Source organism: Haliotis cracherodii, unplaced genomic scaffold, assembly GCF_022045235.1.
Source record: "Haliotis cracherodii isolate W230 unplaced genomic scaffold, xgHalCrac1.p SCAF_23, whole genome shotgun sequence".
NCBI lineage: Eukaryota > Metazoa > Mollusca > Gastropoda > Lepetellida > Haliotidae > Haliotis > Haliotis cracherodii.
In genome coordinates, this window is record NW_027266279.1 from 8,212,162 (window position 1) to 8,478,573 (window position 266,412).

Below are 266,412 nucleotides of genomic sequence, written 5' to 3' on the forward strand. Positions count from 1 at the left end.
TAAAGTTAAAGGGCTGGGTGCCGTTGTACAAAACAACCTTTACTAAGGTTGAACTTAGTTACTAAGGTTAATCTTAAGGTAACCTTATCAAAACATTACGCCCGTTGCACAAAACTACCTTAGGACAACCTTAACGTGGACAGGATACTTAGCGGCAACCTTAACTAAGGTTGAACTCTTTAGTGTGGGAGACTCAATTATGTCCGTAGTTACGATTGAGAGTTATCTCCCCTGCTCGCATCTGCAGACGACTAATATTGCTACTTCAACATGACACAGCCGTCTACCAGTGCACAGAAACGGTGTCGGCAATCAAACTTTACATCAAGTGAGCTGACACTCTTGGCCGATGAAGTCAAGTGTCGCAGCCATGTTTTATTCGGCTCATTTTCTTTCTTTATCCAAACCATGCAAATCTCCAATTTCAGAAAGAAATCCCCCTTTTCCTAAATATCTCAGCTGTCCACTGTCATTGCGTACGAACGCTGTGTTGGTCTTTCGACCAAAGGACGAACTTTGTCTACGAGACAGAAAATGGCTTCGCGAGTGAGTCGATAACGCGATATCAGGTCCAAGTCTGTCAGTGTCTCAAGCTGCATGGTGCGATCTCGGAAAACACGCTGTTTCCTCAAACTTCTCTCAGTTTCCTCACACATCAACAAGAAAGTAGCCATGTTGAAATTCAATGAAGTATCAACCTTAGCGTGGCTAAGGTTGGGTCTGACCAACCTTAACATTTTCACCTTAACTAAGGCTACCTTAGCGTAAGGTAGTTTCATGCAACAGGGGGTCAACCTTAGTAAAGGCCTAAGGTTAAAACTTAAGGATATAAGGTAACCTTAGCGCTAATGTTGTTTTGTACAACGGCACCCAGGTCAAGTCAACATAGGAACGTTGCACATTGTGATACCTGAGGGCTTACTTTATCCCAGATTCGTGACCAAAATGAGATTTGAAAAAAGGAAATAGCGTAAAACACAATAAAAAACGACAGGCGAAATCGTCCCCCAAACGAAAACATCCGCCACTGAGGGGATTCCCCTTACTGGTGTTAAAACGGGTTCCCGGTGTTTGACGCGCTGCGCAATTTCAACGATCATTCTGTCTGCTCATCCACTTGGTTACCGAGTCCACATCTTATGTCACCTTATGTTACCATAGTAACAATACTGACGATACCTTCAGTTGTTTGCTCATGGGATTAATCTCTGACAGGTATTCATTGTGTGTGGAGTAGGACTGCCTTGTGTGGAGTAGGACTGTGAACAGCTGATGGTTTATTACCAAAATAGGATGTTAGTGATAAAACAGGATGTTAGTAATAAAACGCTAGTTACCGATTGTTAATTGGTAAATAAATTATGCACAATATCAAGATCAAAGGTCGTTTCACACATTCAATAATGTATGCAATGCTGTTATTTTTTTTTAGGATTAACAGTATATGTATAACGGCTAAGAATCCCAAGATAGATAAACGCGGCAAACATATCACCATAAAACAGTTGCCACGTCCATGCCGGTAGCTTGAGGCCACACACCCAAATAGTTTTGTTTTGGAAGCCGATTTCGGAGCGTGTGACTACAGAACTTCGACTTGGACAATGAAATACTTTCTACGAATATTATAATTTTGTCCTCCCGCGGAAATTGACTTAATGTATCCAGGAAAATTGATATTTGCAACAAAATCGCAAACATTTTTCCTTTTTCTTTTTCCTTTTTTTTGCCCTTTAAATCCTCCTGACGTGAAATCCCTTTCACTCACTAAGCGCGATGTCAATACTTCATGGGTATGCACACACTCCGTGCCTCCATTATCCGTGGATACATAAAACATAAAAGCCTTGTATAGTCTCTATTTATAACAAAGGAATCTGGCAAGCCGTTTTCACTTTTACTACGGAATTACAGATATCTTCAATTGTTTTAAAGATATCTTGAATTGAATTGAATATATCTTGAATCGAATTGAAGATATCTTTAAAACAATTGAAGATATCTAAAATGCAGATAATTGTAGATATCTGCAATAAAATGTAAGATATCACGAAATGAATTAAGGATATGGTGAAGCGTATTACTGATATCTTGAACAGAATTGCTGATATCTTAAATTCGATTATTGATATCAAAAAATGGTTTAATGATATCAAAATGTCATGTTTTGTTATGATGTCAATAATTCAATTCCTGATATCTTGAAACTAAATACAGATATCAATAATTGATTATTGATATCTTCAATTGTTGCCATTTATAAAGATGTTACATAAATAATGTTACTTAAATTAGATAAATTATATAAATAATTGATATAAAGATATCATCAAAATTATCAATATCTTTAATTGGATTTTTGATATCAGTAACGGTCAGAATTAAGGATATCTTGAATTGAATTAAAGATATCTCTAATTGAATTAAAGATATCTCAACTGAATTAAAGATATCTGTAATGCATTTATGGATATGTATAACTTATTTCAAGATATCTTGAATTGAATTTAGTGAGTGAGTGAGTGAGTGAGTGAGTATGGTTTTACGCCGCTTTTAGCAATATTCCAGCAATATCACGGCGGTGGACACCAGAAATGGGCTTCACACAGAATTGAATTTAAGATATCTTGAATTTATTTCTAATATATTTATGTACAGTAGGATGGTAATTGTTGAATGATATCTTAAATACATTTAGAGATATCACAAACTAATTTGTTGATATCACCGTAACATTTTACGATATCAGGAATTGTATTATGGATATCAGAAATGAATTTAAGATATCTTCAATTATTTTTTGATATCTTAAAAACATTATTGATATCCCTAAATAAAATACTGATATCTTTAAAACAATTGAAGATATCTGTAATTCCGTAATAAATGTGCAAACGGCTTGCCATACGCTCAGATTTCTTCGCACAAACGGCTACGTTTCTCATTCGACAATGTGTGTCATAGCATTGTGGTATCAGCTCTAAATGGTAGGGTTCGCACAAAGCTGATGCACAGAATAGGTCTAATTCACTTCTGTGAGTTACAAAGATGGCTAACAATAGCCACTACACCGTATATCGGCCGAATGTAGTCATGGGTGATCGATGAACTGTATTCCTTTGAAAATTGACAGGAGAAAAACATAGTACATTCTATTTGAGATGGCAATGTGACTGTTCACTTTCTAGCGCCTGACGGGCAGCATGGTTTAAACATATTTTGATTTCAAAAGAAATCTGGATCGGTAAACAAGCAAAACCTGCTTATGTAAATACCTCTCCAGGTAATAACTTAACAACAGCTGGTTATATAAAAGATTATATGTAAGATAGTGCTAAACATAAACATACTAAATGCACAAATGAAATATATGAAGCCAATAAAAGTGGTGTCTGTGAAATAAGATAATGCAGTTTTCCATTACTATATGCATAAGATTAGTGAGTGAGTATGGTTTTACGCCGCTTTTAGCAATATTCCAGCAATATCACGGCGGGGGACACCAGAAATGGGCTTCACACATTGTACCCATGTCGGGACTCGAACCCGGGTCTTCGGCGTGACGAGCGAAGCATAAGATTAAGCTACTCAAATCTACTCACGGGCAGCATAGGTTGTATACTACCAAGGGAGCTGAGAATGAAAATCGAGAGCACCATGATCAATGGTGAAAGGGGATATTAACAATGTAGCCTCATAAGAATTCACTTGAGTGTCGCGTTGTAAGTGGAATTATCATCATCGTTGTTGTTGTTGTTGTTGTTGTTGTTGTTGTTGTTGTTATTATTATTATTATTATTATTATTATTATAGGTAGTAATGGACCCTCTCGAGACTGAATACGAAGCCCGTCTCCAAAGATACCGTGATGCGTGCACAGTGAGAAAGACGAGAACCTCTGTCTACCACAACATGTATTACTACGCCGATGGAGGGACGAACACCAGCATGGCTTATTGCCCTGTACCTAAAGTTGGCTGCACGTTTTGGAGGAGGATCTTCATGTTTCTCAACAAGACACGAAGTCAGTCTCAGATATCAAGTCCCTTTGATATTTCTCGCTTCGAGGTGTATTTCAAACCCATGATACATCTTACTGCCACGAAGTACGCCACGGACGTCTTGGAACATGCACAACGTTTCCTGTTTGCGAGGGATCCCTACGCAAGACTTTTCTCTGCGTACGTGGACAAGTTTCTTCTTCCGCAGTTTCTAGGATGGGAGAGATACGGCAAAGTAGTCACAGCAGCCAGAGCTGGGACAAGAAATGTTAATGAAACATGTGTCAAAACACTGGTCACATTTCCTGAGTTTGTGAATATTACCATGTCACTGAAATATCGGGACCCTCACTGGTTGCCAATAGCGTCGATATGTGACCCCTGTCGGCTGTTCCCTCATTTCATTGGAAAACAAGAGTCGTTCTCCAAAGACGCCAAATATATTTTAAACAAGGTCGGACTGGGGAATCTGTTGAAAAAGTATTCTCATAAAACGTTCATCTCAGACGAAATTACGCAAATGGTTGACTTTACGTATGCGTACAGAGATTTCAACGTGAACCTACGTAAGTGTTTCGACAGCCTCCTGCTAGCAGAACGTTTGTGGACGGCGTTTAAGATCAATGGTTACCTAAGGCCAGAAGCGGAATTCCCAAAGGAAGAATTAAGTGGGTTAATTCGTAAAACAAATGACACGCGTACGATTAAAGCTATCTTAACTCAGCTGATAGCCAAAGAAAATAAACAATCTCACATGTCACGTGTGATGTATAAGCTGCAGAAAAGGACAATGATGTTGAACGAGTATAAAAATCTATCTCGAGAAACGATGGAAAAAATAGCGAAGTATTACACGTGGGACTTTAAAATATTTGGTTACGAGCAATATCCAGCGGCTCTATTTCCATGGAAACACCAATAGTCCATGATGAAATCCAGGTACCCCTTTTCTGGGATTATTGTATCGTCTTAGACATTTTGGGTGAACATAATTTTATTTGGTGTGTTATTTTTAGAAGTGTATGTATGCCGTTACAGCAGTTACATACCCGGATTATTTTTCAAGTATTACTGATTTAGGGAAGATATTAAATCAGGGGTTTATATACTGAGAGGATCAACATGTTGTCCCGGCTTCTCTGTTAATGTTTACTATTTACCACGAAAATTCTTTGAAAATAAAAATAAAAAGCAAACATTATTGCTTCTTGCCAATCACGTTCCATAACTTCCGGAGCTTAGTGGATTTCACCCTGAAAAGTAGCATATTAAAGATCCTCCTTGGTCAATATTCGAAAAAGTTAGAGAAAGCGCCCAAATAGTTTATTTAAATTTTAAGATGAGTTTTATTGTATCTTAATCGCATCGTGAGTTTTATAACCCTGTACAATACCTCAAGACCAGGCGTGCCAGGGATATCGTTTCCATATTGAAAGTATATAAAATAACAATTATTAATTTGGCGTGAAGAATAGTTTAAATCTGGATGCAATAGGTGGCTTGATATATACTTCAGTAATTAATTGTATTCATTAGTGGATTAGCGTCTGCCGGGGAGCCGATCATGTGCAGTTCGCCATCAGATAGGTGGACTATTGCTGAGTGCAGCGTTAAACAACGAACAAATATAGCAAGCCTGAGTTTGAAAATATTGAGAAAATACAATTAACATGTCCGAGAAGCCCCAAACTCTTTTTACAAAATGACTAACCTCTTCAGACACTTGTATGTCCTTTTAAAATCTGCTTCAACCCAAATCCACAAATTTTGGTTTCAATATTTTAGAAGTACGGCTTGTTAACGTTTCCCAAATATATATATTTGATCATTCTAGTGTGCCAAAAACGTTCATGTACACACAGAGAGGCTATTATCCAACTGCCGATTGGTTAATGTATCTATAATTGTGTATTTTCTGTAACATAACTCCATTATAACCTTGAAACACTTAATAGTAGTGTTAAATATAGACAGGCGTATTAAATATGTACATAATTACTTATTTATTTATTTAACTCACCTGGTTCCAGTGTTGTTTTTGTTGCGATATTATAAATTATAACCTTGACCTGTACTATTCGATCATTCTGTAAACTGAAACTTCTAACGGCCATTCCTTCGCCATTCGTATTCAAAATGTAATATTTGGCATGTGGATAGTTAGTAGTTTTGTTTTGTAATATTTAAATGTTTGCATTTGTTACTATTACTATGTTTCTCGTCTCGTGAACATCCGGTTTCCGGTCTTCAGCAACCAAGGCATGCTTGTCGAAAGAGACGACTAACGGGATCGGGGTGATCAGACTCGCTGACTTGGTTTGATGCAAGTTATCACATCCTAATGGTGTAGATCACTTGATTGTCTGGTCCAGACACGATTATTTACAGACCGCAGTCATAATAGCTGGACAATTGCTGAGTGCGGCGTTAAACAACAAACGAACAAACAAACAAAACCATGACTTTGCATTCTTTTTTCAATGCATTTTTGGCTCTGGAAACGTGCACCTGAAAGTTTGAACTGAACTTTGGTATGCATGTTTCTTTTTATGATGACATCACGATATTAACTCACTCACTCACTCACACTTTATAGTGACGTCATATGTTGCTCAAATCCTTAGATTTAAGTGTTACGTTTAAGTCATCTGTATTTATGTAGAAACTATTTGAATGTCAATACTAACGGCAACATTTTGTTGACTACAAATACAAGTGATCTGCAATGCTGTGGTGTGTTTGATCATAACTGATTCAAAGGCATCTGTATTCCCACACAAGTAACAAATGTCATATACTTTGAGTGAGTGAGTGAGTGAGTTGGGTTTAACGGCGCTTTTTAACACTATTCCAGTTATATCACGGCGTGTCAGCTTAATGTGGGAGGAAAGCCCGAAGTGATGCAGGTCTCAGACGTTTACCCCTTAGGTGAAACCCACGAGCACGGGTATGGTGCTGACAAACCTAGAAACATAATCGGGGCGAACCGGGATTCGAACAGACAATCATAGGTTTCTGACGTGTCCAGGGGTCGCAACTCTGCACAGCGAATCGCAGCGCCTTGGACGACTGGGCCACCCGTGTCCCCTCATATACTTTGAACTTTGAAATCCATATGAATACAATTTCGACCTCCATGATGGTTGTGTTGGTCAAGAAACATTACCTTCTGAGGGTTAGTGTCAAACTGTTTCTAAAAGTAATTTCTATAAAATAAACCTGTCTTCTCTTCCCTGGTGAGTTCAGAATGCAAATGTTATCATTTTGTTGTAGTTCGTTTGTTTGTTTGTTTATGTTATCAGACGCTGACGTTGTATGTTTTACATTTGAGTGAGTGAGTGAGTATGGTTTTACGCCGCTTTTAGCAATATTCCAGCAAAATCGCGGTGGAGGAAAAGATAAATGGGCTTCACACATTGTACCCATGTCGGGAATCGAACCCGGGCCTTCGGCGTGACGAACGAACGCTTTTACCACTAGGCGTCCCTGTTTACATGTGATTATAATAAAATGAAGACAGTTCCAGTCTAGCGTCAGACTGGAGTGTTGGGGTTCTGTGAGTCATCGCATTGCGCCAGGGGTAGTGGGGTAGCTTAGTGGTTAAAGTGTTGGATCAGCACGCCGAAGATCCGGGTTCAATTCCGCACATGGGTGCAATGTGTGAAGCCAGTGGATGATCAACGGCCCACACCGTCCGGGTTGGATAACTGACGTAGGTCATGCCACAATGCCCGGTGCCCGGTTCTCATGCTAAACATGAGGAACCGCATCTTTCCGAGGCAAGAGAGCTAACTGGCTATAAAAGTCCAGTTTCCACCATTGCCGAACTAGGCTGGTATTATGGAGTTACATTTTGGCTGGACTAACGAGTCTATGCATAGTCCAATCAAAATCGCTCACCGAAATCGAAATCCGGTTCGTAAATTGTCGTGCAGATTTCGATCGATTGCAGGATTTGCAAAGCATATGCACCGCCAACTCGTTGTTAGCAGATATTTTCCAAATCTTTTCATGATTTTAATCAAGGTGCTTGTGTGATTTGATGCATTTCGCGATGTAAGACTCGTTTTATCACAATATAGAATTTGATTATCGATCAGATCGTCTTGACTGGGTGCCACCATTTTGTGGGAAGCAAACGGAAGTGATGGAAACTGATTGGTCCATAGGAGTGGGTTAAAAGGGATATAACTGGTAACAGCCACTGGTGGCGCTACGATCGAGCCCAGTAATTCCAGCCCAGTTCGGCAAGGGTGGAAACTGGACTTTTAGAGTCAGTTAACTCTCTTGCCTCGGGAAGATGGAGGTACCGGGACATGCGACACCGTTTGGTCAGGTGACCGTAGGGTGTTTTACAAGGCCTCTGAAGTCGAGAACATTGCGTTCTATTTGTTTTAACTTTTATTGCATACGGCATTTTTCTGATTTCTTGAAATAATTTAAACCTAATATTTGGGGGTCCCATTTCCTGCTTTTCAGGAGTATAGACCTTAGATATTATATTGTTGTTCATCATGACAGATCATGTTGTTATTGGTTTCCAAATAAACAAATTTATTTAAATACCTGTATATGAGGTTTGTTATTACTTGGTTAACGGTAATCCTTTCCAAAATAAAATCGAAATAAAAACCACTGCGAAAGATGCATTTTGGGTCGGTGAGTTTAAAAAAAAAGAAAAAAAGAAATAAATGAGCTGCTTTGGGCTTCTTGGAATCCTAGTTTGGTTTGTTTGTTTGTTGTTTTACGCCGCACTCAGCAATATTCCAGCTATAGGACGGCGGTCTGTAAATAATCGAATTTGGACCAGACACTCTAGTGATTGACATCATGAGCATCGATCTACGCAATTGGGATCGATGACATGCATCAACCAAGTCAGCGAGCCTGACCACCCGATCCAGTTAGTCGCCTCTTACGAAACGCTTTCCTAGCTGAAGACCAATCGCAAGATTGTTTGTTTGTTGTTTAACGCCTTACTCGGCAAAATTCCAGCTACATGACGGTGGTCTTATAAATAATCGAATCTGGACCAGACAATCCAGTGAATGACATCATGAGCATCGATCTACGCAACTGGGATATACGATGATATGCATCAACCAAGTCAACAATCCTGACCACCCGATCCAGTTATTCGCCTTTTACGAAAAGAATTGGTTGCTGAAGACCTCTGTACAAATGTTAGAAAGTGAAAAGAAATTGCTTTTTTTATTTCCATTAACATAATGGTGGTCGGAATCGACCACGGTGATGTCGAACAAACACTGAAAATCGATTTTCTTTCGAATTTGAAGGAATGAGAGGTGTTATTATAATTTGCCACACCTACCTCTGAATGTGAATAATGGAAATTGCAAAAAAATAATAATTTTGGTTTCCCTTAATACGATAGTGGTCGGAATTGATCATGGCGAGGTCAAACAAACACTGGAACACGAATTTCTTTGGAATCTAAAGGAATGAGAAGTATTATTACAATTTGTCGCAGTTGTTATTCCAATTTACGCAGTTGTTGTTACAGTTTGCCGCAGTTTATTCTACCCCGGATTTTCACGGGTCTTCATCGTGGTAAATACTGGAACTCGCATTATTTTTGGAATCTGAAGGAATGAAACATGTTGTAAAAGTTTACCGCAGGATTTATCACAGTTTACCGCAGGTTTTATCGCAGTTTACCGCAGGTTTAATTACAGTTTACCGCAGGTTTTACCACAGTTTACCTCAGGTTTTATTACAGTTTACCGCAGGTTTTATCAGAGTTTACCGCAGGTTTTATCAGAGTTTACCGCAGGATTTATCACAGTTTACCGGAGGTTTTATCAAAGTTTACCGCAGGTTTAATTACAGTTTACCGCAAGTTTTATCGCAGTTTACCTCAGGATTTATCACAGTTTACCGGAGGTTTTATCAAAGTTTACCGCAGGTTTAATTACAGTTTACCGCAGGTTTTATCGCGGTTTACCTCAGGTTTTATCGCAGTTTACCGCAGGTTTAATTACAGTTTACCGCAGGTTTTATCACAGTTTACCTCAGGTTTAATTACAGTTTACCGCAGGTTTTATCAAAGTTTACCTCAGGTTTTGTTACAGTTTATCGCAGCTTTTATTACAGTTTATCGCAGGTTTTATCACAGTGTACCGCGAGTTGTATTACAGTTTACCGCAGGTTTTATTACTGTGTACCGCAGGTTTTATTACAGTTAGCATGATGGTGGGCGGAATTGGCCATGGTGAATACAGTCGAAGAAATACTTGAATTCGAATTTGTTTGGGGTAAATACAAATAACGAAAATGTAATGTACAGTTGTCTTAACAATTCAATGTCAAATGGGGATGCTTGTTCAACTCTAGAAAAAATGCCTATTATATAATGCTAGCCGACTGAGATACCATACCGCAGTTTGACATGAATAGAATATCCCACCCAGTATACACACTTTACTGGTCCCGAGCCTACCAGTCCTTGTTTTAGCCCCTTAATGCCGAGCGTCAGGAAGGGTAACAACAAGTGCCATTTCTTAACGTCTTTTGGAATGACGCGACCGGGGATCGAATCTTCCGCTCTATCCACTGGACACAGGAGGCGGCGGGGTTAGCTGTGAGAAATAGGTATTTAACAATCATATGACGTGTAGGTGTAGAAGACAGGTGTGCTCTAAGATATTATCTCAGGTGTACCCCCAGGAGGTACATTGTACTAGATATTCATCACTGCGTTTATGGTATTAGAACAGATAATTTTACAATTTACGTGCAAAACTGATTGTATTATGATACTGTGTGACTTTAATGCTAGAACGAGTGATTGAGTGAATGGGGTTAAAAGCCGCTTTGAACAGTATTCCAGAGTTATATCACGGCGTGTCAGCTTAATGTGGGAGGAAAGCCTGAAGTGATGCAGGTCTCAGACGTTTACCACTTCGGTGAAACCCACGAGCACGGGTATGGTGCTGACAAACCTAGAAACATAATCGGGGCGAACCGGGATTCGACCAACGATCATAGGTTTCTGGGGCGCGGAAAGGACGCAACTCTGCACAACGAATTGCGCCGCCCTTCACGACGGCTCTGACTTGACTATTTACAGGATCATAGCTGACAACAAACACATAAACACATCAACAAATACAGGCGGGAAGCCCACTGTTCGGATGTGTAGCTTTCGCTGAGATGAAAAACACTTTATCTACATTTTTTATTATCTTGCAAACATGTGAGGCAGGTATGAAATCATCTGTTATGTCCTGATTTATAACCCCATGTATGACATTTTAAAGAAAATTTAAAGCAGGAAGTCATAAAACATTCGTTTTAACAAATCCTTTTACTGTCTACATTAATCTTTGAAGAATTTAAAATTGGAAACAGAAACTCGATTTAGACGTTTAATGTGCTTGGATAATACAACCGAACGCCTTGATGGATTGTTTCACACTGACAGATCTATCGTTGCTTGAACAATGCTTCCAAGCCCACAGGGCTCTGCACCCATGAGACGCCACTCAGACGAATCCCACGTTACAACAAACTGTCTCTAACGTAATGTACTTGTTTCACACTCGAAATAATTTTACAACGGGGGATAGGGTCGGTTTCTAAGTTGGATGCAGCATGACTCTTTGCTAGGGGCGGCGGGGTAGCCTAGTGGTTAAAGCGTTCGCTCGTCACGACGAAGATCCGGGTTCGATTCCCCACATGGGTACAATGTGTGAAGCCCATTTCTCGTGTTCCCCGTCGTGATATTGCTGGAATATTGCTAAAAGGGGCGTAAAACCTCACTCACTAACGAACGAACGAACAAAGACATGGGAAGTATATCTCGCCATTTCCCCATCGGGTTTTCAAACCATAATCGCAATCACGTAGCCTCATTATCGTGATGCTGTGTCGTTTTCTTTCTGGAATACACAGACAGTGTGCTGACGCATGTGAAGTATGTACAGACCGTCATGATATTAGCGGAAAAAGTCTCAGTGATGTTCAGCAACTCTAGAGCGCTCAACGAAACACGACGGCGACTGAAGTGAGCGAAGCGGCAGTAAAATACATCTCACGTCTCGAATTCCAAAATGGCCTTCCTGCATAAGAGCATTGTGTTGCCAAACTACAATCTGCTCGACAACTTGTACACAAGAGCTTGACGAGCTAGCATTTAAGAAATACAAATGTTAAGATCATATTTATTTATTTTTGTACTTATCTACATACTGACGTACTTACGTTTTTTAAAATATAATTTAAAATGTAAAACAGTTACAACAATACATGTATTTTAGTGTATCTCAAGTCACTTATTGCGTGTGTTCTGCTGCTGCTGCTACCACTACTACACTACTACCCCTACTACTACTGCTACTACTACTACTACTACTAATGCTACAACTACTACTACTGCTACTACTACCACTACTACTACAACTACTACTACTACTACTACTACTTCTACTGCCACTACTACTACTACTGCTACTACTGCTACTACTACAACTACTACTACTACTTCTACTGCCACTACTACTACTACCACCACTACTACTACTGCTGCTGCTACTACTACTACTACTACTACCACTACTACTTCTACTACCACTGCTACTACTACTACCACTACTACTACTACAACTACTACTGCTACTACTACTACTGCTACTACTACTACAGCTACTACTACTACTACTAAACTACTACTACCACTACCACTACTACTACTAAACTACTACCACCACCACTTCTACAACTACTACTACTGCTAACACCACCACCACTACTACAACTACTAATACCACTACTACTAATACAACTACTACTACTGCTACTAACACCACCACCACCACTACTACAACTACTGATACCACTACTACTACTACTGCTACCACCACCACTGCTACTACCACTATCAATACCACTAGTATTACGACTACTACTTCTACTGCTATCATTACTACTACCACTCCGTCATCTACTACTACTAAAACTTCTATTTTTACTTACTACCACTACAGCCATTACCATTACTACCACTACCACTGCTACTGCTACTGCCACTAACCCTACCACCACTATTACTACTACTACCACTACCATCACCATCACCACTACCACTACTACTAACACTGACCAACGTGTGCATTATGTTGGACACTCACACTGACTAGTACTGGTCAACTCTGACCGACCATTTTCTAGGGACTTTGTGATTAGGTTGGGACAAAGGGTTTGGTGTTTCACTATTAAAATGTAGTAGCCATGCATATATTTGGAATATCTGTTAAAAGCTGAGAATTCATTTGGCGATGGAATTCGTGTGTTGATGTTAACGTTAAACGATTACTCAGGTACTTATTTACACAGTCCGTCAAATGTATAGTGGAGAATAAGATCTTTTATCTAGCCTCGTTAAAGCTGAAAGTCGCAACCGCTAGTTAACTCTTGTTGGTTTATTTCAAAAGCTTAAATTCTCCTGACCCGTGAAGATCCGGGTTAGAAAAGGACTTCAGCAACCAATGCTTATCGTAAGAGGCGACTATGCTTGTCGTAAATGACCCCTACCATGTTTGAAATTATATAAATTCGAGCCGAAAAGAGCACATGCATTTACATGTGTATTTTAAAAGATAAGGTGTCTAAGATACCCATCAACAATTGTGTATTTTGCGAAATTCTTTTTTTAAATTTTAATACTTTTAATTTAAATTATATTTTACAAATCAAAACCATCAGGAAGTATTCTTTGAGCGCCAGTACAGTTAATTCTTTGGATTTAATGCCGCAAACTTAAGATATTTTCAAATGAAAATCAAACATACGAAAAAATGAAAAGCCGGGTATAGTTTCTATTACCCATCAGTACAGTTCTATTATGATAGCGATATGTAAAATGATAAAATCTTCATATAGATAATCGAAAAAACCTTGTTACTTTCACGTTCAGTCGATCAGTACATGTGTCCTATTTCTCTGTCCTGATACCTGGAACCAGATTTGTTACATATTTCTCATAACTTTCTCTTTTTTTCTTTCCGTGAATCAGCTGAAGAGAAGAGCTTGCTTTTGTAACGCAACACCATTTACTTGCAAATCATCAGCGGTTAGAAAATCAGCAGTCCCGTGATAATAAATCCAATGTTCCAGCTTCCTTAGCCTCCAACATCTCTCAACCAACAACGAATCGCAGTTACTGCACGCTTTAACGAAACCATCCCGTCCCAGCGCTGACAAGAGCTGCGTTATAACGGGGTAGCAGTTACCATTCCATCGTTACGGGAGAGGAGCTCTCCACGCTGAAAAGGTAGCATTTGTTGAAAGGGGATCCGGCGGCGTTTAACACCTCCATATATGGGCAGGGTACTCTGGTTTGGCCTATTTCTTACCAATTTGGAAATGCACGCGATGCGAGGCGAAAATAAAGCTCCCGTTGCCATGGAGATGGCAAGGGTTTGGGGGCACATTACTTTAGATAGAATCGGAAAAGTTTGTGTTGTGGGGTTCAAGCTAACTTCATGCGTGTCGACTCGTATTCGGAAACTAGGAGCAGTTACTTTGGATATTGGGGCATCTGAAGACATTCCTGTATTTCACCAGATAATGCCAGAGGATACTATGAGAACGGAAGGATGTGTTTAAAGTTTGGTCTTGAATAACTCTGAGAGTTTGACCATGTCTCACAGGCGGAAAAGTGCTCGACCTACGAATAAGCATTGGCGAAATGGACCCCACACCTTTGATCATTCTCCGACACAGTCCGTAAGTACACCACCAACGCCATGTCTGACTGAAATAGACATGATATGTACATCACGTGAAATAGACATGACTGGAGATTTTGTTATTGTTTCATGGTTATTGTGTGTATCAACCACGTGATCACGTATTTTCGGAGTGAATAAGGTTGATAATCATATACACCTAGTTGAAATGTTGATATTTATTCCATTCTGTCGTGAATATGAAATGCATTGAAGTGTTGAAATACACACCGCTTGAAATGAACATGTTCCCTTGTTTTGGGAATGATTGAACAATTGACTTATTGACCAAGAACGTGTGCTTCGCTGAAACTAACGGAACGTTTACTTCGGTATACTATAACTTATTTAATTATTTTATTAGTATTTTATTTTATTTTATTTTATTTTTATTATGTGCTTGAAGCTTTTTGCTGTTAGTTGTTTTGTTTCAAACAACGGAAACTGAATCATTCGCCGTGACTCCTCGACTGCATAATTTAAGAAGTATGTATCATTACGTAACACGCAGTAACTAAAACGCACGTGCACTCAATCACGAAAACAGGAAACCCCATGGAGGAATATTTTCGTGAACCAGTTGTGCACTTAAAAATTATTTGTGTATGTCACTTCAGGTTTGGTATGATACTTGTCAATACTTTAATGATATATTTGAAATATACTTCTTAGAAAATGTTCTACATCCTTTAAAAAAATAAATATTGTATTCCGCACTGAAATAGATACTTTTTATCATTTTCCTTGCATGTCAGTTTCAAAAGCATGTTCCCACCATATGGTCTATGTTCTCCCTATCGCCTCAAGTTTATTTGACATTTTTACGAGGAATATACCAGTATGGTAGTACGTATATATACATACATCTCTGAATTTCTTAACGATTCTAAAGGTGTTAGCGCTACAGCACATTTAGTGCAGGTTTTATTTTGAATGTAAAACGTTCATATATGGCTGAGACTAAGCTCGTTGCCATGTTTAGTTTAAAAGCAGGCGAAGCAACACCTAGATCCATTGTTTACAACCCACTCACGCCGGGGAAGGGGGGGGGGGGGGGGGGGGGGGGTGCGTCTGTCAACGGGGGAGGGGGTAATTGCACATGTGGGAGTTATCAACTGGTCAAAGGGGGACGGTAGGGGATCACCCTCTGTCGTAGGAGATCCCCCATTTCAATTAGATTGTTGCATCACAAACCCTGCCACATCCAATTATGTCTTTGTCCATTAATGGTACCTGACGTTCAGACCTATGACATTCTTACGAAAATTGTATCCGTTAAACTTCCGGTTTGTAAATTTAAACCTCCTAGAAAACAATCCAAAACATGAAACAGGTTAGACACAAAATTCCAACGAGCTCCGTTGAGAGGGACGACCTTTGGTGCGGGTCTGTTTCCCTTCCAGATCAGTAATACTATGAGATAACTCTCCCTGTGCACTTCCTTATAAGGGACTGCCGAACTGGCTCTATTTCATCATATAGCATCGGAATGCACGCGAGCTCCTTTAGCTACTGGTTATATTCTATTTTTATTCATCTATTTATGAACTGCTATTTGAAAGATGTTTATGTTCTCGGGAAATGGGCAAATTGGATGTTCGTTTGGGTTTGGCTGGCTAATCCGTGCTCTGCGAAGTATCACTTATTTTAACGGTGCTTCTATGTCGGGATTATTTAGTGTGTTTAAATCGGATGATAAAATGAACTCTCTCTCTCTCTCTCTCTCTAAGTATTCTCGGTTATATAAGCGACATGTGCGCGTCGATAGCACTGTCCCTGGACGAGGTCCAAGACAGTCACACTGTTGTTGAAACGAGACACCCGAACACGTCATAGAACCGGCCGTTTGTACTGCGATGTTCCTGTGTAGTCCGTTACTTTCCTATCCGTGCCTCGTCATTGTTTGACAGTCATTCACAGCCACACGTTACATGTCCGCATTAGTGAAATATTGCAGCAAAACATGAAGATAAAATATAACAAGTTTTTCTTATCACAGCTTGGTGTTGACGTCATTACCGTCGTTATACTGTTCGGAGTAGATGAACCTTGATTTGGTGTATTCCAAAGTATGGCGATAGGTAGGAGGTCGCCTGTCAAGAAGTGGTTTATGTAGTGTAGTGGTTTTTGTGTTTTTTATTTGTTGTTGAACGCCGGACTCGGCAATATTCCAGCTATATGACGACGATCTGTAAATAATCAAGTCTGGACCATACAATCCAGTGGTTGACATCATGAGCATCGATCCACACAATTGCATTAACCAAATAAGCGAGCCTGACCACCCGATCCCGTTAGTCGCCTCTTACAAGCATGGGTTGCTGAAGACCAATTCTAACCCGGATCTTCACGAGTTTAGTCTAGTGGTTAGAGATCTGACTTCGCCATGCCGAAGACCCGGGTTCGATTATCGATATGGTAGAATATGTAAAGCCAGATACCAGCCCCAGCGGAATCCACCGAGATGCAATTATACCAGCACACCCCATAACACACACACACACACACACACACACACACACACACACACACTGGAAGACAGCTTTCTGTGTCGTTCGCGTCGCAGGAATCCGGGTATCTGGGGACATTTCACCATAATCTTCAACACATACAACAAAAGTAGATCTTTTTCTATTTCTCCACTGTTTCGCACATGTTTTTTCCTTGTCTTGTATTTCCTCCCAAGCACCCCCCCCCCCCCCCAAAAAAAAAAAAAAACAACAACAAAAAACAAACAAACAAACAAAAAGAAAAAAAAAAAAAGACCCACACCAACAACACACACAAAAACAAAAAACAAAACAAAAAAACTACAACATACAAACAAAACAACATCAAACATACAAAAACACCCACTAAAAAAAAATCAGTCTGGTGTATCAAAAAAACCTTCATAAAAAGTGGTTCTGATAATGATGAAACATTTTATTCAGAAATCTGGACTCCTCTGGTCACGTAGTGATGTCAATAAGAGAGTAAGGTGTCTTGGTGCATGTTTAACTACAGCGTTCAATCACAGTCTAGGAACAAGGGCGTTTCTAATGACTGCAGGGCACGATCAGTGCATGAGTACTCAGACTGTTGATAGACAAACTGAGATGGGGTACAATCTGTCGCTCCTGATGTGAGTGACTATTGTTTTAAGCCGCTTTTAGCACTAATCAAGCCATGGCGGGGATAGTCCGTCTCCCAGACCCAAAAGAAGGAATTTAAAAACGAGTCGAATTCAAGTCTAGAATGATTGGGCGAGTCTAGATTGCCTCAGCTCTAGGCATGAAATTAAGCATTGTTCTGGGCTCCATTTGGATTTTTATTTTATTTTGTAAATTTCTATTTTTTAAATTTCTTTATTCCTGGGACTAAATGTCAGTCTAGGCGGGGGCGCTTACTCACCACGAGGTTAACACTGCTCTTTACAATAAAACCCCAAAAATAGTACCAGTATCTTAGGCGTCAAAGTGATACCAAATATTTTACAAGCTTGTAAGCTTTTTGACATACTGATAATGACCAACAAAAATTCGGAATAGTTCTAACTGTGTTCATAACAGATATGCTATCATTGTGTCACAGAACTTAACCGGGGAACGATTTAACAGATATTACTACTCACATCTAAAGAGGACGCATGTCACTGGTAGTGATGTATCTCGGAAGACGTGTTTGATAGATAAAGTATGATGGTTCGGTTCATACGTCCCAGAATGCTTTGCGCCAAAGCACAGGCACCCACAGATCTTACAGCAGTAAATGGATTAAAGGTTCATTTTATAGCAGCTGATCACGTCGTGCTTCGGCATGCAATTATGATCTGGAAGCGTTGTCGTTATGTAGTTACGGGTTTTACGTCATCAACTTTAAAATCATAAATATTGTTATCTTGCATTCGGTACAAAAAACTCCTCAGTATAAAAAAACTTCCGGGCAAAAGAAAGGATACGTCCATGTTTGATGGTGGCTTAAACTGAAACAAACAAGAAATGGTTATTCAATGGTGGTGTATTTGATACGGATATCATGGTTGTGTTTTGGACCTTGAGTTTGGAGTGTTTCAGCGATTGTTTTCAGCCTTGGGATAGTTTGAGAACGTTTGTAATTATGTAGTCAAATCTAATGTTAAATGGGCAGTCGTGTAGCCTAGTGGTTAAAGAGTTCGCTCGTCACGCCGAAGACCCGGGTTCGATTCCCGACATGAGTACAATGTGTGAAGCCCGTTTCTGGTGTCCCCCGCCGTGATTTTGCTGGAATATTGCTAAAAGCGGCGTAAAACCATACTCACTCACTCACTATAATGTTAAATACTTCATTTTGCCCGGCAGTTCTCTCTCTCTCTCTCTCTCTCTCTCTCTCTCTCTCTCTCTCTCTCTCTCTCTCTCTCTCTCTCTCTCACACACACACACACACACACACACACAATGGAAGACAGCTTTCTTTTGTCATTTTATGTTATTTTTAGTCATCGACTGAGCCTTTTCTTTTTTGAACAGATTCCCAAACCATGCACAAGATGCCTAAAAGTAGAAACTGAATTAGGGACTGTTAAAAGAATGATGTCTCTCAGTTTAAAACGAACAATTAACAAAGTATCGATTATTTTGCTATGTATTATCATATTAAATTCACGGGAATAACGATTGTTTCTTTCCACGACAGTGAAAAAAATGTTCAAGAAATAACTTGAAAAAAAACCAGTATTACCTCTTGATTCTATACACTGGATGTCCTGACGCGCGAAGATCGGGTAGAATAGGTCTTCAGCAACCGGGCCTGCCGTAATAAGGCGACTATGCTTGTTGTATAGGAGGCGACTTAAGGGATCGGGTGGTCAGGCTCGCTGACTTGGTTGAAGCATGTCATCGATCCTAATTGCGTGGATCGATGCTCATGATATCAATCACTGGATTGTCTGGTCCAGACTCGATAATTAACAGACCGCCGTCATATAGCTGGAATAATGGTGAGTGCGACGTTAAGCAACAAACAAACCAACCAATCAACCACTGGATGTCCTACCAAAGAAATATTTTTGCTCATTCAGAAAAGGTATCTTGGTTGATGTTTCAGGCGTGCGAGGACGAGGGCGAAGACAGGTCCCCGCCAGCTGCCGATCCGGGCCAGGCCATCGAGATTCCCTCCGACATCTTCAAGGACTTTCAGCAGCTGAAACACGCGACTAACCTTGACACGACCACCCTGATGAGGAACCTGCTCAACGACTACCACAGGTCAGTGTCCACAGCAAGGGAAACGGTCGTGGTGTAGTAGTCTAGTCGTCTAAGGCACCGCAATTAGCTGTGCAGAGTTGCGTCCCTTTGGCGCGCCAGGAATCTGTGAATGTGGGTTCGAATCCCGGTTGCCTCGATTATGTTTCTAGGTTGTCAGCAACATCCCGTGCTCGTGGGTTTCACCGAACTGGTAAACGTCTTAGACCTGCATCACTTCGGGCTGACATGCAGTGATGTATCTGGAATACTGTTGAAAGTGGTGTTAAACCCAACTCACCCACTCACTCACTCTAGGGACATGGTTGTCCGGCTTGTTTGTGTTTTTCTTTTTTGTTTAACGCCAGTCACCAATATTCAAGCTGTTTTACTTTATAAGTGAGAAACATGAAAGAAATCCTATTAAATGTAAAATTAGAATTAGACATATCTCGGACACTTATTTATGATTATATCACAAAGTGTTCTCTACTGTTACAACATGAGCAAGTTGTCTTGAACACATGTACTCTGTACTATAGTAGTTTAGTGTAGTATCGTCAACAACGTGCACGTCAGTCGTGTGGGCATTTCCGATAAACGTCATATTATAAAGTATTATTGTGGAGCCAAAATGAAATTCTCTTACCTCGTATTTCTGTAATTTGGTATCAGTGACAAACCCCAGTTTACTTTGGTCTTCTCTTCCTCAGACTTCCAGCTCGGTCGTCCTGGCACCGCCCCCTGGTGGAGGAGGAGGAGCAGAAGAGTCCTCCACCGACAGTTGTGGACGACAAGCAGGTCATGAGGGACTCCTCAGAGAGGGGCATGTTTGACATGGACATGAATCGGAGCTCTCCACTCGTGGACAGTGGCTTCATAGATCATGGCTGTGACAGCCCCTTTGGAACTGGAACAGATCAACCCTTGGATCTGTCAGTCGTTGTGAAGTCTGAGAGATCAACTCCAGAGAGTGCCATTGGTCCACAAGACAAGAAGACCCTGGTCGGACAGCTACAGAGGAAGCTGATTGGAGGAGACAGGAGTCCTGCTTCTCCCACCGTGTCGTCTTCTCCTTGTGTGATGATGACATCTGACGTCATCATGTCCCACGTGTCAAGCCAAGGGGGGTTGGTTATGACCTCTGCCATGCCAAACCAGTGCAGGGTTGTGATGTCATCTGCTGTGCCCGGCTCGGGGACATTTACTCTCAGTGGTGACAAGAACGAGTGCAACATCATGATGCCGGTGCAGATGTCGATGCAGCTGCCGACGGTCACCAACGTCGACGGTGGACAAGGGGTTATGACGAGTAATATCAACGTTGAAACAAGTAGTGGTCAGCAAATAGTAGCCATCCCCTTCTTGCAGACTGTGCCGGCCGTCCAGGTGCAAGCTGCTCCTAAATCCCAACTACAACCACAATCTCAACCTCAGCCACAGCAACAGCTTCAGCAGTTTCAGCTACAACAGCAACAACAGCCCCAGCAACCACAACCACAACCTCATGTGCCAGCAAGAAGGGGCAGAAAGCCAGGATCAGTCAACAAGGGAAATAAGGCATCCAAACCAGTGAGGTCAAATGAAATGAAAGTTGTTGCTGAGAACACGATGTTCCCAGGTGTGTATACGAGTATTCTCAAGCTGCCCTGGAGCCGTCGATCTCGAAGCAAGGCTCATCCTCCAGCCCCCCCAGTGCCTCCTCCAACGCAACCTTCCATGACGCTTCTCCCTGTTACGTCATCCCAGGACATAGCAACTTCAGAATCAACACTAGCAACTTCAGCAACACACTCACCCTCTACAACACAGTCTGTGATGATGGTGTACCCTAATGCTACAATATCTGCTTTGGGTAAGCCAGTGAGAAAAAGGGGCCGACCTCCGAAGCTTCCAGTTCTTTCCCACCTCCTTGCAGAGAAGAAGCCCAAGAAAGACAGCCTATATACCCCAGTAGCGACAACCCTTCCTAGTCAGTCCGCCTCCATATCTGCCGATGGATCAATGCTCTCTATACTCAGTACTCACAGTATTGGAGCAGACACTTCAACTGAAGATGATAAATTAAAAAAACTTCAAACTGTGCCTGAATCCCAGGATTCAAAGTCCTTTCACCCAGACCAATTCCCCGCTCCAACGACACAACCCCTTGAAACCCCAGACCAAGGTACTGCAACAACTAAAGGATCAAACGGTGCCATGTTTCAAGAGATGCTCCTGTCTTCCAAATCACTGATCAACATCAAACCGAGAAAGCGACAATCCAGCAACCTTATAAAATCAGGCGAGAACTTCATATGTACATCTTTTAGAATAAGACCAAGAGGCTCAAGACACAAAGCTCCAACAGATTCCCCAAAGGCTGGCCTTCCACAAGCTCCCCCAGAACCCGTCCCTGCTCCACCAGTCAGCACAGACATTAACAATGCATCCCCAGTTCCTCAAACAGAGCCCTTGGAAAGGGTCACTGTGTCTCCCACCTCCACAGTGGACGATTCCCCTCTGTCTAAGAATATGTTCCACGAGCTCTACCACTGCAAGGTATGCAACGAAATCGTCCCAGCAGATGAGAAACAGACCCACAAACAGCAACACGTTCCGGTCAAGTTCTTCTGTCTGACCTGCGGCTTGGAATACTACAGTTTCCTTCAGGGCAAGGCAGGGGAGGACCCGGATGCACCTCAGAGCTTTCAGTGCGAACGATGCAGTGAGAACTACAACAGTAACCTCCCTTTGAGCAGCGGCCTTCACCTCAAGACGGAGTCATTACAATGTGATGTGTGTGACGAACAACTGAAATCTTTCTCCGATCTCTGCGAACACAGGAGAGAGGTACATGGTGATGAGAAGAAGGGAATTGATAATTATCGCTGTGATGAATGCGGGAAAGTGTTTTTCACGGAGAAGAGTCTTGATGCTCACAGAGAAACCCACGAGGAGAAGGAGGAAGAGTATTGTGAGGAAGAAATGAATCCTGAAGAACTGGAACTGGCGAAAGAGTTCTCCAGTAAGAAGGAGTACACGTGTGTTTATGATGGCTGCAAAAAGAAGTTCATGAAGAAGTTCCACCTTCAAGAACATATTCGTGTGAAACATTTCAACATCCGGGCCTACCGGTGCTCATGGCCCGGATGCTACAAGGAGTTTGCGGCTGAGCGCCATCTTAAGGTACATTTGTTAATTCACAAGGATGAAAAACCGCTTAAGTGTGACTTCTGTGACTATAGATGTCGCCAGCGAAATGCTATGAACTGGCACATGCGCAAACACCCGGAAGCTCCTTACAGATACCGGAAGTTTGGAATGCTTTCCGGGGGCGATGACTGAGAGTTTATGATGTGGTGTGTGTCTGGTGTTCTAAGTGACCATTAAAACGGTCTGGATTCTTCGGGAACAACTTCACGAATCTACTTTGATCAAATTAAATGACCAAAATTATGTTGTGTTCCAAAAAGGTATGAGTTCTCGTTAGATGTTAACTAATGCAGGGTGTCGCTATGAAGTCATTTGTAACATTAGCATTTGAAAAGACATATGTAACTGTGCAATATTCTTGTGCTAATGAGGCCAGTTCCATTTTTGTTTCATTTCAAAGAATTAATCTGAGATTGACTTCATCATAACACGAAAGGAAACTCTCAAAGACTTTGTGTCAAAGTCGGGATTATCGACATTTAAGTAGCACTTCTTGTTTGTGTTTGATAATATTCTCTGGGTTCCGAAGATTCGAATAAAGGACAACTACTGAATTCCTAAGAATTAGCAAACTCGTCAGCTCAATCATATCGCTGGAAACAGTTTTTTCACTTTATCACACTAGTCAAATACATATGACTGTTAGTGCATAGAGATCGCATATGCGCATGTGCGTGTGTGGGTGTGTATGAGAGTGTGTGTGTGTGTGCAATACCCTCCATTATGTAACCACTATACAATATCAAAGTGCGCGGTACAATTAGGGGTTATGCAATATTACTGTCAATATATATAGTATTGTTGGCACTGTTTTCTTCATAAGGAAATGCAGGGTTCCTTAATTATATACACCAGACTTGCATCAAACCGATCCCATTTTCGATCCTTTAATAAACGTAATCATTACCCTTCGTCCATGACGTCGCACGACAAATGTAATTAAATATGCCGTCCATGACGTCCCGCGACAAATGTCATGTTATCTGCCGTCCATGACGTCCCACGACAAATGTCATTATATCTGCCGTCCATGACGTCCCGCGACAAATGTCATGTTATCTGCCGTCAATGACGTCCCGCGACAAATGTCATTGTATCTGCCGTCCATGACGTCCCACGACAAATGTAATTATATATGCCGTCCATGACGTCCCGCGACAAATGTCATGTTATCTGCCGTCCATGACGTCCCACGACAAATGTCATTGTATCTGCCGTGCATGACGTCGCACGACAAATGTAATTATATCTGCCGTCCATGACGTCCCGCGACAAATGTCATGTTATCTGCCGTCCATGACGTCCCGCGACAAATGTCATTATATCTGCCGTCCATGACGTCGCACGACAAATGTCATGTTATCTTCCGTCCATGACGTGCTCGTGAGAAGCACACAATCAAAATTCTAGATAGCATTTCCATTTCAAGATATGAGCAGTATATAGATATGTCACAATGCATACAGATTACTTGAATAAAAGTCGTAAAGTTCAAATAGTCGGTTTATCGAAGCTTTTGTTATTAACGATAATATTCCTGCGAAGAAAATTCAGATACCTCGAACTATATTTCAATTCGTTATATCGGGAAAGTTGACTTCGCTCTTATAATGCAATAAGACAAATGGGATTATTTTTTATGAAAAAAACGGCGAGTAAAAATAGAAGCGTTATTGTAATACGTGTTTTTCAAAAGGTTTCTTTTTCTATATACTGTATCCACATTCGGCTTCTCCAATGTACCCACATCAATAGCTATTTGTATATTTTGTTGTTTGTATATGTCGAATATTGTGTTTTTAGTTTTTAACCTATATTCTTATACGGTCGGCGAAAAGTGCAATATATGTATTATATCTATGGTTGTGCTGTGGTGCTTATTTTTATCTGTTGTCTCGAATATATTGAATGTTTGGTATTTATGAAGAAATCCTTCAGGACCTGTTTTAATATCCTTATACTCACATAAAAAAAGATATTCCATTTTTTCCAGATTATCGAGTATTTTCTCTCGAATATCGCGTATATCGACTACCCGTGTGCATCACACGTCCTTGTTTGTTTGTGCAGAGTTACGTCCCTTATCCGTAGCAGGACCATACTCGCCCGAGTTTCTCCCGATGATCTGTGATACTTCGGGTTTTCAGCACACAACCTGACAACCGTGTTGTACTGAAATATCGCACTAAGAGCTGTTAAACCCAGTCTCTGTTTATTGATTTTACCATATCACGGCGGTCTGTAAAATTTCAGCCTGGAACACACAACATAAGCAACATTATGAGCAACGGTCCACGTTGTCGGGTGCGATCAACACAATCAACCATGTCACAAATTTAGCTACGGCAACTGATTCACTCGAATATCCGGGGCATTGTATCTCAGTTCTGATGTCATAAATACCTTATTACCATAACCCAGTTTCGGTTTCAACATTTGATATGTTGACGTCACGAAGTTGTGGTGGTGGTGGTGGATGTATCCAGGGTATTTATCATGACTGATTTGACATATAATGCCATGGATAGGGGAGGATGATCCGCAGTCACTGGGATCCTGCTCAGTGAATTAGAAATGAGGCTGAATGAAACTGGTGCTCGACTGTTATAATTTAAATTATATACATATTTTGGGCTCGTCGTAAATATGAATAATCCCCGTGAGCATACAGAAAGAGGTTCAGTCGAGGTTCAGTAGTGGTAATTAAACATCTTTGATCATGGTTGGTTTGTTGTGGCCAAATGGACTAAACATTGTGAAATTTAACTGGACAATTCGAAAGTGTTTTTTGAGTATAGAAAGCCTGGTATCTTACTTGCACCGTCAAGATTGTGTGTTTTGTTCATATCTCGTGGATTGTTAATTCGGATAAGTGTACGATTGTCAGTCAGGATCTGGGCCCCGTTGCACAAAGCGTTGCCCTGTCGTAAGCCTCTAAAGTATGGGAGTTACAATCACCTTAGCGCTAAGATAGCTTTGTGCAACTGGGCTCCGGTAATATCAATCTCTTCGGCTGATTCCTGAGCGTAATTTCAATCATGTTCTGGGTAGCCTCTTGTTACACGATTACAGAGTGGGGCGAATATTTCCAACTGCAGCGCACAGATAGATGTTTCATTTGTCCCGTGTAGTGTAAAGGGTACAAAGACCTTATCTCCTCCGTCCAACGCTATTCATATGTAAATAATTACTCACGTAGAAAATTAATTTCGGATAGAATTCCATGTTGTTCAACACTAAACGGCGTTTTCTCGTTTCAAAGGAAAACCACTGATTAAACCAAGCAGGAACACAATTTTATGATTGTTGAAATACAATGTTTATTTGGAACTAGCATTTGTGACTTTCATGCAACAGGAGTATACATCACATCGTTTAAAAAAAAATAACTCATGTTACGGTATTTGATTAAAGGTTTAATATCTTAAAATATAAACACGTATTTAATTACAATTGGTAACGAAAAAGTGATATTTTACTAATATATTTAATTATTATCAAAACAAATTATTTTCGACGATTGGAAATCGTTGGGGTTTTCAAATGTCTCAATTTTAGTAAAGCGTCGGATTTTAAATCAAGAAAGATATCGCTATTCATAAAGAGTATGGTAATATTCCTTCGTCTATTAATTTTGATTTATTATTTGTTTACATCCTCATTTTTAGCATCACCCATGACTTACTGCTTATCGTGGTTTTGACTTGTCAGCGGCCTTCAATCAAACAGTATTTTCTGGTTACCATGACGATGTAATTCGGCTGTTAGTGGTGTATATCAAATGTATTAATATCAGACAAAGAAATAAAGAAATTTATATTTTGTCACAATTCAGTTGTTTGAGTATTCATTCCTGAGTGTGAGAAATCAACGAAGGCGATATTCCGCAAGTATCGACACCTAACTTGTATTACGTTTCAGACTGCTTGAGTGAGTGAGTTGGGTTTAACGCCGCTTTGAACAGTATTTCTGTTCTATTTCGGCGTGCCATCTTGGTGTGAGAGGACGTCCGAGGTGATGCAGGATAAAGCTGACAAACCTAGAAACATGATCAGGGAGAATATCGGATTCGAACCCACGATCATAGATTCCTGGTGTGCCAAAGGGACGCAACTCCGCACAGCAATTGCAACGACATGGCCAGTATGCCAAACACCATATGGAGCGGAAACTAATGTCAGAACGATACCATGAGTGAACAACTAAGTTGGGAATAATACCAATTGTAACAGTTTAAGACAACAATCTGGCATTTTCTCAATGTGATTAATTCACTCCGTCATTGGAATGTAGATTACTCTTATAGATAAAATGAGGGAGGGAGTTAGGGTTTCTTAGATAAAGGTACAGAACAAAAGTGGGGAGATATTTTCCCTTGTCTCGTGGTCGGTGGGGTAGCCTTGTGGTTGAAGCGTTGGCGTGTTACGCCGAAGACCCAGGTTCGATTCCCCACTTGGGTACAATGCGTGAAGCCCATTTCTGGTCTACCCGCCGTGATATTGCTGGAATATTGCTAAAAGCGGCGTAAAATTCAACATATCAATCAGGCTTTGCAACATGTGATCGTACCCTAATGAATCTGGAAATGTTTCTCTTCGTAGCTCAATCCCGAACTTGAATGGTTGGGTGTGTTTATGTTCTGATCCCGACTGCGCATATAAATTCCCCGTAGCGTTACTTGGGGTTCCTCTATACAGTCTTCTGTACACTCACGTTATAACAAAGGTGGGCTTTTGTCTTTTGTGGACTCGCGTTATAACGAGGTGTGTGCAGCTTCACAGGGGAACAAAATTTTAAAAAACCCAGCTTCTTTAGGTCTATCTACTCTATCTATTCACAAGATGTCGGGAAATACGATTTCGTTACATGAGCTTACGCAGGACATTGCAGATGTGATAATTCCAAAGCACATGCCGGTCAGAAGTTACTCGTGTGCCTGGGTTAACATGCAAGTTATAAACAAACTCCCGACAGGAGCTAATTCATACAGAGTTACCTCCCTTATGCTGTATTGCGTGTATTATATCCTGCTTTGACGGGTAAATGTAGACTAACACCTAGTCAGTGAAAACAGTCTTTAAAAAAATGATTTTTGTAAGAACCTTTCCTCTTCAGCTGTGTGGAATCAAGCAAACTAGACTTGGTAAGTTTGATCAAGACTTGCCGAGGCTTTTAGTAAAAAGAAATTACTTAAAAAATATAAATTCCAGTCTTGGTGTAGGACTAGGTATATGTAACTCTCCGAGAACACTGGCAGTTGGCTTTATATAACAAATTAGGAACCCATGAGTGCGTGAGTGAGTTAGTTGTGTTTAACACCGCTTTTAACAGTATTCCATTTATATCAGTGTGTCAGCTTGATGTGGGAGGAAAGCCCCACGTAATGCAGGTCTCAAACCTTTACCACTTTGGTGAAACCCACGCAAGGGTATTGTGCTGACAAACCTAGAAACATAATCGGGGCGAACCGGGATTTGAACCTTCTACCAGAGGTTTCTGGCGTGCCCAAGGGGCGCAACTCTGCATAGCTACTTGCAGCCCCTTACCAAGTAAAGACGACTGGTATTAACCAACGGTGCAGTCAGGAAGTCAAACACTTGGGTCGTCTATGGAAAAGGTCTCTCTTCAAACAAAAGCATAAAGTGGAGTGAGATTACATGGCCTTTAATAAAAAAATGCAACTTGAACAAGAAATTGATGCTATTCTAGGCCCCACTTACCAAAGAAGCATTGAATGCAAAGTCTCACTGGCCATGCTAGATTGGTGCCCACATACCAGTCTAACTAAACATGAAGGAATAGAGGAAATTAATGTTTCTAAGCTTAACAAGTATTGTTTGTTTGTTTGTTGTTTAACGCCGCATTGCTCAATATTCCAGCTCTATGAAGTCTGGACCAGACAATCCAGTTATTTCGTCACCATTTGCCTATGTATTAATTCGGAGTATTAAGATTTCTCGAACATTGTCTGAGATGCTATTAAAATTTGCATCATTTAATCTAACTCTCCAAGTGAAAAATAAGCAGGATTGGGTTGGGTCAAATAAAAATTGTTTCTGCAGAAATTCTCGATGGCACAGAACTAAATTGTGAGATCACTAAATGACCACACAAGATGAATGAACAATCAGTAAATTATATTGAAACAGTTTTAGTTTTACAACAAAAAGGGCAATACAATGGGTGAAATACGTTACAGCAGTTATTAGTAACAGGCCCCATAATTAATTAAATTAATCCGGAATAGTGTTGAGAGCTGGCAGGAATTTGGTGTTTTCAGATAGGTATCCAATCTGCACTTGGCAAGTTAGGTAGACAAAAGTCCGGTAGAAAATGGCCAAAGATCACCATCGTGTCGCTCTTATTTTGGTGCGAGAAACTGCTATCACAAAACTCCACGAAGGATCAAGTCTGCCACACTCATATTACTTGCATTTGCTTCAAACAAAATGGCGGCGCCCAGTCAAGACCATCTGATAATCCGATCCATTTTGTAATAAAACGGTCTTACCCTGCGACGTGCATCAGATCACGTGAGCACCTTGATTAAAAACATGAAAAGATTTGGAAAATATCCGTGGACGCCCAGTTGGCAGTACACGTCCTGCAGTCGACTGAAATCAGCATGTTGAAATTCATGTTGTTTACTGACCGGATGTCTAGTTTGTAACACGAATTTGATTGGACTATGCATAGACTCGTTAATCCTGCCAAAATGAAACTCCAGAATTCCAGCCTAGTTCTGCAAGGGTGGAAACTGGACTTATATAGTTAGTTAACGCACTCAGCAATATTTCAGCTATATGAGGACAGCCTGTAAATAATCGAGTCTGGACCAGACAATCCAGTGATTGATATCATGAGCATCGATCCACGCAATTGGGATCGGTGACCGTACATCAACCAAGTCAGCGAGCCTGACCACCCAATTCCGTTAGTCGCCTTTTACGACAAGCATAGCCGCCTTTTACGGCAAGCATTGGTTGCTGAAGACCTATAACTAGAGAGTGAGTGAGTATGATTTTACGCTGCTTTTAGCAATATTCCAGCAATATCACGGCGGTGGACACCAGAAATGGGCTTCACACATTGTACCTATGTCAGGAATTGAATCCGAATCTTCTGCGTGGCAAGCGTCAGGAATTGAACCCGGATCTTCGGTGTGGTGAACGAACGCTTCAACCACTAGGCTACCTGACCGCCCCATAACCAGAGACCATATACTGGTATATGGTCTCTGGTATAACATATTGTAGCAGGGTTTTTTCAACGAAGATTCTTGCATCTGATGTACCATATACCGGTATCTCTGAAATTTGCAAGGGCAAAATGAATTTCCATATTTTCAGTACATTTTCAGTTTCATTGTTAGTGTCTGCAAGAACAAGAAAAATCAGTACTTAGGAAAATCTTGCTTTTATTCCATACACATTTAATACATATATCAGAGAAGAACACTTTTACAATTTACAAATATGTCAGTGACTTACAGCACATGGTTCACTGAACACTAAGCATACAATACATTCTCGAAAGCAACATATTACAAAATGTTAACAAATGTACAAATCCTACAACACAGGCTTACATTGTCACGTTCATCCACCCACTGAGTAACTCGCACCTTAACCTCGGAGTAATTCACATCTTAACTTATATAACACATAATAGCCTTCAGCAAAGCAAATCATAACTCACTCATTTTCTTCAAGTCAACAACCATACCAACACATGCTAACCTTAGGTAGCTTGTGTCTTAATCGAAACTTTTTTTCATTTTCTTTGATTATTTTGCTTTTTCAGTTTATTTTATCTAGCTAAATTTCTTTGAAGTCATAATGTAAAAAGGAATTAGCAGATCAAAAATATAATCCACATTATTAAATAATTCAAATGTTGATAGATTTTAGAATATTGTATTGCACATCACAACATAAAGAAAATACATTATCTTCAGTACAACAAAAACCTATTTGATACATCTTGTGTTTCAATTTTATCTTGTGCATTTTAATACATCGTTGTTACAGATGTACCTTATTAATCTAGAACCAAAAACAGTGAGAACTAAAGGAATATTCTACTTGAACTTTCTTCTTGTATAAAATAAATATAAACAGAAATGATTCTCTCTATTTTCCACACGGAGCAGGTTCTTAATCCACCTATTTCAGAAACTCATTCTGTGAATGCTAGATAATCAATCTGTACTTGAATTTAATTAAATTAATTTCAACATCATTTAAGCATCCAACCTTCTTCTCCTAATGATTCAACAGTAATTATATTTCCTTGGTTACCAACGTTCCATAATACAATTGTACAAAATATCTTGACATTAGCATCAGCAAGAACAGTTCGCAGAATGATGGAGCTGGCACCCATCACTTTGTATAAAGGAGTTGAGCCATAATTCAGTACATATCGGATGGGCTGAACGTGTGCCAATGTGTTATTATTTTCTGCAAAAATCTCTTGGCAATTTAACATTATATACGAAATGTGTGAATAATTAATAATTGTGTATGAAACATAACCATGATATTAAACATATTTAATCACAAAGAGCTGACAAAATATCCCAGATTTTAGTAATTGGTTGAAATAACTTTACTGTCATCTGTGTTCATTATTATGTAACCACTTCGTATATTTCAAATAAATAACTTCCCGTTTCTGCAAGCTTAGAACCAGAAAGATGTTCTCCATTCTGTATCCTCCATAGCTCAGGTTCATTAAAACCACGTCTTTACTCCGATATGATACCACTCGGCATGGAAGTCCTGGAGACCATGTCAGGTGAACTTTCTGATCAGTCAATCAGTGATATAGCTTCAAACTTCTTGATATGTGTGAGCAAAGGATTCAGAAAAGCATATACTATTTCTGTATCTCTTGTGTGGCCCAAACACAAACACAATGGGGCAAAAATGTGCTCTATTATATAGTTTATATTTTAAACATACAGTCTTTTCTGAGCACCATGGCATGTACATGCATAAAGGTGTTTAAACGAGGTACAGTTGTATTCTGTGGAGGTTTTTCTTAGCTAAGATCAAACTTCAAAATTGAGGCTGCGAGGACACAAAAAGTGATTGAAAGAGACAACATCTGATTGGCGCAAGAACCAACACAAGACGCAACATTCTATGATTCAGGTCGGCTGTCAGCACTCTTAAATCTCCAACATCATCCATATCACTTCCTCCCAAGATTATTACACGTGAAAACAATCATCTCATGATGAGGAGGACTTCAAACAAGCAATTCACTTCTCTTAAAAAAAACATCACTGGACACAAAAAGCACTTTTACCATTCACACAGTCTCCAACACCAGAACACAGCCATCAGACACTTCACACAAAATGGCCAAATCTCCAAAATCTGACCTAATTGTAACCACTTAATTCCACTACCATACTGTACTTGTTTCCCTTGTCTTTACATCCTGTTGGAGTCCTACCCTAACCACATGGCTACAATCTTCAGATAACGCGAACACAAAAATCTTGCCATGATGTGTTGAATGAAACTGGGTATTACTCGACCACCCCACCACCGTACACAATAATTGACCGACCTTTTCATCATCTTTGGGGGGGGGGGAAGAATGTAATTTCGAGGCAACAAAAACATCTGTTGACTGTATATCTTGAACAAACATGTTTTGTGTTGTTGTGTGTCCAAAAATTGCCTGGCTCCAGAGAAAGTACTGGTCTGTCAGTGCCCACCCTTGACCCCTGAGATCAACCCTGAGATCAACCCTGAGAGTTGACGTTGTAATTGATCGATCTAGCGTTATTCATAATCAGGTACATGGTGCCAATTCAATTCACATTAATGGAAAACCAGGGACTCTTTCGCCATGGTATCAAGAGATGTAAATGCTATCATACAAGTAATAAAATTTGACGATATTTTGATGTTGTATCCCGCAATGACCACTACATCCTGCAAGCATGGACGATACACAATACAATATCTCCTACAAAGCGCCATGTCACAAACATGGAATCTCCTCGACAGGTTCTTAAAAACTTGGCCAAAACTCTTCAGATCCATGTGAATAACACTTTTCGGGTAACAGGAAGTCTGTATCGGAAATGTTTGCATCACTCAATTTAATCTTGACACCTTCTTCCTTGTCTTTCGCTTGAATGCTGTTGTCACTGCTGCAGTTGATGTCGTCCCGGATGCTGCAGCTTCCCTGTCCTGCATGGCTCTCGTCACTCGGCGTTGGGGGGCGGGGCTCACAAAGTTTATGGGGCTGTCGCTCGGGGAACTGTGGGGAGGCTCTGCAACCTTCTTCTTCTTGCTTCTGAAATAATTGATACACTTTTACTACACAAGATACCTCGGACTTGCTTGAAAGCATGTCATTCGACCCTGATGGCGTTCACGATATCGATCACTGAATTGTCTGGTCCAGGCTTGATTATTTACAAGCCGTCATCATATAGCAGGAATATTGCTGAGTGCGGCGTTAAACAAACATGATAGTTTGATGTTTCTAGGAGGCTGCAACAGCTATTTGTAAGAGAGGGGCATTAAGCTAAAAATAACCAACAAAATCACTCCAGTTGCATTTGAATGGTTAAATTTAATTAAACCTGAAAGTTAAATAGCAATGTAATTAACATTGAAAATCACATATTAACACTGATTTCATAATGGCAGGTGGCAACCTCATCAGCTGTGTGTGTCTGTGCGTGTTCGTCAGCTTGTACTCGTTCTGACGAATGCCAGTGTAATCCGATGTCAGTTTGACATTGATACCCTACTCACTAAAGTGACCCGACCAGTCTGATCAATCCTTGTTTCATTCAGAGCAGCAGGCAGGAAAACAACAAGTACATAAACTTGTACAAAAGATCGATCTTACTTGAAGAAAAAAAACAGAAAAATACCATCATACACATATATTTTTCTCACAAACACACATCAATTTTTCTATCGTTTCCAAGTACATTTATGTCTTTAAGTGTCATACACATATTCATGTCCTTGTTAGTTGAACTATCACCCGACCTACATTCCATAACTGAAATAACGTGGGTGTCTGATAACGCAGGGTCGCCCATGAACCCCAAGACTCGCGTTATCGCAGGAGATGACTGTACCATCTTTTAAAGGCTTTTGTTATGACACGATCACAGACCAACCCAGCGACCTTCAAGTATCCAGGCAGACGCTCTATCAACTCATCCATGGGAAACAATGTGATATGTTCTATAAGGTCACAACTGCCGCCAGGTTGTGGTGCATCGTGTAAGTCACAAGTTCAACACCCAAGTGACGATCCGGGTCAGAACTAATCTTCAGCAACGCATGTTTGTAAGAGGCGACTAACGGGATCGGGTGGTCAGGCTTGTTTGATGAATGTCATCGTATCCGAATTCCATAGATCGATGCTCATGATGTCAAACACTGGATTGTCTGGTCCAGGCTCGATTATTTATGTTGCTGCCGCCTTCTGTATTTACAGACCACTCATAAGCTGGAATATTGCTGAGTGGGGCGTTAAACAACCAACAAACAAACACAAGTTTCAATATGGATTCCTGTCAGTGCTGACTGAGGTCCTACAGGACTGAGATAAACCAAGTGATGTCAGCACTATGGTCAGAGGAGAAAAGAAAAAAAAATGATGTTGAGCAGGTAACACAAAACCACCCAGCATGTCTCCTGCAATGTTCAAAGTACTTACGTCTCCTTCTTCACTGCTTTCCTAGTCTTTGGTTTCTGTGAAGGTCCTGCTCCGTCGTCCATCCCTGTGGGAGGGGGAAGAAGGGAGGTAACTGGTGTCGGAGGATCCTCCTTGACGACAGGCGCTGACCTCTTCCTCTGTATCGGTGGGGAGAAGACGAACGCCTTGATGGGCGTTCCCGGTTCTCTGAGTCTCGCTGAAGTAAAACAAAGAGGCTACAGTTAATGGACTCAACACTGCACACAGCATAAGATCAAACAGTCTGTCAAAAGTGGCTGAAAAGATGGCTGATTCTGCATCTCTTCAGATTTTCTGACAACTAGATCTTGTTGACTAACAGATGGCAGTAAGTCCGTCAGTGTAAAGACATGTTCCAACCTTAGCAAGGCTGTCGGAGAAAGGCAAGGTACCCACCTTGTAGTTCTGGCTCCAGCGACATTGGCTCAGAGAACAGAAAGCTGGAAGACGAGGTGTTGGCAGCAGCAGCAGCAACTTCTGTGGAAGATGAGTTAGTGAGTATGCGTGACACACCGCTTGGAGCAACAATCTACATTGTTTTAGTACAATAATACACAACCAACATTTCAACCACCTGATACGACATCTAATACAATTCAGGGAAATGTTTAAGGTACAATAATTAGACTTGCATGTCATTGGGCTAATTCATCACTGACAGACTTTAGTCAACATTTCTATACAAACATATTTCCAACAAATTTTATCAACTTTACCTGATTTTGAGGCAACTGACTCTTGTGTTTCCATGGTAACCTCTTTTGATCTTATCCTGGTAGAGTGTCGAGCTGAAGCCACAGACTTCCTGGCTGGAGATTTGCGTCTTGACTTTGTCTTTAAATACAAAGAAATAAGTCAGAAAAGGGAAACTGTAACAAAATCATTTTCCTGAATTTGGAGGAAGCTTGGATATATGAACTTCATCAGTCTTACTTGATATCATTACTGACAACAACAGGACACATCACAACTTGATGAAACAGGTATTTCTTCAGCAACTGAGACTCGCTAGTCCGCCACTTCTAGGGGTGAAGGGGGCGGTCGGGTAGCCTAGTGGTTAAAATGTTCGCTCGTCATGCCGAAGACCCTCGTTCGATTCGCGACATGGGTACAATGTGTGAAGCCCATTTCTGGTGTCCCCCGCCGTGATATTGCTGGAATATTGCTAAAAGCGGCGTAAAACCATACTCACTCACTCACTCTAGGGGCGACAAAGTAAACCAACCCAACCCGCCGATACATATCGCAATACTGAAGTCACAACACAACAAGTATCACTCCATGTCACTGGCGCTGTGTGAGTTTGTCCTTGTTGCATGAGGTGCAGCTAACAGGACGTTGTTGTCTTCCGTTCACAATCAATGGAGACTTCTTCTTATGATATACTATCAGATTTCACAATTTGCTTTATGGTCACGTAACACCAGCCAAAGAGGTCATCAGGACAGGTTATTGCAAACCGTAAAACTACGGTCATAACGACCTCAAAGGGACCCCTAATTATAGTTTGTTATATCTGTCGTTCTTTATAAACATTTCGACAGTCAGACATGTTTTATCATGTCATCTGACATCATGTTACACAATAAACAACAAAAGTGTGCACTGTACATGTACAGAATACATCCACTTCGATCACTGTGTTACTGTTGTTAAGTGAGGGTGTAATATGAGGACAAGGTGTCAGTATTTAAGAGTAAATCAATTTCCTTCAATTGTTAATTGATGCTTTGAACAGCCGCACTTTGACAGGCAGATTGGAGACACGCAAGGAGCTCAGCTCAGGGATTAACAGTTCGTTTTACTCTTACGTATCGTTGACAGAGCACACGTAGGACCACAAGGTGGGTTTGTAATATACATAATGAGTGTGTTCGTTATATCCATCAACTTTATATGATAAAATATATGTCAAATGGCTGGGACCAAAAGAACAGCTCGGTATATCTGTCAGTTTGTTATAAGCATGTTCATAATAAACATAGTTTACTGTATTACCGTAAATATCGATACAGAATTGAAACATGAACTGAAACAGGGGCAAGAGTTTCGTGGATAGTTTAACTTGTGATGCTTCCATACATCTGTGAACTGTGACATTTCTCTAGATACACACCTCCTCCAACTCGGTCTTGTCTGGGGAGTCTTTGCCGGACTCCGGGGGTGTGAGGGGGGCACTGGCCCGGGATGGTCGGGGTGGAGTCTTGAACACAGCGCTTTCTTCCTGCAATCACAACACGTCATAACACTGACACATATGGTCTCACGTTCACAACCAGTTGCTCACATTTTTATTGTCGTTATGCTTGTGGTACATTTCATAAATTTGCGACAACCTGTCAATCATAATCGCCTCATGTATTTGTTTGTTTGTGGTTTAACGCCACACTCGGCAATATTTCAGCTATGTCACTATCATGAGCATCATTACATGCATCAACCAAGTCAGCAAGTTTGACCACCTGATCCCCTTAGTTGCCTCTTCTGACAAGCATGGCATGCTGCCGACCAATTCTACCCGTACCTTCATGGAGGATATGTTGATTGCTCACATCCACTATTAGGATACAGATGAGAATAGCTTCATCACACTTAAAATGAATAGAAATGACCATGTGTCATACCACATACTTGCTGCACATCAACGTTCATCATGATACATGCAGAAATGGTCAAAAATGACATTTTCAACAAATTTTAAGTCAAAACTGAATTCTATGAGCTCCAAAGGCGTAGTTCTGCGGAGATATCAAAAATGGAACAAAACGACAAAACACCACATCAGCTCATTATCAGTCAGGTGAGCTAAAAAGTTGATTGCATCATTGGCTTCTTGCCATGTTCTCAAATCGTGGACAGAGGAGTGCCGAGGTAAACTTCAGGGACAAAACTCCAAACTGCACTTGGATCTACTCTGCTCCAGATTTCTGACAGGGACAATACCCCAAACTGCACTTGGATCTACTCTGCCCTAGATTTCTGACAGGGACAGTACCCCAAACAGCACTTGGATCTACTCTGCTCCAGATTTCTGACAGGGACAATACCACAAACTGCACTTGGATCTACTCTGCCCTAGATTTCTGACAGGGGCAATACCCCAAACTGCACTTGGATCTACTCTGCCCTAGATTTCTGACAGGGACAGTACCCCAAACAGCACTTGGATCTACTCTGCTCCAGATTTCTGACAGGGACAATACCCCAAACTGCACTTGGATCTACTCTGCCCTAGATTTCTGACAGGGGCAATACCCCAAACTGTACTTGGATCTACTCTGCTCCAGATTTCTGACAGGGACAATACCCCAAACTGCACTTGGATCTACTCTGCTCCAGATTTCTGACAGGGACAGTACCCCAAACTGCACTTGGATCTACTCTGCCCCAGATTTCTGACAGGGACAAAGTGAAGAAACCCGAACTGGAACAAAATAATCCTGGTTATTTCACCTTCTGTTTCTGAGCAGATGTACGCCTTGTCTGCCTCCTCTTTGCAGACTCGGTGTCAAAGTGCAGTACCTCCGTCTCCGACTCTCCCTCCCCCTCGCTGTCCGTCAGCTGTTTGGACAGAGTCTTCATCATCAGCCGAGGTGAGCGTCTGATCGGAGACACCGGTCCAACATCAGAGTCGGATACTAGAGATACAAGTTTTGTTGCCTTTAGTGAGTCACGGTCAGACAGGACAGTCTCACATTAATGACACAATGAGTATTATTAAAATGTTGAAATAAAAATTATTATTACATGAAACAGGATATCACAGCTGCCATATTTTTTTACAAGTATATCCATACTGAACTGTAACACAGGCGACAAATTCTTAACAGACCTTTATTTCCAAAATATTGATTATATCTTCAATGACTTCTTTAAGCACATTGTCAAGGCAAAACACCAATCCAAAATTTATCTAAATTCCTTCAAAGTCAAACCATGAAATTTACAAATATCTCATTTTGTAGTCAAATTATACCTAAAAATCACCATCAAAATAACTTACAGTCAGTGTTGACAAACAATGGCTGCATTGCCTTCTCTGTTGTTTCCTCGACCTCCTTCAGCTGTGTCATCTGTTTCCTCGGTCGACCTCGACCTGGTGATGCCTTCACTGTCTTCTCCACAGATGCCCCTCGAGTCCTTGTTGTCCGCGCTGGAGACTTGACCACTGGTTCTTCATCAGTCTTCTCAACAGATGCCCCTCGAGTCCGTGTTGTCCGTGCTGGAGACTTGACCACTGTTTCTTCCTCAGTCTTCTCCACTGACGCCCCTCGAGTCCGTGTTGTCCGTGCTGGAGACTTGACCACCGGTGCTTCCTCAGTCTTCTCAACAGATGCCCCTCGAGTCCGTGTTGTCCGCGCTGGAGACTTGACCACCGGTGCTTCCTCAGTCTTCTCTGGTGTTTTCTTTGATGCCTGTACTTCCTCTTCGATATTTGTCTCCTTTGTTTTTCTGCCTGGAGATTTGGGACGGCCGGACTGTTTCCGAGATGACCGTCGCCCTGGTGATGCAGCAGTTAGCTCCGGGACTCGTTCAGGTGATGCCTCTGCCACTTCCTCTGCCTGTACTCCTCTCCTTCCTCTGGCTGGGGACCTCTGAGCTCCCGATCTCGATGATCTGCGACTCGGAGATGCCGATCCTTCTCTCGGTGGAGATGAGGCCTCCACCTTCTCTTTCACAGACTTCCTTCTTGACGGAGAAGCTCGAGTGGAGGTTTGTCTTGCTGGAGAAGTGGAACTTGCTCTTTCTGGAGAAACAGCTTGGAGGTCCTCTTTCTTAGATTTTCTTCTTCCAGGGGAAACCCTTGCAGCAGCCTTGGAGGCCCTCCTGCTGGGAGAAGCTGAAACAGCTCTAGCAACAGCAACGTCATCATCTACCCTGGACCTTTCTGGAGAAGCCTCATCCGCTTTCCTTGACTTCCTGGCAGAGGGGGATGGTTTGGCTTTTTGTCGAGATGTCTGACGACTCGGAGAGGCAGACTTGGGCCTCTCTGGAGAACTCTCAAGTGCAGTCTCTGCTTTGTTTGATCGCCTCGTTGGCGAGAGCTGAGACGTATCTCTCGAGGTTCTTCTGCTTGAGGAGGAGGTGGAAACCTCACTCACTCCATCCACTATCTTCTTAGTTGCACTCCGTGTTGACTTGCCAGGGGATTCTGCAAACAACTCATCAAACACTTTGACGGGAGACTCCATCTTCAGCCAAGACTGTTCCCGTCTCCTTGGAGAATCCTTTCTGGGAGATCTAGATCTCGCTTCCTCTGTTTGCTCTGATGTTACTCCTGGTGAGGAAGGTTCTGGAGACTCTCTTGAGGCTCGAGATGTTGAGGCTCGAGATGTTGATGCCCTAGCTGCGGACTCTCGGGTTCTTTCTGGGGATTCCCTTAAGGATCTTGCTGGAGATTCCCTTAAAGATCTTGCTGGGGACTCTCTCAAAGACCTTGCAGGAGATGCCCTTAATGATCTAGTGGGTGAAGATCTCGTTGATCTAGCAGGGGATTCCCTCAATGACCTGGCCGGGGATTCCCTCAATGACCTGGCCGGGGATTCCCTCAATGACCTGGCCGGGGATTCCCTCAATGACCTGGCCGGGGATTCCCTCAAAGACCTGGCTGGGGATTCCCTCAATGACCTGGCCGGGGAAGACCGAGTGGACCGAGCAGGAGAGGCCCTGATTTCTACCTCCCCTGATGTGTCTGGGGAAAAGTCCTCACTGTCATCAGCTTGAGTGGAAGTGACATTGGCCTCCCCATCCTGCTCCTCCTCCTCCATCTCCCCCTCCACATGATCCCGCTCGTCCTCCACCACACCCACATCCTCAGTGCTGTCCGCCCGGGTCTCCCGTACAACACATGGCTCGGCTACAACAGTCCTTGTTTCCATGACAACCTGAGGCACAGCCTCTATGTCATCAACCGTAAGGTCAACAACATCCTCATCATCAGCAGGTTCCTCTTCATGCTCCTCCTGCACCACCTCAGCTTTTCTGACCAAACCTGGCCCAGCCTGGACATTGGGTTCAGTTCCTTGGAAGTCAATGGCAGATTTTGGAAGAAATGGCGACAAGTCGGGAGGAGTGGGGGCATCATCATCGATCTCCATCTCATCTGAAAACACAAGTGAGCGAATAACTGGGTTGGTTGATGGGTGAGTGAGTGAGTTGGACTAAAGCTTTATACCTCTGTTTAAGCCTTACTGAAGATAGAAGAGATGGGGTAACTGTTTTATTATTCGCAAAATCTTCTTGAAATAGATGTCATTTGGGGACAAGGCATCTTTGAGCTTTCAGAAAGACACAAAAGACGTTTGTAAATGTCAGATTTGGGGGGTAAAATTGCATTAGATATGCCTGTACCTGAATCAGCTGGGTTAAAGTTGAAAGTGATGTCATCATCGACATCTTCATCTGCAGGGTCAGCAATGTCATCCGCCCCACGTTGTCGGTCAGTTCGAATAGGGGGGCGTATCAAACTGTCCATGCGTTCAGCCATCTTGGGAGACAGGCTGTTACGGGGGACAAGGCATATATGTAGACAGGAATCATGGAAAATTTCACCCACATATTTCAATGACTTTTCAAAATCTTCTCAAGGCTCACTCCTCAAAAATGGAGGTCAAATTCTTCCACGCTAAAATCTAGTCACACTTGACCTCGCATACACAATCCCACCTTAGAAAATATATGCCCTGGCTTTTCTGTTTAATCTGTTATGGATTCAGACATAACTTGCATTAGAAGGTTGATAACTCATAGGATTCTGCCTCAGCTAAGGGAAGCAACTCTGCAAAGCAAATCACAGCATCTTAGATGACTGGACATCCCCGCCCCCACTTTTCTCATTCAGGCCATTTTGCCTTAAGCTTTCATATGTAAACAAGCAACCCCACCTTTCTGGCGTGGGACTCCTGTTCTTGACGGACCGAGGGCTGGGCGGTGATTTGGGGGATGCAGGCTTCTTCTTGACCGGCGTCCGATCATCGTCAATCATTGTCGGCTCCACAAAGCGGAGATGTTTGGGTGTTGATGGCACCGCCCCTGATGTTGAGTGCCGTCCAGACGTGCTGGGTACATCAGCAAAGGACAACTGTTTTGGTGTGGAGGGTACGGAAGCTGGCTGTTTTAGTTTGGCCGCGACACCTGCCATAGACAGCTTCTCTGCAAACCCAAGCCTCTTAGGGCGATGTGCCCCGGTGGGAGTCTTGTCAGAAAGATCTGGAAAGAGACAACAAATGCCTACTCTTGACCAAATGTACTGAAATACAAACAAGTTGTAAAATAGTGTGAGTGAATACATAGTATTGAAAGCATAAACAAACTTCCGACACTATCATGTGAGGTGAAATGGGGTTTAACGTCCCGTTTAAGATTGTTGCACTATTATAGTGACGTGCAAGCACGTGTGTGGCTGCTTGTACAAGTCCGGACAAGGCAGGGGGTCACAAAATGCATTAGTTGGAGGTCACACAATTCATTCGTGGGGGGTCACACAATGCATTAGTCCGGGGGTCACACAATTCATTAGATGGGGGTCACACAATGCATTAGTTGGGGGTCACACATGCATTAGTAGGGGGGTCACACATGCATTAGTCCGGGGTCACACAATTCATTAGATGGGGGTCACACATGCATTAGTTGGGTGTCACAAAATGCATTAGATGGGGGTCACACAATGCATTAGTCGGAGGTCACACAATTCATTAGATGGGGGTCACACATGCATTAGTTGGGTGTCACAAAATGCATTAGATGGGGGTCACACAATGCATTAGTCGGAGGTCACACAATTCATTAGATGGGGGTCACACAATGCATTAGTTGGGGGTCACACAATTCATTAGATGGGGGTCACACATGCATTAGTCGGGGGTCACACAATTCATAAGATGGGGGTCACACATGCATTAGTCGGGGGTCACACAATTCATTAGATGGGGGTCACACAATGCATTAGTCAGAGGTCACACAATGCATTAGTTGGGGGTCACACAATTCATTAGTAGGGGGTCACACAATGCATTAGTAGGGGGTCACACAATGCATTAGTAGGGGGTCACACAATGCATTAGTAGGGGGTCACACAATGCATTAGTAGGGGGTCACACAATGCATTAGTTGGGGGTCACACAATGCATTAGTAGGGGGTCACACAATGCATTAGTTGGGGGTCACACAATGCATTAGTAGGGGGTCACACAATGCATTAGTCGGGGGTCACACAATGCATTAGTTGGGGGTCACACAATGCATTAGTAGGGGGTCACACAATGCATTAGTAGGGGGTCACACAATTCATTAGATGGGGGTCACACATGCATTAGTTGGGGGTCACACAATGCCTTAGATGGGGGTCACAAAATGCATTAGACGGGGGTTACAAAATGCATTAGACGGGGGTCACACAATGCATTAGACGGGGGTCACACAATGCATTAGATGGGGGTCACAATGCATGAGACAGGGGTCACACAATGCATTAGTTGGGGGGTCACACAATTCATTAGTCAGGGGTCACACAATTCATTAGCCAGAGGTCACACAATGCATTAGTTGAGGGTCACAAAATGCATTAGCCAGAGGTCACACAATTCATTAGATGGGGGTCACACTATGCATTAGACGGGGGTCACACAATGCATTATTCAGGGGTCACACAATGCATTAGTTGGGGATCACACAATGCATTAGTCAGGGGTCACACAATGCATTAGTTGGGGGTCACACAATGCATTAGTTGGGTGTCACACAATGCATTAGTTGGGTGTCACACAATGCATTAGTTGGGGGTCACACAATTCATTAGATGGGGGTCACACAATGCATTAGTTGGGGGTCACCCAATGCATTAGTTGGGGGTCACACAATGCATTAGTTGGGGGTCACACAATTCATTAGATGGGGGTCACACAATGCAATAGTTGGGGGTCACACAATGCATTAGTTGGGGTCACACAATGCATTTGTTGGGGGTCACACAATTCATTGCTGGCTGTCACTAAAGCCACTAATCATCCTACCGAGGGTACTGGAAGCTGGACTGGGGGACTTTGTTATGAGACGTCGCACTTTGAGTATAGACTGTGGCGTGCGCAGTGAAGAGGGCATAGAAACACGAGACGGGGACTTCCTGCGGACCTTCGGTGTCTGGAGGAGCGACATCGTTCCTGCAGTAGAATACCGGGACTTCTTCTTACTGAAAAAGTACAACAGCCATTCTGTTCAATCAATACACAATGAAAAATGTGATCAAATGGCCCTTAAGACCTGATTTCCAAGTGAGTGAGTGAGTGAGTGAGTGAGTGAGTGAGTGAGTGAGTGAGTGAGTGAGTGAGTGAGTGAGTGAGTGAGTGAGTGAGTGAGTGAGCCCTCACACATCACTCCAGAATCCAAATCTATGACATGACAAGTCAACGCTGCAACAATGTTGTCCGGTCAGCCATATTGCAGCTATATCGAGATGGTCTGTAAATCATGGTGCACTGACCAAGACAAACAAAAGACTGAAATCATGAGAAACAATGTTACATCAGAGTACGATGAAACATAATCAGCCAATCACACAACCTCGTCCAGTTTCACAAAGCATAGAGCTATTACTCTCGTAAGTCGAGGATAAAGTTGATCGCTTTTCCCTAACCATCAGTCTTGTGTTGTCATCTTTTGCGACAAGCATGGGGTACTATGAACCTAAAAATCCCCAAGTTTCATCAGTGCCTCAATTCTTGATGGAATTGTTTGACTACAGGCCAACTAGCTGCCTGCTCATCTGTGCTACCTGCGGAGTGTCTCCTGCAGAGATTTGTTGACTGACAGGGGAGAGTTGAGCACCGCAGGGTCCCGGGTGACTTGGTACGCTGACAAGCTGTGTCTGTCCGAGGCAGAGTTGCACACTCGGGTCGGGTACACCACGTCCTGGACCTCACTGGCAACAACAGAAACATATACAACAACTCATAACAACGTTCAACAACACACAACACATAAAACAACATTTCAACAACACACAACATATGTCCCTATCCAATAAGCTTGGTTGCTTGTTTGTTTATGAACGCCATTCTCAGCAATGTCAGCGAGCCTGACCACCTAATCTCGATAGTTGCCTCTTACGACAAGCATAGTCGCCTCTTACGGCAAGCATGGGTTGCTGAAGACCTATTCTTCCCCGGATCTTCACGGGTTTCTCCAATAAGCACCCTCTCCAGTAAGCATCCTGTCCATATAAGCACCCCCAAATCAACTTCAAGGCCAATCAGTAAGGAATCTTAATCAACACCCCTACTAAACAGTTCATATTTTCTTGTTTAGATTACAGACATTTCTACAGAAAACACAGCAGGGTAGGAGGGGAATGTAATTGCTTTGTATCTATTATCAAAAGGGTTTAGTTACAAGGACATTTCTACCAAGTTTGTGTGCGCACTTGTGATGTGCTTCATTCCAGGTCACTTAATACACGGAGTATAGGATTTTGGGTCGATTTTGAAGGCGTGTACAGGGGGGGTCGGCTTCTACGTGAGGTCACTTTATACACAGCAATATACGGTACTTCTCTACCAATCAATCTGACAACATATTTGACGTGTATATAGTTTTAACAAGTGCCCCCTTTGGTGATTTCCTCAACATGTAAGTGTTGACTCGTCTGTTGCTACATCAGTTCCAATCACACCACAGCCTCGTTCACGCTGAAGTTTGTTCTCCTGTATCCATATGGTGTACAGATATGAATAGACAATATCTTTCATTTTAGCCTTACAGAGTCACGGAATGATATCATGAAAGCCCTTTTCATTCATTTTCAGTAAGGACTTTGGCAGAAAGAGTAATGTGCAATGTACAGGATGAGTTAAAAACATGACTTGAAAGCAGGCTTCAAGTGACTTCACACATCACTCCAGAATCCAAATCTATGACATGACAAGTCAACGCTGCAACAATGTTGTCCGGTCAGCCATATTGCAGCTATATCGAGATGGTCTGTAAATCACGGTGCACTGACCAAGACAAACCAAAGACTGAAATCATGAGAAACAATATTACATCAGAGTACGATGAAACATAATCAGCCAATCACACAACCTCGGCCAGTTTCACAAGGCGTAGAGCTACTACTCTCGTAAGTCGAGAATGAAGTCGATCGCTTTGCCCTAACCATCAGTCTTGTGTTGTCATCTTTTGCGACAAGCATGGGGAACTAGGAACCTAAAAATCCCCAAGTTTCTTCCCCCAAGAGTTAAAAACATGACTTGAAAACAGGCTTCAAGTGACTTTTTTAAGCCTCACGTCCATGGTGCTAGTTGATTTTGACATACCTTAATCTCAGTTTTTTCCGTGGAGTGATTGGTGTACACAAAAAGGGTCCGAGGTCACTCTGCTTCTCCTCCTCCCTGAAACAAATGGAACACAGAGCTGTCTACATCTTCCCAGTATTTGGACACCAGGTGTCGACTGTCTATATGTGCAAGTGGGACAAACCCATTCCATGTTGACAATGAATTCACAACACCACTTCTAGTTTTTATCATTTGTAACTTAATAAAATATTATAGCAGTGAAAGTGTAAGTGTTGATTAAAAATGAAGTCGTCATCATACTGCTTAGCTGCATTGCCGCAACCTGCCAATAGTTTGTTTGTTGTTTAACGCTCTACTCAGCAATATCCCATCTATATGAAAGCAGTCTGCAAAATAAGCGAGTCTGGACCAGTCAATCCAGTGACATCATGAGCATCAATCCACGCTATTGGACCAAATCAGCAAGCCTGACCACCTGATCCCGTTCGTTGCCTAATACGACAAGCATAGACTTACAGCAAGCATGGGTTGCTGAAGACATATTCTCTACCCAGGGCCCTGTTCCACAAAACGATCTTAGTGCTAAGACTGCCGTAAGTCTATGTCAAAGTACAGGAGTTAAAGTACGATCGTCTTAGCGCTACAATCGCTTTGTCATCTTCCCGAGGCAAGAGAGTTTACTGACTTTAAAAGTCTAGTTTCCACCCTAGCCGAACTAAGCTGGAATTCCTGGGCTCTGTCGTAGCGCCACCAGTGGCTATTACCAGTTATGTCCCTTCTGAGCCTCTCCTTTAGACCAATCAGATTCCACCTCTCGTATCACTTGCATTTACTTCAAACAAAACAGTGGCGCCCAGTCAAGATGATCTGATCGATAATCAAGGTCTATGTTGTGATAAAATGGGTCTTACATCTCGCAATGCGTGAGCACCTTGATTAAAAACATGAAAAGATTTGGAAAATATCTGTTGACAACGAGTTGGTGATGCACATGCTTTGCAAATCCTGCAATCGACCAAAATCTGCAGGACAGTTTACGAACCGGATTTCGAATTTGATGCTCGATTTGATTGGACTGTACTCGTTAGTCCAGCCAAAATGTAACTCCATAATACCAGCAAGTTGACCAAGGGGGAATTTAATCAGCCAACCATTCTGTCATTGAGACCGTGCGTGTGGAACGTTTTAAGCTCAAAAATCCACCTCAGTTCAAGTGCTGGTTCGGCAAGGGTTTGAAACTGGACTTTTATAGTCAGTTAACTCTCTTGCCTCGGGAAGATGTCGCTTTGTGGAACAGGGTCCAGATCTTCACGGGTCACCTGTTGCTAAAGGTCTGCACTTCATGTGATTACTGAGTTATCTCACCTTCTCGGGGACTCCTGGTGATGCTTCACTTCCTCTACTTTCTCCATCATCGCCAGAATGAGGCTGGAGTGGGAAACAACCTTTGACCTCTCTGACTGCGTCACAACGGTAGAGAGGGGCTTTGGTCGTCTCACTGAGGAGCAAAGATACTTCCACTGAACACCCTTTTTAAGTAAGAGCTCAATAACAGTTGTGAAACAGCAAAATCATTTTATGAATAACAGATTATGCTCTAAGAGAGAAAAAAACATCTGAAAAAATCAAAATGCAGTGGCAAAGAAATGAGTCCTAATCCAGCTTTTTACCATCGATCCTCTTCCCGACAGTCTTTCTGGGCATGCTTGGATGATCGCCGACTAGCTTCTTCTGTGGTGCAGGCAATGCGCGGAAAAATCCATCCACGATCGAGTTCCTTGCCGCAGCCCTCTCCCTGGCCCGAGCACTGGTCTCCGTCTGTACCAGGGAAAATAAAGACTCCTCCTTCAATGCGTGCAGTGTTTTGTATGTATAACAAGATTATACTAAACATTTATAACGAACACCCTCATATTATATATATCATAACGAACTGCCAGATATAATGAACTGTTTTTTGGTCCTGTCCATATCTTGTATATATGCTGTATATATGCTTATAACAAAATAAGGCTATAACAAATTAAAATTAGTGATCTTTTTGAGTTTACTGTATTTGCCAAGGTTACCAAGAAATCCGTCGTCGATATACACAGTTGACGACTGTCATAACTGCTTGATTAATTTGCGTACACACACGGACCACACTTGATGTGGAAATGGGTGAGAAGCACCGTTTCTATCTAGTGTTCAATAACATTGCTTGTGAACTTTGTTACCTATGTCATCGTTTCCTCCACATGCAGTGTGCCTCACATGACAATATACTAAGGGCACAAGCATTTTTCACAATAATTTCACAATTTACGCAATTGCAAGGCACGGTAATGATCAATAGTTGAATCAACAGTGACACCTCAGTTTAACCAGCTCACCATCACCCGGTGTTTGATCTTCTCGTTGAGCCGGATTGCCTCGATGTACCGCGCCCGCTGCAGGTAGTGCATCACAAGGAGCTCCGCGGAGTGTGGCTCCGAGCTCTCCAAGAGGTACGTCTGTAGGTGGCACTCCTCTACATCACTCAGGGGTAGCTGCAGCAGCTGGTCTATCGTGTGCGCTGAAGCAGAGAGGAGGATCTGTTTAGATAACTGCTAATAATGTAATGTTTGATTTTCTAGTGGTCTGCACTTTTTTGTGATGACTGAATTATCTCCCCTCTTTCAAGTTAACATTCCACAAGATGTACTCGTGGTTTTGTGCGAGATGAGGTTCAGTGGTATAGTTATTGTGAATGTTTTTATATTTTGGGCTCAGCAAATGTTAAAAATGATGTGTAAGCTGATTGAAACTGGAGAATTTTGTTGTGGGGTAATTACTTCAGCGGGATGACAGTAATATTCCAGCAATATGGTGGCAGCACGACTGGTCAGTTAATCTGAGAATTGACAACTGTCTGTTAATCTGTAGATTGTCAATTGTCTGTTGATCTGGTGATTGTCAATTGTCTGTTAATCTGATGATTGTCAATTGTCTGTTAATCTGGTGGTTGTCAATTGTCTGTTCATCTGGTGAATGTCAGTTGTCTGCTAATCTGGTGATTGTCAATTGTCTATTAATCTGGTGATTGTCAATTGTCTGTTAATCCTGTGATGTCAAGTGTCTGCTAATCTGGTGATTGTCAATTGTCTGTTAATCTGGTGATTGTCAATTGTCTGTTAATCCTGTGATGTCAAGTGTCTGCTAATCTGGTATTTGTCAATTGTCTGTCAATCTGGTGATTGTCAATTGTCTGTTCATCTGGTGAATGTCAATTGTCTGTTAATCTGGTGATTGTCAATTGTCTGTTAATCTGGTGATTGTCAATTATCTGTTAATCCTGTGATGTCAAGTGTCTGCTAATCTGGTGATTGTCATTTGTCTATTAATCTGGTGATTGTCAATTTTCTGTTAATCCTGTGATGTCAAGTGTCTGGTAATCTGGTGATTGTCAATTGTCTGTTAATCTGGTGATTGTCAATTGTCTGTTAATCTGGTGATTGTCAATTGTCTGTTCATCTGGTGATTGTCAATTGTCTGTTAATCCTGTGATGTCAAGTGTCTGTTAATCTGGTGATTGTCAATTGTCTGTTAATCTGGTGATTGTCAATTGTCTGTTAATCCTGTGATGTCAAGTGTCTGTTAATCTGGTGATTGTCAATTGTCTGTTAATCTGGTGATTGTCAATTGTCTGTTAATCCTGTGATGTCAAGTGTCTGCTAATCTGGTATTTGTCAATTGTCTGTCAATCTGGTGATTGTCAATTGTCTGTTAATCTGGTGATTGTCAATTGTCTGTTAATCCTGTGATGTCAAGTGTCTGTTAATCTGGTGATTGTCAATTGTCTGTTAATCTGGTGATTGTCAATTGTCTGTTAATCTGATGACTTGTCTGTTAATCTTGTGACTTGTCTGTTAATCTGGTGACTTGTCTGCTCATGACTCACTTTGATGGCAGCCCAGAAACAGATGATTCAGCAGATCGGCCATGTTGCTTTTATCCCTGCATGCCCGCTGGTATTCAAATGCTTCTGTTATCAACCTGGAACATCATTCACAGTGTCTGGTACCGTGCACATGCTCTTCACAAAAATATACTCATAAAGCAGTATCTACTCTCTACAACATTGGAATGAAACAATCTTTCTTTCTTTCTTAGTTTAATGCTAGACAATCCAGTGATTGATATCACAAGCATCAATCTACGCAATTGAGATACAATGACCTGACCATCTGATTCCGATACTCGACTCTTACAACAATAATCAGTTGCTGGGACCTAATCAAACCCAGACTCCCCAACACAAAAAGACTAAAGGCCAATTTACGTTTATTTTAAAGTCAGCTAATGCTACAATGTGTTTGTTTACGAACTCCACATAGCAAACTGCAGCACCTTAGACGACTTGGCTGCACCCACAGTAAAGTATGAATCAGTGATATTACAGGAGGCATAAGCACATTCTAGAAAATCTTCATTACTTTAAGTATTTTGTAGAATTTTCCTATTCGGAATATTCTATAAGTAATACGTTACCACTGTTATACCGAGGCTGTTGTCTCCCACAACTGCTGCTATAGCGAAATCTACCACAGAGATCTCAATTACCTCATGCAGCACGTGCGTAGCCACCTAGCTGCCATGTGACACCCTTCACTCTTGTCTCCTGCGAGAGCAAGTGCTCGGGGGACGGACGGGCGGGCAGCAGCCCAGTGGTAACGTATTACTTATAGAATATTCCGAATAGGAAAATTCTACAAATTACATTAAGTAATACGTTACCACTGTTATACCGAGGCTGACTACCACAGTAGGCGGTGGGGAGCACCTACAACCCGAATCCTGACTGCTAGCGTTCCTTCCGACCAGCGGAAGTAAACACCAAGGCGGAAGCACTCGATGCGCATGCACCTAGCTAGGCGTTACCCTATAGGAATACCAAAGCACTGTCAAGCGCATACCGTAAGGCTCAATCGTCATTGCCAAAACGATTGGTGACTCCAAACGGCCCCACTGGATAGGTATTTCATCGCCGCAGCGGATGAGAACACTGTATCCGCGTGAGCTGAATCTTAGATCAGGTTAAACAGTCGAAAAGAGGGAAATTAATTTCATTCAGACCGTATATCCCAGAGCAAGCCTACTTAAAGTATGCATTAGGCGCGTGACCTAATTCCAGTATTTGTAAGCATGCATCACAAGGTTGGGATACACGTCAGACAATTAAATACATAATTGTCAAAATACAAATAAGGACAAAGCACACAAAAAGCCGCCCTCACCTGTGGTGTGAGTGCGCTGGTTTGCGGGACCCCAACTCCTGTACCCACGGCAGTGGGAACATTGGAGTCGACCCAGATTGACCACCGTGCAAGGTCTGACGCCTGAGGAGTTCGGAATTGCGATCCGCGGGCCAAGACGGTGCACACTCTCCACAACGGCATCAGCGACCTGTTTGAGGTAATGATTGGCAAAAACCGAGTCAGAACGCCAGTAACAACCTCGTAATATTCTGCGAACAGAGATATTCGAGTGTAGGGCAAATGTTGCCGCTAGCGCCCTGATCTCGTGCGGGTTTGACCCCGCTACCGGTAACCCCCGAGACTGGTACGCCAGATTGATGACAGAACGAAGCCACAACGCAATCGAGTTGCGAGTTATGTCAACCGTGCGATTAGGGTTACACGATATGAACAGACGGTCACGCCCTTGTCTACGTTCATTCGAAGCCTTAAGATAATACTTAAGGGCCCTAACCGGACACAGCGCTCTGTCCTCAGTATCAGCAGGATGTAAGATTTCTTTGAGTGATCTTACAGTGAATTCTCTCTCCGTTTGCCCGATTCTCGGCGACGAAGCCCATGAGCTGGCCCAGGCGGACCGCTCCTTCGTCACCCCTATCGAATCGTACCTTGGCGACATCGAGTGCATGAATTTCGGATACACGTGCCGCCGTGGCAAAGGAGAGGAAAAATGCTGTTTTCCAAGTCACATGCCGGAACGAAGCACTATGCAAGGGTTCATACGGAGCTTCCGTAAGTGATTGCAACACTAGGGAAAGATCCCAGGCCGGTGCCCGAAGGCGGCCCTTCTTAAGATCGTGCTGTTTGAAACCCTTGATAATACCCCGTATCACCGGCTCTTTGGAGAGACTGGTACCCATAGCAACGTCCCGTACCGTAGCAACGGACGAGATATAGTTGGCAATGGAACCCCCGGAGAGTTTCCGGGTCTCTCGCAAGTGAGACATGAAACGAGCAATATCCTGCACAGATACCTTATCTGGCGAATGAATGTGATGTTTACAACACCACTTTGTGAAAATAACCCAACGTGCATTATACATCTTCTGGGTAGAATCACGATGCATACTAACGTATGCCCGAGACGCCCGGCGAGAAAAACCTTTACTCCTCAGACGCTCGGTGACAACATCCACGCGTGCAGATTGAACTGCCCTGCGTTTGGATGAAGCTGACGGGTGTGAGGGTGGATCAAGAGATCCCGTCTCACAGGCAGTGGAAGTGGCGACTGCGTGACCTGGGTCAGCAAGTCGGGGTACCACGATCTGTTCGGCCACATGGGCGCGATCAGTAACATTCGACAGCGAACTCCTCGGAGCCGGCTTAGAATGTGTGATATCAACGCTGTCGGCGGGTAAGCATAAGCGTCCAAGCCCGTCCAGTCTAACGCGAGAGCATCGTGATCGATGGCCCTCGGGTCCGGGACTGGTGATACAAACAACGGGAGTTGATTGTTGAACCGCATTGCGAACAGGTCGACCATCGGACGACCCAAACGTTCGCACAGCCACTGAAACACTACTGGGTTCAGCATCCACTCTGTGGGGCTCGGATCCTGAGGCCTCGATAGAGCATCGGCCAGTACTTACCGCACACCTGGGATGTGACGGCGCGTATCTGGCACGGGACACTGTCCACCAGAGCGTAAAACTCGAACGTGAGATCGAGTAGCGAGTGACTGTGGGTTCCCCCCAGTTTGTTCACATAGGACACTACCGTCGTGTTGTCGGTCGCCAGCATGAGCCGGGCGTCGATGAGACGATGCTTCCAGTGATTGACTGTGTTGATCACTGCCTTGAACTCGAGACAATTGATGTGAAGACCTAGTTCGTCTACGCACCACAGCCCCGAGCTCACCACCCCCCTAGATGGGCGCCCCAGCCCACTAGAGAGGCGTCTGTATACAGGTTCAATGTGGCCCGGTAGGGCCGCAAAGAGACTCCTGATAAGACATTGTAAGGGACCGTCCACCACTCCAGAAGTGGTCAGAGCCGATCCGGGAGGGCGACGGTCACACTGTTCACCTCCGTTGCTAACAACTGGATTAAAAACCGTTGCAGCGGGCGGAGTTGGAGACGACCCCATTCGGTGCAGTCCTGGGCTGATACAAGTAGCCCTAACAGCTGTTCCCAAAAGTGAACAGTCTGTTGCACCGCTAAGACTTTGGCAATCATCGCCTGAATTTTGTGCCACCGGTCTGGGGGGACAAATAGGCGATGGGACACCGTGTTGAACCGACCTCCGATGAACTGCAAGTTCTGAGAAGGGGTTAACTCGCTCTTGGGGAGATTGACAATCCACCCCAATTGCTCCAAGAGCCGACGTGCGAAAACGAGATGGCGTGACAGGGTGTCCGTCATTCGATTTGCTACTAGCGAGTCGTCCAGGTACGCGAAGTACCGGACACCCCTCCGGTGGAGGAACCCCACTATGGGGGTGGTTAACCGGGTGAACAGCCAGGGAGCGGATGAAAGACCGAATGGGAGTACAACCCACTCGTAGTGCCTGCCTTGAAAGACAAACCTGAGATACTTGTGATGATCCGAGTGAATCGGAACATGCAGATAAGCATCCTTCAGGTCGATCGAAGCTAGCCAGTCGGCCGGCATGATCAGTGCTTTCAGGTCCGTCAAGCTCAACATTCTGAACTTGGGCGGCTAGCGCAGGTAGAACTCGTTGAACGATTTCAAGTTGTGAATCATTCTGAGTTCGGCACTGTCCTTCTTGGGAACGAGAAATATCCTGGAGTAAAACCCCGTTGTTATTTCTGGTAGAGCTAACTCCCGAACTGCCCTCTTCTCCACCAACCTGCCGATGGCATCGGCGAGGAAGGGAAGATCGGCTTCCGAATAGAAACCTGCCAACGGGGCAACGGTGAGCGGCGGATTCGCTTTGAGATCGAGCCGATAGCCGTACCGAATCGTGTTGACCACCCACGGGTCGTCGAACACTTGTTCCCAATTCTCCCAGTAAGTTTGGAGTCTGGCTCCCACTGGGGAAAGAGAGGGGGGCCGGACGGGCTGCGGCAGGCGCAACTGTCCAGGGCCAAGTGACTCGGGTTCGCCTACGGGCCAACCGAAGTTGGCGCTGTCGGCATACGAACCCCTCCAATGAGAGTCACCTGGAGGGGCCCTTGCTGTCCTTAGACGACTTGGGCTTCCCCCAGTTCCCCTTCTTCCCGCGAAAGGGCTGCTGAGAACCCTTACCGGAGTCCTCAGAGCGGGGCTTCTTCCCGGAGGAAGAAGGACCCGACCCCTTAGGCCTGCCGGACGCAGCATCCTGGGGCGCGCTCCGCTTCGGAGCGGCACCCAGGCGCCTATGCAAGGACCCCACAAGATCCAGTGGGGCAACCGGTGGGGCACGGACCCCCAAACGCTCCACATGGGCTTCCGCAGAAGGACCAGCCTCGGGAAAGGCAAGGTCATGTACTGGGAAAGACCCTTTTCTCCACGACGGGGGAGGTAACGGGAGACCCCGACCGGAGGCCTTCTCCAAAGAAGGCTTAATCCCGCGCAGCAAGGTTGATGCCGGGAAAGCCTTGTCGGACGTCTCGTCGTATACCTCGGAGGAACCCACGGAACCGTGGATTCCCCGCGGTATCGGCAGGGGCTATGGCATGTCCTCGAAGAGGTCATACACCATGGCCACGCGGTCCTTAACCGATAGCGGAAGCAACGGTTCGGGGGAAGGACCGGTAACCACGGCAGCCGCCGCCATACCGGTGGACCCCGCGTCCGAACCCGCGGCCACCGAAGAGGCCAGGGACGGAACAGCCAGCAGCCTATCTTGCGATAAGGCCGCCAGCTTGGAGTCCACAAGTTTCGACAACAATGCGGCGACGGAATCCCCAGACAGCCCGAGGGCCGCAAGGGGATCCGCCGCAGCCGAGGAGGTGGTACCCGCACGGGGACCCCGACCGGACGAACCGGCCACCACAGGGGTGGAGACGGACTGTACGTACAGCCGGTACCACCAAACTCCGCAGGCCCCAGACCTTCGCACAGGGTGCACCGGGTGTCCCCGCAAGGAACCCTGCACTGCGGGCAACGATCGTGGGGATCCCGGGACGACAAAAACTTTCTGCACACCCCACAACTCCGAGGAGCAGGGGTAGAGGGGGTGGATACTGGGGACATATCCATGTCAGACATTGATTGTTTGCCATAAACAAAGAACAAAACATGGTTACAACGCACACACCACAATGATTCACAAACGAGCATTTTCACAAGAAAATAAACGAGCAATGTGAACATATAACATACACATATAACTTTTATTAAAGAAATAAGTTATGTTAACCCCCAAAACATACAAGAACAGGGGAAACGTAAAACACAATGTGCATACGCGAACCCCGCAAGTATATAGAAAAAAGGGCGGGAAAATTTTTCCGTTTGGCGGGAAAATTATAACCAAGCGTAGCTACCGCAAAGCCCCATAAAAGCACAGTTTATTAGAGAATAAACTATAATAAATATCACCAAATCTTCAAGGAACGCTGCAGCAGGAGAAAACATGTCTTGCTAAGCAGACGAAGGAGACAAGAGTGAAGGGTGTCACATGGCAGCTAGGTGGCTACGCACGTGCTGCATGAGGTAATTGAGATCTCTGTGGTAGATTTCGCTATAGCAGCAGTTGTGGGAGACAACAGCCTCGGTATAACAGTGGTAACGTATTACTTAATGTAATTTTCTGTCATTACCTATTATATAAAAGAATCTTAGGGACATAAATTTAAAATAACATTTAATCAATGTCACAGGATCCCGTTCCACAATATTTTAACACAGACTTACGACAATCGTAACTCTAAGATCACATAGTGGAACGCAGCCCAGATTATAAATCAATTGGAAAACCTAAAGGAGTGTCAATTGCTAATGTCAGTTGGATTACCCATTGGCCAGCAGCACCGTCAGTTTCAGCTTCACCTCCTCCTGGGACATGACCGCAACGCTGCGCAGACTGATGTAACGCAGGGCCAGCTTACTCTCCCCTTGAAACAGCAGAGACTTGATGACTCTGCCCTGCTGCCACTGGCCCAACTGCAGGTTGGCCATTGGATGCAGCAGGTGCAGGAACGCTTCCTGAAACAGACGGGAGATGTAGAACATTCCTGAAACAGACGGGAGATATAGAACGCTTCCTGAGAGACAGGAGATATAGAACATTCCTGAAAAAGTGAGTGAGTGAGAGTGAGTTTGGTTTTACGCCGCTTTTAGCAATATTCCAGCAATATCACGGCGGGGGACACCAGAAATGGGCTTCACACATTGTACCCATGTCGGGATTCGAACCCGGGTCCTCGGCGTGACGAGCGAACGCTTTAACCACTAGTCTACCCGACCGCCCCTCCTGAAACAGACAAGAGATACAGAACGCTTCCTGACACAGTGAGTGATATAGAATGCATTCTACTGAAATGAGACTTACCTCGAAGTCCTTGTGGTCCAACAACCAGAAGGCCTGGATCTGCTTCACCACAGACAAGGGGAGGGAGAAGGACTTGGCAAATTTGGCGATCTTGTCTGCAAACTGAAATATAAGAAAATGTGTGAAAATGTTATGTAAGAACTTGCGATTGTTCAAAACTAAAACAAATACTGACATAACAGTGTCTGATGTCTAAAAGCAGCTGAATTCAAAGTCCTTTCTAATTTATAACAGAATAGCTGTGAAACATACTGAAAACTCTACCAAAACCTCATGGGTGGGATAAGGGTGTAGGGTGGGGTAAGGGAGGTAATCCACCAGTGAGGCAAGGGAGGTAATCCACCAGTGAGGCCAGGTGAGGGAAAATGGGATTTAACATCGCATTCAACATTATTGCACTCATTCATCAACGTGTTTGCCAGCCCACTGAGATACCATGCTGCAGATTAACATGAATACCCTGCTCCGACCAGTCCTTGTTTTTGCCCCTTAATGCCTAGAAAAAAGCTGGGTAACAGCAAGTACCCTCTTTTAATGTCTTTTGGTATGACACGTCCAGGGATCGAACCAACTTTCCACTCTCCATGCAGACGCTCTATCCACTACACCAGGGAGGCGAGGGTGTATGGAAGGCAGGTGCAGGGAGTGGGTGGGAAGGACTGACCGTATCAGGCTGAAGCTCCTCCACAAGAGGGCAGATCCAGCAGTGAGGCGAGGGTGTAGGTGGATGGTGGGGATGATGGTGGGGATGGGGGTGGGGGAGGGGGAGGGGGATAGAGTTAGAGAGAGAGAGATAGAGAGAGAGTTAGAGAGAGAGAGAGAGAGTTAGAGAGAGAGAGAGAGAGAGAGAGAGAGAGAGAGAGAGAGAGAGAGAGAGAGAGAGAGACTGACTCACCTGTTCATGTCGATGCTCTTCCACGAGAGAGGCCAGGTCTAGCAGCAGGTACAGCACGATGGAATGCTTCACTCCAATACTTACTTCCTCCACCAGGTAAACGTTCAACAGCGCCTGCACACACCACACACAATCTTACAACAGCAAAGTAGAGACACTTAAATTATGTCATTAAGTTACATCTTTGATGATCACCCAGGCTTTCCACAAGGTTAGTATCTTTTCTACTAGTGTTGGAAATCAGTCAAAATATTGGCATTGATAATCAATAATGTATCCACAGTGACTGTTCACAAGATCTTGATAAGGTTTGTCTATGCATAACCAATCCAGCTTGACTAGTCTGAACCTGTATCTAACTTTTCATAAATACTTAGAGAATGTTTTCCTTAACATCAAAATTGCTGACTAACTCTAGCTGTATCTGGCAGAGATGAACGGTGTATGGTGACGTCTCTTGGAACGACATGGCCTTTTGCTCTCCGACACTATCCACTACGTTCTACTTCTGTACATACACCATCAATGACCAACATGCAGACTGGGGGTGGGTAGTAGCTGCTCCCTCCCGCTCCCAAAGGTCAGGGATAACTTACATGCAGACTGGGGGGTGGGTATAGGCTGCTTCCTCCCTCCCGCTCCCACAGGGAGGGGATCACTTACATGCAGACTGGGGATGGGTATAGGCCGCTCCCTCCCTCCCGCTCCCACAGGGCGGGGATAACTTACATGCAGACTGGGGGGTGGGTATAGGCCACTCCCTCCCTCCTGCTCCCACAGGGCGGGGATAACTTACATGCAGACTGGGGGTGGGTATAGGCCGCTCCCACAGGGCGGGGATAACTTACATGCAGACTAGGGGGTGGGTATAGGCCGCTCTCTTCCTCCCGCTCCCACAGGGCGGGGATAACTTACATGCAGACTGGGGGGTGGGTATAGGCCGCTCCCACCGACTAGGGGGTGGGTATAGGCCGCTCCCACAGGGTGGGGATAACTTACATGCAGACTGGGGGTGGGTATAGACCGCTCCCATAGGGCTGTGATAACTTACATGCAGACTAGGGGGTGGGTATAGGCCGCTCCCTCCCTCCCGCTCCCACAGGGTGGGGATAACTTACATGCAGACTGGGGGGTGGGTATAGGCCGCTCCCACAGGGCGGTGATAACTTACATGCAGACTAGGGTAGGGGGTGGGTATAGGCCGCTCGCCCCCTCCCGCTCCCACAGGGTGGGGATAACTGACATGCAGCCTGGGGGTGGGTATAGGCCACTCCCACAGGGCGGGGATAACTTACATACATGCAGACTGGGGGTGGGTATAGGCCGCTCCCTCCCTCCCGCTCCCACAGGGCGGGGATAACTTACATGCAGACTGGGGGTGGGTATAGGCCGCTCCCTCCCTCCCGCTCCCACAGGGCGGGGATAACTTACATGCAGACTGGGGGTGGGTATATGCCGCTCGCTCCCTCCCGCTCCCACATGGCGGTGATAACTTACATGCAGACTGGGGGGTGGGTAGAGGCCGCTCCCTCCCTCCCGCTCCCACAGGGCAGGGATGGCATCTCCACAGCAATCAACTAATCCATCAATCAGTAGAAGCTCGGTCGGGTTAATCTCACTGAAAAAAAGCATTTGAAAAAATCTCAAAACCACATATCAAAAACACCCATGGACATTTAACTTTATGGTATTTTGAAGTTGCAAATTTACACAAGTAAAGAAACTGAGTTGAAAACCACAAACATCAATATCAGTCACACAGGACAAATGACCTGGATCTGTTTTACAAAGCCATGTTAGTGTTAATCCCCATGTCCGTGTTAGGGTATGGAATCATTGTTACAGTCGTCTTAGCGCTAAGATCACTTTGTGGAACAAGGCTCAGCACCACACAAAAAAACAGTCTGATAACAATAGCAACCATCCTCATGTATGCAATGACATTAATTTGAGATTTCGTCATTAAGATATGGGTTTAGCCAATTGTCATCCAGCCTGCCATAGTCTCCAGTAATTATGGAATGGAATCGAATGGAAAGGATCAACAGGGTTTCACTGTGCCAGTATCCATGGTATCTGACACTCACCTGTGCAGCTTCTGCATCTTAGATCCTCGACACCTGTATCCATGGTAACTGCCACTCACCTGTGCAGCTTCTGCATCTAAGACCCTTGACACCTGTATCCATGGTAACTGACACTCACCTGTGCAGCTTCTGCATCTAAGACCCTCCACACCCATAACCATGGTAACTGACACTCACCTGTGCAGCTTCTGCAACTCGGCCCGGCGTGAACTGAAGGCCTGTGTCAGGTTTCCAGCAGGGAAGCGGTACAGACCCTCAACATCATCACCAATTTCTGTTCACAAAGAATTTCAAAATATTTCAAAACATAAAGATTGAAAACAGCCAAGTCTCGGACCATAACAATGTCCCAGTACACAATATACACACTGAACACAGAAGGCGGTTTCATTCTCTGATGAAAGTCCACATACTGTAAAAGGCTGTTGAATCAAACAAAGCAGCTGTGTAACAAAGTAGCTGAATGAGTGAGTTGGGTTTTCCACAGCTTTTTAGAGTATGACAGTTCCATCACAGTGTCAGCTGCATGGGGGAGGAAGCCGGAAGTGTTACAGCTCTCAGACATTTAGGGGAAAACCACATGCATGGGTCCGAGCTGACAAACCTATTTCATAATGGGTCATATTTGGGATTCAAACCCACAACCATTGACTTCTGACCTTAGGGACCAGCTCTACAGAAGGAGCTCTGACCTTAGGGACCAGCTCTACAGAAGGAGCTCTGATCTAAGGGACAAGCTCTACAGAAGGAGCTCTGACCTAAGGGACAAGCTCTACAGAAGGAGCTGTGACCTAAGGGACCAGCTCCACAGAAGGAGCTCTGACCTAAGGGACCAGCTCTACAGAAGGAGCTCTGACCTAAGGGACGCAGCTCTACAGAAGGAGCTCTGACCTAAGGGACGCGGCTCTACAGAAGGAGCTCTGACCTAAGGGACAAGCTCTACAGAAGGAGCTCTGACCTAAGGGACGCAGCTCTACAGAAGGAGCTCTGACCTAAGGGACGCGGCTCTACAGAAGGAGCTCTGACCTAAGGGACGCAGCTCTACAGAAGGAGCTCTGACCTAAGGGACGCAGCTCTACAGAAGGAGCTCTGACCTAAGGGACAAGCTCTACAGAAGGAGCTCTGACCTAAGGGACGCAGCTCTACAGAAGGAGCTCTGACCTAAGGGACAAGCTCTACAGAAGGAGCTCTGACCTAAGGGACGCAGCTCTACGGAAGGAGCTCTGACCTAAGGGACAAGCTCTACAGAAGGAGCTCTGACCTAAGGGACGCAGCTCTACAGAAGGAGCTCTGACCTAAGGGACGCAGCTCTACAGAAGGAGCTCTGACCTAAGGGATGCAGCTCTACAGAAGGAGCTCTGACCTAAGGGACCAGCTCTACAGAAGGAGCAGCTGTAAATGGACACGCTGAAATACATGGTGGTCAAATATGGAAGGGATTCCATTCAGTGTCGCCCTGAACAGTACAGTTGACACTTGTGCATCAGCTTAATGTGGGAGTTTGTTTGTTTATTTGTTGTTTTATGGCCACTCAGTAATATTCCAGCTATATGACGGCGGTCTGTAAAGAATCAAGTTTGGACCAAACAATCCAGTGATTTTCATCATGGACCTGGACTCCCCACAGGGCTAATGTAGCAGGGAAGTTGTGCCTGGAACTTAAAAGGAATGTTTCTCTGATCAACATATTTGTGGAGCTTTAGAACACTGCACCATCATAGAAAGCTTGTGTTCAAACCACACTCTTCCTACATGTAAACAGATCTGTGCTTCATGGCCCCCGTGATGATGTGAAGCCCCAGTGATGATGTGAAGCCCCCATGATGATGTGAAGTGCCCGTGATGATGTGAAGCCCCTGTGATGTGAAGCCCCCATGATGATGTGAAGCCAAGTGATGATGTGAAGCCCCCGTGATGATGTGAAGCCCCTGTGATGTGAAGCCCCCATGATGATGTGAAGCCAAGTGATGATGTGAAACCCCTGTGATGATGTGAAGCCCCCCTGATGATGTGAAGCCTACCGTCACACTCCGGCAGCAGTCCGGCATCGATGAACCACAGAACTATCTGGAGATGCTGAGAGAGGAACTGGATCACATTCAGCCTTGTCTCCAGCTCCACCACACCTGCAACAACAGACACGTCACAGTCAAAGTACAGACAACAGACAAAACACAGACAGACGTCAGAAGGCAGACATGACATAGACTACATACACAGACATAGTCAGACTACAGACACAGTCAGACTACAGACAGTCAGAATATAGACATAGTCAGAATATAGACATAGTCAGACTATAGACACAAGAGTACAGACAACAGACTACAGTCTAAATTGTTTAACACCACACTCAGCAATATTCCAGCTATATGACAGTGGTCTGTAAATAATTGAGCCCAGACCAGACAATCCAGTGACATCATGAGCATCAATCCACGCAATTCAGATACAATGACATGCATCAACCAAGTCAGCAAGCAAAGTCGCCTTTTACGGCAGGCATAAGTTGCTGAAGACCTATTCTAACCCGGATCTTCATGGGTCCACAGACAACACACACTGTGAGTATAACTTTAACCATGTCATTGCATCTCCAACACAAGGAATTCTTTTAATCTCCTACAATGTCAACAATATAACAGCTAAAATTCATGTTCAAAATTTACCAAAACTAAAGTCATTCTACACAGAGGTTCAACCTCCGACTCACTGCCCCCAAAAGTCCCACAACACCACAGCTACAGGTGACATACCCTGCTCCGTTGTCGGCGCCGACTGCGTCAGTAGAGTCAGCATGATGGTCCGCAGGTGATGCAATGTGACCTTTGACCTGTTGAGTACCTGGAGCAGTCGGTGGTCGGCATGATTCCCTGACCAGTCGTACAGAGGGGCACCTGTAACCATGGTAACATGTATGTCAGTTGCTAGAAGTCAGCAAGACTTCAGCCATTACTTTTTTACAGGTAAAAAGCTTTGACTTCACAATAAACTAGAGCTGTGTATTGCCTGGAATGTTGTATTGCAATATACAAGATAGCTACGAGATAAATCGCAAAGAATAATGAAGAACAAAGCATGGTTTATTAAACGATAAAACGATTCGAACATGCGCCGGCAGCTTGATGACATTGTATATTGACGTTATTTTTGAGAGGGTGTGAGTTGTTCCCCTTAGATGTAGCAGGGCAACACAGATAAACGTAGTGGCCAAACATAACCCACCTGTTTGTTCGTCGAATGGCTCGGCCGCCACTTTTAACTGTAGTAACTGTTGATCAAGGGAGGTAACACGGCGACAAACAGCAGTGTGTTCAAGGAATACTCTTTGTCTGAGATTAGCCGTGTGTGCACAATTTTAATTCACTGAATTATTGATAAACAAATTTGCAAAATACCTACCCATTCAGATCATATTGCAATATGTATTGTTGAAGGCTGGTATACCTGTTATACTGTGCAGTCTTACAATACAAATACACATAATCTCTTTGTAAATAAGTTGATCACAAATTAAATGAGTCTATATTTACTTTTAAAAATTGACAAAAATCACTGAGAAATAGACTATTACATTGATCAAATGAAATGTGAGATACAAAAACACAAATGTTGTCAATGTACAGGTGTACTTACACACAGTGTCAATGTTGTCAGTGTACAGGTGTACTTACACACAGTGTCAATGTTGTCAGTGTACAGGTGTACTTACACACAGGGTCAATGTTGTCAGTGTACAGGTGTACTTACACAGTGTCAATGTTGTCAGTGTACAGGTTTACTTACACACAGTGTCAATGTTGTCAGTGTACAGGTGTACTTACACACAGTGTCAATGTTGTCAGTGTACAGGTGTACTTACACACAGTGTCAATGTTGTCAGTGTACAGGTGTACTTACACACAGTGTCAATGTTGTCAATGTACAGGTGTACTTACACACAGTGTCAATGTTGTCAGTGTACAGGTGTACTTACACACAGTGTCAATGTTGTCAGTGAACAGGTGTACTTACACACAGTGTCAATGTTGTCAGTGTACAGGTGTACTTACACAGTGTCAATGTTGTCAGTGTACAGGTGTCCTTACACACAGTGTCAATGTTGTCAGTGTACAGGTGTACTTACAGTGTCAATGTTGTCAGTGTACAGGTGTACTTACACACAGTGTCAATGTTGTCAGTGTACAGGTGTACTTACACAGTGTCAATGTTGTCAGTGTACAGGTGTACTTACACACAGCGTCAATGTTGTCAGTGTACAGGTGTACTTACACACAGCGTCAATGTTGTCAGTGTACAGGTGTACTTACACACAGTGTCAATGTTGTCAGTGTACAGGTGTACTTACACACAGGGTCAATGTTGTCAGTGTACAGGTGTACTTACACACAGTGTCAATGTTGTCAGTGTACAGGTGTACTTACACACAGGGTCAATGTTGTCAGTGTACAGGTGTACTTACACACAGTGTCAATGTTGTCAGTGAACAGGTGTACTTACACACAGTGTCAATGTTGTCAGTGTACAGGTGTACTTACAGTGTCAATGTTGTCAGTGAACAGGTGTACTTACACACAGTGTCAATGTTGTCAGTGTACAGGTGTACTTACACAGTGTCAATGTTGTCAGTGTACAGGTGTACTTACACACAGTGTCAATGTTGTCAGTGTACAGGTGTACTTACAGTGTCAATGTTGTCAGTGAACAGGTGTACTTACACACAGTGTCAATGTTGTCAGTGTACAGGTGTACTTACACAGTGTCAATGTTGTCAGTGTACAGGTGTACTTACACAGTGTCAATGTTGTCAGTGTACAGGTGTACTTACACAGTGTCAATGTTGTCAGTGTACAGGTGTACTTACACACAGTGTCAATGTTGTCAGTGTACAGGTGTACTTACACACAGTGTCAATGTTGTCAGTGTACAGGTGTACTTACACACATTGTCAATGTTGTCAGTGTACAGGTGTACTTACAGTGTCAATGTTGTCAGTGTACAGGTGTACTTACACACAGTGTCAATGTTGTCAGTGTACAGGTGTACTTACACAGGGTCAATGTTGTCAGTGTACAGGTGTACTTACACACAGGGTCAATGTTGTCAGTGTACAGGTGTACTTACACACAGTGTCAATGTTGTCAGTGTACAGGTGTACTTACAGTGTCAATGTTGTCAGTGTACAGGTGTACTTACACACAGTGTCAATGTTGTCAGTGTACAGGTGTACTTACACAGGGTCAATGTTGTCAGTGTACAGGTGTACTTACACACAGGGTCAATGTTGTCAGTGTACAGGTGTACTTACACACAGTGTCAATGTTGTCAGTGTACAGGTGTACTTACAGTGTCAATGTTGTCAGTGTACAGGTGTACTTACACACAGGGTCAATGTTGTCAGTGTACAGGTGTACTTACACACAGTGTCAATGTTGTCAGTGTACAGGTGTACTTACAATGTCAATGTTGTCAGTGTACAGGTGTACTTACACACAGTGTCAATGTTGTCAGTGTACAGGTGTACTTACAGTGTCAATGTTGTCAGTGTACAGGTGTACTTACACACAGTGTCAATGTTGTCAGTGTACAGGTGTACTTACACACAGTGTCAATGTTGTCAGTGTACAGGTGTACTTACACACAGTGTCAATGTTGTCAGTGTACAGGTGTCCTTACACACAGTGTCAATGTTGTCAGTGTACAGGTGTACTTACACACAGTGTCAATGTTGTCAGTGTACAGGTGTACTTACACACAGGGTCAATGTTGTCAGTGTACAGGTGTACTTACACACAGTGTCAATGTTGTCAGTGTACAGGTGTACTTACAGTGTCAATGTTGTCAGTGTACAGGTTTACTTACACACAGTGTCAATGTTGTCAGTGTACAGGTTTACTTACACACAGTGTCAATGTTGTCAGTGTACAGGTGTACTTACACACAGTGTCAATGTTGTCAGTGTACAGGTGTACTTACACACAGTGTCAATGTTGTCAGTGTACAGGTGTACTTACACACAGGGTCAATGTTGTCAGTGTACAGGTGTACTTACACACAGTGTCAATGTTGTCAGTGTACAGGTGTACTTACACACAGTGTCAACGTTGTCAGTGTACAGGTGTACTTACACACAGTGTCAATGTTGTCAGTGTACAGGTGTACTTACACACAGTGTCAATGTTGTGTTTGGTGGCAGCGACTTTGTCCCAGGCCCAGTCCAGCAGGAACTTCAGAGTACAGCCTTGCTGCACAAACTCTGTAAACATACATCATGTCAATGAGAAACACTGTCATCTTCAGAGCACAGCCTTGCTGCACAAACTCTGTAAACATACATCATGTCAATGAGAAACACTGTCAGCTGAAGTAGGAGGCAAGGCTCACAGAATCCTTCAGCTTGTGAAGCGAAGATGTGGCAGCTTGTTTTAATAGGTAAGGTGAAATGGAATTTTAACATCACATCCATGATTATTGTACTTATATAGCGATGTGAATTCATGTGTGTCGCCCACTGAGATACCATGCCGCAGTTTAACATGAATACCTCACTCAGAGTCAGACACAGTATACTGACTCCGAGCCGACCAGTCCTTATTCAGCCCCTTAATGCAAAGGAGAGGCAGTCAGGTAGCCAAGTGGTTAAAGTGTTCGCTCATCACACCAAAGTCCTTAACTGTTCGATCATTCAGCAAACAAGAATCTAAAGATCTCCTTACCTCCGGCAGCCCACGCTGTGATGCAGCAGTTGATGAACTTGATCATGGAGTGGTCCAGAGCCATGTTGAGTAATGCCTGACGCTGCTGAGCCTGTCAGTAAACACACCAATATCTTCAAAGCCACATATATTTGTCAAATATCTGGTTATTTTCATTTATGGTGTGTGCTGTGAGGTCACGAAGCAGAAGACCGGTACACAGAAAGATGTACTTACTGCGGGTGTGGCGTGGTGCTGTGAGGTCGCGAGGCAGGAGACCGGTACACAGACATAAGTACTTACTGCGGGTGTGGTGTGTGCTGTGAGGTCGCGAGGCAGGAGACCGGTACACAGACAGAAGTACTTACTGCAGGTGTGGTGTGTGCTGTGAGGTCGCGAGGCAGGAGACCGGTACACAGACAGAAGTGCTTACTGCGGGTGTGGTGTGTGCTGTGAGGTCGCGAGGCAGGAGACCGGTACACAGACAGAAGTGCTTACTGCGGGTGTAGTGTGTGCTGTGAGGTCGCGAGGCAGGAGACCGGTACACAGACAGAAGTGCTTACCGTGGGTGTGGTGTGTGCTGTGAGGTCGCGAGGCAGGAGACTGGTACACAGACCGATGTACTTACCGTGGGTGTGGTGTGTGGTGTGTGCTGTGAGGTCGCGAGGCAGGAGACCGGTACACAGACAGAAGTACTTACCGCGGGTGTGGTGTGTGCTGTGAGGTCGCGAGGCAGGAGACCGGTACACAGACAAATGTTGTAGACATCCTGAGGCTGCAGGAGACAAGTGGGGCCTTTGGCTTCCATGTCATACAGCACCTGGTGGACACAAAACAATAACACCACATTTCATTTATTGCTGTATAGAGCTTCATGTAAACAAAGTCTGGCGAGGGAAAAAAGTTTGTTCTTGAAAGTGCTTCAGTAAAGTGCAAGTATCTGTGAGATTCCTCTTGGTCCGGAGAAAGACACAGTAGTCCACATTATCCATGGCGACCCGTCCACCACCATGAAAGGAACTGAATCTGCTACTGACACACTCCAGGAGATTCGACTGAGTGGGAGTGAGTGAGTTAATATTTAACGTCAAATCGGCAATATTTCAGCCATATCATGAAGAGAAGTTATACGTTAGGAATACACATATCTAGATTAAATAACAAACTTTCATCGACTGACAGTAAAATAACTGAGTAGGAGTGAAGGCAGGTGGTTTACAGTCCTTCCGTATGGTTTTATGTTGCTTTTAGCAATATACCAGCACTATCACAGCGAGGGACACCAGAAATGGGCTTCACACATTGTACCCATGTCAGGAATTGAACCCAGGTCTTCAGCAGGTGGCGAATGCTTTTAACGACAAGGCTTCCTTAACGAACAAGAACCACCATCACCTGGAGAGGTGTCTCATGCAGAACCACCTGTGCAATGTCTTGAATGCATCCAGTGAGTGAGAGTGAGTGAGTTGGGATTAACGCCGCTTTTAACAGTATTCCAGTCATATCGCGGCGTGTCAGCTTAATGTGGGAGGAAAGCCCGAAGTGATGCAGGTCTCAGACGTTTACCACTTGAATGCATCCAGGAAAAAGTCAGGGAGCTGACCCAAACAGTTGGTATAGGCAATTTCTAAGGGGATTGTCCTGTGAGTAGTGTTGAAGGACACCATGCCGACTTGTAGTAATTGACCCCGCGTGAGAGCAAGAAGATCCAAAATGGCCAAACCTCAAACACAACTTCCTCAGCAGAAGATGCATGATCCCAAACTGAGATAAGAGCCTCCGTCTCCGAAAGAATAGTGGAGACTAGGGGTAGTGTTCAGCAAATGGTAGTGTCCAGGTGCTATAAATCTCTATCATCCACCATTGAGTAGGACAACGAACATTTGGGGGCCAAAGTCGCTAAGTCACTGTCCAATTCAGTCACAGGCCATGAGTGCCTGCATCAGCCAACACAAAGCACAAAGTGAGGGAGCTGTAATCGATCAAGTAGCTGGCGAAAGGACCCGAAGGCTTTATGCAGATTTGTAACCATATCCACTAAAACCAGTCTGGTGTCTTCAGTCGAGGTACTCATTGGAAGCTGGAGTTTATCATCAATCAAAATCAAAACCATATCTGCACTGTCGCCTGCTCGGTTGGCTGGAGATCACTTCTAGCCCGAATCAGGTGAAAAGCATGTGCCACTTCTGCCCAACGTCTCACAATCATTCATTAATGTCATGTGAGACACGAGTAATCCACGGGAGGTAATTAAGAAATTTTGTGTGCGACCTGTGACAGGAATTCTATTGTTGACACGTCCTTCCGTGTCTGCACGAAGTAGTCACTGAAAACTGTTTTTGTTTCAACGCACCTGTCTCTGTCGTCCGTGGAATTGAGCAGATATCGTCCCACTTTCAAATATACACACAGCATCTGTAACAGCAAAAAATCTGTTAATACAATAAAAGTATGACCTTTATTAATAGAAAAAAAAACACAGACAAAAGTAAAAACATTCTGTCATCTGCAGACGGACAAGCATCTGAACATCAACAACGAAAAGTACATTAGGACATTTCAAACAAACACATATCTTGCATAACTTTGGTAATTATAAATCATAAATCACTGGTGAAATCATTTAATTCAAGCTGTTGTGCAGGGGCAAGCCCCCCAAACTACATTAGCGTCAGAAACACCGAAATACGTGGTCAAAGCTCGACACATTCATAAAGTACATCATGTGACAATATTAACTGTATTGAAGAAAGAAAATGTGGTGTTTGGGGTTTCTAAGAAATATCAGTGTTCGTGCAATTAGCTACCTGCAGAATGTGTCCCGTGATCGGTGCATTAACAATTTGCTTGTGCTGCTATTTTATGCATGTATATAATTCAGGAAAAAAAGTTTAAAAAAATAATTTGGAGAGGAGGGAAAACATAATGGTTGGCATCTCTGCCTGTGCTTGTCTCCCAGACCTGGCAACACAACTACTTGGAATCCCAAATGGGAGACAACCATTGAATACAGGAACATATCTGCCCAGATTCCCAACAGAGACAAGATAAGGTACGAGGGACATTTTCTTCCTGGAATCCCAAACATGTTTAGCGAGAATCCAGGGCTGACATGTACACACTGGAGCCAAACACTGACCCGTGTTTGTAACCGTGACTCACCGAACGCCAGGGCCGTGGGGTAGAAGTGTTGTTCTGGAGTGAGGGGGGAGTTGTTGATATACCTCTTGAGTGAGTTGGGCTTCACCTCCAGGTGCTGGGGATACACAAAACACACATCTTACATTCGGAGAAACCTCAATATCAGCTATTCAAGAATTTATCAAAACATACAGGCTAGTGGTGCCTATCCAGGCTTTCTGGTGCATATGTCTTCTGTCCTTTACCGTTTCATTTCTTTAACGAATAAATCAGTTTAATTATTTGTGTGCAGATCCATATTTCACTTCAGGGCCTGCAGAAACGGCAGAGAGCTTGCGGCTATAAGTCGGGAACAGTGAAAGAACCAGTCGAGATAGTTAATGGCTGGTGAGTGTTTTGGAGGGCTAGTTCTCAGATGAGTAAGGCAGACAGCTCCATTGATTGAGACCAAGGCAGACGGTTATCAACAAAGTCACACATGAACTCACAAGCAAGGCGTCAGGGTTTGCAAGGTCACACAGTTCGCCCAGCTGGTACACAGCGAAGAAGGAGCACAGATCCATTGTCGACTCTCGCGTTCTGGAAGGAGTGAATACATATATATACGGAGCATACTCTGAACACAATTCTGTCAACAGTTGAAACAAATCCCTAAACAAAACAAACACAAGACATGAAGCTATCTGACTAAGAGAAAAAGCATATACAATTGTCAACATTATCATTTTTTAAACAGACAAGAAAGTTTGTCATGGTTCTGGTAGATGTCATAAATTCTGGATGATTTGCCAATCATAACCGCCTCCAGTATTTATTTGTTCGTTGCTGAACGCCCCACAATGTCCCAGGGGAAAACTGAAACCCTGGGTTAAGGGATGCAGAATATGGGATGTTGTTTAATGCTGCTCTCAGCAATATTTCAGCTACATGACGGCCGTCTACAAATAATTGAGTCTGGACCAGACAATCCAGTGATTGATATCCTACACATCGATCTACGCAATTGGGATACGATGACACTCATCAACCAAGTCAGCGCAACTGACCACCTAACCCTATTAGACACCTCTGGCTGCAAGCATGGGTTGCTGAAGATCAATTCTAACCCGGATTTTCACGGGGGACAAGCATGGGTTGCTGAAGATCAGTTCTAACTACTCTTTACTTGTGAGAAATGTGCCACCAAAACTCAGAAAAATGTTCAAGCTCATTCCACTAATATTTGTCTTGTCAACTACTGTCCATAATGTTTTCTAACCTATATTTAATATTTTAATGTGTACACCAAACCTACAAAGTTTGATCTCGGTATTCAACTGTATATTTGGAAGCTGATTCCAGACTTAAATGCTGCATTGTGTCCATGGATGTGCCCTGTGACGTACCTGATGGATGTGGGCATCTGGGCGTGGTACCACCGGTTCATGTCGAACATCCCCAGGTAGTAGAGGGACTTGTCCCCGGGGCTATTGTCCTGCACCTCCCACACAAACACACACAGACTCAGGTCTGGGCCGTGGCTGCCTGCAACACAGAGGTCACAGCTACTCAACAGAGGTCACAGCTACTCAACACAGAGGTCACAGCTTCTCAACACAGAGGTCACAGCTACTCAACACAGAGGTCACAGCTTCTCAACACAGAGGTCACAGCTACTCAACACAGGTCACAGCTACTCAACACAGAGGTCACAGCTACTCAACAGAGGTCACAGCTTCTCAACACAGAGGTCACAGCTACTCAACACAGGTCACAGCTACTCAACACAGAGGTCACAGCTACTCAACACAGAGGTCACAACTATTCAACACAGGTCACAGCTACTCAACACAGAGGTCACAGCTACTCAACACAGAGGTCACAGCTACTCAACACAGAGGTCACAGCTACTCAACACAGAGGTCATGCTCCAGTTACATTAGGGTGGACTGTTAGTATTCAAATCAATGTTGAGAAATAAATTATCAACAAATTATCCAATACTCATGAGTGACAACAAAACATTTTTGCGACATAGAAATCATGTAGTCATTACTAAACAGCATAGACCCCACAAGACAACACAGCAAACACGTCTTACTTTCTTCGTAGGACTCGTCGTGCAGGAGTGGTGGAGGCGTGTAGAGTGGGTTGGTGAGGGTGTAGCAGGACACGATCTGACTCAGCCAGGTGGACTTGGTGGCGCTGCTGTACGGGTCGGCGGCGAGGTTATGCTCGATGCGCAGACACACAGAGTGCAGCTCCTGAACACACAAGGCGGCAGCAACATAAATAATCGAGTCTGGACCAGACAATCCTGTCATTGACATCATGAACATCAATCCACGCAATTGGGATACAATGACATGCATCAACCATGTCACTTAGCCTGACCACCCGATCCTGTTAGTCGCCTCTGACGACAAGCATAACTTTTAAGTATGTCAACCAATAATCAAACTCAATAATGGATATTAATATTGCTTAACAGTTACACAAAATCCACAGATGATGGGAAATCATCACATTGCGTACCACTCAAAAGTAGTTAAAGAACACCCAATTCTTTCATATTATACATGTTACAGTTAATCTGTCATGGCACTAAAAAGAATAACAATTCAGATGTGTATCATCTAATACATAACAGATGGTGCATGGACATATTTATTTCTTAAATACTTGTGCAAGTAGGCAAAAGTTTTTCATGAAGTCTGTTAGAGGTAGAGCTTGGATGATACACCAACTGTACGATTCGATACGTATCACAATACCTTGCTCACAATCTGATATGTATCGCCATACTTGCATCTGCACTTATCTGTGGTGCCATCTTTTCCACAGACAGGATTACCAAATACCTGGCACACTAATGATCAAAAGTTGGCAGTGTCAGGTATGGCACAGAGCTGAAAATATTTACGTGTTCACAACTCGTTTTCACTAGAAATTTGTGTTTGGTGTAACACTTATTCAAGAAAACATTTTAGGTAAGAATCGACTGAGATCGATACTTGTATCGAGAAGTAACAAATCGCCGATGCATCGGTGTATCGTCCCACCACAAGTTAGGGGTGTGTCAACTCACCTCAAAGAACACCCCGTAGTTGGCGTACCACGTCTTCTTGCCGTAACTCAGCTGATACAGGCTGATTGTACTGATGCCTTCTTGTCTGAGAACAATAGCAGGGGAGATCAGCACACAAGAAATACACTCACACTAAAGTTACTGTGATCAAATACAGGCATTGTTTGTTATTTACTGCGAGTCGGCCATATGATGGGGCATGCAAATAACTGTGTCTGGACCAGACAGACTACTGATTTGATGTTACAATCAACATCCCACAAAGGAGTACGATGACACGCATCTCGTCTGACCACCCAATACATGCAGTCGCCTCTCACAACACGCACAGGTTGCAGGGAACTTCGTCTTTACCAGAATCCCCATGCACCACTATATTGTGAACAGGTTAATACCCAAAAGAGACTTTCCCAAAGAAAAGTTGGTTGGTTGGTTTGTTGTTTAATGCTGCACTCAGCAATATTCCAGCTATATGATGGCGGTCTGTAAATAATCGAGTCTGGACCAGACAATCCAGTGATTGATGTCAAGTGCATCGATCCAGACAATTGGGATACGATGACATGCATCAACCAAGTCAGCGAGTCTGACCACCCGATGCCGTTAGTCCAAAAAAAAAGAGCAACACAACACAACACTTAAGGAAGGTTTTTTCAACTTCAAATTATTTTTGCGTCAGCTGGGAATCTTGCTAATCCTCAAACTAAAGGATGAAATTTGTATCCATCATTTAACTTTGAGACTGCTCCATAAGTTAGGCTTGGCACAATATTACCAGTATTTCATGTAGAAGAGATTGGAAAGCCCAGAGCGATGCAGGGTTTAGATGGTGACCCCTGTGGTGAAAGCCACTAGCACAGGTATGGTGCAGACAAACCAAGCAGCATGATGAGGGTGAATCTGGGTTCAAACTCATGATCCTAGATATCTGGCATGCCCATGGGACATAACTCTGCACATGAAATAGTGACGAGAGCGACACCCATGGCCAAAAGATACAACTACCCACCCAACATTGACGACAGAGCTGTCTCTGGCCACCCAGATGTAACAGAAGTTCTTGGGGTCATTCTCGGGCTCCTGGTACAGAATGTGAGACACAGCTGATGGTTCTGCTTCAAGACGACTTGAGTACCTACACAAGAAAAGTGAAAACATTTTATAAAATTCTACAAAACTGTAAATCCTCATTGAACTTAACCATACACTTAAGTACTGGTACATATTTGTAATTATGTATCTATTTGTATTGACCAACACTCCATGGCATGGAGCCAAAAATGTCTCTCAGCAACATGTTCAGTAGAGTCTATCGTCATATATGGAGTCATGTTGAGTTTAACAATCCAGCATCAGAAATTGGCACCAGTCCTGCCCAATAGTAAAGGTATCCTAAGGACAAGTAGAAATTTGCAAGGGTTATTCTATATGTTATCATTTTAAGGACTAGTGGACAAAAACTGTTAGTTTCTAACCCTGCAATCTCATTAAAATCAGATATTTTACTCCAATAAGTTACCTCTTTGTTTGAAGATCTGAGAACCGCCCCCAGAGAGGTGATATTCATAAGATTGCTGATCTTTTACATGACTTGAGCTTCAGGCAAATAGCTGAATCATAAGTTGGAAGCTTTAAATAAATTTGTAAAACGGGTCTCTGGACCTTATCCTATTACTTTCATATTGTGTATTTTCTGCACATTGAGACTCAGTCTTTTTGAAATCCCAACATTAACTCTGATGCAATACCTCTCTGCGTGAAGATCTGAGGAATCAGCCAATCAGCGTGTTCGTTTCTAGATTCTTGGTAGGTGAGGGAACTCTGGGAGTTCCGAAAACAACATGAGGCTGTGATATCACATTGTTGTGGGTATTTCATACATCCAGGCCCACCATACTAACTTAGTAAGTATATACACCTACTACCATGGTATACTTGTGTTCTGTGGTGGTTTTCTTTTTCTGAGATGAAAATTTCCCAAATCAAAGTGGTAAAGAAATAATGCCAAATTTCAGAAAAGTGACATCTGATTGGCTCAAAACCCCACACATCCTTCATATAGAAGGTCAAAGTTCGGGGTTCAGCTGATGTGTCCTGAGATCTTCACGCAGAGAGGCATTTTATCGCGGTAAAAGTGTCACTGCGATTGTTCCAGACTTGTCCACTTACTCCATGACCGGCGCATACAGCTTCCACAGCTGGAAGCCCCCGAAGCTGAACCCGACAGCCAGGTTGCCGTCTTGGGGGATGTACTTCAGGCAGGTGATGCTGATAGAGTCTGAGAAAACAAAAGACAAATTGAAGTCCCAACTGAAAGTAAGGGTTCTAACAGCTGAAACAAATAAGGCAACTCAAGAAACAGGTATCCTCAATTACCCAATGTATCAGTCTCCATTCTGGTATGTTGGTTGGTTAGTTTGTTGTTTAACGGCGCACTCACCAATATTCCAGCTATATGATGGCGGTCTGTAAATAATCGAGTCTGGACCAGACAATCAAGTGATTAATATCATGAGCATCGATCCACGCAATTGGGATCGATGACATGCATCAACCAAGTCAGTGAGTCTGACCACCCGATCCCGTTAGTCGCCTTTTACGACAAGCAGAGTCACCTTTACGACAAGCATGGGTTGCTGAAGACCTATTCTACCCTGGAATCTTCACGGGTCCCATTCTGGTATGATATTAACCTGGACCCCTTCACCACCTGAGCTTTGTTTTGAGGCCAGTTTGACACAAGGTTTAAAATAGAACTCCAGTCAAAATTAAACTACTCTTCCAGGATTTAAACCAGCAGCATTATCACTAATACTCATCTTCTTGTGGCATAAGAGCGTCCTTGTTCTCAGAAAAACATCTTTCCAGCTACAAAAATCATTCATAATAGCTGTAGTAATTTGATTAAATACATCGATGGATTGATCGGACAAGGCCACGACTTTGAATGTAGATCGACACTGAATCCACATTTTGAATGGTTGTTGATTCCAAGGTCAATAGCGGGAGAACTTAGTGATACAAAAGAAAGAGCTGTGGCTTTCCAAACCAAAGACGTGATGACGAATGGGTCGAGGGAAGTGATAAGAATAGAATGAAGATATAATACGCCGGATAACCGAGGATGAGGTCACGATACACCGAGCTCATGTATTGATACATTTCACGATATGTAAGTAACGATATGTAACTCACGATATGTATTTCACGATACGTAAATCAGGATATGTATATCACGATATGTAAATCACGACATGATAAGTGTTGTTCACCTGAAAACTTTGTTTGGCATTTGCATACCTGTTTTGAATTCTTTCACAATGGAGTCATCAGGTCGCCGGAAACAGAATTCTCCCTTGGAATGTGAGTTTTCTGGAACAGAAAGAAATACTTCATTTTGGATCGACACGTACCAGTGATACTAGTTTTGTAAACATGCAAACGGGGATGTGACATGATCAAACCGAAATTAGGTAAAGAGTGATATTCATCTAAAGCTTCAAAGCAAATTAATCATTGATGGCACATATTTTTCATTTCTTACTTTTGTAGATTTAAGTGAGAAACATTAGGGTCAGTAGGTGATAAAAATAAACAAGACAGTTCCAATTTTCGTGTTTTCCACTGGCCATGTGAGCAGTGTTAGTTTTACTTAATTTGTCCGTACCATCAAGCACCATACACAGATGCTGGGATCTGGACAGAGCCTCCTTGCGTGTGTCCTTCACGTTCCGACACCGAGGCGTGATGAAGTAGAGGCTGCTTGGACTGACCTCATCTGAGGTCTCCTCCTCGTCATCCAGGTTCATATCTGAAACACATTGGATTGTTGCCATGACGACCATCTTCCAGGTGCAGCCACTTGAGTTAGAGCAACACAACGGGATACAGTAGCAGTCACTTGAGTTAGAGCAACACAACGGGATACAATAGCAGCCACTCGAGTTAGAGCAACACAACGGGATACAATAGCAGCCACTTGAGTTAGAGCAACACAACGGGATACAGTAGCAGTCACTTGAGTTAGAGCAACACAACGGGATTCAAGAGCAGTCACTCGAGTTAGAGCAACACAACGGGATACAGTAGCAGCCACTTGAGTTAGAGCAATACAACGGGATACTGTAGCAGTCACTTGAGTTAGAGCAACACAACGGGATACAATAGCAGCCACTTGAGTTAGAGCAACACAACGGGATACAGTAGCAGTCACTTGAGTTAGAGCAACACAACGGGATACAGTAGCAGCCACTTGAGTTAGAGCAACACAACGGGATACAGTAGCAGTCACTTGAGTTAGAGCAACACAACGGGATACAGCAGCAGCCACTTGAGTTAGAGCAACACAACGGGATACAGTAGCAGCCACTTGAGTTAGAGCAACACAACGGGATTCAAGAGCAGTCACTCGAGATAGAGCAACACAACGGGATACAGTAGCAGTCACTCGAGATAGAGCAACACAACGGGATACAGTAGCAGTCACTTGAGTTAGAGCAACACTACGGGATTCAAGAGCAGTCACTTGAGTAAAAGCAACACAACGGGATACAACAGCAGCCACTTGAGTTAGAGCAACACACTTGCATATTGTTTACTCCACTGTACCATGGTGTACTTAACTGGGGGGATAGATCTATCTGCCCGAGGCAAGGGAGTTAACTGACTATGAAAGTCGACTTTCTACCTCTGCCTTTCTACCTCTACTAGGCAGGTATTATGGAGTTACAGTTAGGTTTGACTATGCATAATCCAATCAAAATCGTGTTACGAAATCGACATCTGGTTCATAAACAATATGGATTTCAACGTGCAGATTTCAGTTGACTGCAAGATTTGCAAAGGATGTGTACCGTCAACTGGATGTCTTCGGATATTTTTCAAATCTTTTCATCTTTTAAATCAAGGTGTTCACGTCATTTGATGCACTTCGCGAGGTAAGACCCGTTCTTTTACAATACTTGATCATATCATATTGAGCGAGTGCCGCCATTTTGCTTTGAGAAGCGGAATCTGATTGGTCAGTAGGAGGGACGTAGAAGGGACATAATTTGTATTAGCCACTGGCGGTGCTACTAGTACTATCGAGCCAAGAAATTCCAGTCTAGTTTGGCAAGGGCGGAAACTGGACGTATATAGTGAGTTAACTCCCTTGCCTTGGAAAGATGGGACAGATCTGGACAACTTTGTAATACATGTGATACAACCAAATTCTACAATTTCCATCCTTTTTAACCAAGCAATTCACAGACCGTTTGTTGGTTTGTATGTTGTTTAATGCCAGACTCAGCAATAATCCAGCCACAAGACTGCCTTTTTGTCAATAATCGTGTCTTGACCAGACAATCCAGTGATGAACATCATGAGCATTGATCTACACAATTGGTATACATGCATCAACCAAGTCACTGGGCCTGACCACCCAATCTAGTTAGTCGCCTCTTAAGACGAGCATGGGTCGCTGAAGATCAATTCTAAGCCAGATCTTCAAAGACTGACTACATGGAGAGTGAGTGAGTGAGTATTGTTTTACGCCGCTTTTAGCAATATTCCAGCAATATCACGACGGAGGACACCAGAAATGGGCTTCACACGTTGTACCCATGTCGGGAATCGAACCCGGGTCTTCGGCGTAACGAGTGAACGCTTTAACCACTAGGCTACCTGACCGCCCGATTACAGGGAGAATTAAAACAATGTGTGGTCTGAACATTGAATCGTCATAAAACATGTAAAATAATGCATTGGAAAATATCATCAGGAGCCAAGTGGCTCCCAGGAAAACAAGTGAATGCTCATCATCATCATCATTATCATCATCCTAAAACATGTAAAATAACATTAGGAGCTCTTAGGAAAACAAGTGAACGTTGATATACTGTACCTATCAGGTAGACATATCCCCCGTGTGTCCCTGCCGCCACAATGCCGTGGAAGCATCTCATCTGCTCATTGATGGCCCAGTCCGGGACTCTGTCTCCGCCACAGGACAGCACAGTCTCAACACTCGTCACCTGGGGAGGAAGTGTAGATCAACAAAAGTCAACAATCACCCTCTATATCTCCACCATCCTCTGAATCTCCATCACCATCCATCAAACTTAAACTAACCCCTGGACCCATTCCTGTGGTTCTCGCAAACTCAAATTACCTGCCCGCCAAGGACACTTAGTCCGGAATCATAGATAAATCCCCGCTGGTTTGAGGTGAACAGTTTCACGAACATCCAAGTTCTTACCAATTTAGCTGACATTGTGACCAACCAATCTCCTTTCAGACACCAATCAGAAGCATTGGATTCTAGTGATCTTGAAACATTCAACCTAACCCGAATTGAACTTGTCACTAAAGTTGAATGTAATCTGAACATAAGAGCAAGTGAGTTAGGTTTAACACCACTTTGAACAGTATTCCGGTTATATCATGGCGTGTCGGCTTATGATTGGAGGAAAGCCTGAAGTGATGCAGATCTCAGGCGTTTACCACTTTGGTGAAACTCACGAGCACAGTATGGTGCTGACAAACCTAGAAACATTATCAGGGCAAACCATGATTCGAACCCACGATCATAGGTATCTGGCGCGCCAAAGGGACGCAATTCTGAACGTAACAACCAACCATTATTACCTTAGATTACACGATTGAAATAAATGTCACTTGACATGAGTTTGAGACAAATACCAACTATATTGTGGTTTGCCCACACGTCTTGTCTCACCTTGTACGGCAGTTCCACAGCCTTGACCACTTGTGATGTAGCAACGTCCAGCAAACACACCATCCCCTGTCCTGAGAACGTGTGCAGGCCCACCACCAGCTTGAGCCTCCCTTCATGGCTGAGCTCCTTCACACTCGTAATGAACGTACCCACATCTTTCAACACAGCCCCAAACTGCCAGGAAGCCAGTCTGTCTCGAGTGTTGGTTGAAATTACTTCAAGGGATGGTCCATGGTACATCCATGTTGCTTTTCCATCTGGAAGAAGGCAAATTATCATGTGTGTGAGTGGGAGTTAATATTTAAAGTCACATCGGCATTGTTTCAGCCATATCGTGACTTGAGCAAGTTTGCATTTATATACTATCTTAAGACCTGTCGTCGAAGGACAGTATAACAACTAGCAAAATATCACAGATTATAATTGTAAAACTAGTTTTTGAACAATAAAATAATCAGATTATAACAGACGACACAATATAAAAACGGGCTATAGATTGTCAGCAACTGAAGGCAGACCAGCATACTGGGGACCATGGGGACTTACAGTACCTTTGCTACCTACATGGACCCCAGCAGGATTTACATCATACCCTCAGCAACTGGCAATTGTATGCAAAGTAAAAATACAAATATTCTACGTTTAAAACACTAGTAGCCAGAAATATTCTTTGAATGACATGGACTTACAATACAAATTATCATGTACTATTGACTGTGCCATAATACCTGTAAGATTAGAGTTCCCCTTTATCGGTAATTACCAGATTAACTGGTAACATTAGGCTTTGATCGATAAATTATGTGACTGTCAGTCACTCTGGACCAGCAAATAAAGTACCTTATGAATCTTTGATATTGAACAAAACACGAATTAAAAAAAATTTCGAATGAAGTCAGCTGTCTGTTATCTTGTTGATCATCAGGGATTCCCATCTATATTTAGTGCAAGGAAATAACATTTTGCTTTGCTTTGAGGTTAAAGACTGACTTAGTCTGGAACCAAAGTGAAATATCCTAAAGAAAAAGAGAAAACTGTGACTGAATGATTTGTCAATCTAAAAAAGTTACTTCAGTGATGACATCATTCATTATTTGTCACCCATGACCATGGACAAGGAGTTGAAAGAATCCCGGGTATTTGTCATACGTTTTTTTTTATTTGTTTATTTGTAACTTTCCACAGAACTGCAGAAAAATAGAGGAATTTGCCATTTTTTATCAATCAAGAAACAATTTTTCATTATTCTGAAGATTTTCTTTCAAATTTTGCACTCAAATTGCTAATACTTTAACATGCACTTCAAACACACAAATATGAATCCTAGAATAACAAAATTTGAAACAAATAATTCTCACTTCCAAACATTCTTGTGGAATCATGACTAGATAAACTACTTTAATTTCTCACCATAAAATGTTTTTTTATAATCAGTTTGATCAGATCATCTTGACTGGGCACCACCATTTCGTTTGAAGCAAATGCAAGAGATGTGAGAGGTGGAATTTGATTGGTCCAAATCAGGGAGATAGAAGGGGCGTAACTGGTGGTGCTACGATTGAGCCCCGAAATTTCAGCCTAGTTCGACAAGGGTGGAAACTGGACTTTTACAGTCAGTCACCTCTCTTTGCTTGGGAAGACCTCAAAATGTGGAATTTAATGGATATGACCGACAGTGGTCGGTTGCAATGGTGGCTGTGTGGTGATTCCAATGAGAACCGTTGTTACAATGATAGTTACTGAATTTACATCACATTTAAAACTATTCCTTTGCACTTCGTAGCTATACACACGATACTGCTTACATTAATTCAAATAATGTTTCTATCCATTCAAACAGATAGGAGGGCCTGAGGTAAATCATCAGAATCCCTGCCATTTCTTACTGTTACATCAAAGAATCATTTTCTTCAGACATTAACATGATTAATTAACATGAACACAATAATTATTGCATACTTTTGCTTGTACCGGCATGGATGCCGGCAATTTCCACTTTCTCTAAAGCATTTTGAGTTCCTGGTTGGAATGGCTGCAGTGCGGAGACATTGCTAGGAGTCAGCAGATTTCTCATGTCAGTTGATCAAGGGCTGCACCCTGAAAGCATTGGAGTTCTGTAATTAAAAGGAACGAAAGTGTTAATTGTTCATGTTGGCTATAATGAGGTTAGTTATCACGATCATTTATTTCAACATGGGGAAGATTTAAAAAGAAAATGATCTACTATCAATACGAGTAGGGCTGCATCAAATACAATATGAGGCAAATATTATAGTATCACGAATATAGCAACGATTATGAGTATTTATTCGCGAATGCAATAACAAGTAAGCAGTTGATGTATTATTTATTATATTCAGTAAAACAATAACAAAATAAATTATTTGACATGGTTTGACCATGCTGACAGTGTAAACATTCTATTTTTGGTTAGGATTAATTCATGTGAGGTGCTTAACGATTTCAATTCATGAAGGGATATGGTTCAATTTTACTGATTATGAGAGTGAATCTTAATAATGATCAAGTAACATATCCATTTACTTTTTATCTAATATTTGGACGGGTGGGAAGTTGCAACAACAGACCCCTAACCCCCCTCCAAACAATTATAACTTACACTGCATAATAATTCCAGTTACTTCCCCTACTCTGAAGACTAGAACAGGTGGGTGCAAAAACATGTTTTTCTTAATCAGATAATCTGTAAATGTAACCTGTTTTTGATTACTGTCAGGTATCTAGCAATAACATATCCCACTTTAGCTACTGTCATTTAGTTTAAATTGTGATGGATATTTTGGATGCCTATAAACACGTATGCCTCATTTTCAGAATGAAACATGACCCAAGCTGTGCTACAGTCGGGACATGTTAGTGTACAGTCATGACAAATGTATTGTGCCATTATAATTCACATTCCACTATTGATTCAGTTCAGTTAAAATATCGAAGACCTCACATAAGCGTCTAATGGCAAATAAAAAGTATTCAGATAGTGCAGTAACCATTTCAAATACTATGTAACCATTTATTACAACAAAATGCAACAGGGCCCCTACAACATTAATACGTCCTATGTTTTTCTTCCATAGATATTCACAGACTTAGTAGTACACCGGCATCACTCCATCGGAGAAACTCGCTTCGTTATCAACAGACAGACGACATTTCTCTTGTCATAGCGTGTACACAAACCATAAGTAGGAGTTTGCATAGATAGATTATGCCTCGTAGACGTACCTTCAATAAATGCAAATCCTGTACAATAAATATGATCAGAATAATTGATGATCAACCATAACTAAACCGCAATGTTTTCAAAGTACCGCCATCTTTTCACACACGTGCAGTTTTCGACTTCTGCGCAGGCGTTTGCACAGGAAGTTGATAAATACCATTTCCTTCAACCACACTCGGCTCGTCCGTAGGTGGCGGAATATGCCGAGTGGAATCTGAGAGCTCACACAATCACTATCTAAAATGTTTCTTCTTGTTTTTCTCAACGGACAGTCTTTATTATTATTTCCTTCCTTTGTTATCAGTAGATCTATCCTTAGACCTCGAAGTTCATAAAATGGAGCGATATCAAGACTAGAAACGCAGTCTACACCACACTACTGACCTCAAAACCAAAACCAATTAGATTCTATATTATATAAATGAATATCTTTGTAATTAGTCAACAACAAATTTGTTTCATTCATTTCCTGTTATCGAGAAGGTACTATCTTGTCCAATATGTTCTTAAAAACACTCATTTGTTCTGATGCAGTAATTGCTTAGAAATTCGAAAACATAACAGATTCAACTAAAGATGCCACAGTTTTCCTCCATGTTTTACACGTACTACATATGTATTGCTTTTTTATACATTTCCTATACCATTTGATCTTTCCAAGCAGATTCCATTTACATAAATTACCCAACCATCAATGAATTAAGTCAGTCAGTTTTTTTTAATGCACTACAGTAGCCACAAGCAGTGGTTGTCATGTCTTTATTATTTTTTAAACGCCGTACTCGGCAATATTCCAGTTATGTGAACGCAGTCTGTAAATAGTCCAGTCTGGATCAGACAATCTAGTGATTGACATCACGAGAATCGATCTTCGCAATTGAAATACGATGACAGGCAATTGAGAATAGTGAGTGAGAATGGTTTTACGCCGCCTTGAGCAATATTCCAGCAATATCACGGCGGGGGACACCAGAAATGGGCTTCCCCGCCGTGATATTGAGAATTGAGAATAAATATCAGTTTATACTATATATTGGCCCTCGAGCTTATTTTAAAAAGATGCTGCTTGTGTATTTACCGTGAAACTCTTTGGCATACATTATTTAAAAGCATTGTTTTTTAATTACATAGTTACAAAGATTTGCAATGTTCACGAAGTCGGTCAATTTGCACATGGAAAACGTTTCGTAAATAATAAAGTTCGGGTCCGTCTCCGTGGACGTCGTCGTCACAAAGTGTTGATGGCCGAGTTCTTGTCTTTCTCCTGATTGGTACCAGTTAAACCAAATTAGTATGCCGGGTGAGGGTATATAATTGTCACATCCATGAAGGAGTGCTCCTGTAAACTGAACACTCTGTATATTGTTAGACATGGCCCATCAATTAACTCGTCATTATTGAGTACTCTGCTTAATTGGGGTACAATACACACATGCAAACTGTTTGATTGGCATTCTATAAGTTGGTGAGTAAGTAAGAAAACGTACTTGTACTTTATGGCTAACAAGTTCTGTTGTTTTGCGTATATATGCAATAAACCATAAGTTGTTTTCCATTAAGTTTATGTTTTCTTGCTTCGTGCCAACATGCAGTTCGTGTTTCGTAACTGGAAGACCCTAAGAGTTACTCTCTTGCAATTTCGTTTATTTCTCAAATAAATCCTAAACAATAAACCTTGTACTAGAATATATGCTCCAAATAAAACGCATTTATCATACTCTGACATCATTATGATATATTATTTCCAGGTATATCCATAATTAGAACATAAATATAAATTTAATGTTTCAAATATGACAGCAGCGAGATGTCGAAAGACGATTTCAATTTGTTATTTATTCCTGTGAAGAGTTTGGGTTGTTTTTTGGTTGATTTCCTTCTGTGAAAACAGTTAACGGTATTAAGTCACGTTTGGTCAAGTACAATGATAATTGTTAACTAGTTTTATCGGAAAAAAAAGAAGAAAATATAATGAAATTCAATGAGAGGTACAATATGAGTCACATTCTCCCGCAACCAATGGGATATTCTGCCATCTTCCTTTTGTAATTCGCGACAGTTCCAATAGGTTCTGAGATGCCCTCACGGGAAAGTTGGAGTAAGTTTCATACAATAGAAAATCTAAATATAAGTTGATGATATTGACCCTCAGATGAGTTGCATACTTCTTAACGCTATGTTTGAAATAATTTGTCTTTAACCATTCTTTCATTTTAGACAATCCAAGATTTACTATATGAGTAAGGAATATCGATCGAGACAGACCACAAATACAGAGGCTAAGTTTGATTTAACAAGGGACAAATACTTAAGTTACAAACAAAGTTCTCAATGATGACGTGTTTGCCCTTACGTATGGTGTTAATTTTCTGAATTTCTGATAGACGGTTCGATGATCGCCCCGATATCCGTTATTTTGTGAAGTAAAATATATCATTTAACGTAAAAATAACGCAATGGAAAGCGATATCCACGTTATATGCCTGTGGTGAAGATATTAACTTTCTTGTAAAGAATCCTTTCTGCATTTCGCAAATGCAGAGGCTTTAACAAGGGACATAACTCTGCCCATACTAATCATGTTCTCGGGGATATCCTCGTTCCATATGTGAATCCCAGTTTTATAAGTAACGGCCCAGAATAGCTTCAGAGGCAACACACAAGCATGCTAGCGACCTCATTTCTGTAGGGAACCTGTTCGTGTGTAGTCATTGTGATCAACTTGTCGCTTGATGTGAAAGAATGGAATACATATTTCTACACAGAATTGATGGAATATTTTGTTGACATTTGTCATTATGAGGATAGAGACAGCTGAGGATTATACTAAAACTCGGGAACAAAATGGATAATCTGGAAGGTAAGATGTCACTTTATTTTTATATCGATCGTTCGACAACTGGTTCACCTGCCCGCAATCAGGTAATCCTTGATCCCAAATATCAAGGTGTGCTTTCTTGAACTGCAGTTTTTCAAGTTAGTTTGTCTTTTAAACAAAGATAATCATGTTTAACAGGTGGTTGAAATTTGACACAACATAAAGCGATTGGCCATACCAGAGCAGAGATGATCTCGTTGAGGGTGAACGGTGTGTGGCATGTGTTGTCACCGAAATTACACATTCGGATGTAACAACGATCCTGCTAACTTGTCGGCAAGATAGATAGAAAGGACATCATTTGCTTATTCTAAAAGCAAAATATATGTCAGAATTTATTAAGGCTATATGAATGAATTTATAAAGTTCTTAAGAAGTTCCGTAATATAATTTTGATTTCTGAGATGTTATAATGAATGTGTGCAGTCTATTTGTACAACTTTTGTAGGTATATCTGAACAGCTGATAATGGCGGACTGTTTATCCAATACAAACAGTTACTTTAAAGCTATAGAAAACCCTATCTGTAGACAATAGTTCTACATCGCACATTGGTCGTGGATCGTGAACAAGCCTCAGTGTTAATTTTAGTAGTGTAAGCATTGAGGATGATGAATTTGGCTGTCCAGCTGTCATTTCAGTGTAGTACATTTCTAATTTTCTATGAATATATAAGTTTTGTTAATAAAAGCTAAATAGAAATAGTCGGTAATGAAAAGGGTAGTGCGTCTATTTACAGACATATGTAATTAAGAAAGTGTTAGTCTTTGAATGAGGTAATTAATGCGTGGACTGATACAAGCCTGACTTTTTGAGTGGAATGAAAAGAAAGAACAAATACAATGGGATAATAAGATTATGTTGAAAATATCTGAACTTATATTTTACAATGCTGTGTATATTTATTGGTATATTTATTTGATTTTAACGAATATTCCACAGAAATAGTAATATTGGACAAGAGAGTACCACTCAGAGGGCCCTCTCTTGACTTATTACTTGACATAGGATTAAGTCATGTACATTTCAGCCGACGTGTTGATAACATGTGACAAATACAGGTAGTTTGTTGTAGTCTTTTATGTCCATTGCCATATTTCTGTGATACAAACCTATTAATTTTCTATACAGTTTAAACATTTTCTATTGCCTTAAAAGAGGAACAGTTATTGCTACCGTTTCGTTATCATCCAAGCACACATTGAATTACTTCCAAATTATACTTTCCCATAATATTTCTGTTTCCTTTTAGAATATTTTTCAAGTCATGTTGCCCCGAGTAATTCGTCTTCAATTCACCTGTGTATTTAGACAAATTAACCCAGACCAGATAAGCATTTAATTCACTACACCCAACATCTTAAATATCTGTGTTAAACACATTAGAAGTCACCCTTTGAGAAGAAACTTTGTTCAATAAAAAAAGAGAGACAGTATACTTGAACAAGCAATGCATCAACGTTGCTTCTGAAATGTATTTTTCCTGAAGTTCAGTGGACTTACCAGTCTGATATAACAAAATATTTTATTTGTCACGTTTGTCTATTAGTTCTAATATCCTCACAACACTAATTAACTTTCTCTAACCGTGCAGGACTTATCTTAAAGATCTCCACACAAACTCTCCCATTATGTAGAACGAGGGAGGTATTGTCATTATTCAAGAGGGGAACTCTGTTGTCCGGTTGGTCACACAAAATAATTGCCCTGGGTGATCTATCCTTGGCACGGACACGACAGGGAGTAGTTTTATTTCCTCACCGAGTACATTTACAGCAATGGCAGGATTATCTTCTCCATTTTGGTTGACCAACTTGTCCAGTTGATATGGAATTATTTGATCTTCTGTTGGGCATGGATCAGCAATGGTAACCAGAGATCTCTTTGTATGAGAGAAAATATGTTTGTGTTAACCATTCAGCATTAACTATTCAGGAAGAGTGTTGATCCTGGTCGACATGTGTTTTTTTCTCCAAAGCTTTACAGTCTCTCTATCGTGATATATTCCATCTATATAAAACTGTCTATAGTTACTGATCAGGCTTAACATTTAGAGAATACAGTATTCAGGTATTTTCAAGTTTTGGGATTAAGTCAAATTTGTTAATGGTTATAATGATTTATTTTCTTACAAAAAACTTTTCAAGGTATTTGCTTATTTCTGATGAAAAGTTTAACCTTTTTGTCTTTTCTTTCACCAAATTGTCATCTTAATTGTCATTTGTCAAGTTGTTACTGCCGAGTTGATATATGGTCTCTGTATACGTCTAGGATCACACTTGCAACTCATTGACAAACTGCATCTGACCACAAGAAGAAGAGAATATGTACTCAGTGTGTGAATGAGCTTGTTCAAATATGTTTTTTCTTTTCCCATTGTTTTAGGACTTCCACATGTCCATGTTGTGTGTGTGTCTTCCTCGTCGGTCTCCAACACAACATGTTCTGCAGGTAGTGATAAAAAAAAAAACCAGGAAGAAAATTCCTTTAAAGATTAGTGAATATTTGCTACGTGAGTTTGCCGTCAAATAACATGAACAAGACTGTATTTATTTTCCTTTTGTCAGTTAGCTAATCTGTTATTCTTTGTGGGAGTAACGATTAGATCCTCAGGTATTTTTTCCCAAACCTTGAAGGCTACTTACATTACAATCTCCCCATATTGTTTGGTACAGGAACTGGGGTATACAGTGAATCCTTTTTAAATGTGAATTCAGTTACCTTAGAACATCATTAAATTAAAGGCGATCGTTACATATGCTCTAATAAAACTAAATTGGATGATATCGTAAAAAAATAAATATCATCCTTCTAACATGTCTAAAATGATTTTGTTTTTCACTTCATTAAATATTAAAAAAAAAACAATCTGCTAAAAAAATAATCTCAAGATCTTAAAGTTGTTTTAATCAGTTCAGCTTTTCCATTTTGTACCCAGATATGTAAACGCATTTGCGAAAGGGATGTCTTTTTCCTCTCTAAAACCACAATCACATGTCAGCAAGTATTTCAAGATTTCAGGAAGTGTAGTAGAACTCAAGGCGTTATAAAAACATGGCGGCTCCAAGTAGGTCAGAGGTGAAGAAATAGAAGCAGTGAAACAGCTATAGGAGATGTATCCCACTTATCGCAGGCTGTGTTCTACAGCAGATTATATCACTTCACGACAGTCGAGCTAGCAGAGAAGAAGTTTCAGGCTTCAAGACTTCAGGTTTATGAATACTGATATAAGATGCTGTGTGGTTAGGGTCGAGGGTGTTTGTTGTTTAATTCCACACTCAGCAATATTCCATCTCTATGACGATCTGGGCCGGATAGTCCAGCGATTGACATCATGAGCATCGATCTACACATGGGATAAGATGACATCAACCAAGTCAGCGAGTCTGACAATCCGATCTCGTTAGTGGCCTGTTACCACAAGCATGGGTTGCTGAAGACCTGTGCATTCTAACCTGGATCTTTATGGGTATGGGGTTATGCGGATGTGGTGTGTGGGATTTGAGGAAATAGGTGGTATTTTGGGTTGGGTAGGATAAGCTTGATGCATTGTGAGACGAGAAGAGAATTTTGAACTGAGGTTACTGTATCAAAAGGTCCTATTTCAAAACAAAGTTACGGTGTGTGATTTCTTAATGTATGAAAAAAATATTGATAAATTGATACATATCATTAATCTCATGTATTTTTTCATATTTCCATGAATGGTCTGCAGATTCTAAGGTGATCATCATTTTCTGTGATATTGATTATCATCATCATAATCAATAAATTGATGTATTTTGACAAACAAGTCTCTTGACCTTCGTGACTTAGTGTTCAGATACTGTGCTTAGAAACACATTAAACTTTGATAGCGATTTAGAGTATTATTGGATTTGTTTCGTCTGCACACGTTATTCTGATGTTAATTTTGATACTGAAAGACAATGCGACTTCCATATCAGACTGTGCTGAATATTGCCTGCTGGGGCCAGGCATTGACCTCTCCAAAAACATATGCACTTACGTTTTTGTGCAATCATAAATATTGGACATCAGGCCCTATTTTAATAAAATCATCACAAGTAATCCGTTTCTAGACCCATCAATCTCATTAAAGTCAGATCTTACTTCTTGCTATGCGAAACAAAGATCTGAGGACATCACATTAAGGGTCACGTCAGAACGAGCTTTCATCCAAACAGGTCATGAAAGTGACAGTCGTAATGTGTTTTCTAATCATGCAACCACGAAATATTTAACACGGGGTATTCCGAACGACAGTTACAGGTTTTATGATTATATCCATACAATCTAGGCCATCTATAAGTCATTCCAGAATGTTCTTCTTATCAGTTTTAATTTTTTTAATCGAGAATACGTCAAAATATGTTTCGAAGCATAGTCGCCAGTTTGAAACTAGTGTTTTAAAGCTCGAGAAAGCTGCCTTCTGATTGGCTAATGTCGATTTCTTGTCAGTCATTTCATTGGTTGGTCAAAATTCGTGAAAGGTCGTTCAGACGTGACCCGTACTGGGATGTCCTCAGATTTTTGTTTAGCAGTAGCGAAAAGTAAGATCTGATTTTAATGAGATTGTTGACCCAAGTATTCAAATCGATCTTAGCATCCTCAAACTCTGTCTGACTTTCACTTAGTGGATTAAAATACCAGAAAAAGAACGCAGGAGAGGTTAGCAGCCAGTTTATTCAAGATTGAGGACATTCAGAAACACTTAAAGGTTTGCAGGAAAAATGTTTCGACCACAAATACATCATGAAATGTGACATAATGCAGAATTGATAGTTTACTGCGCTTAGATCTTTTCCTCAATCAGTTGATCGACCATGAGGGCAAACAATTGCCGATATAGTTCTCAGTCAATATCTGTATTGAGCCTGGTGTTGTCACAAGTTATTGTGCAAGTATTGATCACCAGTGTTGAGTAATTCAATTGAGACACTTAACCAACTCCAGGAGTGTGGGAATGGCCGAGGTGTGGGACTATGACATCAGCTGTGAAAGAGAGACAAACTTCTGGGTTTAAACGTTGCACTTTAAAGGTTTGGTTTAGTTTGTGGAGTAATAATAGTATAGGTTAGGGATGGGCCAATGGTTTAATTTGAAAAAAGTAGGTTAGGTCAAAATACGTCCAGCAGGAGACCTTCAGCAGACCTTCAGCAGACCTCCTGCAGACCTCCTGCATTTGGTTCCATTTTTATTCTCTGGGGACATTGATGATCATCCAAAATTTCCAACTTATTTTGTTCAAATTTGGTAATGATGGAGAAGAATGTCCCATTAAAGATGATAAAATTATGAAAATGTCCTTATGCCATTTGTCTGTTCTGTAACCATAGGAGGTAGAATTTAAGCCTTGTCTGGATAGTTACAGCACTTACATATGCCCAAGGAAAAGCCTGAATTCTGCTCACCTCTCAGCACACTCTTCATTTCTTCACAGGCTAGCAGACTAAAACGTCTCTAACTTGAAATGATTGTCACCATTTAGTCCCAGAAATGTTGTCATCTCATTTAAAACTATATGCCGTCAGTAAAAAAGATATAGTCCAATCGGAGCGCAGAAGAATGCGTTATTTCAGCTGGAGCTGAGGCAGTCTAGACTTCCTAAATCATTCGAGTCCTGCGTTGGATTCCTTTCTTAATTCATTCTCTAGGGTCTGGGAGACAGACTAGTTTACCCTGGCTAATAACAGTCATAACAGATAATAACAGCCCCGAAAAATGATGAAATGCTACTTTCCTTCAGGATACCATTTTAGATATTAGTCAAACCGAAAAAATGCCTCTATTACATCATAACCATAAATTCCTGTTTATGCTGAAAAACACACTTCTTTGATGGGCATTTAGAAATTGGAGTTCTAAGTAAGGATCCAGTATAACTACCGTATTCGACGTAATAAGCACCCAGGGCGCTCTCAAATTTAGAAATAGTGGGCTCTTATAAGAATATGATTTTGGTGAGAAAAAAATACAGAGTTGAAAGATCGTAAATTTTGTGATTTGTGGTGAAAAGATACAAAAGAAAAGACTGTGTGTATTATACACGACAGATATATTTTCCAGAATTTAATTGCCCATAATTAAGGGTGCACACGAGTGCATATTATACACGAATAAATAAGTGTTCATTGATCAATCGGAAGGGGTGCTAATTGGGATTGTTCACTAGCCAATATTAGCAAATATTGCCGTGGGCGCTTATTAGAGCGGGGCGCATATTACGTCAAATACGGTACATCTGATTTCTACTCTCCTGTATGAACATTCCTCCAACCTGTATATATACTAGTACTTGTCAACCATACTCTGTTTATCACTTGCTTGATAATGGTGTTAGAACCTGCACCGAAACGTCACTCTTAATTGTAATAAAGAAGCTGTTCATCCAATAAATTCTTATCCTTATTGAAAAACATGCTATAAAATTTTATAATTTTTCCACAAATGTCCTCTTCACTCCTGTCTGAACCCATTAACAACAGATTCTGAAACTATTTCACTGCAACTGAATTCAAATATATACCACCCTGAAGGAATCTAAGGCATATAGTGTCACATCATATTCAGGTTTGTGTTTGGCACACTTATCATTAACTGTGTTGTGACTTGAGAGATCCTAGGTCCCAAGACCGATGTCAGTGTATGCTCATGTACACACACAAGTACATCACAAAGTGGTAACCGTCTCAGCCTGCAAACAAACACAACACATTAGCACATTGATTAAGCATCCATGTGCTTGCATCTGAATGAACTTAATAAATTGGGAACGTCACGGCTGCGGTTTGCAAGTATACGGGGGTCACTGGAACCCATTTGGATTTTTTTATGCGCTGCAGTTGAACTTAGCTGTTGGTGAATCAGTATGGCTGATATGAGTCGTGATAGGGCCTAATTTGGCTCTGGTGCCTCGTGGACTTTGTTGAAGCAATACTTCCTTTCATTAAGTCCCAGTCCGGATGCAGTACGTATACAGATGGTACACACACAGCACACAAGTCGGGCATGACATTTAAACAAGAATTTTTTTTGACACTTGCACTATAAGATGACCTGTGACTTGTACAGTGGTAGGGAATGTGTATCAGATGTTTGTTGTGGTTAGGGAACATGTATCAGTTGTTTGTAGAGGTTAGGGAACATGTATCATTTGTTTGTAGTGGTTAGGGGACATGTATCAGTTGTTTGTTGTGGTTAGGGGACCTGTATCAGCTGTTTGTGGTTAGGGGACAAGTTTCAGTTGTTTGTAGTGGTTAGGGAACATGTATCAGTTGTTTGTTGTGGTTAGGGGACCTGTTTATCAGCTGTTTGTGGTTAGGGGACAAGTTTCAGTTGTTTGTGGTAAGGGAACATTTATCAGTTGTTTATAGTGGCTAGGGGACATATATCAGCTGTTTGTGGTTAGGGACATGTATCAGTTGTTTGTGGTGGTGAGGGAACATGTATCAGTTGTTTGTAGTGGTTAGGGAACATGTATCAGTTTGTGGTTAGGGAACATGAATCAGTTGTTAGTAGTTGTTAGGGAACATGTATCAGTTGGTTGTAGTGGTTAGGGAACATGTATCCGTTGTTTATAGTTGTTAGGGAACATGTATCAGTTGGTTGTAGTGGTTAGGGAACATGTTTATAAGTTAACATGCACAGTTATTGTGTTCAGCTGATTTGATTGAAAATTATGAGTATTTGTTCGTGTTTGGAATCAGTGGGGACTTCATCATCGATCGTTTGAAATAGTATTGGAAAATGCCTGATGGTTGAATGTCCAGGGATGTATGTGGGATTAGATATTGGATTAGTAAAAATGATTTTAAATAAACATCTGATGAAAACATGATTATGAAGCACTTTCCCCAACCAGTCATGCGTTGAAATAAGTGGACCATTACTTATACTTGTTACCCCTCATGACAAGTGAACAAGATTGATTGACTGGAATACCAGGGATTAAGAGGTTGATATTCAAGTCTGCACCAAATGTCATTAAAAAATCCCAAATTTGAATTAAATATCCCAATTTATGGTGATATATTTAAGTAAGAACTAATTTTATGGCTCTGTAGAGGTAACTTGTATCTCACTGATAACAGTATCAACAGAAAAGAAGATGCTTTATGCTTCGTTTTGTATTATTGCTTTGTTAACGTACACTTAAATCTATGAAAATAACTTGATGTTTCCCAAGTGTTTCCCAGTTTGTCTGCCACACCGTTTAAAATCCTGAATAAATCCCTGAATACAGAATAAGTGAATGAGTGTTTGGTTTAATTATTTTAAGTAACAGTCAAATGGTGACGGTGGACACCAAACAGGGCCTCGCAGATTGTACCCATATGGGAATCAAACCCAGTCTTCGCCCGATGAGCCATTGTTTAACCACAAGGGCTCCCCAGCAACATGACATTACCTGATGGCTGAAGTGGTCACTGTTCAAACTCCAGTGTTCAGTCAGCTGGCAGGATCTCATGGTCATGGGTTCAAATCCCAGGTTCCACCTGACGATGTCATGGTTTGTCTGCACCATACACGTTCTCATTGGTTTCATGATTCCTGCATCCCTTTTGGGTGTCCTCCTTCACAATTCTGACTCACCTCCTTATATCAAAATGAAAATAAATTTCCTGTTTCTCCAGATCCTCTGCCACTGTGAATGTCCCCATCCCATATATTTGTTTTAATTTATGAGCACTGTTAAGAAACTTTTTTTAACATACAATTTCATTTTTGTAACAGGTTCCTAGTTTTTGCACAAACCTTGCCATTCAGAGTGTGTAAGATTTGTCGGAGGACATTGAGCTTGGGTCATCATTGCCTCCAATCAGTTTCTTACTATTTCCAAGCTGCACTAGTGGTTAAAGCGTTCGGTCATGTTGAAGACCCGGGTTCGATTCCCGACATGGTTACAATGTGTGAATCCCATATCTGTTGTCCCCTGCCATGGTATTGCTGGAATATTGCTAAAAGCGGCACAAAACCATACTCACTCACTCACCAAGCTGCACAGGACATGGTCAAGGGAGGTTACATGGTACTTCAGGCAGTCATTTTCATAAATTTTTGACCAAATGACTAAAAAAAACAAAACAAAATCTTCCCTACCTGTTAAGTCAGTTTTGAATGGCCTAACTGAAATGTTGTTCAAAACAGCAACAAACCCAACCTGCAGTAATCCAGGCTGTGTATAAGACAGCACACGGCATCAACTGCGTATAAGATATAAAGTTAAACAAATATTGGTTCAGTGCAACCAGCGTGGTTCATGTACATCCTGAAGGACTGAAATTTACTCCTGTGTTAAATAAGCTGTGAAGTAGACAGTCAGATCACCTAGACGTAAATCAATAGCAATCATGTTAGTGTGTTCTGTCACAAATCTGGAGTGATCCAGCTCACCATGTTGTTATCAAGCCATTTCTTTGGCTTCACACAATGTCCTTGTGGTGGCGAAGTCCAGTGGATGGGAGCCTTGGGTTTCTTTGTGATGATGATCACCTGGATGTAAATCAATAGCTATCATGTTTGTGTGTTCTGTCACATATCTGGAGTGATCCAGCTCACCATGTTGTTATCAAGCCATTTCTTTGGCTTCACACAATATCCTTGTGGTGGCGAAGTCCAGTGGATGGGAGACTTGGGTTTCTTTGTGATGATGATCACCTGGACGTAAATCAATAGCAATCATGTTTGTGTGTTCTGTCACAAATCTGGAGTGATCCAGCTCACCATGTTGTTATCAAGTCATTTCTTTGGCTTCACACAATGTCCTTGTGGTGGCGAAGTCCAGTGGATGGGAGACTTGGGTTTCTTTGTCATGTTGATAACAGACGTGAGCGGCAGAGTTCAACTGAAGAACAATCATGTTTATCAACAATGACAGCATCTTGAGCTTAGGAATACCGGGGATTATTAACATGATAATTCAGGATTGAATTTGGTTATGTAATTTTGCTATCAGAGCTCCAGATAAGCTGTCTACTTGAGGGAAACATGCAAAATGTATTATGTCCTCATTTGGGAGGGTTGTCTAGTCTGTCTCACAGTCTCTGAACCATATTATTTTCCCTTCCGCCCAGCCCTTTCTGTAATGTTAGAGCCATAAATGAAGCAAGTCTAGATTTTCCCCAGGAAACCTGCCATCTCACTGGGGCTCCTTTTCAATTTATATGGAATTGTTTGTTTGCTTTCAGAGCATGATCGTTGTCATGATGGGAAAAAAAATGTCTGGTACCCTAAAAAACAAGAGTTTCTTTATCTTTAAAAGGGCCTGGGAGCACTGGAGAAAACTTTCACAGTGTTTGAAATCACTTGACCTTCGCTGCAACCTTTGCCCCGTGTCAGGGTATATCCTACTGTAGGTGTTAGAAGATGAGAAATATTATGGCGTCTTAGCAGAATAAAGATGTTCTACATGCTTTGATAAATATTATTAGCTCAATAATAATCTTGTGTTTACTGAGTAAAGAGGTATGACCTTGGGGTTTATTCTATGAGGAAGTTGACGAGGTACATACCTGGATCTGATATACAAAGAACGCAAATAATGCTGGAGGTACTGGATGTCTTTGTTGGAGGTTTCAGTTATGTTTGGCTGAACATGTGGTGCCTTTCAGGTGTCATTACATCATTCTCCTTACAAAATGTGCTGACGTTGCTGACATTGCTGATATTGCATGTTGTTGTAGCTTAAATTGTTGAAGCTGATGTTGATGTAGCTTACACTGCTGTTGTAGCAGCTTACACTGCTGTTGTAGCAGCTTACACTGCTGTTGCAGCCAATGTTGCTGATGTTGCTGTTGTAGCTGACATTGCTGTTGTAGCTTAAGTTGTTGTAGGTGATGTTGCTGATGTAGCTTACATTGCTGTTATGACTGTTGTTGCTGTTGTGGTTTTACGTTGCTGTTGTAGCTGACATTGCTGTTGTAGATTAAGATGTTGTAGGTGATGTTGCTGATGTAGCTTACATTGCTGTTATGACTGTTGCTGTTGTAGCTGACATTGCTGTTATGACTGTTGTTGCTGTTGTGGTTTTACGTTGCTGATGTAGCTGACATTGCTGTTGAAGATTAAGTTGTTGTAGGTGATGTTGCTGATGTAGCTTACATTGCTGTTATGACTGATCTTGCTGTTGTAGCTTACATTGCTGTTATGACTGTTGTTGCCGTTGTGGTTTTACTTTGCTGTTGTAGCTGAAGTTGCTGTAAATTATGAATTCTGTTGGATCAATAAATATATGTATAGACATACCTACACATTGGATTTAGGTTTGTGAATAATTTGTCTTAAGCTTGGATTTGTGTCAAGAATTGTTTTTGTTTAAATCTAAACAAAATATTTAGCTGAAATTATATTAAGTGTTCCACTTGTATCGATATTCCCTTATTGTATCAATTAGTGGTGGGAAATGGTTAAAATATCAGGATTGATTATACAGTAATTGATTAGTGTTTAATGATCAGTCACGAATGAGAACAGACACACTAATTCAAAGCACAGTCTTAATACAAGTTATACTTAATTTAAGAGACTTTATTTTGGAAACTGAAACAAAGATATCTATTAAATCAATCAATTGGAACAACATTAGTATCAATACACGCTTTGTATGTGGCTCTATCAGCCCTGAACATACATCTGATAGGAGTGAGTGAGTGAGTTGGGTTTAACGCCGCTTTTAACAGTATTCCAGTTATATCACGGCGTGTCAGCTTAATGTGGGAGGAAAGCCCGAAGTGATGCAGGTCTCAGACATTTACCACTTCGGTGAAACCCACGAGCAAGGGTATGGTGCTGACAAACCTAGAAACATAATCGGGCCGAACCTGGATTCGAACCCACAATCAGAGGTTTCTGGCGTGCCCAAGGGACGCAATTCTGCACAGCGAATCGCTGCGCCTTAGACAACTGGGCCACCCTTGCCCCCCAGATCTGATAGGAAGAAGCACATCTCCCGGCAGCAACCCAACCACAGGACTCAGGACACAGGGCAAATGTTGTTGTCATGCAGTCACTCCAGAGCATATGTTTACACACAGATAAGATAATGTTGATGTAATTGACTTGTAAACCTGTTCACAGCTTTAGGTTCCACCTGTTTACTTGAAGAGCTGGCAGGTTGAGAAAGGTCACAGCTGTGTTTTGTGGTTCGTCACATGTCCGAGTTGATGGTAGATGTTGGTCTTTGGGGTTGAAAATTGTCCAAATGTTCCCTGGATGCCTTTTCAGTTAGATGCCCTCAATTATTATTCATGTTTGCCATTTGAGTTAATGGAACAGTTTATTCAAATTGACAAGTTGGAGTTGATTCAATCACTTGCATCACAGATAACCAAACATGAAATATTATTTCAAAATATTGTTGTGGAAGGATGTGAATATCTTCCCCTAGACAAACATTTAGTCTCTGAAATCTTATATTACACAATATCCTTCTTGACTCTAAAAATATAAAAAATTCCCTATGAATAGAGCTAGCTTGAGCTGGCTAGACTTGCTTTTGTATGCATTTCTAGATTATTATTTTTTCATAAAATAAATATATTCCACGGTCATGGTGCAGGACTAATCTTCCCCCTGTTGCCGCTGTTGTTGTGAGAGGCTTGGTGTTCATCAGAGACCAGTTATGTCTCTGTAAGTCAGGGCAGTGCTCCGTCAATTTCATACATTCTGTCATATTTCTCATGGAGGGTCTTGTACTTATCAGACAATGGAAGAGGATAGGCTTCCTAGTTGATGAATTACCATGGCATGTATGGTCTTGGGGTGCATCTCTGCACAAAGATGGCAAACACTGGGACTTCTGATCTTTGAATCAATAGAATAATGGGCAGCCACTTGTTTCATTGCCCATTTGAGACCAATAGCTGTCAGACGGCCATTTCCTCAAACACATTTAGTTGCCTGGGGAATGGTTTCAGCATGTCCTTCCATGTTTATTCGAAATAACATTAGTCTTCTGGGAAATGTTATCTATCTAATTATGAGTCTTTGAATGTCAGATGGTGATGTACCCTCACAACTGAATAATTTTGTACAAATGGTACAGTATGGTGATAATAATCATTATGAATTATATTTATGGTAACCATGGAAAATATACAGAATTTTGTTATAAGGACATTTTCTTGCTGTTTTCTGGTCAGTAAATGCATTTGTTGCCATGGTTGCATGCTTACTTCTGAGACTAGTCTTTAGCATGTTTATGGATACACTGTGTAAGTCTCTGATACCGTGGTCCAACTGTTGTCTGCTCCACAAGGTGGCGTCTGCTTCTGACCAGTGGTCAGCTGGATATTGACATAGAGTAGTTGACGTCTGCTCAATGAATGTCCATTAAAGGGACCAGCCAGGTGAAGGTTGTGACTTTGATGTCACCTTCATCATCAGCCTAGAGGGTGCTGTATCATACCTTATGTAATGATTGCTATTGTGACTATCGTTATCGCATCTGGTTCAATGACAGCTGGGGAAGATCGTCATGGTTTCAGGAAGCCTTGTCATGAAATAGGTTTGGACTGTTTGTCAAAACTTGGAATATTTTTGTTTTCTGTGTTTGGTTTAAATAGTTTTTAAATTCAGAAGCATTACAGCAGTCTTTGCCAAAATCCAAAATCTCCTGAGTCTACAAGCCAAAAGTTGTCTTTGGCATACTCGAGGAGATTTTGGTATTGCTATATTGACTGAACTTACTCGACTGAAAGAATCCCAGCCCCCACGCGCCATCAATATCAACTAACGGAGTGAACATGCTTGCTTTGCATACTGACAGTGGCAAAACTATTTCAGCTTTTGGTGATGTTTATATGGAAAACTTCCAAAATTGATCAGTCTGTGCCAAGGACATTTGAGTGTATACCAGCCGAACTTGGCTCTTTGCAATATTTTTTTGTACAATTAATGTTTTCATATGGACTTTCATTAACTGAAATTATATGACCAAACAAAATTTTACTGGACTTGGGATTTCATGTGTCTGAAGTTTACTGTTTATTAATTCCTGCTAGTCTCTGGACATGATTGAATACCTTGGGAACGGGTCACTTTGGCCTGGACTATATACAGGACTTGTGCCAGTCTCACTCTAGTGAGTGGTATAATCTTGTGCATACAAAGAATATTTGTTTTGCTACCACTGCTGACTTGGACCAATGAACCAGGGGGTAAATTTAATTTGCTCTGTTTACCCATATTATGGTAAATAAATACTCCAGCAAGTTAGGGCCAGCATCCCTCTCTTTGTTCCGAAATATGATGACATTCACCTGTAGGCAACAGAACAGTTACCTGTCCACAGGTATTGAGAGTGATGGGGCATCACAGGATGGGGATGAAGAGAAGGATATCGTTATCAATATCTGGGTCAGGCTGGTTTGAAAAGGAATCATTCTTTGATGAGAAGTAGAGCAGGGAATGTGGTTTGAGTGAATTTGTTTCGGGTTGTGATTTTAAGTGGGAGATACAAACTAGACCAACACTTAGTCTATGAAAACATTTCTTTAAAGTAATTGTAATTTTTATCTTCAAAAGAACCTTTCCTCTCCTGCTGTAACTAGATAACTAGACTGCCTATGCTTTTAGTTAAAAATCCCCTCCCTCCATCTCTCTCTCCCTCTCTCTCTCTCTCTCTCTCTCTCTCTCTCTCTCTCTCTCTCTCTCTCCTCTCACTCTCTCTTTCCCACTACCTCTCTCTACTCTCTCTCCATCTCCCTTAAAAGATGGTACTTGTTGTTACCCTGTCTGGCGCTCAGCATAAAGGGGCTAAAACAAGGACTGGTCAGCTCGGAGTCAGTATACTGTGTCTGAGTGGGGTATTCATGTCCAAGGTGCACTGCAGGTAACACATTGCTAGTGCAGGCTACTTAAGTTGCCAGGATGCACCCAGTGCCGGTAACATTTCCCCCCACAAGTGGAAAACTGAATTCTTAGAACTGGCTGCAAGTCTTTTCGAATCCAGGAAATAAAAGTTAATGAAAATAGTGAAATACACAGGTGGTCTGAATGCAGTGAACTTGCAGAACTAATTCTTCACATTTACCAACAGAACAGTCACTCATGAGGTTACAACCACAACAAACAGACACTTTAAAACTTCTATTTATTGTTGTTTACTGGATAGCATGATGTGTAAAGCCATGTACAGATTTACCTAAAATAAATTCTGAAACACATTCTCAAGTTTATTTTCTCTTTAGATTTATTTGATATTCAAAATAACTGAAAATTCAGTGTTTCAATTTATGATAAAATGGTGCAGCCAATATTTTGGTGGTGCAACCTGATTATTTCCCATGGTTGCACCTGGTGAAGGTGGTAAAACAGAATGAAATTGTACCCTGTTATGGACCAGCATCTGAAAGAACAAAATGCCATGTTCTCTATCATCAAGCAAGAAACCTAATTGTCCTCATTTCAAATGAACAAATGCTCACAAATAAATCGGCTGTTATCAACACGATCAAGATTAAACAGCTGAGCGTACAGCGTAGTCGATCAATCATAGCTCGTGTACATCTTCCTCCAGCCTGACTGGGCAGCGTGAATGATCACATGATATGTCAGTTAATTACATCTCAATTATTGCTTCCTCCTCAAGTACTTCCCATTGTGACCAAGTGACCCTTCTGTCCCACTCTGATGGGCTTACATAACACTGCTTGACTCAATCCTAGCCACACTGCCGACCAGCTTTCACCCAGTGGCTGTGTCACTTTCACAGATAAGATTGATAGTCATTAGCTATGCTTCATTTACCTGGGGGGAAGTAGGTTGCCGTGGTAACCAGGTGTGGTATTGTTGCAAAACGAGCGCATGTATTCATAACTAATTCAAGGGGTTCAATTCGGTACAGCTTGTATTATTGTCATAGTTACATAGGTGTTTTTTTAAATAAATTGATTTTCTTTTCATTTTTCAGTTTACAGATTGATTCATTGCAGCTCAACAATGAATAAAAATAATTTAAAATGTTTTTCAATGGAAAGAGATGATTTGGGGCTGATTAGTCTAAAATGATTAAAAAAGGTTTTCAAATCGATATTTTTGTGATAATTACATTATGTATTTATTATATTTTTAACTAAGTTGATACTAAAGTGGACACAATTTATGGATAACAACATCTTTAATTACTGTGAAGGCTTGCCATGGTAACCAATTAAAGAAGTTGTTATCCATAAATTGTGTCAACTTTGTCATCCGTCAACTTCCAAGTAATGCAATTAAGTTGATACTCTTTGTAATATTTGGGTTTGTAGAATGATTTACTGTACATGCTTTGTACAAGGTCAAATGTTCCACTTGAATTATTTGTTGGTAAGCATGGTAGAACAGAACACTTTAAAATTGTTAGATTTTGTATTTAAATCTTTACCATTGAATCAAATACATTCAGAATACATATTTTGCCCCTGAGTATGAGTCTGTAACACAAGCCTGACAAGGGTGGTGTGTTTGAATTCTTCATGGTTTTGTAACCTCAAACAATAACCCACGTCATTCTGCAGCTATTAAATTTCAAAATTTGGAAAGTTGTCTTGTGTGTGTGTGTGTGTGTGTGTGTGTGTGTGTGTGTGTGCGTGCGTGCGTGCGTGCGTGTCTAATACTTTGCCTCAGCTGAGAAGTCATGTGACTGTCACATGTCAAGTCACATGTCACATGTGACAGCTGAAACTGTACCCCGGTATTGATGATATTTGGTCCATGGCTATCTATGCTGTTCCGCTTGATGCCACCTTGCGGTTGCCTAGACTGATAAATGAGACAATAATTCATTGTCAGCGTGGTTCAATGCAGAATTCAAATGGACGATGTCAAGGTTAAAATCATGAGTGGATTTTTAAAGAAAATCAGTCAGAAATGTTTTTTGTCAAAATTTTATTATTTGTTTGTTATATCTGTAAATGCTTTGAAAAAAGATGCTTTTAAAAGAAAGAAGGTATGATGAATGTTTTATTGTCTTTGGTGGTAATTTATACAGAAATAAAGATTTTTTTCAAAATAAAAAGGGGGGGTGCGCACACACCCACCCCCCCGGAACCGCCCATGATTAGTGTTACAGGATGTGTTGGTCAAGTATGGAAGTGGAACAGGTATATCGGTGTTGAAAATAATAATAAATCTTCATCTCATCAACAGCACCAGCAATATCCTCATCATCGTACTAGTCGCATCTAGACTGATTATCAGTAAACAATGGAATAAAAATCACATGAGTGTCATACCCAATAATCTTGCCCCATGAAGCAAGGCACTGTTGAAATTTAGTCAAGAGGACTTTCATGAGCCTAATTTTAAAATATTAAGATTAATTGTGTCCTTAGAGTACTGTGGCTGAAAACTTCAAAATTTCCAGGATCCTTTTAATTTCTAACACTTTATTATTTGACAGCTTGGGGTACAGACTTCCACTTAGCCGAGTCACTTTGTCAAATGATAGTCTTGTAGAATTTAATTTTTGTCGGGGCATCCTTATTTATTCTGTCCTTTCGGACAAGTAAATTATTCAGATGAAGTTGGATTTCTTGCTTGGGTTTGTTATAAAGGCCCCTACAGTGAAGTGATCTTAGTGCAAAGACCGTCTTACGTCTATTTTAACATGTGGGAGTTGTGGTCTTCTAGGTGCGGAGATCACTTAGTGGAACAGGGCCCTGAATGTTCTCAAAATAATATGTTTCAAATTGTTGAATGTTTGTTCTGTGCCAATCAGTTGATGAATTATAGATGTTAAAAATGTTTTTTCTTCATTATCATTTTCTTCACATTGATGGCTGCAGTATGGAAACATCAACTTAGCAAATATTGACTTGAGGATTCATTTCAGCGTTGCTATAATGGGTTAGAATTTATTCAGAATGAAAGCTGGCCTAGTTTTCTTGTGTTCTAGAGTGAGTTACCCAGACCTTGGGCTTCTAGCTCTTGACAGCATGAATTGTCAAGAAATATCTATCGAGGGTCGGTTTTAAAGTAGCAATTTAAACTTCCTACATTGTCAGTTTAACTGCAGGGGGTCTTGCCATGCTTGCAGAGCACAATGCTCTTTTCAATATATAAAATGGTTTCGAAGTTTCTTTCCCTGAGTCTTATGGGAATGGTGAAAATAGACATGTTGTGAAGTATGAATATTTATTGGATTTTTTAACTGATCCATGTATATGAATGCTGCAAGTGATTTATTTATATATTTTGTAATTAATATTTTATTATCATGGAACAGAATTATTTAGTAGGAGGGTAAACAGGCTCAATAATTTTATCTTCCTGGTTTATTAAACATTCGTTTTCTGTTACCGGAGCAGATCTAATAAGCACTGAAGTATTTCTAAGTGGAAGTTTAGTGGTAAAACGGTGCCTTTTGATGATTTGGGATGTTTATGTTTTGTGTTTTCATGAAAAGTTGGACTTTAATGAAAATGAGGGAAGTGCTAGTTTTCAGAGCAGAACTTCAAAACCGTTGAATATTTCTGAATGAAACTTGCTATACAGATCAGTCTCATGGTAAACTGGTGCCTTATGATTTTTTTTGGATATTGAAATATGTTGAACAGCATTTTAGTGTTCTTCACTGAACTGAGGGTAACCAATGGCAATGAACCAAAAGTGGGGTATAGGTAGCCAAACTCCATTTCGAATTGCACCAGTCCGTGGGGATACGTCGTCTTCTGAGTGCTATTGTTTATTAGCTCAGTCAAATTATTGTTGTGTTTCATGAGCAGTAAATTAATTTGATAATTAGGCATTTCACATGTACATCTTGAGTGATGAAGATGTCATCCAAACAATCATATGTATTTTGTAAATATTCCTCTCATCAACCTGGACAACAATTTGTGTTTGTTTCAGTTGGCTACCTCAGGTCATATCTACAGGTAACCATGGTAACCACAAGAACCCGTGCCATCGATAAAGCACTGTTCTAACAGAACAATGTACTTAACAAGTTGATATTTATCAATTTTATTTTTTATGCCATATTACGTAAATATTCCACAGTTCTGTCCTCAACCTGTTACAGATTCACCAACCAGGGAGAGAGTTTATTTTCCAATTCTTGTTGATTCAACTCAGTAATTAATAACTCTTCCAGACATGTTTCTTGGTATTTGTCTACAGGACCAGCAGAGGCATCTGAGGTCAGACTTTTTTGAGGGGTGTTATGAATTCAAAAATATTGGAAAAATAAAAAAATCAATAGTCCAATTTTTTTGTGGTTTTGTTTCCTCCAAATGTTAAGTAGGTAGGGATTTGTCATAATTTGTTGTTTTGAAGTTTTTAAGATTATATTTCCAACAGGTTTTAATCATTGTATTTAAAATGATATTTATATCGATAGTTATTGTAAATGAGATTTTATTACCATTTGATTTGTTTCTAGCAGAGTAAAATAACCACAGCTTTTCATTATTTTAGTTCTTCACATTTAAATCTTTGAGTCGGCGGATTCATAAAAAAAGGTCTTGTCTGAATTATAGAAATGTTTGAGCCTTGAACTGAAAGACCTCGAATTTCAGTCTTATAAGTCTGTCTTTTGTTCTCAAGCGTTTAATCTTTGTGTGCACCTCTGCTGCCCTTTTGTCCCTGGGGGACACTGACAGACATTGGCGCTGGTTTCGTGTCTCTCCAGATGGACATGCTTGGCTGCCTGCAACAACCACCTACAGGTGTGCAGCAACAAGCAGGTGCTTCCTCACTTGTTAGCAAAACACCTGTCAAATTTCAACACTTGTACATATACTTTTTGAAAACCAGAATTAAAAAACGAAATATGAAACCATGATTGGAGCTGGTATGTATTTGTTATAGGTTTGTGGCAAAACTTCTTGTTTACTTGTCGAAACATCCAACAGAAATTGGATGGTAATTCAGCATTGCATTAATGCACATTAAGGCAGCTGTTGACATTAGAAGCATATTAAATATCCCATACAGAGCCAGTGTGTTCGATGGCTGGTTTATGGGGGACGTATGGCGTGGCCATTATAAAGGAGTTATGGGTGGCAGGACAGAGGTTCACTTGCTTGAGGGGTGGTGGGGTAGCAATGTGGGTAAAGCGTTTGCTCGTCATGCTAAAGCCTGGGTTTCCTTCCCGACATTGGTACAATGTGTGAAGCCCTTTTCTGGTGTCCCCCGTCTTCACTTGCAGTGATATTGCTGGAATATTGCTAAAAGTGGTGTAAAACTAGGCTCACTCTCTCACTCACATGTTTGACATTGCCAAGTCGTTACTGATCTGATCATGTTTAATCACGCCGAAGACCAGAGTTCGATTCATGACATGGGCACAATGTGTGAAGCCCATTTCTGTTGACTTCCCCGCTGTGATATTGCTGGAATATTGGTAAAAGTGGTATAAAACCAAACTCACTGAAAAGTAATGCTGAAAGAAGTTATGTTTTAAAATTTGATTTTTTTAAAAATAAATGTATTGTAAGGACACATTTTTCAGTGCTTGTCAGTGATTATAACATATAGGTAAACTGTTATTTAAGAAATACACAGAATATTGACTAGAAAGATAGTGAAGCATTTTCTGAATTTCAAAGGTACCAAACTCCACCTACGTGATGCTTTGCAGAAGCATTTTTATCTATGATGGATGGTAATTACAAATGTGAAGTAACCATTCGGCCCTTGTGTGCCAAAGACACTAACAAACAGCCTTCTTTTAGTGCCTCATTCTCTATTTCATGTTGAGGTCACCATCAGTTTCACCATATTAGGTCAAATGTTTTTGTAAACTGCCAACTCCATAATTTGAAATGTGTATTTTTGGGGGTAAACCATTGTTTTTTTTCTAACAGAAATACGAAAAATGGTACAAACCAAACTCATGTACTGTTGATATCAATAGAAATAAATTATTTCAAATTAAAACCCTTTGAAAAATAATCTCTCTAAGAACTACTTTAAAAAATATTAATGATAAAAATATGTTTGAAATTGGAAGTTTTGTCTATTCATATTTTGGACCTACTGATGTGAATTTTTGGGCCAAAATTTGTTAGCCCCCCCCCCCCAAGAAAAATAGTTTGGCTTCATTCTTGCCTTGACTGGCAGTATTGCAAACAAATGATGTAAGGCATCGTAGACAAGTAGTCAGGTCTTAAACTATTTTGCTCATGTTAGCGGCTTCAATAGTTTCAGGTAAAGCACAAATAAATGTTCCATGGATGCAAGGATGTATCAACAGATTTGATTGAGAGGATTTACAATCTGTGTCACTTGCATCACTGTGATGCTTCAGATGCTGCAAGGTAGACACACGCAGCTGTCATCACCCACCCATCTTGTCAGCCTTTGAAGTGTACTACATTGCTGACCTGTTGACAACGGATTTTAGCATAGAGGCACAGCTGGAAATAATTCTATTGATATGAAAACATTAAACATCCAAAACTGAAATGAAATGAAATTGCATCACAATCCTTTGCAGACCATTGTGACATCATCGGTTACCATGACGTCACAATCAAATGACATCACTAATGGCCCTACTACTGAAGCTGTTAGCAGTACTTTTTACACTTCAGACACTGCTTATTACTGTCTACAAACAGAAAAAGTTGGAAGAATTTTTTCCACTTTTATCCATTCGTGTTGATATATTTGATATCAAATGACACTCGGGTGAGATTCTCTGTATTCATTTTTGAACAGGACAGTAATCATGGTCATTTGTGACCGACAGGAGATGAGAAACACAATCAGAAATACAAATGACTTTACACAGGTAGATCCACTGACTTGAGGAGGTGGTGGGGTAGCCTGGTGGTTAGAGCATTTGCTTATCACGCCTAAGACATGGGTTCGATTCCACTCCTTGGCCCTGTTCCTCAAAGCGATCTTAGTGCTACGATGATCGTAACCCTATGTTAAAGTATGGGACTTACGATCACCTTAGGGCTATGATTGCTTTGAGGAACGGGGCCCTGGGTACAATATGCGATATTGTTAATAGCTGAGTAAAACCATACTCACTCACTCACCCAGTGACTTGAACTCACATCTACATTCAGCTATTACAGCTGTGTCACCCATCCCACAAATATATTGTCATTCATTTGACTTTTGAACTATGTCCAACACAATTAAGATTAAACAAATAAGTTATAATGCCATTCTGCTGGAGAGGACATTCCAAACAAACAAATCATGCTGTCAAATACCATTAACCCTTTAGGATGTGCTTGGGACAAATAGGTTCCGAGGATGTAGTTGGTAGTGATGGCATCATGATGTGGGCCCCTTGAGACTGATGGTGGACTGCTTCGTTGTGTGGTGGACATGATGTCTGACCTGTGGGGGGATCGCCTCGTTGACAGTTTTTAGTTCCATGCCTTTGTCGTGTTGTACCATAAGACGTTAAAATGGTACTTGTTGTTACCGTTCCTGGCATAGAACCTTTCCTCTTCTGCTATTAACTAGACTGCCTAGGTTTTTAGTTAAAAATCCCCTCCCTCCATCTCTCTCTCCCTCTCACTCTCTCTTTCCCACTACCTCTCTCTCTCTACTCTCTCTACTTCTCTCTACTCTCTCTACCTCTCCCTTAAAAGATGGTACTTGTTGTTACGCTGTCTGGCACTCGGCATTAAGGGGCTAAAACAAGGACTAGTCATCTCGGAGTGAGTATACTGTGTCTGAGTGGGGTATCCATGTTAAACTGCGGCATAGTATCTCAGTGGGCTAGCACTATAAACTGGCCAAAGACTGGACTAGTACAAGCAGCCACACACCTCAACTCACCATGTGAGAGGCCTCTTGTGTATGTATGACAACTGGTAGTGAAGTCATGTACAAGTGAGAGAAGTCCAACCACACATTGAGAGTTAACTGTGGAAAGTGGCCTCTACCGTCACACTTGTTTGTTTTATGCGACCTTGTGTGGGATCAGTCTTCACCTAACTTAACAACAACAGCTGATGTTTTTGGCAATTTGTAATGATTTGAAAACTGTATTATTTGTATTTGTGTTTCTGTATCATAAAACATTTCTACGGTTTTGTTTAGATACCCAGCTGATCTATCTATTGAGGTCTTTTGGCGATGGGGGAAGGGGGGTGGCAGGACGAGCTTATTATTGTTTATTCTTGACCTACACTGACCTGCTTCTTGACTGTTTGTGGTGATTTAAATGATCTATTAATGTGTGATCAATTGGATCTGGACAGTCAGAACAATCATATCTAATATGTCAAAGGGTTCATAGGTCTACGAGTGTCGTAACTCCCCTAGGTTAACATTGACTTGGGACAGTCGTAGAGCTACACCCGTCGTAACTCCCCTAGGTTAACACTGACTTGTGACAGTCGTAGAGCTTCACCTGTCGTAACCATAAGTTAACGTTGACTTGCGACAGTAGTAGAGCTACACCTGTCCTTACAACAGTCATAGTGTGACCATTGGTTTGGGAAATCGGGCCCAGAGTGTTAACAAAGTATGTCGTGGTAGACAGGAGTATATTGAATTTCACCTATCCTTGAGGAGGTTGTGATTTATCCCATCTCCTTTGCATGTTGTGTCTCAAAGGGCAGAGATTTCACAGGAGATAATCTTCTCTTGATCTGAAATTTCAAACTAAAATTACCTCCAAAAAAACTTGCAGACATGGCAATGCATGTTTTCTGTCAAATTCACAAGATAATCTTGTTTAAAATTGTTCGAATGATTTTAAAGAGTTAGGTAATGATTGCTGTCACTTAACTTGAAAATGTTTAGTTTTTGTTTTGTATATTTTGGTGTAGAAGTATGAAATAATAATTTAATTTTTAGACATTGCATCTTTACAAATGTTGTCCCGTCCTCAACAGCCGTGGCTGGCTGGCAGCTTGCTCGGTGCCTTGACGCTTTTGACTTAATAAGGGATGAAATCACACGTACAGTATTTGACATAATAAGCACCCAGGGCGCTCTCAAAATTAGAAATAGGGGGCTCTTATTAGAATATCATTTTGGTGAAAAAAAGAGAGTTGAAAGATAAATTTTGTGGTTTATGCTGACAGCCTGAAATGTTTATGTACGACAAATATATTTTTCCAGAATTTAATTGCCCATAATTAAGGGTGCATATAACACATGAGTGCGTATTATTCGCGAATAAATCAATCTTGTGTACATTGATCAAACGGAAGGGGTGCTAATTTGGATTGTTCACAAGCCAATATATTAGCCAATGTCGCCCAGGGCGCTTATTAGAGCGGGGCGCTTATTTCGTTGAATACTGTATGTGTTTTCTTACTCATGTGACAATGGTCCCTTTAACACTGTGAAACAACAGTATGTTGTGATATATATCGAGGAGTACCCTGTTTTCAAACAGCCATTTTGATCGTGATTTGTTGTGTTGTACAGAGGGATGTGATGTCATCCAAGCTGACTTGACAATGCACACACCTGACCTGTCAACAATGGCTTCACGTTTAGTATGTACACCTGTCTGAAGAGTCTGTTGTCATTCAGAATGTTGGTGTCCGTGGCATGATAAAGAGGAAGACTAAAAAAGTGTGAATGTTTCTGTACAATACTCTAAAACATGTCATGAATTGACAAACATTCATCCTGGGAAGAGGTTTCAAGATTTCAATTACTTTTAGAGTTTAAATGTGGGCACGCAAGGGTAATGGTGACTTCTGTGCACCAGACAGAGCTGTGAATACCCTGGTCTGGTGAAGAACCAGCCAATCAGGTGTCAGGAAAGAGCTGATGTCACTCAGCAGTGAATGATACGGGCTGTGGAGGTCAGTCCTTTTTTCTATTTTTTTCTTTTGTTGAAGACATTATTATCGGCACTAACACAAATTCAAGTTTCATTTATTCATGCCTTGATATATCAGCGATGTCATCTTAACCTTTTGAAGATGGGGAATGCGAGGTTACCAAGGTTTTTGGAGTGCATATCATTTGATGACGTGGGTCAGTGATGGATTGCAGATTGTAGTCACTTGGTTCTATGAGTCAAGTTAGTTTTTATCCTGGAATTTTGAAAAAAATTGGACACTCAAAATTGTCACACATGCAAGATGATGGATATATTTTTGGAACACTGTATTGACAAAATATTGATGCACTAGACATACTGGCTGAATGTCAACAGTTTCTTATGTCAGAGGTTATGACTTCACAAGCTTTGCAATGTTGACGCATAACCTCCAGGCTGTCAGAGACTCTGTGACAGTTGAAGTAGTGTGACGCCCTCCATCACACCTGTGTCATATTTACACACGTAGGAGGGCAAACAAGACCAGCCTTGTTATTGTTTCTATATTCGGTTGCTGATGCTCTGATGACTGCTTCGTCCCTGCTGGGAGCTTGGCTTGTTACAGTAACTTGCTGGTTCACTTTGTTCTTTTGTGACAGTTCTCTTAATGGGGACACCTCAAAGGTCTTATGTATTATTTAATCATTTGTCTATTTTCACATGACACACAGCAATAAGTCTTCTCTGTGATGGTACATGTAGAATAGGGGCGGTCAGGTAGCCTAGTGGTTAAAGCGTTCGCTCGTCACGCCGAAGAGCTGGGTTTGAATCCTGACATGGATACAATGTGTGAAGCCCATTTCTGGTGTCCCCTGCCATGATATTGCTGGAATATTGCTACACTTCGACATTTCCAGGTATTCGATACCCATCACCTCAGCAAACCATACTTGTCGTAATAGGCAACTATCAGGATGGGGTGGTCAGGATCGGTGACTTGGTTGATGCATGTCATCATATCCCAAATGTGTAGATCGATATTCATTATGTCAATCACTAGATTGTCTGGTCCAGACATGATTATTTTCAGACCGCCACCATATAGCTGGAATATTGCTGAGTGCAGGGTTAAACAACAAACATTACCAAAATCTTTGCACAGGACAATTTTGTCGATGTCTAAAAGAGATCTCCAAATATAATATGGTGGCCCAAACTTCATACGCAATCACAAACCAACTCAATTGAAAATAAATCAGATTGATAATTGTAAAAAAGGTATGTTAAACAGTCCGAAATCCGCTAAATCATCACTTTGTTAACAGGTGCTTGAAATCGATAGACGGCGTTCACTTCTTTGCTTTGATGTCAACACGCAACCACACGTTTTACGACCTCTTAAAAATCACAAAAGCATCCTGAAACATATAAAGTAGGAGCCACTTGGGTCTGGGGAAATAGGTGAACTTTGTGGCCCTCCCTGTCACAAATGTCCTCTGTAGTATATTAGATAAAGTTGCTAAGTTGGTCCCTTGTCCGGCCACCACGATGGTCAGTGGTCGGTCAAGCATACCAGAGATTGTAGCAGGTAAGTGCGAGAGATGCCACGTCCTGCCTGTCAGAGTCGAACATCACGCATCACAGCACAGCATTTGACCTCTGACACAGGGCCATGGAGATGAGTCAGTGGTCAGGTTACCCACGTAGTGACCTCAAGTTTCACAGCATGGAGGCCTTTCTTGAGGAATGAAAGTGTGGCACTTGAGGTGGAGATATGGACAGTGTGCTGGCCTTTGAACTTCTCTCACACCAGCACCTGTTGACAGCTGGGAAGCGGATGTGTGATAAACCCAGATCCTAAGGGGAGATAACCCATGTTCATTCACTTCTTCTGGCCATGGAGATTGACAGAATGGTGATGGACATACCTTACTGTCTGAATCTTCAGAGCTTAAGTGTTCATTCAGATCAACAGATCTTATGGTATAAACTGTTTAGCTTGGAAAAAGGAAATTGTTTTAATAATTGCAAATCAGAAATTGACTATACATGAAAAGGGTCAGCAGGGTTCAACATTAACATAAGTCTGCTTGTCTGGGATAAGTAACGTTCAGGGACTGGAAACATTTCCTTGTTGGCCAATATGGCCAGTTTTACCACATGGTAGTTCTGCATCAGATACTTTTTGCTGACAAGTGAAGACAAAAATTAAATTCTATCCCTAGTTAGAAAATAGCTTATGAAAAAGCCCTGTCATTCATTTGGCAACATCTAAACTGAACTCAAAATTTAGAAACTACCAGCAATTTATTTCAACCACCTGTAACAGTGTTAAGTGTGTTTACTTGTATCAGTAAGTCAAGGGTCTTTTTTTTCAGGATAGTTGTCATGTGTCAGTATATCGGGGGAACTCAGATATCAATTTAAATTGTTTTTTGTTATAGTCTTGTCAGATCACTTAAAACTGTGCCATTAATTCCCAAATGCAAAGTAATTTGTTTTTCAAACATCATGGTTTAGTTTATAGTGTCTCCAACAACCATGATTTGTAAGCTCCTGAATTAAAAATTTAGAATTGTACTATATATTGTGATACATGTCGATATACAAATTGTGTGGTCAGCTTGGCGACTTGGTTGATTGTGTGTCGTCATAACCCGGATTGCTGCTCACAATATCAATCACTGGATCGTCTTGCCTAGATTTGCATATTTTCAGGTTTCTGTCATATAACTTGGATATAGCTGAGTGCAGCTTTAAAGGGCAAGTTCACACGGGAATGAACCATTTTTTCTTGTACTTTTTCCACATCAAATGTGTTAACATAGAAGTGTCATAGACAAAAATATAAAAACATCATATTTAATTAACATATTTTTTGCACTAAAACGATTTATATTTTTCACATTTACCAAGTGTTCTATTTCCATAACAAAAACACCATGGCTTATGCCCCTTGCAATATGACGTCATTGGTGCCAATTGATAAACATTATGACGTCATCATGCTTTGTTAGAGCCGCTTCACGTGGTGTAGGTACAGTTTTGTGATTCTAGCACCTCAGATGCCAGCCAGAATTGTGTTGTGCTGAGTCACCACTGCGCCGGAGTGTGTCGTAGACCATGTTGTTTTACCGCAAACTGGCCCTTGATAACTTTTGCGTTGAGAATAGACAGGGACCCAGTTGAATTGGCACCAATTACGTCATAATCTAAGGGGGATAACTCAGGCCTATTTCGCTCGTTAAACGAAGGCCTCATAACGGCATATCACTTTCACACTATTGTGAGCTTCCTACTTTCACTGTGAAAAAAAAATAGTGTATATTTTCAAACACAGATACTAACTAATTCTAAAATTGCGTTTTGTGTAGAAAAAGAAAGAAAGTGATTTTTGCGTGTACACTTCCCCTTTAAACAACATGCAAATTAACAGTGATGGCTGGTTTGATATATGCTCCATATCGTTTTCAAATCTTGCTGAACAATATCACATACAAACTGTTCCCTAGAGAACCCTAATGGGTGATAGGTTGAATCATTACAGTGTTGTGACCCTGACGTAGAAATCCCATAAACTAGACTGCAGTCACTGAAATATACCCTCTGTGGTACCTGTTGTCTCTTGTTTTTCTGCAACTGACGACGCTGATATCGAAATATACCATGCTGATATTGCAAAATATCACTTACATTACATGGTATTATGGAAGCCCCGACCATGCATGTCTACAATATGTGAGCTCTGTGTAGAGGACTGACGTGTGATATATCATGTATACAATGGTAATGTTCCGCTGACAATTTGTTTTTGGGTTTAAACATGAAGTAAGTTGCCGAAGCATGGCAGAATCTTGTGAATAATGGAAAAGGTTAAGGTTGTTGTTTACAGAGGTGAACTATTAGATCCATGGGGATTTCATGCCCTACTTTTACTTATATCTGTTGAAAGATATATAAAGAGGGGTGTGATAGTTAATTGTCTGCCTATATTGCATCCAAATTGGTGGATTTATGAGATAAATTCAGATCTCACAACCCAATCGTCTCCTGCAGTTGCCAAGATATATCATATGAATATTTTTCAACACAAACTGCTCTGTGATGTTTGTTTGTTTGTTGTTAAAAGATACATTCAGCAATAGTTTAACTATGTAACTGAAGCTTGTGAATAATCAAATCCTGACAGACAATCCAGTGACTGACGTTATGAGCATCGTCCCCCGCTGTCAAGGTGCAGTGACGTGATCACGGAGCCTGATTCTAAGTCACCTTTCATGACAAGCATAGGTTGCTGGAGACCAGTTCTAACCCGGAATCCTGTCAGGGTCACAATCTAATGGCTGTTGTTGACTGAATTTGTCCAATCTAAAGTCTCATTGGAAGGCCAGATGCGTTATGTTAGATCCAATACAATGTCCTGTGCTTTATCACCATCATATTTGTGCTTGTGAAAAGTCGTAAGATGACCAGGAACACTTCGTGCGTTACTCCAAAATAAAAGTAACACGCTTATTTTGGGGCATTTGATTGGCAGCAGTTTTTATGTGTGTTTATATGTTCCCACAAATCGAGAGAAAAAAATTCAGCCACACCCACGAGCGGACTGTTCCCTTATTGGCTGAAATTGTGCTGTACGAGGTCATTATTTTTGGGTCAGTGTCTAAAGCCTATACATAAATAAGCAGTATGTGAAGTTATTATTGGTGACATATTTATTTATAAGAAAAAGTATTGAAGTGAATTCTCAAATAAAATTACTGCTATTTTGAGTAATGTATTAAAGGCGACAATGAACCCTACTTCTATCTTACTGTTTCCATATGTCGGAGAGCCTTCATTAAGAACGTTTTTCATGCTAAGTCTCTCCATGTGTTCTTTTCCTCTCAACATCTCTCCGACATCAAGCATGGTGAAGATCCAGGGTAGAATAGGTGTTCAGCACCCCATGCTAGCCGTGAAAGGGGACTATGCTTGTTGTAAGAGGCTACTAATGGGATCGGTGGTCAGGCTGCTGACTTCGTTGATGCATGTCATCAAATCCCAATTGTGTGGATCAATGCTCATAATATTAATCACTGGATTGTCTGGTCAAGACTCAATTATTTACAGACCGCTGTCACACAGCTTGAATATTGCTTAGTGCGGCGTTGTACAACAAACGATCAAACAATTCGACATCAAAGAAAACAAAGTTAGAAAAGGTAATAATCCAATTATTGATCCCAAGGTTATAGTTATCAATATGAAAGTATCTACCATCCTTCTCCATGATCTATAAGCCTATCATACCCCACTGAGCATCCGCACCAATAGCCATATACACTTTCAGATCATGGTGTATGGTGACATGCAGCCTCGTCCACACTGATGCTTTTGTAAATATCTCCACAGCTGACACCAGCCATGTAATACATGGCAGATGACAATCAATGACACAGGTGGGGCAGTACAAAACAATATCGGCATAATGTTTAAATTTTACATGGCAAGATTAAACATTCTTCGCTAAAATCAATTTTATTTGAAAAATCTATAATTTCTGACTTGTGAATGGTGAAACATGTGTTGAATGTCTCAAAGGTTGTTGTCTGGTTGTCTCTTTGAGTCAGCTGTGGATTGAAATTGATTTTCATTTTTTATCAGGAAATATGAAAAACCAGTGAAGTCAGTGGGCTGACGATCCTTGTCACTGCGTCTGTAGTTGATGTAGATAGATTGGTGTTATCGATACACAGGAGCAGTTGAACTATATTTTGTTTAGTCAGCAACTTTTGCCTCTAGTCAGAAGCCCATATCTAGTAACATTCTGTTTGGTCTAAGTTCAGCTCACTTCAATCCAACTTGCTTGGATTAGCCTGAACAAAAAGATGTGAAAGGTCGTGTTGATTTTGTTACAGGTGAAATATGAAAAACAAGAGATTTTTATATATGGTGACGTCTTTAAAAGGAGACAATTTCCTATTTTCTGACCTGGTCCAGAGACATTTAGCCCAATGTCTGAAAGTGAGAAATGTCTCGGTGTTAAAGGGCCATTTATAACTGATGGGTTAACAATGTAAATGTAAGTGAGCAGACAAAGCGATGTTTGCAAGACTTCAATCCAGCTTGCTGGGACTGACACTTACACCAAACATAATCCCCCTTAAATACTCCTGTATGTTTTGGCCATTTTAAGGAGACACGGTTGACATTTGACCTTTAAGTTTGATTCAACCTAATTGGTGACAAAATGAGTGAATCATCTGATTGTGAGACTGACTGGTCCGATGACACTGCCTGCCTCTGTGCCAGGATGTGTTTGTTGTTTAATGCTGCATCCATCATTCATTTCAAATGATTTAGGTAAAAACAACTCTAAGATGTTTGTGTGTTTCAACAATCAACAATCACAATCCACCAAGTCACAGAGTCTGCCTATCCGATCCATTAAGCTGCCTCTTATGACCAGTTAGGTTGCTGGGGACCAATTCTCACACGGAAACTCCAGGGCAACCCCACAGGGTTCTCGGACCAGGGTAGTGGTCCTGTTGACAGCCCCAGGTACTCTATGTGGTGGGGGAGCAGTGTTCGAAATAAGCACCTGCCCATAGCCAGGTAGATGTTGTTCGACAGGCTCACTGACTTGGTTGATGCATGTCATCAATCCCAATTGCGTGGATCGATGCTCATGATATCAATCACTGGATTGTCTGGTCCAGGCTCGATTATTTACAGACCGCCGTCGTATAGCTGGAATATTGCTGAGTGCGGCGTAAAAGAACAAACAAACAAACAAACAAACAAACAAAAGATGTCGTTCGTAGATTCTTGGAGTCCTCATGGCCTGCAGTAAATTACATGTCAATTTATTTTGTCACAACAAACTGTTTTTCAAGTGAGAGCATGAAGAGTTTAGTCAAGGCCTGCAGCTTCTTCAATCGGTAGGTCCTGATGGAACCCTGGCAAATATTTGCCAAACACAGTGGGGTGACACTTATGGTCAGCGGATGGTCAACTGTCCTCTGAGTGTACAGATTCAGGCATACAGAAGTACTGGCTACTCTGTATGGGAACAGGACTTGCACAAGGTAGTGGGATTGTGTGAGACTACTTGGTGTTGTGGGCGTGTCAATAATCAACTGACACTCACGGCTCATGGTCACACACTTCAGCTGTGTGACCTTGGTACACGGAGGAAGAAAGGTCATGATGATCTGGAATGTCTAAAATGAGCAAATAAGATGAATGAAAGATCTACGGAACATGGAGGTTCACGCACAGTTGAATAATGTCAGGGACATTCATCAGTGTGACATGAACGTCAACTCAAGGCAGTCGTCAGGAGCAGTCAGTGTGGTGCCAGGTCCAGTTGCAACTAGTACCCTGTGTAAAACAGACACCTTCTGTGTCTCATTAGGGAACTTTGTAAATGCTAGATTGATCCTCATTAGGAAATTTATGTGAACAAAGACAATGGTGTTTCAGTGACTTAAATGTGTTTGTTGAGTCAAGAAAATCTGAAAATTTGGGAAGGGGACTGAGTATGGGCTGCTAGAGCTGAAAGGGAGCTGGGAAGGGGGCTGAGTATGGGCTGCTAGAGCTGAAAGGGAGCTGGGAAGGGGGCTGAGTATGGGCTGCTAGAGCTTAAAGGGGTCTGGGAAGGGGGCTGAGTATGGGCTGCTGGAGCCGGAAGGGATCTGGGAAGGGGGCTGAGTATGGGCTGCTGGAGCCGGAAGGGATCTGGGAAGGGGGCTGAGTATGGGCTGCTGGAGCCGGAAGGGATCTGGGTAGGGCGAGGGGGCTCAGAGTATGGGCTGCTGGAGCCGAAAGGGTGCTAGAAAGGGTGCTGGGAAGAGGGCTGAGTATGGGCTGCAAGAGCCGAAAGGGGCTGAGAATGGAATGAGGGTGATTGTTTTATTAAATATAAGTTCTGGGGTTCGTTAGAAAGACTATGCCCCCTACAGTTCTAGAATATTATCAGCTGTTTGAGAAGTGATGGTTACGAGTCGCTGTTCACCAACAGCGCAGCCACAAGTATCAGACAGATAGCTGTATATAAAATACCCAATTTACACGCTGACCATTATCAGTTTAATAGGCCATCCCGCTAACAGCTGTTTCCGGCTGTGTACGGTCAATTTTCACGTTATTCCTGAGAGGTGGATATTTCATTGGACAAAGTAAATGGCCTCCTGACGTTCGTGGGGGGGGGGGGGGGGGGTGGGGAGGGGGGGTGTCATTTGTAGGAATATTATAAACAAATTGTGTCAGTTAAAGTTTATTGGGTAAATGACCTTGCCCCAACCAAATAATGTTATAATGTTTGCAGATTAACGTTAATGTATATTGGGGATATTCATGTCGAATGTTTGACTTTTGTGGGCTTTTTGAAATTTATTGCAAATAAGTAATGCAGCTTGAAATAAAGACATTATATTTCCCTAATAACGTGACATAGAGCGAGGGTGTAACACAGGTGCCAATATTTGACCCTTGACCCTTGTCATGTAGGCCTGTAAAGAATTGAGTCAATAATAACTAATGGTCAAAAGCATAAGCAGCTAGATAGGAGCTACAGTGACTTTGTGACCATTGGATCCACATTTTGGGGATTTGTTCTTCTTTTGGAGATGGTGTCACACTTTGCTTTGTTTTATCATGTCTTCATCTCGCTGAATGACTTCACAACTTTCAGTTCTGTTGGTTCTGTTCACGTATGGCCAGGAATAATGTGGATAACAACTTCTTTATGGCAACATTGTGAAATATGTGGACGTGTGCCTCTGTTCATCCAGCAGTAAATGGGTACCTGGTAGGATGATATGGGAACATTGTGAAATATGTGGAAAAGTGCTTCTGTTCATCCAGCAGTAAATGGGTACCCGGTAGGATGATATGGAAACATTGTGAAATATGTGGAAAAGTGCTTCTGTTCACCCAACAGTAAATGGGTACCTGGTAGGATGATATGGGAACATTGTGAAATATGTGGAAAAGTGCTTCTGTTCATCCAGCAGTAAATGGGTACCCGGTAGGATGATATGGGAACATTGTGAAATATGTGGAAAAGTGCTTCTGTTCACCCAACAGTAAATGGGTACCTGGTAGGATGATATGGGAACATTGTGAAATATGTGGAAAAGTGCTTCTGTTCACCCAGCAGTAAATGGGTACCTGGTAGGATGATATGGGAACATTGTGAAATATGTGGAAAAGTGCTTCTGTTCACATAGCAGTAAATGGCTACCTGGTAGGATGATATGGGAACATTGTGAAATATGTGGAAAAGTGCTTCTGTTCACCCAGCAGTAAATGGCTACCTGGTAGGATGATATGGGAACATTGTGAAATATGTGGAAAAGTGCTTCTGTTCACCCAGCAGTAAATGGCTACCTGGTAGGATGATATGGTGACATGACCTTCCTGGGTTGTGTGCTCTCCAGGGAGTTGAGAATGAAAGCTGAATGCACACTGATCCATTGATTGGGGTAATTATGTCATATTTTATGGGTGTGGATTTGGCGCATTTAGATATACATGTTATTATTATTATTATTATTATTATTGAAAGAAGTTATATGTAACATTCATTGTCATATGTATATGCAACATCTAAATGTTATTCCTCAGTTTATTGCCCCCCCCCCCCCCCCCTCTCCCTCTCTCTCTCTCTCAGTTATGAATTCCATAAACTTTATATCCTATATCTCACTAACCCCTATGCCCTCCACCCCCCACCTAATAATGGGATCACCTATCTTACTACTTTGATATACCCTCATTGACCAGGCAGGATCCTACTCATTAGCATAATTAGGTAGGATAATAGCTATGGGTAGTAATAGTTAAGGACTTGTTTATGGGTTGGTTACGATAACAGTTAAATAGCGGCAGGACATTACCATGAATTGCCAGTGTTTACTTGTCAGGGTTATAGATCACACTTAATGGTCTGGGGTTTAGTAGTGGCCCTAGGGAAGACTAATAGCACCGAGGTAATGACTTCATTCCGACCAGCCCCATTTGGCTGATGGAGGGGTCTGTAAGATGTTGGACAGTTAATGCTTAGTGTTGCATTATTCATGAAATGAGTTACAAAGTACCCCTTTTTGTTTTTGTTCAGGACTGTCAATGAACTATTTACTGGAAGGGGGAGGGGTATCGCTTGGGGCTTTTTTTGTGGGAGGGGGGTGGGGGTGGGGGTGGGGTGGCAACCTGACACTAAAGTATTTTTTCTACGATTTTTGGGTTCATTTTGTACAAGAAATTATATGATGAGTATAAAGGAACCCCCTGGCTGAGAGCTGACAAGGGGATGAGTGTAAAGGAGCCCTCTGGCTGAGAGCTGACAAGGGGATGAGTGTAAAGGAACCCTCTGGCTGAGAGCTGACAAGGGGATGAGTGTAAAGTAACCCTCTGGCTGAGAGCTGACAAGGGGATGAGTGTAAAGGAACCCTCTGGCTGAGAGCTGACAAGGGGATGAGTGTAAAGGAACCTTCTGGCTGAGAGCTGACAAGGGGATGAGTGTAAAGGAACCCTCTGGCTGAGAGCTGACAAGGGGATGAGTGTAAAGGAACCCTCTGGCTGAGAGCTGACAAGGGGATGAGTGTAAAGGAACCCTCTGGCTGAGAGCTGACAAGGGGATGAGTGTAAAGGAACCCTCTGGCTGAGAGCTGACAAGGGGATGAGTGTAAAGGAACCCTCTGGCTGAGAGCTGACAAGGGGTTGAGTGTAAAGGAACCCTATGGCTGAGAGCTGACAAGGGGATGAGTGTAAAGGAACCCTCTGGCTGAATGCTGACAAGGGGATGAGTGTAAAGGAACCCTCTGGCTGAGAGCTGACAAGGGGTTGAGTGTAAAGGAACCCTCTGGCTGAGAGCTGACAAGGGGATGAGTGTAAAGGAACCCTCTGGCTGAGAGCTGACAAGGGGATGAGTGTAAGAGTTGAGAAGGGTGGAGTGTGGGGTGATTGTTTCATTGCTGTGACTTTGAAGACTAACATGGGTTAGGTGGGAGAACTGAAGCATTAGAATTCTTAACTTAAAACTAATTCATATTTGGCAGCTTTGTAGGATTCTTGACAGTTTTTTTCAATGTAAAGGAAACTGATGATTGATAGGAACTAACAGGACGTGATACGCACAATGAACCCCAGAAAGACCTCTCGATAAGGAAGCTGGTCCACATCTTTTATAAGGGACTCCCTTTTGTATGTTAATATGAACAAATGTGGATTAGTAGGTTAACACAAACCATCAGTCCACCTCAATAACTGTGTTCCATTAGAAGCAACTATGCATGTAAATCCCCGGTCACTGATGAAGTACAAAAGCCTGTGTTGGGGGTCACCCCGTAGAGGAAGACGGCACTTAACAGAGTCTTTGATAAACTCCACCACATTAGAAGGGGTAGTAGCACAGTGTTGGGGGAGTGGGCCAATGATGGGACTTCAATATGGCTGTAATATGGAGGGAGAGCTGGTTCTGGAGTGAATGTGAATGGGGGGGGGGGGGGGGGGAGGCCATATGGATCTCTCCCCTCCGCCCCCTCAGTTATGAGTGGCTATTGGGTTTTTTTTGTTTTTTTTTTGGGGGGGGGGGGGGGGGATCTTTCAGGGAGGCCATTTGGACACACCCCCACCCCCAGTTAGGAGGGGCTAATGTTGGGGTTGGGGTGGGTCAGGGAGGTGGGGCTGAGTGGGGTGGGTCAGGGAGGAGGGGCTATTGCTGTGGGGGTGGGTTAGGGAGGTGGGGTGGGTCAGGGAGTAGGGGCTATTCCTGTGGGGGTGGGTTAGGGAGGTGGAGCAGAGTGGGGTGGGTCAGGGAGGAGGGGCTATTCCTGTGGGGGTGGGTCAGGGAGGTGGAGCAGAGTGGGGTGGGTCAGGGAGGAGGGGCTATTCCTGTGGGGGTGGGTCAGGGAGGTGGAGCAGAGTGGGGTGGGTCAGGGAGGAGGGGCTATTCCTGTGGGGGTGGGTCAGGGAGGTGGGGCTGAGTGGGGTGGGTCAGGTGCACATCAGTGTTGGTCAACTGTTGAAGGAACGAATGGATTCTGTTGGGAGTTTACAATGATTTGAAATGATTTTATATTCAAAATCATTGTTACAATTTTGTGAACAGTTTGTTGTGAAGGACATGTATCCATTGATCGATGGGCATGTACAGACTCGTAGTACTGAAGCTCTGCCAACAGCTACAGGTTTAGTCAGTGTTCAAATCAACATGACATCAAGGGGCGCTGCCGTGTATACCCATTGTAGAAAGTTCAAGATTTAGAGGTCCCTTGCTTCAAGTACGACAGCACCAAACTTCAAGGACCCAACAACCCCTTTAATGTCAAAATTGTTCATTCATTCTTTGGAGGGTTGAGGTTTGGAGAGACACATACACAGGTTACAACAGAGATAATCATCACTCGAGATGCTCAAGGGTGGAGTCAAATTTACACAAACTTTGTGGTCTGAACAGCCTTGGAAACAGTCCTATGGATTCCAGGTTATGTGTGATCCCCAGCACCCAATGCTGGTCGTGAGAGGTGACTTCAAGGATCAGATGGTCAGGACGTGGCAGGGATTTATCTCCACCTGCTCAGAGGCCGATATTCAGACACAAGTGTGCAGCGCATGACAGTAAAAATTCCAAATTTGAATTTAGAATTTCCCAGTTCCTCAAAATTTACAAATATGACCATTAAGAAAATTCAAATTTTGAACAATATGCAATTTGTTCTCATTTTTCTTGCCAATAGTTTGGAATCAGTTAAATCCCTGCTAAGTTGACAGCATGTCATGACACCCCAATGGTGTTGATCTTTGCTCAAAATATCAATCACTTGATTGTTATGTTCTGTTTTCATTCAGCTAGAATATTGCTGAGTGGGTCAAGAAGCAACAAAGAAACAAACTAAACAAAATGTCTTTGAAATAAATGCAAACCTTCTTTGGCTCCTTTGAGCAATGCGAATGGTTTCATTTAATCGTGTTTGGTTTGATCATCTAGGAGTTTATGGTTGATGTCCCAGCTCTGAGGTGTTTGACTGTCTCAGTGTATTGGGGTGTTTGACTGTCTCAGTTTTTTGGGGTGTTTGGCTGTCTCAGTTTATTGGGGTGTTTGACTGTCTCCGTTTATTGTGGTGTTTGACTGTTTCAGTTTATTGGGGTGTTTGACTGTTTCAGTGTATTGGGGTGTTTGACTCTCTCAGTGTATTGGGGTGTTTGACTGTCTCAGTGTATTGGGGTGTTTGACTGTTTCAGTTTATTGGGGTGTTTGACTGTTTAAGTTTATTGGGGTGTTTGACTGTTTCAGTTTATTGGGGTGTTTGACCATCTCAGTCTGTCTATTGTGACCAGGGAACACTGACCAGTGAGGACGTGTATTGGGGTACTTTGACACAAACAAACGTTCAGGACATTATAGGGCTTTGGAAGCTGTTGACTGTTTGATACAGTTCGCCTTTTATTTGATTGGCTGCCTTTGATCTGCTGAAGTCAAAAGGTCACTTTGAGATTCTGAAGGAAGGTTCTACTGAAATTAGCATAGGACAGTGTGGGCAATGAAATTGTTACTTTCACTTGTGTGATGGGGGAATGTGTGTGGTGTTGTTATGCATATAAAAGCATAAAAAAACATACGTTTTCTAAAATAGCATGAACAAAAAGGAAATAAATATATCAGTTTGAGAGGGAAAAATAATGCAGATCAATTCTGTTTCTTGTCTTTTTAAACTTAGTATCAGGACCTGACACAATCATTCTGTAATTCAGAGTCTAGTGAAAAATAATGAATATCTCAATGTCAGTGTATGAATGCTGTTTTACACTGGAGTGAATATTTCAGGTTTGTTACAGTGGCTTATAAGTTTGAGCACCTCAATGTCAGCGTTGTTGGGGTGCCATGACAGCTATAATGTCAGTTGCCTCTTGGCTGAAGGAGCTGTTCCTGGGGTACCGTTCCTGGAGTCCACTCTGAATCTTTAGTATCTACTGAGATTACATAAGCAATATATCCAAGATATTCTTACACAAGTTTGATTTAGCTTACTGGGTTCACCTCTGAATATTTGTGTCTGAATCTTCAGTCATTTATATCATTATGGAATATGTTTGAGGAATATGTTCCTGTGATGAGTTCAACTTGCACTCATGTTCACCCCAATCCACCCTGATCCACCCTGATCCACCCCGATTCACCCTGATCCACCCCGATTCACCCTGATCCACCCTGATCCACCCCGATCCACTCTGATCCATCCTGAACCACCCCGATCCACCCTGATCCACCCCGATCCACCCTGATCCACCCCGATCCACTCTGATCCATCCTGAACCACTCCAATCCACTCTGATCCAACCGGACCCACTCTGATCCACCCCGATCCACTCTGATCCATCTGACCTATAGAGACTAGAAAGTTCAATATTGCATATCATTTCCCAGTAACAGTTTGATCTTGAATAACGCTGCACTGTGCAGTCCTTTAGCGCAGGTAATAAGCCAAGACCCTTTGTCCAGAGTTCAATAAACTGTCTGCTGATGTTGAAAGTTAGGGACAGGCCTTTAGCATAAGTATTAATCTGAACGGCTTTGCCGAGGGGTTGAATATAAAAAATTCAAAGACGACGGTGAGCTACTCCCCTTTTTCTCCTCGATGACACAAACACAATATCTGCGCAGTTGTACAACACCGACGACGCTGTCACCTTACACTCCTTCCAACCAGTTCACTCAGCTGTGACGGAATCTAGGAGGAAATTAGCATGTTTGAACCGCACTTGTAATTGCAGCCTTTCAGACATTAGATCACACGGCACAATGAAGCTTCCCGTTGGCCTGTGAAATTGCAAATGTTATCGGATCACAATGGAGAACGTCTATTGACTCACATTCACTTGTCATACTGTCTGTTAGGTGTGCAGATTCCCAGCTTTCACCTATTATTGACTACTGCAATAGTGAAGTCATAGGGTACACTCTACCATTGATCAGCTGTTGTCGCGAGGGGGGAGATGGGGTGGGGGGGGGGATTCGTGTTGATAATGTCTTTTTTTCATGCGAAAAATATTTTTAAGGTTTCAGTAACATATTTGTTGAATAAAAGAAATAAGTATTTTGACATATAATGGCTATATGATTCTCTAACCCGAATAACCTGGTTTAACGAGCCGATAAATATGCAAATGTCATTATCTATCAGGAACTACTTTCACACCAGTAACTACTTTCAAACTCCATGCATCAATGCTTTCTTCTCAATAAAATGTTGACTCACATTCCCAGTATGGCAACATAGGGTTTCCCTGTGTGTCAGTAAGTGCAAGTCTTTAGACACTATATCATACAATGGATGGCTAATGTATTCATACACTGTTTCTTAACCTACTTCGCTGAGTGAAATTACAACTTAAACATAGATTATTTAACATTATACGATAAGGAGATTTTATTAGCCTTCTGTAATCACAAAGTAAAATCGTATAGTTGGGGCACAGGTGGCCCAGTCGTCTTATGCACCACAGTTTGCTGTATAAAGTTGTGCCCCTTGGGCACGCCAGAATCCTGTGATTGTGGGTTCGAATCCTGGTGTGCCTCGATTATGTTTCTAGCTTTGTCAGCACCATATCCATGCTCATGGGTCTCACCAAAGTGGTAAACATCTGAGACCTGCATCACTTTGGGCTTTCCTCCCACATTAAGCTGACATGATGTGACATAACTAGAATACTGTTCAAAGCGGCATTAACCCAACTCACTCACTCTCTAGTGATAAATGCTTCATCTACTCCTGTGGGGATTCCTGACACTCTACATCATACACAACATGATCAACATCATCATATTTGCAACCTCAGGAGGTAGCCTTGTGAGCCTCAAACACAACAGCATATTAACAATGACACATACTATTTACTTGCTGAGATTGATAGGCCCCCATGTTGCCCCTCACAATATTCTTTTCCTGTTTCTCAGTTGAGATAATGACCCGAACAGTTCAATGAGACTAGAATGACACTAAGCTGTTTCCAGCAGGGCAAACACCCCACCCCTACAGAGCCTCCCAGCATGTTGATCCTTAGAAAGCAGATCAACTGACAAATGGCCCAACAGACTCTCTCAACAAGTGGCTCGTCTTTCTTACAGCCCCCAGAGCATGTATTTCATAAAACAATCACCACCTATCCAATCTCATCCCAATCTCCGCTCCAGTTGTCTATACTCTTCCCCTCCTCAGCTCTTGCAGCCCAAACTATTATGCTGAAATTAATAGTCTGGAGGGCTCCTTAAACTTGAGGGTTCTTACGATTTGTTTATGATTTACCATATACCTAACCTCATTTTTGGGACAATATGTCGACCCTCACACAACCTCATTTACATAACAGGGTTAAAGTTCCTTTTATTGAGATCAATAAATTAGTTATGATTACATAGGTTACATTATCATACCTCCATGTCAGATATTATTGGTCAACGTGATCCTGATAAAACACTGTGTAACCCACCTTAGAGGGGAATAAATTTCTCAAGGGGGAATAAATCTCTTACACCCCGCCACGAGCAAATCAAGCTCCTTATGGAATTCTGAGATACAGAATAAATACCTTATACCCCACTTCAAAGCAAAAAGCTGCACGCTCTTTACATGTCAATGCAAGTCACATGACATAGCGCAAGCTAACCTCAGCAAAGTCAAACGGCTGGTTTCTATTAATTTTGAATTTGTTTGATTTTGTTGACTATGTCATATAAAAAGATAAGATAAGACTTTATTATCCCATGGGAAATTCATATTGCACAGTTGATTAGCACCAGAATATGAAAAAAGAGAATATATGAAATTAAAATATGTACAATAGAAAATAAGACACTAATTAATGACCACACGTAAAAACATGTAGAAAGTCGAAGACTATTATATTGATGACAAGGAATGGTATTTTAAAGTATATTTTATACAGTATGGTCAATGAAATCTTTAATTACACAATACATTTCTCTGTTCTTAAAATTCTTTCTCCTGATGCTGAAGAGTCCTCTTGATCATGTTCTTTTCTATATGTGCGCAGAAATACTCCTTGTATATAGATGATGGTGGCCCAATACACAGTTCTCATGCACAGCAAAACATAGATCTTAAACACAGCACAAACAGAACCACTGTACTGTATTTCTTTTGAACCCCACCCTGTAAAGCCTCATGACACGGTAATCTACAGTGTACAGACAGACTCACAAACAGATCAATGGTTAAACACATAGTCTACAGGCAACCAGAACAGAACCACTATACTGTATATCCTTTCAACCCCACCCTAAAGAGCCTCATGACAAAGTAACTACAGTGTACAGACAATCAGATCAATGGTTAAACACACAGGCTACAAGTAACCAGGACAGAACCACTATATTGTATATCCTTTGAACCCCACCCTGAAGAGCCTCATGACACGGTAATCTACAGTGTACAGACAGACCCACAAACAGATCAATGGTTAAGCACACAGTCTACAAGTAACCAGAACAGAACCACTATACTGTATATCCTTTCAACCCCACCCTGAAAAGCCTCATGACACGGTAATCTACAGTGTACAGACAGACTCACAAACAGATCAATGGTTAAACACACAGTCTACAAGTAACCAGAACAGAACCACTATACCGTAGGGGGCACGGGTGGCCCAGTCGTCTAAGGCGCCGCGATTCGCTGTGCAGAGTTGCGTCTCTTGGGCACGCCAGAAATCTATGATTGTGGGTTCGAATCCCAGTTCGCCCTGATTATGTTTCTAGGTTTGTCAGCACCATACCCGTGCTCGTGGGTTTCACTGAAGTGGTAAACGTCTGAGACCTGCATCACTTCGGGCTTTCCTCCCACATTGAGCTGACACGCCGTGATATAACTGGAATACTGTTAAAAGCGGCGTAAAACCCAACCCAACAGTCTACAAGTAACCAGAACAGAAACACTATATTGTATATCCTTTGAACCCCACCCTGAAGAGCCTCATGACACAGTAATCTACAGTGTACAGACAATCAGATCAATGGTTAAACACACAGGCTACAAGTAACCAGGACAGAACCACTATATTGTATATCCTTTGAACCCCACCCTGAAGAGCCTCATGACACGGTAATCTACAGTGTACAGACAATCAGATCAATGGTTAAACAAACAGTCTACAAGTAACCAGAACAGAACCACCATATTGTATATCCTTTGAACCCCACCCTGAAGAGCCTCATGACACGGTAATCTACAGTCTACAGACAGACTAACAGATCAATGGTTAAACACTCAGTCTACAGGTAACCAGAACAGAACCACTATACTGTATATCCTTTGAACCCCACCCTGAAGAGCCTCATGACATGGTAATCCACTGTGTACAGACAGACAAACAGATCAATGGTTAACATACACAGGCTACAAATAACCAGAACAGAACCACTATATTGTATTCCTTTTGAACCCCACCCTTAAGAGCCTCATCACACAGTAATCTACAGTGTACAGACAATCAAATCAGTGGTTAAACACACAGTCCACAAGTAACCAGAATACTCTCTTGCTGATCTTAATGTTAGAACTTGTGAAGGCATTATTTCTCCCTTGAACTGCAGTTAGTATGGGCTTTGACCCACTCGACCCTATCACTCCCTGAGCAATACAAGTTGGTAATGTGTTCTACAAGGACACCCTCTGCATGCATCTGTTGATCCAATCGTTTATGAGGTGGTGTGTGACGGGCTAGCCGTTGCATATAATGTAGCGAACATCTTGCCATCTATAAGGAATTGCAGGTTGTCGATGTGGAATGGTTCATCTCAAGTACAGGTCAACCTGAACTCTTCTGTGATTATCAGGGACGATGTCGTCTCCCTTTGGCCGGTGATGTCACTCTATTGTTCTTGATGTTGATTCTCAGCCAGGAATTCACTGGCCAAATTGAATGTGCATTTTGTGCAAGTAAAACTGAGGCAACTCCAGGTCATTATGCAAAATTATAGAGAGATTATATATCAACCATAACATGCTTTAAGTCTGAAGAATGGAATCTGTTGATTCTCAAAGTTGAACATGATGAGGCAGTTCATGTTGAGTACAGGTTATCAGCTTGGAGAGAGTTTATCTCAAGCCTTGGTCAACCTTAGATATTCTGTGATATTCAGTGCAGTGTATGCTGTCATCTGCCCTTTTTTGACACCAGTCAACTGATGGTCACATCGTGTTGACCCCTCATGGTCAAACAAGTCACCCACAGTTATGGATAAGCCAGCCAGTTTAAGGCAGTTTTCTTTGGCAGCCTCCTGATATGGGTCGTCTTCAAACGTTTTGGCTTGCGTACTGATTTTCATAACAGCAGAGTAAACAAGGCACGAAAACCCCAACTTAATGTGATGATTACCGTATTCGACGCCCAGGTCGCTCTCAAAATTTAAATATTATTTAGGGCTCTTATTAGAATATTATTTTGGTGAAAAAAAGAGTGTTGAAAGATAAATTTTGTGGTTTATGCTGACAGCCTGAAATGTTTATATACGACAGAGATATTTTTCCAGAATTTAATTGCCCAGAATTAAGGGTGCATATAACACACGAGTGCATATTATATGAGAATAAATAAGTCTTTTATACATTGATCAGTTGGAAGGGGTGCTAAATGGGATTGTTCACTAGCCAATATATTAGTAAATATCGCCGTGGGCGCTTATTAGAGCGGGGCGCTTATTACGTCGAATACGGTATCTCGAGTCAGCTAAACAAATATAATGTGAGAGTTACTTCCCTTGCTTCTGAAGGGCTCTTTGTGTGGGTGCTATGAAACCCTTTGGGCTTGCAAACTGATTATGATAACACTTTAGAGTGAGTGAGTGAGTTTGATTTTACGCCGCTTTTAGCAATATTCCAGCAATATCACGGCGGGGGACACCAGAAATGAGCTTCACACATTGTACCCATGTCGGGAATCGAACCTGGGTCTTCGGCGTGATGAGCGAATCTTTAACCACTAGGCTACCCGGCCGCCCGCAACAGTTATTGAGAAAGGGAGTATGAAGATAACACTTAAGAACTGACTTCCACTTTGTGTGAGTTCATTGGAGTGTAAACAGACCTTCATTGAGTGGGGGCCAAACTGGATGATTGTTGGAATTGAAAAAAAAATTATCTAATATTTTTATATCCCAAATTTGTACACTGAAAAATGGAGAGTTTCATTTCGGGACTTCATTTTCACAATGACAGCCACACAACAGCCAGCTTTGAGTGTATGTATGCTCCAATTAGTCTTCAGAAAATCTTTTGTAGTGTGGCTACAAGAAAATAAAAATAACAATCTCATTAAAATCAGATCTTAGTGTTCGCTACCGCTAAACAAAGATCTGAGGACATCCCATTACGGGTCACGACAGAATGACCTTTCGCGAAGTTTGACCGACCAATGAAATAACTGACAAGAAATTGACATTAGCCAATCATAAGGCCGCTTTCTCGAGCTTTACCACACTAGTTTCAAACTGGCGACTACACTTCGAAACATATTTTGACATATTCTTGATTAAAAAAATTAAAACTGATAAGAAGAACATGCTTGAATGGCTGATAGATGGCCTAGATTGTATGGATATAATCATAAAACCTGTATCTGTCGTTCGGAATACCCCGTGTTAAATATTTCGTGGTTGCATCATTAGAAAACACATTCTGACCGTCACTTTCATGATCTGGTAAACGACACTCTGATTGGTTGGATGAAAGGTCGTTCTGACATGACCCTTAATGGGATGTCCTCAGATCTTTGTTTAGCTATAGCGAGAACTAAGATCAGATTTTAATGAGATTGATAAAAATAACATTATATTGTCATTACATGAGACATAGAATATCACCTGAGTGTCTTTTGATATAAAATATATCAACACGAGTGATGTCATTTTTTAATTGATTGTGACATCATAGTAACCAGTGATGTCACAATTTTCTGCAAAGCATTGTGATGCAATTTCATTGCAGCGATATCTACAATGTATATATCGCTTGATCTCACCCAAGCGATATTTCCTGTGGGAGCCAGTTTTGGATGATAAATGTCTATTAAGAACTCACTCTAAGTCAGTCACAGTGACAATGCGTTGTAGTTCATGTACTTCAAGTGTATTAGACATTAAAATGGCTGACACAATCAACTTGACAGGGGAGATTTCTGAAGTTGTCAATGAACCTTTTGTTGTTTTTTTTTGTTGTTTAACGCAGCACTGGGCAATATTCCCGCTATATGACGGAGGTCTGTAAATAATCAAATGAACCTGTTGGGTGACTTCATATTGTTTCTAGGATGGGTCGCTGCGATGATATTTGATCACGGGCAAATAGTTCAAATATATCCAAAAAGTAAAGTAAATGTCTAAATGCTTCTGTGTTTACATCATTTCAAGAATACAGTCTCATGATGAACATATGAATGTTAAAATATGTCTTTCATATGCGTATGTCAGTTTCATTATCATAAGACGTGTATCTTCTTAGTGGAAAAGTTGTGTATCGTGTTAACTTCACATTAAAAACTATAAACAGAATGAACGTGAGGCCCTTCCTCCCAAGTATGATTATTATCCATTACATCGTCAACAACATAAACAACATAAATGGATGCCCTCTTGACAACGAGTCTTCTGGCCAGTGGGAGCTCCCGGTGTCAGCACCGATATGACCATGCTGTGCCCCACAATAAATACTCCTCCACTGACGACCTTACTGACAGACCAGCACCAGCTCTAGATTTGCTTAAACTTTGCGTTATCAGTGACACTGACAGTGTTGATGGGATGCTGGAGCTCACCTGCTGTGATTGTGCTGTGATTGTGCTGTGAATGAGCTGTGATTGTGCTGTGAATGAGCTGGGATTGTGAAAATAACCAATCTCATCATTTGGGTTAAGTTTCTGACCTTTGGAATAATTAATTGTTATTTACTTTTAACATTTTGTATTTAATTATTTTTAATTATGTTAATAAGTTAAATGAATAAGTTCAATTTAATACCATAAGATGACATTGAAGGTAATATGACAATGAGCTACAGTTCCATTGTCCTTTGTCAGCATAATAATTTCATAAAAAATAATGTGTGTAAAAGAAATTGGTAAAGTAAAATACAAGATTTGTGAGTAACAATGGTAAATATTTTAACGGAAGCAAACATTTCAGGTCAGTGGCAGTGATTTGTTTACCAAGTGTTTTTACTGAGCAGCAGGTTTAATGTAATCATATCCCCAGTTGAAACTTGATGAGTCAGGGACTCATCTGTCTGCCTGCGCTGAAGACTTTGTAACTGCTTTCCAGTGGCATTTTCAGCTGGCAGAGAAAGTTTAGATAACTTGAAGTCCTTGAGCTACTTTTGCATGCTCGTGAAGGATTAATGTAGTTTCCTTACTATGGCGCAATAGTGTATTTAACTATTTAAAAATGCTCCCATATAGTCACCTATTTGCACCTTTTAGGTGAACCCCTGTCACTATAACTTGTTTGATAGGCATTACTTACCTGTCACTATCCACATTAGATTGGTCTTCAGCATCCCATGCTTGTTGTAACAGGTGACTAACAGGATCGGGTGGTCAGGCTGGGAGATGCATGTCATCGTATATTGCGTGGATCGTTACTCGTGATATCAATCACTGGATTGTCTGGTCCAGACACTTATTTACATCCGCCGTCATATAGCTGGAATATTGCCGAGTGTGGCGTGAAACCAACAAATGTGAGGCGAAGGTTGTGTAGTAGTGTAGTTGTCATCATGATTGAGCGGTCAGTAGAAGACTGGGCTTGGCTGGCCACCTCCTCCTATTGTGTGTGGTCAGTGGACTGCTGACTGACCAGTGCCCTACTGACACCACGTGTAATTACACTCAACAAGATAAGTTAGTTCCAGCAAAGATTCAGTGATAGTGATTTCATACACATTTCAAGGGTAATTTAACACTTAATCTGAGCTCAGCAGGAAGGAACGAAGTTTGCTACTCCTCCAAGTTAGATGTGGCAGTTAACAGAAGTTGTAGATCTTGGTAAACGATAGTGAGGAACTCTGTCATTCAGGACAGTTCTGTGGAAAGTAGTGTTTTCAGGAGTCCTGTTGGTATCAGTGTTCTAAATAAGGGCCTGCCCGGGCAGGAAGATCTCCCAGTTGTATGGGTCCTGGCCTGCAGTTAACTGACATGTCTATTTGACGGCCCATCTGCCATGCCATGGATCATGTGGACTGGTGAACATAATAAAAATTCTTTATTTCTGTATAAATTACCACCAAAGAAAATAAATAGATCTTAATTGTGCACCCCCCCTTTTAAAAAAAGCTGTATCCGCCCATGTAATATATACCGTATTCGATGTAATAAGCACCCAGGGCGCTCTCAAAATTAGAAATAGGGGGCTCTTATTAGAATATAATTTTGGTGAAAAAAAAAAACAGTTGAAAAATCATAAATATCTTGGTTTATGCTGACAGCCAAATATCGCTGTGGGACACTTATCACGTCGAATACTGTAGGTGACCTTGACCAATAGCATGCAGATTCTGATTGCTCCATTGTAGTGGTACCATCAGATGGCAGTCAGGATGTCTTCAGTGGACAGCTGTGTCATGGTGACCATGACAGTTATCGAGCCTGGACAGACATATTGTTGGTTAGTGATGTGAACAACATGATATGTATTCTAAGTGTACTCCACTACCACAATGGGGGCAGTCGGGGAGCCGCGTGGTTAAAGCGTTTACTCGTCTAGCTGAAGACCCGGGTTCGATTCCCGACATGGGTACAATGTATGAAGCCCATTTCTGGTGTCCCCCATTGTGATATTGCTGGAATATTGCTAAAAGCAGCTAAAAATAATACTCACTCACTCACTCACTCACTCACTACCACAATGGCGATGAGTGTAGGGCAGTAGTATGGATTTGGGGATACAGATAATAAGCCTTTCATGTCACTAAGTGCAGATACCATGTCCCCAGCACCTCTGTTTGTTGTACACAGTAGCAGAATGGATGAGGTGGTCAGGTGGATTGTGTGTCCTTGTATCCTGAGGCATGGATCCTTGCTCATATCAACCACTTTTTTGCCTAATCCTGACTCGATCATTTACAGGCTGTTGTCATGGCGATGGAATACTGCACCCTAAACACCAAACAAAATGGATTTGTGTGGGACTCATTTCCACAAAGAGATCAAAGCGCTGAGAAGATCTTAACACAATACCTGTGTACTGACTTCAAACTGTCCCTTTGTAGAAGGTACCCACATCTCCAAGGCCTATGTAAACCAGATCGCCTGTATTCAGATCCTTTACAAAACCACTCAAGTCGTTGAACACTATTTGTTATGGACCCAACAGTGAATCCTTTAATTAGTAAGTCGCTTCCACTCCGAGCAAGTGATCCCTCACTCTTCCTTGGAAGGTAGTTAGTCATACAGACCCTGAAACAAATATGTCCAATACAGCCCATGCAAGTCTATAATGTTTGGCAAGTCTAGATTACTGCAGTATGAAGAAAGTCTCTGGACTCCTTTTTATTATATTTTATAACTATAATTTAACAACTGTTTTTTTGTGTGTGTAAAATATGTTCATTTCAAAGACTAGATGTTAGTCTACTTGGAAGGGTACTGGAGGTTTTCAGCCGGAACTAGAGCTGTGAAATCCTAATTATGGCCTGCAGTGATTTATGTGTGCACAGTAATTTGCAGTGCATGGTATAAGCCATTTCAGGTGACAGCCGTTATGTGGGGAGCTATTACTGTGTCAAGATGGATGGATGGCCTTCAGTTACAAGGTGCATGTGTCCAGATTGAGGCAGTGTTAATTAGCTGGACAAGGTGTTGGGTATCAGTTGCTGGTATTGTCTGTCTCCTAGCCTTGCTCCAAGGCTGTACTGAATGATAAGTCCATGATGTATAGTAATTCTGTCCCCATGATAGTCAAGTCTAGATTATCAGAGTTTAAGAATGCCAGTCTCTTGCAGGGACAACTAGTTCTTAGCATTTATATAATATAGAAATTATGATTTAAACTCAAAATTATTGCCTTAGAGACTTGTGCAAGTCTATCTGTATCCCAGCATAAAGAATACATAAAGATTAAATCTATTCAAGTCCAGAATGTTTTGGCAAGTCTAGATTGCCTCGGCACTGTGGAAATTAAGCATTTTTCTGGGCTATATTTCGATTATACTTTTTGTTTTGTAGATATCTATATGTAGATAAGATAACTTTATTTCTGGGAATAAATGTTGTTGGTTTTTTGGACGGATTTCCTTGTTGACTGACCATTGGTTATGTACATTGCTCTCAAGTTTATTATTCAAGTTTATTTTTTGGTGATGTTTGGGAAAATACCACAACAATGACCGCAATAATATGGGAACTTCATTCTTAGTGTCTTTGGTGATATTTTTGATCAACTGTTACACGTCATTAAACCTTCTCACTTGCTGCATTAGAAGGATTTCTTTGGATACTTTTTGGGTGAGAATAGGTTTCACTGCCTAATGCTTGTTTCTCTGTTATTCGGCAGACTGTGCCTGTCACAATTCCCTAATTTGACTTGTATCTTATATTCCTGTGGTTTTTTTCAAGCAAACAGTTGATTGGCCTTTGCATGTGTTTGTGATGGGTGTTACTGGTCGGGCAGGATACACTCACCTCTTTGCTAACACCTGGTATCATCACTACTTGATCACTACATGCTAGTGTGTCGTCACACCCTAATGCTTAGCTATCAACCTCTGGATTGTCTGGTTCAGTGACCTCAAGACCACCCTGATGTTTGTTACGTGGATGTTCCTGACCGAACATAATCCACTCACGCATCCTTCCAGCTCTACTCAGCTGTTTAATGTTCTGATAACCGAATGATTAATTCTTCACAACTATCACCACCCAAGCTCCTTGAACAGATGATATGAGATATTAAACCTTTATCAATGTAGAGACAGAAAGTGGAGCGTGTATCTGGTCCTGATACTCCAGCAGATAAACCCCCTCATCTGCCACCACGGGAGATAATCTGTATTACAGTTTAAGTCAAGTCTCTACAGCAAATTACTTGATGAAACAGATACTTCTGGAGAAGCCATAAATAAGACTGTAAAGTCCACCTAGGCTTGCTCCAATATATATGGAGCAACTTGGCCGCATGACCCAAACCAGAGCCAAATATAAACACAAACAAAAGCAAAACAAACAATAGTCCTATTGAAATTGTTGCTGGTTCGAGGCTGTATTGCTCCAAGGCTGTACTGAAAGATAGGTCCATGGATGTGTAGTCATTCTATCTTCCTAATAAGCAAATCTAGATATGTGGACAGTACTGTCTCTTATAGGGACAACTTGTCCTTATTATTTACATAATCTGGAACTTATGATTTAAACTAATAATTATTGCCTTAATCACGGGGATGTAACTCTGTTGCCGTTGCCGATCAGCTGGAACTGATCCTGTCTTGGACTGGTAATGGCCTGATAGCCTTGCTCCAAGTCTGTACTGAATGATAAGTCCATGGGTGTATAGTATTCTGTCTTTACAATAGGCAAGTCTAAATAAGTGGAAGGACACTGTTTATTTATAGGGACAACTTGTTCTTATTATTGGTATAATCTAGAAATTATGATTTAAACTAATAATTATTGCCTTAGAGACTTGTGCAAGTCTATCCGCCTGATTGCCCGCAACATGAAGGTGTTGGCATGGAATGGGACGAGGAAGGGCTCCATCCTAATCCAATCTAATTAGCAGGTGAAGCTGATCATCAGGTATCATCATGCTAGTTGTCGGATTCCGTTGTTGGAGAATTGATTGACTGACATTGATTGAGGTCGTTTGAGGCTACGGGAACTTTGTTATGTTTGTGTTTTGTTTGGAGGAACATTTCAGAGAAAACATCTTCGCAGCGTTTGCTTGTGGGTAATGCCTGGAGAACTAGTGTTAGGTTGTGACTGTTCTAGAGGGGAGTTTGTTAGGTGTTTGTGCTTCAGAAGTGGAGCTAGGTCTTGACAGACTTTAGTAATTGCAGCACCCTGGGGATCTGGGTTAGAATTGGTCCTTAGCAACCTTCGCTAAACATTGTTAATGGATCAGGTGACAAGACTCAGTGAATTGGTTGATTGCGTGTCATCAGACATGGATGCAGTGGATTGTTGCTCCTAATATCCGTCATTGGTTGTCTGGTCCAGACTTGCTTGTCTGCAGGCTGTCATGCTAGTGCTGGGATACAGTTTGTGAGGTATTATATGATCAACAAACTGATTTGAGGAGGACAATTTTGGTGTAGAGTATCACTTGTAGAAATGTGGGCTTTTCTTGATTGATGCCTTCAGGGCTATCTGTTAAGGCAAGGAACGTTTATCCCTTGACAGTCCAGCTTTAGAAAGGCCTAATGTTTGATTCTTCCTTTAAAGGCCTTCAAATTATAGAAAATACCTTAAAACCATGGGCATTATGTTTACCCACTAAACAGACTTTCCCAAACAATTTCATGCCAAATGAAATAAAATATATTTACTACTGAAATATATTTTTTAATTTTCTTTTCAACTGACACATGCTAAGTGGTTAGCAAAAATCTGTGGTATCGCAGTTTAACTGTTTGTTTGAAGGGGAAACACCAGAGTGTTGATGGAACAGAGTTTTTTTGTAGGTAACATGACAGTATTTGACCGTACATACCTTAAACCTTGAGGACAAGTTTTATGCATAAGGCGAGAGTCAATCACTCTTTGGAACCTCACAAGAACTCCTCTGCTGAGTAAAGCTATCAGTGTGATTTGTCAATCATTAGGACAGCGTTGTGATGTTGGAGCAGCGGAGGCCTCACCTTCGGAGGCCTCACCTTCGCTAACTCTAATGGGGTAGCACTAATGAACACTGCTGGTACTCCACGTCATAATTAGCCTCAATAAGTCGCAGTGACACTCCTGCTGGACTGGTGATAGGGAAACTTGCTCACACTTTCAGCTTGATAAATTGGCTTTTGGGAGCAGTGTATTTGGCAGGACTACCTTGTGCTGCCTTGGGTAGACTAACATCTAGTCTCTGAAATGAACATACATGTATCATACAGAAAAGAAAGAAGTTTTTAAATTATATGAATAAAAATAGAATAAAAAGAAGCCCAGAAACTCTCTTTATTTCAGTTACTGCAGTAATCTGGACTTGCCAAACATTATAGACTTGCATGAGCTGTATTTGATATATTTGTTTCAGGGTCTGTATGACTACTGCCTTGGGAACAATCTGCTGTTGGGTAACAAATACAAACAGAATAAGACTGAACCCAGTCCTGAGTATTTAAGTCTCTCAGGAACATCGGGGCGGTCGGGTAGCCTAGTGGTTAAAGCGTTCGCTTGTCACGCCGAAGACCCGGGTTCGATTCCTGACATGGGTAGAATGTGTGAAGTCCATTTCTGGTGTCCCCCGCCGTTATATTGCTGGAATATTGCTAAAAGCGACGTAAAACCAAACTCACTCACTCTCAGGAACATCAGATAACCCTGTTGAGAATGTTGCTCAGTCTGTAGCATACAAGTCATTCATTGCATGTAACTCGGTCTTCACAACAAGAGAGCTTGGTCCATGACTTCAGCTCAAGTGAAGCAATTCAAGTTTAAAATAAGTCCTTGTGATAACCCTGATAATATATTCTGAACATATGGGTCCCTAGATCTTCCAATACTATAGCATCAGCCTCACAGAACCCAGGACCGCCTTCATTTTTAAGTCACAGCTGTTACTTCAGCCTATTTGTTTAACCTAACATCCACTCAAAATGACGACCTAATACGACAACTTGGCCGAGCAGCTCTAAAGATTTGGACTTTTCTGACATGTTTTAGTCTGTCAAACACTCTGAAATATATATATATAAAGCCCATGCAAGTCTATAATATTTGGCAAGTCTAGATAAATGAAAAGTCTCTGGTCTCCTTTTTATTATATATTTTACTATAATTTAACTACTGTTTTTTTCTGTAAAATAGTTCATTTCAGAGACTAGATGTTAGTCTAGGGATGCCAGTCAGTTCAGAGTAGTGGAGATCTGGTGTCTGACATTTATGACCATGGGGCTGTTTGGAGGGGCATGTTTCTTGAAGTTAGGTTTACGCTTGGCGAAGCCATCATGCCCAGGTGATCTAGTCAGTCATCATCTCCCTGGAGTTGCCTGAACAGTGCATGCTGCTCCACCAGAGGTGTGGGAGGCTAGTGGAATTTACTGCGCAGAGTTGCGTCTCTTAGTTTTGCCTAGATCTGCTGGTTGTTGGTTGAGATCCCAGATTAGTCCCTAGCTAACTTCTGATTTATAAAAATTTTTTTTTTATGAAATTCTAAATCATTATCTGTTTGCAAACCTTTCCTTTAGATGTTTGTGTTTGGAGACTGTTATTAAGATTTCATCTTTACTTGTGGGTAGATATATTAATCATGTTTATGAAGTACTGTACAAGACTTAAATTTGGATTTGATGACTTCAAAAACGAGGTTTCACAAACTAGACATGTAACAATGGTTATGCAAGTTGTGTGTTTCTCGGTGAGATATTTGACTTGATACAATCAGGCCATATGTTATGAGAAGTAGGAAAGAGCAGTGTTTATTTTGTATTTGTCTCTTGCATATTCAATATTTTCAAATGGGGTGCATACAAAATACGCATAACTTAGACTTAAAACTAGTTCTGTGAAATTTACTTTTTGCTAAACTAATTTTCCAACCTATTTTGACAAACTTGTTACAGTGCAGTGCTATGATTAAGTTATAATTGGATTCAGTGAATCAGAGGTGTAGTCACAGGGTAGTGTGGGAGAATTCTAAGAGGAAGCAGTAACATGGGGATCAGGTCATTTACTCGTGTTTGCATCATGAATATTCCACCATAGATCCCTAACTCATCACAGAGAGGACAATGCAAGGGCTGTGTTGACCTGGACCAGGTTCGAGGCTGAGGCTCCCCAGACTCCAGGAAAGGGGCTCGGTCCTATTGATTTACGCTGGTTCTCCACAGCTATCAACACACTTGGCGCACTGACAGGGAGGTGACCGCACTGACAGGGAGGTGACCGCACTGACAGGGAGGTGACCGCTGGTTTATTGGCCATTGTTGCTGACCGGTCACATGTCATCTGGACAGTTATCTCAGACTGGGTGGTTGTGGCTGACATACAGTTGTGAGCTATTCCTCAAGGATGATAGATATTATGTGTGAAGATTCTTTGAACTGGATTCCCGTGCTGTGGATTAATCTCATAGAGGATTATTAAACATGGCTTGTCAGTTCACTTCCACAGGACCATCGGATATGTTCGTGTTTGTGAAAGTTTGTAATGGATGGAGTTGCTAAACAGAGTATAGATGCTAGATACCTTCTCAAAGGAATGCTTGTTTCTACTGCTCCGTGGTCAACAATAGGGGGACAGACTTTCTCATTGTTAGACAACCATTTCTTTATCTTTAAAATCTTATATGATAGTTATTGTCTGGTACTGGTATGGAGAATTCTTCATCTAGTGTTTACTGTGCATGTCAAAACTCAATCTGGTAAACATTGGTGGTAGGTATTATTTATGTTCTGACTTTTGACTTCTTTGGTGGCAGAGACTGGAGGTTAGAGACACAATTAAGTGGCCCATGGGTCCCCGGTGCTGTTATCAGCATTAGCTGCCAGGGTTTTTGTCTTGATGGTTTGAGCATTGACAACTGTGCAATAACAGTGCCCCAGCTGAGATGCAGAGGAGATAATTGGTATATGTGCTGGTTCCAGAGGAGATAATTGGTATATGGGCTGGCTCCTGGCTCCAGACTATAGGCACATATTGGGTTGTGATGCTTGAAATGCTTAATAAGGAAAGACCAATATGCGGTCAGCTTCACCAGTGCACATGGTGGACTTCTGCGTTGGATTTAATCTTCGACTTCTTTATTCGGAAGTGCTTGTGACCTTGATATTAAACCATCACTCGTGATGGATTCCATGACATTGAGTGCATATTGGATAACTCTCCAACACGTTTATTGAATTCTTCATGGAGCAGTAAATCATGAGTGGGATTCCGAGCAGTGTTGAGTATGTAGCCATGCATCACTCTCAGTCAGCCGTGTGTCTGCAGGATCTGAGTGGAGCCATACAGTTGGTTGTGATGGGATACTGGAATGTGTTTTCACATCTGCATGACTGAAAACATTTTATAAGTGCAGCATCAGAAGATCAAACAATTGATGTGTTTCTGTTAATTCTAGAAACATATGATGTGTTCCTGTTTATTCTTGAAACAAATGATTGTGTTTCTGTATATATTTGAAACCTAATGAATGTGTTTTCAGTGGACTGGGAGACAGAGTTTTCAGTGTGGCAGCTTGACAGCGTTAGAAATTGGCACTAGTCCTATAGTCCTTGCCAAACTTACCAATAGTTAAGAAATCATAAGGACTTGTAGAACATTGCCTTTTTTAAGGGTTTTGCTATATGTTATCATTATAAGGACTAGTACACTAAAACTGTCTTCAATGGACTGGGAGCCGTCATTTAACTGGAATATTGCCACAAACAAACAACAAACAATGGACTGAGTTTTCAGTGTGGCAGCTTGTTTATGCTGATTCTGTTTGACTGCGGAGTTATCTATCTTTTTGTACCAGGATGTTAAGCATCATCGGTCATTCTCTGCCTCATGTTGGTGCATAATCAGAATTTTTACCAAGGCGTCCATCACAGAGCTGTCTCCTTCCATAGACCTGCCAATGCAGATATTCTGTGGAACCAGACGCTGCACTTAGGTTTGTCTTGCTGCCAGAACAAATAGTCATCATCACTCTTGAAGATATTCAAGACTTCGATAGTCACAAGATTTGTAGAAAATAGACAGGCTGCTAATTGAAGGATAGATCCTCGTTACATGTACCGAACTCGGAGTTCATCAGAGACAGCAGTAATCTTCAGGAAGCCAGATAACGGAGATGTGTCTGTGAATGGACAAGCATTCTCTGTGATCAGAAGGACATGGTGTATTATTGATCTGCTTCACAAACATCAAAGACTTGTGTCCATCTTGGTTTAATTCTGTGTATCTTGCTGTGATGATGTTGACATGTGATTGACCAGTGATGATGGAGAATGACAAGGAGTGTTTCTTGAAGTCTTTTGAATGAAAACATTCAGTCTAGTGAAGCAGTGTTGATCAACTGTAAACACTGAGTACAAGGGAGTATTGACTTTGAAGATTTCTGGATAATTGACACACTGACAGATACAAATATGTATCGTGATATTGAATGACTTATTAGAAACAGTAAATACATTTTCTAGAGTTGTTGATGAGATATGTTATGTGGTGATCTTGTGCTGCCATTGTTGTGGCAATTCTTGAATTAGTCAGACATTTTACTCACATGATGCTGCAAACTTGGAAGCAATTTTGAATAAGTCCGGAAGTTTTTTTCTTTGAGGACAGTGAACCCAGTGACCTGGTGACACCCTATCAAACGCAACAAAACCCACCATAGGGCAGCTATTGTACCCATGATGCCTCATTCTTGCCGTCTGCTACTCACAGGTGCTCACAGTTACAAACATATGTTTCCTTAGCTGACAGAGTGCCAGCAGCCAAAAATAAACCAGGATCACTCTTCAGCCTGGGAGATTGTTTTGTGTGAAGGAATTCTGAAGAAGATCGGAGGAGGCAGGGCATCGGCATTTGTTTCTTGGAGGGGTATTGGAGCACATTTTGGATTTTGTCTTTGTTGGATGACCATCGTCTTTGTTACCTGGTGAGATGTGAAAGTCCATGGTCCTAGTTGATGGCGTCATCTACAGATTCGCCAAACACGCTTCGACAGCTGAGGGCAAAGGCGATTTGGCTAGGTGAGTGTGGATGGCTGCGAGTTGCAGATGACTACCTAGATTTAAGTAGCTACCTTGTAGGCCAGGGAAGAGAAGTCAGGGAGGAGACATGTTAAGCTTGTTCCAATATTTGATTTCCAGTCAAAGGTCTTTCTGCATGACCTTCAACTCTGACATATCTTGAATATATTTTACTATTCATGGTGCAAGTTTTTTTTGTCTGAATGTAAGTTTTGGTCATATTTTACATAAACACTTGCAGTCTTGTTAAGTTTTTTTTTTCATTCGCAAAATTGTCAATGTATTTCAATACAAAACTTTGACATGATTGACAAGAGAAACCTTTTTGAATTTGTTATTCTTATTAATGTGTCAGTAATGTTGAAACTGGTGAAATGATATCACAACAAATGATATGCTCAGTGACAGTTTCTCCAGGAATACCTTGTTATAGATGGTGTTGGTCAATTGTACTACAACAACACGAAACTTAGCAGCCTCTATTAGGCATTGTGCCTATCTGCCTACTCAGGCGAGGTCCTTGAGAATTCTAGGCAGAGCAGTGTGTGAATGTTGTGGGTGGGTGGTTAAGTGATTTACGTTTAGGTAACTGTTTTGACATTTATATGTACGTGTATGTATTATCAACATTTATATATTCATATTCAATGGTGCATCTGTGTAATTATTTTTTCGAGAACTGTTAGATTTTGTAATGGAATAATTTGTTTGTTGTGTTGATAAGATAATTTGTTGAATCAGAATGATTTATAATTCAGGTTTGAAAAGATATGTTTTTTAACAATTGTGTTCAGTTGATTAACAGTAAAAAACTATATTAAATTTTGAATTTTGTTTATTTATCATTTTGTTTGATGTGACAATTTGAAAAAAATCATCACTCTCATCAACTGCACATACTCTCTGGCTAATTTTAAACAGAATATCATCGGTTTGCAAATTTTTTTGTTACTTTTTAATATTCATATTTATGGTAGACATGAACTGGATTATCATGAACTGATAATACACATAGATGTTGCTTTCCTGTTTATTTCACAATTTCGGGAAGGTCCAGCAAATTAGTGAAGAGAATTGTCCCCCTTAGCCATGCCAGGATCAACTGGTTTGGTTAAATTTGTGTCCATTGTGATCTATGTCCTGTGGTACTTTATACAAGGTCATTGGTGCCACAGGTGTGGTCATCATCTGTTATTTCTGCTGACATGCATTGATTCTGGGGCTTATATACTTGTCAACTTATCAATGCAGTATCACAACTTACTAGACTAGTGTCTAAACCCGTGATTGTTAACAATATGAGCAGAGATTTATATACTGGTCAACCTGTGGGGATACCCGGGGATTCAGGGGGATTCAGGTTTAGAATAGCTCCCCAGCAACCCATGCTTGTTGTAAGAGGTGACTTAATGGATCAGGTGGTCAGGCTTGGTGACTTGGTGGATTGCATGTCAATGTACCCCGACAGTGTTGGATGTTTCTCATAATATCCATCACTGGTTTGTCTGGTCCAGACTTGATAATACAGGTCATCATGTAACTGGAATATTGTAGTCTGTCTTACAGACCCTGATACATTTATATCAACTACAGCCCATGCAAGTCTATAATGTTTGGCAAGTCTAGATTACTGCAGTGAAGAGAATCACTGGGCTCCCTTTTTATTAGATTTTTATTAAGATAACTGAACAACTGTTTTTTTCTGTATGATATGTTCATTTCAGAGACTATATATTAGTCTAGGAATATCGCAGAGTGCTGCGTTAAACAGGAGGCAAAGAGGAACTGGGTACTGTTGTACAAGACACCTTCAGCGCTAAGACTCTCGTTAAGTCCATGTTAAGGTATGGGAGTTATGGTCACTTTAGCGCTAAGATGACTTTGTACAACAGCATCCTTGTTAGTATCCAGGCTCTCAGCTGTCAACTTGGAGTGGGGAGCCTCATAAAAAAATAATTTTGGGAAATGTGAGGTTGAGTATGTTCTTTTGTGGAGACATTCCACAGTACATGTGCTGTCACTCTTGTGATCATCCACGTATTACAGCTGTCACTGTGGGTGATAAACGTCTGTATCACCGGTCACGCTTGGTGTGACAACACTCACAACGTTGTGTAACAACAACAGACACGACAACACCCAGCAGGGCAGCTGGATCTCATAACAGTTTCTTACTTTCTGGTGAAAAGATATTGAATTTTTCAAATTCCTACCTGTCTGTAATGTTTTATAATGGAGACAAGGTTTATGTGTCAGTTGAGACGGTATACTGGAATATTTATACAGGGTGTCCTCAACTCAAGGCTTTCTTTCTTTCTTTTTAATGCAGCTTGCATTAAAATTATTAATCAATAACATTAGTGAATTGTTGTTGATGTGAGGTTAACTGTGCTATTTATTTTGACATTCTTTTGAATTATGAATATGACTCATATGTAAATATTTTCGATGATGATACCATAATGATGACAATGACAACAATGATGATGATGACAACGATGATGATGATGATGATGATGATGATGATGATGATGATGATGATGATGATGATGATTGTAACCTAGTCAGGCCCTTAACCATATATAGATCAATGACAATTGGTGGGAATTATGTTATGATGATTATGAACATTTTGAAGAATGTAGAAATAAGAATATGTTTCATTTTATTACACTTCCAATAGAAATATAACCAGAGTTGTGTTCCATGGGTGGAGTGTCATGTGATCCATGAAATGTACGTGTGTCAGTTATTAGTCATCTTGCAACCAATTTCCTCGTCTAAACATCTGTGTTTGTGACCCACCCTAAACAGAACATGGACTCATTAAGCTTATGATGCAAGTTCTGGAGCTGACTGGCCATTCTCAGGGGCTATAAATGTTCTCTGCACAGCCCTTTTATAAGGTATGTTCTCTACACAGCGCTTTGATCAGGGATGATCTCTACACCGTGCTTTGATCAGGGATGTTCTCTGCACTGTGTTTTGATCAGGGAGGTTCTCTACACCCTGCTTTGATCGGGGATGTTCTCTGCACCATGTTTTGATCAGGGAGGTTCTCTACACCCTTCTTTGATCGGGGATGTTCCCTACACCCTGCTTTGATCAGGGAGGTTCTCTACACCCTGCTTTGATCGGGGATGTTCTCTACACCCTGCTTTGATCGGGGATGTTCTCTTCACAATGCTTTGATCAGGGAGGTTCCCTACACCCTGCTTTGATCGGGAATGTTCTCTGCATAAGGCTTCTATCAGGGATGTTTTCCACCCTGCTTTGATCAGGGATGTTCTCTACACCCTGCTTTGATCGGGGATGTTCTCTACACCCTGCTTTGAACAAGGATGTTCTCTACACCCTACTTTGATCAGGGAGGTTCTCTACACCCTGCTTTGATCGGGGATGTTCTCTGCATAAGGCTTCGATCAGGGATGTTTTACACCCTGCTTTGATCAGGGATGGTCTCTAGACAATGCTTTGATCGGGGATGTTCTTTTTACAATGCTTTGATCGGGGATGTTTTCTGCACGGCACTTTGATCAGGGATGTTCACTGCACAGAGCTTTGACCGGGGGATGTTCTCTGAACAACACTTCGATCAGGGATGTTCTCTGCATAATGCTTTCATCAGGGATGGTTTGTCTCTCCATAACACTTTGATCAGAGATATGTTCTATGCACAACACTCTGCATGATGCTTTGTAAAAATAATCAAGTCTGGACCAGACAAACCGGTGATTGACATCATGAACATCGATTTACACAATTGGGATGTGATGACATTTCTCAACCAAGTCAGCAAGCCTGACCACCCGGCCAATCCCATTTGTCGCCTCTAACTATAGTAAGGTCAATTCTGACCGGGATCATCACATGGTCTCTCCAAACGTTGCCTTGCACCCTGATTCTATCACCAAGTAGGGGCACGGGGGAATGTTTCACCACAATCACTGGAGCACTCTGCTACAGCAGCGAGGGCCCCACCTGAGCTGCAGAGCTGGACGATGGTCAGTACTTCTCCTGGGTGGTGGTCGAGAAGGAACAGGTGCCCCTTGCCTCGGAAATATATACTTTCGTTATTTCTGGACAATATCTCGAGGAGCTGTATGTATATAGATGCCTTGTAGTTTGTGTCAAGTGACGCAGTGAAATTGGAAGCTTTCGAAACATAGTGGACTGTTTGTAAACTAGTCTTGCTTAAGGAGATTCAATCAGTTTGATATGAGTAGTCACTTGGGGAGATTGTGTTGGGAGTTTGTATTTGGTCACATAGCCTTGTTCAGCTTATTATGTAGTTAATCAATGAGATCTAATGATGATGAATATTCATTAGACAGAAACTATGTTTTGAAATCATCTTTGTTCATGTGAAGTTGTCATAACTTGATCTGTGCAGAGTTGCATCCCTTTGGCATGCCAGAATCCTAGGATCACCCTGATACTGTTTCTACGTTTATCAGCACCATACCATGTTCGTGAGGTAAATGCCTAAGACCTGCATCACGTTGAGTTTTACTCCCACATTAAACTGACATCCTGTTAAATATTGTTCGAAGCAGCTTTAAACCAAATTCACTCACTCATTCATAACTGGACTAGTTTCCGAGCATGAAAATTCTCCTCTACCCAAATATCGTTACATTCAAAACTGAAAACATTTCATGGCAATAATAAATGCAGTGTAAAAAATTGTCATAAATAGTAGCACTAAACAATCCGTCCTCGTGTCAAACAAGGAATTGTTTTCAAACACCGCCGATCTGTCACTGCCGATGCACAACAATAACAAGTTCGTGTGATGAATCAATACATTTGCTCGCAATGTCCCCTGCAACAACATAATTGGCTTGGTATTTTATGTCAATACTCATCATCATGATCATATCACATTAATCAAAGTTGCATCATCATCATCATCATCATCATCATCATACTAATGAGAGTCTGCTTCAGACTGTATCGAGTCTCTTATAATAATCTTTTTTTTCATCTTTGGACAAAGGCATTGGGCATATTATCTTCTTCTGCTGTAACTGACATTACAAAATACACGAAACCACAAACAATAGACTGACAGACCCGTTATAACCAGTGATTGATAATAATAACTAGAAGGAAGTTGCTCAAATTCATTCAACACAGCTTAAGGAATTGTAAATATTTGAAAACATGTCTGACTTGTTAACATGAAAACATGATATTTCCTTCACCAACTGTAGGGGGGAGGGGGGTGGGGTGTAGGGGGGTGGGGGGTGAGGGGGCGGCTAAACTCACTGGGAACACAATCCTCTACTCCACTGTGCACTTAAGCTCTTGAAACAGGCGGAGAATGTGTTCTGTTGTGAATAGTTGTAACCTTCAAACGTTACAAATGTGTTTGTTTTGACAATTCCTTGCATGTGCTGTTGATTGGAAGCCCCAAATGTGTTTGGTAAATAATGGATCAGTATTGATAAATATCCTAATGGTGATTGGTAGTGGAAGCTGTGAGTGTTGCTGCCATGGTGACATCAGCTTTAGTGTGCTTGTCGTAATGATGGGAGAATTGGAGCAGTGTGAAGCATTCTTACAGGTTCTTGCAGTTTAAACTGGTTCTGGGGGCATGGGTGGCCCAGTCATCTAAGGCGCAGGGATTCGCTGTGCAGAGTTGCACGCCAGAAACCTATGATTGTGGGTTCGAATCCCGGTTCACTCTGATTATGTTTCTAGGTTTGTCAGCACCATACCCGTGCACGTGGGTTTCACCGAAGTGGTAAACGTCTGAGACCTGCATCACTTCGGGCTTTCCACCCACATTAAGCTGACACGCTGAGATATAACTGGAATACTGTTAAAAGCGGCGTTAAACCCAACTCACTCACTCACTTAAAAGGGTTCTGTGAAGTTTAGTGTTATCTTTTCTTTGAGTGGTTGTGAAGAGAGTGTGAGTACCAGATCACCAGTTGTCACCAACTCAAGAAGTTGAAACTTTGGTTTTGTTTGTTTGTTGTTTAACGCCCCAGCTATATGATATATACAGAGTCGAGGCCAGACAATCCAGTGATTGACGTCATGAGCATTGATCTATGCAATTGGGATACGATGGCATGCATCAACCAAGTCAGTGAGCCTGACCACCTGATCCCGTTTATCGCCTCTAATGACAAACAAGGTCGCCTTGAACTATTTTAGTTCAGTAAATCTATAAAACATAACTTTTGTCTTATTGATTTGTATCTGGGAGGTGGAATCTTGTTACCTTAGGCAAGCATCTATCTAAAAAGTTGTAACTGAGACTACTGATATTTTGTGTCTGCATTTTACCTTGATTAATGTATTACTTGCTAACTATAATTATATGAAATTTTGTATAAATGTTACACAATGATAACTTATAAAAGCACTTGTGGATCTAATTATTATATGGGAACTTAGTATAAATGTCATATCATGATAGAATTCTAGCCCAGTTTAAGTCCCCTCTTACAAACAACAGAATTATGGGCCCTCTTCTTACCCAGATCAGCAATGGGTCCATATGGTCATTAGGCCAACACTAGGATCATGGGTTCAAATCCCAGAATGGTCCTGATCGTGTTCGTCAGAATTATACGTGTGCTCATGGGTTTCAACAAAGTTGTAAATATTTCAGATGTTTCAAGCCAAGAACATGATCACCGGCAGTGTAAAATCAAAACACATCTGTGAAAACCAAAACCCTAGTTTTTTGTCTTTCATTCAAGATAAACAGATGATATGGAAAAATATGTCCCCAGTAAAAACATAATCTGTAGGTTTTTCCTGAAATACTTATTCTATATATAGGTTCGTTCATCTAAGCCCCCTTCAACATTGGCTCCGATTTCAGCGCCATTGATAATTCCTCTCACAGGGGAGAATTTTTCGGAAAATGTCTGTAAGCAGTTGCAGAAATTCTTGTTAGATTCCAAATGTCAAGGCATCCTGCCTCTACCAGGATTTATTATCAGATCCCATGTGGGCTTCATCATGTCTTTGTATGTCTTGAGTACCTGATTTATGTATAACATTATTTCCTATGGGTTTTGGTTGGTTCTAAGTATGTTTTTCAGAAAAACAACTTTCAAGATTTGATACAAGTTAGGCCATGGAAACTAGAAATGTTTTAGGGTGCCGTTGTCCAAATCAACCTTAGCACTACAACTGTCAAAAGTCTATGCTTAGGTATGGGAGTTACGATCACCTTAGCGCTAAGATCGCTTTGCAGAACGGCACCCTGGTCATGGTGTGGGCATGTTGAAGATTCAATGCAAAATGTTTCTTGGTGTGGAAATCAATACAGGTCCTTACTATTACCGTATTCGGTCCAGGGCGCTCTCCAATTAGGAATAGGGGGCTATTATTAGAATATTATTTTGGTGGGGAAAAAACAGAGTTGAAAGATAAAATTCGCGGTTTATGCTGACAGCCTGAAATGTTTATGTACGACAGATATGTTATTCCAGAATTAAATTCCCCATAAGTAAGGGTGCATATAACACACAAGTGTGTATTATACGAGAATAGATAAGTCTTGTGTAAATTGATCAATTGGAAGGGGTGCTAATTGGGATTGTTCACTAGACAATATATTAGCATATATCGCCATGCGCGCTTATTAGAGCGGGGCGCTTATTACGTCGAATATGGTAGTTGGAAATGAATCTGTAGTCATGTGGTGATTGCCGGTGTGAGGGAAAGTTGAGGTCTGTCCTGGGTCACTGCGAGTTTTGTGGAGTAGCAGTATGGTCTGAACAACCTACTGTACACTGACTGCAGTTTGCTCTCCAGGTCATGACGCAAACAGTCAGCTGATGACCTCACTGCCGGTCATTACAGTGAGTTTGAAAATGGCCATGGAGAGAGACATGATTTCATCACATTTAATATGATGGAGTTTACTTTATGTTTCAAATTGAGGCTACCCATGATGGTCAGTTCATGAGCACTGCCAATAGCCACATAAATCTCCAGCATCTTTGTTACATGAACTGACTGAACCTTGCCTTCATATGTCAAGGAGAGGGGTCCATAGTCGACTAACATTAAGTTTCTGAAATCTTTTCATGTATTACACAATATCCTTCTTGAATCTTAAAAAAAAAAAAAATCCCTATGCTGTGGAAAAGAGTTAGCTAGAGCTGGCTAGACTTGCTTTTGTATGCGTTTCTAGATATATTTTTTTCATAAAATAAATATATTCCTGTCCTTTAATATAATGTCAGTTGTCAAGCATTTGATTTTATGGATAACAGAGTCAGCTTCATATGATGCAAGAAATTAGAAAAATATTTTATAATTGGCAATATAAATGATAGATTCTTAGGATTTAAATTAACAGGCCAATGCTCGAGACACATTTAATGCCTGTGTGATAGACCTGCTGGAAAGATGCCTTCAGTCGTTGACCACAAGTATTTACTTTACATGGTGATCGATTCCATGTATAAAAGCTTACCCCCCACACGTCCCTAAATGCAATTAATCGTTCCTCACAATAGCCTCCCGGCTCTCGACGTGGATAAGAATCAGTTATCAGCTAGTTGTGGTATAACTATACCTATGTATTGTGTAGAGGTCAGCTGATAGCATCGGGGTCAGGGGTTGACAGTGGTGTGTGACTACTGTGTGTAGTGTGCCCTCCAGAGGTAACATTGTGTCACTATCAGCTGTTAGTGTAACAAAGCCTGCCTGATTACTCTGACATTAACAGTAATTGAGATGATCAAACCTGGCTATCGTGGTTACTCAGAGTTGGACGAGCATTTAGTTTCTGAAATGAAAATATTTGAAGATTTGATGGTTAAATTTCTTTGATATATAATAGAAAGGCACCCAGCATATCTCTTTATTTTCAGTAAGTAAAGAAATCTAGACTTGCCAAAGTATTGGAGCCTTTTAGTTATTTTTTAAGTTTTTTGTGTCTAGAGTGACTCTCACTCACTCACTCACTCACTCACCCAACCACTCTCTCACTCACTCACTCAACCACTCACTCAACCACTCACTCAACCACTCCACTCCACTCACACAACCACTCCATTCCACTCACACAACCACTTTCACTCACCCAACCTCTCTCTCTCTCTCACTCACTCACTCACTCACCTGTAAAGCAATGCATGAATATTTATTCTTTCATCACTGACACAATGTTTATATATTTCCAGCCGTACAGGATAGGAGATTAGTAGGATTAGTTACCCAATCACAACACGTCCATGTAACAATAACCAGGCACCTACTCCATACAGTGATGTTAAGTCAGACCTACAACAAACATGGCTACAACAACCTCGCCTCCGATCACTGATTCAGTGTTTTCATGCTGTCACAGATACAGGAAATCAAAATGAGAACCGATATTCAAAATGTCCGACTGATACAAAGAACTTATGAAAGAACAGCTCTTACATTCACCAGGGGATTCTGGGTTAGAATAGGTTCAGAGCAATCTTTGCTGGTCCGTGGTAAGAGGCGACTTAATGGATCGGGTTGTCCAGCTTGGTGACTTAAATTGGTTGATTGAGTGTGTGATTAATCACTGGATTGACTGGTCCAGGTTGCCATCAATATTGCTGTTGTACAGCTGAATGTAGTAACAAACAAACAAACAAACAAACAAACAAACAAACAAACGATATCAGCCCTTACACATTTCTTTTTTGTCGTGTTTGTAGTTTGCTGTATTTTTAAACAAGTTGTCTCGGTAAAAGGATCTATACCGAAACGTCGCTTTTTACAGTATTAAAGAAGTTGTTATCCATAAAAATTGTGTCTATCTTGTCATCTGCCAACTTCTAAGTACACGTAATGCCTATCATACAAGTTAAGTTGTCTCAAGATTGTGTATCTGAAGTTTGCCCAATCTCGACATGTTCAGGATAATCTATCTAGCAACTGAAAACGTTTTAGTTTCATCGATATTTCAACTCAGTATGTCCACTACTGATTGATCTCTGAAAACAAATTTAACTTGTGTATGGTTTTAATAAGCGTCCCCAGGACGTTCATTATGGTGAGTACGGTAGGTCATGTTAAATGTTCCAGCTGCTACAGTTGTGGATATAAATATACATGCCCTTTTAATTAATAGCGCTTCAAATGTATTTGGACCGTTAGATGAAAGGGCAACTTGCGGTTTTGTGTGGGACAATTTAATGTTTGGCATGTGATAGAGAGATTAATTACCTCCAATGGTGGCTGTGTCTCTAATAATATCAAAATGAGCTGAAACTAAAAATCAACAGATTGAGTTGCGATGACATAGAGCTTTGTGATAGATACAAGTTTCAGTAATAGAAAACGTAGCCAAATTTCAATTTCAAAACACTGTGACTCTGTGATGTGTGCCTCCTCATTAAACACCTTTAGATAGAGTCTTTGTCTGCAAACCCTGTACAACTCTTGAAATGTTAATTCAAATCTAAACTTGGGTCGTGCATTAAAATTTCAAGACTTTACAGGTTTTGTTTGTATTTAAATTACAATGGCAATTAGCCAAGTGCCATGGATCAGCTTACTGATAATTACTAGTAATTAGAACGGTTAACTGCTTGCCATGCGGGGCTCATTAGAGCAAGCTTTATGTTGATGATGGTGTGTCAGTTCCTGTCATCGATGATTTATTTTCAAATCAAAGAAATGCTTGTTTTTTTATTTATTTTTTCTGTGGCATGCTTTAGTTAAGTCCATTATTGTTATGCAGTGTTGTATAAACACAATGGATGTTTACAACCCAGCATGCCATATGGCGTTTTGATTTAAGATGGAGAGACTGCGTGACAAGATGGTAGTTTGTTGAAGTCTGGTTGGGGGGGGGGACGGAGGACGTAATAAATTTTGTTGTCCTCTAGTGCAAGAAACAAAAAAGATATATTCCCATCTTTGTCATGTGAGTCTCATCCAGTGGCTGTTAATATACACCGGTGCCTTCAATAACCTTTTAATTAGACATTTAAAATAGATTTTTGGATTTTGATGACAATCTATTAAATAATATTTTGTGACCTTATTTGTGATAATTTTCATTTTAATCTGACCGTATTTTCATAAATTTTTCAAAATGTGCTTAACACTTTTATATCCTTATTTGTTGTGAAAATGATCTTAATTATTGTCAAATTATATCTTTTTTTCAATCTGAGTCTGTCATCATAGTGTAGGGTGCAGGGTATATACAGTCGATCCTCGTTAAATCGAACCTTCAAGATTGTGTTGTGACTTGTTGTGAGATATCCGAACATGGCAGCTAACGAGGCCTGAACACGCAGACAGATCAAGGAACAGTTTTACAGATATACAGCAATACGATGGACAAAAACAACAAAGTGCCACCCTTGCCTCAACTTTGTCTAATTCATATCTTGGATATTGTGAAAGCATCAGGCATCTTTAATTCCATTTATCCGACCTTGATTTGCACATTTTGATGTAACCTGGACGTACCGCCATGTTTTTTACCCATGTCCACTAACATTTAAATGTCAATAAATATTACCAAAAGAATTGGATTACTAGATAATTACATAACTGGTTGAACATGTGGTTTATATTGCTCTGTACTTTAACACGGATGTATGAAGAAAATTACTAGATATACTTGCGCTTCTGAAAACTTTTAATGTGGCAATGTCATCTTCAAGACAAAGGTACAAAATACTGTAGTCCAGTCAAAGTTGGACCCAGTCTAAGGTTTGAGATAGCACTACATTGTTTTATCTCAAATTTGGGATGAGCGAATGAGCAATTTGATATAATACCCTGGATAAGTGAGGATTGTCTGGTCCAGGCTCAATTATTTACAGCCACCGTCAGATGGATGGAATATTGCTGAGTGTGGTGTTAAACAACAAACAAACACATGGCAAAATGTTTAGTGATATATGTTTACTGGATAAATGCAAGGAACATTTGTAAAGACAAGTTTTAGTGTGTTTTCTTGTCCCTGTTTTGACTTACAAAGTAACAACACACCAGCAAACAGTATGTGTTGCACCAGGATCTCAAATTGGACAAAAGATCAGTTTGAGTTTAATACTAGCCTTGCTCCAAGGCTGTCCTGAATGACCCATGGTGAATAGTGATTCTATCCTTATAGTAGTCAAGTCTAGATAAGCGGACAGTACTCCAGTCATTTAGACAACTTGTTCTTATCATTTACATAATCTAGAACCATAATTCGAACTAATTATAATTACCTTAGAGACTTGTGCAAGTCTAGATTAATGCCAACAAGAAAAGGGCTTATGTGGAGGATGCAGGCTCAGTGTGTGATTGTAGACTGTCGCTTGTCTTCCGTGTCAAGGGCTGTTTATTGGTTACCTGTGATATATATGTTGGGCATGAATTATTTCCAGGCTGAGAATTCAAAATGATGTTTTTAGTGAGCAATATGGTTTATCTGACTGAGGTTTCGCATCCTTTCATGGATGGATACCATCAGTTGAGCTGGAACGGTGGTGGGGATAGTTTTGGGAATTGATTGTCAAGTCGTGATTTGTCACATTAATCGTTTTGCGTTGTTCTTCTGTTTTTCAATGTTTGTTAGTAAAAATAGATCACACCTCACAAAAGAAGTAAAAGAACTTACCGTATTCGACGTAATAAGCGCCCCGCTCTAATAAGCGCCCAGGGTGACATTTGCTGATATATTGGCTGGTGAACAATCCCAATTAGCACCCCTTTCGATTGACCAATGTACTCAAGACTAATTTATTCGCGTATAATACGCACTCGTGTGCTATATGCACCCTTAATTATGGGCAAGAAAATTCTGGAAAAATATATCTGTCGTATATAAACATTTCAGGCTGTCAGCATAACCATGAAATTTATCTTTCAACTCTGTTTTTTTCACCAAAATACTATTCTAATAAGAGCCCCCTATTTCTAATTTTGAGAGCGCCCTGGGCGCTTATCACGTCGAATACGGTAATACAAGACATTACAGCACTATATTTTTTTAAAAAGACCTCCCTCCTTTTTTACAATAAAATGTATACTGCAAGCAAGGATCACATGGTTACACTGTGTGGCCTGGCTGGTTGTGTGTGATCTCACCCAGTAGTGGAGTGTTGCTCATGCTGTCGACCACTGGGCCAACACGGGCCACCATGTTAACACAACAATAGTCCTGCAGTCCTTGCCAAGTTGCCCAATAGTTAAAGTATCCTTGAACGAGTAGAAATTTGCCCTTTTTATGGGTTTTGCTGTATGTTATCATTATAAGGACCAGTGGCTAAAAAGATTAGTTTCTATTGCTGTAATAGACCGCCTCCATGGTCTAATGGTAGAGCGTCCGCCCGGAGAGCGGAAGGTCTGGGGTTCGATCCCCGACCGCGTCATACCAAAAGACGTTAAAAGATGGTACTTGTTGTTACCCTGTCTGGCGCTCGGCATAAAGGGGCTAAAACAAGGACTGGTCGGCTCGGAGTCAGTATACTGTGTCTGAGTGGGGTATTCATGTTAAACTGCAGCATGGTATCTCAGTGAGCTAGCACTATAAATTGGCATCAGTCCGGACTAGTACAAGCAGCCACACACACATATACACATGCATGCACGTCGCTATATAAGTGCAATAATCTTGGACGCGACGTTAAACCCCATTTCACCCTCACCCTATTGCTGTAATAATGCAGCAATATTTCTCAGTGAACATTGTAGTACTATGTATTCAAATAGATACTCTCGACGCGTTTCAGAAGTAAATTTCTGAAGCATTTAATCTGATCAGTTTACAAGTATGTTTGACTATAAATCATTCCACAAACTGCCTCCTGGGAGATTGTAGGGCTCGGTACAGGTAAACACGAAGTCTTCTTACAGAACAGATATATTTTTTATAATTCCACCATTCTATCGTCCCCCCCTTCCCAGCTCTAGCAGCCTTTACTCATTATCTTTCAGTTCCTTACTGTAAGAGTCTTGAGGATTCCTTAATGGAGTTATATTTATATGAACTTTATTTTTAACTTATTTCTGGGACTCTATATCACCAAGTATACAGTAGGCTGCAGAGTTGCCAGAAAGTGTGGCAGTCGCTGGTGTAGCAGATGCCTCGCTGCAAGCTGTCGTCGTGAAGTTGTCGTTGATACAGTTAATTATCGGGATGAGGATGCACATAGATCAGGTTTCCCTGGTTCGGATCGTGTATATTACAAAGTATGGATTGATGGTGAAGTTGTGTACAGGTGTAGGTCAGTGTTCAAACATCCAGTCCCACTGGCCTGGAGTTGGTATATTGCCAAGGCTTACTAAAGCCAAACCTTGTCAAACTGTACCAAGGCTAGTAAATTGTCAAATTGTGTTGAGGCCAAACCAGGTCATGTACTTGTATTGTGTGTGGTGATAAGAGAAAGATGTCTTCATGCCTTAGCTAAGATTAATCACCATTATTGTGGCTGTTCACAAGAGAGTTGCAGCGCCATGTGCCTGCCCTCAGCAGCTTGCTAGTGAGAGTTATCTCCCCTATACCTGCTGAGGCCCTTCAAAGGTTGAGGCCCACTTAGGGTTTAACTAATACCACATAGTGGATGACCAATCCTTAATTCTTGAAAAGTAAACAATAATAATTTATTTGAATATTTTGTAAGACAACACTTTCTATCTTGTTTTCATTTAAATGTTTGTTTGAGAGGTATTTCTGATGGAAAACTAACATGATTAAATGCAAACTGTAATTATTTGTTCTGTCAAAGGACAGGGTGTTTTGATTGGATTGCTATTTTTGGCATTGTGTCAGTTGAATCTATACACAAAGGTGGTAAATGGGTCCTGGGTGTTAATACAGTAGAATGGAGAGGTATTGTACGCTGGATAATCAATGATGAATGCAGGTACCATGTATGAACTCTCCAGTTTGAAAAACAATATTACTGGCTTGCAAATTGACTTGGAATGGCTATTACCTGTGGCTGTTTTTGGGACTGCTCGATCAGGTGTTTATTTTCAGTTGCTATACTTGCCAGTCAAAGATCTGCTTGTATGAGCTTTCAGAAAATATTTCATTACTCAGTGAAAAGTTTTGCTGAGATCTTCAAATCCTATTTTTCTTTTTTCAGAACTTTTGCCCGGCATTGAAGAATTCCTTGTGAAGACTCTTGCTGGGGAAAACCTTTCGTCTGCCGCTGAGGAGAAGCGTCTGTATTTCGTCGAGCGTCTTGATATTCTCAAACTCCCGCCTTCCATCCCACCGCGACCAAGTAAGTCTTAGGGACACAGTCTCTTTGTGTGTATCAGTCACATGACAGTCATGTGATCAGTGATGCTTGGGACAGGTAAAAATAACCACTCGTGACAAACGTGATATGAAATGGGAAGCTTGTTCAATGACCTATAAATATGATACAGAAATAATAATATTGTAACAAAGATTCTATTAAGAAATTATAAGTACTGAAACTATCGAAAACCTAGGAAAAATATGAAATTATGAATTGCAAGATACATACATTTTACATGATAGACTGTTTCAGAAGAGTGGCAAATATTTTTTTCCTGTAAATGTTACATTAAACATGCTTTGGATAATAGCTTGTGAAAACACCTAAGTTAGGTGAACTCCCTGTCCTCGCCATTTATGAATTGATAAACTTTTGTATTACAGATAGGAAGTCATCATCGGAGCTTGTAGAAGAGGATGAAGCTCCCGTAGAGGAGGGGAATGATGTAACTGACACTGCAGAGCAGCCTGAAGACTTCGCAGCTTACCAGAGGGAAATCTCCCGCAACCTGCTGACCACCGTCGTCCCACACGTCGAGGTCTCCGACTCCGAATCTGAACAGGTATCTTCAATGAAGTCCCAATGCAGATGAAACGGTGCACCGGTGCATTTCATGTGATGATATGAAATATGATACATCTTTGTCTGTATCCGTACAAGATGGTACACTAGCTAAATTAAATTAATTACTATCTCATTTTATCACCCCCAGTGTTTTTGTCAGTTAAATATTGCAGTATGTGTTGTAATTGGAGTTTCAAGTTCACTGATGGAAATGGCCACCCCGAACATGTCTCTCCAGCTAGATTTCCTTTTGAACCTGCGATGTCAAGACATTTCCACACAATTTGACTTATATATGAGTATCTCGATACGTATCGTATCGTGACCTATGTGTTGTGATATGTATGATATCTTGACCTTGCTGTATTGTTGACAGATGTTGTTGATAGATGCATTGTTGATAGATGTTGTTGATAGATATAATGTTGATAGATGTTGTGGTAGATATTATTGGTAGATTTTGTTGACAGATATTGTTGACAGATAAGCTATCTGTGTTGCAGGGAGTGAAGGTGTATGATGACATTGACATTGAAGAACATCTGGACGGGTAAGTTCATCTACCTCACTTTAACATAGACTGTGACAGTCATAGCGCTAAGACGATCATAACTCCCATACTTTAACAAAAACTTATGACACTCATATCGCTAAGACGATCGTAACTCCCATACTGTCACATAGACTTATGACAGTCATAGCGCTAAGATAATCATAACTTACTTACTTTAACATAGACTTATGACAGTCATAGCGCTAAGATAATCATAACTTACTTACTTTAACATAGACTTATGACAGTCATATCGCTAAGACGATCTAAACTCCCATACTTTCACATAGACTTATGACAGTCGTAGCGCTAAGATGATCTAAACTCCCATACTTTCACATAGACTTATGACAGTCATAGCGCTAACATGATCTAAACTCCCATACTGTACGTCACATAGACTTAAGACAGTCATAGCGCTAAGACGATCTAAACTCCCATACTTTGACATAGACTTATGACAGTCATAGCGCTAAGACGATCGTAACTCCCATACTGTAACAAAAACTTATGACAGTCATAGCGCTAAGATAATCATAACTTACTTACTTTAACATAGACTTATGACAGTCATAGCGCTAAGACGATCTAAACTCCCATACTGTCACATAGACTTATGACAGTCATAGCGCTAAGAAGATCTAAACTCCCATACTGTCACATAGACTTAAGACAGTCATAGCGCTAAGACGATCTAAACTCCCATACTTTCACATAGACTTATGACAGTCATAGCGCTAAGACGATCTAAACTCCGATACTGTCACATAGACTTAAGACAGTCATAGCGTTAAGATGATCTAAACTCCCATACTTTAACAAAAACGTATGACAGACATAGCGCTAAGATGATCTAAACTCCCATACTGTCAAATAGACTTATGACAGTCATAGCGCTAAGACGATCTAAACTCCCATACTGTCACATAGACTTAAGACAGTCATAGCGTTAAGATGATCTAAACTCCCATACTTTAACAAAAACGTATGACAGTCATAGTGCTAAGATGATCTAAACTCCCATACTGTCACATAGACTTATGACAGTCATAGCGCTAAGACGATCTAAACTCCCATACTGTCACATAGACTTAAGACAGTCATAGCGTTAAGATGATCTAAACTCCCATACTTTAACAAAAACGTATGACAGACATAGCGCTAAGATGATCTAAACTCCCATACTGTCAAATAGACTTATGACAGTCATAGCGCTAAGACGATCGTAACTCCCATACTTCAACATAGATTTTTGACAGTCATAGCGCTAAGACAATCATAACTCCCATACTGTCACAGTGGGTAACGGGTATTTCTGTCTGCAGACAAGACGATGAAGATAAAGATGAACAGGACCTGTATGAGATTCCAGTGGCTCGGCTCCAGCTGTCGGAAGATAGTGCGGGCCAACAGTCAGGTGACCGATCCAGTCTGGCCACTGCCGCCAGCCTGGATGAACTTGCAGAGGAGGTGGCCGACATCCCCGTACCCCCGCCCCTTCCACCTCGGCGCGACCGAACTTCCTCCGATCTGACCACACCGGGTGGGGGCGATGACAAGCCCCCGGATCTCCCAGCCCGCCCGCCTCCCAAGATGGACGTCTACGATAAGAGTGATAAATCTGAGAAGAGCGATAGGTCTGACCATACAGAGTATACACTAGGTAGGTGAAGTCTAGAAACACAAGTCTCTCCAGGTGGCCCAGTTGTCTACGGCGCCAATTTGTGTCCCTTGGGAACACCATGACATATGATCGTAGGTTCGAATCATGGTTTCATCCCACATAAAGCATGGCATGACATAACCGTAATACTGTTCAAAGCATAGGTAAAAAAGAACTCTCACTCAGTAATCTGTTGGACAAGAAGATGTCATTGATATTTGATTGTTTGGGACTTGCTGTGATTGTTGTGGTCTACTGGTGTATAAGGACCCATTTTGATCCTCTCCGTTCAGAATAGCCTCTCTTAGTTGTGCCAGGATCTGCTGATTCTCCGTTCAGATTGGCCCTTGTTTTTATCCTTAGTTTGTCAGTATGACTTTGGGCTTTCGCTCAGTATACTGTGATGCATAGATGTAACTCAATCCACGCAATTGGGATACAATGACATGCATCAACCAAGTCAGCGAGCCTGACCATCCGATCCCGTTAGTCGCTTCCAAAGAATAAGCAAAATTACCTTTTACAGCAAGCATGGGTTGCTGAAGACCTATTCTAACCCGGATCTTCACAGGTCTGGCTGCAAGTAACCCATTTAATTCCAAATTTGTCTCCCCCAACAAGCTTATTAGTAAACGTGTTGTCCAGAGGAGCAAAGATGAACTCTTTATGTAATTAGAATTTTAGATCAAATTTAGATCCTGTTTGTCCGGAGGCTGGGGAAGGGAACTTGTATAGAAATGTGGAGTAATGACTTTAAACCAGGGTAATAACTACACTCAACTCATCCCCACCAATCAAGTCACTGCTCCAAACAGTTTAAATACACCTCGCCATTTTTATTTGTCATTAAGCCCAATTGGTCCTTACATTTGTAAGTGATGTCCCAAGTGAGTATTGCTTGAATGACTACACAAGAACTAACTGCTTCCATTGGAGTGCACTCAGGCAGTTAGGTGACTGTTCCACTCACAATTATGAGGTCGACAATGGTTGACTTTCACATTTAGATATTTATGATCGCTTGTTAACTGGAGTAGAAGTTCAACATTTGCCTTTGGATTCCATAGAAGTGAATGAAAACAGGCTTGGCATAAAGGCATGTTTTTCATGACCACAATAATTTCAGAAGTTTATTCAATCATTCACAATGACATTTCCGTGTCTGTCTGTCACCAACTGCTCTTGGAGAACAGGGCAATACCTTCAATCTGGGAGACATCTGCATTATACAGGGATGGGTTCTAGCTTGTCGTTGGGTTGTGTTGGGTGTATGCTGGGTCTAGCTATTGCTTATGTCAAAGTGTACTGGTAGGTGTTGGCGATAGGACCATCATAACTGTGTAATAGTTGTAGGCTGCACAAAGTGATGTTTGAGCTAGGCCATCGTAACTGCTCGTAATAGTGATAGGCAAACAAAGGGATGTTAGAGCTGCAACCATCGTAACTGCACGTAGTCGTAAGCTGAACAAATGGTTGTTAGAGCTGCGACCATAGTAACCACTCGTAATAGTCGTAAGCTGAACAAATCGTTGTTAGAGCTACAAACATCATAACTGCATATTATAGTTGTAGGATGAACAAAGTGTTGTTAGAGCTGCGACCATCGTAACTGCACGTAATAGTCGTAAGCTGAACAAAGTGATGTTAGAGCTGCAACCATTGTAAGTGCACGCAATAGTCGTAAGCTGAACAAAGTGTTGTTAGAGCTACGACCACTGTAACTGCACGTAATGGTGGTAGGCTGAACAAAGTGTTGTTAGAGCTACGACCATCGAAACTGAACGTAATGGCGGTCGGCTGAACAAAGTGATGTTAGAGCTACGGCCATCGTGACTACACGGAATGGTCATAAACATATATAGGACATTCTTCTCTATCATGAAGAACTGTGACAAATATCTTCAGGACATGGGCAGTCAGGTAGCCTAGTGGTCAAAGCGTTCGCTCGTCACGCCGAAGACCCGGGTTCGATTCCCGACATGGGTACAATGTGTGAAGCCCATGGTGTCCCCCGCTGTGATATTGCTGGAATATTGCTAAAAGCGGCCTAAAACCATACTCACTCACTCACTCACTCTTCAGGACATTTTGGATGATAATCAGTCAGTGTGGAAGGAATTGAACTGATCTGAAACCCAGTCATCATAATTATTGTCTCATTACTATGTCAATAGTTGTGGTAACTGCAGTTAGTAAGCAGTAGTGCATTATATCAATATTATATAAATATTGCAATACTGTACGTGAAATAAAGATTCTTTAGATGGTCAACGCTCAATGAGAACATCGTCTCTGTGTGTTACGTGCAGAACACAGGGCTGATTGATGACAGCCGTTATGAAAAACTTACCAAATATAGAAAAACATACGATGAAATTAAGGGGAAGAAATAGTTTCATTGTGAGTCATGTTGGGAGCTGTTGACAAAGTTTGCAAGAATTCTGTGTTAGTCAGCTGCAGCCTGTCTCCATGTTCGGCCTGGGGCAGGATGGCTGTCGTGACATATTACAGATGATAAAATGATATAATCAGGATTTACACTTTAGAAGTTTATGGCTCATAATTTGACATTGTTTTGTTGATCAATTTCAAGAGCATTTGTAAACATTGTAGATGGTAGTCAGTGATTAAGATCACTTGTTAAGGTGGTATTACGAAGATGGTATGATGAACAAGGGAGAGAGTTCTCCTCACCTTGTAATATTGTTAGGAAGCCAGGATATCCTCAATCATTGTAATTATTACTTTTTGAGAATCTACTTATGGATTGACTGTATTTTTTTTCTGTTCATTGAGGTCTAAATAAAAAGACTGATGTGCAAACTGAATGAATTTCGCTATATGTGATGTGCATGACAACACACGTGAGCGGAATAGGAATTTCCTCAACTCTTATACTGGAATAAACCGACATTCCGTAGCAATAAAAGTAGTCCGCCACAATGGATGTGGCTTTTTTTTTCATTCATTGGGAAATGATGCAATAATATGTGACTAATTCAGCTAATCAGAATGCAGTAATTACAATGAACACAACGAAAATTTAATAATAAAGTATCACAACATATGTTGACACATGGTAGGTGTACCGTGTGTTGTCAGGTGGACATTTGTGATGTATTGACACACCAGTGAATTGTGGCCCCCCTGCCATGTTCTGAGTGTGAAACTGTTGGTGAGGATGTTGGTATTGATGTCTACATAATTATCTGTCGGGTGTCAAATTGGTGTCAATCCGAACACCTACAGGTGTCATGTGTCGACACAGTCACTCTCATCTGGTGTCTCTGTGGATTACAACTTCTATATAATAGAAATTCTCTCATCAAGTTAGACATGATTTGTTCTTTCCAATTTTTGAGGCCCAGGGGAGGTGTTGCCTCATGATGACCCTTGTTATAAGTTTGATGATGGATGCCTGTGTTTGATCTTAATGATGATTATCACAGAGGTAAGTTAATGATGATCATAATGGGGCTAAGATCTGTCCAATAAGATATTTTACAGACCACTTCAACAGCATCATAGACAGACTTGACATGGCATATATCGCGATGCCTCCAAGACTTGCCAATAACAAAGTTCAACAATCAATATGTTGGCATAGTCAGCATGTGGTGTTTATCTCCAGAAATCAGCTGAAAATTGATTCATACCATAAAGATTTCCTAGACTCGTAGTGAATGAATACTTTCTGGATAAATATTAAGAAACTACCCGAACAGATATCCATGATCGATCAAGGAACCAATTTTCAAGTCCCGGCCTTGGTGAGTATGTCACGAGGGACAGATCAGCCTTAGGTCTTAGGTGTAGGATTTTCTGTATATTACAATCTTTTTGTTGGTTGTGAAAATTGAGAAAGTATATTGGTTCCCAATCGCAAGTGGAGGTCAATTCAGTTGGAACGACATCTCATGGAACCGTCTGTTGAATGGTTGTCATCAGATTGAATTATTTGCGGCAGTGTGTTGATAAGATATCTTATGACATGTTGCTATGGGCCACTTCGAATGAAAACAGTTCAAAAATTGGCATTAATTTAGCATTCAGTACGAAGTAAAATAACACTCGATGGGCTTTACTGAAAATTATTGCACCCACTTCCTTTCCCGTATGGGTGACATGAAGAGGCATGAACTGGCATTCATTGCATATTCAGTGCGACAGTAGGATCTGATTGCTATTTGAAAGATTTTGTTTGTTTGTTGTTTCACGCCACGCTCAGCAATATTCCTGCTACATGACGGCGGTCTGTAAATAAACAAGTCTGGACCAGACAATCCAGTGATTGACATTATGAGCATCTATCTACGCAATTTTGAAACAATGACAAGCATCAACTAAGTCAGCGTGCCTGACCAGCCGATCCCGTTAGTCGCCTCCTACAACAAGCATAATTTTTATAGGCAAGCATGGGTTGCTGAAGACCTATTCTATCCCGGATCGTTACGGGTATGTGAAAGGAATGCTGACATGCATTGGAGCATGTGTCTTTCCCTTGGTCGACATGTTGGTGCAGGATTCATATTAATCCGATCATCAAGAGTTGCTTGCATAAGAAGACTGTGTGTCTTTCAAGTCCACATTGTCGTCACATGGGCAAGATAGACACCTGCTAGATTAGCAGGCTCTGTGACGTGTTGCATGCCAGCAGTCTATTTCTTCATGTCATGCGATTGTATTTGAGCTCCGTCCCAGGTCACCTGTTATCTAACACCAGAGAACCGACTGATTCTGGCTGATGGCAGTGATCTGGTGTTGTGTTACATTTCTGTGTTGTGTTGTGCAGCTGTTGTGTAAATGTTTGTTTGTATCTGGGAGATTTGTGCCCTGCTGACTTTCAGACAGAAGGTTTTTGATGTGTCACTATACTGTTTGCCAGAGAGTATTTTGATTATGCGATCTTGCAAGCATTATGTTTTTTGTGGTTTGTAATATAGGATCTCTGTGGTCTAGTAGATTAAGCGTGTGCTTCAGGACTGCCTCCATGGTCTAGTAGATGGAGCGTGTGCGTCCAGACTGCCTCTGTGGTCTAGTAGATGGAACATGTGCGTCCAGACTGCCTCTGTGGTCTAGTAGATGGAGCGTATGCGTCCAGACTGCCTCTGTGGTCTAGTAGATGGAGCGTGTGCGTCCAGACTGCCTCTGTGGTCTAGTAGATGGAGCGTGTGTGTCCAGACTGCCTCTGTGGTCTAGTAGATGGAGCGTGTGCGTCCAGACTGCCTCTGTGGTCTAGTAGATTAAGCGTGTGCATCCAGACTGCCTCCGTGGTCTAGTAGATGTAGCGTATGCGTCCAGACTGCCTCTGTGGTCTAGAAGATGGAGCATGTGCGTCCAGATTGCCTCCATGGTCTAGTAGATGGAGCGTGTGCGTCCAGACTGCCTCTGTGGTCTAGTAGATGGAGCGTGTGCGTCCAGATTGCCTCCATGGTCTAGTAGATGGAGCGTGTGCGTCCAGACTGCCTCTGTGGTCTAGTAGATGGAGCGTATGCGTCCAGACTGCCTCTGTGGTCTAGTAGATGGAGCATATGCGTCCAGACTGCCTCTGTGGTATAGTAGATGGAGCGTGTGGGTCCAGACTGCCTCTGTGGCCTAGTAGATGGAGCATATGCGTCCAGACTGCCTCTGTTGTCTAGTAGATGGAGCGCGTGCGTCCAGACTGCCTCTGTGGTCTAGTAGATGGAGCATGTGTGTCCAGACTGCCTCTGTGGTCTAGTAGATCGAGCGTGTGCGTCCAGACTGCCTCTGTGGTCTAGTAGATAGAGTGTGTGCTTGGAGAATGGAAGGTCGTGGTTTGATTCCCGGCCATGTCATACCAAAAGACGTTAAAAGATGGCACTTCTTGTTACCCTGCCTGGTGCTGGGCATTAAGGGTCTAAAACAAGTACTGGTCGGCTCGAAGCAAGTGTATTTTGTCTGAGTGGGGTATTCATGTTAAACTGCATCATGGTATCTCAGTTTGCTTGCACTATAAAACGGGCATCAGTCCGTACAAGTGAAGTCAGTCATGCACTAATTCACTTTCTCTTGTAATATTGTTATGAAGCCAGGTTATCCTCAATCATTGTAATTATTACTTTTTGAGAATCTACTTATGGACTGATTTCGCATTATGTGCTGTGCATGACAACACACATGAGCGGAATAGGAATTTCCTCAACTGTAATACTGGAATGAACTGACATTCCGTAGCAATAAAAGTAGTCCGCCACAATGGACATGGCTTTTTTTTTCAAGCATTGGGAAATGATGCAATAATATGTGACTAATTCAGCTAATCAGAATGCAGTAATTACAATGAACACAACGAAAATTTAATAATAAAGTATCACAACATATGTTGACACATGGTAGGTGTACCGTGTGTTGTCAGGTGGACATTTGTGATGTATTGACACACCAGTGAATTGTGGCCCCCCTGCCATGTTCTGAGTGTGAAACTGTTGGTGAGGATGTCGGTATTGATGTCTACTTAATTATCTGTCGGGTGTCAAATTGGTGTCAATCCGAACACCTACAGGTGTCATGTGTCGACACAGCCACTCTCATCTGGTGTCATGTGTCGACACAACCACCCTCATCCTGTGTTACGTTACAGGCAGCCACTCCTGTGTAACACAATCGCAACAAATAAATACCGGTTGTTGATGTGTTGGTGAGTTGGAAGGAGTAATGGCCTCCGTTAACATGGATCAGTAGTTCTTGTCAGTGACTCATCTCCCAGTGTGTTGGGAAATTATAGTATCTGTCTAGGAGCCAAGCTGTACAAGGGTATAATTTCTATTCCCCGGAAATCACTAGGCCCAAAAAAGGGATCGCCAATTCAGGGTTTTCCTGAAGCTTATGATGCTTTGTCAGTTTATGAGCAGTTTCAAGATACAATAAACTATGTTCATAATGAACATGCTAATAACAAACTGACGGATGTAGCAAACATATTTTATGGTCCTGTCCAACCGCTGTGTATATTCTGTATATTTGCCTGTAGCGAACTACAGTTATGACGAAGAAAAATTAGTGGTTCCTTTGAGTTTGTTATAACTGTTGTTTACTGCAGTTGTATGGCCTGATTTCTGAGAAGTTACATTTAATTGTTTAACGACATCTTCTCAATATTCTATCGATATGGCGTATAAATGTATAAACGTATAAACAATCAGTCTGTACCAGATTGATATTATGAGCAATGTCCATGTCGGGGTATGATGATGTATCATTATGAGCAATGTCCATGTCGGGGTACGATGACGTATCATTATGAGCAATGTCCATGTCGGGGTACGATGACGTATCATTATGAGCAATGTCCATGTCGGGGTACGATGATGTATCATTATGAGCAATGTCCATGTCGGGGTACAATGACGTATCATTATGAGCAATGTCCATGTCGGGGTACGATGACGTATCATTATGAGCAATGTCCATGTCGGGGTACGATGACGTATCATTATGAGCAATGTCCATGTCGGGGTACGATGACGTATCATTATGAGCAATGTCCATGTCGGGGTACAATGATGTATCATTATGAGCAATGTCCATGTCGGGGTACAATGACATATCATTATGAGCAATGTCCATGTGGGGGTACGATGACGTATCATTATGAGCAATGTCCATGTGGGGGTACGATGACATATCATTATGAGCAATGTCCATGCCGGGGTACAATGACGTATCATTATGAGCAATGTCCATGTCGGGGTACAATGACGTATCATTATGAGCAATGTCCATGTCGGGGTACGATGACGTATCATTATGAGCAATGTCCATGTCGGGGTACGATGACGCGCAATCAACCGAATCTCTGATCACCCAATCCATGAAGTAAGCTCTTCTGACCAGCATCCACTGCTGGGGATCAAATCAATCCCAGAATCCCATAGGGTTCACCCACAAGGGGCCATCATGACACACCAGCTGTCTGCCATTTGACACACTTTCAAGATGGCCGCCAAGGCCTGTTTGACAAGTACAGGAAGTAGTTTGAGTTACTTAGGGACTGGCCGGAGGTGTGATTCCCACAGTGTAAGTTGAAAGGTGTTTTATAGGAATTGTTCTCCATCTTTTATGATCAATCGTTTAACATGTATACCCAACTCAGACACTTTAGTCTTGACTCTCAGCCAGCCAGTCCCTGTTTTGTCCCCTCAATGATGATCCTGAGGCAGGGTAACAACAAGTGTCATATTTTAATGGCCAGGGGATTGTACCACCGACCTTCCGCTCTCTAGGCAGACGTATCCATGTGAACACGGAGGTGCTGCTACCCGAGTAGGATTCCCACTATAGAATAGGACATTTTTCATTCACTGTCATCCAGAAAGATTTGGAATAATTCTGACACATGTCATATGAAAGATGTCAATACCATGGTAAAGTTCAAAGGCATATATGAAAGTGCCAAAATTCAAACAAATGACATCACACTGGGTACAAAGGTTTTTGGCACAGAGTGATGACAACATGATAAATGGGGCGGAACAACTCTGTATTGTTGAGGTGAAACTATGACTTTAATTATTCACTGAAACCTGCCACCTCTGATCCTTGTCAAAGTAAACGCCTGATGGATTAAACTGGCAGTGTTATGTTCGGTTTCATATCAGCTGTGAATGGGAAGACATCGAGATCTGTGTAGGGGGTGTCTTTTATTGGATGAGTTGTCAGGAAGGTAGCAGATAAAAAATGAAGACGGTCCCGGTCGTAACCTAACCCTTCAGCTTCAATAAATTCTCACGGGTTTCTCTCACAGTGTTTAAAGCCACAAGTCCATAAATCGTATTGTAAAAGTTCTGTTTATGTATATTATATCAGTCAATTCTGTAATTGATTAATTTCAAGGGATTGTTGAAGTAAAACATTTAATCTCAATTAGATTTCTGTAATAGTGATTTTGCAATATTCAGAGTCATATCATGTGAATCACATTTAGCTGGTAAAGATGTTATAGGAAAATCTTCATAAAAGAATAGAGATATTGTTCTCTGGCGTATGAAGGATGCCTTTAAAACCAGGAGAACATCTGTCATCTCTCTTCCCAGTCCTTGTCTTGCAGGACTGCCTCCGTGGTCTAGCTTGTTGTTACCCTGCCTGGCACTCAGCACTAAAGGGCTAAAACAAGGACTGGTCGGCTCGGAGTCAGTATACTGTGTCTGAGTGGGGTATTCATGTTAAATCATCTTAAATCTCAGTGGCCTTGCACTATAAAATTGGACTAGTACAAGCAGCCACACACATGCATGCACGTTGCTATATAAATGCAATAGTCTTGAACGCTGCATTAAACACTGTTTAACCTCACCTCACCTCGACAGTGAGATTTAGTTTTATGCAGTTTCAGGACTGATCATGTTTCTCTAGTCCTGTCCTCGACATCTGAAGTAGGAAGCTTTGTATATCATTGTAATTTTTATGTTCATTGTTGCGCGAGATATAGTTTCAGTGACAGGTGACAAGGGAGACAAACCTTAATCCTCTCAAGCATGAAATAAGACCTCTTGTATTCATTGTAGCATTATGGGTTTACAATCATGCAGAATAATGTACATTAGATGTGTGATCTCTCCTCCTTTTGAGAGTCTATTGTTGTAATATGACAGAGTCTTGCTCATATATGAGGTGATTCTTGAAGTTATATGTACGTTTGCACATGGTGTGCTCTGAAGCAGGAAACTGAATGATTTACATGCCATAACGACCTATCACAGGCTTTTATGGCTGTGATCAAATGTCTTCTGTGCCCACTTGCACAAAGCGATCTTAGCGCTAAGACTATCGTAAGTCTATGTTAAAGTATGGGAGTTACAATCATCTTAGCGGGCCCAGTTCTGGGCTTGAGGCGTGATGTATTAGGTAAACTTTAATGATAGACACAAACAGACTGTTTTGCTGTGACAGTTGGTCTCTCATGAATAGTTGAGAGAGTAGTGTTGTCTTTTTGTCAGAGCATGTCTATCTATCCACTGTTCATGAAAGCTGCACTGTCGTCACCATTCAAGAGTTCGCTCGTCACATTGAAGACCCGGGTTCGATTCCCCACATGGGTACAACTTGTGGAGCCCATTTCTGGTGTCCCCTGCCATGATATTGCTGGAATATTGCTAAATGCGGTGTAAAAGCACACTCACTCACTCACTCACTCACTCACTCACTCACTCACTCACTCACTCACTCACTCACTCACTCACTCACTCACTCACTCACTCACTCACTCACTCACTCACTCACTCACTCACTCACTCACTTTTCATGAAGAGAGATTGACTTGCTCTGACAAACAGGCAGTCCAGCCGGGACAGACTTGCTCTGACAAACGGACCGTCCAGCCGGGACAGACTTGCTCTGACAAACAGACAGTCCAGCCGGGACAGACTTGCTCTGACAAACAGACAGCCCAGCGAGGACAGACTTGCTCTGACAAACAGACAGTCCAGTGGGGACAGACTTGCTCTGACAAACAGACAGTCCAGCGGGGACAGACTTGCTCTGACAAACAAACAGCACGACTGTTATGATCAGGGAGAGTTGGTTCAGCCTGCAGACTCAGTTGCTTGTTACACACCCATGTTGCCTGATGTGTCCAGCAGATGACTCCAACGTCCTGAGACAGCCCATGCTAAAGATGAAACATCACAAGATGTTTGTTGGCATTTAAGCACCCGGCAGAAGTATGGTCGATAGTGTCTGTTTATCTTCTCCCTCTCTAATCACCCAGCAGCCTTTGTGTGAAATGCTGCAATTTTTCAATCTGGATAATGTTGAAGAAAATACCGTAGGTTAATTCTTGGGCGACACAAAAGATATTTGTTCCGAGGACGACACGATTTGGCAATTACATGGTTGTCACGGTTTCCTGATAAAATGTTTTGTGGTGATCCTTTGTCAGGGGTATACTCATTAAATTTTTGTTGTCTTCTTCAGACACATTTGTAAGGTTAATTGCAGATGTACCGTAACTGAATACACATGCTGACGTCAGTTTGATTTCACGCCATGGCAAGTTTTGAAATATCCAAAGAAATATGATGATGTTTTATGCAGTTGAAGTTTTTTAGCTCACCTGATTGAAAGTCAACTTTTAGATTGTTGATGTTACAATCAGGTGAGCTACAGTGCTGTGACATTGTTTTTTTTTTATATGAAACAAGTTTTCACTTGTATGCCTTACCTGTAGTGTAAAATATTATGTCTTGAATTAATCCAAACAAATTCTTTATATATGTACAATAAGTATTCCATCATGGGTGAGTGAGTGATTATTATTGTTCTATGTTACACTCTGTAGAATTCCAGCATCAAGTATGGCTCATCTAAAAAAAGTGTCTGACTGCACAAAGGAGCCCAACATATTTTTTTGTTTACACAACAAATGTTTTTTTCAGGATATCCAACATGTAGAGCAGATTTAGAAATTGGCACTCGTGCTGTAGTCCTTGCCAAACTGCCCAATAGTTACGGTATCATAAGGACTAGAAGAAATAATTCTGCTCTTTCTAAACTCTGAGGCTAATTTCTTTTTTCTCATAGTTTGGTTTTCTCAGCTCTTACAACATAGGCAGAGATACTTAGGGTCTATTTTGGCCTCGAATCCCCAGAGAAAACAAAGTCTGAACTCATCTGTTCCCCACATGATCTATGCCCTAGCATTACAGAAGAACGATGGTGAATTGTGTACCATTTGGACTCCAACCATATTGGAGTTGGCACAGAGAGAGAGTCAGCTCCATCGGACCACGATTGCATCATAGAAGGTGTATGAAACCTGATAATGTCAGACGTGTGATACGAGGGTGGGATAACATGTGCTTTGGATTCCATTAAAAGTCTCTTGTTGATTGGTGTCGACACATGTCTGTTTACTCTGCCGCACACATGTGGAAACTGACACAGCTATGTAGACTGGTCTTGCTGGAATCTCATGGACGACTTACTCACTTAAATATGGTGTATGAGTCATGCTTGTAGTTATGAAACTGCTTTTATACTTTGTGACCGGGTACGAATTGTACTTCAGCAACCCCTTTTATTGTAAGAGGTATAATGGAAAGGATTGCAGTCATGGTTGATGCTAGTCATTGTATCCCAACTACATAGATCAATGCTCATGATGTCAATCACTAGATTGCCTGGTCCAGAGGATTGCAGACTTGGTTGATGCTAGTCATTGTATCCCAATTACGTAGATCAATGCTCATGATGTCAATCACCGCAATGCCTGGTCCAGACTTGATTATTTACAAACCTGTGCCATACAGCTGGAATATCGCTTTGTGGGGCGTTAAACAACAAACAAACAAACAAATATTATACACTGGTGCATTGTAATATTTTTCAACTGATCGTTTATTTATTGCTTGCTAATGGATTAGGATTCCGAGGCAGAAAAGTTCCCATACCTCTTACCTGTCACAATGAGTCCGTAAAAGCAATGTACCGCTTCCATGATCTACCAAGTGTATTGCTGACTGCAGCGAGGACTTTAACCCTGATGAATCTTGTGTGATTAAATGTTCCCCTCTCACCATGCTCACACAGTTACTGTCCAGACAGCAGTTATGATGCTTTATCTTAAGTGGAAGGGCTGCATGAGACGATGTGATTTACCTCGCCAGGGTCGTATTCCCTGGGAGTTATGTCCTTTTAGATAACAGGCCATTGTCTTGTGTGTGAAGTACTGCTACAATGTGGCCAGATGTCATGTGTCTTTGCGTCAGAGCTGATCTTCTGTGAGGCACATTCAGTCATCTGCTTTAAAGGGGAGCTAGGCTCGGCTAATTGGCAGTCCCACGAAATTTGATTTGGAAACATTCAAAAGAGGAAGTTTGGTCTGCAACTTCATGATGTATGCCAGCTTTGCAGCTCGTGAAAACCCTTGTTACACAGAAAATATGTTTTATACATAGTGTAAGTATAATATCTAGCCCAGGGCAGACCATGGAGTAGTCTCCCTTTAAGGTGAAGTGCCGTTGGGATTCCAGGTTCACATAGGTCCCTTGTAGCCTTGGCTTAAAACACATCTATTGTTTAAACACTCCATAATTGTAAGGAATGGACAGTTGGTTGTCAAGTATTTAACATGTCAATAAATTTTCACTTGGAATACTTTTTAAGCTTAAAATGGGGGGAAGCCCAAGGTGGTTCTGACTTTAAATGTTTACCGCTTTGGGGAAACTCATGAGCATGTGTATGGTGCTGACTAACCAGTGATTGTGGGATTCAAACCCACTTTTCGGATCAGGGGACACAACTCTGAAATACAAATATGGTGCCTTTGATCATTTAGGTGCCTGAGCACAGACAGGCCGTAACAATTCTTACCATTTGACACAGTGACACATTAGGTCACTTGCTCAACCGAAACTTTGAAAGTAATGTGGCATGTCAAACTGCATGACAAACTAACAAATATTTTCATTATGATGTTTTTATCTGATCCTCATTGTGACTTTCGGACCACCTCCGTGGTTTAGTGGTAGAGCGTCCACCCGTAGAGTGGAAGGTCCGGGGTTCGATCCCAGGCCGCGTCATACCAAAAGACGTTAAAAGATGGTACTTGTTGTTACCCTGTCTGGCGCTCGGCATTAAGGGGTTAAAGCAAGGGCTGGTCGGCTCGGAGTCAGTATACTGTGTCTGAGTGGGGTATTCATGTTAAACTGCGGTATGGTATCTCAGTGTGCTAGCACTATAAATTGGCATCAGTTCGGTCTAGTACAAGCAGCCACACACACACACACGTGCATGCACGTCGCTATATAAGTGCAGTAATCTTGGACGCGACGTTGAACCCCATTTCACCTCACCTCATTGTGACTTTCACAAACTCAAAGCAACCTGAACAACTATTTCAAAAGTGTTACGAAAAATAACCTGAACAAGCTCAGAGATCACCTTGTTTTCAGGTTCAACACTTTCCTTCCTGAATACTGCCGTTTGTTTCTTCCAGTGCTTTTACAAACAGATTAGTTATCAGTGTAAAGAGGGTATAATTCACCCTTGTAACTGAAGACGTCTCCGTTGATGAAAGAGGGTTGTCCCTTCTGGGACATTCACAATTTATAGGGCTCTCGCTGCATGACCCACAGAGACCAGGCGACAAGAAGCAGTAGCCATCCATTTTGGAGTGTCGTGTTGGTTTGTGTTTCTTTCAAAGGACAAAGACAAATGGCCACTTTGTGTTGGTGTCATGCCCTGGTGTACTTTGATGTAACACTGTAGGGATTGTAGGTTAGAGTAGGTCTCCTTCCCACCTGCTTGCGAACTTGGCTGTTTGTGTGTCATCATGCCCAGGCCATATATTGCTCATGCTATCAATCACTGGTTTGCCTGACCCCGATCTACATATCAAATGGGCTGCTGCGATATTGCTGGAATATTGCTGTCATATGGCTGAATATTGCTGCGATAAGACTAGAATATTGCTGTTGTATGGCTGGAATATTGATGCGATATGGCTGGAGTATTGCTGCGATATGGCTGGAATATTGCTGCAATATGGCTGGAGTATTGCTGCGATATGGCTGGAATATTGCTGCGATATGGCTGGATATTGCTGCAATATGGCTGGAATATTGTTGCAATATGGCTGGAATATTGCTGCGATATGGCTGGAATATTGCTGCGATATGGCTGGAATATTGCTGCGATATGGCTGAATATTGCTGCAATATGGCTGGAATATTGCTGTCGTACAGCTGGAATATTGTTGCGATATGTCTGGAATATTGCTGCAATATGGCTGGAATATTGTTGCGATATGTCTGGAATATTGCTGCAATATGGCTGGAATATTGTTGCGATATGTCTGGAATATTGTTGCGATATGGCTGGAATATTGCTGCGATATGGCTGGAATATTGCTGCGATATGGCTGGAATATTGCTGCGATATGGCTGGAATATTGCTGCGATATGGCTGAATATTGCTGCAATATGGCTGGAATATTGCTGTCGTACGGCTGGAATATTGTTGCGATATGGCTAGAATATTGTTGTGATATGGCTGCAATATGGCTGTCGTACGGTTGGATATCTCTGTCGTATGGCTGGAACATTTCTGCAATATGGCTGGAATTTGTTGCGATATGGCTAGAATATTGCTGTCGTGCGGCTGGAATATTGCTGTAGTATGGCTGGAAAATTGCTAGTGCTGACACTCTCTTATGACTAATGATGTCAACAGTGCGATGTTATTGTTAATGTCATGTATTGATGATGCTGTATGTGTATATTTTGCTGTTGTTGCTTGTCTATATGTCTCGCTCTCTGTTGTTCCAGATGGCGGAGACAGCACCAGCTACGAGTCCTACGACGAGGACAACCAATACCACGACGTGGAGCTCCTCAACAAACTCAACATCAAGCTGCCAAAGTAAGTAGCTTCCATGTCTTCAGATACAACTGCCTCTGTGGTCTGGTGGATAGAACGTCTGCCTGGACTGGACCGCCTCCGTGGTCTGGTGGATAAAACGCCTACCCAAATTGGACCGCCTTCGTGGTCTGGTGGAAAGAACGTCTGCCCAGAGAGCGGATCCATGGGTTTGATCCCTGAGTGCGTCATACCCAAAAACCTTAAAATATGTTATTTGTTATTACCCTGCCTGGCACTCGGCTTTACGGGGCTAAAACAAAGACTGGTCAGCTCAGAGTCAGTATAATGTGTCTGAATGGAGTATTCAGGTTAAACTGCAACACATATGGCCTTGTCATCTGAGTCACTGCGATTACTTGTGCAGAGATATGTCCCTTACGCATGCCAGGATCTAATGATCATTCATTTGACTCCTGGATCCTCCCTTTGACAGCTCTGTCCTTGCTCCAGGTTTAACCAAAGTGGTAAACATGGAAGGTTTTATCTCTTTGGGCTCTCGTAACACAACCTTAAACTGGTACATGATGATATGTGCAGTAAGGTTCCATCATGCCTCTCTCACGAACATCTTCTTCCTCCAGACGTCCCAAGAAGAAGTCGAACAAGCTGAAGAAGAAGCTGAGCAAGTCGAGGTCATCGTCCAGCTGGGAGATCAATGTGCCCTTCAAGAAGCTGGAAGACATGGCACTGTCGGGCGACCTCCAGTACAAGGGCAAGTTGTCCTGGACCCGCAAGCTGGTTGCCCTCAGCAATGGCAACCTGGCCTGCTACAAGCCCGACAAGGAGACCAAGCCACAACTTGTGGTACGTTGATCAGCATTGGCCGAAACTCGCCCGAGTGTTTCAGCAGTCTTCAGTTGAGGTCTTTAACTTTAAGATTGTGAAACTCTCCAGAGTATTTAGGCAGCCTTTAGTTGAGGTCTTAAACAAAAAGATTGTGAAACTCTCCAGGGTGTTTAGGCAGCCTTTAGTTGAGATCTTTAACTTCAAGATTGTGAAACTCTCCAGAGTATTTAGGCAGTCTTTAGTTGAGGTCTTTAACATCAAGATTGTGAAACTCTCCAGAGTGTTTAGGCAGTCTTTAGTTGAGATTTTTAACATCAAGATTGTAAAACTCTCCAGAGTATTTAGGCAGTCTTTAGTTGAGGTCTTTAACATCAAGATTGTAAAACTCTCCAGAGTGTTTAGGCAGCCTTTAGTTGAGGTCTTTAACATCAAGATTGTAAAACTCTCCAGAGTATTTAGGCAGCCTTTAGTTGAGGTGTTTAACATCAAGATTGTGAAACTCTCCAGAGTATTTAGGCAGCCTTTAGTTGAGGTCTTAAACAAAAAGATTGTGAAACTCTCCAGGGTGTTTAGGCAGCCTTTAGTTGAGATCTTTAACTTCAAGATTGTGAAACTCTCCAGAGTATTTAGGCAGTCTTTAGTTGAGGTCTTTAACATCAAGATTGTGAAATTCTCCAGAGTGTTTAGGCAGTCTTTAGTTGAGATTTTTAACATCAAGATTGTAAAACTCTCCAGAGTATTTAGGCAGTCTTTAGTTGAGGTCTTTAACATCAAGATTGTAAAACTCTCCAGAGTGTTTAGGCAGCCTTTAGTTGAGGTCTTTAACATCAAGATTGTAAAACTCTCCAGAGTATTTAGGCAGCCTTTAGTTGAGGTCTTTAACATCAAGATTGTGAAACTCTCCAGAGTATTTAGGCAGCCTTTAGTTGAGGTCTTTAACATCAAGATTGTGAAACTCTCCAGTGTGTTTAGGCAGCCTTTAGTTGAGATCTTTAACATCAAGATTGTGAAACTCTCCAGAGTATTTAGGCAGTCTTTAGTTGAGGTCTTTAACATCAAAATTGTGAAACTCCCCAGGGTGTTTAGGCAGTCTTTAGTTGAGGTCTTTAACATCAAGATTGTGAAACTCTCCAGAGTATTTAGGCAGCCTTTAGTTGAGATCTTTAACATCAAGATTGTGAAACTCTCCAGAGTATTTAGGCAGCCTTTAGTTGAGATTTTTAACATCAAGATTGTAAAACTCTCCAGAGTATTTAGGCAGTCTTTAGTTGAGGTCTTTAACATCAAGATTGTAAAACTCTCCAGAGTGTTTAGGCAGCCTTTAGTTGAGATCTTTAACATCAAGATTGTGAAACTCTCCAGAGTATTTAGGCAGCCTTTAGTTGAGGTCTTTAACATCAAGATTGTGAAACTCTCCAGTGTGTTTAGGCAGCCTTTAGTTGAGATCTTTAACATCAAGATTGTGAAACTCTCCAGAGTATTTAGGCAGTCTTTAGTTGAGGTCTTTAACATCAAAATTGTGAAACTCCCCAGGGTGTTTAGGCAGTCTTTAGTTGAGGTCTTTAACATCAAGATTGTGAAACTCTCCAGAGTATTTAGGCAGCCTTTAGTTGAGATCTTTAACATCAAGATTGTGAAACTCTCCAGAGTATTTAGGCAGCCTTTAGTTGAGGTCTTTAACATCAAGATTGTGAAACTCTCCAGTGTGTTTAGGCAGTCTTTAGTTGAGGTCTTTAACATCAAGGTTGTGAAACTCTCCAGAGTATTTAGGCAGCCTTTAGTTGAGATCTTTAACATCAAGATTGTGAAACTCTCCAGAGTATTTAGGCAGCCTTTAGTTGAGGTCTTTAACATCAAGATTGTGAAACTCTCCAGAGTATTTAGGCAGTCTTTAGTTGAGGTCTTGAACATCAAGATTGTGAAACTCTCCAGGGTGTTTAGGCAGCCTTTAGTTGAGGTCTTTAACATCAAGATTGTGAAACTCTCCAGGGTGTTTAGGCAGCCTTTAGTTGAGATCTTTAACATCAAGATTGTGAAACTCTCCAGAGTATTTAGGCAGCCTTTAGTTGAGGTGTTTAACATCAAGATTGTGAAACTCTCCAGAGTTTTTAGGCAGTCTTTAGTTGAGATCTGTAACATCAAGATTGTGAAACTCTCCAGAGTGTTTAGGCAGCCTTTAGTTAAGATCTTTAACTTCAAGATTGTGAAAGTCTTCTTAGATGACTCACCTGACGGGGTACGAGGCTGACCTGTCAGTGATGTAGGGTGCTTTGTGTTGTAGGTGCACCTGACGGGGTACGAGGCTGCGCTGCATGAGAAGGAGAACCGAAAGGGGTACGAGATCAAGTTGACCCATCCCAACTGTGACAGCCACGTCTTTGCCGTCGACTTCAAGGAGTGGGCGCAACAGTGGGCTGATGTAGGTGGAGCCACATTTCCAGCAGATCTCACTTCAACATTACGTTAAATACACCTCAGTTCAGACATACCTGTGAAGATCCGGGGTAGAATAGGTCTTCAGCAACCCGTGCTTGCCGTAAAAGGGGACTATGCTTGTCGTAAGAGGCGACTAACGGGATCGGGTGGTCAGGCTCACTGACTTGGTTTATGCATGTTAACGTATCCCAATTGGATCGATGCTCATGATATCAGTCACTTAATTGTCTGCTCCATACTCGATTATTTACAGACCGCCGTCATATAGCTGGAATATTGCTGAGTGCAGCATTAAACAACAAACAAACAAACAGTTCGGACAATGAAGTGATCTGTTTAGGTCATAAAAATTAATACATTTTCATCATTGTGTGCCCAAGAACCTACAGACAAGAAAATTGCCATGTGTGTTCCTGCCTCTCTGAATTACACCATTTTCAGAACAATCAAACATTCATGTTTGATGTGAATCAACAAAAGTTTAGACAAATTTATTGTGGCCCAATTGAAGGGTTTTGTGAAATGGACTTTTTAGAAAAAAGCAGTTTGGTTCTTCAGGTGTAAAACTTCTAATTTGTAATATTGTTACAATATAAGGAGAAAAGGGCAAAAAGAGCCCTATTTTTTCATGCCTGGTTGCAACTGTACAGTTGTAAACACCTTGTTTACCCCTCCCTTACTCACTCCACCCACCCCTATCCTTGTCATCGTACTCTGCAGTAAGGATGGTTGGTCGCAATAACATTCACTGGATTGAATGAAACTGTTTTTACATTCCATAAAATGAATAATAAAAAATCACACACAAAAAATGATAAATATCTGGCACTTGAATGTTGTCATGTTTCTCCACAGCACATCAACAATATGGCCAAAGGGTTACCTCCCCCTACCCCCTACCATCACTTGGCACGAACGACTTTCACCCAGCAGAGCGAACATGGCAGCAAGGTAAGCGTCCACCTCATCAGTATCAGCAGCTTCATCACCAGGAAGCCATCTCATTACTTCTACAAACTCCTGGCCATCTAGGTCCGACAATAAGATATACATACATATGTCCTTTCTGGAAATAGGTTGCCATGTTCAGGAGATTCTTTGAGCCCAGATAAATTTATTTTCCTTTTTGACGGACAGGTTTCCCTTCATTTTGCAAAAATACGAAGATTTAAACACTTTCCGTTTGTATTTTTGTTAAAGCTTCTATTTCAAGATCTTTTTGTCAGATTAACTTCAAATCAGCCATAACCATATTTTGTATAAGTTAAATGGTGCATTATTGAAGTACAGAAACTATTGGAGTTATAATTGTTGACTTGAACACTTTGCTGAATATGGCAATATGATTCTGTCTGATGCAACAAGATCTGGAAACAGATCTACTTCCTGGTACAAAGTCTCTAGCACACCTATGCTTGTCTTAAAAGGCGAGTAGATGTTCAGGCTTAATGACTTGCTTAGGGCGGTCGGGTAGCCTAGTGGTTAAAGCGTTCCCTCGTCACGTCGAAGACCCGGGTTCGATTCCCGACATGGGTACAATGTGTGAAGCCCATTTCTGGTGTCCCCCGCCGTGATATTGCTGGAATATTGCTAAAAGCGGCGTAAAACCAAACTCACTCACTAGTGACTTGGTTAATGCATGTCTTCACACCTCAGATGAGTGGATCGATGCTCATGATGTCAATCATTGGATTGTCTGGATTGACTTATTTCAAGTCGCCATCACATAGCTGGAATATTGCTGAGTGGTGTTAAAGAATGAACAAAGACAAACCAACTATTTCTTTTAATGTTTCTCAACTAAAATATTTTCAACAGAAAAATAACAAGTGTCATCGCAACAGGAAGGTAATCAACAAGATGGCTTCTTGTCCTAACAAAATAACCTGGCGTATAACATTTATTTCAAGAAGGAAAAATGCAATGTTAATAAAACAAGAGCTACAGTACTTGGCCCTGTATGACAGATGAAACTGATTATGATTGATGTCCAATGTACATAGCAGGTGCCCCTTTCATGTTCAAAGGCTCGATCCTTCCAGCGATCAGACTAGAAATCATAACATAACTAAAGGTTTTTATTGAGCTGCCTTTGATGGACTCTTTGTTGTTGAGAAAGCTTGAGGCAATGGCTGCTTCAGAGTGAAAGGTATATCAAAATACTTAAGCTTTTAGGAACAAACTTATATCAGAGATGAGAATGACGTTTTGTGTGTAAGGATATGTCTCAAATTTGGTCATAGAATTTCTTACAAAATAAATTTGATTAAATTTAGCAATTAGCCTAGGGATGCATATGTTAGCACACCTTCCCATAATCAGTTTGTGCAGTGATAGCAACAAACAGTTGTACCGCATAACACAACAGGGTGGCAAAGGATTGTTGTAGATTTTCCTTGGATGACCGTGATTCGTAATGACAGCTGAGAGAACAATGGAAACAAGCTGAACGACATCGAGGCTGTTGTTGTTAATATATAAAAACAAAATGAGGTCACATTCGTAGTACTGAGCATGCTCTGTAGAAAAAATATTGCATTCTGGGATAGAAAATAGTAACTAGATACAGAGAAGAAATGTGATCGTTCATGGACGATTCTGAATGATAAATGACAACTGGAAATAAGAGAAAAATCCTTATACGTCTGATGTATAGACATCAATGTTAATAAAGGCTATGTTGATCACTGCACAAACAAAAATATAAAATTAACATTACATAAAAGTATCACGAGATATATATATCAATATACATGTATTGATTAATAATAACATTAATTATTCCGAATGTGTATAGATTAAAATTGCCGCAATCAATCAATTTCGGGCCAAATATGAACTAGGCTGATACATTAAATGTTTAAAGTTGAATTTTCTAACTTCTCGTTACCATGGTAATCTTAATAGATGGAAACATTTCTCTGGCTGTCAATTATTAAATTAGCATTGATATTCATTAATTTATATCGATACATTATTAGAAATTTGTTGATTCAGCGATTTCTCAAAATATGATGACATCCTACCTTCAAACATATTCTTCTAAATTATGATATTTTTGTTAAGGAATGTAAAGACTTGAATTAACTGTTTGAATGGCATACTTAGAAGTTTTCAAGTAACTGTTAGGACAAGATACTGTATGGATGACAACTACTTTGTTTATTGTGATGCGGCGTTTCGGTATAGATCCTTATTTTGTGTCAGGAAGGAGTGAAGCCCATATTGGTGACAGTGACGTGGATTAAGTTGTACTTTTCATTGTGCAGGCCAAGTGAGGTAGTCAAGTTGTTAAAGTGTTCACTCATGACACCACCAAAGACCTGGGTTCAATTCCCCACATAGGTACAATATGGGCCCATTATTTGTGGAATATTGCAAAAAGTCGCTTAAAACTAAGTCCCTCAGTCAATAATGGCCGCCTCCTTATTCACTCTGAACACTTAACTTGTTAAATACAAACCTATGGAGTTGAAGTAACAAATCTTATAAAACCATGTTTGTTGTCATCATTTGTTTAACAAGATGCAAACTGTGCTATCAATGCAAAAGTGCAAATGAAACTCATACGACCAGAAATTGATGTGAGATTAAAATAAAGTTTTCCATCTAAAACACAGCAGCATTTTAAGTAGCAAATATCCCAAATTAGAAAGCCCATATTAAAAAAAGGAGTTGACTTTTATTACAAATAGTTTCTTGAATTACAAGTGTTGAATGTAACAGACTGTGTCTCAAATGTACAGTAGCTACTCAGTAATGAAAAGCCTACTTACTCACGGAAATAACACCTACCAACTCTTGTATATGCACTGCGACATATTAATTGCACCCTCCATAAGTAGGTAACATTTTGCTTACGTTTAATCTGCTTGAGTCATGTGATCCAATTGTGAAATGTATGTAAGAACATGTTAATAATAACATAAGTGAAGCAGACTACTTTATGCTTGCGTATAATGGCGTAACCTGAGTGAACTTTAACATTATTTGTTTAAAATTGTCAAGCATACATGTGTTGATATTTATTACACTGACACTGATAGTTATGTAAAGGTCATTTGTTACAAATATTATATAAAGATGATATAGATTATTGACTTACAAGCTTTAGTATACTTGATGTGATAAATATAATCTTTGTTAGATTGTTCTCTCTGGTGTGTTTGGGTTTGGTTTGTTAATGAAATAATATTCTGTGTGGAGTCGTTGTGATACTTGATAATCAGGTCTTTTGTGACGGTAAGGAGTAGTATAGCGTGCTATCCTATAAACTAATTATTTGTAGATGTGTGATTTTAAGAAACATAGATATTTGTTTATTTAAACTGTGTGTGCTTCCACTGACAGACTTGGTTGATGTTTCCTTGCTGTGTTATACAGGAGCGTAAATGAACACTATTCCTTTAAAAACACTAACCTGTAGACCCCGAGTTCAACTTTTTGTCAGCAATGGATCACGCAATGCTCTTTTGCAGGTTAGAAACGGTCCCCGGCAACCAATCCTTGCTGTAAGAGGCAATGTGATCGTGTGGCTAGGCTCTGTGACTTGAGTGCTAGTGTTTCTTCATACCCCAATAGTGTGGGACATTGTTTTCGAAATATCACTGGTTTGTCTTGTCCACACTTGATTATTTACAGCTCGGCGTCATTTAGCTGGCATTTTGCCGAGTGCAGCATTAACAAACAAACAAACAAACAACTTTCAAGAACAAATATTGATCAGATTATATTTTGTTTTGTGGTGAAGATGAGTTTATGGGATGACAGTACCTCTGAGGGCCGATCCAAGACGTTAGACTCATCTGCTTCACTAGGGGCAAGTAATTTAAACATGACAACGACTCTCGCCCGATGGGACTGGAAAACGTTGTTCTACAACTGGGCATTCCCGATAGATCACATCATCATGGGACTACGAGTAAGAATGCACGTTTACGTGTCGAGAATGATGCATCGTGGGATAGTCCAAGATTAACTGCATCATGGGAATGACGTTTTGAGTTAGACAGTGAGACACTAATGCATTATCAGTTGATATACTTTGTGTTGCATTGTGGACGTGGCGAATAATTGTGGAATAAATTAACAAACTGACGACTTGTCATAGACCTCCGTGGTTGTTCATAACAGTTGCATCATGGGAGTGACTTTCAATCGTGGAAGATTTTACTTGTAGGTTGACTGTTGTGTTCTGTTTGTTGCAGTGGAGTGATGTTTTTGTTTCTGTTATGAATCTTCTTTCCTTAGCTTAACTATTATTATTATTATTATTATTAGCTGCAGCATGAAATTTGTTTATCTTTGTTTACTTCTTCGTTTGCTTTCACATAAGTCCTGTGGCGATTACATGTTAGAATTGGTCCACAGCAACCTATGTTTGTTGCAAGAGACAAATTAATTGATCAAGTGGTCAGACTTGGTGACAAGTCATTGTGACCTGACGTGTGGATCGTTGCTCATAATATCATTATAGACACACTGACAGACAGACAGACACACATACACACACACTCTCACTCATAGACACACAGAGTTATAGACACAGACAGACACACACACACACATACAGAAACACACTCACACACATAGACACACACACAGATTCACACACTTACAGACACACAGTCATAGACACAGACAGACAGACACATACACACACTCACACTCATAGACACACAGAGTTATAGACACAGACAGACACACACACACACATACAGAAACACACACACACACTCACACACATAGACACACACACAGATTCACACACTTACAGACACACACACACACAGTCATAGACACACACACACACACACTCTCTCTCTCTCTCTCTCTCTTACACACATACTCAAACTCGAACAAACACACACACATACACACAAATATAAATACCCACACACATCCTATGTGTTTTCCCTCCAGGTATGATTTGCCCATGTCTGTATGTATGCTGTGCATCTTACATCCTCGTCCTGCCCAGCGCTGCACATGTATATCACCTCATTGCTATCACACCAGTTAGTGCATGAGCAGGTTGGCGTATTAGGTGTATGCATTCCCATGCATTTTGTGTTTTCTTCAGTTTGACCCACTGCATGTTCTGATGCACACATCTCTTTGTATTTATCTTAGTTTTGAGATTTTTTTGTGTTTTTCATAATAAAGAAGTTGACATCTATAAATTTCCTTCCTCGGTTAATCCACTTCAGCTTTGGACGGAGAAAACAGATTATATTCAGTACATGACTTAATTGTTCCAGTGACCTTCAAGGAAATGTGATTTGACAAAATTGTGTCCACAGACATATTCTTGACTGTTCATGTCCTCATGTCCACCTTTGAACGGACTTCTGCACGTTAGGCTAAAAAAGAAAAGAAATGTAAGGTGTCTGGACCATCAGTCCATCATTTTATACCCAGCATAGCAGACATTTTAGTGCAACTAAAAATATATGAGTCGAGTTGACTGTATGCCCCAGCAGTAGAGTTTGTTGGTTTTCTTGGTGGGAAATACAAATGGTTCTTCCATGATCAATTTTGTTTTCAATGAATAATATTAAAAATGTCCTACCGCCCTCATCACTTTTGAGGAGAGTGTGCCCGAAAAACATTCAGTTTTGTGTGTGATCGATGCACCAGGGAGATCGAGGTGACAGTTGTTGCCCAATCAGATCACCTGTTCTGTGTCTTGTTTAAGCTCTCTCTATTTCCTCTTCTTGATGTCGAAATTAAATTACAAATCCGTGAAATAAATCATCCTTTGCCTCCCATGCTTTGCTTTGTGGAATGGCTGACTCACGGCAGTCATTGTCAGTTTTTTTCAGAGTTGTCTCCCTTTTATTTGGACTGGTTGGTTGCACTGGTTCTGATTCCCAATCTTCATCTTATGATATCAACATGAACACATATGACTTTACTAAGACGTCAGACAAGGCTTGTTGTTTATCTGATCATAACCATCAGCCTTCCAGACATCACCAGTCGCGATGCTTTTCAGTCGTCTGTTTTATGTGTTCTTTCCTGGGGCAAATGTCAAAATGGCTAAGGAATATTGTGCCATTATTTCAAATAAAATCTGTTTTGCTTGTCTTGAATATCGGAAGTGTAGTCCAAGTTTAACCACATTTATGTTGCCCTGCTGTGAAAACAAATAACAAGACTTTTGATTGAGACCTGTTAGTGGCATGCAGCTTTTATGCGGATGGCCGATCGTGTTTACTTGCGTGGTATTCAGTGTAGCTATGATCCCTGACATGTTGATGTCAGGTTTGCAACAATAGCAAGAAGTGATGTGTGTATTTATTTCGAAATTGAAGGGTTTGATTTGAGGTATGATGTTATTTAAGAACATGTTGAAGAATGCATTGTGTTCAGTGACATAAATTAACACACACATGTGGAAGACATTTTTGCATCCATTATGAACAATTGGTTTATATACTGACAGAAAGAAAAAAGGCAACGTGCAGCCCGAACGGCAGAAGAAATTGTTCTTCTGATCCTCTATTGTATCGATCAGAATTACAAATAAGTTTTTCTCCTGATCCCTCATGTTTTGTAAATCAGATATAGAGTGATTGTAAGTATTTGGTATAGTCTCTTTTGATCTCCTCTGGCCACCCAGCAGTGAATGGGTACCCGGTAGGATGAGATGACAGTGTTGCAGTTAACCTTCTAGTGCCTCACGGGCAACTTGGGTTGTATACTCCCCATGGAGCTGAGAATGAATATTGAGCTCACACTGATATTAGTGCTTTGAGCATACACCTGGTGTTTGGAGTTCTATCGCAATACAAGTACACACATTATCATTCACTGTCATGTTGAGATTGTCATAAAGTTGTTGTGGGAGAGCACATCTGAGCATCTGTCATGGTTTGCCCCTCGGCAGGTATTCTGGGACAATAGAAGGATGTGAGGTGGGGTGTTGATTGTGAGAGGGAGGGGGTGAAAATCTAATAATTAATTTCTTGTGGCATTTGGAAATATGTTCAATAATCCAGGAAGAATCAAGTGCAAGTTCTAATCCTGGACGATGCGTTATCTTTGGTGCTTGTTCTGGCCACGGCTGTTCCTCCTGGCTGCAGACGATGTGGTAGATCAGCATATCTGTAATTTGTTTCATCATTGTGATCTGTTTTATAGAAGTATGAATCATTTCCTGCACAATCAGGTCAGGGATCATCTCAAAAACTGTTGTCATTTCGAACAAGTGCACAGAAAAGAATATTTTGACAGTAATGACAAACAGAACCTGTTTTAATTTTACATTTGTGAACAAATATTTATGTCAGACGTCCAAATGGTTGATTTTTGTTTTAAAGGTACGGTTAAAAGATTGATGTCGTCTAAAAATAGTGTGACTTTAAAGGCCAGGTTGAATGTTGACTAATGGCTATTGGCTGCGGACATGTTGATGTACCATCAGTTTACTGGAGGGATGGGTGGCTGTCTGCAGGAGACAGTGGGACAATAGAGAGAAGATATAGATAGAAGTCCACAGCGTGAGGGTTAACCTTGTTTTCTGCTGCAGGTGCTGTTCATGAGCTAGAAGGGGTTAACCTCTAGTGTGGGGCAGTCATCAACACATACAGCGAGTTATCATCACTGACAGAGTGATGTGACAGTGTGTGGAAACTTGTGCATTGTTCTCCTGTCCTGTGGTTGGGTTGGCTAGCACAGTGGTGTGTGCGTTCACTCAGCACTTGCCAAAGGCCCATATGATTCCCTTAGTCCCTGAACCATGTTATTTTCCCTGTCGCCCATCCCTTATTGTAATGCTAGAGCTCAAAATAAGGCAAGTCTATGTTTTCCTCAGATATTATGTGTTAGTCTAATGATTCCTCCCAGGAATATTGCCTCAAGGAATACATGCACACTCTCTAGCTCGATCACACACCTGCACACACACCATCAAAACACACAACTCACACACATAAAGACATACAGACTTACCACATAGACACACCCACCCACACAGACACAGAGACACAGACACACACACACACACACACACACACACACACACACACACACACACACACACACACACACACACACACACACACACACACACACACACACACACACACACACACACACAGATTTCTTATCTCCAATTTCATATCTTTTTGGTACACATTGATAAAAAGCTGAACCCTCTCCCCCAAGGTTTGTTACACGTGCATGAGACTTTGAAAAAAGGGCAAGCATTCAGGCGTTGCCGTGAGTTGAGTCAACCCGAGTGTGACATATACAGTCCCTGCATAGACAGACAGTGTGTGAGAAAATGTAGGCTGCTTGTGTGTGGTAGTCAGTATTGCTTGTCATCCCGGGTACCGTATTCACTGTATCGCACGCCCTCCTCCAAAAGGTGCCGGGGGCACGGGAGGCCCAGTCGTCTAAGGCGCCGCGATTCGCTGTGCAGAGTTGCGTCCCTTGGGCACGCCGGAAACCTATGATTGTGGGTTCGAATCCCGGTTCGCCTTAATTATGTTTCTAGGTTTGTCAGCACCATACCCATGCTCGTTGGTTTCACCGAAGTGGTAAACGTCTAATACCTGCATCACTTCGGGCTTTCCTCCCACATTAAGCTGACATGTAACTGGAATTTAACCGTGATGTAACTGGAATACTGTTAAAAACGGCATTAAATCCAACTCACTCACTCCGAAATGTGCCCCCTGACCAACCCCTGCGCCAGTCTGGAAGTAATCTTTGTAAGCGCTCCCGACTAAGATGAAAATGTACGTGACAGTCTTTATTCTCTTGTGTATGTTACAGATTTTTGTACAGAAAACAGCAGCACACAACTTTGGGAAATAATTGCAGAGTAACTATTGAAATAGTTTCTGTTTCATTGACATTAGAACCAGTTTGTTCCCCACCGCAGGATCTTTGAAAACAGATGGAACTTGTTGAGTATGATATAAATAAGCTCACCTCGTTGACTATTTCCTAAGTGCCTGGAGTGCTTATTACGTCAAATACGGTAGTTTGTATAGTGAGAGTTAGGAGACTGATTGATGAGATTGCCCGGCACATTATGATTGATGTGTTAAGAAAATTTAGTGATCGTAATCCTCCTGGACTTACTCATTTTCAATAGATAAACTATGTGTTTTATTGATTTCTTAGTTTTCTGTGTACGTTGTCACATCTGTTGATAATCTTGTTCAGGTCAAGGTTCACTTGTGTCCTTTCCATGTGTTGGTTCAGGGGTGGCCCAGTTGCAATTTTCTGTGCAGATCTCAGGTTGTGCCCCTTAGGCATGACGAAACACTATGGTAGTGGGTTCAAATCCCAGAATTGCTGTGAACATGTTTCTGTGTTTGTCAGCACCATACCTGTGCTTGTGGGTTTCAGCTGAGGCGGTACACATCTATGACCTGCATCACTTCAGGCTTTCCCCCAACATTAATCTGACACAATTGTCCCAGCCGCGTCATACCAAAAAGACGTTAAAAGATGGTACTTGTTGTTACCCTGTCTGGCGCTCGGCATTAAGGGGCTAAAACAAGGACTGGTTGGCTCGGAGTCAGTATACTGTGTCTGAGTGGGGTATTCATGTTAAACTGCGGCATGGTATCTCACACACACACATACACGTGCATGCACCTCGCTATATAAGTGCAATAATCTTGGACGCGACGTTAAACCCAGTTTCACCTTACCTGACACAACTGTGATACAACTGAAACACACTCACTCACTTCATTTCATTTGTATCTAGGACAGGTCAAGGCCATGACTAACAACATTTTTGTGTATTTGTTTATTTATTTCAGAAAATGTAATCTTGGTTTTCCTGATGCATTGAAAGTTCTTTGCGTTCTGAAATTTGGGAATGTCATACCTCCGACCACTGCTCACATTTGACCTGTTTCCATGGCAACATGAACATTCCTTTCACAACGCTTACTCTCATGATCACCTCCCTTGGCTGATTCTAATGAGTAGATTCAAATTATGGTTGTGGAGTCATGCAAATCCTTTCTTTTCTGAAAGTATGAAGTATTTGCACATGTAGACTACATTAGGCCTTTGTCTTGCTGGCAGAGAATTGGTTCTAAGTTTTGGGTTAGAATCTGAAGGTTTTAGCAAGGTTTCCCAATCGTTCCACTTAACATGGAATAAAATGTGTCCATTGAAAATAGATTGTCATACGTGTTCGAAAAACTGCCGAGACAGCAGATAATCCATCAACTGACCGTTTTATCCAATCCTTGGCCTGCCGGCTGGTCACTGCTTGGATCAGTAACAATTAGCTGGAACAATCCAGGGGATTAGTCACAATCTGTGTGTTTTATGTGTCCATGTCAGACAACACTCGCTTCCTCCAGATGAAAGAAAGTCTCTGTGGCAACATTGACAGATTGTTTATTTCCTGTGTCGATATGTCATTATGAAATTAGATCTCATTAGTTGTCGAAAATGTCTCCGTGAATCATCTGTATTATCTCAGCGGGGCGATATAGCTGAGATCCACACAGGAGTGGATTCGTATTTAAATATTTCAGCTAGCATGTCTACCTCATATGTTGAACACGACATTAAACCCCATTTCACCTCACCTCACCTCTGTGTCATATGATTGCAGTGACGATAGGTCATGAGTACAGGATTGTTGTTAGAGAGGGTTAGATGTGTATTGGTCGGTCACAATGAGAGGTCTTCAGTACAGGATTGTTGTTAGAGAGGGTTAGATGTGTATTGGTTGGCCACAGTGAGAGGTCTTCAGTACAGGATTGTTGTTAGAGAGGGTTAGATGTGTATTGGTTGGCCACAGTGAGAGGTCTTCAGTACAGGATTGTTGTTAGAGAGGGTTAGATGTGTATTGGTTGGCCACAGTGAGAGGTCTTCAGTACAGGATTGTTGTTTGAGAGGGTTAGATGTGTATTGGTTGGCCACAATGAGAGGTCTTCAGTACAGGATTGTTGTTTGAGAGGGTTAGATGTGAATTGGTTGGCCACAGTGAGAGGTCTTCAGTACAGGATTGTTGTTAGAGAGGGTTAGATGTGTATTGGTTGGCCACAGTGAGAGGTCTTCAGTACAGGATTGTTGTTAGAGGGGTCTAGATGTGTATTGGTTGGCCACAGTTAGAGGTCTTCAGTACAGGGTTGTTGTCAGAGGGGTCTAGATGTGTATTGGTCGGTCACAATGAGAGGTCTTCAGTACAGGATTGTTGTTAGAGGGGTCTAGATGTGTATTGGTTGGCCACAGTGAGAGGTCTCCAGTACACGGTTGTTGTCAGAGGGGTCTAGATGTGTATTGGTTGGTCACACTGAGAGGTCTCCAGTACAGGACTGTTGTCAGAGGGACAGGTGGAAGGTGACCCAAGAAGTGGGTGTGTACTATAGTCCAGTTAATACTGTTAATACATTGTGTTACTGACCTTATGATTCATTTGTTGCAGCTCGTGCCTTCTTGTATTTTTTGGACGAGTCTATCGAGTTTTGAGCTGACGTAAAAGTTTCTGTAAACTTATAAAAAAACTAACCAATGAATATACTTACCAGATAAAGACTGTGGTTTCAGTCAAATGACAGGTGTGTCAACACCTGGCGTTAATGAAAGGGGGCTTCTCAAAGTGTTTCATCATAATATTTATAACCACATTCTTTTAAGTAAACTTAATAATGTTCACGGATTAATAGTAATGAGCAAATTCTTGGCTGCCCTCCTGAAAATCTGTAATTCAATATCACCTGGCCAAATCAAACTTGACAAAAGTCCGTCAAATTTTGCTTTTGAAACAAGCCCTACACCAGGGCAGTGTCGTTGCCATGCGCTTTAGATGAACATGTCATGCATTATGAAAACTGGTTCATACTAGCCTCAGAAACTCAGTTAAAACCATTGAAAAATGCAGACAGTTCATCATCATGATTGTGTTTCGATATAAACAATAATTATTTCTGATTGATTTGTATCGATGGTTTCAAAATTCTATTTGGGACTATTAGAGACTGAACTTCTATGTGATACCCATCTTCTGTTTAAGACTCGGCCGGCATCTGTTTGAGACCAGTGTCCCATAGAGGACTACTGTATTTGCTTAAGCGTGTTAGTAAAAGTTATGTTTAGATCTTTGTGTACTTATTTATCGATAATTCACAAACCTTTGTTGAAGTATTTCAATGAAGCTTAGGTCGTTTGGGGAAAATTTTTAAGGTCTTTGACAGGTCACTGAAAAAAATGCAAGTCAAATATGATGAAGTGTTTACATGTCTGATTCAGACACATTCAGACTATTTTGTACAAGATTTCTCTATCGTGGCTTGTCATCAGGATCATAGTTTCTTTGATGTTTGTACACGTGTAGCTTCAGGCAATTCCTTAAGATGGGTTAACAGTGAACTGATGACATAGAACACCTGTAACGTTCCACATTGGCTATCTGTGACTTTACCCAGGGGATGCATTAAAATTGGTACAGAAGTTTATCAACTCATCTGGTGTTCGAGACCAAAATGCAGGACATATTTTCATAAATCGATTTTAGAGATATGACTGGTGTAAGTCTATGAAATTGTATTGGAGTTATGATAGCCATGGTGCTGAGATCACATGAAACTGTTAATGAAAGCCACCTTAGCACAAAGACTTTAACATTATTTTCCTCCGGTATTTGGATTGCTTTGTTAAATGGTTCTTCACTGCCTGACCACATCCATGGTCTAGCTGATAGAGTGTCTGCCTGGAGAGCAGAAGGTCTGTGGTTCAATCCTGGGCTGTGTCATATCAAAAGATGTTAAAAGATGGTACTTGTTCTAAACAAACGTGCATTCTTAGACCTTGGTATGACCTTCTCACGACCTTCCCACTCTGGCCATTTGCTGATGAGAGCATGTCATCCTGTCCTGATCATTGCTCAGTATCAAACTGTCTCCTCCTGATTGGGTTATTTGCAGGCTGCTGAGTCGGTTTTTAACAACAAACAAACAACAGATGAAGCAATCATCATTTTCTTTTGGCTCTGATGAGCCCAAGAACACATTCTGTAGTGAGGGAAGTTTGGAGAGGGCTGTGTTTGGGGCAATGGCAGTTCTAGGACTCCCTGAAACATCACCTTTGTCTGCTAGCTCCAGTTCCCTGCCGTTTACCAGGCTAACAGTGTACGGTTACCACTCTCAGTTAGCACTACAGTTACTAAAGCATCGTGTAATTTACACACCTTTGAAAAAAACAAATGAAAACTTGTCCAATCAACTGAATATTTTTTTAGTGTAAGGGCAGGACATCGCTGGGAGGAGGTGGCTGTGGTTACACTAAATCTTGAAATCGTGAACAATCCAATCTGTTTTAACACATGTTCTTGTAGTTGATGCATGTGGCTATATCGTAATCATCCTATTACTGGCTCAGTAATTAATTCTGCAGATAATTATGTGCTTGACATTTTGTCAATAATGTACAACACGCACAATAATTGCTACTAATTCACCTCCTTTCATCATCATGATGGAATACGTCGTAGTAATAAATCGGCACTCGCAGCATAAATACAAATGGCCATTTACTGTTTGTTTATTTGGTCTTCTTTTGTGTTCATTGCCTTAAGAGAAATAGATTCAAATAGATACATATATGTATACACTGTCGAGCTTTTAGCCTCCCGGCCTTCATCAGACACACTGTTGGTTTCGTGCTAGATTATTTGAGATTGGACCGCCTGCATTGTCTAGTGGTAGAGTGTCTGCCCGGTGAGCAGAGGGTCCTGGATTTTGATCCCCGGCCGCGTCATACCAAAAGACGTTAAAAGATGAAACTTGTTGTTACGTTGCCTTGCGCTCAGCATAAAGGGGCTGAAACAAGGACTGGTCGACTTGGAGTCGGTATACTGTGTCTAAAAAAGATAAAAACGTGAAGACAGCTGCAACTTGTTTATGCGATACGTTTTGGGTTATTTTAACCATTTAAAGGGTGGTGTTGTTTTGCCAAGTATAAATAAGGAGATATACATACTGTGTTCAATGTAGAGCTTGGTTACCTGTAGGTTTAACTGCGCTAAACTAAATTTGGAACAAAATGTGCATCATGTTTTCTGCATGACATGTATTGCCACATATCCTTTGAAAGTTGTAGTATCAGCAACTTTGCATTTTGTAGCCTGTGATTGTACATGTAATTATTTAGATATGCCTACTGAGAATGATTGTAAATGAAGTACTGTTCTGAAGATATTAGCTTCCTCGGTGATGCAGGTGTCAAATCGGCTGTTTCAATCAGAGGGGGTATAAACTCAATTTTGATTCGACAATCAGAGGTATCAAATCACAATAATGAGATTTGATACCTCTGATTGTCGAATCAAAATTGAGTATTTTCCAAATTCATGGTAGAATGACAGCTATTTATCTTCATGAATAATGTAGACAGCAATCCTGCTTTTTAACACCCTCATTACCTAAAAAGAGAAGCAATTGATAGTTCTGGGACAGTATTCTAGGAACTTACATCACCTCCATCCAAAGATTTTGTCAGTTCTAGTTTTAATCTGTGCGTCATTAATTAGTGATATAGTTCTTTTGATGAATTCTTTATGAGATTCGCCGGTGAAGCGGCATCATGTGTCAGTGTCTGTGTCTCCATGGTCTTGTGAATAGAGTGTCTGCCCAGAGCCTGGAGGTGGCTTGATCCCTGGTTGGTCATACCAAAATATGTCACACACGCACGCACACACGCATGCACACACATGCACACTCGTAACTATGTAAATGCAATAGTGATGAATGTGACGTCTAAACCCCTTTCCCCTGCCCAGTGATGACGACGCTCCTGTGTGTGGGAAGGAGTATCCTGCATGGTGACAGAATGTCAGAATGTAGGCATGGATCAGTAGTTAGATTGATAAATCTTAACTATCATTTGAAATCTTGTTCAAGATACATATTTGTGCACTTTTATTTTGTTAAAACAAATAATTAAAGTCAGATTATCAGGATTTAATAAATCACTGTTTGGATCTTGTGATATATTTTTTTAAGTAGGAACTTTAATAATTTCTTGATTTATGATTTATAAGTCAACTATAGATACGGTTTGAATAAGTATGTTCTCAAGTATTGGAGCTTTGTTAATGCAGCACTCGATGTAAAAATACAGTTTATGATGGAACACATTGTTAGCCCTACCAGTCTTTTTCCATACAGACTGGTTAACAAACAATGTTTCAAGAGTGAGTGAGTGAGTTGGGTTTATGCCGCTTTTAACAGTATTCCAGTTATATCATGGTGTGTAAGCTAAATGTGGGAGGAAAGGCCGAAGTGATGCAGGTTTTACATATTTACCACTTCGGTGAAACCCACAGGTTCAGGAATGGTGCTGACAAACCTAGTAACATAAATGTGACGATTCGGGATTCGAACTTACAATCATAGGTCTCTGGCATGCCCAAGGGTCGAAACTCTGCGGAGTCTTAGACAGCGGGCACATCCGTGCTTGTAGTCTTGGTCACTGGATTAAAGTTTTAAGTAAAGACACTTACTGTTAAAGGATTAAATATGTTTATGTTCATGCACTTGTCATTTTGGTATATTAGTTTGTGTTTTGTAGTCAGTAGGCTTTTCGAGCTGCTCTGCCACCTAATTCCACAACATTCAAGTACGAAGTCACACGGGAAGATGTAAAACTAACAACTGGCATCCCTGGTGTGGCTAAACGTGCCAGCAAATGCTGGGAAATCTGAATGTGGATGTGAATTTGAAAGTGCAGCGTGATTGTAAATATTGCTGGTTGTTTCAGCCGGACCTGAATGCCTCCAATTCCAATCTGTCCATGTCCAGCGACGGCTTCGGGGCGGAGGACGGGAAGGCCAAGTTGCGAGGTAACCCTTTCATCTCTCAGTTGTCGACACTGCTTGCATCCTCGATCAGCCAGTGAATACTGTCTCCATTCTGGTATCATATACCCTGGACTAATACCCACCCTAGCTTCGTAAAGGGGGTACTCATCTACATTCAAAATTGAGCCCTGGGTTTTTATAATAAAATTTTTGCAAGTTCATCTTACTTATCTCTAGATTAACATATAGTCTCTGAAATGAACATATCATACAGAAAATAAAAATCTAATAAAAAGGGAGCCCAGTGATTCTCTTCATTTTCAGATACTGCAGTAATCTAGACTTGCCAAACATTATAGACTTGCATGGGCTGTAGTTGATATAAATGCATCAGGGTCTGTAAGACAGACTAACTTATCTCCACAGAAAGAATTGACAGCTGGCAGTGAAAGGGAGATAACTCTTATACTAGATTGAAAGAAGGAACATAAAATGACTGTTGAAGGTTATTCAGTGTTTTGATTTTAATGCATTGAACTGTTTAAGCATGATAGGGTCCTTATCATAACCCTCATGTTAAAAGTTAAAAATTTAGGGGTCTCTAGATTCAAGTACCCTTCCAACAAACCATATGCCAGGACCCATCTTAAGTCAGTAGAAGAATCAGGTTAACTTGATACAATGAAAATCTTTACACATTTGTTGACATGTTCCAGATATAGTAAATATAGCCTTTAACTAAAATTAGTGGTCCCTTTGAGTGAGTTATAACTCTAGTTCACTGTCATCTGATTGTCAGACTCCGGGTTGGACAATTCAGCAACACTTTGTAGGACGACGTCAACCCAGTTGTGAGAGACGCTTGTCCTTTTACAAGATGTAACGGCTCTTGTGATTGGATATTTGGAGATGGTACAAGGCACGTAAGACTCTCTCTCTCTTGTTTCCAGGTAACAAGGTGATGAGAATGGGATCCTTTGCCTACAGGGCAACACAATTTTTCGAAAGTTTGGGGAAGAAGAGTGGGAAGAGGAAATTGGCAGGTTTGAGTGTTCCCCTTGACAACGACCTTTCAACTTCTGGTATTGCGGAGGAGCGTTCGTTATCCTCGGAGAGCGCACCAGCTAACCTTTCATCACTCTCTGATTCTTGTACACCTGTTTTTGACGACCCTGGTTCACCTGTGGTGGCCATAGATGTTCCCTGCAGCACCAAACACCAAGGTTAGTGGGGACTATTAACCGCATGACATCTTAACACAATACAGTCCGAGCCCAAAATTTCATCAGTAAATAAATCATTTATTTATATGAGAATGTTGTGAGGAGTATACTATGTTGGCAAGAGAACGGGGGTGAATGACAAACAGGAAATTCTTTTATAATTGTGAAAAGCACTTTTAAAAAAATGGTGCCACTGTGGTATCACTATTGCTGCCGTACACTGAGTGTCTATCACTCACACAATACTTATTTAAGAGTTTTTTTCGGCAACAGATTCTCACATTCTTGCGCTGTCTGGTCGTAATGATAGCTGTGATGCTATAACGAGTTGTTGTGATCTTATATAGAATAGTTTGCCAGTCTGGGATATGTTCTGGCTCACAGCCTGTATTTAGAGATGTGACAGTTGGGCATGTTGATCTATTCAGTAACACACAATAACATCGGTCATAGCCTATGCATAATACAGACATTAACATTATGCATAACACAAACATTAACATTATACATAACACAAACATTCACAATATACATAACACAAACATTATACATAACATAAACATTCACATTATACATAACACATACATTAACATAATACATAACACATACATTAACATTATACATAACACATACATTATCATAATACATAACACATACATTAACATTATACATAACACATACATTAACATTATACATAACACATACACTAACATTATACATAACACAAACATTTACAATATACATAACAAACATTATTCATAACATAAACATTCACATTATACATAACACATACATTATCATTATTCATAACACATACATTAACATTATACATAACACAAACATTAACATTATACACAACAAACATTAATATTAAGCATAACATTAACATTAAACATTAAACCTTTTTATGTTTTGACAATTTTTATGTTTTTGTTGAATTCTAACTTTGAATTTTTCTCTAACATTTTTGTGTTTCTTGTTTCCTTACCAAAATGTCTTTCACCCAAATGTTTGATTCATCGGGCTCATAGGGAATGAAAATGTTTCTTACATGTCAAACAAATTATCATACAAACTGTCAAACAATTTGGGACATACAAACTGTCAAACAATTTGGGTCATACAAACTGTCAAACAATTTGTCATACAAACTCAAATGATTTGTGTCATTCAAAGAAGTCAAACAATTTGTCCTACAAACTGTCAAATTATGTGTCATCCAAACTGTGAAAACTGTGAGTTGTAAAATATTCCTAACTGTAGGTTAGAAATCTGATGCTGTTTGGCTAAGCAGCCTGTACACTTGCTCCAGGTTTAGAAATATTGATTTTATGTCTTCTGATAATGTGGTATTTCAGAACTTAACGAGTAATAATATAAGGCATTTGAAATAAAACTAAACTACTAATGACAATGTGACAGATAATGGAGGCTCCACTCCTGACATTGAGACAGATAATGGCGGCTCCACTCTTGACAATGTGACAGATAATGGAGGCTCCGCTCCTGACATTGAGACAGATAATGGAGGCTCCACTCCTGACAATGTGACAGATAATGGCGGCTCCACTCCTGACAATGTGACAGATAATGGAGGCTCCGCTCCTGACAATGTGACAGATAATGGAGGCTCCACTCCTGACAATGAGACAGATAATGGAGGCTCCACTCCTGACATTGAGACAGATAATGGCGGCTCCACTCCTGACAATGAGACAGATAATGGAGGCTCCACTCCTGACAATGAGACAGATAATGGAGGCTCCGCTCCTGACAATGAGACATATAATGGAGGCTCCACTCCTGACAATGTGACAGATAATGGCGGCTCCACTCCTGACAATGTGACAGATAATGGAGGCTCCGCTCCTGACAATGTGACAGATAATGGAGGCTCCACTCCTGACAATGAGACAGATAATGGAGGCTCCACTCCTGACATTGAGATAGATAATGGAGGCTCCACTCCTGACAATGTGACAGATAATGGAGGCTCCACTTCTGACATTGAGACAGATAATGGAGGGTCCACTCCTGACAATGTGACAGATAATGGAGGGTCCACTCCTGACAATGAGACATATAATGGAGGCTCCACTCCTGACAATGAGACAGATAATGGAGGCTCCGCTCCTGACATTGAGACAGATAAAGGAGCCTCCACTCCTGACAATGAGACAGATAATGGAGGCTCCACTCCTGACAATGAGACAGATAATGGAGGCTCCACTCTTGACAATGTGACAGATAATGGAGGCTCCACTCCTGACAATGAGACAGATAATGGAGGCTCCACTCTTGACAATGAGACAGATAATGGAGGCTCCACTCCTGACAATGTGACAGATAATGGAGGCTCCACTCCTGACAATGAGACAGATAATGGAGGCTCCACTCTTGACAATGTGACAGATAATGGAGGCTCCACTCCTGACAATGAGACAGATAATGGAGGCTCCACTCCTGACAATGTGACAGAGAATGGAGGCTCCACTCCTGACATTGAGACAGATAATGGAGGCTCCACTCCTGACAATGTGACAGAGAATGGAGGCTCCACTCCTGACATTGAGACAGATAATGGAGACTCCACTCCTGACATTGAGACAGATAATGGAGGGTCCACTCTTGACAATGTGACAGATAATGGAGGCTCCTCTCCTGACATTGAGACAGATAATGGAGGCTCCTCTCTTGACAATGTGACAGATAATGGAGGCTCCTCTCTTGACAATGTGACAGATAATGGAGGCTCCACTCCAATATAACAGACAAGACCAACTGCAATAATTCTTTTTCAGGTTATCTGAACATCTTTAGCTCCTTCAACCGGCGACGCTGGGGTAAGCGCTGGTGTCTGGTGCGGGAGAACATGTTCGAGTGCTACCGTAATGAAAAGTCCAAGCAGTTTGAGCTGAATCTGTTATTGAAGAACTGTGTGTTTCGGCGCGCCGTGACGGAGACAAGCAGTGAGTACGCACTGATGCTGCTTGAGGACGGCAAGGAGAAGATCACTGTGGAGGTAGGACATAGGGAGTGGTTGGTTGTTTAATGCCGCATCCAGTAATATTGCTTCTATGTGACAGGCAGCCTGTATGCATTGAAGTCAGAACAGCCAAACCAGTGTTTGATATTATGAACTACAATCCATGCTATCAACCAAGTCCCCAAGCTGGACCACCCCATTCCCGAAGGTCACCTCGTACAGACAGCAATAGTTGAAGAGTGATTGAGGGAGTTGGTTTGCTTTTTTTGGTTCAAATCTCAGATTCTTCCCATCATGAACCTTTCGTTGTCAGACTTATACCATGGTGGGTTTCATTTAAGAGCACCTCAGTTTGCTGTGAAGGAGTTGTGCCCCTTATATGCACCAGGATCCAGTGATTGTGGTTTGAATGCCCGATTTTCTCTGATTGTCCTCTTTGGTTTGTCAGCACCATATCTATGTTCATGTTTCACTGGCCTGCATTCCCTAAAGGCTAGCTTTCATCCCAAGTTTAACTTGCTGCCTTGATACTGCTGAAATAGTGACACAAATGTCCCCAACTCACTCACTCACTCACCAGCTTTTGTGTTTTCCCTCTTACGATTTTCAGGTTTTTAGTGGATGAACTAAATTTCAAAACAATCTTGATGTGTCATGTGATGAACCAGACATTGATTTCCACATATCCCAAGGCAGTCTTGACTAGTTCATGTGGACATTTTGGGTTTCTAATAAAGGCAGTCTTGACTAGTTCATGTGGACATTTTGGGTTTCTAATAAAGGCAGTCTTGACTAGTTCATGTGGACATTTTGGGTTGGAAATACAGGCACTCTCGACTAGTTCATAAGGACATTTACTTTGGATGATGTCATGTCTGCCTTCACCAAGTGAACGCTGTAAGACAGAAGCAGCAGCAAGCTGCAGTTTGGACCCAGTTAGCCACAGTTAGGGACCATTTCAAAAGTTTGATGTTGGATATAAATCTTAATTCCTTAAGTTTAGGGAGGGGTGGTCCTGCAAGTTTTTCATCTGACAAAATCAACTTACCTTATTTCTCAATGTTTTATGCCGCCAAAGTTAAAACAAAGCCAAAAAAATATTTGAAAATGAAAAGCTGACACTTTATATTCCTCAAATTAAAGCTTATGTGATCACTGCAAACAGATTGTTCATATGATAGGTTAATCTTCAAAGAAAAGGTTACAATAGGTAAAATGACAATTTTGTTTTACAATACTTACATGGTAACAAATATTCATATTATTGTTTAGGTTACTGTTTTATTTGTTTTCCCGATTTTTCACAAAAAAAACAATGAAGCAAGTTTGGCCTTGTGTTCATTTGTTCAAATATCCCTCAACACATGCTCCTGTCCTCAGCCCCTGAACAAGGATGAGATGGGCCCCTGGGTGCACGTCCTCATGGCGGAGACTGCAACGGACCACATCCCCGAAGGCCTCGACGAGTACTTCAACGACGATATCCATTCCAACAACTCCTTCTCCGACTTGTTAGGCTACTCTGTGATAAAAAGCTGGGTAAGAGTTGCCTCCCTTACCTTTTGAACAGGAAATGGATTCTTTTTGTCATGTGACTTTAGTTCAGTCATTTTCAAAAGTCCAGGGCTCCTTCCACAAAGCAGTCGTAACGCTAACGTGATCGTAACTCCCATGCTTTGATGTGGGCTTACGACTGTCGTAGTGTTACGGTCATTTTGTGGAAGTGAACCCTGTTGAGAAATACATTCTTGTTTCTCATGACTAGGTCGTGGGGAGAGTTTGTTTTAGTAGGTTTCCAATCTTGGAAAGTAAACTTGATTCTAATGACTACATGACCATATTTTGTCACATCCTGTGCAGCCCAGGTGGAGAGTTGGGCTCAATGCCATGGTGACCGCGACTATGTTCGAAATCTTACTCCCAATGAATGGCATGGTGTGCACAAAAAGTTTGAATCTGGTGCAAAAACATCGTTTGAGTTGAAAATATAATTTCTTGACAGTGCTTAAAATGTAGAAAAAAATGGTCAATGATAATTTGAATTAGTAAGCCTAAAGGAACTTTTTTGAAATCATATCCTTCAGTGGCATTGTTGGCACTCAGACGACTGTCTGAATTTAATATTTCTCTTTCCAGTTTATACATTCCTGGTCATTTATTGTAAGATCTTGACACATAACTTTGTTAAAGTTAATTCATCAAAGTCATTACATGTATTTGAAATCAAGAGTTGAAGGGCAGTAGGGTAGCCTAGTGGTTAAAGCGTTCGCTCGTCATGCTGAAGACCTGGGTTCGATTCCCGGCGTGGGTACAGTGTGTGAAGCCCATTTCTGGTGTCCCCCATCGTGATATTGCTGGAATATTGCTAAAAGTGGCATAAAACCACACTCACTCACTCACTCACTCAAGAGTTGAAATGTTTTATTTGCAGGAACATGGCGGTGACAAGTCCCCAGGTTCCAGCAAGATGATGGTTGTGAGTCAGGAAGACATCCCGGAGGAAGAGAACGAGGAGGAGAACTGTATCGATGCTTCTCCTTCTTCTCCCCTCCTGGAAACTGACACCGTTGTGGAGAATGGTGACGTTTACACCGAGGTCCAAAAGAAGGGGAAGAACTCTGTGTCGGAACTGTCAGCGGAGAGTCCCGAGGAATATGACGAGAGAAAACATACAACAGATAGTGGGTTTTATAGTGTCAAGGGTTCAAACTCGGACAGTGAGAGTGACAGTGGATGTGTTATCCGGAGCGAGGAGGAAGCTCAGAGCTTGAGTAGTCCTACGCAAGAAGAATCAAGTGAGTTGCTTCCAGCACAGAGTCCAGCCAGCAAGAAGAAAAGTGAGGTTGGGTCGGGGTTGCATATACGGTTTTGTCTCGACTCCGAGAATAACAATGTCAAGGACAGTGATGAATATGATGCCATTGAAGTAAAAGATAATAATAATTCTCTACAGTGCTTTGTAAATACAATACCCGAGGAGGCGTCTTCACATTCCGAGTCTCAGCCTTCATTGAAACAGGAATTGGAGTGTGCAAGTAGGGAAGTGAATGTGACTGATTCCACTGAAATATCAAAATGCGACATGTTGAACTCAAGTAGTGATGCAGAGACTGTCAAATCCAACACAGCTTCCATGATCAGTTTATCAGACAGGTTGGAGTACAATGCTACTCCTGTGTCTGATTCGGATGATGCAGACGCCATTGCTGAAAAACCAGAAGACAATCATAATGAGGCTGAAACTGAACAATCTGAGAACAATTTGGAAGAAACTGCTGTAGATTGTCATGGAAACGACACTTCTTCCAGTTTCCATGGCAAGAATGAGGATGTACAATTGACAAGTCCAGAAAGTAAGTTTAGTGAAATCCCTGAGGTTGATAGTCTTTTACATGCTTGGGGGTTGGAGTCCGTTTTCAAAAATTTCTCTTTAGACGTTGGTCATGCTACTTTCCCAAAGTATCGACGTAGCATGCCGCATCGTACACAAGCACAGGTTAACCGCGACCAGCAACGCCGGCGGACGATTGGCAGTCCACTCGAACCACAGGGTGGTGACTGTGTGTCTTCTCAACTCAAAGAGGTCGCCATGACAACTGTCAGGGAGACAGTGGCGCCTCGTCCAGCTCCTGTCATGCCAGTGGCAGGGTCGGACTCCCGTTTTGCCGACTTTGAAAGGATGTGCAGTCTATCACTTGCCAGATTGGAAGTTCTCTTTCACAATAAAAGTAACAGTTTTTGGCTTTTCCTCTGCATTTTCATAACCTGCACTTGGTCCTATGAGCCTCTGTTCCTCGTCCACTGCTGAAACATTTGTAGACAAGAGGCTCAAGACTGGGGAGGCCATCAATTCATGCATTCTATTTGTCTATTTGAAAAAAATAATCAAAATGTCTTTCAATTAGGTTTGAACAATTATTTGCATAAATAAATTGTGTGAAATCCTGGAAATGAAAAATTGCGTGTGTATGTCTAAGAAATTGAAATAATTGCATTTGAATTCAGCCTAGAACTGGAAGTGAGTCAACATTATTGTTGCAATAGCCCGGCTATTAAATGACAAGGAAAAGTTACACATGTATAGAAATTTTGGATATCTTCTCTGAAATTTTGATATTTGGTCCAGTCAACAAATCTCATCTTGTGACAGGTTCATGTTACTTCTACATCACATCATAAATATTTCATGAAGCATTTCTTTAAAGATTCTGAAAAACGATGCCATTTTATTTTGCAGTAGTTGTTTGGAATGTATTATTTTCTCCCATATGTAGTATTTTATTTTGCTTTATGTAGTCGATACTGTAGCAATGTCTACTTCATAGGAGCTGATTGCTAGAATGCCAATGTGCCCAGACAACCCAGTCTTGTTCATCTTCGATCTGCTTTGTAGGTGTCTTTGTTGAGTTGATAGATTCTTAGCACGCTTCTACTCCAAGATCCACAAACCTTGCTGGTTCCAGCTTTTGATGTGTTGTGATGCTGTAACTATATTGAGTCCAAGTGTTGATAGTATCCTGGTGATGGAGGCTGTTTCAGGTGGCCAGTTCATATAGCTAGTCGTATGGAAGTAGTATAGCTCCTCACAGTGGACATGAAGACAGGTAAAGGGGAATGTACTAATTGGTGATGTGTGGAGTCCCTGTTGATGAACCAACCTGTTGTGACAATCACAAATTTGGACATGTGTGTTTGGAGAAATTTTATTTCAGCTGTGAGTCGTATATAACAAGACCACAATATGTTCATGAGGTACATCTGAGTGATTAAAACCATTTCATGATCTTGTGCATCCATTCTCATCTGTATTTCTCCTAGTAGAGCAAATATCAAAACTATTTGGAACTGGGTCAGTATTACGTTTTGCTTTCTGTAGTACAAATTTGTATACAAATATATCAAATAGAGCCCATGCAAGTCTATAATGTTTGGAAAGTCTTGATTACTGCAGTATCTGAAAATGAAGAGAGTCTCTGGTCTCCTTTTTATTATGTTTTAATGCCGATAATTTAAAAACTTTTTTTTTTGTACAATTTGTTCCTTTTAGAGAGTAGATGTTTGTCTAGTGTTTCTGTATCGGGGGGCGATGCAGACAAAGTACTACATAAAAGATGTGACTGACTTTTTGAAGGACTATAGACTCACATTCTTGGCCTTACTTTCCAAATGTTGCAATGTTTTTTTTTGTATTTTGTGATAGATATGTACTTATTTCTGTTCTGTTCACACTATTGTTCTGAGACGAAGATGGCACTTGAAATACTGCACTGATGATCTTTTATAAATTCACCTTGTACTGATTAATCAGAACAGAAGGTATTGTTATTTTCGATTATTTCTGAAAACTTTGCCAGTTCCTTTTGATTTCTTTACTCCTGTAAACAGGTTTTGAGGCAGCTTCTTGCTATGACATTACAGAAGGTGAAACACAAATACCTAGTGTCTGTATATGATTCACTATGCCTATCAAATTCCTTGCCATGAAGTGACTTTATTTACTTTTGGGGCTGATCTGAAATACAGAAATGAATAAATACTGGCAGTATTACAACTACTTTTGATGATGCTCTGAAACAATATGAAACATTCATTCATTTCATCAAACTTTCATCTACATCTATGAATGCACCTAAATATACATATTTCTTTCATAATCTTTGACATTTTCACACTTAAATCATTTGACAATACTCTGTGTACTTGTAATTTCAATAACTCATTAAGAATGCTCTGTGTAGAATAGTAAGAGTTGTCTCCCTTCCATTGTAATTTTGCAAGCTCCTTCCCAGCGCGTGACACCTTCGTTACACTCTCGGTAACATCGCTGCCACCAGTGTGGGCGCGGCCATTTCAAGAATCTTGAAATTTGCCCTCCAACCCCATATGTAGTAACGTTTATACTTTTGTTTATGTCTCTGGGAATGCCATCATATTTCAATTTGAAAAGGTTTACGACTGACCATGTTTTCCAGATGAATTCACTTTGTTGTTTTGATAATCGGATTGGTTCGAGATTGCAGACTAACGGAAAATCAACCAACTTCTCCCTTACATTCTTACTATATCAATAACACGATAGTTTTAATGAAACAGAAATTCAAATTGACAAACGAAGAGAGTAATTTAGCAGCGATAAGTGTATTCGGCGTCACGACAGTCGTCACTTGTTTGTAAACATAACGGTCATTCGGTTGCGAGTTCAACTCCAAGCATGGTTGTGGCCACCTATTCACAGTGGGGAGTTTTGACTGGTGGCAGCGATAGTATAGAGAGCTCCGGGAACGTACTATCGCTGTGAGGAGCTTGGTAATTTTGTACTCACTGGGGTTTCATGAGACAAACAATTCCCATGTAAAAACAAATCCCATGTAATTTTGTTTATCACAAACTCCAATTTTGTTGATAATTGATATATCTATATGTAATTTATGTGAAAGAAGTGTAAATTTATGTTTTAAGCCATTATATTTTGCGAAACAAATTTTCATCTCCATACATTAGGTATTAACTTCCTAATTTTTGTAAACTTAAGGAAAGAATTTGAACTTACATATACATATTGTTATGATTGTTAAATTTACCAAGATTGATATAAGAGGTGACCTTGCTATATCCACTGCACAAGTTGGCTCTCCGTCCTTTGTTTCCCACTGGTGTGCATTTCAAGGGGACATCACTCTGTAGTGTGCATGAACAGAGTTACCCCCCTTTTCTGATGGTCAGAGCCACTGTGTGGAATATTTTTTTGTGTACATCAAATCATGGTCAATCACGATGAGTTAAATCATGTTTTTATTTGATAATCATGAACATTTTCAAAGAGAATGTGTTAAGATATTCATTACCATTATTAATAATAATGCTGTTGTTTGATATGATTAAATATTCAAGAGATGACATTGTTCATCCTTTAAATGTTTCTTACAAGTTAAAAAAAATTAAAATATTATTTTATATGTGTGTTTTGTATTTGTCAATGTATTGTTATTTAAGAATGTATTCAATAACTCATTGAAATTACAAAGTAACAATACAAAACCAAATTAATTTAAAACAGCCCAATTCACATCTGGTCTACAAAACCAAAAATCTCTCATTATTTTATTTAAAGAAATATTTAATGAATTGTTTGATTTTCCTGAATGATAGATGAATTCATAATTAATTTGATCTTTTTATTCTTTTAGTCTCAGACACCAAGTCTAGCTCATCGGCAGTGGATTTTGACAAGGATATTCAACACAGGATTGGACGACTGAGGGAGAAACTAGTGCAGATCAAGCGCAAAAGGTAAAAGAAAAATTACGGAATGCTATTTAACCTGGTCAGTGGCAGATACAACATTAGGGAGGAAAAAGGTTCAGGCCAATTGGAAAACCTTTCATTCAAACAACATTTTGTCTGCCCATTATTTAGGATGTAAATGAAGCGAGCAGTAAATAATTCTCGTGATAACACACATCCAGCCACAGCATCATACATGGCACAGTTGTCTTAGTTGACCTTTCAAGAAGTACCAGTGTCTGACCAAACATGTCGTTACGCCATCTGCGGTGGACCACTCAACCACTGACGTGGAGAAGACTGAATTTATGCAAGCAAATTGCTACTATTGTCCTGCTTTTCCGTTTTATTTCAATATAATTCTGTAACAGTTACCGTTTGGCAGTGAGAAACTAGTGCAAAAAGATCTCAGGGCTTGAACTTCCAGATTTCAATTTGCAGAGGGAGTTACTTTGTGTGTCATCTGACAACTTTTAAATATTTTTTTTCAATTTCTGTTTAATTCCTGTTCTGTTTCCCTTGTGTTTTTTTACATATTTTCATTTTGGGGACAGTATAAATCTTGAAGGGTCTGATTGATGATTGAATGTAAAAGTGAATATTTCACCTGCAAACAATTAACGATTACATGAACTGATGTTATGGATCATGAGGGACAAGTGTGTCTACCCAGAATGCCTTACTACCTACCGTTTGAGCAGCATCAAGGTTTGGCATTTCAGAGACTTGTGGGAAGATGACCTCACCTTTGGTGAAGGTGAAGGTCACGTACAGCTGCTGTCGTGCAGGCAAGTTCCTCACGACTAGGTGTGTTCTCGTTACACTAATCTGCATCGAGTGTTCTCATGATGTCCCCATCCTGCTAGCATGCATTGTTGCCACATACATGTATATACATAGAGCATACAGGAAGTGCTTGTGTCTGTAGGTCAAGGTCAGGTCAATTCAGTCCTTTAGTGAGTTGGGTTTATCGCCACTTTTAGCAGTATTCCAGTTATATCACGGCGTGTCAGCTTAATGTGGGAGGAAAGCCCGAAGTGATGCAGGTCTTGGATGTTTACCACTTCCGGGAAACTACGAGCACGGGTATGGTGCTGACAAACCAAGAAACCGGTTGAATTCAGTTCCTTCTATAGTGATGGCCTATATTTATATATAGTCTCTCTGCCTGCCTTTAGATTTCATGTCTGTAAAAGTCTTAGTTATGTACTGATTGTAAATAGGTGCAGGTAATTTTAAGAATAATCTTTTCGGGATCTTTTACACAACTTTTAAGGATATTAGCATGCGCCTCTAGATCTTCTCCTTTTACAAAAATACATTTCATTATTGGTACAGGATGAGGGGAGGGAAATATGTAGCCACAACATCAAAAAGTGCTGTATTTGTGTCCCTTAGGCTTGCTTGAAACTGAGGATCGTAGGTTTGTCATGCGAGGGTGTCATGTGCTGGGAAGGCGCTTAATCCACTTCGAGTGAAGGGAGGCAACTCCCATCTCCTTTGAGTAAAGGGGGGCAACTCCTTCCTTCACAAATTTTATTTGTGTGAATCAAAGGAGAATGTCATCATTCCCATTGCCTTTCTGGTTGAAGCTTCTCTTCCTACAGGACTTTAGATTGAAACTTACTGTGTTACGAAGATAAGAATGTAGGCTTGTATTCTGTTGTGTGATCATGGCTGACACCATGTTGACATGTAAATCTCTCGGCATGCACAACCTGTTCTTTGTTTATGTCTTCCCATGAGACTCTTATTGCCACCAAGTCTTCCATGCCTGTCGTCCTAGTAGTTGCAGTATCCAAGCAAACAAAATGTTACTGAAGTTGGCAATATATTCATTAGGAAAGAGAAATCAGGTATTCAGCAGGTACATGTAACTGCATGACTAAATCGTAGCATCATGTTATGGTGTAACCCTTGTCCGATGTGTACTCAAACTCTCAATAAGATTCAAGTTCAATAAGAAATTTGAATTTGGATATTTTAGTGCACTTTAGGATTTGTTTGATTTTGAATATTTTCTAATCTGTTGGGTTGTTGCATTCATGTTTTCCTCTTTTCACATTAAGAATGTGTTTTTTCTGCCAATTAATACTGTGTTTGTTTTTTGATGTCATGAAGTTAACCACTTGTTTGCAAGGATTTTTCACGCAAGGGTTGTGCGTTTTGTTCACCAGAAAGAATGATTTGACAAACAGTTGAAATGGTTTGTGGTCAGGAATTTAGCTTGCATACATTCAGGAATGTTTTTGTTTTGTGATGATCATTTTTACAACATTTCCCCAAATAGCATGATTAGCTGGTGTAGAGTTTATATAATAACTGCAGATTTATCCAATATATCTATCTAAATGGATGCCAACCAACCTATGCTGGACTTTAGAGATGATTCATTGGTCGGGTTGTCATTTGGTTGATAGCATGTCTTCCTACCCCATGGATTGGGGTTACAGATGGGGATCACATAGCTGGAATATTGCTGAGTGAGCCAAGCTCATTAAAATCAGATCTGAGCTCTCACTGGCACTAAACAAAGATCTGAGGATATCCCATTTCGGGTCACATCAGAACGACCTTTTGCGAACTTTGACAGACCACTGAATGACTAACAGGAAGTCGACATCAGCCAATAGGAAAGCAGCTTTGTCAAGCTCTACTGCACTCGTTTCACCCTGCCGACTTCCATTTCAGACTACGCTTGAAAAATATGTTGACACAGTTCTCGATTAAAATTTTGAAAACTGAACAAACGAACATTCTGGAATGTCTAATATGTGGTTGTGATTGTGTGGCAGTGCTTCCCATGTACTGTGCAATGCCTCCTCCGTTCAAATGTTTACCCCCCTGAAACGAGAGATAGACGATAATTTTGACGGAATCAGTTGTAAGTACCGTTACTGTCGTTCTGAATACCCCGTGTTAACATTTTCGAGGTTGCGTGATCAGAAACACATTTTGACTGTCACTTTCATGACCTTGTAGACGCTTTGATTTGTCGGATGAAAGGTTGTTCTGACGTGACCCGTATTGGGATGTCCTCTGATCTTTGTTTAGCGATAGTGAGAACTATGATCTGATTTTAATGACATTGCTGAGTGAGCCTGCAGTATTTGCGAATTTAGTCAAATCTCGTAACAGTGAGACCTGCATGGCCAATTTAGCAAGACAAGCAGAGATTTTGTTGATATTAGTTGAGTTAATGACATTTCAGTGAACATTTTTCAAGTCTGTATTTCAACCCAGTGTTTCATAGATGATTTGATGTGGACATGGTACACCAACAGTTGTTTCACAAAAAGACAATTTTCAGTTGATTGTTTAGAAACAAATAGACAATTTCTAGATGATTGTTTAGGAGACTTTTATGTCAGGTTGCTGCAGGAATTACACGGCCATATTGTGCTAACATTCTGGATTTCTATTTTTTAGAATTGCTGTTCGAGACAAACGGCAGCGAGTTTCATCTACCGAGGAACAGAAAATATGTGATGAAGAATACTCAAGTCTAGATCAGGAATGTCACGAGACGGACAAAGAAATTACCAACCTGGAGCATCAGCTGACCACCCAAGCCTCACTCTCATCTCCAACGTCATCATAGCCTCGTCTTCAGTTCAGCATCTCCCACCCACAGCCTTGTTTTGATTTCTCCCATCATGCACTGTTCACAGCCTCGTTCTCAGTCTGATTCCTCCCATCATGCACTGTTCTGTGACCATGTGTAGTTAGTTCTGAAGGGCCTCTGTGATTGGAGGAAATATAGACGCTATCAAGTATTGGTTTGGAATTTTCTACTAAAAGTTATGATATTTCAACATATTATCATTTTGTTTTGTGGAAATTGAGGATCATATTTTGAAATGGTTTTCTAAGTTTGGAAGTCGTGTACATTGTCAACTTGTGTCTTTGCGAGATATTTGAGATGATGGTGAGTGGCGATGAATTCCAGGCTGTATCATACACTCTGTATCATCACCAGCGTCCTGCTCCTCCATATCTGCTAAATAAATGATGGTGTTGTTGTTTTACACTTGCTGCTTGGGGAGGGACCATACAAGTCCAAGACTAACTTGACAGTCATAATACTCACTCCAATACATGGCCAGGTTATCACAGCGAATAATGTGGGAGTGTACACAGCAATTTTCAGATTTTGCTTTGTACAGTTTCAGTGTGATTTTTACCATTGTTACTCTACAATGTAAATAACTCAGTAAGAAATAACAATAATAATAACAACAACAATAATAACTGTTGTTTACAATCCATCCAGACGAGCTTGTTTATGATTTCGTCAGTTTTACATGGTTGAAACAGAATTGATTTCTACCCTCCCTTTCAGGTTCAAGTTTTGACTTTGTAAAATATCTAGGATGATTATGAAGATTGTTTATGTTTTAAAAAATAATATGCAAACTTTGAACAAGATACTGTATTTGCTGTATCGAGCACCTGACTCCTGTAGGCAGCCCCACCAACTTCTAGGTAAAACTGCACGATAACTCTGCAGTGGACAAGAGTATTATTATGTTGTAACTATGTTGGAGAAAAGTTGGAGTTTCATTAACCTTAGAACCAAGTTGGTTCTCTACTTGATCTCCATCAACTCGATCACTTGATCGCCAACAACAAATTTAGCTTGTGTATGGTTTTAATAAGTCTCTGTCACTTTTCTAGGCCCCCCAGGGTGCTTTTTACAACAAATACGGTACATTATTGATTTTGTTGATGCTCATGCCATTAGCTATGCAGAGAATGTTGACTTGCTACCATCATACAGCCCAAATGGAATATTGCTGTCATGATGCGCCGAATGGCTTGGTGTTCTGTGAACAGGTACTGTTTTAGGAAGCCATTTTGGTTTTGATGGGAAATGGGTTAGGAAGCCATTTTGGTTTTGATGGGAAATGGGGTATGTTACTGATGGTGTGAGTCATAGCCCATTCTATGAATCATGAAAGTAATGCGAGCATGAAATTAATGCGAAAACTTTGAGTGTCCCTTGCTCGCATAAACGGATGCGTTATTATCTGAACATATTGGCGTTTATTGTCATGTCACGTTTGTGCACATTTCGGAATGATTATGTATATGATAAACTCCCAGTAATAACGTAACTGAGTTCTAGAGTTAGTGCTTAAATTCACATGAAGCACGTGTCAAGTGTGGTCAGTTTGTTTTCAGGAGCTGATCAAGCTGTACTGACAGTCACCAACTATGTTTGATGGCATCTGTGTTCTTGGTAACCTTGTCAAATAATTAAAAGGAAAACACTGCTCACTCACGTGGTGAAAATATCTAGTTCAGTAACAGCAGTTGTGAGGAATACACAACACTGTTCAAAGATTTGCACTAACTCACATGACAATCCTTTGAATGTAGGTCTACTCGCACGATGCATTTTAGGCCAGGGCTTGGCATTCGCATTAATTTCATGACGCATTAATTATGTGATTTACAATACTTGGCATCAACTACATTGATTAAGATTACTGCTAAAACCAGCATAAACCCTTATTCACTCACTCACACCTCGATCCTTTTAACAGGGATCAGAGATGTGGTTTTCATCATCAATCTGTACATAGACACCATGGAGAAAATGTGAACATTTGTTGGAGGTGGAATGGCTTGAAGACAATGTGCATAAACATCAAACTGGGTGACGGTTAACACCTTAACTTGGTTCTGGGTAATAGTGATCATGCTTCCCCAGAAACTGATGATCTTTTGCGAAAATATGCAATTGAAAACATATGAATTTAATTATATGCAGAAGATGGAGGTGTGACCAAATAAGGTACTCATCTTTTGGATAGTTGATGAACAAATATAGTCATTTTACTTTATTTACCAAAAGGTTTATTTAGAGGACCAAATATGGAGTTACCATGAAATTGATTTGTTACATGATTTAAACTGACATTGATCACAAGACAGGAACAGGACAAAATAATGAACTGCTTGAAACTGGTTTTAGACTTGTTTCTTGTTTACATGTAGATATACCATTAACAAGTGATTGGGAGAGGTCAAGGTCAAGGGTAGAAATGACACAGCTCTCCAACTGTGGTCATCTTGCCTTGATGTGTCCGCTTTATCCATGCCTGTGACTAAAACAACTGATAAGTTACCCTTGCTGTTTTCTGAAGAAAAAAAACAACAATAAAAGTTTAGGGTTGAGCCTATCCATTCTGATTTGGGAGGAGGTGGGAATGTGTGCATGTATGTATGTGTGTGAGGTTTTTCCTCGTATATTCTGACAAAATGAATTTTTTCACAAAAAAGCCAGGCTCCCCTGAATATAATATGGTGGACCCCGCACCCATGACAGTAATCTCTCACACAGCGGTCAGTCTTGACTGGACATGGCTCCCAGAGAGGTGCCTCTCTTTCAATAATTGTAGGGTAACAATATTAGTATAATAAGCGTAGTATTCAGTGCTTGACCAGCCCATAATCGTCCTCATTTGGTGACATCTCGGAGCAGTTTCGATTTCGGCAACCATCTACGAAACAAAAGGTTTGGAAATAAAATATTTTTTAGAGAAAAAAAAGATCATACATGAATTTATTTCATATATTTTGTTTTATCAGTAAACAAAAAATATGTACATCCAGTTTCAGATTGGGGAATTTTAAGCCAAATCTCTACATTCCGTGGATGTCTGTATATATATATATATAAAACAAACCTTTTGTTTGGTTTCGTTGGTTGCTTTGCGAGATTATCTTGGGTTGGTTGATCACTGATGCTAATGAGTAGAGACAAGAGGACAAAATGGAAATAGATCGTCTGAAATATGTTAACAGACATTGGAAGCATCGCATTTGTTTTGGTACTGATGGAGACAACTGGGGGATGGACCAATGGGTGGCTGGGGTCTGGCATGAAGCGACAGATGCACCCTGAGCGGGGTTACCAGTGGTGGTCAATAGAGAGAACACCCAATACTAAGGCAGCAGTATAAGTTTGATGTTGGATGGATCCTTAAGGGCTTGAAGAAAGATCACGACAGTTCATGAATATAACTTCCTTGGTGTTTTGTGTTGTGCTGCTCCACAAACCTATTGTGCAGTGTTGACACAATTTAATATGGTAATTTGATTTGTGTGATCTTTCTTAAAACATGCTTTTTGGGAAGTTATATTTTCAAAATTAAATTTTAGCTGAAGGGGTTTGTTGGAAAACTTAACAATTCTTTCCGTTACAACAGCGTATCCTAACATACACTGTTTGTTTTTATTTGTATTTCTTATTTTGGAGTATTTTTCTTTGAAAACATCAATATTCCACAATATTGCGATGTGTTCCCTTAATTATGGCCATCAGTATATTAGTCTTGGCAATGCTGAGCTGCAGCCGGCTCTCTTGAAAACCTTTCAGCAGATACTTTGTAGATAGTGACTTGTCAGTGTCGGGGGCATGGAGAAGCTGTGATTCATTGACTCCGAACCAAATGGGGATTTTGTGCATTTCAGATGCTTTTATCGAAATGTGCTATAAAGTGCTATTTTACAAACTTAAACTTGTGTACAGAATGAGAGGTAAACATTCCAGATACCATCTTGTCTTTGAGGAATGGCGACATAACAGGGATGACAGTTAATCTGATGATTTGGAAACCAGATGAGCCTAACCGACTTCGTCAGCATCTCCCCCGACTCCCCAGCTGTCATCCCTGTGTGTCTCTGTAATATGTAAGTAACTGTAGACAATGGAAACTGGAGGCAGTGTTCATGAAATTCATGTTTTTTGTACATACTTCTTTCTTATTTGTTTGCTTTGTTTACTGTTTTGGTGACAATATTTCTGCAGTATCTACCTCTTTCAACAAGGAAAATGTTTGATTTATTCTGTGACATCATACTCAGTGGATTCGGCAAAAACTGTTCAGATAATAATTTCATAAACATAATTGGATGTAAAAAAATAAATTTTGCATAATACTCACCTCCGATTTGGTCTGTACCTCCTGCATAACACAGGCAAACTAGCCATGCAGTGAAGCTGTTTGTGAAGACATTGAAAGGGAGATAACTGAAATCTGCACTTTTTCTTGTTGCCATAATAACATAAATGTTAAAAAATATTATACTTACATTTGTTGAAAATACATGATTAGTAAGCATTCTTAGCATAATGTTGACCGAGAAAAAGTCTTTTGTTTCTTCTTTCCTTATTTTTGGTTTGAGCGAATGGAGGTGATGTTGGCTTTCTTTTGTTTGATTGCAAATTTTCCAAAATGTTTAAGAGTTATCTGCCCTTGCTGTGTACTAAATTTCGGGTAAAGAGGTCACCCAGCAAGGAATATGCTACATGGGAATTGAGAAACAAGAGACTATTTTTCCGATCAAAGCAAGATAATATTGATTTAGATTTCGTCTCTTTCGTCCACTCAATGCCAGCAGGACTAGTTAACTATTGTTTTGAAAAGCTTTGGACATATTTAATAGATGTCGTTCAAGTCAGGTGACAACCTTCGTGGTGGATTCTCCCATCGGTGGACATTTGATGATTGGGAAGTTCTGTCAAAACAAACCTTTTCAACAGCTTTCAGTGTTTCATCCATAACTATTTTATCAGCGTTGTGATGAAAGAGGTAATGTTTTATTTCCAAGCTTTCTTTGATTTATCATATTCTTGGTCTGAGGATAAAATTGTGTGGGTGTTGATGAAGCTGTGAAGCAAGTAATCAGAATACTAGTTGTCACCGCGGTGTAGATGTATTGGCAATAAGTACTACCAGTCAACTACCTTTTCCAGGAATAATATTTGATCAAAGTTCATTTTTAACTTTCATCAAATAGATGGTGGAGGTGGGAAATATTTGAGTTCAAGTTTGAATGTGGAAGAATATTTGTTCTTGATAATTGAGAGGTATAAAGTTGCTTTTAGACTGCAGTGAAACCACTTTTTTTAAGAGTACCACTGTTCTTTGTGTCAGCTGTTGTCAAGCAAACATTGCCATTTTAGGACCCATGTCTCTTCCACTGTTTTACCTTTCTTTTTTAGTATTTAGTTAACACTAGTTTTGCTTTAATAGTACTTACTAATCTCAGTCAGATATACTGTTTGCCTATCAACAAAGTTTGTGTCAATACATTTTGCAACACCCAAGGGAGTATGATTCATGGTAAAACATGTACATTGTTAGGGCAATATTCTGTTCAGTGTCATTTTAATAATCCTTGATGTTGTACAGAAGAAACATGGCTGATCCTTAGAGTTGTCAGGATAGTTTTGTCACTTTGACTCGCCGGGGAACGGTCAGTCAGTGATAGTTTTTGTTAATCATGATGGCTGACAGAGCTGTAGTTGGCTTGGTGACGTGTTGGTTGTTTATTGTTCGTTCTCCGACTGCGATGAATTTAAAGTTTTAACAATTTTACTTGTACATGAATCCTCCCTGGTACTCTTCATCATTCAACATTAAAGTCTGAACTGTCATTTCATTGTAGATAGGGGGCCGAACACAGGCTGATTCTGAGAAGGGGGATGTCTCAGTGTTTTCTTATTTTATCTATGTTTTGTTGCTGTGCAAGTCGTTTGACCAAGTCACATGTTTGTACTTTATGCTGTTAAATGCCTTTGATATTTGAGTTAATGGGTTGGTGATGTGTCAGTCAGTGCAAACCCATATACACAAAGCAGCCTTAGTGCTTCATCTAATGTCCATATTAGAGTAAACTTAGGTGAAGATAGCTTTGTGCGGACATGTTCCCAAAGATATCTTAGAACTACGACTCCCATAATTGACTAGACCAACAGGACCTAGCGCTAAGATTGCTTTGTGGACCTGAGCACAGGGACATGTTCCCAAAGATATCTTAGAACTATTGACTTGACCATCAGGACTTAACGCTAAGATTGCTTTGTGTACCTGGGCACAGTTGTATGATCTAAGATTTACATACATAGGTATAGAATTCAGCTATTGTCAGCTGCTTCATCAGTGGATTGCAGTTTCAACTTTTCTTTTCTAACTGATCGTCCTGTGAAGGAAGGTGTTACCATGGAAGCCGTTTCCATGGTGACAGGTTCCTGATGTGTTCACTTAGCTTGTGTGGCAGGACCAGAAGATGTTACCATGGAAGCCATTTCCATGGTGACAGGTTCCTGATGTGTTCACTCAGCTTGTGTGGTAGGACCAACAGATGTACCTGTGTTGGATCCCACATAAATATTCTAACGATATAAACAGAAATTATCGTCTGTACTGAGTTTGGATGATACAGAAGACCCTGTTGTTTCAGAAGTAAATCAAAATAAAGACATATTTTTCAGTAAGCCTGTTTCACTTGAAACTTGAAATGTGTGACAGACATAAGCTAGGTTTTATTCTGTATCAGTTTCCAATGAATTTGTCACAGAGCTTATAATTGCAGAGAAGCCTTGTTAACTTGATAATACCATGTAAAATGATAGTCCAGGCAGATTTTTTGTTGCTGACTGGTCGACCATCTTTACTTGATAAGTCCATTTGTTTTGGGGCCCCGGGGAAATGTTTACTTTTCAACATGTTCTGTAATTTCTGGAACAAATCCATGGAACTCCAGACTTTTAGAAACGTGAGAATGTTCATAAGTTCTGTTTATATTAATAGAATATTCATGTGAAAGGTTACAGCCTGTATTAAGGAATGGAATCCTGGTGCCATAGGAGGTGGAACTGTTGATTATGGAGCTGAAACTGGTGGTTTCTAGAGCAGGAAGTGTTGACTGTTAGTGAAGGCTTCTGCCTCTGTTTCTGTAGAATGGAATGCTACATGGAGATATACCAGGTTCTGTTTCTTGTAAAAGATGTTCATAAATGACTGAAGCCACTGCCAGTGATATACAGCATGCTGAAGTATTGTACATGCTTCTCCTTGCTGTGGTCATCGAACTTGTTACTGGAAATGCAGGAATCTTATCAAGACTACGTTTAAAGATCTTGTAAATACCAGAAATATTAAGGTCACTTCTTTTGGGGATCTTGCACATGAGTCAGAATGTTTCAGGTCATATCTCAAGTAAATGCACCTGAAGAAATGGTATGAAACATTCACAGTGCACAAGAAGGTCTTGGTTGGGGACGAAGGACTTGTTTGAGGACGAGGGACAGATATCAGTCAGAAAATGATCAGATTCTTGCATTTTGGTCAAGTCGAAGAAACAAAATCATAACCCACTGAAGTAAAGATATTTATGTAAGGGAGTTCTGAAGGTTATTTAAAGGGGCTCTGAAGATTATTTAAAGGGACCCAGCAGGTTATTCAAAAGGACTCAAGAAATGATTTAAGGGGATTTTGTATCTCTGCGCCTTGAACAGGTACAAATGTGAATGACCTTCAAGCCAGTAAGTACTGTTTCAGTAATGCCTTGAGAATTTTCTTGAACAGAGTAGATCTTGGGTTCAGTGTCAGTGACCTCAGAGAGCCCCTTTAAGTATGTGTAGTGCTCTCACAACGTGGATTTTTCCTTATGAATATCTTTCACATCTCTAACAAAAGTGGGAGCCCTGAACTAGGCTGCCAGATTACTTGAGAGAACTTTCAATGGCTAGATGATGTCATGTGACATGTCTCCATGTCTGCATGACCTGTACTCTGATTGTCATGGTCCACACCAATCAAACATGATTCCAGTGTACTTTATACTGCAGGCTGTTTGTCCATGTTTTTTTAAACCCAAATAACAGTTTTACTCTTCATGTAATATTTCACACAGCATTGTTCTGTGTTGCGATTAGGTCAGGAAAACAGGTGCCCTAGGCATACCCGACTGGAAGTTAATGATATTAGCAAAATCTCTGACCAAATCATGAGGGCACATAGTGCTGAAATTGTGACTTTTATATGCGGCGCCCCAGGCGAGGTGCCAGGGCTTTATGCCAGCGTCTCTGTAATGGACCATCTTTGCAAATAAATAACAAAATCATTATGTTAGTGATGTGTGTTGTGTTTTGTTTACGAAGTATGGTATACGGATGGAAAACAATGAGGGTACACGTGCCACAAAATAGGTAGGGATTCTGGGTTAGAATATGTCCCCACTACACATAGCAGACACATAGGTGGGGATTCTGGGTTAGAATATGTCCCCAGTACACATACCAAACACATAGGTGGGGATTCTGGGTTAGAATATGTCCCTACTACACATAGCAGACACATAGGTGGGGATTCTGGGTTAGAATAGGTCCCCATTACACATAACACACACATAGGTAGGGATTCTGTGTTAGAATAGGTCCCCACTACACATAGCAGACACATAGGTGGGGATTCTGGGTTAGAATAGGTCCCAGTACACAACGCATTAAACACAGAAGGAGTTTCTTGGTTAGAAAAGGTCCCCAGTATACATAGTTGGAGATACTGGGTTGGAAGAGGTCCCCAGTACACATCGAAAACACATAGGTGGAAATTGTGGCTTAGAAGCCCATTCACGCACATACGCACACAACACTCGCAAGTAAACAGCTGCTCCTCTCTGTGATCTGTTCTTGTGTGGAAGTCGGCCGGTCAGCCTCGGTGACCTATTGCAGGTGGTTGTGATTCAGGTGGATCAGTGCTCGTGCTGTCAGTAGTTTCCCTGGTCCACACACATTACTGACATCACTGTGCAACTAGGACAGTTCACCTGGCGCAACTACGACAAGTCAATGATTCGGCCTGGCGCAACTAGGACAGTTCACTGAGTCGGCCTGGCGCAACTACGACAAGTCAATGATTCGGCCTGGCGCAACTAGGACAGTTCACTGAGTCGGCCTGGCGCAACTACGACAAGTCAATGATTCGGCCTGGCGCAACGAGGACAGTTCACCGAGTCGGCCTGGCGCAACTAGGACAGTCAACTGAGTCGGCCTGGCACAACTAGGACAGTTCACCGAGTTGGCCTGGCGCAACTAGGACAGTCAACTGAGTCGGCCTGGCGCAACTAGGACAGTCAACTGAGTCAGCCTGGCGCAACTAGGACAGTTCATCGAGTCGGCCTGGCGCAACTAGGACAGTTCACCGAGTCGGCCTGGTGCAACTAGGACAGTTCACCGAGTCATCCTGGCGCAACTAGGACAGTTCACCGAGTCGGCCTGGCGCAACTAGGACATTCAACTGAGTCGACCTGGTGCAACTAGGACAATTCACCGAGTCGGCCTGGCGCAACTAGGACAGTTCACCGAGTCGGCCTGGCGCAACTAGGACAAGTCAATGATTCGGCCTGGCGCAACTAGGACAGTCAACTGAGTCGGCCTGGCACAACTAGGACAGTCAACTGAGTTGGCCTGGCGCAACTAGGACAGTCAACTGAGTCAGCCTGGCGCAACTAGGACAGTCAACTGAGTTGGCCTGGCGCAACTTATACAGTCAACTGAGTCGGCCTGGCGCAACTACGACAAGTCAATGATTCGGCCTGGCGCAACTACGACAAGTCAATGATTCGGCCTGGCGCAACTACAACAGTTCACTGAGTCGGCCTGGCGCAACTACGACAAGTCCATGATTCGGCCTGGCGCAACTACGACAAGTCCATGATTCGGCCTGGCACAACTACGACAAGTCAATGATTCGGCCTGGCGCAACTACAACAAGTCCATGATTCGGCCTGGCGCAACTACGACAAGTCAATGATTCGGCCTGGCGCAACTACGACAAGTCAATGATTCGGCCTGTCGCAACTACGACAGTTCACTGAGTCGGCCTGGCGCAACTACGACAAGTCAATGATTCGGCCTGTCGCAACTACGACAGTTCACTGAGTCGGCCTGGCGCAACTACGACAAGTCAATGATTCGGCCTGGCGCAACGAGGACAGTCAACTGAGTCGGCCAATTACGACAGTTCACTGAGTTGGCCTGGCGCAACAAGGACCGTTCACTTAATGAATATCACCAGTTGATCTTCCGAACTATTCGACCATCGGTTTTGTTGTTATTTTAAAAATAAAGACGTCAATAATAAATAAATCCAATAATTTTAGAGGTAAACAGAAAAGGTGTTACTTTCTTAACAACATTAAAAGCATACCAGTTTCAAGTTTCTGTAGCCCACATTGAACATGGTCAAGATAGAAACAGATAACTGGTGCAGTGCGTGACAAGAATGCTTGGATTTACAGAAAACGATCTTCCTGCCAAGATGGCTTCATGAAATATCTGCACGCCATGTGCTACATTATCTCTTGACCCGAAGGTAAGGCAAGTAGCTCCAGGTGACGTTCCCAAAGACGACATCGACATCGTTCACTGAGCACATAAGATTACATGGTGAGATAGACTATCGGCTTTTCCGTATGTTGTTGCGGTACTCGTTGAGATAGAGAGGGCATAGAATTCTAAAAGAGGACCAGCGCCATTGTCAATCGAATAGATGGCCCTGCTTAGGTTAAACGGTGAATAGTAGACTAACATTTAGTCTCTGAAATCTTATATTACACAATATCCTTCTTGACTCTAAAAATGTAAATATATCCCAATGCTGATTTCATAATAGAACTAGCTTGAGCTGACTAGATTTGCTTTTGTGTGCGTTTCTAGATTATTTTTTTTCATTTCATAAAATAAATATATTCCACGGTCATGGTGCAGGACTAGGTGAATAGGCGAATGTTGTTTTACGCCCATTCAGCAACTCTTCAGGTGTGTCATGACAGCTTGTACATTAAGTCAGGACCAGGCAGACTGGTGGTTGAAATCTTGAGCAAAGACCCACACCGTCAGGATCCGGTGAAAACCATCAGTCACACATTGTTCCAGCCTGATCCTCGTGTAATCAGCTCAACCATCACCTCGCACGCACACACACGCGCACACACACACGCGCACACACGTGCACAAACACATTCAACCGCACGCACACAAGAAAAAGAAATGAAATGAGTAAAGGAAACCTGAATCTCACTTTTCGTGTTTACTCCCGGTGTCCACAGCAATATTATCATAGGCTCATCACAATGACTGTCATATATCAGATCGATTTCTAGATATACCAGATCGATATACTTGTAGCATGACGCCAATGGTAATTTTAGCCTAAAATCGTGGCATGAGCCTCGTTTTGATAGTTACATGTGGCACTGACTTCAAAATCAGCTTCAAGATCCAGAAAACAGCCATTCCAGCACACATAACCTCGAGGACAGGCCAAAGAAACAGTTCTGTATATTTGGATTGAATCGAAATCCTGTGGTAAGTATTTATTCAAAACTGAAAACACACTTCATTTGAATGTTTGATTAGAAAATGACAAGCAAAAGTTTTTCTCAAAGCGGTCTCGGGGGTTATTTAGTTTCGGGTAGGTGGGAGTGGGGGTGGGGGTGGGGTTGGGGGTGGGGGTGGGGGTGGGGTAAGGGTTGGTGCGGCTGGCGCTGGGAGGGTTTGGCAGTGACGGCGTTTGTGGCAGAATACAGATTTTCGACAGCGAATCTCTTTATAGAATTTGTTTCCACACAGATGCCATGACAATGTGTTTGGTATTTGTAAGTGAATTTAGTTAAACGCAACTTTAAATTGTACTTCACGTATACCCTGCCGTGTGAGCTCAGTGTGAGAGAAGAGCCGGATATGTGCGACTGTGTGAAGCCATGGAGCATGAGTACCCTGCTGTCAAGCCAAAGATCATAGTCGGGGCGAATTGGGTATTCCAACCCGTGATTTCTAACCTGGGATTTTATCAAAAAAATGAAGTTGAAAAAAATAATTATACTTCAGACTGTTGAGAAAAATGAAATTGCCTGCCACAAAATTTATATTGTTGCAAGGTGCTTCTCTAAAGACAAAATTCAGACTCATAAATAAAAAAAATCTGATCTGTAGCTGAAAAAATATCTCGATACAATTCCTGAAATTAAGGATTTGTTCTGGACTCCATTTTTAAATATATATTTTACAACAAGGAAACTTTATTTCTTAAAACTAAATGACAATAGAAGGTAGGACAACATGTGTCCAAAAAGCTGCGTTTAGAGGGCAAATCTTCGACTCAAACCGATTTTTCACAAAGATGTGAATAAGACACGACAAGATGCATTTCAAGTTCTGTAAATCTGCCCATTTCACTAGTTTTAGTCCCATTTGTGTATTTAGTGACTGTTGTTATTCTTCGCATACTAATAATTCAAAATTTCCACAAAAGGACCTTATGCTACCTGTTCTTTTCCAGAGTAACAAATCATTTAGACATAGAAATATACCTACCATTTGATAATCTGGGGGTGCCTGAGATTCAATAGTTAACAAATATATTGTCCCCGAAATTTCTTTGAAAAATATGAATATGAAGTTCGGATATATTTTGACCCGTGAAGATTCCGTGGAAGAATAGGTCTTCAGCAACCCATGCTTGCCGTTAAAGGTGACTATGCTTGTCGTAAAAGGCGACTCACGGGATCGGGTGGTCAGGCTTGCTGACATGGTTGATGCATGTCATCGATCCCAATTGCGCAGATCGATACTCATGATATATATCACATGATTGTCTGGTCCAGACTCGATTATTTACATATTCCGCCCTCATATAGCTGGAATATTGCTGAGTGCGGCGTGAAACAACAAACCAAACCCAAATTTGATATTTTTTCTATATTTGTCTGTGCACACGTAACTGTTAAACACACACACACACACACACACACACACACACACACACACACACACACACACACACACACACGTCAAAGCCAGAATAGGAAATTTGTTTAGATAACCACGCCCTGTTTGTTTCAGACAATGAGAGGTCTCGTGTCACTGACGTTAACACTTACGTTGGCGTGTCTGTTGTCTATGCCAGACGGAACCCAGTCACTCCGAGCCGTTAAACAACTGCGCCATGCTGACCGAGCCAAGCGAGGCGCGTCACAGGAAGCGCCTCACCACCGAGCCAGGCGAGACGGGCCGTCGATAATTCCTGATGGCCGGTATAAGCGTGATACGTCATCTTTCCCGACTACCACGGGAGCCCCAGACAGTTCTGGGGTAGCCTGGGATCTTCAACGGGTCGTGCGAGACTTCTTGGTAGAAGCCATCAAACATGCCGACGCAGCCAATGACGACGCTGAAAGTTGGACTGACGCCGTTCTGGAATTCCTGTTGAAGAAACTTCATGACTCTGGGAGCCTGGAAGGGATTGCCGAGGATGACATAAGGAGAGATTTTAAAAACCGGTTTGGGGGAGACGACATGGAATCACATCTTAAAAAGATTGCTGAGCAGATGGGAAAAGGCGAAGTCACGTCTCACCAGCATCACCTCGAAGCTCTGAATAAGCATCACCGTCAACACGACACTGTCGCGCACCACGGAGGAAGCCATCATGCACACACAGCGGGACATAGTGGAACAACTACACATGGTGGACTAAGGCACCACGTGGACGGTGAAGCTGGGGTGCATCAACCTCAACGTGGCCACCGTCACCACGAACATCAAGCCATCCGCAAAACACAGGCACACCATCTAGGGCACCGTCCCGAACACACTAAGGACTTCGAACACATCACATCTACTGCTGCTTATCCACATCACCAGCAAGTGCAGCAACCCGGACACATCGTATCTACTCCAGCACCTGCACATCGCCACCATGGCAACCAGAAGCAGCATCTCCTCACCGAGGGCACGGCCCAGCAAGGGAGCAGCGAATCATTTATCAATGACAATGATTTTGAATGGACACCAGAATCTGTTAAGTCTCACGTCGACACCCTTCTTCATAAGATGGATCCTCAGCAGATCGAAGGGTTTATTGTTTTCTTGGACAACATCGACGCGGAAGTAGCTATCAAAAATGGCGAAATTGCCATCATTCCTTCTGAAGCGATCAAAGCCCATATCAATATGGTCTTTGACAAATTAGAAGTGGCCAATGAAACGCACGTAGAAAGGGCATTGCATGTCATACTTCATTATCTTCACGGCTTCGAATATACAGAGTTTGGCAAGATACAAGGCAATTCCGAAAGCAGTATTCCTGAAGACCCTACTCTTGAATTCGCCCGAGGATATGCTCTGGACATGATCGACAACCTCCTTGCTCGGCAAGGTGAGGAGGGAATGCAGACAGCACTGGCGGAGATGGCCCATTTGCTGAAGAAGTTTGAGCATCATTTCTCAATAGACCCTCTCCACACCAAGCACGAGCGTCATCGTCATCATGGTGATGGTACATTGGCAACCGTTGAATCTGTCACAGCTCTTGTAAACAAAATATTTGGAGAACTCGAAAATCACAAAGACAAATCTGACACAGATTATGAGTTGAAAATCCTTGCCCAGATCCTTGAATCATTTACAGGCCACCATGGCCACCAGAGAGAGCACCCTGTACCTGCACTTGACGATGCAGATGAAGATTACGATGTCACTCTGGAGTCCGTCAGAGAACCTGCCCTGGAACTGGTTCAGACTCTTGGCTCACACAAACAGACCACAGCTCTTGCTGACCTTGCCAACATGCTGGTATTGTTTGAGTCAAGAGAGAGCGACACCGAACCAAATATTCATTTCGAAGGCAAATTCAAGGGGTCCTCGCATAATGCGAATGCAGAACCCGATGCAGTGAAGAGGCTTGCGGATGAAATCATTGACAGGTATGTGGCAGAGAACGATGAAGCCAAACTCACAACTGTTCTCAGAGCAATCGTGGCCTACCTCCTCGAACTTGAGACTGGAGGTCACCGGGAGCACCACAAGGGCAACGTGCACCCACAGAATGATGAGGACGTGGATGGCAGCGAGGATGAAGCCGGGAACGGAGATGCATCAGAATTCCCTGAGGAAGACACTGGTGACGAGGCCAATACCAACCCCTCTATGCCTTTCCTCCCGACCATCGGCAACAGATACCATGGCACGGCAGCCCTGAACCACATGGGATTCGCTGCTGAACCAGAGGAGACTGGCATCGGATCGGGAATTCCTGGGCGCGGCATTGTGGGCAGCCACAAAACCCCCCGAGCCCCAGCCCACACTATTGGTCTCCGTGGACTTAAAAAGAGGAGATAAAAAGGTGGTAAGCCTCACGTCGTATTTGCTCAGACCTCTTAGGGACCGGCGATTTGATAACAGGGAGCTGGGATTTTTATCGAAAACATGATTGTCCCTTAAAAATTCTTGAAAAAAATATTTCATTGCCACAAAAATTTTGTTTTTCTCATTACATCAAAATTATTCCATTCAAGAGTAATTAACTTTACCAAACCAATAAATATAAAAATACTGTCCGCGCTCTAGTAACAAAAAGCATGTATGTTTCTTTATATAAGGTAACGGCTCAAAGGACAAATGATTGCCACCCTTTTCCAAATTTAAAGTTTACTATGTAGATGGAACAGTTGAGGCGCTTCTATACGTGACGTCAATATTTGGTTCGTATTCTCTTCTGAGTCATGGTTTCGTGTGGCTGTTGGCATCTCTGTTTTCCTTAATCATTACCTTCACCGTTTACTTCTGTGCTGTGTTACAAATACAGGTTGGCATCTCGTTATATTAAGTTGTTACAACTGATTGCCAAGTTTGATTTCAATCTCATTAAAATGAGATCTTAGCTTTCGCTGCCGGTAAACAAAAATATGTGTACACGGCAGAACGACCTTTCGCGAACTTTGACCGACCGATCAAATGACAAAAGCAAAAGGCTGACATTAACCAATCAGCAACTTTTTCATCTTTCTCGAGCTTCACGGTACTAGTTTCAACTTGGCGACTTCCATCCCGGGCTATGGAAAGTCTCTTCCGTTTCAAATGTTTATCGTTCGTTCGTTCGTGAGTAGGTGAGGTTTTACGACTCTTTTAGCAATTTTCCAGCAATATCACGGCGAGGGACACCATGTCAGGAATCGAACCCGGGTCTTCGGCGTGACGAGCGAACGCTTTAACCACTAGGCTACCCGACCTGCCCCCCATTGATTCAGAGCAGTATATCTGATTTCTGTATCTCGAAAACGAAGATAACTAGACAGTTTGCGATGAGAAATACAAATGGCTGAACGTTTATAGTTTTGTTATGATATTTACATAGCTTCTTGTCTCTGGGCGCCATGACACCCGAAATGGAGCACCACTGAAGGAATATTTGTGTTGTGTTGTTTTCGTTTGTTTGATCAAAATTTCCGAATCCAGGTGGTACAGAAATTAAGCCGAATAGTTTTAGAAAGCTGACGTTTGATTGGCTCAAAGCTTATGCATCCTTCGTTATTACTGGGCGGTCAAAGTCCACATGGGGTTGACCTGGGTCGTCCAATGCCTCCGCAGAGAGAGAAGTACTGATTGGCATGAGATCGGTCGACACCGTGGTGTTATATCGACACTGGTTTTACACTAACACTGTGATGTTAAAATTACACTGTGGTGTTATATGGACACTGATGTTGCATCGACAATGTGGTGTTATATCGACACTGTGGTGTTATATCGACACTGTGGTGTTACATCGACACTGTGGTGTTATATCGACACTGGTGTTGCATCGACACTGGTGTTACATCGACACATGATGTTACATCGACACTGGTGTTACATCGACACTGTGATGTTACATCGACACTGGTGTTACATCGACACTGGTGGTATATCGACATCGGTGTGTTATATTTGTCTCGAACTACTGATTACTCGATATGTTTTCAGAGGTCTTCGAATTGCACTTTGTTGACCTTTTATTGTCTATTTCAGATTAATCTTGGTCGAGACACTGGATCCTGCCACAGTTTCTATCAAATAATCTTACGTTGTACCTGATTCTGAAAAGTTAAATCATGCTGTCGTCGTTTAGTCTCCTTTTTTTTATCATCTTTCTTCAACGAAATATAGCGTCCTTGATTCAACACTTTATTGTTTATGAATATTGATTATAAAGTACTTGAATAAAATCCAGTGTGCATGTCTAAATGTGTTGTTTCATGTAATTGTCTAAACTATTGGTAGGTTCAGGCAAAACACAAACCATTTCATTTTTGTTCCCAGATGAAGTGAAATATATTATAGGCCTATTGTTTTTAATTCAGTGATACAGAATACAGCGAGTGATGGCGAATGCAGCAGAGTGAATGGGTTTGGTTTAACGCCGCTTTGAACATCCGGGCGAACTCGGACCCGAGTCCGCAGTCATAGGTTTCAGCTGCGCCCAAGGGACGCAACTCTGCACAGCGAATTGCGGCACCCTAGACAACTAGCTGGGCCATCCGTACTCCGACTACAGTAGAACCTCAAGTTGAAGGGACTGAAACGAAAGTATCTATTTGTTGGGAATCCTACAGTGGATGATATATGCATATACAAAATAAACCATGTATTAATAAATTGATACATATGTATTATTAACAGCCATCAGTAATATGTGACAGGGATGGATTCAATTCACTGCGTTCATCAGATGCAGTCACGTGATTGCATTCACTTTGATTTCACCGTGACCCACGCCGCAATTCGCTGTGCAGAGTTATCTCCCTTACGTGCACCAGAAACCTATTATAGTGGGTACGAATCCCGATTCGGTCTGATTCAATGTATGTGTCTATCAGCACCATACCCTAGACCGTGGCTTACACCGACTGGTAAACGTCACATGACTCTCCTCTCGCGTCAAGATGACGAACTCACCCTGATATAACACAAATTTCTTTCAAAACCGCGTTAGCCCAACTCACTCACTCACTTAAAATGGGAACATATAAAGCTGAACTCCTTCTCCCTCTTCTTAAGTCCACACGTGACCCTGACAGATAGGAGTACATTTGGTTTTCCGCCGCGTGTAGCAATATTCCAATCTCATTAAAATCAGATCTTAGTTCTCGCTACCGCTAAACAAAGATCTGAAGACATTCCATTAGGGGTCATGTCAGAACGACCTTTCATCCGACCAAGCAGAGCGTCGCTTACCAGATCACGAAAGTGACAGTCGGAATGTGATTTCTAATCATGCAACCTCGAAAACTTTAACACGGGGTATTCCGAACAATAGTTACGGGCTTAACGACTGAATCTATACAATCTAGACCATATATTAGCCATTCGAGAATGGTCTTTCGTTCAGGTTTCAAATTTTTAAGCGAGAATTTGTCAAAATATGTTTCGAAGCGTAGTCGCCAATTTGAAATTAGGGCCGTAAAGCGCGATAAAACTGCCTTCTGATTCTTGTCTTGTTCTTGTCAGTCATTCCATTGGTCGGTCAAAGTTCGCGCAAGGCCGGTCTGACGTGCTCCGTAATGGGATGTTCTCAGATCTTTGTTTAGCGTTAGCGTGAACTAAGATCTGATTTTAATGAGATTGGCAATATTCCAGTATCATCACCGCGAGGGACACCGGAAATGGATTCACACATTATTAAGAACCGAAACCGGTTCTTGGGAATAGTTGGGATACATAAAACTTGTCGTTTTATGGGATTGCGTCTCATGTTCATTTTCCGTTTTACACAACTCTTGACATCAGTGAAAATGAATATTCTAATATTCTAGAAGTCACCAGTCACATCTTTCCTGGAGGAAGGTTCGTCCCCCCATCGATGTCCGCCTTGACTCGAAACGACATTATCCAATCACAATACGCGTCAGGCCTTCCATTGGAATACTTTGATCAAATAATCCCGATTAAACTAAATATGACAATATGCGTATATTTAAAAACTTTGGAATATTAGATATTGTCAATTTAAGACCGCCACGAATCACAAAACTGTGTTGCACAGATTACGTCTGTTGCACTATGTTGGCAGGTAGATTCAAACGCATACGTTCATTTGGTTGTAGTCAGTGTACGAGTCACGTGACAGCGACAGCCACTCCCTGGAGCTATAACTTCCGGTTGCTTTCCAAACCTGAATTCAGTTCAATAACTATTTTAATAATATACTAAGAGTTGAAAAATGTTTACAAGCAATGAAGATAATCACCATTTTCAAACCATGTATACCTTTTTAACTCTTTTTATGAAATATTGTGTTTCGGAAATTTCAGTTCATTTGCGACATTTGCAGTCAGTAACCAACACAACAAATCTTTGAGTGAAGACCCTAAAAACATATGCAAATGTTCATACTTGAGATTACGACAAAATATATTTTGTACTGAAATCCTAATTGTACGTGTAGTGAAAGAAGCGAAGGGATGAATTTTCTCATTTACATATGTTTAACGGTGATCTGATCAAAACTGCAAAAGAGATATGTCAGTTAGTTTAGGCATATGTACAACAGGTCTTTGAACGTCATTTAGAAGTGATTCACATAAGGAAGAGAATATATGGATGTCAACTTCTTTATTATGAGGAACACATTAACACTTAAGTTATTAGCAATAGACAATGGAAGCCAACACTTAAGTTAAGTAATTGGTAATGGACATTGGGCAACTGGTTGGGGGAAGGGGGGGGGGGGGGTAATTAGAATTAGGTGTTAGAATGGACTTATTTCTTTGACCTATGTCGGGGGTAAATGCCTAGCTGGCTTCAACTTGCCCCTTGCAATGTCCATTCTTATCAGTGGCATTCATTCACTTGATGAAGGAGTAAGCATATACTCCGAAACGTTGTGTTCCTCGTGATAAAGAAGTTGACATCCATATATTCTCTTCCTTATGTGTACAACAGTATAAAACAAATACCTGTGTCGTTGTGAGGGAGGGGTACGCATTGAATGCCTACCACAAGTCACGGCGGCGCTAGGAGATTCTATGTGGTTCTATGTGGATCCATTATCAATGTCATTATCAGATCGTCGGTATGTAAAGTCTAAAACTAATTGTAACTACCGTACTCGACGTAATAAGCGCACATGGCGCTCTGAAAATTAGAAATAGGGGGCTCTTATTAGAATATTAATTTTGAGAACAAAAACAGAGTTGAAAGATCAATTTCGTGGTTTATGCTGACTGCCTGAAATGTTTACACACGACAGATATATTTTTCAAATATTTAATTGCCCATAATTAAGGGTGCATATAACACAGGAGTGCGTATTTTACGCGAATAAATAAGTCTTTTGTACATTGATCAATCGGAAGGGGTGCTAATTGGGATTGTTCACTAGCCAATATATTAGGAAATATCACTGTGGGGGCTTATTAGAGCGGGGAGCTTATTACATCGAATACGGTATATATCAGTGTGATTTTGTGGGTCTCAAAGATACCCTCCAACCCCACTCCCAACACACACGTCTAAGTTTTATGTCACGTGTTCCTTTATGATATTGGTAAAAGATGACTGCTACAGGTTGTTTGAATAGATTTATTTTTAAACAAACATCCGATCTGTATGATTGACAAATCATTTTCGATATTTGAGATTCTAACAAATTATTTCGCAATGTTAAAAGAAAACTCTTACTCTGACAAATACTTCAACAAATGGAAGCTATCGAATATAAGCATTGAATACTCACGGAAATGGTTTATGGGAAGTTACCTTACTAAAGTACTCACGGAAATGAAAAAAAACTGTTTTTTTTCGACCTCAGATCTTAAATAAGTGCAGTTAATATACAAAATATGTAAATATTCAAACAACTAAATTAGTACTAATTGGGTCGTGGCACAAATATAGTGTATCAAATGTTTTTATGCCTTTTTACACGTAAAAGTATGTAAAAATATGAATAAAACAGACTTTTGTGAAACAGGGCATAACCAGGTGAAAGTAGATCAAGGTGACCTATGACACCTTGACGACAGGTGAGAACAGGTGCATAATGCCTATAGTCTGTTTCTGCTACGTCAATTTGGACAATTTTTGAATGTTGAAAGTGCCTCCTGTAAAGTACATTTTGTATTGTTCACTGAGATCAAACTAGCAAATCCAGACTAGTACTTTTCGAGTTGTTTTGTTATTTCGTATTTACAGCTACGTAACGCTTTGTGTCGAGTTTTAAATTGAGAAAAACAGGTATTTTTTCATTTCCGTGAGTACTGGTGACTAATTTTAGTTCGTTATAACCGTAGTTCGTTATAAGCATATATACAGCATATATAACACAAATGGCCGGTACTGAAAAAAAGGTTCGTTATATCGGTGAGTTCGTTGTAGGCGAGTTCGTTATAAACGTAGTTTACTGAAATACATTCACCACACCAGACCTGGATTTATAACATGTGTTTAACATGATCATTAACATGAATAATTACTCCAGGCGACGAGAAATGTCAAATGCGAACCAGTGATTACTAACACCCTCAGAGGTAGGGGTGAATGTTTGAATAGTCTTTGTCAGGTAATCTGAGTGATTCTGCCACTCGTTGTACCTTTTTTACTTTATTAGTTATTATTTATAACTGAGCATGAAGTGAATGACGACAAATACACAAGTGAAGGGTTATACCAGGAAACATGGATGACAAGAAGTGTATAGTAATTGTTGTATAAAATGCACAGAGAGAGAGAGAGAGAGAGAGAGAGAGAGAGAGAGAGAGAGAGAGAGAGAGAGTGTGTGTGTGTGTGTGTGTGTGTGTGTGTGTGTGTGTCAAGCAGTAGTCATCTCTCGTGAGAAAGTTGAGGACATTTTGAGGAATGAATAAATTTTCGTCATTTTGAAGCAGACCAAGCTGATTTTGATGGGCGATATGTAACCGTGGATGAGTCTTGGGTTCACCAGTATCCCCACACAACAGTCGAGGCAGTGAAAATATCCTACGTCTCCCCCTCCCCCCGGAGAAGACAAAGTCTGATTGTTTGGTTTACTGTGATTCTGCTGGTCGCCTAACTCCCGAAAGGTCTAGCCATTACTCGATTTCCGCAGAATGTTCGCACATTTGATCTAGACCAAGGTCATTTGTTCATGAACTACAATTGTGATGTTAAACAATCAAGCTTTCACAACCACCAAAAATTAAACACCACGAGATGATTATTATTTAAATTACCCGCCATTTGAACTCAAAACTTCTCTGAGTTGTCGCACAAATGACGCAGTAAGGAGCTCGATACCGCCGGTATGTTTACTTCCGGGCTCTCAGCCGATGGATAGATGCCACGTTAAATTAGATGAGTTATAAACAATCGTAAGTATCCATGTGTTGTAACGCCATAATTTGTGTGTTTTGAAAACACAGGTCATCTACTACAATACTTGGCGGCCGTGGGAGGTTTGTTAAGATAGGACATGTTTTCTGAAAGAAATACCCGGGGCATATACTGAGAGTGGGTGAAGATTGCAAGTCATTCCCCATATGTCAATATTGTTTCGGTAGATCAAGTCACGTTCACTAACAAAAAAAGTAACATTTTATTTTACCTGTTTTTTGTCATAAAGTATACGTTTAGATATTGCTTGTGGATAGGTTTTGGTATTAAACGACAGCTGTTGCAGTAGTAATTTCAGCTTATGCAAGTTATGGTGATTTTTGTGTTTGATCGCATACCAACTGAAAACGAGACTCCTCAGGCAGACGGACAGAAATGATATCGCCTCAGCGTGCAGTGATATATGATGGTCACTTAACTCAAATCTAATGAGAACTGACACAAGCAAACCTATCCCAAGCTACGAGCTAACATATGTTGAGCCTGGCATTACCTGCAGATTAAATGGCGGAGCACATGTCATGTAGTATTGTACAGACTAGGGCAGTGATGAGTCCAAATTAACTGTCCAGGTACCTACCCCGCTATTACCCGACCCTGATAGCTACAAAATGTTCGATTGGGAATAGTTTGACCATAGCCCTGGACCAAATGTATTTAGCATGTTTAGGTACACATATAAAACGACCTGGTCATGCATACACTGAATTTGACTGAAGTTTGATCTTTATTCTAACATATAAAAGTAAGAAGGAATGGGTGCATGGTCAGATAGAAACGTGAACATAAGTGACTTGTAATGTAACAATAAAGTGCCAGATAATTTTGTCATTAAACAATATATCACAAGACTAACCAAGGGTCCTGGTAGTCCTGTGGGTATATGTAATATATCAGAATATATCACAATATATCAATATACCACAATATATCACAATATATCACAGTATACCACAATATATCACAATATATCATTATATACCACAATATATCACAATATATCACAATATATCAGAATATAACACAATATACCACAATATATCACAATATACGGCAATATATCACAATACATCACAATATATCACAATACATCACAATATATCACAATACATCACAATATATCACAATACATCGGTCCCATTAGCTCCTATAATACAGACATGATAGACCAGGGTATGGAGATTCCTTGTTGGAAGTATTCACCTGCAAACTATGTTTAAGTCTTTGATAGGCATTTAAAGGTTGGGAGAACATGAATACATGACACTTTTTTTATGGAAAGCAACTTCTTTTATTCTTAGTAAGTGCAAAGAGCACAATATATATATATATATATATAGGTGTCATGTATTCAAACTATGCTGGGCTTAAGAGGTGACAAATAGAATCAGGCGGTCAGGCTGCGGGACTTTGTTGATTGTGTTATCATACCCCGACTGTGAAGATCGTTGCTCACAATATCGATCGCTGGATTGTCTGATCCAGACCTGATTATATACAGGTCGCCGTCACATAGCTGGAATATTGCTGAGTGCATCATGAAACAACAAACAAACTCCACTGAAATGTCAAGTAAAACGCCAGTGTTCCATAGGTCTACGTGAGCTCGGCCTTGTTAATCATGTTAATGAGACATTGTACTAATTTGTAGAGATTATATTTATATTATAAAGACCAAGAACATGACAATGGATACTGATTGACAGAATTCAACAGCTCAATCCATGTATTCATCTTAATTGTCTGCTTGTCCTACTTGTTGCCTCACACAATGAACCAGAACTCAGTTTATTCCTCCCATTATGGGGCCAGTATTGAGCCAGTAAGCTGTGGGTTTTATGTCTATGGAAAAAAAACTACATAACATTTTTAAACTTTGCTGGTCAGTTTAATTTTAACCTTTGTTTGTGTTGTTATCAAACCAAGTACTTACTGGCCCTAAACATATCATGATGACAGTGTTTGCTTGGAGCCGGTCACTGTGCTGTTGAATGAGTTCATATATGTTAAAAAATCCATCTTTGGTCCTGGGCTTCCAGAGCTACAGATAAGCAGCGTATTTCCGTAAAATACCCCCCCCCCCCCCCCCCCCCCCCCTCCAAAATATTCAAAACCCAATTACTCTCAATTAACTTGCGTACAGAAACGCATAATTAAATGAAAAACTCAAATGTATAAAAACAGCTCTCGTAAATACCCAGTGAAGCCTTTTCAGCATGTGCACAAAGAAGCTAATTTCTGAAACACAATTACGAGCTAATTTACTTTCCGAGTCAAGCCTATATATTTAGAACACTTATACACATCTAAAACTTTATTTCATTTTTAAAAAATCTTAAAATGTTCACTAAAAAAACCCAACCCAATAGAGTGACGACTAGAAAAGTGAAAAAATATTGGTTACCTTAGAGTAAAAACTCAGTTGAACAAAAAGTTATCTGGAGCTCTGGTTTTCTCTTATAGTATCCTTTTTCTTCATCTATTTCCAGTGTTATATTTTTCGTTCAGCTTTTTCACACACTATACACATATTTGTAATATTGTAACAATATTTCCAATCTTTTGGTACCTTTACAATTTGTCATTTCCAGTTCGACAAAATTGGCAGTTAATGTGTGCAGCCCAAGAATTGCTTGTAAAATTATTGGTTTTGTTTATGTATTATTATGATCCAAACAACAATAACCTACGAAGCTTTTTTTTTCAGATTGATGTGATCCGACTGATATATATGCTGATATTTCTTGCAAGAAAGCTCAAGTTTTTTCTTGACGAGTACATTCTCATGCCCGAGATAGCAGCCAACATGGCTGTCAACAAAGGCAATGCTCGCCCCAGGAAAGGAGGGCGGCATCTTATAGAAGGGGTGGACCCCGAAAGTGACTTCATAGGACCTCATATTCCCATCTCGACCTCCGTTGTTCAACCGGACTTGTATGACGATGAAGATAAAACGTTAAAAGAGGGCAGCAATTTAAAGGGGGACTATGGAAGCATAGCTCTGTTGACATTCTTATACATTCTACAAGGTATTCCTTTAGGCTTGGCTGGTAGCATCCCAATGTTGTTACAAAGTAGGCAGGTAAGTTACAAAGAACAGGCGTTGTTTAGTTTTGTGTATTGGCCGTTTAGTGTAAAACTACTTTGGGCGCCGTTGGTGGATTCTATATACTGGCTTCAGTTTGGGCGGCGGAAGACATGGCTGGTGCCGACCCAGTACCTGATAGGCGTGTTTATGATTGTGTTGTCGTGGCATATCAAGGACATTCTTGGAGATGGTGACGAGGACGCTCAAGTGAGTGTGATGCTGCTGACCGTTATATTCTTCATGTTGAACTTCCTGGCAGCTACACAAGACATCGCCGTGGATGGCTGGGCACTGACGATGCTATCGAGGTGAGGAGACTGGGAGATGTGGGTGTTAGGGCCCCGTTCCTCAAAGCGATCTTAGCACTACGATGATCATAAACCTATGTTAAAGTATGGGACTTAAGATCACCTTAGTGCTAAGATTGCTTTGTGGAACGGCGCCCAGGTCTGTGAGTGTTGTTGATTATTCCATGCCTGGACATGATATAAACTATGCATAACGGTGCAGGCTTCCGTGATACCAGAATCTGCTTAGATCATGTAGATAGCAGAGGAAATTCTTCTTCACCTGCTTGACTTTCTGGCAGCATGTAATATATAAATAATATATTTAGTTTAAAAAAATTAGGAAATTTAAAAAAATACATGTGTTTGTGTGTGTGTGTGTGTGTGTTTGGTCAGGGGAGGGGTGTGTTTGGGTGTGTGTGTGGGGGAGAGGGGTGTGTTTGTGTGTGGAAGATGGGTGTGGTTGTGTGGGGAGGGGTGTGTGTGTGTTTGGGTAGGGGAGGAGTGTGTTTGGGTCAGGGATTAGTGTGTTTGGGTTGGAGTGGGGTGTCTTTGTGTGGACATTAAGGTTGGAGGAACTTTATTTGCAGGCGTAATGTCGGTTGGGCAAGTACATGCAACTCTGTCGGTCAGACTACTGGCTACTTCCTGGGCAACGTCCTCTTCCTGGCGCTGGAGTCGCCCGAGTTCTGCAACAACTATCTGAGGTCCGTGCCACAGGCACAGGGACTAGTCACTCTCTCAGGTAGGTCACAGTAGACATGACTAACGACTCTCTCGGGTAGGTCACTGTAGACACAGGGCCTAGTCACTCTCTCAGGTAGGTCACAGTAGACATGACTAACAACTCTCTCGGGTAGGTCACTCTAGACACAGGGCCTAGTCACTCTCTCAGGTAGGTCACAGTAGACATGACTAGCGACTCTCTCGGGTAGGTCACTGTAGACACAGGGCCTAGTCACTCTCTCAGGTAGGTCGCAGTAGACATGACTAGCAACTCTCTTGGGTAGGTCACTGTAGACATAGGGGCTAGCCACTCTCTCGAGTAGGTTGCTGTAGTCACAGGGACTAGTCACTCTCAGGTAGGTCACACGGGCTAATCACTCTTGGATAGGTCACTGTAGACACAGGGGCTAGTCACTCTCTCAGGTAGGTTTGCAGTAGACACAAGGACTAGTCACTCTCTCAGGTAGGTTGCAGTAGACACAGGGGCTAGTCACTCTCTCAGGTAGGTCACTGTAGGCACAGGGACTAGTCACTCTTGGGTAGGTCACTGTAGACACAGGGGCTAGTCACTCTTGGGTAGGTCACTGTAGACACAGGGGCTAGTCACTCTCTCATGTAGGTCACAGTAGGCACAGGGACTAGTCACTCTTGGGTAGGTCACAGTAGACACAGGGGCTAGTCACTCTCTCAGGTAGGTCACTGTAGACACAGGGACTAGTCACTCTTGGGTAGGTCACTGTAGACACAGGGGCTAGTCATTCTTTCAGGGAGGTTGTAGTAGACACTGGCCACACTCATGTAGGTTGCAGTAGACACAGGGGCTAGTCACTCTCTAGGGTAGGTCGCTGTAGACACAGGGGCTAGTCACTCTCTCGGGTAGGTCGCTGTAGACACAGGGACTAGTCACTCTCTCAGGTAGATCACTGTAGACAGGGGCTAGTCACACTTGGGTAGGTCACTGTAGACACAGGGGCTAGTCACTCTCTCAGGTAGGTTGCAGTAGACACAGGGACTAGTCACTCTCTAGGGTAGGTCACAGTAGACACAGGGGCTAGTCACTCTGGGGTAGGTCACAGTAGACACAGGGGCTAGTCACTCTCGGGTAGGTCACAGTAGACATGACTAGCCACACTCAGGTAGGTCACAGTAGACACAGGGGCTAGTCGCTCTCAGGTAGGTCACAGTAGACATGACTAGCCACACTCAGGTAGGTCACAGTAGACACAGGGGCTAGTCACTCTCGGGTAGGTCACAGTAGACATGACTAGCCACACTCAGGTAGGTCACAGTAGACACAGGGGCTAGTCACTCTCAGGTAGGTCGCAGTAGACATGACTAGCCACACTCATGTAGGTTGCAGTAGACACAGGGGCTAGTCACTCTCAGGTAGGTCGCAGTAGACATGACTAGCCACACTCATGTAGGTTGCAGTAGACACAGGGGCTAGTCACTCTCAGGTAGGTCGCAGTAGACATGACTAGCCACACTCATGTAGGTTGCAGTAGACACAGGGGCTAGTCACTCTCAGGTAGGTCGCAGTAGACATGACTAGCCACACTCATGTAGGTTGCAGTAGACACAGGGGCTAGTCACTCTCAGGTAGGTCGCAGTAGACATGACTAGCCACACTCATGTAGGTTGCAGTAGACACAGGGGCTAGTCACTCTCAGGTAGGTCACAGTAGACACTACTACCCACACTCAGGTATGGATTTGCCCAATTTAATAATATAAATAAGAAATGTTATAGGACAGCTATCATCCTATGATATGATGATTATGATGATGAGAGTAATCTAGATCAGTGTCAACAACAACTGTGTTTCTGCTGGAGATTATAGACAATCAGGTGAACGTGTTGACTTGCACTTTGTAGTGATGGGCTGTTTAGGGGAACAGCTGTTGCACTGTCTAATAGTGGTAGGAGTGATATAACAGCTGATATGACCTCATGTTGTTGAGAGTTAGGGCTTAACTATATGAACAGTAGAGCTTGCGTCTTTGTTTAGTTCACTGGGATGGATTGTAGTGAGGATATTTGTAAACGATCATGCAGTCAAACTATCAAGATTACAGGGTCAAAACAATCTCATTACAATCAGATCTAAGTTCTCGCTACCGCTAAACAAAGATCTGAAGACATCCCATCAGGGGTCACGTCAGAACAACCTTTCATCCGACCAATCAGAGCGTCGCTTACCAGATTATGAAAGTAACAGTCGGAATGTGATTTCTCATTATGCAACCTCGAAAACTTTAACACAGGATATTCCGAACGATAGTTATAGGTTTAACGACTGAATCCATACAATCTAAACCATCTATTAGCCATTTCAGAATGCTCTTTTGTTCAGGTTTCAAAATCGTAATCGAGAATTTGTCAAAATATGTTTCGAAGCATAGCTGCCAATTTGAAATTAGTGCTGTAAAGCACGGGAAAGCTGCCTTCTGATTGGTCATTCCATTGGGCGGTCAAAAATCGCGCAAGGTCGGTCTGATGTGACCCGTAATGGGATGTCCTCGGATCTTTGTTTAACGGCAACGAGAACTAAGATCTTATTTTAATGAGATTGGGGTCAAAATGATGTATAACATAATCAGGGCGAACCGGAATTCGAACCCACAATCATAGGTTTCTGGCATGCCCAAGGGGCGCAACTCTGCACAGCGAATCGCCGTTCCTTAGACGACTAGGCCACCAGTGCCCCCTGGTTTTGATAAGTTTAATATTATACTATAGCACTCAATGCAGTATTGTAATACAATGTTAAAAAGCCTCTGAATTTAAGAAAATGAAAACTTTAAAAAAGGGCAAGTTTGAATAAAATAATGATTTTTTTCCATATTGCATTCCAGGATCACTAAGTTAAGAATCCTAGACAAAGCCCTGCAGTGTTAAAGTGGTCGTATGTATTCAGCATTGTTCAGGGGAGGTGGAGGATGGAAGTTTACCAAAACTGTGAAGCATTGGCAATGTGCCAGATGTCGTGAGATGGAATTGGAATGTAGACATCACTCCAGCATCCTGTCTGGGAGTGAAAATACTTTTTATGCTTTGCTTATTTACACTTTTAACCTAAAATAGTATAATCCTGATGTTTATTATTACACTTTTAACCTAAAATAGTATAATCCTGATGTTTTTCTGTAACAGAAATGTTGCATATCAGGGATAAGACATGTCCATATCACAAAGTCTTTTTCTTGTATCTGATATTAATGATATAGATGTGAAAGAAACACATTTGGTGAACATGTTCATTAATCTCACTGGCATGTATATATTGAAACATATTTAAGATGAAAAATATACCCAGTTCTTAAGTCTTTTTAAGTTGAGAGATCCTTAAGAACCCACAGCAAACACATGACTGAGTATCTGTTACGTGATTTCTCTGTGACCGGATTTTGCAGCTATTTAAACTACCACCCAGTTCTTTCATTTTACTGTAGCTAACCTGATTCGACAGATTAACTATAGTGATATGAAAGAGGCTTCTCTCCTTATAAGTATGTGTGTGAATTTATGTAGTAGTTATTTTGATTCATGTGATGAGGCAGTTTTCAACAGTAATGAATTATGGATTTGCTGTTGCAGGTTTTCTTACATTCTGGGGCGTGGTGTTCTTCATCACAACCACTCTAGTCTGGGTATTGAAGCACGAAAAGCTTGACCTCTCGGCCGACCCTGACCAGGGCATCGTGGAAACCTACAAGATACTCGGGAAGGTCATCAAACGACCTGCTGTCATGTCCTACTGCCTCATTCTCCTCACATGCAAGGTCAGTTGGAAATTAGGTCAAGGTCATTTGGGGGTAAATTCGTATATGTTTTGTTTTGCATTGTGGGTAAACATTTTGTTGATGAGAACCATGTGGAGATGGGGGGGGAAAATAATTCTTTGGTTTCATCCTTGTGAAAGGAACTGACGTACATGGGGAACTGGCGGTAATATGAGTGGCGTAACCTGTGTGGATTCCTGCTTAGAATTGGTCCCCTGGGCCCAGTAACCTATACTAGTTGCACAAGGTGACTTGATGATCTGGGTGATCAGGTCTGTCAACTGTCCCCGACACTGTGGATCTTCCTTCATAATATCAATCACTGGATTTTCTGGTCCAGATTATATCCTGGCCTCCATCATATGAAATATGTCTGATGTGGCAGGTTGTGTCATCGTCCTACATTTGCAACACGTTTCCACTGTTAGCAGTTTACCCAGGTCTATTCCTGGTATTCAGTAAACTAACTGGGGTAAGGAGAGGTGAAAGGGGGTTTAACGTTGCGTCCAAGATTATTGCACTTATATAGAGATGTGCATGCACGTGTATGTGTGTGTGGCTGCTTGTACTAGTCCGGACTGATGATGATTTATAGTGCTATACCATGCCGCAGTTTAACATGAATACCCCACTCAGACACAGTATACTGAGTCTGAGCCGACCAGTCCTTGTTTTAGCCCCTTAATGCCGAGCGCCGGACAGGGTAACAAGTACCATCTTTTAACGTCTTTTGGTATGACGTGGCCGGGGATCAAACCCTGGACCTTCCGCTCACCAGGCGGGCACTCTACCACTGGACCACGTAGGCAGTCTAGTGTGTGAGTTGGGTTTAACGCCGCTTTTAACAGTGTTCCAGTTATATCAAGGCGTGTCAGCTTAATGTTGGAGGAAAGCCCGAAGTGATGCAGGTCTCAGATGTTTACATTTTCGGTGAAACACACGAGCACGGGTGTGGTGCTGACAAACCTAGAAACATAATCAGGGCGAACCGGGATTCGAACCCACAATCATAGGTTTCTGGCGTGTCCAAGGGATGCAACTCTGCACAGCGAATCGTGGCGCCTTAGACGACTTGGCCATCCGTGCGGTCTAAACTAACTGAGGCAGGGCATGGAGATGTTTAATTACAAGTATGATATAGAGGTCAGGCTCATTATATGACCTTTAAAGGATAACCACAACAAGAATAATACTAAAAATAATGTAATAGTGAAAGCCCATTCATGTGGACTTTTCCTGTGTTCTGTTTAGATTGGATTTGCTGCTGCGGATTCCCTCACGAGCCTGAAGTTGATAGAGGCGGGACTCCCCAAAGAGAGACTGGCGCTGTTTGCTGTTCCCATGGTGCCGCTGCAGATTCTCCTGGCACTCGGCATCAGCAAGTACACAACCGGACCCCGACCCATGGACGTCTTCCTCCGAGCCATGCCTTTCAGGTGAGATGTCTTGTAGTGCTGTCTCCTGTGAGGATTCCTGGACAATTTCCCCAGTACTCTGCTTCTTCACCCCACGAGGGTTCAGTGTTCCGCCACCCTCCATGGAGATTCCAAGACAGACAAGGTCCCCAGGCCAGTTACCCTTGATTGTCTCCCCCCCACCCCCCACACTTACACACACACACACACACACCCCACCCCACCCCATCCCACCCCCACCCCCACCCCCATCCCCACCCCTCACCCATCACCATTGTCTATTCAAAACAAGTCATTATTTTAGATTTGAAACCTAAGGTTACCCAGTCATCTTGGGTTCGAATCCCGGTTCACCCAAATTATTTTCCTTGGTCTGTCAGCACTTTGGGCTTTCCTCCCTAATTAAGCTGACACACCGTGATATAACTGGAATACTGTTCAAAGCACAAACCAAAATCAGGATTTTCAATGATCAGGGAGAATCTGGGATTCAAACTCACAGTCATTGTTTTCTGGAAGGCGCAACTCTTTGTAGCGAAATGGACGCTGGAGACAGCCAGGCCGAAGTGCCCCGAAGTTGATAAGACTGACCCTGAGTTATGTGTTGCAGATTGATCCTGGGGTTGGTGTACTGCGTTCTGGTGTACTGGGCGACTGTGGCGCAGACGGCGCCTGGGGAGTTCCCCTGGTACTGGTACGTCATCACCCTCGGCAGCTACGCCTTACATCAGGTATGTCATCACCCTTGGCAGCTACGCCTTACATCAGGTACGTGGTCACCCTCGGCAGCTATGCCATACATCAGGTACGTGGTCACCCTCGGCAGCTACGCCATACATCAGGTACGTGGTCACCCTCGGCAGCTACGCCATACATCAGGTACGTGGTCACCCTCGGCAGCTACGCCTTACATCAGGTACATGGTCACCCTCGGCAGCTACACCTTACATCAGGTACGTGGTCACCCTCGGCAGCTACGCCTTACATCAGGTATGTGGTCACATTGGCAGCTACGCCATACATCAGGTACGTGGTCACCCTCGGCAGCTACGCCATACATCAGGTACGTGGTCACCCTCGGCAGCTACGCCTTACATCAGGTATGTGGTCACATTGGCAGCTACGCCATACATCAGGTACGTGGTCACCCTCGGCAGCTACGCCATACATCAGGGACGTGGTCACCCTCGGCAGCTACGCCTTACATCAGGTACGTCATCACCCTTGGCAGCTATGCCATACATCAGGTACGTGGTCACCCTCGGCAGCTACGCCTTACATCAGGTACGTGGTCACATTGGCAGCTACGCCTTACATCAGGTACGTGGTCACATTGGCAGCTACGCCATACATCAGGTACGTGGTCACATTGGCAGCTACGCCATACATCAGGTACGTGGTCACCCTCGGCAGCTACGCCATACATCAGGTACGTGGTCACCCTCGGCAGCTACGCCTTACATCAGGTACGTGGTCACCATCGGCAGCTACGCTATACATCAGGTACGTGGTCACCCTCGGCAGCTACGCCTTACATCAGGTACGTGGTCACATTGGCAGCTACGCCATACATCAGGTACGTGGTCACCCTCGGCAGCTACGCCTTACATCAGGTATGTGGTCACATTGGCAGCTACGCCATACATCAGGTACGTGGTCACCCTCGGCAGCTACGCCATACATCAGGTACGTCATCACCCTTGGCAGCTACGCCATACATCAGGTACGTGGTCACCCTCGGCAGCTACGCCTTACATCAGGTACGTGGTCACATTGGCAGCTACGCCTTACATCAGGTACGTGGTCACATTGGCAGCTACGCCATACATCAGGTACGTGGTCACATTGGCAGCTACGCCATACATCAGGTACGTGGTCACCCTCGGCAGCTACGCCATACATCAGGTACGTGGTCACCCTCGGCAGCTACGCCTTACATCAGGTACGTGGTCACCATCGGCAGCTACGCCTTACATCAGGTACGTGGTCACATTGGCAGCTACGCCATACATCAGGTACGTGGTCACCCTCGGCAGCTACGCCTTACATCAGGTATGTGGTCACATTGGCAGCTACGCCATACATCAGGTACGTGGTCACCCTCGGCAGCTACGCCATACATCAGGTACGTGGTCACCCTAGGCAGCTATGCTATACATCAGGTAACGTGGTCACCCTCGGTTACTCTCGGCAGCTACGCCATGGCTTGACAGAGGAGACCTCAGTGATAACAGCGCAATAAAGTGGAAAAGGCCTGTATGTAAAATAAGAACTGAAAAAACTCAAAATTATTTTGTTCCTAATTTACATGCCAAGGGAACTTAGTTTGCATTTCAAGATCTTCCCTACTGCCAGTCTCCATCAGCACTCTCCCCGAGTCTCCCCGAGTCTCCCATCCAATCAGTTGTATTGTGCAGTGCAGGACTCCAAGGAACACTACCAATAGCTGCAAGGTTGCTGATTCAGTTTAACCAGTAATTCCACCATGAATTTGAAAATAACTCGATTCTGATTGGTCAATCAGAGGCTATTAAATCAGAATAAATCCCCTCTGTTTGAAACGGCTGGTTTGACGTCGGTATCACCGTGGAAGCTAATATTCACAGCATAGTACTTTTCAGTTACTGTCGGTAGGCATATTTAAACTACAATATTCAAACGATGTGTGGCAATACATTTTGTTCAGAAATCACAGTAGAAATCTTTAAAGAGAAGGTATTTTAAGTTTTGGGAAAAGCAGAAAGCTTGGAATTTGGTGCTTCTCTTATATACGACTGTGACGGCGTATCTTTTGCGCTCACAATGAGCGATATGACGACATAATGGTGACATGTTGTGTAGAACGAAAGCTTGCAAAGCTTGCTTAGTTTTCTTTGGTGTGCCCACCTCATGTTAGTTGACAAAGTTGCCGTGGTTATATGCTTTCAATGCCTGTCATTCAGATCGATAACCCACTCAAAACATTGGACTCAACCCATGCTGCTTCACTCAGTATATTTGCTTACACCAAAGAGTTTGCGTTTTAGTCATGGTAGAATGGAGATTTAACCCCTCTAAATGTAACATTTGAAACCTCACGCTGTGCATTGGGTTTAAAATTCAATTTAGCGCGGCTAAATCTACAGGTAACCTAGCTCTACAATGAAAACACAGTATGTTTATCTCCCAAACACTCACTACTCGCCTCCCAGGAAGATGGTCATTCACTCAGATTTTCATTGTATTATTTTCACTGTTCATGATGTTCATCCCCTTACAGGTGTTTGTGTACAGCATGTTCGTGGCAACGATGGCGTTCGCCGCTAAAGTCAGCGACCCTGCGATTGGGGGCACCTACATGACCCTTCTCAATACTCTGTCCAACTTGGGTGAGTTGTTCGACGTGGTGTCACATGGCTGACAAATGTATGTGAAGCATTAGGTACATATGAGACTATGTTTCAGGGGGCAGTGGGTGTATATGAGACTATGTTTCAGGGGCAGTGGGTGTATATGAGACTATGTTTCAGGGGCAGTGGGTGTATATGAGAATGTGTTTCAGGGGGCAGTGGGTGTATATGAGACTATGTTTCAGGGGGCAGTGGATGTATATGAGACTATGTTTCAGGAGGCAGTGGGTGTATATGAGACTGTGTTTCAGGGGGCAGTGGGTGTATATGAGACTATGTTTCAGGAGGCAGTGGGTGTATATGAGACTATGTTTCAGGGGGCAGTGGGTGTATATGAGACTATGTTTCAGGGGGCAGTGGGTGTATATGAGACTATGTTTCAGGGACAGTGGGTGTATATGAGAATGTGTTTCAGGGGGCAGTGGGTGTATTTGAGACTATGTTTCAGGGGGCTGTGGGTGTATATGAGACTATGTTTCAGGGGGCAGTGGGTGTATATGAGACTATGTTTCAGGGGCAGTGGGTGTATATGAGAATGTGTTTCAGGGGGCAGTGGGTGTATATGAGACTATGTTTCAGGGGGCAGTGGGTGTATATGAGATTATGTTTCAGGGACAGTGGGTGTATATGAGATTATGTTTCAGGGGGCAGTGGGTGTATATGAGACTATGTTTCAGGGGGCATTGGGTGTATATGAGACTATGTTTCAGGGGGAAGTGAGTGTATTTGAGACTGTGTTTCAGGGGGCAACTGGCCCGCGACTGTTGCGCTCTGGATGGTTGACTTCCTCACCTGGAAGAACTGCACAGCGGACGGCGTTGACTCCTGCAACAGCAAGACTCTCACAGCGGTACGTAGCAGCATGGAGCTTACCTTCTCAGTCTTTCCTCTTAGTCTCTCCTCTCAGTCTTTCCTCTCTGTCTCTCCTTGCAGTCATTCCTCTCAGTCTCTCCTCTGTCTCTCTTCTCAATCTCTCCTATGTCTCTCCTCTCTGTCTCTCTTCTCAGTCTTTCCTCTCAGTCTCTCCTCTGTCTCTCTTCTCAATCTCTCCTCTGTCTCTCTTCTCAGTCTCTCCTCTCTGTTTCTCTCCTCTGTCTCTCCTCTCAGTCTTTCTTCCCAGTCTCTCCTCTGTCTCTCTTCTCAATCTCTACTATGTCTCTCCTCTCTGTCTCTCTTCTCAGTCTTTCCTCTCTGTCTCTCTTCTCAATCTCTCCTCTGTCTCTCTTCTCAGTCTCTCCTCTGTTTCTCTCCTCTGTCTCTCCTCTCAGTCTTTCTTCTCAGTCTCTCCTCTCAGTCTCTCCTCTGTCTCTCTTCTCAATCTCTCCTCTGTCTCTCCTCTCAGTCTCTCCTCTCAGTATCTCCTCTCACTCTCTCTTCTCAATCTCTCCTCTGTCTCTCTTCTCAGTCTCTCTTCTCTGTCTCTCCTCTCTGTCTCTCCTCTGTCTCTCCTCTCTGTTTCTCTCCTCTGTCTCTCCTCTCTGTCTCTCCTCTCAGTCTTTCTTCTCACTCTCCTCTCAGTCTCTCCTCTGTCTCTCTTCTCAATCTCTCCTGTCTCTCCTCTCAGTCTTTCCTCTCTGTCTCTCCTCTCAGTCTCTCTTCTCAATCTCTCCTCTGTCTCTCCTCTCAGTCTCTCCTCTCAGTCTTTCTTCTCAGTCTCTCCTCTCAGTCTCTCATCTCTGTCTCTCCTCTCAGTCTTTCCTCTCTGTCTTCCTTCTCTGTCTCTCCTCTCTGTCTCTCCTCTCAGTCTTTCCTCTCTGTCTTCCTTCTCTGTCTCTCCTCTCTGTCTTTCCTCTCTGTCTTCCCTCTCAGTCTCTCCTCTTAGTTTCTCCTCTCAGTCTCTCTTCTCAGTCTCTCCTCTCAGTCTTTCTTCTTCGTCTCTCTTCTCAATCTCTCCTCTCAGTCTTTCTTCTCCGTCTCTCTTCTCAGTCTCTCCTCTTAGTCTTTCTTCTCAGTCTCTCTTCTCAGTCTCTCCTCTCAGTCTTTCTTCTCCGTCTCTCCTATCAGTCTCTCTTCTCAGTTTCTCCTCTCAATCTCTCTCAGTCTCTCTTCTCAGTCTCTCCTCTCAGTCTCTCTTCTCAGTCTCTCCTCTCAGTCTCTCTTCTCAGTCTCTCTTCTCAGTTTCTCCTCTGTCTCTCCTCTCAGTCTCTCCTTTCAGTCTCTCCTCTCGGTCTCTCCTCTCAGTCTCTCCTCTCAGTCTCTCTTCTCAGTTTCTCCTCTGTCTCTCCTCTCAGTCTCTCCTTTCAGTCTCTCCTCTCAGTCTCTCCTCTCAGTCTCTCCTCTCAGTCTCTCTTCTCAGTCTCTCTTCTCAGTTTCTCCTCTGTCTCTCCTCTCAGTCTCTCCTTTCAGTCTCTCCTCTCAGTCTCTCCTCTCAGTCTCTCTTCTCAGTCTCTCTTCTCAGTTTCTCCTCTGTCTCTCCTCTCAGTCTCTCCTTTCAGTCTCTCCTCTCAGTCTCTCCTTTCAGTCTCTCCTCTCAATCTCTCCTCTCAGTCTCTCCTCTCAGTTTCTGCTCTCAGTTTCTCCTCTCAGTCTCTAAGGGCAGCAGGTGGCCCTGCTGGTTTTGCAGCGTTGTGTCCCTTACTATCCCTTTACCTGTGATCAGGGTTTTCAGTGCCAGGTTCACCTTGGTTACATTCTCGTGGGTTTCACTAAAGTGGTAAATGTTAGAGGAAGTTCACACTGTCAACCACTAGTTTAGCAGATCCTGTTTCAGTCTCTTCGCTCTCTTATCTCTGCATGTAGTGACTGCTGCATGACATTTCCTCAACTCGTTCCCCATCCTGTCTTCCAGGAGTGTCACGCAGCGGACGGCAAGTGCAACACCACCATGGATGGCTACTACATTGAGTCCGTGGCCTGTGTCATCCTCGGCCTCATCTGGCTTGTGTGGAAGAAGAGTACAGTGAAGCACCTGGACTCTCTCGACCTCTCTGCATGGAAGTGTCCCTCATAATCACTCACATCAGATTACAGCCCCCCACCCACCAAAGGCAATATAATCTCAGGGGAAGAAATAAGGGAACAGTTTGAAGGAAAGCATTTATCTGTACCCAAACATGGCCGACGGTTGTGACAGGATACAAGGCTACACATCCGATGGTTTTTGGTTTAATGAATGGATAGACCAGAACCAAAATGCAAAAATAAATTGAAAATTGTTCTATATGACCAAACAGTCAATATTTACTGGATTAGGAAAATATCAAGTTGCACCTACAAAAATCAAAACAAAAACGGAATTACCTGTTAGATAATAATTGATGAAAATCAGTATGCTACTTGTGGGCATTCCTTACCTTGTTTTGAGTAGTAACCATATATAGAAATATATATACACACCCGCAAGAAAACGGGTGGCTCAGTTGTCAAGGGTATCGCAATTCGTTGTGCAGAGTTGCTTCTCTTGGCTACCTAGAAACCTATGGTCTTGGTTTTGAATCCCAATTTACTCCAATGTTTCTAGGTTTGTCAGCACCATACCTGGCTCGTGGGTTTCACCAAAGTGGTAAACGTATTATTGCAAGAGGCATTAAACCCAACTCACTCTCTCTTCCTACAATTCAAAAAACGTTTTGGGTGTTGGGGATAATTTTACAAAATCAAATTCCTTCATTATCAATCAGTGTCTGAGGACATGTTCTACCAGAGAAGGAATTTAGCCACAGATGGGAGAATTGCCATGGATACCGTTTGAAACAAATACTTTGCATACTGATGACTGAATAGGAGTCAGCATGAGATCAGTTGTTTGATGGCAGCTGTAACCATGGCAACAGCCAATGTCTGTGTTCTCCCATCTCGATTAGTTTCCGACCTGGGGAACATGTGTTTCATCTCTCATGCCATGTCTTATGTTAATAAGCTGGCAGATCTCTCTGGGGTCTGGGATCCTATCTTCAAAATGTCTTTACTTGTATAAAACAAGACATCGACAAGGAGTTTCAGAGACTTTGTTGATTTTTGTGATGAAATCTTGTCTCTTACTCCAAGGAAATATTCAAACTTTCCAAAAGTCATGTGAAGACCAAACCCATGAATTATCAATTTGAGTGAGAAAATTTCACAAATGTGCTGTGAGGAATGCCATCTTTGTTTATTGTGGATGGTGAGTTTTTTTATTTTTCAATTGTTGGTTTACAAGCCAAAAAATGATGTAGTGATAATTTGATAATTGAAAAAGAAAGCAACTTACTGATTGTGAATGAAGAACAAACCTTTTTTAAAAGGCGATGGAACATAATGTGGATTGTCAGTGGGTGACAGATTCCATCACCTTGCATACATCACCAGCTTCATCCGATGTCAGTCTGGGTCTCAGTTGTCAACACTACCATCAGTTTATAAATGGCAGTGGCTTCAACCACCATGCAGCTATAAATTATTTTAATCATTTTGTTATGTCTTCCTTGACAGGCAAAATATTTGGGTGGTCATTTTATTTTTATTCAAATTTTAGTTTTTGATGTCAGTCAAACATATTGAAACTGAAAATTGAATACAAATAAAACTGAATTAATACAAAATAAATGACTGAAGGGGTGGAGCATGAAACAAAAGATGGTGATGAGATATTATAGGGCCCATCATTTCACATGTTGAGGCGTGGGTGTGGCTGGAATATTTTTGACAGAATCTTTTTTTAGTCAGTTCTTTAAGGCGTAAAAATGTTTTCTCTCAAACCAACCAACACTTTCACTCAAAACACAATATTCTTCAAATGTCCAGGGAGAAATGTATATATAATTGTTTATTCTTGTTAAATCTGATGACAAATAATGTTTTCCCAACAATTTTTTAAAACAGATTTTATTTAAAAAAAATTAAGATCCCTATCCCCTTCCGGAATATTGAACGGTCATGGCTAAGAAATAAGGTCATATTTCTATAGGTGAGGTGAGGTGAAATGGGGTTTAACGTTGCGTCCAAGATTATTGCACTTATAAATGACGTGCATGCACGTGTGTGTGGCTGCTTGTACTAGTCCGGACTGATGCCGATTTATAGTGCTAGCTCACTGAGATACCATGCCGCAGTTTAACATGAATACCCCACTCAGACACAGTATACTGACTCCGAGCTGACCAGTCCTTGTTTTAGCCCCTTAATGCCGAGCGCCAGACAGGGTAACAACAAGTACCATCTTTTTACGTCTTTTGGTATGACACGGTCGGGGATCAAACCCTGGACCTTCCGCTCTCCGGGCGGACGCTCTACCACTAGACCACGGAGGCGGTCATATTTCTATAGGATCATGAGGATATTCCTTCTCTTTTTCTCATAGTCATGACAAGAGCGACCATGATAGAGGTTGGAGAAGAAAAAAGCTTTATCATCAACACAAATTTGGCCGATCTAAACCTAATTAAGAAGAAATTGCCTCTCATTACAAGTCAGGGCCTTGCCATCATCCAGTAGACAACACAGGCTGCCCAGACAATTTATTTCTCAAATCATTATGGAAATAAAGAAACTTTAAGAAAATGTAAATTGTAAAAAATCACAAAATTTCAAATTGAAATAGGAAGTAATTCATTCACATTAAGTTTGTATCAGGTATGTAAACCTTTACATACAGCCAAAACAGCTGAATATTTGTCATATTTGATTTTACAGTTCATTTACATTGTATTGTTGACTATTTATTGATCAGTTTGTTGTTATTCCAGAGCATCGTGTTATCGCATCTCACAAGTTGTCATATTTCATCAGGCTGTCATTTGAGTAGGATGTGAAGTTTTTCTAATTGTACTGAAGATTTGTCAAACCTTTATTTACATATTATGTTTGTTGTGTTGTTTTTATGACTCAATCTCATTAAAATCAGATCTTTTGCTCTGATATGATACCTATCTGCGTGAAGGTCGACCTCCTAAGGTCATATCAGTTGGGCTTTATTATATATTGACGACCTCCAATTGAAAATTTTGATTGAAGGAAAGCTCACCGCCACAAAACACACTTATGCCCTCAAAAGTTCACAACTTTGTTGTGGCATTGAACATGACAAGATGTAATATAATCCAAAACAATGTAATAGAAGGGTTTTATTTTTCTGCATTCGGAACTACCCAGTTATATTTGTTTTGAGCTACAGAAATAAGATTTGACTGTTTCGCTCATTCCTACTGAGAATTCAGAAGCATTGATGCTGATTGGCTAATAAGAAAGTTCCCAGAATGCCACACATAGGTATCATATTTGAGGAAAGATCAGAGTTTAATCAGATAGAGTGCACTTGCGATGACTAGATGTCCGGATTTTTGAAGTTGCACCACAGTCCCGCTAACAGAGAACAGAGATATCGGAGATAAAAGGGTTCGACTTTATACGATACATGGTTTACCAAGACAACTAGACTGGCCCTAGTTGGGACCCTGCTGTGATATTGCTGGAATATTGCTAACAGCGGAGTAAAGCCATACTCGCTCACTCACTCTAGTCAGGGAGACCTAATATTCTGGGTTGGACAGGATATTTCTTCACCATAATTGAGAGGCATTGTCTTGCAATTTTGGGATAACACTGACTGCATGTATCAGAAATGTAAAAGTGTATGCGTTAAAGATGTACAAATTGAACACAATACAATTTATAGGACAGGTGTTGAGTCCTGCTGATGTTGCCATTTGGTTGTGTAGGTGTGGGCTGAACGTCGTTTAGACTTCAAAGTGTAATTGTTGGTTGTCATCATTTGACTTTTATTTGTTCTAATATATATAGGGGCGGTCGGGTAGCCTAGTGGTTAAAACGTTCGCTCGTCACGCCGAAGACCCGGGTTCGAATCCCAACATGGGTACAATGTGTGAAGCCTATTTCTGGTGTCCCCCGCCGTGATATTGCTGGAGTATTGCTAAAAGCGGCGTAAAACCAAACTCACTCACTCACTCTAATATATATATATATATGGTGACATTCTCTCTCTCTCTCATATATAAAGATATATATTATATATCACCAGAGTGCTTTTGATATCAAATATGTTAAGACGATAATAGTTGTGAACTCTGAGGCTTGCCCAGGAGTGTGTAACTTTTATATATGAGGGTTGATATATTGGATGTGAAAAGACACTCCAGTGAGATTCTACTTTTCATCCAAAATCATTTTCCAACATTTTTTGTTTATAAACAGAATAACCAGTGTGTTGATTTGTGGTGTCATTTTTTTGTGATGTCATGGTAACCAATGACGTCACAATAGTCTGTTTAGCATTGTGATGCAATTTCATAGCCGCTGTATGTAATTAAGAAATATACCACTTGTTTTATCGTACAATAAAACACTGCAGGGAGAAAAAAACATGAGGGGTGCTTCATGGTTTATTCTTCCTGCAGCGTTTTTTCGTACGATAAATAACGACCACGAGTCATTTATATCTTTTATGAGAAATCAACATTAAGTACAGGATCATGATGAAATGTACAAGCTTTAAAAGATTTAACCGTATTCAAATAATGATGACTCCCTCAATTGAATCTGACCTCGGCAATGTCGGACAAGTGCATTTTATGCACAGGTGGGTATTTCCCGCATATTCTCACAATGCTCACGTCGATTACCTCCTAATCGGTATTACCTTTTCTCTCAATACCGATTGTCATGTCTCTTCCACTTTTGGATGCGATTGTTCGGCCATCACATTTATCTGTGTTGTCCGGCTAAATCTATGGGGAACAACTCACAAGACTTTAAAAATAACGTTATCCAATATACGACGTTATCAAGTTGCAAGCGCATGTTCGAATCTTCAGAAATGACGGCATGATAGAAAAATGTTTTATCATGAAATAAACCACACTTCGTTCTTCATTGTTCTTTGAGATTTATCAAGTGGCTATCTTATACTTGGAGATATTCCTGATCTCACCCAAGCGATGTCTTCCATGGAAACCTCTGGATGACTAATTGGGAGTCTTACTTTTGTGTTTGGACACAACTGGACACAACTGGTGTTTGTTGGACACCGTGGTGTGTGGCTGTGGAAGATGCTACATGGATATGTATCCACAGGTATGATTCACCTTCACCTTCACCCTGTGTGTCATCACACCCGGATGGCAGGAGTTGGTGCTCATGCTGTCAACCTCCTGTTTGCCAGATTCAGGCACAGTTGGTCACTCCCAGTCATGTCAGCACTGTCATGTTTCTCACTATAAGAATCAATTCACCCACTTCGAATTGGGCCATCCATGTTGTTTATGTGTTTCTCATCTCAAACCTCAACCAGCAACAACACTAATAAAGTAACATTTTTTATGACATTAAGTTGAAAACACTTGGTACAGGTACCAGTTTTACAATTAATATATGATTTAGATCGTGTCGCTTTGCCTTGGAAACCAATCTTTAATAAACAGCTGAAGACAGGTCACGCGGACCTGGGTTTGAAATGAGTGCAATAGTAGTAGTATTTTTTTTTATCACATTGGGACATACTTTGACACAGTGTCGGGGAAAATTGAGATACGTAAACATTTTATTATTTCATGTCAGAATGAAAATTCAGGGTGGGGGGAGATGGGAAACTCAGAAAATAATATGGACAGCCTCATGATCAAAGAACAATATGCAGCAGTTTTTTGTTGCTGGTGAATATTGCCTGTTGATCTGGTGGTGAGTGGGGACTGTGTCTGATGAGTGAGTGAGTGAGTGAGTACGGTTTTACACCACTTTTAGCAATATTCCAGCAATATCAAGGCGGGGGACACCAGACATGGGCTTCACGCTTTGTACCCATGTCGAATCGAACCCAGGTCTTCGGCGTGACGAGCGAATGCTTTAACCACTAGGCTACTCGCCCGCCCCGTCTCTGATGAAGGAAATGTTGGATGGGCGTTACTTAAAAGTTGACGGATAACAAAGTGGGCCCAAATTTTATCCATACCATGTCCATTTTCCAGTTCATTATTCAGTCTTGATTGACAGTGGTGTAAGGATCTATACTGAAACTATTACTGTATAATAAAGACGTTGTTAGGCATAATTGTATTGTCCAATTTGTCTCTGATGTGTGTCAGCATCTTCCCGAGGCAAGAGAGTTAACTTGGCTGGTATTACTGGGCTCGATTGTACCGCCACCAGTGGCTATTACCAGTGATGTCCTGTCTAAACCTCGCCTATTGACCAATCAGATTCCACCTCTCGTATCTCGTATTTTGCGTTTGCTTCACACAAAATGGTGGCGCCCAGTCAGGACGATCTGATCGATAATCAAGATCTATATTGTGATAAAACAGGTCTTACATCGCGAAATGCATTAAATCACATGAGCACCTTGATTAAAAACATGAAAAGATTTGGAAATTATCTGCTGACAACGAGTTGGCGGTGCACATGCTTTGCAAATCCTGCAATCGACCGAAATCTGCACGGCAGTTAACGAACCAGATTTCAATTTTGGTGCGCGATTTTGATTGGACTATGCATAGACTCGTTAGTCCAGCCAAAACGTAACGCCATAACACCAGCCTATTTCTGCAAAGATGGAAACTGGACTTTATAGTCAGTTAACTCACTTGCCTCGGGAAGATGGTGTGTCAGCTGTAACAAGGTTTCCTTGATATATAAAACAATTGCTCCTTTTCTTATTCTCAGGTATTTCTGTGTCCAGTGTTACAATTTATATTTTGCATTTGCTTCATAAAAACGTTTTAGATGAATTCTTCCAACACAAATATATACATTTACTATGCAAATGGCATGACAGATTAACTATAGTGATATAATAGAATCAGGTGATCTTTAACTTCTTTTGAGTAGTATATTATATGACAGGTGTTTTCTGACACAATATTTCATAAATATAGAGGAAGAAATATTGTTTGTCTTATGTCAAGTCTCGGAACTAATTTCAGTAAAATGAAGAAAACGTCAGTGTTCAAGGGAAGTAACTCTTTGAGTTGTTCAAACAAGAAACCTTTTATTTTATTTCACTGTTTATTGATAAACATATCTCCCAAAACACATTATTTATCTTCATTTGTTTTCATGAGTCATTTTCATTTACCACATATAATTTTGCATCAGATTCTCAGTTCCAGGCAAATAATTTACCAACAAATAATTTATTTGTTGTGGCTTGCCAGTTTGTTGTTTGTGCGTGTGTGGACAGAGAGAGCACTGACCATTATTGTAGGACCGACTACTTGCTTGTGGAGATTGTACTGACTCATTGTAGAATGTATATTCAAGGACACCAGTGTGTATATATTGGTGTTTGTGCGGTAGAGAGATTGTATAATAAATATTTTCCTGTACATAATTATTCCTTTGTTAGTTCTTACTCCAGGATGACCTTGTTGTGCCTGTGCAGAGTTGTGTCCCTTCTGTGTGCCAGAATCCTATAGTTTGAGGTTGGAATCCAAGATACGTCCTGCTCATGGTTTCTTGGCATCATGCCAGTGCTGTGAACTTCGGAGACCTGCATTCCTCTTGCATTAAGCTCACACTTACATATTATCAAAACTGTTTCAAAGCAGCATTAAACCTAACCTATACCATTTTCGGAACTTCACTTGCTGGATGCCATGAAGAGAAGGTTCATAGTCTGTGTCGTCATGGAAACGATGTGGCTAGGTATCCATCTTGAACACTGATAAAAACACAAAATCACACGACCAGATTGACATGGAACATATAATTTGGCATTGCAAGGTCCGAGAAATGCAGATGATACAGAGTCAGGAGAACGCCCAGGGATATCCAGGAAACGCCCATCACTCGATATGTACCCAGGAGTATTCAGGAAACGCCCATCACTCGATATGTACCCAGGAGTATTCAGGAAACGCCCATCACTCGATATGTACCCAGGAGTATTCAGGAAACGCCCATCACTCGATATGTACCCAGGAGTATTCAGGAAACGTCCATCACTCGATATGTACCCAGGAGTATTCAGGAAACGTCCATCACTCGATATGTACCCTGAGATATCCAGGAAACGCAGTACACCTTCAGGAATGTCTAGTGCAGTGCAGCACCAAGAATGGCAACAGCTGCCTCAACAGTAGCTGTGTTGATGATTCAAACCATGCTTGTCATAAAAGGCGACTATGCTTGTCGTAAGAGGCGACTAACGAAATCGGGTGGTCAGGCTCGCTGACTTGGTTGGAGCATGTCATTGATCCCAAGTACGTGGATGGTAATGGTAGGCAAAACACATCTCAATGTGGTAGGGGTACATGAAAATATATTACATGGATATTATCTGCCCATGTTGACGGGCCTATTATGAGCAAACAAAGCCCAGATCAAGAAATAGGTAATTATAACTGAAAGCTTCCAAATCATACGTAGATTAACGTACACAGTAATATATATGAATAAATCACAAATATACCCAGTCATACACAGAATAACTATTCGCCTTGATGTTGTATAGTAAATATGTCATTGTTAATCTACATGATGTCCCTGTGGCAAAAGACTACATTCGCTAGCCTTCGGTGCAGACTTCGCGGGTTCGAGCGCCCGCTGGCGACACGCGTCTTTTTGCGAAATTGTTCCATCATTAAAGTAAATAATGGTTGAAAAAAGATGTTCCGTCATTGCCAAGTGGTGTTTAACTTACAAGTCGGTTAGTTATGTATTTACGGTCAAAGACAAAGTAGCCAAGGTTTAAGAAGATTTTAGCCTCCGTTATATTCTGGAACACGACAAAGCTTAATCGGAGAGAGAAAAAGGTTGAAGATGTTAAAAGTTTACGTGTAGACAACGCCATCGGTTACAGGGCATACATGCATGCATATTATTAAAGAAATAATAATTTATTGTGGTGTGTATTTTGATAGGTCAGTCAGTGCTAACGGTAATGGGAGTGGTGCATGTTTTTTCTCTACACGAGATTCTCGTGCGGTGTCAATTCCGCGCATCGTACAATCATTTCAATTCAAACGAAGAAAAGGATGTTTGAACGCCAGAATCGAAACGAGTGTCATTTAAAGTCGGATCCAATGCTTTCCACGAAATTCCTCACACAGATCCGTAAATTGTGGCTGCGCCTTCGCTAATCTCGGATCCAAGTGTCATTACGATCCGAGACAATATTTACATGATGTCGCGTCCCCTCTGTGACGGTTTCGCCACTTTGAGAGAATGATTTTGCTTCCATGCTCCCTTTTGTCTCAAACGGTATTGTTTAAAGGGAAATTGCGCCTAATGTCGGATCCTGGTCAAAATCTGTTCAAGATCCGGTGGTTTAACGTCTGTGATGAAGATTTCGGACATGTGAAGACTATTCGTGTTATGACAGGGAAAATCGGCAGTGCGAGCGGTTAAATTAGCAGTGTACCTTCAGCAACCCATGCTTATTTCCTTTGAAACATAACTGTACTGGTTGAGGGTTAACAATAACCTTTGAACCAATTTTGTCACATTTCAATCTCATTAAAATCAGATCTTAGTTCTCGCAACCGCTAAACAAGATCTGAGGCGATCCCATTAGGTATCACGTCAGAATGACCTTACAAAATACACAACGTTTATCAAATTTATTAATGGTTTTGCAGGGAGATTGTGAAATATTGTTCAAGTTGTCTTCCTCGATGTAGAACAATTTACGTTGACATGTCAGATCAGATTCCAGGGGTTGTACATTTCATGCAGGTGTTCACCAACATTGTCACGTGGGTTCGACATTTGGTGTTTGGACCAACCAGAGATCACTTCCTTTGCACGAGTATTTGATGTGTATGGATTTAAGATTTTAAGAAGAAAACCTGACGTCTGTTGGTTTTATGGCTTCACAGATGTCGTGTTTTATTCAAAGACAGCAGCGGTGGAATTCCATTTAGTTCACACAAGGTGATGAGAATTCATTTAAATCTGACACGAATAAGATTAGACACAGGCTATTGTAAACCAGACAATCCAGTGACTGACATCATGAGCATCAACCCATGCAATGGTGGTACGATGACATGCATCAACCAGGTCAGCGAGCTTGACCACCCGATCCCGTTAGTCGCCTCTTACAAGCATGGGTTAATTGCTGAAGACCTTTTTGTAACCAGGATCTTCACAGGTTGACGACAAGGTAAGTGCTTGCAGGAATAAATAATAAAACAACCTGTTTGTTGACACAAAACCACATTCACGAATATCCCACTTACATTAATTTATGTTGGTTGTGAGCGTGAATGTCAAGGCAAATGGTGGTCACGCCTGATATTTACATGGTAACTTCGAGTTTACACCTAGCCCACTTTAGGGCGTGTCGCTCTGTCTTCTGTTACCAGGTATGGTTATATTAATGGGTTTGTGTGATAAAACATTGATGAGACGAATGAACAAATATTATGTTGTTATTTTCAATAACATGACATTTTTTTGTAGGAAGGACAGTTACTTATTTCCCGTCATATGGAGATTATTTTTATGTTGACAATACAATTTGGTTGTTTGATATTATTTTGTCCAACTTGAGGACAAAATAGCCTCAATTAATATGATTTGTACATGTAAATACATGTAATACATATCGATTATCAGTGGTATGACAACACGCATGGACGAGTGCACACACACATGGCTTTCGTGCAAAGCACACATCGCCATCTGAAACACGTGGTGTTTGACAGTATAGTGTGCTGGATCACTATTTGTGTCCCCCGGTCTTCTCTGTCTCCAGAATGGATTTAAAAGATTTGGGTGGATGGCAAATAACCAAGGCAAAGCGAAAGAAAATGTCAGATTCTTTAAGAGTGAGTTAAAATTTAAGGTTGAATTGACATTATTTCAGAAAACGTTCCTTAATATATTGTCTCCCAGATGTACTTTGTACTAACGATATGGAAAAACAAATATTATATTATATTATATTATATTATCCAAATGCTTATGAAACCAATTCTAACCCGGATCTTCACGGGTGTCAAATGACATGTATTGTCCAGATGTATCCACAAGATCGCGAATGATAATTTTCAGGTTTGTGCTGAATGTTTGTAGGTCTGTCCTCACCATACCCGTGGATTTCACTCTCCTTCAGTAGGATGAAAACTGTATGGTCTTATCATAAGAAGTGTTTCCCTGAGAGGTGAGGTGAAATGGGGTTTAACCTCCTGTCCAAGATTATGCATGCAATTACTTTGTGAGTATATTCATTTCTATATTGCCATCCTTCAAGAGAGTATGATTAAACTTAGACATGCTTACCCTTTTCACGAACACCTGGCGTCGTCACTAATTTAGAGTGATATTATTTTAAACCCAAAGAAATATGCATGGTTGTCTTTTCTCTTTCATTGAGGGGGCAGTCAGGTAGCCTAGTAGTTAAAGCGTTCGCTTGTCACGCCTAAGACCTGGGTTCGAATCCCGTCATGGGTACAATGTGTGAAGCCCATTTCTGGTGTCCCCCGTCGTGATATTGCTGGAATATTGCTAAAAGCGGCGTAAAACCAAACTCACTCACTCTTTCATTGACGTTATATATTTCCAAATCCTCTTGCAGCTTTCCAGATAAGAAATGATTTTATAAAGGAAGACGCATAATAAGTTGTCTATAGACGTGCTTGAGGGGTGGGTTGTTGCCATATATCTATTAAGTCCTTAAGTATTTATAAAAATATAGATAAGCAAGAGAGAGTGTTAGAAGTGAATGAGTAATCATCCAATGCAGTCTCCACACAGAACCTAGACCAGGTTGTTCTGACAGGAGAGTGAGGACATTCTCAGGAGTGAAATAGCCATTACGATTTCACTCCTAGTTCGTCATTTTGAAGCAGATGATTTTGTTGAGAACAAAAACAACACAAAGTTTAATGAAAATATCTTTAATATAAACATTTCTGTGTAAGTGTTGAGTGATTCCTGACGAGAGTTCACTCCCTTGGGACAATGATATGTAAGCAATGAAATGAGTATTCTACAACAAATGATCCTTAGAAAGGTATCAGTTAAATGCGCAATATCATTCTGTAGTCATAAGCAGCTTCTAAAACTACAGTAAATCCTTGGCCAAATGCACCCCTTATGTACAAATACAAAGTCTTTCTGTCAAGCTGGTCCCTCTGAAACCCATACATTATTTGATCAATATTGGTTATCTCCCTTGGACCATAAATTCATCATTAGTTATCTCCCTTGAAGCCATCAGTTCAAACATCATTCGTCACCACTCGCCCCTTTCCGTAACCTGCAAGAAGACTCGTCCCTCTATCGATGAATGTTATGTGCGAAAATACAAGAAACCAATCAGAATCCGCATATGATTTCAAGTTCTTCGTCAAAGAATCCCTCAGAAACAATTTTTGATGTCTTACATCTAAAAATATACCCAAGACACAGTTAAATCTGGTCAATCATACTGTATAATCCCGCATGTCCCATTGTGCTTTAAATTACATCTAAAATATATATAATATATGGGGAAATATGTGTGAACCATTACCCAACGAGATGACAATGATTTTTAGGTATGCCCGTTTGCGCCAAGACGAAACCTGGTCGCAAAAATGGCCATGATAGGGGCACGAGTCGCTATTCGTCTTGTCCCAGAATAACACGAGTTGGTCACGAATGTTCAAACATATAAGAAACCATTACCCAGAACCACTATTCCTCACTACTGCATCCATCAAAGCACTATCAGTTATTGTAAGGCCTGTTTTTTTGCACACAATTATTTGCCAGGATAGCAGTTCTGATACAAATCAGAATATTTGTAAAGATCCTGCAAGCTTATCTATATCTCTACAGAATTTCTCAACGGTTCATGATCGGTGCAGGGCAAAGGTACGCACATACATAATTGGATTTAGAATATATTTACCTGTAATAAATAAAATTCATTTGTGATTTGTGTTTGAATAAAATGTCAAGTTTATGTATTTTTAGCTTAAACCCAATGTTTCCTCACCTACATAAGTTGTCAAATTGCTTCTCAATCTGTAGCAGAATTGAGGGCTAAGAGTGCCAATAACAGACCAAACTACCCACAACAATTCTGTTGCCACAACAGAAATTACATAAATCTAGTTAGTACATGTGTGTACCCAAGTCAGGTTCAAAATAGCATAATGAAAACTTTTTTCCCCATAAAAATTGAGTCTGACTCAGTAATATAATAATAATATAATTTGAGTCAGTAATATAATATATATACTGTAAACTACAGTTATAACAAACTTAAAGGGACCACAAAATTTAGTTCGTAAAAACCGCAGTTTCTTTATAAGACATATACAGCATAATAACAGCAAATGGATGGAGCCAAAATACAGTTTGTTATATCCGTCATTTCGTTGTAAGCGTGTTCGTTATAAATGTAGTTTACTGTATATATCTATATATGTTTTTGTTCATACACATTCTGTCCAAACTTCAAGAAACATTGTGAATTTTTTGTCTGTTGTTTAACATGGCACAAAGCAATATGACGTCAGTCTGTACCAGACAATCCAGTGATTGACATCATGAGCATCTATCCACAGGATTCAATGTCATGCATGAACCAAGTCAGCGAGCCTGACCACCCGATCCCGTTAGTCGCCTTTTACAGCAAACATGGGTTGCTGAAGACCTAGTCTACCCTGGATGTTCACGGGTCCCGACCTTTCAGAAACATTGTGAGAGAACAGTAAAAGAATACATGAACACAAAGCTGTTGTAAACAGACAATGTAGTTTGGTTAAAAAATATGTGTAACAATAAACCATACAAAATGTACAAGAAATAAATTAACAATCTTAAAACAACTGACAGGAATGTATAACTTGGTCACATTAGTGTTTCCATGGAAACTAATCGATAGCACCTGTTCCAAGTGTTGCATAGTTAATTGAATACAGCTGGTTTGTGGGGAAAGCAGTCTCATTAAAATCAGATCTCAGTTCTCGCTACCGCTTAACAAAGATCTGAGGACATCCCATTAGGGGTCACGTCAGAACGACTTTTCACCTGACCAATCAGAGCATCACTTACCAGATTATGAAAGTGACAGTCGGAATGTGATTTCTAATCATGCAGCCGCAAAACTTTAACACATGGTATTCCGAACGATAGTTACGGGCTTAACGACTGAATCCATACAGTCTAGACCATCTTAAGCCATTCCAGAATGTTCTTTAGTTCAGGTTTCAAATTTGTAATCGAGAATTTGTCAAAATATGTTCGAAGTGTAGTTGCCAATTTGAAATTAGTGCCGTAAAGCACGAGAAAGCTGCCTTCTGATTTGTCATTCCATTGGTCGGTCAAAGTTCACGCAAGGTCGGTCTGACGTGGCCCGTAATGGGATGTCCTCAGATCTTTGTTTAGCGGTAGTGAGAACTAAGATCTGATTTGAATGAGATTGGGGGGAAAGTGACTAGGTGGGAACACCATGGCTTACAAACTGACATACATTATGAGGAAATGTTTTTGATTCACATCTTTGTCTTTACTGAGTTCTCACTACCACAAAACAAATATCCAAGTTGTTCTCACGTGACCCATAATGAATGGGATGTCCTCAGACTTCTGTTTAGTGGTAGTAAGAACTAAGGTCTGATCTTAATGAGATTGGAAAGTGAGATTGGAAAGGAATTTAGATATGTTCAATGATAGTATTTGGTATACATGAGAGAGAAAAAACCCACAGTGATGCAGCTCGTCGATGTAGGACCTGGAAATCCGAACGTCTATTTGAAAAAAAAAAAGGCTAATTGTTGTTTAACATTGCACATAGCTATATGATGGTGCTCTGTAAATAATCAAATCTGTACTAGACAATCCAGCTATTGACCTCTTGTATGTGAGCATCAATCTACTCAGTTACCATGGTTACTGAAAAATTGTCAGGAAAAGCTTTGTTCTATGGCCATAGACAATATATAAAAATAATATCTCAAATGCACTGATGGATAATACATTTAAATTATTTTCAAATTTTTCTAATTCGGTCGGTCAAATACATAAACCAAAACATGAGGAAGGTGTTTGCTCGATGAGAAGCCTCCCTAAGCATGCCTGGTGACTGGTGAATGAGACTGACCTGTTCCAGCAAGGGTCATCGATTCCTTCGTTCAACACAAAGTACAGTGAGTATTTTCCTTCAACTTCAGATACCGTATTTGACATAATAAGCGCCTAGGGCACTCTCAAAATTAGAAATAGGGGGCTCTTATTAGAATAAAATTTTGGTGAAAAAAAGAGAGTTAAAAGATCGTAAATTTCATGGTTTATGCTGACAGCCTGAAATGATACAAAAGAAAAGTCTTATTAGACACGACAGATATTTTTTTCCAGGAATTTCATTGCCCATGATATGGGATGCATATGACACACGAGTGCGTATTATACACGGAAAAATAAGTCTTGTGTGCATTGATCAATTGGAAGAGGTGCTAATTGGGATTGTTCACTGGCCAATATATTAGCAAAAATCACTGGGGGCGCTTATTAGAGCTGGGCGCTTATTACGTCGAATACGGTAAGTCATTGCCATGAAATACCATTGTGAATTTGGGAAGTAACTTTCTCCCTACAATGTAGTCATGCTGATGACGAAGCATAAAAACAAAGCCTGACCAATACCAGATACTACCTGAACCGCATGCCCTTATAAAACTTGCCAACACAAAAATGCAATACACACTGGGATAAAAACAGGCTGTGACAAATTCTAGTTGGTTTGAACATTCGTTGTTTTGTCGCTCAATGGAAAACAAGTTTTTTTTATTGTACAATGAAATCTGTGCGTCTTGGATACAGCAAGTTAATCTTCAAGGACTAGACATGTAAAGTGAAACTCATTAAACTCCACTGAAATAGCCACAGTCACAAGGCTTCCAAATTGTCTGAAACAAAATACTAATTCATCATTGTGCCTTTACATACATGAAAATCATGTTCATTAAGACATGTTGTGGCCATTTTGAATTCATCAGAATGAAACAAATATCAACAGTCAAGTGCAACAACTAAATCACAAGTCAAGTGCAACAACTAAATCACATTCTCCACACACACACACACACACTATTCTCGGCTGCCTGCAGCATTAAAACAAGTATGCTGTACTTGGATAAAACGATGTGCAATCTCACGAGCATATGAGATTGACTAAAAAACTATTTCAAGTTGCGGCATAATCATTTGTCAGATAACTGGGTAAAATACAAACACACGGAGGCAGTGACTTCAATATATTTTGCGTTCATGGGGGCATCATCTTCTCGAGGCAAGAGAGTTAACTGACTATAAAAGTCCAGTTTCCACCCTTGCCAAACTAGGCTGGTTTTATGGAGTTACATTTTGGCTGGACTAATGAGTCTATGCATAGTCCAATCAAAATTGCCCACCTAAATCAAAATCCGGTTCATAAACTGTCGTGCAGATTTCGGTCGATTGCAGGAATTGCAAAGCATGTGCACCGCCAACTCATTGTCAACAGATATTTTCCAAATCTGTGCATGTTTTCAATGAAGGTGCTCACGTGATTTGATGCATTTCGTGATGTAAGACCCCTTTTATCACAATATAGATCTTGATTATTGATCAGATCGTCCTGACTGGGCACCACCATTTTGTGTGAAGCAAACGGAAGTGATACGAGAGGTGGAATCTGATTGGTCCATAGGAGAGGCTTAGAAGGGACATAACTGGTAAAAGCCACTGGTGGCGCTACGATCGAGCCCAGGAATTTCAGCCTAGTTCAGCAAGGGCTTAAACTGGACTTTTAGAGTCAGTTAACTCTCTTGCCTCGG

General features: G+C 41.4%; 6 protein-coding genes and 1 pseudogene across 14 annotated transcripts; 5 read left to right on the forward strand and 2 right to left on the reverse strand.

Moving 5' to 3' along the window:
* The first annotated feature begins 3,819 nt into the window (after window positions 1–3,819).
* Window positions 3,820–4,923, forward strand: LOC139471853 (carbohydrate sulfotransferase 11-like). Its single transcript, XM_071254350.1, has one exon. It carries the CDS (start codon window positions 3,820–3,822, stop codon window positions 4,921–4,923), a length of 1,104 nt encoding a protein of 367 aa, XP_071110451.1.
* A 9,356-nt stretch (window positions 4,924–14,279) lies between these two features.
* On the forward strand, window positions 14,280–25,260 carry LOC139471659 (uncharacterized). Its single transcript, XM_071254088.1, has 3 exons — window positions 14,280–14,747; window positions 19,814–19,974; window positions 20,664–25,260. The coding sequence occupies exons 1-3, from the start codon at window positions 14,661–14,663 to the stop codon at window positions 23,275–23,277; spliced, it is 2,862 nt and encodes a 953-aa protein (XP_071110189.1). The 5' UTR covers window positions 14,280–14,660; the 3' UTR covers window positions 23,278–25,260.
* Window positions 25,261–33,113: 7,853 nt separating this feature from the next.
* LOC139471603 (protein ELYS-like) lies at window positions 33,114–82,819 on the reverse strand. Its single transcript, XM_071253982.1, has 40 exons — window positions 82,728–82,819; window positions 81,444–81,598; window positions 79,485–79,741; window positions 78,651–78,780; window positions 76,434–76,577; window positions 76,067–76,138; window positions 74,936–75,044; window positions 73,776–73,901; window positions 72,767–72,851; window positions 71,780–71,942; window positions 71,085–71,223; window positions 70,188–70,278; window positions 69,721–69,814; window positions 68,912–68,973; window positions 67,259–67,378; window positions 66,580–66,670; window positions 66,030–66,119; window positions 62,620–62,760; window positions 61,885–61,989; window positions 60,041–60,137; window positions 59,274–59,394; window positions 57,777–57,890; window positions 56,882–56,983; window positions 56,345–56,535; window positions 50,089–50,183; window positions 48,542–48,723; window positions 47,837–47,984; window positions 47,532–47,664; window positions 46,185–46,259; window positions 44,645–44,791; window positions 43,887–44,062; window positions 41,757–42,081; window positions 41,224–41,372; window positions 38,876–40,975; window positions 38,326–38,510; window positions 36,989–37,096; window positions 35,589–35,706; window positions 35,269–35,349; window positions 34,855–35,050; window positions 33,114–33,465 (listed from the first exon to the last, which is right to left on the reverse strand). Exons 2-40 carry the CDS (start codon window positions 81,556–81,558, stop codon window positions 33,264–33,266), a joined length of 7,179 nt encoding a protein of 2,392 aa, XP_071110083.1. The 5' UTR covers window positions 81,559–81,598; window positions 82,728–82,819; the 3' UTR covers window positions 33,114–33,263.
* A 2,595-nt stretch (window positions 82,820–85,414) lies between these two features.
* LOC139471808 (actin filament-associated protein 1-like 1) lies at window positions 85,415–213,062 on the forward strand. Of its 7 annotated transcripts, none has more exons than XM_071254301.1 (19): window positions 85,415–85,585; window positions 158,233–158,373; window positions 158,778–158,956; window positions 159,462–159,508; window positions 160,837–161,174; window positions 176,459–176,552; window positions 177,134–177,356; window positions 179,620–179,757; window positions 180,630–180,725; window positions 181,593–181,622; window positions 184,525–184,695; window positions 196,521–196,602; window positions 197,511–197,783; window positions 200,585–200,805; window positions 202,150–202,308; window positions 203,201–204,122; window positions 207,957–208,059; window positions 208,776–208,841; window positions 211,483–213,062. In XM_071254301.1, exons 1-19 carry the CDS (start codon window positions 85,570–85,572, stop codon window positions 211,652–211,654), a joined length of 3,471 nt encoding a protein of 1,156 aa, XP_071110402.1. In that variant the 5' UTR covers window positions 85,415–85,569; the 3' UTR covers window positions 211,655–213,062. The 7 variants fall into 7 exon arrangements, with proteins under 7 accessions (XP_071110402.1, XP_071110404.1, XP_071110399.1 ...); XM_071254303.1 differs by lacking the exon at window positions 85,415–85,585 and adding an exon at window positions 142,868–143,173 and having other exon boundaries at window positions 208,776–208,860; window positions 211,483–211,567; XM_071254298.1 differs by lacking the exon at window positions 85,415–85,585 and adding an exon at window positions 142,870–143,173.
* An 11,699-nt stretch (window positions 213,063–224,761) lies between these two features.
* Window positions 224,762–227,035, forward strand: LOC139471787 (uncharacterized). The gene has a single exon (XM_071254278.1). It carries the CDS (start codon window positions 224,762–224,764, stop codon window positions 227,033–227,035), a length of 2,274 nt encoding a protein of 757 aa, XP_071110379.1.
* A 6,935-nt stretch (window positions 227,036–233,970) lies between these two features.
* On the forward strand, window positions 233,971–255,859 carry LOC139471577 (acetyl-coenzyme A transporter 1-like). Of its 3 annotated transcripts, none has more exons than XM_071253953.1 (9): window positions 233,971–234,021; window positions 236,751–237,439; window positions 238,009–238,163; window positions 241,742–241,926; window positions 243,178–243,362; window positions 243,952–244,072; window positions 246,601–246,709; window positions 247,474–247,580; window positions 249,519–255,859. In XM_071253953.1, the coding sequence occupies exons 2-9, from the start codon at window positions 236,775–236,777 to the stop codon at window positions 249,678–249,680; spliced, it is 1,689 nt and encodes a 562-aa protein (XP_071110054.1). In that variant the 5' UTR covers window positions 233,971–234,021; window positions 236,751–236,774; the 3' UTR covers window positions 249,681–255,859. The 3 variants fall into 3 exon arrangements, with proteins under 3 accessions (XP_071110054.1, XP_071110056.1, XP_071110055.1); XM_071253954.1 differs by lacking the exon at window positions 233,971–234,021 and adding an exon at window positions 234,036–234,105; XM_071253955.1 differs by lacking the exons at window positions 247,474–247,580; window positions 249,519–255,859 and having other exon boundaries at window positions 246,601–246,865.
* LOC139471889 (golgin subfamily A member 6-like protein 24) lies at window positions 247,697–249,506 on the reverse strand (annotated as a pseudogene).
* Window positions 255,860–266,412: the final 10,553 nt, after the last annotated feature.

What these genes read in the sequence shown, in the direction of transcription:
- LOC139471787 (XM_071254278.1), top strand. Translation starts at nt 224,762, where the DNA reads ATGAGAGGTCTCGTGTCACTGACGTTAACACTTACGTTGGCGTGTCTG.
- LOC139471603 (XM_071253982.1), bottom strand. Translation starts at nt 81,558, where the DNA reads ATGAGAAATCTGCTGACTCCTAGCAATGTCTCCGCACTGCAGCCATTC. An exon ending in ACCCACCCCCCAGTCTGCAT is followed by an intron (nt 57,891 to 59,273) that starts GTAAGTTATCAC and finishes TGGTGTGTGCAG; the next exon opens with GCGCTGTTGAACGTTTACCT. An exon ending in AGGAGTCCCACGCCAGAAAG is followed by an intron (nt 41,373 to 41,756) that starts GTGGGGTTGCTT and finishes CCCCCGTAACAG; the next exon opens with CCTGTCTCCCAAGATGGCTG.
- LOC139471808 (XM_071254298.1), top strand. Translation starts at nt 143,110, where the DNA reads ATGGCGTCATCTACAGATTCGCCAAACACGCTTCGACAGCTGAGGGCA. An exon ending in CGGGAAGGCCAAGTTGCGAG is followed by an intron (nt 196,603 to 197,510) that starts GTAACCCTTTCA and finishes TCTTGTTTCCAG; the next exon opens with GTAACAAGGTGATGAGAATG. An exon ending in CTGCAGCACCAAACACCAAG is followed by an intron (nt 197,784 to 200,584) that starts GTTAGTGGGGAC and finishes ATTCTTTTTCAG; the next exon opens with GTTATCTGAACATCTTTAGC.
- LOC139471659 (XM_071254088.1), top strand. Translation starts at nt 14,661, where the DNA reads ATGTCTCACAGGCGGAAAAGTGCTCGACCTACGAATAAGCATTGGCGA. An exon ending in ATCATTCTCCGACACAGTCC is followed by an intron (nt 14,748 to 19,813) that starts GTAAGTACACCA and finishes TTGATGTTTCAG; the next exon opens with GCGTGCGAGGACGAGGGCGA. An exon ending in CTGCTCAACGACTACCACAG is followed by an intron (nt 19,975 to 20,663) that starts GTCAGTGTCCAC and finishes TCTCTTCCTCAG; the next exon opens with ACTTCCAGCTCGGTCGTCCT.
- LOC139471853 (XM_071254350.1), top strand. Translation starts at nt 3,820, where the DNA reads ATGGACCCTCTCGAGACTGAATACGAAGCCCGTCTCCAAAGATACCGT.
- LOC139471577 (XM_071253953.1), top strand. Translation starts at nt 236,775, where the DNA reads ATGCTGATATTTCTTGCAAGAAAGCTCAAGTTTTTTCTTGACGAGTAC. An exon ending in GGGACTAGTCACTCTCTCAG is followed by an intron (nt 238,164 to 241,741) that starts GTAGGTCACAGT and finishes TTGCTGTTGCAG; the next exon opens with GTTTTCTTACATTCTGGGGC. An exon ending in TCATTCTCCTCACATGCAAG is followed by an intron (nt 241,927 to 243,177) that starts GTCAGTTGGAAA and finishes TGTTCTGTTTAG; the next exon opens with ATTGGATTTGCTGCTGCGGA.